The sequence below is a fragment of the Poecilia mexicana genome, unplaced genomic scaffold, assembly GCF_051168715.1.
Source record: "Poecilia mexicana isolate PSO_F unplaced genomic scaffold, ASM5116871v1 scaffold_2, whole genome shotgun sequence".
NCBI lineage: Eukaryota > Metazoa > Chordata > Actinopteri > Cyprinodontiformes > Poeciliidae > Poecilia > Poecilia mexicana.
The window spans coordinates 11,214,652-11,460,078 of record NW_028263371.1 but is presented as its reverse complement, the minus strand read 5'-3'; the positions used below and the strand labels follow the sequence as shown (position 1 = coordinate 11,460,078).

The window sequence follows — 245,427 nt, the reverse complement described above, 5'->3', positions numbered from 1 at the left end:
ATGGAAAAGCAGCGAAGGGCCCGGCGATGGCAGCACTCCTCCAACAACCGCCTGATTCGTTCCCACCGCCGCGAGCGGGGCTCAAAGCCCGGCGGGGAAGAAGCTGCTGAATGCAGCAGCTGAAAGATCGAGAACGCACTCGACCGGCATCTGGAGTAAAGGATGCAGGCTCAGCCCAACAGTCTTCATTTGGTAACTTTCTCCCTGGTTGGGAAAGACTTGCGAATGAAGACAGGAGGAAGTGGAGTCTTGTTTTTCCTCGTCGCATAGAGTCTCTCAAAAATATTACATGTCTCTGTTAAAAATTCCCAGATTTTTCTCATGCAAAACATGAGATTATGATGAATGTTTTTTTTCAGGTGTGATGTGAGATTTGTATTGTACAATTCAGCTGAATAAAACATTTATTAAAAAATGGGTGCAGTAACCCACCTGTATAACCTTAGATTCATATTCAGTCTTCTTTGGTAAGACTCCATCAGCATCCCACATATTGACTCGGTAATGTTTATATCTAATCGATCAGACTGTGAAGACAACTCTGGTCCCCGACTTGTACATGTAATTCCAAGTATTTTCTGTCAACTCTGGTATCTGGCTTTATTAGTTTGCTTAAACTCAACGTGATGATGAAAAATAAAATACAGGAGATCCTTCCTCTGCCCACAGCCTTCAGCATCTACAACAACTCTCTGAAGAATCTTGAATAGTTTGAGTTACAACAACGTTTAACTTCCCTTTGGGATCAATAGAGGACTTCTGAATTGAACTGGAGCTATTGACAACTTTCTTCATTTTGACAACAGGCGAATATCAATCTGATGAAAAATAACCCCACATCCTGCCAACACCATACTCCACTGATATTCTTCAGTTTTTGCTTTTGCAAATCATTCCAGATGGAGCTTTGGTTCAGAAGTGTAATTTCAGTTTCATCAGACCATAACACGTTCTCTACAAAGGTTGTAGGAGATTTCAGCTTGGTCTACTTTCTTTGGAAGAAAACTATAATAATTTACATCCCTATTCCTTAATACAAATCTATGGTGAACACAGGAGATTGCTGTCACATGTAGAACACAACCAGTACTTGTTGGAAATTTATGCAGGTCACCCAGTGTGGCTGCTGGCCTCTTGGCCTCCTTAACCAGTTTTAAATTTCACCGTTTTGTCTGTTTTGGAAAAATATCTGGAGAAAAAAACCCTGGATATATATTTTTTGCAAAACCTATGCTTGCCTTTTCTGTGTGTTGGCACGTATGTATTACCGTAGAGTTTTGTACCCTTCTTCTGAGTGATACATTTGCACAACAGTCCTTTAAGCTGTCTTTAACCTTTTCTGCACACTTTAGCTTCTAAGGGATGCAAATGAGTAAATATTAAGAAATCCTACCAGGACGGCGGAGCTTTATTCCTGGTTAATCAGGATTAGTGTGTAGCTTTTGATTATTTTAGTTGCAAAAATATTGCCGAGATATCATTTTTGACATTTGAATTTAAATCATTTTGATAAATTTGAGTCACAATTCAAGTGTTTTCTCATGATTTATTTCATGTTTGCATCACAGCATTTTAACTAATGCAAAAATAAAACAAAATGGAACTGAAATTCAAACACCTTCTGCTGATGCAGAAGAAAAAATCAGATTGCAAGGCCAAGATTGACCCAGCAATGATGAGTTTCTCAGTATGTCAGAAGAAGCCACACCACCTGCAATAAGGTTTTGCGAAAGATTAACATCAATAAAACTTTATTCACAATGAAGCAGAGACACGATGATCTGTGAAGTTTGGCAGAGGCCTAGAAATCTCAGGGAGCTTGGAGGGCGTGTTGAGAGATGGAGGACAAGTGGAACAAGAGAAGAGTGTTATATCGGTGTAATTGTTGGAGACACAGTGCTGTGAAGGCCGTAGAAAGAGGGGGAACCTGTTCCCTGGCTGCTGCTGTGATGGATGAGGTCACTGGGAGGGCTTCCCCAAAATGCAGTGTCTTCATGGGGTCAGACGGAGGTCGACTGGAGGTCAAAGTGCAACTGAAGGGGAGACTAATGTCTGAAAGTGTCCAAAAAACCTAAAATGATCTGTAGCTGTTGTATTTGATGTACCAGGCAAATGTTGGACAAATGGCTACAGCCCAACACAAAATGTCATTTCTTTACCGTTTACTTCTTACTATAATTAATACTTGTTTTATTGTTTTCTGCTAAGTTTGAACCATGTCTGAGTGGTTGTCTTTATTCACCAAAAGTAGTATAACCTCAATATTAGACTTTAATTGAGTCCCTTTTCATTTCTATTCAGAGAAAACTGAACAGGAAATTGGGTCCAGTTTGGATATTTTTTTTTATTTGATTCTGAATTTCAAAGTGTTATTTATTCTTGTTCAAACTTTACAAGAACTCAGTTAAAAGACCAGTTCAAGCCGATAAAAAATGAACTGGTTCATGCTTGTTGTTCACCCTTGTTCCTTATATCATTCATGGGTGTTTGGATTTTTGTTTCCATTTGTGCTTGTGTTTAGACCGCCTTCTTGCTGTTTATTTATATTTGTTTAGGTTTTGCCGTATTCTATTCATTTCTTTTGTATTCATTATTGTTCAAAAGGTCTTGCCATACAATTCATTCCTTTGTGTTCGTTTCTCTATTTATTCTTCTGTTCTGCTATCCTTGTGCCACAGGATTTAGTTTCCTTAGGTCAGTTTTATTCCCTTTCCTCTAGTTTATTCTTTCTCTGATTCTTAGTTCAGTTCATAAATCAGTTAATAAATCACCTGATATCCTCACGTGCAGCCAATGTCCTACTCCGCTCATCCTTTAGCATTTAAGCTAACTGGTTTTCGACGGTTTCTTCCGTTATTTTGTCCGTTGCTCTCCCCAGTCCATGTCGTTTGAAGTTCTGTACATAAAATGACCGTGTTTGTAAGTTTTGTTTTTACTTTTTAAGTGTTATGAAACAATTTCTCCGCATTTTGGTCCTTGTACACTCCCAAACATAGTTGAACTAGTTCCAAAACAAACAACGAAATTTTATGAGCACAGTCTGCTACATGCTAATAAATTAGAAATGTGGGGCAGATTAAATTATCTTCTAAAAAATGCTGTTTTGAACAGAAATCATGGTTTGATATTGTTCTAGAGTTAAGAGCCTGAAAAATGACGTACAACTTTGGTTAAAAATGATGAAGGACAAACTAATGTTTTTAAATACAGCAAATTTAAGTTTTATCATATTTTTTTAATAAGTGACTTCATGGCATTTCCACAACAGAATGACACAGGGAGGTGTAAAATACTTTTTAGGTCTCTTTTTCTTGTCAAACTGCACTTTAAGGTTTACATCACTTTCTTCAAATGACAGCCCACTAAGAAAGCGTATCCATCCTCTCTTTGTAAAGTTTTTATGTTTTTCTTTATTTTAAAATCTAAACGTAAATATATAGAAACATACTTTGAACCACTTGAAGCACTATTATACCATTATGTGCTCCTATTTTGCTTTTGAACTTGGATGCACATTCACCACCCGTTTCCTCAGTTTATTTATTTAAAATGAGCTTCATTGTTGCTTTTCTTCTTCTACCGTTTATCTAATAGTAGCCTTTGTAGTCTGTGTCTGAAGATGGATAGTAATAGACACAAAATAGTTTGTTTTCCAATGCAGAATGTGTTTCCTTTTCAGATCTTTCAGCCTACTTCAAGTTGTCAGGCAGGTTCTATTTAAAAATATTGATTGCACATTAATACGGATATGGATATGGCTAGTGAAGCTGAACCAAAACCACGTGGTGAGGTGATTATTACACTTTCTCTGGCCAACATGTTGTATGGTGATCCCAAACGCACAGTAGCCTGGACTGAGCCCACTCTCTCCAGTGCTGGTACTTTGTATTCCTTGGTGGGAGGGCTGGGAGTTGGAGTAGCTGTGTGTGAAGGTGACGATTTTCAACTGTGTTGGAGTCACTTGGTAAACGCACACCATAATTACTGCTTATTAGAGGCTATAGGGGCCCATTAGTGGCACAAGCCCGGCCCCTCTCTGCCGGTCTTCTCATTATAGAAGCCAGCACAGTCCAGTCTGCCTCATTACCACCTGCCTGTTAAACTCCCTCACACACACACACACACGCACGCACACACACACACACACACACACACACACACACACACACACACACACTGCAGGTGCTACCAGATTGAAGTCAGGTGGTAACTTAACGCTCAGCAAATCGTGGAAAGAGTGTGTGTTATTAGCTTTTACTACAATATCATTAGATTGCTATTTATCTCACATTATTTATGTATTGTAAACATTTCAGTGACATTGACAGGAACTAGTTCAAGTTGATAAACGGGGATAATAATTTAACACTAAAATAAGTACATTTTAGATCGGGGCTTTACTGATTAAAGTGGCCTATGGAAGAAAAAACACCACATCTAGTTGGAATTTTATTTTAGAATATTTTTACATGATCAGTGCAGTTATTTCTTCATTCGTTTGATAGTGTATATTGTTCTTAGCTTGCTTAAGTGTGTGGAGAATTAATTCCTTATGGACTTATGATGTGCGCAGTTTTGTCCTTACTTCTGCCTGCAACTCCTGGTTTATCCATGTTGATGTGACTCAAATTAACAGCTTTTAAAAAGCGCTTTTAAATGTTTTGACTGTTTCTCAATTTGTTCCATTAGCATATAGTTTGACGGTGGACAAGTTTCCATTTCAGCGCATTTAATTGAAAAGTTATGATGCAAAAATGCATGCATCTTTATGGTGTAGGTATTCGTATATGGAGAGATCACTTTTCTTCTTCTTTTTTCTTTTTTTTTTTTAACAGTTCAGCTCTGGAAAATATGGAGGGGCAAGTTTGCCATCATCAAGAAGGTAATACATTTTTTAAATAAAATTATTGCCATGCCAACAAGTTGAACAAAACATATAGAGAAAGATTATTTGTGGGCAAAGAAAGATCATAGCATGTCTCATCAGTTAGACTTGTTTACAGCTGGTGAATTTGCATTGGATGTTCATCTGTGGTAAAATAAGTAATTCTCAACCATGCCAGCCATGCCATGTTGTTCACTGTGCCACAAACAAAAGCTTCGTCTCAGACGGCAGGGTCAGCGCTGGGTGCAGCTGCCGCTGCTGCCTCCATCAGTTTGATCAACTTCACAGCCAGACCCCCCTACCATGTCAACACTGATTTTAATACAGACTGTTTTTCTTCCCCAGAAGACCGTCACCCACTCCCCTGTGCCCTCTGTATCGCTTACAGTTTCTTAGTTTGGTCTCTTTGACTGTAGCACAGTAGCAGAGGCTGGCAGCTGCCCATACTCGGTGTTTGATTTTTTTTTTTTCCTTTATTTGTCTCTCCTTTCAGCCATCTTTAGAACTGCTGCTGTTGATTGCACAAACATCACAGGAGAACCAGTAGTTCTACTCACTTTCTGTTTTTCTTGTGAATACAGGTGAATTTTATTCATACGAGGCTTCCAAGAGAGCAGATGGCTTCAATTAAAATAAAAAAAGTGAAGAGAAAAAAGGGTTGCATTGTGAAAAACAAAGTTGGAGGCATGTTGTTAAATGCGGCTGGGGATGGAACAGAAAGGTGTTACTGGTCCAAAATGATGTGAAGTTGTAAAAAACTTAACATTTTCTAGTCTGAAGTTTTTTTTATTATATTTTTTTATTTATTTAATGTCATTTTGAACATGTTGGCATACATAAAAAGATCACTACGTGTGTGAGAATACCAATATTTCACTTCACACTGAACACACCATGCCTGAGGTAAAACATGGTGGTGGAAGCAGCATTCCATGGGGATGGAAAAATAGAAATATCTTTTATTAACTCATAATAGGGACATTTCTGTTCAACTGCAGCAAAACAACAGAAAATAGACTCACAAAAGAACAAGAAATATTGCACAGCAAGGGCAAAATTTCAACATAAATGCCATTAGAGAAATGTGCAACTGAATTTAATTTAAAAAATTTACAAAATGTGCATGTTTCTTTGAGTATTAAAATAGACCCTTTACAATTGGTGACAATAAAAAACCGTGCGATATTAACATTGTACAGGTACCAGCATGAATGTAAACACTGAGTTTGTTGCTAGCATAAAAGTAAACCTCTTAGAAAACACTGGAGTGCTACTTTGTGTTTATATATCACAAAATCATAAAGCATGTGGTTGAAATGTGACAATGATCAAGTGATATGAGTCCATTTACAATGAACTATAGAAGGTTCTGTGTCAGCTGGTATCAGTTTTAGTGTTAAAGTCACTGATATATTGTGATCCAAAGTAAATGAACGCTGGGATAAATATATATTATACCATGCATGTCTTAAAAAATTCAGAGAAACATCCAAATGACTCTGACTTTGATTCTTACCCAGAGTGAAGATCATCCATCTCGAAGCACTCACTACTCTCTTGTTTAATTAGAGAAGAAAGGCATATGATCTCATCACCTGCCTTAACAACAGGTTTCTCCCATAAGAATCTCTCCGTCTCTCGCTCAAAGGGTGTGCTGTTTTAAGGTGGATGCATGGCATTCAACATACCGCCGTATGCGTGTTTGTGTGCTTCCACTCCAGAGTGCTCCAAACTGTGAGGACAGCCCCTCCAGAAAACACAGGCCAGGCTCTCCAAACTCAAAGGACGAGCTCCATTCACCGCCTGGCAACGCCACTGAGAAATGGAGAAGAGATGGGCAAAGCGGAATGGGTGGGCAGTAAATTATCCGCTTTTGGAAAGGGAAGACAAGATATTTATTTATAGCATTCAATCGGGGCACTCGGGAAGGGCTGAAATGGGCTTGGGAGGGGCTGGGGGTTACATCTTTTGCTAGGGGCATCTTAGGTGGTCAGCTCTGACCTGCACTAACCTCTTGTATCCTGTCTTATTCTCCCACCCTTCCACTTGTCTTGTACCCAACGCTCCCGAGACCTCCTTGGCAATTAGAGAACCAGTCACACCCACTCCCTGCCCCCAAAAGGTAGTAAATTTTCCCCCCTTTGGCCATCCCTATGACACACACACTCACACATCCCCAGAATTGAGGCTTCAAGACGCCATTCAGCCCAATGCCTGCTTGCTTTATTCCCCACTCTACATTTTATCACCACCCCTTGTTTTGTTTTGCTGTCTCAATCCATCAATCTTCCCATTAGCCCTCCATATTACGGAAACCATTGGGGAACGCCTCCTTTGCACCAGCCCTCCATGCCCGTCTTCCTCTGTCTGCACCTCCTTCAGCCTCTACTTGCTCTCTGTTCCTCCACCCCAGAGTCTGGCGTCCCTCTTATTCCTACCTGTTGCTGCCTCATGATCATGCAGCGTCTCTTGCGACCCTCACCTTCCAACTCAAAGTTGACGCCAGACAAAGAAACAGTAAAAGATGGAGAAGATGGACGTAGAAAGTAGAAGATCAGGGATGGTGAGGGTGGGGAGTGGAGGGGGCAGCAGCACTTTGGGTGGTATGTTTTCTGCAAGGGTGGGACACAATGCCCCCAGTGTTCAGGCGGGCCCGTAGGAGCTTGTTTTACAACAGGGGAGGGGCGGCCATCAATGGCCAGATGATGTGAAACACCCTGAGCCGATTCACGGTGACAAACAGCACCCCCCCAGCCCTCACCAAGCAGACCCCCACCTCCTACTGGTCCTTTCTGCCTTCTCCCGTCACCTCCCTCCTTCTCTCCACACATTCTGTTCTGTTGGACCAAAACCAGGACGGCCGTGGAGGGCATGCAACAACACCACAACCGAGTAGAGGGGAAGTGAGGGGGCACACACACTTACCCGTTCTCAAAACTTCTCACGTACATAATGCACACCGTCGTCTTCACGTGGGAAGAACTTCCTCTCCTTCCCCTGCATCGAGCGTCTTCTGACTTATTTTCGGCTTTCCATTCATTAAAATGCAAAATGGCTTGATCAAAGGATATTTGGTAAAGAAACAAGAGCTGGAATGTTGTTGCCAACTGGATGCAAAGTCTTGGCTTGGTTTTAGAACTCTTTTCTCCTGGAGACTTGTTCCCCGTTTGGGATGCCGAAGTTCGTTCAGCTCTGTTAGCAGCAAGTTTTAAAACCATGTTCCATTCAGGAGTGGCCCTAGTGACTCCTGCTTTTCTCTCTCTTCTGTTTGTCTCATGGCGATTAAACTGGCCTGTCTTCTCATTTTAACTGCAGTTTGGGTAGTACATTATTTGGAAAAATTATTAATTTCTTTAATTTATTAAGATCTACCTATAAGATGAAGTTCGTCAGGTATAGACACAATTAGGTTTACTGTTCTCAAATTACTGTAACACAATTTATCACAAACAATGACTTTAGGGGTGGATGACGTTACCTTGTTCGGTTCACAGCAGCGATTTCATTAGCAGTTTTGTGCTTGTAGCATGCGTTTGTTGCTGTGAGTTGCTGTAGTTGATCAGGAAAACCCGGTGTAGAGTTTTAGTGTTTATTCTCTTATCGTGGCGTCATATTTTGTTGTAAGTATGGAGGAGGACACGTCCTATTCACACAAAGTTATTTCAACGCCAGTATTTCCTTTTTCAGTGTATCCGAGTATTGCATAAAGGATGATAATTGGCAGTGCGCTGTCTCCAACCTTTATTTCCTGTCTTAACAATCTGCAGTTTGTAAATATTAACCTGATCTAAAGGTGCTGATAATTTAAAGGGGCACAAGTTATGGTAAGCATTAACTACTTTTAGAATTTAGAGGTCAGATTTCTTTTTTTTTTTTAAGATAATAGTATAATTTGTCCAATCATCATTTCAATATAATACATCAATACTGGGGGGAATCCAAATAGGAATTATTGAAAACAATGTTATTCTTCAAAGACTTTAGGTTTCCCAGTAGAAAACTTTGTAATCAGTTTTCACAATTCAAAACTGAATAATCTCTAAACATCTCTAAACACAGCGACTCAATCCGCAGTTTCTTTCCGACCTATAAACCATGAAACTCACAGATGTCCGGTCTTCTTCCTGGACGGAAACCTGGTTTTGTTTCTCAGAGTGCGTGTGTGTGTGTCCGTGCTGTAGGTGTGACAGCTGGTTAGCAGCGAGGTGGTAGTAAAGCAGTCCGCCCCCTTGTTAAGGATGACGAGGCTGTGCGTGTGATGGGATCAGGAGGCCCGTAGCGAGAGTAAAGGAATGTAACCCAGCCTCCTGTGTTTTCCTCCATTTGAAGCTAATTGCAGCAGAACAGGGATGGCCTGCTCTGCCTGCGTATGTCATTGTTATTCCTCAGCCTCTTGTTTTCTGGCTTCTGACAATTGCCATCTGAATGAAAGCCTGTTAAATCTGGCAGATCCCTGTCATTAGAAGCCTTTACAGCTATTGTGATGCAGGAGCGAAGATACTGTTGGGCTGGCGGAGGCTTTGTGCTCTTTAGGTTCAAACCAAACTGCTAAATAGTCTTGAAAATAATGTCTAAGTTTCAGAAATTTTTAATATTTCTCTCAGAAAATGTAATTTAAAAATACTTAAAATCATAAGGGAGAGAAATGTATTTGTTTACAGGCGTTTCCACTTTCCCCAAATTAGAGATGCTCGGTAGCTCTTAATGATGAGCCTTTTTGTTATGTAATTATTGGGATGTACACAAATCTGATATCAAATGGAGAACAGATATGAACCTGTTGAGAAAATAAGACACAGGACAACTTTGCTCAAGACATATTTGGAGAGAAAATGCTTTGCACACTAATTAAAATGGGAGAAACGGCAGAGAAGAAGAGAATGTAGTACATCTTGAGACATTTCTGAGCAGCTTAAAAATGCCAGTTCAAAGTCCCACCTTATTTCTATATTTCTATTTTTAAATTCACTTTGAAGAGAGAAACATTCTGATAAAAGGTTCTTTTGTATTTTGTCAAAAATATTTGCCATATACTGCATGAAACCAGCAGTAAATCTCTATTTGTTGTTGAACCTGTTTTCAAAGTGAGTTGCTTGAAGCTTTGCCTGTTTATCTGTTATTTAGCTTACTGTTATTTTGCTTATTGAGAGCTGTTATTTCGGCACTAGTTTGGTCTGTGAGAAACTGAAGAATAACTTCAAGTTTGTCAACAGATAAAGGAAGTGAAGATAAGGCTAGACATAATCCAGCTCCGCTATCAGCCAAGTCGGACTTGTATCATCTCTGAAATTGGAGTTTTTGTTCGTAATTATAATAAAACTGATTAACATTTGTTCAATGGTCCCCAAAATCCAACACTTCAAACATTATTCTCCCCCAATAACATTGTGTCGTGCTGTAACTAAGAAACTTTTTTTTGTCTACAACAGTTTGAATCCCCACCACATCCACAACCAACCTGCCAGCTGGTCTGCTTTGGGCAAAGTGAGGTTGGGTCTAGCCTCCGTCTCTCCCTGAAACAAGCATCTGGAGGCCCGGGGGAGTGAATATATTCATCCCCGTGTTAAATCTCTGAGCGTAAAGCTGTTGTACCCCGTGCCCTCCCGGGTGACCCCAAAGGATCAGAGACCAGGTTGTCGAAACATTTGTAACATTTGGCCAAAGCAAATCTCAGGCTGCCTGTTGAATTGAAGCTCAGACCAAAAAGAAAAAAAAAAAAAAGAGAGAAAAAAAATCCCCCTGGAGCCCTCAAAACACTCCCCACGGTGGACCAGCGCTCCCCCACCGCCCCCTTCTTTTTGCTTATCCTTCATGCGCTCACATTCACAAACCGAGCATGGAGGCTCAACCCCTCACAACCTCCAGCAAATCCCCTTTATCTTTTCCCAGCCAGATGGGGCCGCTGGAATAATAGCTGAAGCCCAATGAGTTCCATTCAATTTGTCATGCCGTCTAAAGGAGCTTGTAAGCTTCCCATTTGCAGTTATGTTATAGTAACCATGGGAGGCACTGCAGTGTTAGGACTTAATTACCTCCTAATAGCTGTTGTAGAGATAAAGCCCCTGGCCAGCAGAACCCAATCCGTCCAGCCCCTGAGACAAGCACATCTGATGACTCTGGAGGCGGCCGAGATCCACACGTTCTCTCACGTTAGACGTCCTGCACCTGAATGTGTTGGTGACCTCCTGCCCTCACATGGCCTTGTAGACGGAACGCTTATCACTTGCATGCTGGAGAGTTTCGCAGTGAGATGCAAGTTTTTAAAATGTGGCTAAACATGTTCATACTTTTAGGAAAGGTTTGCCAACCTTTTGCCAACCTTTTAGGAAAGTACTGCCAGTTGGTCTGAAGACCCTTTCTGCGGTCAGATATGTCAAGATGTTTATTTTTTTTTTCCTATCTTGTCCCGTATGCCGGAGTGTAGAAAAGTGTGTTGCGTGGGTCTAAGCATGAAGAAACGAAGAACATTTTGTGGAGCGTAAAGTCGTGGCATATCTTTAAAATATTCACGTTGAATCTCTTCACTAATGTTGTGAAGTTTTAGAGAATGCTTGAATCAATGGTGGGAAATTCACATTGTTTGGCTGGGTCATGACATACCAATTATTTTCATATTATTTGTTTTTGAGATTGACTCCTCATCTCTGAATAAAGTTCAAATCCTGTATGAGTTTCCCCAGATGTTGCATTAATGGGCATGTCAAGTACCACTAGCTTAAGAAGTCTCCTGCATATTGCGGTAAATGTTTCCATATTGTTGTACGATCATATTTAAGGTTATTGTTAAGTTATTGCTGGATTAGGCCAGTAATATCCTATAATGACAATTTGCTAAATCTTGCGTTTTTACTTAAAGTACCGTAACTAAAATTCTGTTGCAGCGTTCGGTTTCCCACCACAAATACCAACACTCTCTATACGGTCACCACTTCGAAAACTTTGGAACCACCTCTATATACAGTTTGTTTATGCTTGGAGCATATTTATGTCACTTAATGCTGAGGCTCTGTGTTGATTGTTTTAATGTTTCTGTTCAGTTAGCACACTGGTTTGTATTTTATAGTGTGCTGTCGGTCGTGTAAATTGTTCCCATTTGACCGTCGTGTCTTTGTCCCACTGGGTCTCTGGATGCTGTCACTTGTATTGCTGGTAAATCTCTGCAAAGCGCTCTCAGAAACGACAGCTTTAGGAATGACACTTGTGTTAAACGGATATATTGCAGTTTTATTGCCTCAATTAGGCTAATGCACCTTTCCCGAAACGTGCACCTGCTCATCAACAGGTGCCATTCGTCACGCAGAAGCAAACAATGTTTCAATACAATAAATAAATCTGGATTAAAACGCTCATATGAACTAAAATCTAATAAAGAAATTCGTTTTTTTTTCTTTTGATTTTTTGCAAACAAAAACATCTTGTCAGCCATATAATTTTTTTCACACTAGCCTATAAGTAGGTAACTCATTTTTCTTATTTTTTTTTCTTTAATGCACTTTTGAGGACTTAAAGTCAAAATTTCTGAAATGTTTTGATTTACCACCTTTTACAGAAAAAAAAATACACAGACATTCTAAAGATGGAAATTCTAGCAATATCTTTGAATTACGTTTAATTTAGCTAAAAAAATTTGAATATTAAGTTGCTCTCATGGATCCCACGATTACTATTCAGACTTTTCGCTCCTCTTCCTCTGGTGGCTCTTTACGTTACATGTACAGTTGGAGTGCTGCATGTGAATTTCGGAGGAAGACAAAGTGCCCCAACAAAAACAACAGCAACAGTAGTGTTCGTGGAAGGCGGCGTCTCACGTTCTTCACTGCAGCACTTTGACAAAAGCAAGAATTTTGCTTCATTTCGTTCCAAGATCTTGCACAGAAAAGGACCAGGGGGGGACTGCCAGGACGTTATTCATGTCTTTCAGTTCATTTGGCTCAACTGGTCAGCTTTCCAGACAGAAAAAGAAACCTTCCCTCATGTTTTTACACCCTCCTCTTCTTCTTCTTCTTTTTTTTTTTTTGTTGCTTTTTTTGTTCCCTTTCTTTTTTTTATTCTGGAAGAAGATTAGCAGGATTAAGTATGGCTCACATATGCTCCTCCTCACTTCTGGTATTCACCACTTCTTTGGGCTCGTTGCCACCCAGACTGATGGACAGGGAGGGATGACTGAGGTGGCAGCAGTAAGAAAAGAGTCAAAGGTGAAGGAAAATAGGAAATAAAAAAAAATGTCAAGTTCAAACTGTTTTCTTTACCTTAGCTTTAAGGTTAGCTTGGATTGAAACTTCCAAACCTGAAGCAAAAGTCCAGAGAGGGTTCTGCTCTGCTTCAACATGTTAATTATTCTTCCTGAAGTAATATTTGTACTTAAACATGTTATACGCTTTGTTTAAGCTGCAACAGGTCAGACCAAGGTATAAGTGAGCCAAGCTGCTGCTGCTGCTTAGCACCTAAAGGCCAGCAGGGGGCTCCCAAGAACTTCTTGCACAGAAAACAAATACAGTTTCACATTTGCGCTTATGTTTGTAAAGAGTGAGACTATTTTTAGTATGCTTGAAAGCTTTATGAACAGAACTTTTTTTTTGTTGTTTTTTGCTTTTTATTCTTCCAAATTTGACCTTTGAATGTATTAAGGATTTAAAAAAAATGTGACTAAACAGAGTAAAATATGCACAGGTTAATATAAATATTCCTTGTGCATCATTTGTCACGTGTGACTAAGTCCCTTTTCATGCACGATTCAAATTAATCAATCAATAAATTTGCCCTCTCCTCTCCTCCTGACTGTGGGGAGCGTAAAGTGTGTGCCAATTGCTGCTTTCTGGTTAAGACTGCATGATGTAATGAGTGAGTCAGAAAACGAACCTTGGCTTCACCATGTTTTATTTGATAAAATATGTGGGGTGAACAGTTTGAAGTCCAACCAAAAGCCAGTCTGTGATAAACTGAATTTATGAGCATCAATAATTTTTTTTAAGTGATTTCACACAAATGTAATCTATTTTCCACTATCTGAAAATGCTAAATAAAACATAACCTCTTTTCTATCATTTAGAGTAGCGATGATTTATTTACACTTATTTGAAAATGATTACTGTACATCACACAAGTAATTTGGCGACTGCTTATATCGCCTCCTACAGGCCAGTGATAGCTACTGAAACATTTTGAGTTTTATTTGTGTGGAAGAATTCATTTCTACCAAAGATTTTTTTTTTTTTCCAGAAAGGTTCTTATTTCATCTGGACAAGCCCTGAACATATTGATGCCGATGTGTAGCTGTCCTGAAACTGCCTCTTGAAGTTTACATTGGCCACTGTAATGTGATTGTTACAAAAGCTGAGCAAACTAAGGGTGAAAAGTGGCTAAAAAATGACGAAATGTCCCTTTATGGCCTGACAGGGATGGTGGGGGGAAAGGGAAAGAGATGCAGCTCCTCTGTCCACCTGGAAATGCTGACACCTGGAGGGCTAGTTAGGTCACCTTTTACAGCAGCGGTCAGATTAATGGATCGGGTAGCCATAGTAATAAATAAATTAAATACATGTTTGGCGAGTTATCTTCTCAATATAAAATTATAAATTAATATCAACGCATTTTACACTATAAAAACGCTCCTTTTAGGCATAACGTTGCCTAAAAGGAGGGCTAAAAATCCGGTCGTCCTCACTATCTGTTCAGAATTTTCTGTAAATATTATATTATAAAATATTGTAAAAAAAAAAAAAAAAATTCGGATGTTTTTGTCTCAATGAATATATACATTTCAAGTCTGAATTGAAAGGAAAGGGTGTACTATTAAAGCCGACGACCGACTTCAATGCAGACCCCCACATTTTCTATTTATATGTATAGGAGAAGGGTTCTGAAAACATAAACTTGTCGAGGCAATTAGCGCTGATTGCGTCCGACTGCACACAATACCTGTCGCATTTTCGGGACAATGCTGCTGTCAGTTCCAGTTAGCGTGTCTGAGAGCAGAGCACCGGGCCGGGCCCTTATGTCAGTCAGAGCCAAGCTGGGCTCCCTCCCTCCCGCACCAGCAGCAGCAGCAGCAGCGGAGGGCCACACTCTGCTGTTTCCCCCCAAAACACAGCGCCACTAATTGAAATCTTGCGGATCATAACGGTTAAAGACAGTTTTTGCACACTTCATTAATTAACGTTTAAAGATGCTCCTCAACAGCAGATGCCGCGGCCCGACAGCGGGCAAACAAAAACGGAAAACAGCATATCAGGTCCAGGCCTGCAAGCTGGAAACAAGCTATGATGCTTATTAGGCGTTGATTGGTTGATTATCTGTTGTAAGGGTCGATTAGAAAAAAAAAAATACATTAATAAAATCTTGTAACAGAAACAGAAAAAAAAGCTGTTTTAATCAGGAATCAAATTTATGAAAGGCTAGTTTACATTTGAGTTCAAATTAAAAAGAAATACAAATATTAATTATTCAAGCAATTTAAATTTGCATAATTTTACCACAAATAATTGCTCTGAAAAAATATTTTAAATTTTCTTATTTTAGTTCTTTTTATGAGGCTCTGAATTAATAATGTCAAATAAAACAAAATATAGCTATGAAATGCTAATGGCTCTTATTCTGTAAGTTTGTAATAACATTAATAATAAAAATAATAACTATTTTAACAGTAGTGGGCCATGTGTTGCCAGGAGTGTGTCAGATTTCACTTAATACTGAGGCTCTGTGTTGGTAATTACATCAGGCTAACGCACCCCGTAGTCTTCCCCACCCTCCCGCCTGCCCGCCTCTGATTGGTCGCGGGGAGGCCGCCGGGACAGAAACGGCGTTGTCCCGGTGACCCGGCCTCTGCTCGCCCCAGCCCCGCTATAAAAGCCCGCGGCCGCTCGCATGCGCGCCTGATGGGCTGTCAGATGCGATTTGGAGTAACAGGTGGATCTGACTGCGGATTCTCACCGTCATTGCGCTTGGATAAACCTGGTAGGTGTTTTATTTCATTGTATGCGTAAACATGCTGAGTGTTATTGTTATTGTTATGTAGAGGAAGCAGTATTGATTTATTTCATGCGTACGCCCGGTGGAGTGGCATGTAAAGACATAAACAGAGGCCTACACAACATGGATTGTTGATTTAAATATTTCAGGATTTCTTTTTTTAATTTAAGGCTATTTATATTATTCATTTTATATATATATTTATATAGAAATAGAATGTGTAACAAACACTCTCCGTTTTGGAGTCCAGTTACTGAAAAGTTTCTCTCTTCTCAGAGCATCGCGCAGGACCTGGACCATGGACTCAGACACAAGCCGAGTGTCAAGCAGACCGTCCTCCCCGGAGGTGGACGACATCTTCATGTCCACCCTGAAAAAGTCCGTGCACGGCTTCTCGGGCGCCGTGTCCTCCACGCAGAGCGACTCCCCGTCGGAGATCCCCGGTCTGCGCGGCCTCTCCGCCGCCGATGAGGAGGCGCTGGCGCTGCGCATGGCGTCCAAGAAGGACCGCAAGCTGCTGTCGGAGAACGAGCTCCAGGCCATCCGCTTGAAGATCAACAGCCGTGAGAGGAAACGGATGCACGACCTGAACGTGGCCATGGACGGGCTGCGGGAGGTTATGCCCTACGCGCACGGACCGTCGGTGCGCAAGCTCTCCAAAATCGCCACCCTGCTCTTGGCGAGAAACTACATCCTGATGCTGAGCAACTCCCTGGAAGAGATGAAGCGGCTGGTTAGTGAGATCTACGGCAGCAGCGGGCACCACGGCGGCTTCCACCCGTCGACTTGTGGGACTATGACTCATGCGGGGCCCGTGCCGGGACACCCGGCGGCTTCCCACGCTTCGCACCCGGCGGTGCACCACCCGCTCCTCCCCCCGCCCGCCGTCTCCACCGCCTCCCTCTCCGCTCCCGGGATTTCCGCCGTCACGTCGGTCAGACCCCATCACGGACTCCTGAAAGCGCCCACCGCAGGCGCGGGGCCCCTGGGCAGCAGCTTCCAGCACTGGGGCGTCGGCACCGGGATGCCCTGTCCGTGCAGCATGTGCCAAGTCCCGCCTCCGCATGTGTCCAGCATGAGCTCCGTGACCATGCCGAGGCTGGCAAGCGACTCCAAGTGACTCTGAACTCAGCTGAACTTTTTTCCAAATGGGGTTGTACAGACTTTGCTCCCCCATCTACACACATTTTATTTATCTCTGTTGCTGAATCCTCTGCATTACTGAGACCTCGAACCAATGCATTGATTTTTTTCCTCCTCGGGTTTTGCAGATTTTGCAACTAACTTAGTGTTTTATTGTAATTAATCTCATATGTGACGGATAGTTATGCACAGAGCTCCTACAGCATAAAAAAACCTCTAGGGCCCAGTTTTCTTTTTTTTTTCTTCTTCTTTTTTTTTTTAGATATTCTTCCGTCCAGAAAAAAAAAATCCTAAGTTAAAAGCAACAAGTCGCAGTTTGAGTGTAAATATGTAGATGGATTATTGTCTTTAAATAGCTGCAGATGTTATATATATTAGAGTCTTGTTACTGTGCGGGAAGATTCCCTTGTCTGTTCCTTACATGTTGCACCTGCTTCATTCATTTTATCCGTCTTTGTTCAACGCTTTTCTCTCCACTGCCCGACTTAATCAGTGACCACTTGTTTATTTTTTTAAATGTAAAACAAAAAAGAATAAATGGAAATATTTATTTACTTATTTGGGTGGAAATTTCAAATGACTCTCTTGTTCCATTGGGGTTTTGAAATGTTAAAAAAAAGAGAAAAGACAATTAATAAATAAATAAATGAAAAATCGTTAAAGTCTTGGTGATTTTTGTCCTTTCCCCCCCATTTATTACTGTTATATTTTAGTGCTTTCTTTTGCTTTTGCATTGTATTTCCTATATTATTTCTATGTCAATAATAAAATCTGGAAAAAAAATTTTTATACATCAATATGGGACATTTTTACATGTCAAAACATGTGGAGTCAAAAAACTAATCTTATCAAGTCAATAGGTAATTTAGAGTCAAATTGACTCTTATCTTAAAAGATAAATAAAAATGAAAAAAAAACGGACTTAGGAAAACTAACAAAAACATTTGTAGTTAACTTTATTATTATTTATTTTAAAAAAACACCTGCATTTAAAAAGTGAAGAACTGTTTTAAAGTTTGAATTAGAATATGACAAAAAAATTATACTCCTGTATTAAGTTAATATATGGTGATATATTGTTTTCTTTATTACTATGCAATTGTCATTGGTAAATAAACTCTTTGGCCCCATATTAGCCAAAGGTGGGCATTTTTTTTAAGATCCTGATCAAGTAAACTTGTTCAGAACTTGTGACGTAGACATTTCAATACTAAGAACAAAATAACTTTCCTGTTACAAAAGCCTCACACCAATAAGCAAAACCATCAAAAGGAAACCAGTTTCTTTTTTTTAATTTGTTTTCTAAGAATGTGAAAGCAGCACCCAGAGTCGTCCTCCTAACAAATTACAAAGGCACCGAATGCTTCTGTTGGCACTGACAGGCCAGTAATAAACAAAAGCCGTTTAGACTTTAGGAAAATCAAGCAGCTGCAGAGCAGATTGTGCATGCTGTAGCAATATTTTCCAAAAGCTTTTGAAGCTGGAACGATACGAACTCGATCCCTGAATATTCATGCACGGATTTGTTTATTCGTCTCATTATTGGAATTGAATTATTCAAAGTCCTTCATGGTTTTTGTAGGACGTTTGAGAGAGGGAGAGAGGGAGAGAGGTCGTTTCGGTGAGATGCAACAAGCACAGGCGAGGAGTAAAGTCTGCGAAAACAAAAGGAGCAAGTTGAGAAACGACATCTATTTTTCATATGTCTGATTTCAGCAACTCTGCTTTTTAAAAATGAGAGCCAATGACAGCCGTCTCAAACTAAACAGAAGGTGTGAATTAGACCTAATCTACAGCCTGTTTACTCGTCTAGCTCATCTAACTTTTGAGTTTCATATCATTAAAAAAAGAAACGTTCTCCAGATGACATTTATGATGGCTGCTTTGTGGAACAGTCTGTGAGCCAGCAGGCATTACAACCAGAAGGGAGTCAGACGATTATTTTAGTATTTACCATGTTTCTCCTGCAGCATTAGCCAAGATTTTAATGTTTTAACTCTTCTTGTGCTTTAACTGAAACATTTTTGTGTTTTCTTACAAAATGTAAAGTAAAAATATATTTGATGGTCAAGGTGGCTAATAAATCAGATAGAAAAATTTGATTTAGACAAACTCTTACTCTGTTTATTTTATTTTATTTTTTATCTTTAACAGGATTAAGGAAATGTCCAAAACAAATCTGATGTCAGCTGCTGGGTGAGTTACACAAGTGTCATTATTTAAACCTTAAGTCAAAATCCAGAGTTTTATTTTACAAAAGATCAAATAGTACACAACTCACTGTGCAACTAAGCAGCCAATTTAGTATTTCTTAACCTGGAACATTACACAAGATGTTTCATATATGTCATATGGAAAAAAAAAAACAGGTAAGAAATTGTAAGTGCTGTTGAAAAAGATCTAATACAGCACCATCTATGAAAGCAATGTGTTACATGATAGACTGATGGGTAACAAGAGGACGATGTAGCAACATGAACCACCTAGAAATCAGATTGTACTTTACAGACATCAGTCTGACTTATGCTTTTGAAGATAATATTCATTGAGACGTTAGTCTGAGCTAAATTAATCTCTCATTCTGCACACGATGTTGTCAAGACAGTCAAAAGATGCCAAGTATGACCTTAAATTTCCTGAGGACAGGCAAAACATTATACAGTACTTATGGAAATTAATGACCTTATTTAGCCAGGTTTTGGAAAAATTGAAACCTGCACAAAGCAATTTATGTGTATTTTGGGGAAACTCCCTGAAAAAAGAGAACAAAAAACCTTTGTTAAAGGCACCAATAGAGACAACTTTTGGGGTTTTCAAGTTGCAACCTCAAACATGAACGCATTTTACTGGGATGTCAAATAATTGTACAAACAGGAAGTAGTGCATAAATGGGAAATGGAAGGAAATGATTCTGAAAAGTGTGGCATACATCTGCAGAACCATCTTTTGCTATAGTTACGTCTGAAAGTGTTTTGCAGTTTGTCTTCTACAGCTTCTGAAATTTCTGCCTGTTATTCTCTACAAAATAGATCAAACGGAGTCAGATTTTTGGGTCTTGCCAATGATTCCCAAACCAATTTAGGTCTCGACTTTGACTGGAAAGTTCTAATAATTGACTATGGAATTCCATTCCATTTTAGCACGTGAGCCAAAAAGTTCAGTTTTGTTCTCAAAACTGAACTTTTGGCAGCGCGCCCTCATCCACATGTTTGTTATGTCCTGAACATGGTTTTTGGGAAATGGAAAAGATGATTCCTTATGGCTTTTGTCTATCCACTTTTCGGATAGACGAAGGACAGAAATAATTTTTATGCACATTTACCTGATCCTCCAGAATTTCGGTGAACCTCTTGGCTGTTTCTCTGTCTTTCTGTCTTTTGGCAGGTTTGTGGCTGTGAAATCAGCTTTCCAATTTTCAGATGATGGATGGTGCTTCTCTGAAATATACATATCGTTCAGGCTAATGCTACTTGAAAACCTTTCCTTAACTTTCTCCCCGACTTTCCTGCTGTTTTCCTTGGTCACCATGATGCCGTTTGTTTTCTGATTAACTCTGATAAACCTCTGAGGACTTCACAGAACAGCTCTATGTGTTGTACTTAGCTGCATTTCCATTTACCATAAAACTGACAATAGACAAAAATGACAGCAGCAAATTCGCTTAAAAGAAACACACCTAATAAAACGCTCTGGTAGCTTTTTCGGCTATATCAAAACTGCAATGGAACCGAGTTGCTGATCATGTGATCAGCAACTGAATGTTACTACTGGTGGAAAAGACAAAGAAGACAATGGCAGGAAGTGGTAGGAGGACGATGGTTTTTAAGGACTCATTCTGTGAACTTAATTTAAAATTGCGTTGGAAGCAAGTCAATGACAATCTCAGTACAATATCGAGCAAGTTTTAGAAATGCAGCTCATGTTGGTCTATTGCAAAAAAAATAAAATAAAATAAATCACCACTTTAAGCATTCTGTTGAAGTTGAAAGTAAATCTGACTGAGCTGCATCTCGTCTCAGCTCCGCCTGCACACTGTGGCTGATGGCAGCCGGGTTTCCCCATCCCTGAGCCCGGATTTGAATAAACAGCTCCTGAGGCACTGCTGGTGGCAGGCCGAATCGCTCGCCACCGCAGAGAGTCGGAGGCAGAATCTGTGATGCTTTAAATATTCATATCTTTGGACAGACGGGGAGCCATCGGCCTTGCCACTGTTGTAACTGGATTTAAACACCGCACAGATGTACACTCTTTCAGCTCCGCGCATCATGTTGTGTTAGCTGAAGGGATTAGAACGGGTGGTGGAATGCATCAAAGATGGGCGGAACAACAGAAAGAGAAACTGAGTCCATGATGGAGAAAAGGAGGAATGAGAAAGAGGAGATAAACAAACAGATAAGCTGCCAGAGACAAAGGCGGGATTTAACTCTTACATGGGAATAGACAGCGCTCTGAGGTGAATAAGAGACCCCGGAGGTCGCACTTTCCCATGGGACTGATGTTTACTCCAACTGCTCCTTCGTTTTAGTCTGGATGAGCGTCTACACACTGAGGAACTGCAGCAGAGAATCAGTCTGTAAAGTAACAAGTGAGGGCAAGTGAAGATGTAGATGTCTTCTTGAGTTTGCAAAATGGACAACTTTCTAGTATCAGTTGTTCAGTAAGAACGTTTTTACGGACAAAATTGATGAGACATGTTATACATGAGGTCCGCTTTTGGTGCTCCTTTAAAAAGCTTCCAACATCATAATCTCACACCAAAGAAAACGGAAAAATTAAACTCCCAACGGTAGTTAAGGAATAACTTAACCCCAAATCAACTTCTGTTTTTGGACATAAACTGTATAAATTGATCTCTAGGGGTGCTGTCTTCACGTTTCTTCATATAATTCTGCAATATTTGCTCTAAAACGATGGAAGTGCTGCCCTTCTGGGGTTGAATGGTGGCTACTGAAGTTGTATTTTCTTATTGGTTATATTTCTTGGCTCCGCCTACTTTTCTGGAATCTTCCAAAATACTGCCAGTGGATGAGGTTATGCCTTCACAAGGGATTAGTTAACACTTTAATTTATTTAATAAGGCAAAGTGTCCATTCACCAGTCTGTCACATCTTTCAATAACCCAATCATATCAGTCGTCTACAAGGTTGGATCATACAGAGAGAGTTTGATCTTTGACCTTTACTCTTTATACACTTTCTCTAGATCACTTAAATCACAGACCCTCCATCGTGGATCACTATTTCATTGATCGAGCTTATTGAACATTACTTACATGGAGTTTGTTGATTGATTATTAGTCAGATTTAATTATGTTCTTTTAAAGTATGGTGAAAATCTCTTATGCTTTCCTCATAAACTTTTCTCCTTTGCTCTCGTCAGTTTGGGAACAGTTTGGATTAAATAAGTCAAATCTTTTTTGACGCACCAGTTCAGCTTCCATCATTCGAAAACAAAAAAGAGTTTTCTTCATTACTCCAAGCCCACCAAGTCATGACCTCCTTCCTAAACTGAGAGGCCAGGCAAGGAGAGGATTAATGAGGAAACCCAAAGGTCCCTTGGTGAACTCTGGAGGAGCTGCAGAGATTCAATACAAAGGTTTTAGAATAATGAGCTCAAAGCCCAACTGAGGATAAAAAAATGATTTTCAGAAATACTCAGCATCCAGTCTGACTGAACTTGAGCTATTTTGCAGATAGTTAGCAACACTTTTGCTGTCTAGTTGTGGAAAGCTGAGACAAAACATGTAAAGTTTCAGCACACTTTTGCAAGTCAAACATTTTTTGATACAGGAAGGAACTCGATCGTGTTCACAAATACGTGAGAGGACATATGCAACTCAAAGCTAAATACCTAATAAGCTCTGAGTGGTACTCATGTGTGTATGTTTGTGGGTGTGCCTGATTGTCTATAAGGAGCAGCGGATGAACTGTTCGATTAGGTGGATCAATGTGTTTAGCAAAGGCCCACAGGGACAAAGACAGAAGGCAGAAAGAGAAAGGGAGAGAGAAGGAAAATGAAAGAAACAAAGCGGAAACAAAGAGAGCAGAAGATCCATTGAGGGCGTTTTTTGTGGCCGAGGAATCGTCCCCCGGTGGCTTTGAAAGGAGGGATAATCCTGTCAAGTAAGCGGACCTTTGGATATTCATGACCGGCCGAGCGGCTCGGCGGACTGAAGGAGGACGCAGTCAGGACGGATTAGACATCAAAGTGGATGCAAGGAGCACAGGACTAGGACTAGAATCGGCCACTGCAGAAAACACGGGGGTCTCAGAGGGGCGCGACGGGCCCGGCAGGGACCGGTTGTCTGGGGTGTGGATGGGACTTTCAATGACTCAGAGATGAGGGCCTCCTAAATGCTATTCAGATGAGTGACATGGCTTGGTACGTGCACCTGTCCCCGACACATGTGTGCCCGTCAAATTTCCTGAAAACGATCTCTCCTAATGGTCAATCTCCGGACCGCCGAGCAGCTGATATGGAGAGTTGTCAGTGGCATTGCCTGATTGGCTCTCCACTTTTTATGAACGCTCCGATAGAGCATCAAGCATCCACGGGGGAAACCTGCTCTACAGGTCAAAGGCTTGCAAATGACCAGAGAGACGTTCCTGTTTTCAGCTGGAGTTAAAACCTTTTTCACTGACAAAGAATCACCTGCGTCATTTGCACTTGTCTTCACACTTTCCTAGAGAAGTTCCTTATTTTATTCTTTAAAAAGTTGGTGTTTCTGGTTTAACACCAGCATAAGGTTGAAAATCGGACGTGAATTTGAACAAGAATGGCGTGATTACCTCGACAGGAGTCGGGCCGCCATGAGATGCTTTAATAACTACAACCTCAATTTGTCAAGTCAGTGAGGCCTGCTATCGTGTTGCTCTGGAGCATATGCCAGCTCTCCGAGTTGTTGCTTCCCCAGGGTCCCCTGTTACACAAATCAAATTAACACTGCACTCAGAGTGGTGGATTCACACACATCAGAAAATGAAATCAGCCTAAATATTGCACACATTTTTACCCGGACACCCACTGTTTTATTGTTAGTGTCGCTGCTGGAGGCCGCTTCTGAACTTGATCAACATCAGTGATCAAGGTATTAGGATCTGGTTTGCGTGGAGGCCAAAACCGTCTGGTTCTCTAGGCGGTAAGGGGGAGTGAGAGAGATTTCAATGTTTTGAGAGTCCATGAAGAGAAGGAGCCCAGTAGGAGGTGACTGAGCCGAGGAGGCAGAGGTTGTAAGGCAAAGAGGGAGCCGTCTTATTGGAGGTGGACGGAGGGCAGTTGTGCATGCTGACAGATGCGTCCGTCAATGCTTGAAAGAATCATCTTCCACCGCCTCCATCTGCCAGCTTGGTTTGTCCATAGGGTTGTAGTTTTTTAATGTGTTCAAATGTTTTCCAACAAAGGAAACTTTTAAATTCTGACATAATTGTTGGGTTTCAAAGGTTCAACGCAAAATGACACGTCGTCTCTGGAAATGGTTGGAAGAAGCTGTAAAGTTGAAAAACATTAATGTGAAACTTTGCTATTAGAAATATTGCAGAAATTAACAATTTGGGTATATTTAGAAACAAACAAAACAAAACAACATTTTAAATTGTTTTTGGAGATGATAAACTTTCACAAGCTCAAAAAAGTTTAGAATGAATTTCACGTTAATTAAACTTCTATCGATTCAGTCTTTGTCTCCATCAATGACAGGACACTAGATAGAAACAATCAAACAGTAGGAACCTTTTCCGATAGATTTGTGCCTCTCCGGTCAGCTGGGACATGTGACCTCTCCTCCGTGACCTTTCCTGCCATTACCTGATGGTTTCCAAGCTAGTAGAGCACAAAATGTCCCTGAAGAGCGACACTGAGGAGTCACCAGAATCACCAACATTAAAGCTACATGATCTGTTTCTCATTATTCTGCTGGCACGCTTTCTTTCATTTTAACAGATGTTGTGTTCTAGACTTTAAACATCGAATTAATGTTAAAAAATTAGCAATTGAGTGAAAAAGACTGAGTTAAAGAACTGCTCTGAGATTGTTGATTGTGCGGTTCGTTTTCAACGTGACTGTCTGCCTGCACTTTCTAACCAAAGAGGCATCAATCAAAGTTTTGTGATTGATTTCTTATCTCTGGTTACTAATAACAACTTTGTTTTTTGCTTAGGAACTACAAACATAACAATGTAAAATTAGCATTAAAATACTTCTCTTTTTTATCTCTTCTGTCATTTTTTATTTCCAGTGTGAGAGACCAGACATCGTAAAAAAGAGGTAAGGTAATCAAAAACAAAAGGATTATTGAGCTGACATTTCAAACTGCCTTTAGCATTTGTTATTGGCATGTGCTATGGCTAGCATTGCTATTACAACCTCTGTGTATGTTCCTCAGGTAATGCTAACTCAGGTTCCCAAGTCTGCCACATTATGTAACAGATAGAGGCTGAAAGCTCAAAGATAAAACAGGGCTTTTACAGGCGCTGCCTTCCTGTTACCTGTTGATAGCCTTGCTCTCTAGAGCTATCTTACAGCCAGAACGAACTGCAGAAATGTCAAAATGGAACGCAAACGCAAAGTTTCCTTTTTAAATAGATTCCTGCATCTCTGTGCTTCCTCTGACTTTATTCAAAGACTTTACAGATGCAGACAGTAGTTAACTTTAAGTGTTCTTCACTCAGTAACAATGGCGAAGAGTTTTTCTTATCACAACCTCGCAGAACTTATGTTTGCTGCATAAGTAAAATCAGAATTTTGAGAACCAGTCTGAACCGATGGTCAAGGTAGTTTTTTAAGACCGACTTGGTGACTGTTGAGTTAAAACATGTTGGGATTTTACTTTAAGACATGATATATATAAATGTTGAAGACGGTGATATAAAGTTGAATACACAGTCAACATCTCCCCTATTTTGACTTTCCCATTTCAGAAAGACTTGAATGTGTCCTCATCAATCATCATGCAATCAGCTTTTTCTTTGACAGTGACTTTTGGTCTAACTGCACCGCCCTACATACAGATTGTAATAACCTCTGTAAACCAAGCCTTGGCCTTGTAGCACCTATAAACCCCAAAGAGAAACATCTCGACCCAGCCCCCCACCCTACAACATTCAGACTTTAACTGTTGCACCCCCCCCCCTTCCCTTTCACCGCCTTCAATCACTGCATCTCAAGAAGAAGAAGAAGAAGTAGCTCTGTGTTTGACTTTGGACAAGGACTCCTGTTGAACTTTAGTTTCTGTGAATCCATCATTGTCACGGTTAAATGGGATCGGGGGCTTCAGGGATGCACGGTGGGGGGACGGGTTAACTAACACCCTCCTATTAGCAGACACCCAGCAAATCCCTGGTGGCGTTGTTTAGGAGATGAACATCTGCCGTAACAATGGACAGTCACTAACTCACGGTTGTGTTTGGGATGATTTTAAGTGACCACAGCAAAGGGTTGAGGAACTTTAGCTTTGACTCTTGTAATGACTGAAGCGCGCATAAATCTCTTAAATTATTCCGATTCGCAGCCTGTGAAGCTACTGTAGGCACAGATCTGTCCAATGAAACGCAGAGAATGTGTAAAAGTGTCAGCGGAGCTGTTAGCGAGATGAAATATGAATGTGGTAAATGTCCATCTGTTTTTAAACAAGCGTGACCAGCTAAGCGTGTGCGGCCATTGAAAGTGAAGCATTTAGGCTCTCTTTCACAAAGGGCCCGAGGGCTAAAACCTTGCACCCCTCCTACAGTCATTATCCCTCCGCCACACTGTGATCAGCACCAAATGCCGACTATCCCAGGCCGGCACTCACAAAGCATGCTGGGAGGGACAAAAGCAGACCTTCAGCCGATTGGTTCCACCTTATTAACAGCTTGTAATCTTCTCATGTCTTTGGCCGGGGCCTTGGCGAGCAGGGGCCGGCGCGAATAGACGAGTGCGTCTTCTGTCTCCGCTTTGATGCGGAGCAGCTTTTTTCTGTTCTGAAAAGTCCAGCTCTGTTATATTTCCATTGTTGCCGCTGCACCTGTTTGACACATTGAGCAAATCAGTCACTGGCAACTGTTAATTTCTCATTACGCTCTCTTTGCACATTGCAGACAGGAGACGGTTTGGGATGTGAAAGCCTGCAGCAGGTGCAGCCCCTCGTTTAACGCCTTGGCTCGCTCTGTCAAAAAACGATTTGAACTTTTCTAGTGGACAATTCGCTTTGCAAAACTATCCATAGCCCTTAACTTTTTCACATTTTCTCGTGTTTGACTTTCAGTTCGTTAAATATATTTCTTAATTTTGATGTCAAAGAGCCTTACAAAGAGGCGCATAAGATGGAAAAGGTCATATAGTTAAAAAAAATTGCCTTTCAATTCAGGATCTGAGAAGTGTTTATCCCCACGGAGTGATTTCTTTACAGTTACCACATTTTGGACATAAAGTTTATCTTTTCTTTGCAAAAGAGCCAATGAGATTCTAAGACTTTGAATATCGTAGCACCAAAATATGCTTTGATGTAAACCACTGTAGCTGTTGCTGCTTGTTTTTGGTCATCATTGCAGGAAACTCAACATCTGACCCAATCTCAAGTCTTTTGAATTTTCTATAAAGTTTTTTTTCCTTAAATATAAACATAGATTTAGATCCATTTGTCTTCTCTAATCTAAGCATGCCCACATGATGTTAACAACGATTTTTCCACCATTTTTTGCAGCTAGGTTGCGATGATGTAGAAACTGTTTTTCACCACACAGTTTGTTTTTTTTTACACGTGGGCCAGTCAGTGCATCTTCAGATGTATTCCCTACATGGCGTATCGCAACTTTACGCAGGATGCCTTATTTATTTTTTTATTTTTTCCAAAATATGACTTTGGAGATTAGAGACAGTTGAATGTGTTTTACTAATTTCATGATATCTGATGGTTGCTCTAAGTCTTTAGGGGTGTCACAAGCTAAAAGGGACTGAAAACAAAGCCATGCTACATTTGTAAGATAATTATTGCGGGGGAAAGAAGGTAAAACTACATGTAAGTTTCTTCCAAAATTTAACCACATTTAAATTTGTGGTTAAAAAGTGAAAAAGTTTGAGAAAAATGTAAACTTTTTGCAACTTAATTGACCATTAAGTTAATGTTTGATCCCCCAGAACAGCCAAACAACAACGAGAGCGAGCGCGGTATCACTTGCGGTGTGTTTTTCCCCCTCAGTGTGGGCGATAGATTGACCCAGGAGTTTGGCTGAGGTGTCTTCCTGTTTGCCAGCCACAGGAAACAGCTCCACACAGATGAGGCATTTAGCTCCCAGGTGCAGACCCCTCACTGGACGGCCTTGCCCAGATGGACGACACTTCTTCCACCATAAAGACACTAGTCTTCCTCCTGCCCTGAAGCCACCGGTGCTCCAGCCCGGGCCCAGCCTCATCAAAAGAAGCTGCGAGCTGGAGGCGGATATGCCCCCAAATCAAGCTCACTTTTCTTTCCCTTGTGAGTGGCGGAGAAAACGTGGGGGAGGTGCTCCATTCTGGGGGGACACCAGCTTCTTTCTTTCTTTCATTCCCCCCACCCCCCTATTCTGACTTCTGTATGTGTGGCTCCTTGCAGGTGTCCCTCCCCACAACCACCGCCCTCCTTGACATGGAAACAATCCTAAAATACAGTCAAGAAAGACAAAATTACCCCAAGGTTTTCTTTCACGGCTCGGTTTATCACACCCCTTTGTGGCGACGGGCACTAGAAGTCGAATTGAGCTCGCAGGCAATGCACGCAAACACCCCGAGCACGCTCGCGCATTCACACATTCAGCCCTGGGCGCCCGCACTCTGTTCTCCCGCAGGTGCGAGGGCCATCCGCCTGGCCCTTTTCATGGAGCCCTCTCTTTCCTGTCCGTCTGCAGCCGTCCATTCAGCTTCAATCACAGCACCAGCCGGACGCCACCGGCCAACTGGCGGGGAAGGGAAGCGCCTCCACGCACTGCCCGGGATGACAGGGGAGGAACGGCTGGGAAGGAAAAAAAGGGTCTTCCTCCTTCTGCTTTCATCGCGAACAACTTGCTTTCTGTTTGTGACGGTGCGGTCCCTCGCCTCGTTCCCCCAGCCTTCCTTTTCTGCCCCCTCAGATGGGCTCAGACTGGGGGGGAGCACAGGGCAAGGAGAGGACGGCCAGGCTCGCTGAGCGGCGGGGTGATCCTGAGGTCTTTTTTTGTGGCTAATGAATGGCACGTTTGAGGTTTTCAGCCTTGCCTCTGTGCCCCAGGCCAGCTTCACCTGTGCTTGGAGTCAATTGGGCTGTTGTCTGGGGATGCCTGGATCCGTGCCCAAACTCTCCGCCGGCCAATTTGGTTATAGCGAGGCCCGCTCAGAGCTGAGCAACAATAACCCCAACCTCTAAACCGTCAATTAACTTCCCCAGCCCCCCTGGCACAATGACGGATCCATTCACTGTTTGCCAAAACTGTTCTCTGACACAATTAATACCCACCCTAATAGTGCTTATACCTGCTCTCCGTCACTTAAAGTGCTGATGGCTTTAATGGCTTTCAGCTTGTTAAATGGTTTTAGTGGTAAATTCCATTAAGCCCATAATGTTGTTTGTCTTTTATTCATTAGTGCCTCCAGCTTTTAATTAGGCGCTGAATCCCATTTCCTTGCGTTTCCCTCATTCCTAGGTTTTGAGCAATGGCTTGGAGGTACGAGTGGTGAGGATTCAAATATTACTCCATGAAGCCGTGTGATAGGGTCGGCTGATTTTATATGAACAGTGGAAATGTGATGTTCACTGTGTCAGTAGGTATTGATATCCGAACTGATAATGCTGTGAGTTTAAGAGAACATTGAAAAGACACAAACTCTTTTTTTGTTGTTGGTATTTTTGGTTTAGCTTCTCGTACAAATATCCTAGTAGACTTAAAATAAGACAACAAAACAACTTACAAGTAACTTTTCAGCAAGACATGGGAGCTTGTATTACTTTAATAATTTAATAATATTGATGAAAAATGATTAATTCCACTGTCAGATTATTTCACTTACAAGACATTTTTCCCATGATATGAATGAAATAAACTCAGTGGTACAAGTACCTTTTTAAAAGTAATTATTGACTTAAAACAAGTTAGCTGTTTTTTTTTTTGTTTTATTTCAAGTGTAATAAGATTTTCGCACTAGAAAGTAGACAAAAATACAAAAAAAAGATTTTGTGTTATTGCAGTGATGAGATTTTAATATTGTTTTCAAGAAAACTTCAAGAATTATATTGATGCAACAACACACATTTTGCCACAAATTCAACAAACTAACATCTTTCTTGATTTATTTCATATTTTCAGGCCTTGAGACAACTTACTGGTTTACCCAGTTGCTACAGGATGTGCTAGGATTGTAGCTCAACTTACTCCTAGATCTCCAGCCATTGGTTGCTATAGCGATGCTTTCTTCCGCTTTCAGCATCTGAACAAACTGCAGTGCTTACATATTGTTGTGTTTTGTCTGTCACCCAAATGCTGCCAAGTAGATGGTTTAAAGGGCATCTTCTGTTACCTCCTCATCAGGCAAAGTCATGTCGACTGCTCCACGCAAATTTCTGTCTACAGACACTCCGCATCATATCTGAACTGAGGTACGAGAAAAGTGAGAAAGAGGGGGATCTTCATCTGTGAAAATCTTGAATAATTTTCTGTCCATTTTACAATTTTTGCCCTGCTTTGTGTTGGCGTTTCACTTAAAATCCCATTAAAATACACTGAATCTGACTGCAGTGTGACTAAATGCAAAATGTTTAAGAATTATGGATAATTTTACTAGGCACTTTTGTAGAGATCACAACTTTGCTTTTATAAGCCAGGATACAATAAATTCAGTCATTTAAAGGAAGAAGAATCACATTATTACACTTCTTTCACTGCTTTGCACGTTGCTGCTCAAACAGCTGAATAAATCCAGTTGCACTGGATAAAATAAAATATCCCGAATCGTTTCTTCCCGACTTTTCACCAACGCACTTTGCGTTATTATATTTCTCCTTCAGCGTTTGAAACTTCTGACTCTAGTGGATTTTCTCTGCAAACATATGCTGGATGAGGAAGTGTTAGGGAGGGGTTGAGCTGAGGTGGGGCTATGTAAGAGCAGCATTTAGCTCACTGCTCCGGCTCTTTGAGCTGAGATTCCTGCCTCTCACAGCTGTGGAGACGAGATGTCGGAGCCGCTGCTTTAACAAGCCGCCTTTTGACGCGGCTAACGTGGCATCAACCTCAAGATTCAAACTCTGCTTGTGCTGGATGTCAGCTGGCAGTCGTCTTCAAGCTCAGACACGAGGAGAAGAGAATGAAGAGTTGATTCTCCAGGTTGGGGACTTTTATTTTTTCCAAAGCATCAGTATTTTTTTACATCTTTTTTTTCCTTCTACAGCCAGAGTAGAGCGTGACTTCGCTGACCTCTGAGCTGACGATGAACGTGCTGTCGAACACAGCTGCCAGGGCCCAGGAGCAGTCGCTGCCTCTCTGTGGCCCCGGGTCGGTGCACGACCTGCCCCACTGCCCCCCGGGGTTCGGTCTGAACTCCCGCCTGACTGCGGCGCCGCTCCTCAGCTTGCAGGGCGGCGCGAGAGCCGCCAAGCCCCAGAAGGAGCTGAGTCCTGAGGAGCAGCAGGAGCTGAGGCGGAAGATCAACAGCAGGGAGAGGAAGAGGATGCAGGATCTGAATGTCGCCATGGACGCCCTGAGGGAAGTCATGGTGCCTTACGCTTCCTCTTCCTCCTCCTCCTCTCCCTCTCAGTCCCACGCGCCCGGGGCCCCGCCGGGCCGCAGGCTCTCCAAAATCTCCACCCTGGTTCTGGCCAGGAACTACATCCTCCTCCTGGGCTCGTCTCTGCAGGAGATGCGGAGGCTGCTGGGGGAGGTGAGCATCGGCATGGGGGTGAACGCTGGGCCTGTCCCCCGGCTGCTGTTTGCTGGTGGGTGGCCCCTCATTGCGGGGCCCGGCCAGCTCCTCCTCACCCACGAGTCCCTCATCTCCTCGACCACCTCTTCTTCGTCGTCGGCTTCTTCTTCTTCCGCCCCTTCACTGTCCTCCTCAGCTGCTAAATGCGCCCCGCTTCCTCCAGGCCACATGGAGGCCTCGCTGGCCCCGGTGCAGTGGAGCTCTGTGGGGGCCGCAGGTGGGGCCCCCTGCCCCTGTGGAGTCTGCAGACTGCCCAGATTCAACCACTCCAAACCTGCTCCCAGATTCGCAAAGTGAAGACTCGAAGCCTGCAGGGGGATTTCTCTATGATTGTTGCACATTATGCAAGCTTTTTTATAGGAATTAGTATTTTTCTAACAGTTTAACGTCTTCATGAAATGTTACTACACTACTCACAGTTTTGTTCTGATTTTATCCGAGCACATTATGCTGTTCTGCTTCGTATTATCTGTATGTTTTATCACATATTCTTGGTTTTAACATGGCATTATTTTTCTTCTCCTTCACCACAGACAAGCAAGAACCTCATTCGATGAGTTTTTTCTTGTTTATTGAATGTAACGCACATTTCCAATTATCGACCGAACTGTATCCAACTATTGTAAACTATTGAAATTGTAACAGAAGTCGAAAAGCTTAGTCTGACCTTAAATTGAATCAAATGCTGTTGTTGGCTTCAAATTTTAGCTGCAGCTGCAGAGGAATAGGTTTTTTACGTCTTTCTGACGAACCTGAACATGTTCCAATCTGTTGTGCATTTTGGTTTCTATCTTTATATTGTTTAAAGCGACATACTCAGAATAAAGATTCACAAAGTCAAATGTTTTGCTTCTGACTTTTTGCTCAAATTACTTCCAGGAGATTTGAAATAGAAATGTGTTCCAAGAAAATGCTGCCTGTCTTAAATATAGAAAATATATTCATGTCCTTGTGATGCGTTTACTGTCTCTGCCATGTTCTAGGTGAACGTAAAAGCGCAGCTTCATGAAACATTACAGAAAACAACAAACAGACACATTGATATACTGGTTGTGGAACTTTGTGCAATGAAGCTGAACATTATCGTTAAATATTTAGAGTTCCCCCATTTATGTCTTCCTTAAATAAAACACAGAGCTACCAGTCTCTTTCCTCCAAGCATAACATAAAATTTAAATTATGCAGTACAGCCTAAATGAACCAAACCAAATGATGTTGGACGACCATGCAGGGATCTGAACTCAGAACCTTTTTGCTCAGGCCAACCTCTCTTCAGTGGAGTCCTGGAAGACTTTAGTTTAACTCAGGATAAGAAGATAGTCGAAATAAAAATGAATAAAAGGCAAAAAACATCTCACAATGTCTGAAAGGGAGTAGTAACTACTTCACAGGTGTCTCTAAATAAATTAGAGTTTAATTGATTGAGTTCATTTACTTTTACTGATTCAACTCAAAAAGCAAAGCTCTTTTGTCGCAATAGATTCGAGGTGCTCCTGAAAGTTACGTACGAAACTTAAAACGTTTTCTCCTGACATGTAGCGTCCCTGTAATGACCCACAAAATGATATAAATCATCAGAAAGATGGTTTAGTGGAAGAAAAAAAAAACTGCGTTAGAAAATAAAGTCCCCAGCGATGGGGACAGCTGCTGCCTTGAGTGGATTGTTAAGAAGCAAAACCCGTTTAAGAGTTTGTGGGAGATTCACAAGACGTGGAACCGGACCTGGAGTTGGACCACCGCACACAAAGTTTACATCCAGTGGTTCAAAACCCTCTTCTCAGAGGAAAGTAAATGTTGAATGATTCAGAAATCAAGGTACCAGACTAAGGAGGAGTGGAGATGCGCAGGCCCATCCACCAATCGATCAATTTTTATTTGACTACCACCTTACAGCAACAAAATCATAAAAACACAAAGTCATAAAAACACAGTCAATAATTTAAACATTACAATTTTTCAAGTGCACATCAGATCGTTGGTGAATTTCTCATTGATTATGTTTCAATAGCAACTCTACGCAGGTGGGTTTTTAGTCTATATTAGTAGCTTAGTTTTTAATCCAGTCCAGTGTGAAATCTTTACACTCAGTGGCCATATTTGAGCCGTGGCAGCCAGAAGTCCAAGATCTGCTTACAAGTTTGACCGAAAAGTTGATTCGATGTTCCAGTAGGACTTGGCAGCCGAAGCTTTAACCAGCATGTTGTTACCTCATCACGCCGCTGACGCAGGAATCACTGCCAAAGCAGCACCAACCAAACGTTGAGTGCAGAGGACGGTTCTCAACAGACTGACTTTTCTGAATTAAAAAGAACCTTTTTTGATTATTCTTAAACACAGGCCAATTCGATGTGTTAAAATGTTATTGAGAAGTTAATTTATTTCATTCACTCAATTCACAAAGTCAACCTTTATTTCTGTTAGCTCAGATCATTTTCTGCTTCCAGATAATAAAAAATATGACATTTAAGATTGAAATACCATATTATAGCAATGAAAAAAAACATTTTTAATAGTGAAATGAAATGTGGGTTTAATTAAAAGTAAAGTGTACTTTACATTTGACAAAAGAGCCTCATTGGAACACCTTATAACTTCCTGAATATAACTGGATTCATATTTTACGAGGATCTGAGTTTAAAATGAACAGAAATAAACACTTGAACCATTTCACTCTGTGTGTAATTAAGCTGTACGGTTTGGGATTTTCACTTTTTGAGTTGAATTACTGAAGCAAATGAAGTTCTTAATCGGGTTAAAGTATGCCAGTGTTTAATCTGAAGTCAGGTTATTGTTCAAATCTAAATAACAGTCTGTGAAGGATGATCAGCCTCGTCTGGAGAGCTAAAATAACCCAGCTTCTCTTTGGGTTTGGGTTAAAGAAACATCACTGCCTTACAAATTTACTGTCAAATTTTTTCGTCACAGTTTGCATCTTTGTTCTTTCACCAGCGTTTTTACTTAGACACTTCACTTTTTGCAAAGAATCAGGAGTGAAAACCTGCTGCGGTTTTCGGAGTAAAACTCTAAACATTTCACTTTAGCCCTTCCTGACGCGCTGCAGATGCTGACAAGATGCCGACAAGATGCCGAGTTAGAAACCTCCTCCTCCACCGCCTCCTCTTCGTGTCAAACGAAACCGGTGAAACAGTCCTCATCTTTGCCCCCCTTTCATTGCTCCAACAAGCAAAAGATCAAAACCGGCCCGTGTAATTACCGCAGCGCTGAAAGAAGGCCTTTTGATTATTAGCCCCCTCTCGCTCCTCCAGCCGCAGATTCTTGATGTCTCTCTGTGTGGAGGAGCCGGGACGGGTGATTCTGAGCTACTCGTCGCACTCTCGCTACAATATGTTCAAACGCCCAGAAAATGTGTTGCGCTGAATGGAGGGGTTCACTCCTGAAAACTTGCCACCCCTCTGGAAGAAAGTGGGCAGCCTCCTCCTCCCGTAGGAGGAGGGGAGGGGGGGACATTCGTACGGGAAGAGGCGCCGTGGGGGACGACATTTTCACCGACAACCCGGCCCTCGGCGTGAATAACAGGAATGAGAATAATCATAACCATAATGCTGATATATCTAAAAAAAAAATGGTCCAAATAATTGCCACCCTGGAATAAGAGGATTACGGAGGGGGGAGATATGTGAATGGTGGCGAGTGAAAAGGGACGGGAATCTGTCAGCGTCAGCCAGGACAAAGGAGGAGCTGGATGCTATTAAGTGAGATTAAGCTAAATAAGGCTTGATTTTTTTTTCTTTAAGGAAAAATGGGGAAGGAGAAGTGGGTGAGAGTGAAAGAAGAAGAGAAGAGGAGGAGTGGTGCTTCTGATTTACAGATCAAAGTGAGATGGCCCAAAACTTCACGTCTTTCATTTACATATAGCTGCTTTATTTCACCCCAGGGATTAGCTACCTTGCCATTTTCTCCGGGTGGCTCTCCACTCGCTTACCTTTGCCCACCATCCATTTCCTCCTGCTCTCAGGATGGTTCGGCCCTTCTTCTCTTTCTCTCTCCCTCTCTTTTCTTCCTTTCAAGCCGGTCTCCTTAATTTCTCCCCCCTCTCATTCTCTACTCGTTCGCTGAGCTTCTCCAAGAGGCTCTCACTTTCTTGTGTTTGGAGGTCTCATTGTCGGAGCAACGCAGGGGTCTGGTCAGTCTTTGTGTGAGCACTTTAACTCATCTCCATTTCATCACTGTTGTTCAATGGGGCGAGGAGAGCGTGTGGGACAATGCACACACACACACACACACACACACACACAGCACATATCCTAAAAAGTTGGGTGATTTTCAGCAGACCTCTGTTTTTCAAATGAAAAATATTTAGGAAAAACTGATTAATTTCTTTAAGATTGCTGCACAAAACATGTTGCAGCAGCAAAAATATCAAGTTCTAGTTCTGTAAATAAGTACTACACTGACAAAGCTTGATAACCTGCAGTGCCTTGCAAAGGTTTTTCTTTTTACGTCATGTCTCATTACATTCACAGTCTTCACTCTGCTTTATTGGGTTTTAGGCGAAAAGCCAACGCAAAGTAGTGAATATCTGTGAACAGGAAATGACATAATGTCTGATTCCCAAACCGTTTGCAAATCGTCACCTTCCAAAATAATCGTCTAAGACATTTGCTGCCAGAAAAGATTTGGGGAAAAAACAACAAACAAACAAACAATAAAACAAATAAACAAACATTATACATATATATCACCACCTCTTTCTTTCCAAAAGAAATAGGCAAAAAATCGATGACTTATTAAAGGCTATATATTAGGAAGGTGATTAAATGAAAACCTAGGAACATGTATTTACACCTCTTTTAATCTAATACCCCTAAATAAAATCCAATGCAGCCACTTTCCTCCACAGCCCAGGTAGCAGAATGTGTTATTAGTACACTCTACTGGATTTTAAGAAGAATATTGGTCAGGAGAAAGCAATCATTGAAACTCAGCAACAGGAAGTCCCAGCAAGCATGTGGAAGAAGGCACTCAGGCTGGATGAGACCAAAATGAAACTTTTAGGTCAGCTTGCAAACTGCTACATGTGAAGGAGGAAGACTGCATGTCGTCCTGAACACACCAGCCCCATAGTGAGACATGGTGGAGGCAGTATGATTCTGTGGGGATTGTTTTTTCTGCAGAGAGACAGGGAAGCTGATCAGAGTGGATAGCATGGGCGGAGCCACATGTTTGGCAGTTGTGAAAGAAAATGTGTTTCACCAACAACACAATACATCAGAGTCTAATAGAATCAAGAGAAAATATGTAAACGTTGTCCAGAAACATTGAACATCCTCTGGGGATGAACTCTTCTCTGTGGTCAGGTGAATGAAGCTATGTGTTAGAGAAGATGCTGTAGTGACTGGAGGTCATTGGTGATAAATAGGACATATGGGGCCCTATGCAACCTTGGCCCGACTCTTAAGTTATGTTTATCATGTATTAAATGCAGCTGCTGCACATCTTGCATAGCAGCAACATCCTGAAGGGAGCAGCATTGTGTGTTTTTCTAATACATGGTGCCATTATACAGCATAATCAAGTAATTATGTTATCTTCAGTTGTTATAAAAATGTAAAATGTCAATGTAAAATATCAAATATGAGTTAAAAGAAATTCTACTTCCTGATTTAACACCTTGAAACTGGGCCTATGTCTCTTTAAAAACTCCTACTCTTTCTGATTCTCCGCCTTCAGGAAGTCATCGCTCTGCTATTAACTCCTTGAGAACCTTTTTACCAGAAGTCGTAAAACTGATCTGTGCAGTTCCGTCAGGTGTTTGCTAATTGCTGCCGGATAGTTTGAAGGAGCTCAGTGGGTGAGTTGCAGGGCAGGACTGCTTAGAAACTCAGAAAATGCAGCTCTGAGGAGGAGGAGCTGCGCCTTGAAGGCGGAGCTAGGGCCAACCAGGTGTTTTGCACAGCGGAGTGGTTCTGACAGGAGATTAAGAGATTTATCAAAAATGCATGAAAGAATCAAGGCAACACCCCGGGCATGTGTTTGATGAAGGGATAACATGATAACATGATGTAATGCTCAAAAAGCTAATCTTTTTGAGCTTTAAAGATAAAGATAAAAGTAGTGACTTTTATCTTTTATCTGTTCATCTGCTTTAACTAGCTCACAGAAAAACATAAAATAATTACTTTCTTGCTTTTACCATAGCAAAAAACCCCCCCAAAAAACACCATCTTTGAACTCTTCTTGTGGATTCACGATGAACCTGTTTTCTATTCTCCCAATCACTCTAAGAAGGTTTCTGTCACATGCAACTTATCAAAAGATGAGTGTCGTCAGGAACAGAGATTCAGTCAGAAGAGACGCTCTCAGAGATGTTTACTCACTTGGACGTCACCAGAGGTGTTCAGCTGCTTTATCTCCAGCCCTAAATCCAGACAGTACTCATTGTTTCCCTCTGTTCCAGCCTCTCATCTGGAAGTGTTGTTTGCCTCAGCCCATTGTCGTTCTGTTTCGTAGCTCTTCTACAAGTCAACGTGGGGAGTCCTTGGCTAAAGGAAGTCTTCAGCCATAAATTTCATCTCTACAATGAGTGGAGCGCAGGGGCTGGTCAAGACCCCCATTTACTTTCTAACCCAGCTTTTATTCGTTCCCTGCCTGAACAACATCGGGCCCTCCTGCGCTGCTGTCCCACCCTGGCGTTCCCAAATCCCCTCTGTCACCCCCGTCTTTCTCAGACCGGGGCGATACAACGGGGTTACCGATGAGTCCGCCGGCCCGCTCATTAAGCTTCGTGTTCTCTCCCATCCATCCCAGCACTCCGTCCCATTCACACCACAGCCCTCATTACAACTTTACAGGCCGCCATCAACCAATACCTCATTACGCTCATCGGCCATCTGAAAGACGGCTTGAGGTGTGTGTGTGTGTGTGTGTGTGTGTGTGTGTATGTGTGTGTGTGTGTGTGGGGGTGTGCGTGTGTGTGTGTGTGTGTGTGTGTATGTGTGTGTGCGTGTGTGTGTGTGCGTGTGTGTGGGTGTGTGTGTGTGTGTGTGGTCTTTACAAAACCTGAAATGATTGAGCAAGATTTGCTTGTTTTCTGATAATATTTGGCTTTTTGTTGGTTAAGTAGCAGCTGGTGCTTAATTAACCTTAAAGGTATGGACTGCAAGCTTAACCATCACATCCACAACCGTTTCTAGTCAAAGACTTAATGTCGAGTCCGCTCCTCATCAGTCAAGATAAAATCATGTCAAAAGTTAGAATTGACGTCAAACCGAGTAACGATATGTCCCAAACAATAAAAAGATAAAAACTTGAATATTGTTGGCATTTACATACAAGATCTCATTCTCTGAACTTAAAATAAAATGTATTATTAGATTTCAAAGACAATGTAAAACGTATGACACAAATAACTTTGTAAAACGCCGCTGGATGTCTCTCTGTTTGTATAACACATCAATTTTAACAGTAGCACTTATGAAATATAACTTTAGAATATTTCTTAAAACCTACAGAAAAATGCCCCTGTCATATTCAATAAATTAAAATTTGTATTTTGTCAATTAAAAGTATCTTTTGAAAATAAAATACATACTTATTGTTAAGCCTACATTTATGTATTAAAATGTGTTTTTAGTGGTCTGATGTAATGTTTTACTTTGAAATGTTGACCTGCAGCAGATGTGAAAGTGCTTGTTGCTCAACCAGAAGAGAAAACTGGTTTCTATGGGAGTTTTGGAGGATGAAACATTTTCATCCTTTTTCAAAAAAAGAATGAAAAAAAAGTGCAGGTCATACTTTAGTTTGCCACAGAGAAGAACAAGACTTGTGGAACAATGATGTTTCAACAGAAAACTCAAACATTGAACCATTTGGACTCCACAACACAGAAAATCCAAGTCCAAGAAAATAATTTCATGCCAACTCTGAAGCACAGAGGTGGAAGTGTCATGGTTTGGGAACGCTTTGTGACAGCAGGGACTAACCTTGTATGCTGTAAGAGGATAGTTGATGAAAATGCAATAATGTCTGTGCAAGAAAATGCTGAAACTGGACTGGACCCTGCATCATGACAGCTGTTACAGTCACTGGCCACTAGGGGGCGCTCTTCAATGAGACAGCTTTACCGTGTGTTTCTGATATACCTGGCTGCCACACGTGAGATGTGTTGCAGCTTGTCAACTACTCCATGAAGAGACTTAAAGCTTATTTGTGTTCGGTTTTTTTATTTGCTCTTGTTTGATGTTTTATTTTATTTTATTTTATTTTATTTTTTGCCTTAATTAAAAAATGAACTTTTCTTTCTGCTGACATCAATTGCTTACTAGTGTGTGGAGGGTTATAACAACAACAAAACAAATCACCTCAAAACAACTTTCCTCAGAGATTGGTATATGGAGGACTGATCCTGCCAAAATTGTCAATAAAAATATTAATTGTGTTGATAAAGTAGTGGGAAATATTGCAAAGAAAAAGAAAATAAAAACTTTCCCAACTTATTATTTCAATCTTGATGTTGACCAATTGGAGAGAAGCTGACTCTCCACCTTTCACTAAGTGACAAAGAGGAAACATTAACGGAGAAATTAAATCAACGTATGATTTTGACGATAAAAATGACACAATATTGACAAAAAAAATAAATAACATTTGGAAAATTGTTATTTAAATCTTTAATAACATTTGTTATAAAGTTGGAAAATCAAATAACAGTGACAGTGTCAATACTGTTGAAAATGATAAACTAATATCACTTTATGCCTCACTGTATAGTCAAATAAGTTTTTATTTCTTATTTTTTGAATGTAATATTTCCCACAGGATCACATTATCAAACTATTTATTTCTAGTTTTATTGCCAATTTTGGCAAGATCAGTCCTCCATATAATTATCCATGGCTGAAAACAGAACTGAAATTTTAATGGCAGTCCACTTTTTTCACACAATTATGTCTAAAGAACCAGATTTTGTGGATCAGTTGGTACGTCTAAGAAGAAAATATCCAGTTATGTGCCAGAGATTTATCTGAAAACCAAAACAATAAACTTTCTTTTGTCTGTTAAATGAACTAAATGCTATTTTAAAAACTCCACAACCAAACAATTGTTTCAAACCTTCACCTATGAGTACATTACATTTAGTTTCACACCTATTTGACTACAAGTGAATCATCTTTTTTACCTAAAAAATAATTTTGAAATAAGAACTTAAACAGGTCTTTGTGAAAAGTAAAGACGTTTGTTGTGTGAGGCTTTCTGAAAGCGATTAATATATGCAAGAATAAAGCTCTGGTGCGTCGACGGTGCGCCTGTGTGTGAGCGTCATTGTGGTAATGAACCCCTGGCCCTTCGTTTGCCCTCTGAACCCTCGGTGGCCTTGGAGGCAGGAATTCCAGTTAACACATCACAGATCGGCTCTCTTTTCTTCCCGTTTTGTGTTCCTGACGCTTGTCGCCAAACGTCGGCTGGGCGTCGCCGGGGCCTGACAGCCACCGGCCCGCTCCCCTCCTCTGTTTTCCTCTCCTTTTTCTCCCCTTCCTTTCTCCCATTCTTCTGTTTGGGCTTCTTCTTTTTGCCTCCTTTTCTGCTTAATTGAGTTGTTTGGCAGGCGGGCTTGTCAGACAGCACCGTCTATGTGGGGAGTCTGAGGGCAACAGAGGCGCCCGCCATTGTGCTCCCAAAGACGGGTTAGTTTTTCACCGTTACTCCTGCATGAGTGAGCATGGCCCAGATCAGGACTGGGCGGGGCTGGGATTAAATGTATGACATATCAACAAGCAACTTCTTTGTTTTTGTTTCTTTTTCTCTCTCTCTTCTAATAGCAAATTAATCAGAGAAAAATAGGTGCAAGGTGGAAGTACTTTTCTTTCCGACTCAGTGTGCTTTTTGTTTCTACAAATCTTGTGGCTCGGTACAAGTGTGATTGCACCAAATGGGTGAAATGAAGAAAAATGCTAAAGAAAAAAAATCCAATTTTTTTGAAATTCAAAACAGGAATTTTTAGTTTCCTAATTAAGCTTCCTGCCTTTGAGGAATGTGAGTGTCTCCTTGGTTTTAAGTGCTCTGCAAACCCATAAATATCTTCTCCATATGAGAGGGGAGAGTTTTGTGAAGAAGGCAAACACTGACTGTGAGGGGAGTCATCAATCATGACGGCGCTGTGCAGAGAACGATTCTTTACGCTGCTTCCTCTAAGTAAACGTCTCAGGAGAACCGTCCTTAAGCCAGCGAACAATTAAAGCCGGAGTTTTAATTGTGCTACTAGCTTATCTAGAGAAACCACTCATTACCTTAGATCAACATTATCAGAACAAGAATCCAGAGACAAGTTTATAAATCACAGACTACTGTACTTATTCTTAAACATGGAGTTATACTTTTTTGTCTTCTTTTTGCTTCTTTTTCTTGCTTTGGTTTGCTGTTTTGTTGTATTTCCTTGTAATTCATGTAAAGCACTTTGAACTGCCTTGTTGCTGAAAATGTGCTAAATAAAATCGCCTCACCTCAAGAGAAGGTGAGATATATCATGATCATGAGACGATCCTTAAGAACAAGACAAGATTTCAGCTCTGGAGAAACTAAAAATGGCTCCTTTTCTGTTTTCACAAGTCACAACTGGTGTTTAATAGACTCTAAATGCACTGCAAAATGTTCTTATCCGTATTTTATTGCCCCTTTTATTGAGTTTTATGCTTCTCTAACTCTAGGACAATCCTAATGCTAAAAGATCCGTCTTGGTTTGGACTTTTAGGTTGATTGGTCTCTCTATGTCATCCTTAGGTGTGAGTCTGTGTGTGTGTGTGTGTGTGTGTGTGTGTGTGTGTGTGTGTGTGTGTGTGTGTGTGTGTGTGTGTGTGTGTGTGTGTGTGTGTGTGTGTGTGTGTGTGTGTATGCATGGTTGTTTATCCTGTGTTGCCCAACGATGGGAGCCTGTGCAAGGCACAGCGAGTGACCACTGAAGATGACCACAAGTCGCCTCCCTTCAACAAAAGTTTTTTTAAATGTTTTTTGTCCTAAGAAGCCAAAAGTTTTTTTTTAGCCTTTAGCACCAGTGGCTCTATTTACTTTGATTCAACATTGGATGAAAGTCAGGGTTGATTCGTCTATACAGATAGTCTACCACTACTTCTATTAAAAAAAACAAAAAAAAACTTTGAACACATTTTTTGAAATATGTGAAAGTTGGAGTCAGTAGATCAGACATCAAACAGAACCAAGAAAAGCCTAATGCATCTAATCAGATAATCAGAAAACTGAATGATTACTGATCACGTTGCTTCCAGGAGAGTATTTTTGTTTTTATTTTTAATGCAGGCAAACACTTCACCCCACAGTTCACTGCAGCTGTGACACACATGGTTTGACTGTAAAGACTAAACGTTAGAGCAGAACTTCATTTCCACTATTACTGTTTGTGTCAAATTCCTCCATAAACTTCAAACTCAAAAGCATAAAACCAGCAGCGTAAACAAGTTAATCAGCAAAATCAATAAACCACAAACCGTTTTGGGTTCTGCTGTTATTCCTCATGACATTCTTGTTTGTGTGCATTTTTCTCTTTTTTTGTATTTTGGGGCCTTTAGAGAAACACTTTGATGAGTCCTCGAACCTGTCCATCTGCTTGTACGCACACACACACACACACACACGCACACACACACACACACACACACACACACACACACACACACACACACACACACATGCACACATGCACACACACGCACACATGCACAAAAGCCAAAGCACGCAGTCAAGGGCAAAGGGGAAAATTGATGTGTGTGTGTGTTTGAGAATTGTTTTTCAAATTGTGTACCGTGAGTCAGTTTACATGATACAAGGTCTGGACCAGAGCCACAAGATTTCAACTTACTCCCAAAGGCTGCTTCACCTTTCCTTACTTTCATATCCCACAGATGCACCCACAAACACACACTTACACACACACACATACACCCCTTAAGGTTGCTCTGACAGCTACATCCTCCCCTCCCTCTCTGAAACACACACACACACAAACCCAGCTATCACACAGCCGTTCCCTTTCTGCTGACCAGCATAAACCCTTAATGCCTCAACCCAAGGACAGCATGCGTGTGTGCGTGTGTGTAGGGGGGTGTCTGCTGGGGTTTCTGGGGGCCACGGCTCTATCCTCCTCTGCTCCAGCCTGCTGGAATGCCAAAACCAGCCGGCAGGGTCAACGAAGGAGTCAAAACACTTCAGAGGAACGAGGAGAGGGCAGGCGGCGCTGTGCATTTTTATCACACCGTTACATGTTTCCGAGCCGCCGAACAATGAAGCCAAACCGGCTTTGGTTTGAAAGTGCCAACACAAGTTAAAAGGTGGATCGTATTTGTTGCTTTAGAGGACGGCGACGAGGGAAAAAAATACGACTCAGTGGCACCGAACTCGGAGGTATACACCGGCCGTGTTTTCACAGAAACAGCGTCTGGTTTGGTTTGAAGATGTTAACAACTGTTCTTGTTTATCTCTGAGAAACTTTCAAAAGTTTCAGGTTAAAGGGCAAAGAAAAGAAAAAAATCACAAAAAAAGTGCTCAGATGTGTAAAGCCAGAAAAATGACAAAGAGGCTTTAGCAAATATGCACCTCGGTTTTACAACATACTCCAATATGAGTAGAACAAAAGCCGTAAGGCTCCACTCCTGAAAGTAAATATGTTGGGCTTCACTTTAGCACTCAGCGTCACACTGACAGGACAGGACATACATAAAAGATCTAATAAAAACATGTTTTATTGTGGCGAATACCATCAACTCATTTGTTTTCTTTATTCATTTCATATTTTTTTAGAATCAAATCCTTTTGTTTTTCTGCATCGGATCGCTCCCTTACTTTGATTTTACTTCTGTGTGTTATTAAGCCAAGCAATCTGCAGTGCTTTCAAAGGTTTTTCTTGAAAAAGTGCGAAAACGTATTTAATTAGCTTCACAATGCAACACATTGCACCTGCAATAGCCGTTTTCGCTGACATCTAGCATGTGCCAAAGGTCATGCAGCGATCCAATCCAGAGTGACCGAGCTTTTGCACAGCAACAGTAACAATATTTCGCACATGGCTTCATTATGCAAGAGTATTGCATGTCTGATCACACAACTAGGATGGCAAAGTGTCAAACATTTCGTCTTTGTAGTCATATCAAGGCAGTAATAGCTTTTACTGAATGCTGTAGATCGGGGGTGTCAAACTCATTTTCATTTTGGGCCAATATAAAAAATCTGAATGTTCTCAAAGGGCCGGTTGTGCCAGAATATATTGATAAAAATTAAACTACTAAAATATCAATAAATAGCTGTTCCTCCAGGATTTTGTGATTGTTTAAGTGTTTTGTTTCGTTTTGTTTTTGGCTGTCAAACTAGCAGATTTTGTGGTGCCACTTTAGAAACGCTTGTTAGGAATTTTTAAGATATTTGCTGTTAAATGTGACTTTTTATTACTCACCATATCAATTACGGATTGTGACTTGACATCAAGCAAGGCTGAGGCAGCAGTCACTTGAACTCAATGATTTTGACCAATTTTGAGAAAATTTGCTGTAAAAATCAGGGGGGAAAATGGAGATTTTGTGATTTTGTTTGCATTTTGTGGATTTGTAAAGAACTGGAAGAATTTATTGATATAAATTTAGAGTCTAGATGGGCCACATAAAAAGCTACGGCTGGCCAGATTTGGCCCCCGGGCCTTGAGTTTGACACATGTGCTGCAGATCAATGTAGGAGGCTAGAAGAATAAGTAGGCAGCATAATTTAATTTAATGTTTAATTTACTCGTTGGATTCAATCTGCTGAATTATGATTTTTTTTTTTTTTGCAAGAAAAAAAAAGTAAAATAGTCTGCAAAAAAACAAACAAAAAAACATAAAGAAGAATTATAGGCTGTGAAGACTCAGTGAGTGTGGGTGTGCATGGATGTGTGTTGAGCAGAGCCTCCACCATCCTGAGTCCTCTGTTGGGAAGGGCACAGTCCATTCCTCCTGTGTGCAGGTGTCATGGCTGGACCTCTTCATTTGCATATATTTGCATGGTGTCAAACGGAGCGGCTGCTGACAGCTTCCAGAGCCGACTGTCTTCCTGGACCCCGGCCCAATCCTGTCGGCATAGTTACACGGCGAGGCGAAACGCGGTACGGCCGGCTCTCAGCCAGGCAGATCAGCCTCAAAGAGAGCTCTGGTGGAGGGGTTGCTGCTCGGTCGACAGCCGTCAACACCGCTGACCTTCAAACGTCAGGGAGGTTGAGACGAGCGTACACGGAGCATCCAGCAATTTAGAGACACGGACCGTCAGCATCTACTGCAAGACGGCAGATTTCCATGGCTCAACTTCAACCACATCGTCGGTGTCTGAGATCCGAGCTCGGATCGGTGCGGAAAACAAACCGAGGAAACCTCGAGAGCCACAAAGGAAGTCGTATTCTTAAAATGTAAAATGGTTTGAGAGACAAAAATGCACTGTCTCTCAAAACACAAACTCTTACCGAGTGTGTTTGGTCTAGTTTAGTGGAAATATCTTAGTGCACTTGAAATAACGTGAAGATAAGTTACAGATTACTTTTTAGCAAGATATTGGAGCTCGTTTTAAGTCGATAATTCCTTAAAATTGCAGAAAAAGTTCTTGTTCCATTGGGAGATTATTTCACTTGTAACAACATTTGTCTTATCCATCCATTTCCTTATACCCTTGTCTCTCATTGGGGTACCGCTGCCTGTCCAGCTAACATTCTGGCCAAGAGGCGGGGTCACCCTGGACAGGTCGCCAGTCTGTCACAGGGCAACACAGGACAAACAACCATCCACACACACCTAGGGAGAATTTAGAGAGACCAATTAACCTGACTCATGTTTTTGGTCTGTGGGAGGAAACCAGAGTACCTGGAGAAAACCCACCATGCACAGGGAGAACATGCAAACTCCATGCAGAAAGACCCCAGGCTGGGAATTGAACCCAGAACCTTCTTGATGCAAGGCAACATCTCTACCAACTGTGCCACTGTGCAGCCTGACAGTGCACAGTGTCTTTTTGTTAAGTGAAATAATCTGCCAATGGAACAAGTGCATTTTCATCAATATGGAGTTATTATTGACAGAACAGGCTCATGTGTCTTGCTGAAAAGTTAGTTTTATAAATATAAAACAAAATATAAAACTCAGTTCATTAAGGAAACGGGGCAAAGACTGTCTAAACCAACGAGTAATCGATAATTGTTGGTCTTATTAAATTATGAATCAAATGTGATCATCCGCAGACCTGTAATTTAAAAGGTGACCGTCAACATTGAGAAGGCAATGAAATCTGAGTTATTAAACCTCAGTCTAGCGAGATTTCAAGACCATACGTGAAACAAAATCACTGATGCTTCGGAACACCAGCGAGCAAAAACCAAGAGCCACAATTCCCCAAAATGGTGAAAGCGTGGAACAGCCATGAACCTCCGCGGGAGTTCCCGTCCCACCATACTCCAAGTGAACATCAACAGCTCATCCCAGAAGTCATGAAAGAACCGAGAACAACACGTTGAGCGCCGTAGGCCTGACTTGGTCATGATTCAGCAACAGGAAACAGATTCGGGCAAAGCTGGCGTCCAGGAAGAGAGTTCCCAAATACTATGGTGGTCAAGCAAGAACATGAAGAGCTGCTACATTTAGCCAAAAAAACATCTTGACGATCCCCAAAATTTGCCGTGCGCTGTGAATAAAAGAGTCTTGATTCAAACTAAGACAGTATTTTAGGGGAGGAACATTACAACAAGGCTGGTGCCTGTCTCCAGCAGTCACTGGGCGTGAGGCCAGCGCATCATCATCACAGGGAACAGATATATAGATAAACAAATTTACTTTACTCTGTTTTTCTTCCATGTCCTTCCAATCTTTTCCCTTCACCCTTTCAAATTAACACAACAAACCAAAAGGTGATTCATCTGTCCAGCCTGCGTCTGACACAAACTGCCCTTTACCCCCCTCCACTCACGTCCTTCTGTCCCCAAACACACTTTTGGCAGTACTTGCCTGGACCTTTCAGAAAGACTTGTTTGGTCCCAGATTTCTGGACAGTAGGTGCCAAGAGACACCGAAGCCAAGGAGTCAAAACCGGGCCCTCTCTCTTTAGTTCCTCCCGCCCTCTCATCTCTGCCTCCTCGGCAGGTGTTTGTCATCCCCCGCTGAGCCAAACAGACGTGTGTTTACCAGTTTACTGTAGCTGGCCGGGGAGGCTTGTCGGCTCGCGGGCCAGCGCTTTGTCTCTCACACTGTGAAACACAACAGCAGTTAGACTTCTCCCTGACAGCATGCTAATCGTCTGATTTAACTCTCCTATGTTTAATCATGAGGGGAAACGCAGGGAGAGAGAGATTATGATAATTGCTTCAAAGTTCTTTTGTGTTGGATCCCATCTGTACACTTTTAGAGTAAGGTGTCACTTTCAGCATGTGTGTTTCGTCTGTTTATTGAAGACAAAATATTTGTAGTTCTGTGAAAGAACCCGGTTATTGAGATGCTCGATGATGAAATACGAAGAGGTAACTGGCCATGAGGAGGTGACCTATTTCCTTTGTGTTTAGTGTCAGGGATTTCGAAGTTCACCATACCCGGTCGGTGCAGGTAAGACATGAGGAATGATGGTGTTTCCAGAGGATGCTTGGTCCGTTTGGGAGTCGGACCCACTTTCAACTACCAGAACACATTTGGGGGATTTCACAGACACCTACAGTGCGACGAGCCGCGGTGGCAATCCGGGCTCTCTGTGACGGAGACAATGCCGGGGTTATTCGACCGCAGACGCAGAAGTGTCGCGGCCATCTGTCTGCAGGCTCGCACAGAACAAACATTGTGCTACACACAAAGACCCGCACACACACACACACACACACACACACACACACACACACACACACACACACACACACACACGCACACACACCCCCCCACACACACACACACACACACACACACACACATGCACATATTCACACCAGCACACGCAAACATACACCGCTGCCACCCCACAATAAACCAAAATCAACCCACATAGTCTGTGGAAATGTCCATATCAACATCTATATATATGAAAATGCAATTATTTGCATAAGCCAGAGCACATTTGTACTGCTCAACTTTAAATAAAGACTTTTGTTGTAGTTTTTTTTTTTTAGAAACTTCATATGTGTTTCAACTACAAGACCAGGTTCAGTCGGGTATTTCTGCTTGATGTCCAGCACTGATTACAGACAGTGAAACGAGACTTTCAGATTGGATATTCCTATTTTAAATCTTGTTTTTTTCTTCTCATCGCTGAGTCTTCTAGACTACAGTGAAGCTGAAAAGCATTTGTGGCCAATCTTTCTGGCACATTTTCCCATACCTGTAGCTGGAGTTGTCTACAGTAAGTTGAACTGTAAACACTTTATGATTGTGATTATTTACCACGTGAATTAGTGCAGAAACACAATTACTCACACACATAGCATTTTGGGTAAAAAAAAAAAAAAGTAATGTGTCGCATAGCATCAGCTGGAATCTGACTACAGCTACTAGTGAACGTAAAGCAATTAATTGAACAAACATAATCAACTTCTGAGAGCTTTTACTGTGTTTCTGTTCATGTGCAAAACAGAAGAATGAGATCGGGTCACAGCTTTACTGAGATATAAAAAGTTTCACATTTTATATTGCTTCTAAGTTTGCTCTTTGGCCATCTGCTAATCCCACATTTCCCACAGGATCTAGGACTGAGATGACTCGCCTCAAAATGCTTCACCAGATTTTGAGTCCAGTGAAGCATTTCTGTTTTCATCCATCCACTTGTTTTGAATCATAATCCTTTTGGAAAACCCAAATAATTATGTGATTTTGATTCCATAAAAGTTTTACATAAAATTTCCATCCATTTTCTAACACCCTTGTCCCTCATTGGAGTCAGGAGGGCTGCTGGTGCCTCTCCAGTGAACTTTCCAGGTGAGAGGAGGGGTCACCCTGCACGGGTTGCAGGGCAACAAAGAGGCAGACAGGACACACAACCATGCACACACACATCTAGAGAGACTTTTTTGGACTGTGGGAGGAAGCTGGAGTACCTGGAGAGAACCCACCCATTCACAGGAAGAACATGCAAACTCCATGCAGAAAGACCCTGGGACAGGAATTGAACTCAGGAGCTTCTTGCTGCAAGGCAACAGTGCTATCTACTGCGCCGCAGTGCAGCCCTAAAGCAAAATAAAAGAAGGAAAAGTGTAAAAATGACATGATAGCATTAGTGAAATGGTTAGTTTTCACTAATACTGATACAACTCACCATACGTTCCCCGACTGAAGCGTCACAGACACACAGAGACCTTTATATGTGAAGATACCATCCAGTGAGGAGAGACAAAAGGTGAATGTGTTTCTGTTCATGTGCAAAACAGAAGAATGAGATCGGGTCAACATACAGTCTCAGTCATAGATGAATATTGAAAAGGCTGCAGCTTAAGAGAGATGCTTCTGTTCTGTGTGTGTGTGTGTGTGTGTGTGTGTGTGTGTGTGTGTGTGTGTGTGTGTGTGTGTGTGTGTGTGTGAGGGGGTGTGTGTGTATGTGTGTGTGTGTGCGCGCGTGCGTGCGTGCGTGCATGTGTGTGTGTGCGTGCATGTGTGTGTTTGAGAGATATAAAATACAGAAACAGAAATAATAATGAAATAGAGACTTTGTGGGACTTTGCTTCTCTAGGTCCCAGATTACATCCTATTTGTATCTGTCATTATCTGCTGATGATTTGAGTTTAATTTGACTATGGAATGCAGTTTTATTGTCTTTTTCTCAATTTATCAGTTTTATTTATGCATTAAATTTGAATGTTCTGAATAAACATTTGTTAAAGGCCAAATTTTAAAAAAATGGCATGAAGACTACAGAAAACACAAGCAAAAAAATCTGTTTTCACATAAGATGGGGATTGTCGTTGGTTCTAATTACTTAGATTTGTTGACTTCCATAGACGTGAAAAGTGTTTCAGATTCATGGTTCATCCTAGTGAAGAGAGACAGAAAAAGTCTCTTCATATGTGGAAAAAACTTGGGAATTTTCTAAGCTTGTGAAGCTGAAAATGTTCAACTCTTGGAGCTCAGAAACTTCCAAGTTTTTTCTAGAAAATTTCTGAGAATAATCTCAAAACTTTACTCCTTTCTGTTCTCTCTGCAGTCGCCTCAATACGCCATCGTAGCACATCAGCTCAGCAGCAATGATGATCTTTTATTCCCTTCATAAACATGCAATCTGTTATTGCCCAAATGTTTGTCTTTGCAGCAGAGACAGTCTTCTTGTTCACACTGTAAACACAAGCCGATTTTGTGCATGCACGCGCGTGTGTCTGTGTGTGTCCTCAAAGTCCTCATTCAGTGTATCATATTAATGTAAAGACAATACAACCAGACAGACCAAACACACACCTGCAACCACACAAACAGAGCAGCCTCTCATGTCCGACCCTGAATGGTGTCACTTCTTTCTTTCTATGTCTTTATTTTCTTTCTTTATTTCTGCCTTTTCTTTTCTTTTCTTTTCTTCCTTTCACCAATTCTTAAGACTGGCAGCAACAGGCCGACCACTATGGCCGGCGTACCATCGGCCTGACGCGCACAGAGACGCCCCTGTGTTCAGTGCAGGAGACAGTTGGCGGTAACAGTGTAATTCACAGTGAGTGCTGTCACAGTGAGGGAAGCAGAGACACATTCACTGTCCAACAGATGGCTCGTACACGTCGCACTCTCTGAAAACCTTCTATTCTCACACTCAGATGCTTCAAGGAGCAGCAACTGTTTCAATGCTTGTTTGTTTTGCCCGGCGATGACAGAAAACACATTTAACCAGCTGGAAAAATGCAGCAATAAATCTTCAGTGAAAACAGAGACAGTTGGACATTGACTTGTCCCCATAAATACAATAAGTCAATTTTGAATGTTTTTAGTATTAGAATTTCTGTCTGAAAAGGAAGAATGTATATTTTTTGGTCAAAACCTGCAATCTTATTTTTTTTATTTTTTTTATTTTTTTGAAAATTTAGAACATTTATGTATAAGGATACTTAATGTCAATTTTAACAACACTTAAAAGTTCAAGAAACATAACCAAGTAATTAAATAATAAGAAAGTACAATTTAAAAGCCTTTTTTAAATGTTACCGCATATGCTGTTTCTGATGGAAATTCAAAACATTACCCAGGTGTGACCATCCAAATTAGTCTGAAAGAAGTCTCTAAAACTCCCAAAATATATTGTTGTGAGACCTACAACAGACTGATACTGCTGACATGTTCAATCAGGCAGAGACTGCACAAGTTTAACTTTCCCAACTCACTGTGTGGACCGAACCAGGTTACTGTTCACCTCCTCGCCTGTGGTGGCGCTCTACCAAGAACCACTGACGGAAATGACACGAAAACCTCTGAAGAAGACACCGGCAGCAACTTCCTTCCTTCACAAAATGTAAACAAAACAATGAAGTGGCATCAGGTTTTAGCGGTTGTAGGGTTTCTATGTTGTCTTTGGTGAAAGACCGCGAGCCGTTTCTCCCTTCAGCGTAAGACTCACACGTTACTGTTTTGGTTGTATTTACCCAGAATGCCCTGCGCTGTAGCCCGTAGCAACCTCCGGTCCACTTAGCGTCCACATGTATGTTCAGGCTTTAGACCTTACAACATGTTACTGACCCAAAACAAACCAGTCAAACCTCCAAAGACTGGCTGATATCTGACAAGGGGAAAGTCCTGGGGCGGGTCAGAGTTCAGATCTTGATCTCATTGAGATGCTTAAAGGTGACCTGAAATGAGCTACATTCAAGAAATCCCTCACACGTCTCACAGCTGGAGTGGGGCACATTTTTTACAGACCGATGTCAGATAATCGCAGATGGAAACAAAAGTGTAAGATGTAAAATCTGTATCTTTTTAATGACTAAAATGAGGTTAATCTTCGCACTTAAGTTTAATTAAATCACTCTTATTCAGGAACAAATGAAGACATAGGATTGGAATGTTTCTAGGACATTTTTTTTATCTACCTAAATGTAGATTTAAAAAAAACTAGTTATTCCTTTACTTTAAAGACAACAGAAAGTAGGTGGTCAACAACAACTTTTACTCTTGGAGAAAGAGTAAAAGGAATCATATGCTCTCACATCACAGCCCTATGCTGCTCCTTCTGCTCTATAAAGGCAAATCAAGCTGACTAAAGTTCACGGTAGCTGTGAAGAGCGCTGCTGGTGCTCTGCGTGAAATCTTGGAAAGTGAAGCTGGTCAAGGAGAAAAACAGCAGAGTCAATCTGTGGTTGATGTGGCTAATATGCTCTCCGGAAACGCTTAAAAACTCCTATGAATAACAATGAGCGTGGACATACCCAACACATACCAGTCCATTGGTTAATGCAAAAATAATAATAATAATAATAATAATAAAGATAAAAGCATAAAAAATGATTCAGTGCCCAACTTATCGTAGCTGCTAAGTGATTGGGGCTCTGCCGTTAATCTGGTTGCAATATAAAAAAAATAATCCCACAAACAAGCTGAAAGCAACACTCTGTGCTTTCAGAAAATAAAATTAAAAGTGTTGTGGTCAAGCACTTTGCACTTAGAGGTCGCCCCCTGCCCCATAGAAAACGGCTCCAAGCTTTGAAGATGCACACACGCTTCCAAATTGTGCAGACTGCTTTGATTCCCCCCAGCCCCCTTCCTCAAAATATCATCCTACAGAAATATTACAAAACATTAAATTAATAGTATATTGAAGCCAAGTGTAAGTTATGCATGTTATAATACCTAAACTAGGTGAGCCAGGTGGGTTTTCTACTGTGCTGTAAGTATATAGCATCAACTAATGGATCATGGATGAAGTTTCCACAAAATAAAGACAAGCTATTGTTTAGGATTCCTATATTTTATATTGTATTAACACCAAAGCAAATTAATGAAGTCAAGCGATTCTAAGAGCCAGTGATGTTCACCAGATCATCGCAGGATTTCACGCATCGTCCTCTTCTATGAGGATGCATTAATATAGCGACCCGTCTCTGGATATCGTTTCCCCAATTAGGCAGAACTGCGGTCATTTCTATAGAGACCTCCAGCAACATCTGAAACAACAGCCAGTGTATTCAGCAATTAGCTACAGTGGGGTCCAATGGGAGTGGGAGTGTCCTGGCAGAGAGCACAAACATCAGGGCCGAACCTGGAGACGGAGCGGGGTAGAGACAGCTAATTTCCCTCAGGAGGACTCAGACGAACACACGGGGCACAAAGCGCATGAATACAAAACTCCACACCGGCTGACATATGCACGCAGACATGCATTCGGCCTCACACACAGTCCAACTCTATCTATGTTTGATAGAAAAATCCCAGAGGGGTTCAGGGTTGGGCCGAGTCGCTGCAAACCGAATGTTGACCGGCGTGTTGTGCTTTCGCTCCGTCGTGTGTCTCTCGTCTAATGAGGCGGTGCCAGTTTCACCGGTTAATTTACCAGAAGACAGTCGCACACCGACTTACACTGACATTTATAGGCAATTAGGGCCTGAGAAAAGTGTTGGTCTGCGTGCATCTGTGCGTGCCTGTGTGTGTACGTGTTAAGTGCAGCAGTTGGGTCAACATTTTCATCAGTTCAGAACTGACAGAACAACCCCGCAGCTAATTCTGTTTGCATACAGATAATGGGGAGACATTATTTTAATTGCAGCATGACTTGTAGACATTCACTTCCAAACGTGTTACAAGCCTTGTAGCTAGCATGGGGAAGCTATACATGTGTGTACTACTGGTGGCTGGTGTATAAAATGTGAGGATGTAGAATAAAAATTTGTGGTTATTTTTTTGTTCCTTACATTTTGTAAGCCAAAACAGAAAGAGGAAAAAAAGAGAGGCAGAGACAGGAAGCCAAAATGGGGAGATGCAAAGTGTGTCAACGTTTCTTGGTTGTAACATGTTGACAAAATATTCAGGGAGGAAGAAAGTGCTATAATTACGCATTGCATGAGGAGCCTTCAAATGAAAAATAAGGTGAAATAAATAAGAACTGGTCATATTAACTGAAAAATTTTTTTTAATTAGCTTACATTAAATGAGAAAGATGCAAAAAGATTTCTTTGTTTTTATGTTTGAATTAAAGGAGCTATGGCTCTGTAGCCTCATGGTGATCTTTTTTGAATACTTTGTTCAGTTGTTTGAGTCTTCAAATCCCACACAAGTCTTGATCAAATGTAATAAATTATAGGTGTAATGTATCCAGCCATTCATTCACACATATTTAAATTTAAGCTCAAGAAGAAGAGTCTCCTCTGTACTTCCTTGTAAAAAGCTTCATTATTGTCCCTCTTGTCCAGAATGTTGCACCAACATTGGTGAGCACCTGGATCCTCCTCCTGGATGCAGATATGGTCCATATCAGTCCTCTTAAGATTGAGTGTTTGGATCAAAACCACCTCAAAGCATACACGAAACAACACAACTTCAACATACTCAGCGACACAGAAGATGATTTCCAACCCTGTATATGCTGTATTCTAATTGGCTGGTCAACAACTGCCTGCACATTTGAAAAGTGTTATAAAAATAGAGCATCGATAAAGTAGTATGGAAGCCCATTTCTGCCACTATGATTAAAAAAATTATATTTTTGTTATCCTAAAATATGTTATCTCATTATCATTTCATAAGAGAGTATCTCATTAAAATCATATACCATAATAATGATATGCATCATATGAATGAGATAGTATCTCATTATGCTCATTATGAAATAATACGTCATGATAATGAGATATTATCTCATTATCATGACGTATTATCTCATTATTATCTCATAATAATATCTCATTATCAGCAGATATTATCTCAAAGTGGCGTAAATGGGCTTCCATACATCTGTGTGTAATGTCACATGATTGTTAATATCCAATTTAAAACTGTAATATATATATATATATATATATATATATATATATATATATATATATATATATATATATATATATATCAGTGATTCTTGAGAATAGGGACAAAATGGGTTTTAATTTTCCCATATTTTTTTTTAATTATTTCTCAACCTTATGTATGCAAATATGACAAATAATGTTTAGAAAATATGAAGATGCTAAGGTACAGGCTCCCAGTTGCGAATTTTTTTTAAAAAATTACATTTTTAATCGACCTGACCCAAAACTTTGTCATCAACATCTGACAAAAATAAATATAAAATGATTTTTAAAATACCCCATTAGTGATATTTTTACTCAATTTACAGACAAATGCTTCTCAAGAAATAAAATAAATATTATTTAAAACAAAAAACAAGAAAAAGTCCATCTGATGGAGTTGACAGTGCATGACGGAGTTGACACAGAACTGAAGGTGGTGACAAACTAGTGAATAAAATGAAAAACTTGGTACATGTGAAGTAATGCAATTCATGTAAAATACATTAAAATGAATTAGTTGCACAATTAAGTGAGATTTGACAACAATTTCACTGAAAGAGTCAGAAAAACTCTGACGGAGTTGACATCTGACGGAGTTGACGAAATGCCAAACTACCTCAATTTATATGATGTTATTCTGAAGGAGGCCATATTGTAGCTCATCAGGTCCATTAAATCTTTACAGTTTACCAAAATTAAGCTTTTATTTCGCAAAATTTCATCAAAGTTTTGTAAATTGTCAGTTATGGAGTTGACACATCATGGTTGTGACAAACAACTTAGGAATAAAACAGAAGAAAAAACTAAAGAATAACTTAAGCTAACCGGAGCTAACTAGCCCTCCTAGCAAAGGAAGAGAAAAGACAACGTCATGGGGTCCTCAGAAGTTCTGGTGCCCCCCAATAATGCCTGATTTTTTTACATTCTTTTCATTTCTGACGGTGTTGACAAAAACTAAGGACAAATTTTAACGGAGTTGGAAAATATCTAAAAATTATTTTTAATTCAATTTATCGATACTTTTATAATTATTTATATGACTACTTATACTTAATTGTCATAATATATAATTTCAGTATTTCTTTAATTGTTTTAAACTATAAGAATGTGTTGAGTTCTGCTCCTGGACAAGGGCTTTTACAGGCATCATCCACCGACTACAATGTTTAAAATAAAAAAAATATTCAGCAAAAAAAAGAAAAATATACATTGTTGTGCTCACATGACCCAGGTTAGTTTAGTTAGATATTTGAAAAAAATATATTTTGTGTATATTTTATTCAAATTTCATGCTTTATCCATAGGACCTGTTTTGTCCCTATTCTCAAGAATCACTGATATATATATATATATATATATATATATATATATATATATATATATATTATTATTTTTTTTTTTATCAAATTAAACTACCCAATTTCTACATCAACATTTCAGAGTTCGTGTTATTTTTGATCAAACTCATTCTTTTAAACTCAAAGGCCTTTGCTTTGCGCTGTGGAAAGGACACTCTCTCAGACCTGACATGAACCCTTTGGACGCGGCCGATCAGATGAGGTGCGGCGGCGGCGCCTGCCTGGACGGCCCTTTGTGATGTAATGCTGCTTGCATCACACTACATCTCCCCCAGCTGATGACAGCCAGTTCTGTTTCCCCTGCCAGCACATCCCAGCTGCTATGAGGCAATGTAGTCTGCCAGGCACAATACGGCGTGTCACTCCCCGACAATGGACGGGTTGTTCCCCCTGGATGGCATCATTGTCACAACTTTTTATTTTTCCCCCTCTCCTTTTAGGAGGAGGGGCCAGAAGGGAGTTGTTTTTGCTTTTATGGGTTTTTGTTGTTGTTGTTTAGGCTAGCTGACCGTTAACCCTTGCTTCGTTGCCCGGGACACGATGGATGAAGTGAATGATGATCCACAGCTAAAATGAAGATCCTATGGTAGGAAAGGACAGGATTTTATACAAATCATGAAATCCTTACCTCTGTGCAACAGTTTTAAAGCTTAAAATCAATCATAAACAGTTTGACATCATTATAGCTTATTTATATTCATTATTTTGATTCTTACACTTGTTTATGCTTGAAGAGGTAATTAATTGTTAAAGCTGATAAGTTTTGCCCCCGTTAGTCACATAAGACACTCAGAAGCATAAAAGAAATAGATAAATAAAATCATTTAGTCATCCAATCAGAGGTGATTATTGTTTTTCTGCCTTCTTTGATTGTTTTTGCACTGTTGCTTTCTTCAGGTTTCATTCTTCTTAGATGTTTTTTTTATGTCTTCAAAGACTTAAACTTTGAAGATTTTTATCAGGCCAAATCAATTTTTTTAAGCTCAAACTTATTCCCAGACCTGGCAGATTTATATTTAAAGTAATCTTCTGATATTACCAACATGTTTCATCTGACTAGATTGCATAACACTGATGTTTTGCAGAGACCCAGTTGCAGTTCTGACTTGAATCTGAAGTATAATTTGTGAAGGGATCGACAAGGAGGCTTTGATAAACCTCGTCACCAGAGATGTTCATCCAAATACCAGTGGAAAAATTGTAAAAACCATTTGATTGCTCTGACACCAATTAATCTTTGATTATTTACTTTGATTATTTATGTGGATACAGGTAATTTTCAACATGCAATATTTCAATACAATGTGTATAAAGACAAGTTTAATTTTCAAAATGTATTCTGTCTTTTCTTTTCAATGTTGCCTGTCTCATTTCTGATCAGAAACACATTTCTTGGGTTGAATTAAAATGTTTTTGATGTCAGTTTGCCGATAATTTGGGCATTCATTGCACATAACTTTGAATAGTTGTTGCAAATAAAGCCAGCATGCTAATGTTAGCACAGACTGGAGCTCAAGAAAAGATTGATCTGCTTTTCTGTAATATCGTCTTCCATCTGTGTTTAAAAAAAAAGATAAATAAATAAACGTAGAAGTATTTTAACTTAGTCCTTCCTAGAAGAACTGAAAAATGTTAATTACATTTTGAAAGAAAGAGATGAATGTAGTAAAATTAAGGCTGAAACATGACAAGACGCGGTAGAAGTGAAGCGCTGTGAACAGTTTCCGGATGGACTGCGTGTATCGACCGGCTCTGGAAACTGTTTTAATGGAGGCTAACCGGTCGTCACTGCTGGTGAAGTTTGTTTACCGCGACGACGTTTTCTCCTGCACACGTCAGAACTTCTGAGGTTTGATGAACGTCTCTGATAATGAGGCGCTGGAAAAGCATCGCGACCGAGACTTTGTCCCTGTTCAGGTTTTTTACAACCTCACATGAACGTTGAGACCAAAGTAACTCCAGCTTCACCCACATGCTCCCTTGATGTGGAGTTAGACTCATAATCCCTTCTTCTTCTGCTCCTCCCTCACCCCTCAATCTCACCGGCTCCCTTGAGTTTCGCCCAGCCTCATTAGCAGATATTTTCCCCATGTTTGTTAATTGTGTCCTGCTTTTTAGCACCACCTGCACACCCCCACCCCCACAGCTCCACTCTTGTGGTTTCCCCCTGCCGGCGGCGCCCTCCTGCCTCCCCTGCTCATCTGTGCTTTCTAACAGCCACTAATTGTCATCATAAGGATGCGTCCGCTGTCACAACTGGAGAACAGACTGTAGACCGACAGTGTGCAGCCTGGCTCCTCTGGCCCCTGGAGGCCTCTGCGCTGGTGCCTGGGGGCCCCTGAGGACCTTAGCAGGCAGGAAGGCTCCTTTTTGCAAGTGTAGCTAATAAAGACGGGGTGAGGATTTTACCTGGCGGAGACAGAAAGAGAGAGAGAGAGGCAACAAGGTCGAACAGGGGATTAAATGTAAAACCGATGGCTGTCTAATGAGCTGTGATGGTTTCCAGCAGATAAATTTTACACTTATGTAATTTTTTAATGATTTCTTTTATTTCGCTCTAGTAAAATTACAGCAGTTTCTTGATTTTCAAAGATAACACTGAAGAAAGAAATAGCACTTTATCAAATAATTATCGCAGAACAAGAAACAAAAAAAAAACACAACAAAACTTTATAATTCACAAACTCACTTCTTAATTAACAGAAAGTCCTAAATTATAATTAAATAAAGATGAACAATGCCCAAAATTTCTCCAGTGTTAGTTATTTACGTACTGATATCAAAGATTATGTTACTACTGCCCTTCCCTTTCTTTGCAGCAGTAAACAATCACTCAACAATATTGGTAAAAACTGTAAAAAAAAAAAAAAAAAAAGAAAAAGAAAAATATCAGTACTAATACCACTTAAAAAAAAGATCTTACTAAGCTGACAAAGCAATCACATCCAATCAGATTTTAAATTGATCTGAATTGTTCCCCAGAGGATTTTTTTTAAAATCTCTATGTCCTCTGTCTGCATTTCTTTCCATCTGGAAAGAAGCTCAAATTCACCGCGATGTGGACGATCTTGGAGAACGTCTTCCACCTCTTGTTTGACTCTTTTTATACATGTTTCTGTGAGATCCAGAAGTCCAATCTTTACTTTTTTTTTCTGAAGAATTCAGAGAATATCAAATTCTCGTCAATAACAACACTAAGGTACTTATAACACTGAGCAGGCTGGTTCCCCTTTAACAAGAATTAAAGGTGCTGGACTGAACTACTTTCTAAAATCTATCAAAGAAACAAATCTTTGGATTTTGATAACATTTATGCCCCATTTCATTGATGATTCCTCCTCTCTCTGGCTTGAAGTGTCATCTTCTGTTGTAATGTCCTGTTCTCCTGTGGCGGTCGGTATATACCTAGACTGAGTTCATATGGGCCCGATGTTGATTCTAAGTGATTGTGAGAGTGAACCTTAATGCACAAAACCTCACAGGAGGATTTATCTTGAGGTCTGTTGCATGAGCCGTTTCATGGCGGTGACGTTTTGGGGGGAACCGTTTGTGAGTCTGAACAGCTGGTTTACTAACGAAGAGTCATTTCCACACTTCTCAGTCTTACAAAGAAAAGACGAAACACAACTTTTGGAATGTGTGGAGTGAAAATGAAGATCCGTGGATTACTGCTACTGGCAGAAGAGCTCAGAGAAACTCGGAAGATCTCAGAAGCTAATGTAAAAGTGGATGAGAACACTGATATCAAGCATATCCTTCTAAAAACTGTATGAGTGTTGATTTATTGCTGCATTCTAAAGCTGAAAATGTCCAGAAGGTGTAAAATGTTTGACAGCTGAATTTCATTTTAAGTTTACAGGAACATTTAGTAAAAGAGAGCGTCCTACTCCCATGTTTAAACCCTGGCGAAAGGGTGAAAAGATGTGACAGTTATATTTAGGTTTCTGCTGTCTTCACTGGTTTTTATTTTCATGAATGAAACTCATAGGCAGGATATAAAGTTTAAACTTATCCAATCAGACGGTAGTGCTTAGACACATTTCAGGCAACAGAGACGACATACTTATTGTTTTTTTTAATGATTGTTATATTAACATTTTTAATATCACGACTGACTTGTTTCAGATTGAGATTTAATTTTATGAAAGGAAACACGTACCAAATTGAAAAAAATCTGCATTTTGTAAACGAAACGAATAATGCTTTAACAAGTTACATAAATGATCTATTTTTATATATACATAAAGGAGTCTATATTTTTCTTTTTCTGCACAACACACCTGATTTTGACGCTTACGAAAACATAATTTTCCCTTCGATGGCGCTGCTGTGTCTGTGTTCAGGCCTCTTATCCGCGCACATGTTAGTGCTCGTGTGCATGTTGGCGTGCAAGAGGGAATTTGTGCTTCGTGGCATGTGTGTCCCCAGCATGGGGCCGCGGCGGCCCCCGTACTGGCCAGCTGGAGGCTCAATCTGTTGAGGGGGTCCGCCGCTCAGCGGTGGGAGGCCGGCCGGACCCACAACGATGCCCCCGACCATTTGCCCCGGGCCTCCCCTCTGACCGGGACGTGCCGCTTGGCCGCCTCAGCAAGGGACTGACAGCTCTGCGTAGCCTCACCCACCGGACGCCGTGGAGGGTGTGGAAGGTTAGACGCGCAGGACGGGCGAGGAGAGGAGGGAAAAGTGATGGGAGAGGATGTGGAGGTGGTGGGAGGGTGAGGAACGGAGGCAGAGTCTGTAGCTGCTCTCCTTCCGTCTTTCGATAAACTTTGGCTTCCCTGAAGTCGTCCCCACAGCATGATGCTGCCACCACCACGTCTCATTGTCAGGGTGACGTTAAAGTGTTGGTTAAATTTGAAGAAGCGATAAGAATCAAATGTGTATTTTTAACTAACACTGGAACGTTTCCACACATTTCTGTCCTCTTTCTACTAAGCGACTGCAATTTTGCTGTATCTAGTGATATTGTGCTGTGTGCTGTTCAAATGTCTGTTTTAAAACTTTTATGGTTGTTTGAAAGAGTTTAAATAACAGGGAGGACAAGGTGGAGCATTTTTTATTATTATTATTTATTCATATTTGCCATTTCTGAAATCATTCTAAGCTTCACGTTCCTCGACTTTCTCTTCTAGACTTTAAAATCCTTCTGGTGCTTTTAAATCACTGACCGGCTTTGCACCAAAACACATTAAAGATATGTTGTTGTCATAGCAACCTTCCAGACCTCTCAGGTCTTCTGGTTCTGGTTCTGCTCTGCATCCCCCAGAACCAGAACCAAACATGGAGAAGCAGCACTCAGCTTCTATGAACCACAAATCTGGAATAAATGTCCAGAAAACTGTAAAACAGCCGAAACACCGACACCCTGTAAATCTAGGTTTACATACTAATGTTTTTTGTAACACTGGTGAAACTCACACTTTTTTCATATTAATTTACAGTCTGTAAAAATTATAAAGTAGTTGCAAACATACAGAATAAGTCAAGCTTGTACCTTCAATTTGCACTCAGCAGCACGATTTTAGAATTAAGTTTTAAAGGTTTTACTCATCTGAGCTGGATAAATTAAATATTTTCACCCTGAAAAAATGAACCACTGACTAAGATGCTTTCAAAAAGACTCATGGTCCAAAACAGAGGTACAAGCTTGTGAAATTTTATGATTTTTAGAGTCTTTAGTGATTTCATAAATATTAATATGACAAAGAAACTGGAATATCTAGTTGACTATTTAGTTGTTTGTCAGATACAGGACTGCGTACAAAACAAAATGATCACAAGCGTGTGTGTGTGTGTGTGTGTGTGTGTGTGTGTGTCTGTGTACGTGTGTGTGTGTACTTGTGAGTTCATGCCTTTCCTGTGTGTGTTTACCAGGTCGGCCGCTGCTCAATCTGACAATTTGATGCAGGGCATCGGGGTTACATCCGGGGGAGGGTTTTTTAGCGGTCACCAGTCTACCGAGGGGACACTAGCTGGCACCATCTGGTCCTGAGATCCAACGTTTAAATGGCACAGTCTTGGCCAAAGTCCATACCTGCCTGTTCTGCACACGCACACACACACACACACACACACACCTACACACACACACACACACGCACGCACACACACACACACACACACACACACACACACACACACACACACACACACACACACTCCGAGGGGGTCAGGCTACCCAAACGGCAGGCTGAGAGCAGATGTCCGTCAACCTCCCTGTCCAGTTAATTAAGCATCGCAACCAACAAGCAGACACCTCACAGACGAACACATACACACAGATGCCGCAACGTGCAGAAGCATACTGTACAAGCCCACCATCAAGGAGCCCAACGGCTGCTCGTCCTGCCGCTCACTGGCGGCTAAAGCTACCAGCATGTGGGCTTTAATCAAACTGTAGTTCGTCTGCCTGGAAACTCCGGTTCGTTTGGCGAGGTGTGAATGCGCCATGGACCGAAACACCGAACTCTGGTCCTCCCCCTTAAAGCCCAGGTGTCTGTTCGGGTGAAGTGAATTCTGGAGCGGTTCGAATGCGCATGTGAAACAGAGACAGCTCCAAAACCAGGAAGAGAAGTACAGAGCATGGCATTCTGGGTAAATATAACCAAAACAAATGCACGAATACAGCGCTAGCGAGAGAAATGCCTTTTGCCGAAGATAAATCCTTCAACAGCTAAAGTCTGACGACACTCCATGTTTGTTTACATTTTGTTTAGAAAAAAAGTCTCAGTGTCTTCTTCTGCGGTTTTCATGTCGTTTCCTTCAGTGGTTCTTGGTGCGGCGCCACCACAGGCGAGGGGGCTGAACGGGTTTTTTGAAGGGTTTGGATCCTTTGACGCAGTGGAGTGTGAAAGCGAACCGCACCAGTTGAAAATGTAACAAACGCGAAATAATTTTCTTTTTGTGTTATTAAAGAAGCCTTAAAGCTGAAATTGAAATAAAAAGCTGCTGCAACCAAGTGTTAGTTTAAGTGCATGTATGCAGACATGCAGACATTTTATTATATGTTTATTTTTTAAATATTGTTTTCCCTACAAATATATCTATTTATCAGTCACATTAAGGATGGTTTAAAACTTTCAGATGATTCATCGTGGCCTCATTTGTTTTCCTCACAAAACGTGGAGTTTTAGCAGGAGTTTGCACATTTAAGAGCCACTACAATTACACTTTTAAAAATGTTTGGAATTTAATTTATCTGAGTCACTTTTTACCGTTTATCTCTCCTCAGAAACTCTCCTAATGGAGTGAATCTCAATGTGAAAATGTGCTGCAAAAACACCGTAGGGTGTTTTAATGATGAAATTGGGCAAAATCGTGTACGATGGACAAGACTAACATCCAGGTAGATCTTTCTTCTATTCACAAAAACACAAATCGACTGAACCTCTAACATATCTCGTTCTCTGTCAGTCGGTGAGTGTCGGTCCAATTGGATGAGTTACGCAGCCCTGCAGTGTGGATGTCTCACATCACATCAAGCCTGATGAAGGCTTGCTCTGTTTCTGCTGCCGTTGTCACGGCGGCGGGCGGGCGGGCGGGCCGCTGAAATGAGGGATTGTGTGATCCGATGAACCCTGCTGTCATCAGAGACTTCAGTCACCAAGCTGACATCATCCCATTGCCTCATTTTAGAGCAGAGTGACGAACCCCCCAGGTCACACATCTCTAGCTTTGCTTGAAGTTAGAAGGATTTAAAGAACTACTGAACATCTTAAAAATTATACTTTTAATGGCACTAGGAAGGGTCTTAAGCCACTTTTCTAAAAATCCTTATATCTGAAGTTTGATCCACCTTTTAGAATCAGTTTCTAACCTTTTTTTGAATCCTTATCTGTGAAAGCTCAGATTCACTGATTTCAAGAAGTGATGTTGGACACAAGTGTTTGGATTCGAGTAGCTAAGGGGACAAAACAGGCTTTAAGGGATTAGTCTTAAAGCAATGAGAGATTCTCGGACATTGTTCCCTTCTTTGTGTCCCTTTTTTCTTTCAAAGGCAGAGGATCTTTGAAAAAGTGAGTGTGGAAAATGTTTGAAATTAAAACGGAACCCAGCAGGAATGTAATAATAATCAAGTTCTGGCAAAACAAGGAGATGTAAAAGTTTCTCTAGTATCAATTGGTTCATGAAGTGGAGCTCTTACGCCCTCTACTGGTGGGAGTCTTACCATTGCATTTAACTGGATTGCAAGGGATTAGGCGTTTCGAGCCGCTGGCAATCATTGATTTAATATGGGAATCATCAGTTTTACGAGGTGATTATTTTAAAAAGTTTTATTACCAAAATAATGAAAGAAGTCCTCTTGGCACCAAATGAAAACTGATGGAAATAACTTTAAAAATGTATGTGAACTAATTACTCTTAAAATTTCTAGAAGTTTACTTTTGCAAAAGTAATTAACCAAACTGATGTAGATTAGTAGTTATTTTCAGTGTTTTCAGAAGCATGAAAATAACTACAGTCAAGATCAAAATGATCCATATTCATGTCAAATTGAGCAGTCTTTTTCATTCTGCCACTGTGTTTCTTCTGACTCCAAGTAACATTGACGCTTTAGTTTGGGTAAATTATTTTCTGTGTTGTTGGTCTAAAAAATTGTTCTCAGTGTAATTCGAGCAACAAAAACAGGAACCGTTCTTCTAAAATCTCTGCTGTCTTTAGCCGGGCTTAATGACGGGGCGCCCAAGTCTGTTGAGTAGTCATGTTTGTTCTTATGATATTAAAAACTAAAAAAATAAATAAATAAAAAATAAACGTGACTAAAAGTAATTTGCGTTGTTCAAATACAAGAGCTCATCCTAGCAGTCTTAAACGAGGATTTATCTGGATTAGCTCCAATTGCTGGAAAGTCCAATTTGTACCATTTTTGAACTCCAGTCAGAGGCCACAGAAAATTATTCCAAGGGCCACAGACGGCCCTTGGGCCACACGTTGGACACCCCTTATCTACGGGCTTAATAAAAACAGTAAAACTGAAGAATACCAGTGAAATTTTGGACTGACTTACAAATAATACTCCTAAAGATTTTTTTTTTTTTTTTTTTTGGTTTGGTCAGATTTGTTTCTCAAAGACGTTGTTGACATTTTTCTGGGAAGTTTAACTGAAAATTACAGACAAAACAAACGGGGTGCAAGTAAACATATTAAATATAAATATGAGAACCTGTTAAAGGAGAGACTATGACCTCTATGAATGTCTGACTGTACAAACCGAGTCAGAATGTGGCCACAGAAAGCATGAAAAGCAGAGGCCCTTATTAAGAAACGTCAAGGTTTATTTTTGAGGTAAAACGCAGAAGGGAAGCAAGTTGCTGCAAAGACCGTGTCGTCTCTCGCCGCCGGATGTTGTAAGTGCCTGCATATTGTTTTTTTTTGTTTGTTTTGTTTTTTTCATGTTCCACTGCATGTGACGCCCCGCGGCTCCCGCTCAGTCCTTTCCCAGAAAGCGGCTCAGTGGTCGCAGCCGAACAGCTCCAGTGACACTCGGTGCTGCTCGGGCAGAGCCCTGGCGACGGCGAACTGCATGACGCTCTCGAAGTGGTAGTAGTGGCTTCCCCGGATCACCTTGACTCCGTCGGGACCGCACATGGCGGCGTCCACCTTCCTCAGGACGGAGATGGGGCGCTTGTTGGTGGGGACGCGGGGGGTGACGCTCAGGTCCACGTCGTAGATGTCCGTACCTGCAGAGGGGCGGGGGCAGCAGCGGGATGGGAAACACAGGACATGACGTCAGACGTTAATTAATATGTGACACTCCAGTGAGATTTGGTCACGTTTGGGGATCTATTTAGGTATTCTTCAGTGCCTGATAAATACGGAAGTAGAACATAGTATTTCCTGTTGCCTGTCATTTCTTTCTTTACCTCTTCCTAGTTTACATCCTTCTTTTCTTCCTTTTTCGTGTTTTCCATTCCTTCTTTCCTTACTGCTCTTCTTGCGTCCTAAAGCTCATTTCTTTCATTCATTACTTTAACCTTTTATCCTTCCTTTCCTTTCCTTTCCTTTCCTCTTGCCTTCATTTTTTCCATCCTTTTCTTTTCTTCCTGCTTCTGGTTGTTCAGCTGCCATATTTAAAGCACTTTAAGATGTATTTATATAATAACATATTGCATATATAATTATATGACCACAGTAAGTCTTAACTTAGTGAATGAACTGTAATATTTTATAATTTGACGTAAAGTCTGAAAAAATGTATCTGTAAAATGATGGAATTTTTACATTAAAATGTGTAGGAGTCATCTTTTAATTTAATGTTTATATGATGATTCCTAAATAAGCAAACATTGCTTGAAGCAAAAAGTCAAATTGATTTTATATATATATATATATATATATATATATATATATATATATATATATATATATATATATATATATATATATATATCAAGCCCCCAGGCCTCTGGTAGAGGACCCGAGCTCAGAGGATGAAAGAGACCACCCGCGGAGGGTGAGAAGGGAATTTATATATAAAAAAAAAAATTCCCCTCTCACCCTCCGTGGGTGGTCTCTTTCATCCTCTGAGCTCGGGTCCTCTACCAGAGGCCTGGGAGCTTGAGGGTTCTGCGCAGTATCTTGGCTGTGCCTAGAACTGCACATTTCTGGACTGAGATGTCTGATGTTGTTCCTGGGATCTGTTTGAGCCACTGCTCCAGTTGGGGGGTGACTGCCCCGAGGGCCCCGATGACCACAGGCACCACTGTGGTCTTCACCTTCCAGGCCTTCTCCAGTTCCTCTCTGAGGCCCTGGTATTTCTCCAGTTTCTCATGCTCCTTTTTCCTGATGTTGTGGTCACTTGGTATTGCTACATCCACCACAACGGCTTTCCTCTGTTCTTTATCCACCACCACAATGTCCGGTTGGTTCGCCATTACCATCTTGTCTGTTTGGATCTGGAAGTCCCACAGGATCTTAGCTCGGTCATTCTCCACCACCTTTGGGGGTGTTCCCCACTTTGACCTCGGGGCTTCCAGTCCATATTCGGCACAGATGTTCCTGTACACTATGCCCGCCACTTGGTTATGTCGTTCCATGTACGCTTTCCCTGCCAGCATCTTGCACCCTGCTGTTATGTGCTGGACTGTCTCAGAGGCCTCCTTGCACAACCTACACCTTGGGTCTTGTCTGGTGTGGTAGATCTGAGCCTCTATTGCTCTGGTGTTTAGTGCCTGTTCCTGGGCGGCCAGGATGAGGGCCTCTGTGCTGTCCTTGAGTCCAGCTTTCTATATATATATATATATATATATATATATATATATATATATATATATATATAAAACTTGAATAATTTCACATTCATGATTGTAATTATTGTTCCCACTGAAATGCCTTCAGATGTAGCTTTATTAGCATTAGCTGAAGGGCTTTTCTTTTTCACTCCAGTGTCACGTATGAACATTTCAAAGCGTGTCAAAATCAGCCACACCCCAGGAAGGGGATTCAAATTCACCTCTGTGTTTCGAAACCCCTCTTTACACATCAGAATTAAACATTTAAAGCCGACGTTTCTCACGGTCCGGCTTCGATTGTGGTCTCACCTTTGATGATGTGAACAATGTGATGGTCTTGGCAGACGAAGGCGGCGTTGATGGGGCCCTCGATGCCCAGCTCCTCTTTCACAGGCTTGGGGTAACCTTCCAGGTGGGTGTGAGGCTCGCCGACTTTGTAAACGAACAAATGTTTGTCCTGAACAGGAGGAAGAGAGGAAGTGAGTTCTCCATGTTCTCCAGACGACCGTGTTTGAACACGGCGGTGTCGCGTTACCTTGATCATGTAGAGATGGTCCTGGTAGGAGAAAACGGCGTCGACCTCGCTGTGCAGCTCCTTGAAGGCGCTCTCGATGGTGTCTGAGGTCAGTGTGTCGTTGTTGTATTTACGGATAAAATGATGGCCTGCGGAGAAGAAAAAAAAAAGGAATCGCTTGGAGAAGTTGGAAATGGTAACGCTGATAAACAAGGCGGTTCTCTAAAAACTGATATATATACACATATATTTACTGCCTTCCAGTTCAATCTTGACATTTACCAATGCAACTTATCCTTCTATGCAGCCGTGGAGGTTAATTTCTTCCTGTGGCACCAGCAACAGTCACTCATGACAATCTCTGGCTGTTTTCTTAAGCAGTACTATGAAATTTAACACACGTAGGTCAAATTTATAATTCTGCTTATCTGCGACAGACTGGCGACCTATTCAGGGTGACCCCGCCTCTCGCCCGGAACGTTTAGCTGGAGATAGGCACCAGCAACCCTCCCGACCCCACTAATGGACAAGGGTGTAAAGAAAATGGATGGATGGATGGATAATCTTGATCCTTCATTTCCAACATAAAAATGTAAAGATTTGTTTTTATTACTTCACTTAAGTTGGAGAAATTTGTACATTTCTTGTGCCTAAACCTTTGGACCTTATCAAGAGCCGAATGACTTCTGCCTTGGATAAAGGCTTGAATTGTGACAAAAGACCGAGCGTAGTCATCCGTCATCAATGTGATGGGAAAGAAAAAGAAATGCAAAAACTCAAGCCGCAGATGACAGGATGAATATTTGGCCGCCATATCTCACCTCTGAATGCGTAAATGTTCCCGGCATCGTCAGAAGTGATGGCGTCCAGGTGAACGCGGCTGCAGCGCTCTCTCTCCAGGTGGTCGCCGTCGTCCCCTGAACAAGTGAAATATCACTTTTTACAGCTGGACTTAAAGCCGACACGTTTCACTTCTACATCAAACCACAGATGCACTGATTAAGGCTTTCCAGGCCAGAACTAGTCTGTGTTATTTTGAAGTCTAGATTGGAGATGCCAAGTTTGACTTATTCTGTTTTTCTCATTTCTTATTAAAGGACTTTTTTGTTTTTAGACATGAAGGGGAAAAAATGCTACATGATAGATGTGTTAATATGAGCCCATATGTTTGGTTCATATATCTGTCTACAGACCAGAAATTGTTAAAGTTTTGAGATTACATGTAACTAATGAATCTGGAGTTGTTGTTTTTTTAACTTTCACTGTTTGACTGCTCATCCAGAACCTGTCACAGGAAAATTAAATGGTTCTGATCTACATTTTAATTTTATTGGTCCATCTGCCTCAGGCAGGTTCTTACTGGCGGAAAGAGATATGCTGATCCTGTAAGTCATTTTTTTAATTTTTCATGTTTTATGTCTCATTTAACTCTTTATTGGCTGATGCTGTGGATTTTCCACAAACCAAATTAATGTTATTAATGCAGCTAGTATATTGTCTGTGTTCCAAACATATTTCTAATGCAAACATGTAGAGAGCATCAGAATGAAACCACATTGCCGTCATCCAACAATCGGAGGTTTACCAAATCACATCTACTCTCAGAATGTTTGATCTACGTCTACCAGTTTCGTCTTCAAGTCACCTGCTCACACTTAGCTTTGCATTTCCCTGCTGCCGTCTGTTCTCCACTTACTGAACTTGGAGCACCTCATGAAGTAGTCGCGGGCCTCTTTGGGGTACCTTCCGTGCACCTCGCCGGTCTTCGGGTCGAACTTGGAGAACTGGTGTCCGTGGAAGCAGTAGTAGTGCTCCGTGAAGCGGAAGGCCGACGTGCAGTTCGGCATGGACGCAAACTCTTTCTTCTCCACAGCCTTGGTTTTCACGTTGTAGTGGAAGATCTCGTCGCCTGCAGAGAAAAAGAAAAAACAAACACGCACAAAATTTGCAAAAATTGGAGATATGAAATGAGTCAAAATGACACTTCTTCTTCTCAATCAGAGATGTTGTCCGATTAGAACTAGACGACCGAATCTGTGCACTAACTAACCCTTGAAGAAGATCACAGAGTCTTCGCCACACTCTGACTTGGGGCACTCCACGGCCGCATCCAGGTGGTCCGGGATTCCAGGGAAGACCTCGGAGATGTCCTTGGGGAAGCCGGCCTCCAGCTTGTGCTGGAAATATCTGAACACCTTGTTGTCCTGCGTGAGACAGATCGTCACATTCAGCTGCACAGATCGTCACATTCAGCTGCACAGATCGTCACATTCAGCTGCACAGATCGTCACATTCAGCTGCACAGATCGTCACATTCAGCTGCACAGATCGTCACATTCAGCTGCACAGATCGTCACATTCTCTTCCAGGAACTTCACACTGTGTCTCTGTGAGCCTCTGCAATTCATTTTCAGAATTTGTCTGCTCAGGTCGTACAAAATTGATCTTCTACGACAGAGTATTTGGGCCGTACTAAGGAAAAATAGTTACAAAAATCAAGTCATAATATTGCAACAATGAAGTCAAATTATGGCAATAAAGTCAAAACGATGAGAATAAAGTCGAATAAGACTAAATTTGAAATAATATCAGAATAAAGTCATGATGATATGATAATATTAGAATAAAGTCATAGCATTATGAGAAAAAAAGTCGTAGTAATATAAAAATAAAGTTCCACAAGAAGAAGAAGTCATAATAATATGAGAGTTAAGTAGAAATAAGGTGAGAACAAAGTCGGAATATATATATTTTCTGCACTACTTCTCCATTATTTTCATATGACTTTATCCTCAAATTATTACTTTTTCTGAATTCAAATCCAGACCTTCATACTTTGTCGTACTTTTCTGATTTTGTTTCTGGTGCAAATTCAACAAAACTGCAAGCTCTTTTGCTGGAGCGTACCAGGAAGAAGAACATGTGGTTGTGGTGTGTGGGATCGTCCTCGTAGTGCATGCGGAAGGCAGCGTCTACGTGGCCCAGATGGTGGTGGTCGTCCAACTCAGCGAAAGACTTGTTTGACAGCTCGGCCTTCCCATGGAAGCCCTTGAACAAGTGGTCACCTGTCAGCAAAGACAAACACAGAGTCTTTACACTGATAAACACACTTGTTGCCCCCATATCTTTGAAACTCCTTGTGTGTTTTGTTCCAGGAAAAAGGAGTTGGAGTCCCCAAATGTTCACTATAACGGGATCCACCTTTGAAAAAGTACGGAATCCCCTCCTCGTTTTCTGCGACTGCGTCCATTTCAAGGCCCTTGCAGCGGTCGAGGACGGCTGCAGGACACAAGAACACAATGGTAAAATGACAGGAGGAGGATTTTACTCTGAAGATATGCAGATTACCTTATCTCTCAAAAAGTATTCTTTTTGTAAACTCACCTGCATGGTGCTGGTGTCCGTGTTGGTCTGGGCGTCCATGTTGGTCTGGGCGTCCATGTTGGTCTGGGCGTCCATGATGGTCTGGGCCTCCATGATGGTCTGGGCCTCCATGTTGGCCTTGGTGTTTACCCCTGTGAAAAAGTGAAAAAGAAACTTGGCTTTTCAGAATTTCTCATCGTTTCGATCATAATTGTTTGACTATACATTCAGGATTTTATTTAAACTTGACAAAGGTGGACCTGGAAATAATAAATATAGTGATAGGCTGATTTAATTATTGTAACAGATGCAACAGATAGCAGGTCAAGTTTACCATTCATCTAAATATCTAAATATTTGATTTATTTGATTTTCTAAATTGACTTTAGGAGACATAATCAGCAGAGCACAGCTCAATTTTTTGTCAAACATGGATTACATAATGAGCTTGCAGTTGCATGAAAAGTACAAATATGTTAAAATTCCTAAACTTCCTGATTGTTTAATTAAGTTAAAATCGAGGCTACTTACTGGGCCCATGCCAGAGCAAGAGCCAGGCACATCAACAGAATATGGGGCAGCAGCTTCATGACGACTTGTCCTCTGGTCCAGTAGGCTGAAGACCTGGGCAAAAGGTACTGGCTGTAGCTGCAGCATCTGCTTATATTGCATCCCAGTTCACGTGGGTGTCATGACGACAGGCGCCAAAGGGAGGGGCGGTGAGGGACAACGTGCAGAAGCCGTGGGTTTGTTGGGTTTGTGAACGACGCCCACAGCGTTTTGTGTTCCCCGGTGTTGTGACCCTGAGACCTCGATCCCACCTCTGCAGAGATTCAGAGAGTTTGCACCACAAAACTCCAGTCAATAGATGATTATTTTATGTGAAACCTTTTCTTAGTCGACTCTATTTTCAGATGCATTTATTACGTGTGTTTTAGAGATGTACGGAAGCCCCTGAAAGGCAACAATTTTCACAAAGTCTGACCAATTTCTTTAGTCTCTATTTAGTCATGTGAATGTTTTTTTTTAATCTAAATTTAAATACGGTCAAGATTTTATTTTTTTTAACTCGTGGAACATTTTTGTTTTCAATGGGAGAAAAAATTGCAATGTGCAAATTTTGATCAAATGTGTTTTTCTAATACTATTTCTGACTATAGAAAAAAACATTTCTTTAATTTCTACTGCAACAGAGTGGAAAAGAAAAGTGTTTAGGTCTTGTACTTTGTTTTAGTTTAAATCCTGAAGGGCAAAAAAAAAATATGTGTCTTGTGATTTTTCTTTGTCTTTTTTTAAGTCATTTTTCTCATCTAACACACGGGGAAAGAAAAATATATTTTTGGAAGTATTTTGTCTTGCTTAAGTAAACAGCAAGGGAAAAAAAGGATTTCTGTCGTCATTTTACTTAAAAAAAAACAAACTAAAATGTGTTTTTCTTTTCTTGCATGCTGGATGAGAAGAAAAACACAGAAAATAACTCAAGAGAAATATTTATTTCATTTGCCTTTCAGTACCTAAACAAGTAAAAAGACCTGGAAAAAGATTTTTTTTTCTTTTTGTTTTGTGTTGAATGCAAAGTAAGAAAGACAGATTTTTTTTGTAAGATGAAACAAAAACAAGACATAAAACAACATTTTTTTTTCTTCTAGAACTTTCCAGAGGTCTGGCCAAAGTTCTGGCCAGAACAGGTCCGACTCTGGTCCAGGAGGTAACTAACCCAGCTGTCCTCATAAGATAAATAAAAATCGCTGATAGTTGCACTTTACTGACCTCTCAACAAAGTGTGGTGCAATGACGCTACGGTGAACATTAACTTCCAATTATGTATTGACTTCTTCATATGTTATCAATGGATTAAATTTACTCTGTTGATTGGTCCTCCACATAAAAAAATGAAAATGTTTATCTTTAGTAACTTTATATTTATTGTTATACTAAAATATTTGAGAAATCTTCTCTGTAAAATGAACCAATAGATTATAGGTAGCTTCAATTTATGGAGGTATTCCAAAGCAGTTCCTTGATGGGGGGCGGCGGTGGAAACGTAGGAGTTCGCCCTGCAATCGGTGAATCACTGGTTTGATTTCCGGTCCACCTACCCATTTGTGTCCTTTGGCAAGACACTTCACCCGCCTTGCCAGCCGGCGTTGGGCTGATGGCGCTACATTGCAGCCTCGCTTCTTTCAAACTGACCCAGGACAACTGAATGAAAGGCAACATTTCCTCAAGGAGCCTCTCGAGAGTTCATAGATATCCTTAAGCCGTCTGGTGCCTGACTCCAAAACATGTTTGCAATGCATTTTAGTAGGATTGTCTTTCTTTCATTACTAATTCTTCCTGAAGAACTTCGATACAAACTCCAGAGTGTCGTGACACTGTTGTTTAATGATGCTGTATTGTTGACAGTGAGTTGAATGATGAAATTGTGATTTGTGGAGATGGTTTAGGCAGACACAATCATGGCAAGAAGAAGAAGACGATTAGGGTGGAGGATGCACCAAAGGTAGAGAAAACGATAAGAGACACTCCGGGTGATGCAGAAAATGAAAACAATGGAGTTTCACACTCTGGAGATGGATAATGCTGTTGCTGCTGATGAAGTGGGTGATGGTCACGCTGATGATGATGATGATGATGATGATGATGATGATGATGATGATGATGATGATGATGATGATGATGATGAGTCAGGTTGGACAGACCTGTTTCCAGTCCTGGAGACACTGGAGATGAAGGATCTAGAGACGATGCCAGGGACCATGAATCTGGCCTCAGAGTCAGTTGAGAAGAGGACAACAAGTAGTGAACTCTCATATGATAGAAGTTGAGACAACTAGACACGCTGGACACCGGACAGGTCATCGATCCACCAACGGGTCGAGTGGTGATAAGACAGTTTGTTATGTTGACATGTCCTTAGCTTTCTGGAAGAAGGTGGAATACCTGGGAGAATCCACACAAGCATGAGCAGCAGAACATAGAAATTACTTTCGATCGCTTTCCAACGATCTGTTACCCACAATCTACATTTTTCAGACATCATCATCAAACCCTTCTCAGTGTTTTTCTGGATCCCCCATAGCAGTTGCTTCAGCCTCAACTTCTGGTCACATTTATGCTCAGTAAAAACTTGGCTTTCTTGCATCTTCTTCAGTCTTTAATATTTTCTCCCTAGCATTAAACAAAAAGGGTTTGCTGCTTGTTTTGTGTGACCTCGTTCAAGTAGACAAAAGCTTTGCAAACAAAGTGAGTTAATGTTGAGCAACAGGGCCCCATAGAAATTAGCACACAGTCATGTTTGGGGCCTCAACCTTGACTGAGGAAAAACAAAACTGAGTCACGTCGTCCACGTACTTTTGACAGCATGTCAAAGGTTTTCTCTTTGCTCTACTCATGGATTCAGACCATCTTTAAATTTTGTTTGAGATTTTTTGGGGGGAAAGCATTTTATATTTTTTATTTCTTCACATTTTATTTCTTCACTTCACATAGTAATCTAAAACACAAATAGCATTATCATAAAATGATCAGGTCATGTGTCTTCATACATGAATGAATTTGAGAGATTCTCCATTCTTTATCCATCGGGTGTAATATGGATAAAAGGGTTGAGGTTTGACTTTTAAACAGGCTGTCTCACTGTTACTCATTAAAAATGTGTCGCAGCCGGTTGAGGTCAGGATTCTGTGGATACCAGGGAACTTATTCATTTATGGTTTTATGGGCCTTGATGAAACACCAGGAGTCCATCCTCAAACTGTTTCCACAAAGTACAGGAGATCTACAAGAAACTGTCCAAAATGTCAAAAGCAACTCATGAAAAATATCCTCACATCATAGTCCTCTCTGCACCAAACTTTACTCTTGACACAACTCCTGAAGCCAAGTTCTGTACTTTTGGCAACTACCAAACAAAGACTGGTCCATTGATTGCCAGACATCAATACGATGCTCTAGACCAGGGGTGTCAAACTCCAGTCCTCCGCTGTCCTGCAGTTTTTAGATGTGCCACAGGTCCAAAACACTGGAATGAAATGGCTTAATCACCTCCTCCTTGTGTAGATAAGTTCTCCAGAGCCCTGCTAATGACCTAATTATTGTATTCAGGTGTGGTGCAGCAGAGGCTCATCTAAAGTTGCAGGGCAGCGGGCCTCCAGGACTGGAGTTTGACACCTTTGCTCTCGACTCTAGAGTCCATCCAGTGCTTTGCGTTCCAGAACTTCTTCTGGATTCTTCCAGCAACGCCACCAACCTCCAGAGCATTTTAATGGTCATCTTCCTGAACTCAGTTTTTTATTTGTTTGCATCTTGCCCTTCTTTGGGTTGTTTTTTCATTTGTTTTGACCCTTTCCTCCAAAGTCCCACCAGCAACCTTTGTGTTAGGGTTAATATTTTGTTTATGGACTAAGTAGGCATCTGAAATCCACCCTCAAGAAAAGCTCTGTTGCAATTTGTAGCAATTGTGTCTTGTATTTTGCTTTATTTTAGGGTTTATCAGTCTTTGTTCTTCATATTCGGCTCATTTCTTGGTTTTATGATTCTGCGTACTCCTGTCTTTGACATGTAGTTGTAGCCATTAGCTGCATTTGCTCGATCCAAGTTTCTCATTTACTGTTTGTTTTTAGTTTGTTAGTTCTTGGTTCACAATCTGTGGTGTTTGTGTTTTTGTGTGCTTTCAGGTTTGTATCTGCTGTAGTTGTTTGTGTCTCAACTCCCAAGCTGTCTCCTGTCTACAAGTTGACTCAGCTGCCTAGCATTGCAGTAAACCTGCTTCCCAGCAGAAATACTTCTTGGTTTTTCATCCCATTATCCAGACCAGTCTGTTTCCTTATGTTTGTCTTGAGTATTATCTTAAATTATTCCCTGGACCTTTGGACACAAAAGCCAGCATTCTTCTGCGGCCATCTCAGTCTCAAAGCATAAATCCTACACCAATCCTGTGCAGTGAGATAAACTGATCTGAGCCAGTTTATTGCTCTAAATAATAGAACTTGATTGTTGTTGATTTTTGCAGCCCTAATAGTGTCATAGTGCATACATGTTTGTCTTCCTCTGACACACAAGTTACACAACCACACTTTGGTTTAAAGACAAAATCCTCTGGCAACGCTCATTGTTTTCAATCATATCAGTGACAAAATTGTGTTTGTTAGTGTCAGCATCTTTCTGCTGGTGAAAAACAAAGTTCCCAATAACATTACATAACAGGGACATGGTTCAAATGAGTTCATATTGTCAGAGAATTGGGTTTTGGATGAAGGGTTCAACATACTGGGCCAAAGTCCAAACAGGGAGGAGGATGAGTCAGGTGAAGAGTGAACCCACCTACAATGAGTCAGAATGATCAAACGTAGATATTTATGGAAGATTGTTCAGACAAAGAACAACATCTGACCTGCCAGGCGGAAACCTACTGGAGTTACTCTTTGCTAAGTGTTAAAAACCTACTTTTTGTAAATACAGATGATATAAAACCCTGTGGAAAAACGTTGGATATATGTGTAATTTTAAGTTAGAGACACAAATGAACTGAAAACGGGAATGCTGACACAAATAAAACCATTTAAACTTGAAACTGAAATTAAAGTACATAAATGAACAAACCTCTAGACATCAGTTTACTCCTCAAATTTATTTCAGTCCAAAAAAATCCTTTATTAGATCTTTACATTTACACTCAAATCATCTCATACTCTCAAATGCAATTCTATAGCATTATTTCAAAAAATGTTAATTTAATTTCAGGTGCTTATCGCTGTAAAATGATTGGTCATTTAACTCTGATTTCATTAGATTTGCCTTTAGAGATGCAAGTCTTATGTCTTAGGGAAATGCAAACCCTCATACAGTATGAAATCAATAATAATATTTCAGTTTTCTTTTGGAAATTGTGTTTTTATTTGTATTTAAGGAGATGAATATGTTGCTTCAATAAGTTAACAGATGTCTGTGTATTACCACTAGCATCCACCAGAGGGAACTGTTGCTCTCAGATTGACGACAAACAAGTTTGTTTTCACATTTAAAGAAGAGCAAATGTCTATTTAGAGGGGTTAAAATGTACAGAATTAGCAAAAAAAATGTTTTTACAGTGATTTTCCTCCAGGTTTAAGTGATGGGGAGGTGGTACTCAATATTGTACAAGAAACTTGTGAAATTACAATAATAAAACTTCCTAAAACCCAAATCTGAAGGTGTATATGCAGCAGCATAAATCAGTAAAATGCTTTTTTCTTTGTTTTTCACTGAACTTCAAGCAGATGAGCTGACTTTGATGCTTGACTTACATTTTCAATTTCCTCTGTGATGTGAATTATCAATGAGTTGAAATAATTCAGAGCATTAGCTTAGATCTGCTCATTACAGATGCATGGACTAACTTCTAAGAAGCTGTGGTCGTTTCTCCAACATTTCGCATGAACATTGTTAGAAATAAGCCTTGTTAATCTCAGGTCTTTTGTAAAACTCGGAATATTACCTCCAGAAAAATGTAAGATTTCTGAGTTGCACAAGAAAATATACAAAATATATTCAGGAAAAATAGGTGGATTGATGTCAAACGTTGCTATAATACCAATTCCTGAAATGATCACAGTTATCTTAAATGGTTTTAAAAGATGAGAGATGCACCAATAAGGCTTTTCCTACCCATTTCCAGTCTTATGTCTAATCCGATTTTTTAAATTAAGCATTAGTACTCATGAAATTACTGGTACTTGATAGAGGTAGCAGTTTTGAAATCCACACAGAGTGAAGAAACTACAGAATGATCACCATCAAATAACATGATCCTATGGTAAGTTGCATAAAAAGTGGTTTGATAATGTTTTTTAGACCAATAAAAAGATGGCAGCTGTTTTTCTTGGCTATCAGATCCAATAAAGGAAAAAACAGGTCAACTGCAACCTGGTGACTCATTGGTGCATCTCCTGCCAAAAAAAACCTTTCACTGGTGAACTTTAGATACTTTGGAAATGGGCTCATAATCTTTCCCAGAATGATGAATGAAAACAACTGCTTCTCTAAACTCAACTGCTGGTGACACACCTGCACCCTTCCTGAGAACAACCATGCACACACACACCTAGGGGCAATTTGGAGAGGCCAATTACCCTGATAGTCATGTTTTTGGACTGTGGGAGGAAACCGGAGTATCCGGAGAGAACCCACGCATGCACAGGGAGAACATGCAAGCTCCATGCAGAAAGACCGGAGCTGGGAATGAACCCAGAGCCTTCTTGCTGCAAGGCGACAGCTCTACCAACTGCGCCACTGTGCAGCCCCATTAATTTTTTTTTGTTTCCTAATATCATTTGACAATTCACCTACAATAACGATTAAAAAAAAAATTATAAGTCTGCTTCATAGCAAAGTCTCTTTCTTTCTTTTTCTTCGCTGTTTCCGTACAGTGTTCGCAGACTTTTGCAGTTCAGTTGAACTCAGTCCAACACACAGACTGTCCTTTGTTTCCTACCAAACACCATCAGGAGTGAGAAAGGAAAGGAAGCAGCTAGAGCTCCTAGGAGACCGTCAGCACCAGACGGGAAAAAAACAACAACGTCCATAACAGAGAAGGATTCACCTCTCTGTCGCCTTCACATAAGGTGATGACATAAAAAGCCGGTGGAAGAGGACACATCCGGTGAAGTGCTCTGGGGTGTGTATGTAGTGAGAGCCGAGGAGGGAGACGGAGATGGAGAGAGAGAGAGCGTGTCTGTCAGGTAAGACCGGGTTGGTTTCTAACAAAAAATAATAATAAAAACTCAAATGTGTCATTTTCTGCTGAGAATAAATATGAACGCAATGGGGGAGTCATGTCAGAAACAGATATTTAGTCGTATCTTTCGTGTTTTTGTTTACAATGGCGTCGACCAGAGGCGCGCGAGCCGACAGTTTTACACATTTCCACGGCGGTTGTAGTTTCATCACTCGTGTGCGTGTCGGTGCGTGAGAGAGAAATAAGTCTGACTGCTGCAGAGGAAGCAGACAGGCGGACAGCCTGCAGCGGCTACCTGTGGATTCCCACACCGGCTGCTGTTCGGGTTTGAAGGACAAATGCCAGAAATGCTGCAGGCGAGTAGGTTTAAAAAATAAATAACACTGGGGTAAATAAAACAGAAGAGGAACAAAAACAAGCTAGGTGAATGTAGACGTTCATACACAGACTGTAAATTATAATTTAACTATCCATAAACATGTAGTGGGAATTTTATGATAGTTACAGTAGTAGTTTGCAGCAAAATACGGAATTTCCATAATTTATTGTGGCTTTGCTGTGACGCAAGGCCGGAGTTGTTGCTGGTATGTTTTATTTTTTTTTAAAGAAAACAAGAGCTTATTGCTTCAATTTAATAACCCAGCAAAACTGTGAAGCATCGTGTACTAAAGATGCCATTTAACACTTTGTTTGTTTAAAGCAAATGTTTACCATCGAGCTTCAGCTGGGTGTAACTTTAAAACTGGCTGACTTCCTGTCTCACCGTTCACTGATCCTGGTTTGATGTCGGAGCCAGAGGCGGCCTGAGTCACTCTGGGGGCCCAAGATGAAACACTGGATCCCCCACTTCTCTGTTTTTTGTTATGGGGTTCCATTTGTATCAAAAAAACGTAGAAGTCATATGTGTAGATGTGTCGTTGCTATGTGTCGTTGGTCTATGTCGTTGGTCTATGTTGCATGTATATGTAGATGTTGCATATGTGTATGTTGCATATGCGTTCGCTGCATATGTGTTCGCTGCACGTCTACATTGCATATGTCTATGTTGCATATGCGTTCGCTGCATATGTGGTTGATGTCGTTGGTCCATGTCGTTGGTCCTTGTCGTTGGTCCGTGTGGCTATTGCCTGTTTTCTGAGCCATTAAAAAGTCCTGAAGTAGGTCATGTATGATCAAATTTTTTTATTAAATATTCCAAAAATATTGGTCTTTCATTATCAGTGGTTTCAATAAAATGGTTTTCAAAATGTTAAGATTTCTACCTCGTATTTTCTTTAGGCATTAGTCAGGGCAGCTAAGGAGGTCAAGGGGTCCTTGCCCAGTGTAGGGGGCCCTAAATTTCTTTTTAAATCTGTGATATATCTTCATTTTAAGAAGATTTTTCACTGTTGGCATGTATTTGAACTTATCTCTTTTATTTACTTCAGCGCAGCTCACAGTTTTAAACAAATTCTGTAGGTTTCGGCGTACTTTTTGGGCCTTCTACTGCCTCTAGTGGCGTGGGTTGGTAACACAACACCACCCCACGTGGGGTGGTAACACAATATAATTACATTACTAGATCGATATGCCACAAAGTATTTATTATTAATTCTGGCATTAGGATAATAATCATAATGATAATGTCCCTGTGCAAATTAAAATTCCTTGGAATCTTCTTTAAAACCCCAGATATATTTTCAGCAAGTACTGTTATCTTTACAGCCAAAATGAATACAAACTAGAAAACTCATGTGCTCTTTACATAAATTGAGCAAAACATATTCCTCCTCAAGCCAACAATTCACTTATTCTATTGAAAACTGTGACTATAACATGTTTTAACATACTTTTTTCAGAAGTTAAAACTTTCATTAGGAAAGAAGTATCTTCTTTCCTATGTTGTTGGTCATAACTTCTTTCATTAATGAAAGAAGTTTTAACACGCTTCTTTCATCAAGAAAGAAGTTTTAACATGCTTCTTTCCTAATGAAAGAAGTTTTAACTTCTGAAAGAAGTATGTTAAAACTATGTTATAGTTTATCAGACTGTAAAATGTTTTTCTTGTCTGTACTTTTTTGTTAACTTAAAACAGCATTTTGGCACTTTTTTTCTTGAACAAAGGTCTTTATGACAGTATGTTACAATTATGTTTGTTAATCAGATTGTGTTCCCAAAATAAAACATGTTCTTCATAAAAGTTGTTATTGTGGTCTATAATGAGGACAAAATATACTCAACATCACAGTTTTCAATAGAATAAGTGAATTGTTGACTGGAGGAGGAATATTTTTTGCTCAATTTATGAAAAGAGCACATGAGTTTTATAGTTTTCATTTTGGCTGTACGGATAATGGTACTCGCTGAACATATATATCTGGGGTTTTAAAGAAGATTCCAAGGAATTTCAATTTGCACAGACTTATTATTATTATTATTATTATTATTATTATTATTATTATTATTATTATCCTAATGCCAGAATTAATAATAAACAATAAAGACTTTGTGGCATTTTGACTTAGTAATATAATTACATTAGTTGTGTTACCACCACCACGCCACTAGAGGCAGTAGAAGGACCAAAAAGATGTGACTAATTTGCAGATTTAGAAGTATGCCGGAAACTACAGAATTTGCTTAAAACTGTGAGCTGCGCTGAAGAAAATAAGACAGAGAAGTTAAAAAACATACAGAGGGTGAAAATCATTCTTAAAATGAAATGAAGATATATCGCAGATTAAAAAAATAAAATAAAATCCGGCCGCGGATCTATGGGAAATAGCGCTCCCTTCAGGGGGCCAGGATCCCTCGACCTTCTTAGCTGCCCTGACTAATGCCTAAAGAAAATACGAGGTAGAAATCTAAGCATTTTGGAAAATTTTTTTATTGAAACCACTGATATTGAAAGACCAACATTTTTGTAATATCTAATGAAAAAATTGATCATACATGACCTACTTCAAGACTTTTTAATAGCGAAGAGAACAGGCAATAGCCACACGGACCAACGACATGGACCAACAGCATGGACCAACGACATCAACCACATATGCAGCGAACGCATATGCAACGTAGACATATGCAACATAGACATGTGCAGCGAACACATATGCAGCGAACGCATATGCAACATAGACATATGCAACATCTACATATGCAGCGAACGCATATGCAACATAGACATATGCAACATCTACATATGCAGCAAACACATATGCAGCGAACGCATATGCAACGTAGACATATGAAACATAGACATGTGCAGCGAACGCATATGCAACATAGACATATGCAACATCTACATATACATGCAACATAGACCAACGACATAGACCAACGACACATAGCAACGACACATCTACACATAGCAACGACACATCTACACATATGACTTCTACTTATTTTTGATACAAATGGAACCCCATATTTTGTTACTATTTTCTGCATATCAGTTGTGTCGAGCCAGTTCTTGGCTCACTTGGTGTGACTGGCTCTTCAAGCCAGGTATTTGTTTTTAGCTTTTTTTGAAGTGAGGTTGTGTAAAGTTTACGATAGTTCCATAAACTGTATTAGACAGATGTCATAATGGTGGCATGCAAATATTATTTATTACATTTCTGCGCCTTCACAAGAAGTTAAGTTTGTTGCCACAACTGAGCAAAGTCCATGTTATAACTCTACATTGATGAAGCCGACCGACTTTGTAAGTTAATGTTGTAACCTGGAAATTGTTTGGCTAACAAAACGGCAACCAAATCAAAAAAGTATTTCTGTAAAAGTAAAATACTTTTTCTTGTCATTATTGTAGTATTATCCCTCCGTATTTATTTTTTATCTTAGCTATTTCACACTGCGATATCTGTTAAATTCTGGTAGAGATTGTCACTGAGATTGCTGGTATGTTTTTTTTTTTTTAAAAAGAAAACAAAAGAGCTTATTGCTTCAATTTAATAACCCAGATTATGGTCACAGATTATCGCTTTAAAAAAAAAAAAAACTATCGTTTGGAGGTGGAAGCGGGGTGTGTAGTAAGAGATAATGACAAAAATTTTTGATTTGCGACGTGAAAGAAGACAAATGCATTCCGTGTAACGACATTGTAACTCAGATAATTGTTTTATCAAAAGTGCTTAAACTCCTGGCCGTGTTTGACTTTCACACAGGTTGCTTTTAAATACACTTCCTGTTTGACAGGTTGATGTAACACAACCAAACCACATTCCTTCTTCTAATTGTTGTTTTAAACATCAATTATTGCATTTTTATCTATGATCAAAGTGACCTGGTTGCAGGTGAGAGTTGATTTTTAAGATAAGATTTCTCCTCTTAAAGTCTGCATTTTAAGAACTGTGTTCAAGCAACCTGAAGTCCCTTCACAGCTAAAGCTAAGCAAAACTGCAGTATCTGTACCTGGGAGAAAACCATTTCTGATTATGTGTTCACCAACATTCCAGTTAATGAATAAGGTCTGAATGCTCATTAGCTGTAACAGGAAACAGCATTTCTTCATTATTATGTGGCTCACGTTAGCATTGTGATCCACTAAACTCTGTCGTTTTGTTCCTTAAAGGTACAGATATGTTGTGTGTGGACCAGTTTGTTGCTCAATCAGAGGGTCAGCTAGAAAACGGCTAAACGTCATTACGTAAAAACATGCTGCCTTTGATTAATTTACATCTTGCAGCTAAGACGTTTTCCTGCAGAGCATTTAAGTGCTATGCTAATGTGTTGATTTTAATGAATCAAAACTTTTCCCGTAAGATTAAATTAGCTGCAACGGTACACAAACCTAACGACGTTCAGAGCTAGCCATTGAATTCTAGCTTGTTCCAATTGGAACAAGCTAGAATTCGGTACAAACTAAATGGTCAAAGAGTCGTATCAAAACAGAGAGACATCATGTTAGCATTAGCCTAGCACTTCAGCAAATCGGACTGCATCGAAACATCATCTGTAGCAGCAAATGTGAGTTTATTAAAAACTAAAGCTGCAAGGCTGTCCAGCAGGCATTATTGAGTCAAAATAAAAAATAAATAAATAAATAAATAAAAACAGCTGATACCTGGAACTTTGTCAAAATGCTAATGTAAATGACGCAATACTGACCAAGTGTAGTTTATTTCACTGCATTTTTAAGCTAAACAACATTCAAGCTTATAGCCGACGCTTGATTTTTATGTATAGTATGGAACTAGGAGTTGGCGCTGGTAAACTCCTAATTAAGCTCCTAATTAAGTCTCATCAGTATCTGGTACAGAGGAAAAAAACACGACTGTCTCATCCCTGGTCAGATTTCCTCTCCGCTGTTTGCAAAGTAGAAACCAAGTAAAATTCCCAGCTGTTTGTCTTTAAGCTTTTCCGACAAAAACTCTCAAGAAGTTAGACTTTATGGTTCGTGTGGGCGTTTGGTGTTGTTAAGTAATGCTTAATTATACGTCACATTGTCTGTGCTGGTTGCCTAGCGATGCAATTAATTTACACAGAAGTAAAAGTCATGTGATTGAGAGACGAGGTTTCTCCAATACGAAGGTTCAGTTTCCAGGCAGACGGCCAGAGTTCCTGCTTCTTTACCGTCTGCACGTCTCAGCAGCTGTCTGGCAATATCAAAGTAAAGGTAGTTTCATGTTACGAACCGTCGTTGGGCTTAAAAATAACATCTACTGGCTCTAAATAGAGATTTTATATAGAAATAGATTTTATTTCTCTTTTTTTTTAATGTGCAACCATACAAACAGGTTACATAAGCGATATTAACAGAGGCTTCGCTGTCAGTCACTTCATTTGGTACGCAAACGTTCAAGTCCCAATTGAATGCGAGGCAGAAAATTTGACTATATTTAACTTCCGCATTGACAGCACGTCAGTGAAAACTTTGGCTTGTTTTCATAGCGGCCGCTTGCCAGGTTTACAATGCTTTACCACCAGCAATGACAAGAATGTAGACGTCCTCACAGCCCAGTGCCAGTTTTCCTCAGTACTGTCATCGGCTTCCCTGCTAGCAGAACACATTTCTCTGTTCCTGGGGAAAATTGTCAGGAGGATTCTGACAGCAGACGTGTTCAACAAACGTGTATCAGCTTCCTCTAACACGATATGCTTGGTTTTAGAAACTGCTGTTATTAACTTTGCACTTTTCAATCAAATTGACGCTCGCCTGTCATTCTGTGCCTCATATGCACAGCAGTGAGGGTTTTTTTATTTATTTTTTTTGCTCTGTCAAGTGAGAAATCTTGCCTGTAATCTGCCAGATTTATCTCAGTTCTGCTGGTGTTTGATTAGTCGCTGACGTGAAATGAGGTGCAGTGTGCTAATGCTGTTACAGGAACTTTAAACATTCTTTAACCGGATTCCTTAAAGTCTAGTCATTCTGGCTGGATTTTACTGTGCAGTATAATTACAGTAGTATGTAATTTTCAAATTGCAGCATATGTTTCCTTGCAGGTTAAAATATTTTTGCTACAGTCATAGATGCAAGTTGCCAGATAAGTCTGGTGGATGGGGCGCTAGGGCAGTCATTCATCCAGCGGCCTGTTGTGTTTTAGAGTTAAAAAATGTTTAAAGTTGACAGCAAATTTGAAAATATCACTTGATAATTATGTATTATTTAAAGATTAGAAGATTAATACCTGAGCACCAACTATAACGTCTTAAAAAATGCAAACATTTTAAAATGGCTTATAAAAAAGGCAGTGTTCAGCCTGGTGGGGGCTCAAATAAAGCCTGGTGGGCCGCCAGGCTTAGGATACACTGGGGGAAACCCTAAACTGTTTAATTTTTCAATATAATCATCTAAAATTTGTAGTTTTAATAGATTTGTAAACTAAGGACTGTATCTCCCAAACTTATTGTTAGTGCACTGTCTCTATACATATTGCTATACGATCGACAGTTTTATTGTAAATGTTAATTTTAACATTTTCTTCACTGTTTGTTTTATAAGAGCAGGGGATTAAAAAAAATCAGTAAATTTGAAACTGTGATTGAATGCTGTTACTTTGTGCAGTTTAGTGACATAAATCACCCTACGTTTAGTAAGTGGAGTCCTGAAAAATCCTGTTTTAACTGAGAAAGTTTTTCAAGGACTGTCTTTGTGTTTGCGGTGCTATGAATGCTACGCCATGCAGTCACCCGAAAAAGAAACCATGAATAGTTTTGTTTTTAAAATCATGATTTTTATCGTTATCACAATAGTTCCACAAAATATCACGATAAAATTACTGCATTTCACTGTGGGTGTGGTGTGCTCAAGGTGATGCACGTGATTTTCCTCTGCACTCGGCATTTTGCATGTTGGCTAAAAAAACCCCAAAAAAACATCTCAGGTAAAATCAGCATCTGACCCTAAGAATAATCTCAGCTTTAAAAATATAATTATTATGTTGTACTGTGGCTGTGTGTGCTTATTTCTACACCAAATAAATATGTCTCTGCAAACATATTTGCTATCGCAGATAAATTACTCAGATTCACACGAAGCAAACTCAGCATAAAGACTCAAATTTAGAAAGTTACAACCAGACTAATTTTGATTTCTAGAAAAGCACGACACCTAGTGCAGTGTGTTATTGTCCTGTGGCTGAACCTTGACCCCAGGTGACTCCTCCCTCCTGTCAGCTGAAGGAGAAAACTCGCTCCCACACGAGACCTCCCTCCTTGCTCGCCGATCTCCTGCGCGTGTCTGAACATGCCGAGACACACCACGAGAGGGTGGAGACAGAAAAAAAAAGAAAACAAGAAAAACCGGAGAGCATGAGAGACAGAGAGGCAGAGGGAGAGAGAAGGTAGGAGAGTAAGGAGAAAGGGAGAGAGAGAGAGAAAGCAAAAGCAGACAGTAAGGTTCGATGTCCTGAGACGGGCGATAACTGGAAGGGGAGAGAAAGAAATCTGTAAACGGAAGACGACAAGGGCCGGGTGAGATGAAGTGCAACGAAATATGTGAGAAATGTTGTTTCATTGACTCATCCTGGCTTTCTGCTTCTGATTTCTGCCTGAGCAGCTCCTCGATCTGCTAGAGACGCATGGCGAAGACTGGCAACCGCAGCGCTTCAGATCCTGCAGGAGAAACATCAGAATGAATGAAGAGGACGACAAGTTACAACTGAAGCTCACTTAAAAGTATTGCTTTTTTTTGTTTGTTTTATCCTTGCGACTAATCAAGGAACTCACCTGGAACATTACCAGACCACATCAACGGGAACCTTTCCTAAGAGTCAGAGTGAGACCGTTTGAAGCGGCATGGGGTGTGAAGTTGAGAGCACCAACTCGTCTCCTGGACGTCAGAACCCCCGGAGCAAATGAGCGGCTCAGCGTACGGATACGGCGCCAGCTTGCTCCAGGGCCGGCGCTTCTACTGCCGGGAATGGGCCCTGGACAAGCTGAGGCGCTGCCTGGACGCCCGCCCCGCGTCCGGCCAGGCGGCGGGGCTCCTGGTGACGGGGGGCCCCGGTGCCGGCAAGACCGCCCTGTGCACTGAGGTGGTGTGGCCCACCTCGGACTCGGGCCTGGCTGCGGGCCTGGCACGGCGCTGCCTGGCGTCCCACTTCTGCCACAGGGAGGACCAGAGGAGCACGGTGCTGTGGAGGTTCGTCCTGGGCCTGGTGGAGCAGCTGAGGGCCTCCCCGCTCCTCCCTGCTGGCTATGAGGAGACCCTCAGGGGTCCGGCCGCGTCTTCTGCCCTGGAGCCCCTCAACTGTCAAAAAGACCCCGAGGACACCTTCAAGAGGTGGGTATTGCTTAGCCGTTAATGAATTAATGATAATTCTTCCATGTCACTTGAAGGATTCACATCAAGCGGCACTTTGCGAACCCGAGCCTGCGTGAGATTTCCCATTTGTATCGCCTGTCAAATGAAAGAGCCAGGCAAGTCGCTGGAAGGTGCTGCAGCCATCCTGAAACGGGAGCTGCGGCGTGCAGCGGCATGCGCGTGGCTCATTTCCAGTCCGACGCAGCATAAATTATGAGTTATCGCCTTTATTTTGACGGAGCTGAGCAGGAGAGCTAACATGAGAAACGGCTTATCAGATTCAAGCATAATGTGAAAAGCAACCTGGGGGAAAAACCAAAAACCTGTTCTGCAACTTTTGGTTTTTGCAGGTTCAAACGGTCCAATGTTTTTACTAAAAACTTCTTAACACCCCCCCTTTCTTCTCCTTTAAGCTTGTTGACAGTCTTTTTGCGGCTTTGGCGATTTGATCTGGAGCCTATTACTCAGTTCACTACCGCTGTAACCTTAACCCTGTTACGACCGGCTTTATATTTAGGTCACCTGGATTTCATTTGATTTTATGGATGCAGTGAGTAAGAGCTTGTTCCTCTTTTTCCAGGGCAACTTCAGTTCTTGGCATTTGGCAGATATTCAGAACTAGTTAGAGTTTTTAACTTTGCAAAAACTATTAAAACAAAAATCCCCATTTGTACCAAATGGCACGCCTCTTCAAATAAGGACTGAAGACATAAAAGCTCAGTATGGCTCTTAATACGCAGTAATGTGATGATTTGTAATCTGTTTACTTAATTCTGCTATCTCAGGTGTTTTATCCCGTTTTATTCCTTGTGTTTTGTGTGTTTTATCTCATAAAACACTTTAGTCAACCTAGTGGTTTTTATTTATCCTAGTGTATGAAGGGCTATCAAAAAAAGTTTATTAATTATTATTATTATTATTATTATTAAAGTCCGTTTTCTCTTATAGGAGGCTAAAAGTGAGAGTTAAGAGTTTTTCAAGTATAGTTCTTGTCTTGCTAGCAGCAGCAAAGCCTCTTAGCATCCTCTTACTACATATCCTGATTAGATTATCCCGGAGGCTAAAGCTAACGGCTAGTCCAAGAGAGGCTAAGAAAACCAAAGTGGACATCTTCAAACATCTGCAGAGGATGAACAGGATGAACTGCCTTCATGTTAGTATTCATGGGTGTTTATTTACAGAGGACCTGATTGTTACTTGCAAGGAAAACACAGATTGGAGGCCGTGCGTCCCTCAGGATCTTCCTGAATGAAACAAATGCAAAAGAGGAACATATGAAAGGTGTCAAATCATAACTGTCTGATGGAGAAATAAAAGACTTGTCGCTTAAACTTCCATAATTGCAAACATGTGGAGGAAGGTCGTGATTTAACTTTCTGGGCTGCATGCAGAGGGCATAAAAAGTAACTCCCTTTACCCTCCATTGCTAGTGTAAAACATGGTGGTGGCAGCATGATGGGGTGAGGGGATATTACATTTAAACAAACCCTGCATCTTCCTCTTAAAGCACTCATCAAGCAAAAACCTGCAAACAGAACATTGCTTGATGCCGTGTTTGCTGCACGACATGAAAGTAAAATTTTAAAGTGAGAATCAACACACACCCTGTTCTGATTGGTTCATAGGTTCACCCTACAGCTCCAGGGTTTACTTTAGTAAATCACCTCCAGCAAAGGGCTCCGTTTCCTCCTTTTTTGTGTGCAACAAACACAACAGCAGCTTCCGCTCGCACTGTAGCTAAAAAGCATCCTTTGTGTTTAGAAAACGAGCTGAATCTCTCAGTGTTGTAGCTGCCAGTGGCCTCTCTGCATGTAAATGTGAAATCTTTTGACCGCGGGCGAAGCAGGACAGTCGCAGGGGGGAAAAAACAGGAGCACCATGGCCATTCTTTCCTCGACTTATATTTATTTCATTCACGCCCCATAATGCGGCCCATTCAAGGAGCGCCACAATGGCCCCTCCAGTGTGAATGAATACTACAGTGTTATTTACGACACAACATCCTTCCAGAGAGAGGAGACAGAAGTGGGGGGAAAGCAGGAAAAAAGCAGAACAAAGAGGTGAAAAATGCCTCCCCTGCCCCAGTGACCGTCTCGGCACCAGTCAGCGAGGTCACCCTCCTCTCCGGGACTTTTCAGCGCTCTGCCCGGTGTGTTTGTTCTGCACCAAGTCCGAGGCCTTTCAAGCTCCTGCTGGTGTTTGCTCTCCTCTGGTGTGAAGTGCCGAACTGGATTCCACATTCCCTACGAACTGGCTCGCAGCCAGGCGCTGCTTTCCGTTTGGAGCCCACAGAGAGAGAAAAAAACCTGCACTTTTTTGAGGACAGCCATCAATAAATGGATGAAATGTGTGTGTGTGTGTGTGTGTGTGTGTGTGTGTGTGTGTGTGTGTGTGTGTGTGTGTGTGTGTGTGTGTGTGTGTGAGAGCAAGGTAGCAAAATGCAATGTACATGCAACATGCGTCTTAAAGCAGCGGGGCGGCTCTCTGAGCCCAGCGGGTCGTAAACGCGGCTTGTTGCGGTGCCGCTCCCGCCGCGATAAACTGCGCAAACCTCAAGTTCAATGAGTTCGTCTCGGTGTTGAAACGAAATCAGCTCCACCAGACGCAGCAGGATGTCGGCTGTTACTGTCGACCGTTTCAAACCCCCACTTAAAGGCATCAACATATTATTTAAGCCCCATAGACTAACAGGTAGTTCAGTCATTAAACACCAAAGGATGCTTTTAATGTTTCCTGCCCTTCTGCTTCCTCTGAGCTTTGGAAAAAAAAGAATTAGGGCTTTCAAAAAGTAATTGAAAAAATGTTCTAATCTCTGGATATAGGTTTGGGCTTTGACTATGCCGTTCTAAGACCCCAAAATGCTTTCATTCTCAATCTGTTGCGTCCAGCACTGTCATGTGTTATGTGTTTTTCTATTTACCTAAACATTGTTCATAATTCATAATTACTTCAAAAATTACATATTTCACCTTTTTTTCACCTGCAGAGTATCTCTACTGTATTTCAGTTTATTTTGCATCTCTGTCACTTTTAGATTTGTAAATTCACGAAGAAGCAATGTGATGAATGCTAAAACCTCATATGTAATTCAATCTCTGACCCACTTTGCTTTTCCATTTGAAATTACAGCAACGCTGATCTCGTAAGAAAAAAAAAAAAAAACCTCCTTAATTCATGTACTTCAGTTAACAGTTCATGCCTTCCGGGAGAAAAAAACCTGAACTTTCTGAGCCTAGTGCTCAGAAAGTTCATGAAAATGGTTCCAGGTGAGCTCAGAAATGTTTAAAATCCATCCAAGAAGTAGGTGGCGTTCAGCAGCAATTTACGAATAACAGTCATTTTCTCGTGTTGGTGGTCTCGCCCGCGGTTCCAGCCCAGTCACCCGTTTTGATCTCATCCAAATTATAGCTTAAAAAGAAACAATGGCGAGAGCTCAGGAATGCGGTTTATTAGGGGTCCGAACGCGCATGAAGTGATTTACATCCTGCCTTCGCAAGTGTATTTGTCACCAACTCTGCCCTCTAATTACTGCAGGTGTCACAGTGACACGCGCCCCTTCAACAAGGCCCATTAAATCGCAGCTTCAAAGGTCACCTGCAGATGTACGTCCAGCACCATCTAACCTGAATGAGGTGGAAAAACATTAGCAGCCATAAAAGGTTAATTGTACTTCCTACTTGAGTGTGTGTGTGTGTGTGTGAGCTCAGTCGGGGAGTGCTGCTTTATTCAGATGACTAAAGAGCACGGCGGCTTGATAAGCTCGTCGGAACTTAGATGTGGGTTGACGGGTTTAAAAATCTACTTTTAATTGCAGGATATGGCCAATGATAAAACGTCAGGGCTGTTAAATATACGCAGATGAGTCAAACGTCAAGACTGCCTGTTGAAATGCCTCCGTCGTCAATCAAAGAAATTAGTCCCGCGAGCGCTGATAAGCAACGTTCGATGAGCTGCTTGAAGCCAAACTGTAGCCCTATTTTAGGATGACTATAGAAATTTTATCTGATCAGTAGTAAATGATGTACCACTAATGTGTTTGAAACACATGCCTACCGTGTTACAAAGGATGGTTTTCTTATAACTTTTTGAGTCCATTAGTGTAAAAAAAAAGTCAATTCTGATTTACGTAGAAAAAGGAGAAATTAAATGTTGCCGTTGCATACATCACCTAAAAATCTTCACATAGTAGATGGTGCTGTTGGCAGGAGGGATATCCGGTAGCAGTCAGTATTGCAACAAATCTAAAGAGGCCTCTGACTGAAGACTGTCGACATCCTCACAGCTCAGTTTCTGGGCAGCAGAGATAATAATCCTCAGTAACATGTTCTGGACGATACCGCCAGCTGTTAGCAAACGCCGCTAATCCACCTCATTTGCTTTTGCTGCACCTCTTTGAATCTCTGCCTGGCCGTTTCTACGGTTAGAGTTGGAGCTGATCCTCGACCATTACGGTCAGCAGGAGAGACGGTTTGAACTTTGTTCCTGCTCTGCATCCACGAAGCCTTCTCTTCAACTCCTCTTGTTGCCCCGGTAACGCTTCGTAACGACTGTCGAAAAGTAAAAAGCAAAGAGCAGAAAGTCCTTCTAGCTGCACGGCTGGGAAGCCAGAGGGAATAATTGTCAAAACATTCAACGCCTCAACTAAAAAGAAACATCAACAAACGTAGGTGGCTACTTCCACTTTTCATATAATGTTTGTGGCTGCATCAGACATTTTGCTGCAGATCTAAAAATAAAGAAACACCTCACATACAGGATTTGGGAATCAAAAATAAACTTGAATTTTTTCAGGCTAACATACATGGCTGTCGCCAGGCAAATAAAAAAAAATGAGGCTGTCATCTTAGCTGCAGGGAACTTGGTTGTCAAGGGTATTTTTATTTTTTACAACTTAAATTAGACAAAGATAACCATAAATTTATTACAGATTTCTTAAAGAGACATCGGAATCTGGTCAAAACTGTGGAATAATCAGTTTTGAGATCCGGACACAAAATTGCGACTGGTGCATCTTTAACCAAGCAACGTTACTGAAAGTTTTTCTTGGAGAAGCAAGTTTACATCAGATGCCAAAGCCATCAGAAACCTGTTGATCTGTTAAGTGAAAGTCAACAGTGACGCATTCATTTGATGTTGAAATGAACACATCTCAGGGTTAGGCTTGAGGTCATCCTGAGAAACTGAGAAACAAACAAAAAAAAAAACAATCTGTCAACTGTTAGTTACTTATTCTCTCTTGGGTTGATGACCTCTTACAATAAATACATAAGATCACCTTGATAACCAGTGGACCTTCATGGGCCTTCATAAACACAGACATTAACAATAATCACAGCGCACAGACACAAGCACACACCCTGTATTTGTGGTAAAATAAACGCCTGAGCTTAGCCTCTTTGTGACCTGTCTAAACTGAGCTCGTGTCCTCGCTTCATTACCGATTGTCTCCTCCCAGACTTTGTTCATTTTTCTAACCAGCTACTCACTGGCTTTGAAGCCGTGTTTGCAACAATCAAAAAGAAACACAAGAGATTAATGTATCTGCTTTATTGAAACATAAATGTGGCTTCTTTTTTTTCAAATATAAATCTGTGGGTGAAGGTCTTGAAATAGACATCATCGGCTATTACGTGTCAGGTCGCTAATCCAGTAACTACTGTTTGTCTCTTTCTCCAGAGGAGGAGGAAACACATATCTGGCAGCTCTCTGCTTTGTTGAGACAGCTTGAATATAACATGCCTAATGTATACACATACATGGCAACTATTATTATTTTATCCTAAAAAATTACATCTGTTTAGCCTCGGGATCCATCTGATCCATCTGAATGAGCAGTTTTCTCCTCCACACTCCATGTGCACCGAATTCACATAGCAATTTTGCGTGGTGATATTTATAGCCGTGCCCGACAAAATCTCCTTTGTTTCTAAAGTGCAAAAAAATGAAGAAAAAAAAACTCTCTGTCATTTTGAAGTGAGGGAAATGTGCAAATGAACCAAAGCTCCACAACACGGAAAATTATTCCGTTTTATGGATTGAGAAATCTGTGCAGAGGAGGAACCGTTAATGACTGAAGCTGTTCTGCGGGCGCCTGTTTTTAACGTGCCCATGTATTGATCTGCATGTGTGTGAGCGTGCCCAGAGCAGAGGGAGGAAAAAAACCCGAAGTTCCACAAACCTGAGTCACCTCTGGCTCCAGGCAGGGTGTGGGTGTTGACTGCGCTCCTTAAAGGCCAATGCTCGGTTGGTTTTTGCCAGGTTTCAGATTGTTTTACAATCTGTACGGTGTCCCTGCTGCTTATTATTGCACAGCATAAAGGAGGTTCCTTTATACAAATTGTTGTCTTAGATAAGTGTTCAACATTGTCGGCCTTTGTTGTGCAGCTGTTGTTTTAATGGAAATAACTGCTAACAAGTTATCGAGTTTAGTTTTTCGTTTTCTGTCCGTGGTTTTAAAAGCCTCAGCTGTTCTTAGATGCTGTGAAATGTATAAAATAGAAAGCAAAGAAACGTCGGTAAACACTTGCCACCCTTAAATGAAAATCGCCTCAAGTCATGGCAAGGTAGCTGTTCTTATATCGATTTGCGCTGCTTCATATTTTGCTTCTATTTAGAGTTCAAATCTCCAGCGTGTGTGTGTGAGAAAAAATCGTCCTCACATTTCTTCTGTTCCTTTCACTCTCTCTGCCGCCCACAGTTCCTGCTGTTTTTACATAGCTGTTTTAAGTCATTCATCTTTTTCTTTCTTTCTTTTTTTTGTGTTTCTTGTTCCCATACATTATGTCTTTAGGGCAGTTTTGGAACCGCTGCTGGACCTTCCTCCACCTGCCCAGACCCTGATGATAGTGATAGATGCTCTGGATGCTCAGTGTGCGCCAGGCCAAAGAGTTGGGAAGAGCGGCTCGATTGCACAACTCTTGGCCAACAATCAGCATCTCCTTCCCAGCTGGTTGCTGTTGGTCTGCTCCATCCGCCGCCAAAACAAAGATGTGTGCAAGATGTTCTCGAGTATGTGAATTTCTGTGTTCGTCTCTATCACTGGACCCTATGTTGGAAAATTGCGAGGCCTGATTAACCCTGCCACCACGTGTAAAGACGTGAGAAAGTTTTTACCCCCACAGGTTTAGGCAGTTTTGCTTTTTATCAAATTTAACAGTTTCTGATCATCTTTAAACAAATTTTTAGATGGCCTTTAGGAACATGAGTAAATACAACCAATCTGGCCTATTTGTGAAAAATAATTGCCTTTTAAATTTGTTGTGTTACATGTCAACAACTACAATCAAGCAAAAATTTATGATTATCTGCGTATATGTATGTATATTTATCATCATTATGAAATTAACCCTTTCATGCATAGTGGTCACTACAATGGACAGCTATCTAAAAGCCATTTTCTTGTGTTTCTTGTGAATTTTTTATGTTTAAATGCACACAGACCACTGAAGTGGACACTAGTAAATTATACAATGCACTATAAACTACTGGCCATCCGCTGTAAGTGCAGAAAAATATTTGTTAAATCCAATATGGGAGACAAACAAAAAAGCAACTCAGGAATACCCAGACCCTACTACTACTGTAGACGACTCTTGCAGGTAAAAAAAAAAATATTGTGGCATCAAGTAACTTCTAAGACTAATACTAGAGATGTATTTTCAAAATAACTTTGTATTTGGAGAAAAATGCAACTGATCACCTAGAAAAACATTTTTGATCTGTTTTTGTTTGTTTTGTTTTTTTCCAAATTTGTTTTCCCACCTTTTTTAATGCCTTCAAAAAATCAACAAAGGAAAAAAATCCTGACATAAAGGATTATAATTAATGCATGAAAGGGTTAAGCTCAATAAAGCAATAAGCAAAGTTATAAAGAAAAAATTTCTTTGTTTAGGCTTCCGGAGACTCTGCCTGGACGATCTACGGAAGCCGCCAACGGTCCGTGACGTTCAGCAGTACATCCTCTGTCGTCTGGATGAGGAGGCAGCGCTGCGGCGTCAGCTCACCCCCGACACTGCAGACATGCTCAATCTCCTGCACATAAAGAGTGGGGGCTGCTTCCTCTTTCTCGAGCGAGTGTTGGATGGCGTGGCAGCTGGGCTCGTGGGTCTTCGAGAGATTCGAGACATCCCTGGGACTCTCAATGGACTCTACCTTTGGCTCTGCCAGAGACTCTTCCCTCGGGCCCTCTTTGTCTATGTCAGACCTCTCCTCAATGTGCTCTTGGCTGCTCCAAGTCCACTCACAACTCAGCAACTATTTACAGCAGCCTGGACTCAGGACACCACACTCAACGTCCAGGACTTCCAGAACAAGCTTCATACACTGTCTCCCCTCTTGATCGATGGCCCTGAGGGGACCAAGCTACTTTTTCATGCCAGCTTTACAGAGTGGCTGACTGATGTTAAGTACTGCACGCAGAAGTACCTCTGTAACCAGACTGAAGGCCATAGCATGCTTGCCATGTCTCTGACTCTACAAGGACCCCATCTAGACCCCGAGGGTGCATGTCAGTTAGCCACACACTTAGTTTGCTCGGGTCACCATAAAGAAAACCCCTCATTATTGGCACTCTGGATGCTGTGGACAGGCCTGCCTCCTCTCACTGCCAGCTGCAATGAAACCCTCTCCACATCCTTTGCTCAACTTCCTCCACTGGTCAGTCAGGAAGTCCCTCAGCTGTTAATGAAAAGCGGACTTCTTTCGCCAGCCCGTATTTCCGACAAGGAGGCCAGTGTCTGCACGCGCTTCCCAGTTGAGCAAGGAGATCCATTAGACACAATGGAGATGGAGGTGTCAGTAAAGAAACTGCTAGATAGTGGGCACTCTGTAAACCATCTTGAATCTTCTGGACAGACCTTACTTGCTAAAGCGGCTATTGAGGGTTCTGCAAACATAGCTAAATTTCTTCTAGCACATGAGTCTGATCCACTCATAAGTGATCATCACGGTCAAACTCCTTTGACTTTGGCTTCCAGACAGGGTCATGTCAAATTTCTGTCTATCTTACTAGAATGGATGAAAAGCCAGAGCACGGAGACTGCAGTGGCAATGATGGAGCACATTGACAATGAAGGCTGGACGGCACTGCGCTCTGCGGCTTGGGGAGGACACTGTGAGGCTGTCCGCTTACTTCTGGATGCAGGGGCAGATGTAAATGGATGCGACAGTGAGGGACGTACTGCCCTCAGAGCAGCTGCATGGGGTGGTCACGAGGAAATTGTCCTCACCCTGCTGGACTATGGTGCACAAATTAATAAAGCTGACAGCAATGGCCGTACACCCCTTATTGCAGCTGCCTACATGGGCCATCCCGAAACCATTGAAATATTGCTGAACCACAATGCAGAAGTCAACCTAGCTGATGGAGATGGACGTACTGCCCTGTCAGTTGCTGCTCTTTGCGTCCCAACGGCTGCAGCGATCAAAGGTTATGGAGAGGTAGCAAGTCTATTACTTGAACATGGGGCAGATCCAGGCCACAGAGACAACGATGGAATGACGCCACTGCTTCTTGCGGCCTATGAAGGCCACGAAGATGTGGTTGAGCTTTTGTTGGAAGCAGGTGCAGATGTAGATGAATCGGCTGGCCCTGACGGAAGCATTTCTGCCGCAGCTGCTGTCACACCGCTGTTGGCAGCTGCAGCGATGGGTCACATGAACACAGTGTCCAAGCTGCTCTTCTGGGGTGCAGACGTGGATGCCATCGACTGTGAAGGCAGGACGGCGCTGTGCCTGGCAGCAGCAAGGGGCAGCTTGGAAGTAGTCCGTGCCTTACTGGACCGAGGGTTGGATGAGAATCATAAGGATGACCTTGGCTGGACCCCACTGCATGCTGCTGCCTGTGAAGGCCATCGTGCCGTATGTGCTGCTTTGACGGATCAAGGGAGCATGGCACGAATAGGAGAGATGGACATAGAAGGACGCACCCCTCTTATACTGGCAGCCCAAGAAGGCCACCTGAGTGCTGTCAAGCTACTACTTGACAAACGTTCTCTGATTGATCACAGGGCGTATGACGGACACTCTGCATTGAGTGCTGCATTTCTGGAGGGCCATACTGAGGTTGCAGAACTGCTTATGAAGAGAGGGGCTGATACCGATGTGCGTGATGCAGAAGGTCGGCCTCTGCTCTACCTCCTGGTGCTCGAAGGTCGCCTTGATATGGCCACTCTTGTCATAGAAAAAGGAGGCGTGCCACTTGAATCCAGAGACTCCGAGGGCCGCACAGCTCTTCATGTGGCTTCCTGGCAGGGCAGTGTGGAGATTGTAGACTTACTTTTAAAACACGGGGCAAACCCCAATGCACAAGACGCTGAAGGGAGACCACCAATGCATTCTGTGGCCTGGACAGGAAATGGAAAAGTAGGACATCGTCTCATGGAAGCAAACAGTGTACATATAGACCTTGCTTGCCATCAAGGGGCAACGGCTCTGAGCATCGCAGCTCAAGAAGGACATGTTAACATTGTGAAAATGCTTCTGGAAAAAGGTGCAAATCCCAATCACATAGATAAATATGGTCGTAGTCCAGCCAAAGTGGCTGGAAAACATGGGCATGTTACAATCGTACGGCTCTTGGAGAGCTATGGAGCTAAGCCATACCTGGGCCTGTTGCCTAATTCTAGTACTGTATCTCCTTCAAAACCAAACAAGATCCTCTCGTCGGGAATGTTGGAGGGTAACGGAGTCGAAGTGACGGCCACTACCTCCTCCTCGTCAGTGTCCTCTCCCGGTTCCACTGGAGAACGATTCCACTCCATGCAAAGCTCCCAGACCTCGTCTACATGCCACTCACTTGCTACAGTGCAGACAGTGCCAGCCGACAGCATCAGTTTTATCCAGCAGATCCAACAGCATTCACTGCCGCGCAGCCGGAGCCGACACTCCACCCTCCCTCCGCTGGGGGGCTCGGGTATGGGAAGTCTCCATGGAAGTAGCCAGAGGCTTACAAAATGCCTCCCCCCGCCTACTGTTTGCACCGTTACGGCTATGGTACACAACTGTGAACCCCCTCAGAAAGGTTTGTCTTCTGGGCTTGAGTACCATGACAAGAAGAACAAACAAAGCTCAAACTTGATTAAAGCAGAAAGAGCTGCAGGTGGTAGATGGAACTCAGTCATGGCTTCTCTTGGTATAATGCCAAGCAAAAACAGCCCTCTCAGTGCAAAAAACAGAGAGATTCCTTCGTTGGACTACCCATACAGACTACAGAGCCCATCACAAGTGGAAGCTTGGGATGCCCTGCCCCAGAACATTTTAGCACCTGTTTGTTACAGTTTCTCCCCAACCCCACCTAGCAGTGCCTTGACAGATGATGTTATGGTCACGACAGACCCACACCTTAATCTCAAACAGGCCATCAAGCTACAGTTTGAGGGCCCCACCAGTGCAGCCTTATATAAAAGAGAGACACCCCTGTGAGCAGGGAGTGAAGAAGGTTACTCAGTCTTTGGTCTTTCTTCATAAACCTTTAGGATTTCTTTTATTCAAGCACGTGATCAACAGTTAGAATGATAGATGAACATATGTTTCTTCTTTATGGTTCAAAGAAGACATCTGAACTCATTGCATTCAGATACAGGTGTATGAGATCTTTTGTCACTTTTTTCACAAAACCTTGAGAAAAATCTAGGTTTTTGATTAAAAAAACAAAACATTTTTTCATATTCTTTGCCGTTTTTTGTTGTGGAGTAAGTTCTTTCCCCTCCACCCTGAACTGTCATAACTCAACATTTTCTCAATGGAGCAAATTTTTCAATTTTAGTGTAGTTTAATTTATTTTCTCCTTCAGAACTGAGAACTCTTCCCATCATTTTTCAAATGAAAAATTAACCTTTGTTTTTTCAAAAGCAGAAAGGCTTTGGTTTTGATTTTCATTTGAATCGGCTAATATTTTTTAAAGAACTAAGACTACATCCTTTGCTACTTCTACACATATTACAAAAATAAAACAAAACAAAACAGTGAATTCGTACCTGCTGAAGTCTCCTGCTGTGTGGGCTGCTGATTCAGAAATCCACAGACGACGACCTGACCTGCCTGCAGTTTGTCTGTGAGCAAAGTTAAATCTGAATCAGTAAAATTTGGTGTGAATGTGGGAGGATCGTTGGGAGACTCGCAAAGGATCTTTTGTTTGTTTTGATATTTTTTAACTCTGTTAATATTAATTACACTCAATTAAAATTGCAACCAATGCTTCGAAATCTCACGTGTGCCTGGTGTGGTTATTTCTGGCTCGCTTTGTGTGAGCTATAACTGTTCTGCGCTCAAACAAAATGTCAAAGGCATCTTCTGAAGTAAGAGCATCCCGCAGAGATGAAAGTCTGGTAGGGGGCAGATGGCGACCACCCGGGACGGTTTTGATACCAGAGAGGAGGGCTTTACACACCATCACTGGTGGTTTTCACTCATTATTTGAGGAATAGCTGTGACGGTTTGACCGAATTACATTTCTGAACTTCTTCGCTAGCTCTTTGTCGCTTTAGGTTTTGCCTTAATGTATAAAAGTTTGGCTTCATGTATGAATTACCTCAACTGAGTTATCGCAGGTTTGCCGTCAACAACTTTCATTTACAGTCATTATGAGCTCTGACTGCTAATGAAAACTCTAAATTTATTTTCTCTGAAAATGAGAATAATTGATCAGCCCCATGAAACTTACATTTTTTTTAAATATAGAAATATTATGATTGACAAATTCATGCAAAAGTTTGCTGTTTATGTCATCAGCTCCCTCCCCAGTGAAGGTAAGCCACTAAGGTCGTTCCTGGCTGGTCATAAAGTCATATATCCAAGCATATCAATAAAAATTAGTTTAACAGAAATTAGTGGTATAAAATAAGCACAAGAGAAATCTGAGTATAGACCCTTTTCACAGTGACGTCAGACAATGGCCGCCATAACTCGGAGAGGTGTATCTTTACTTTCGGTGTGATTTTGCCTTGGGAAACCTGACTGAAAAATTCACGGATACTCATTATCTTAAGGATATAGTAAAAGGTAAGGTTAATAACAGCAGCGCAAATAATTTCATTTCAGCCACACAGTACAGCATACACATATTTAAATTTACATATTTAAACTTTGAAGGTCATGCTTTTTTTTCTTGCTTTTTTTAAGAAATATATATACAGGTGCTGGTCATAAAATTAGAATATTGTGATAAAGTTCATTATTTTCCATAATGTCATGATAAAAATTAAATTGTCATATATTTTAGATTCATTGCACACCAACTGAAATATTTCAGGTCTTTTATTGTTTTAATTTTGATGATTTTGGCAAACAGCTCTTGAAAACCCAAAATCCCTGTCTCAAAAAATTAGAATATTATGAAAAGGTTCTCTGAACGAGCAATAAAAATAATCATCCGAATCAACAAAGTAACTCTAAACACCTGAAAAAGATTCCTGAGGCCTTTAAAAACTCCCAGCCTGGTTCATTACTCAAAACCGCAATCATGGGTCAGACTGCTGACCTGACTGCTGTCCAGAAGGCCATCACTGACATCCTCAAGCAAGAGGGTGAGAAACAGAAAGAAATTTCTGAACGAATCGGCTGTTTGCAGAGTGTTATATCAAGGCACCGCAGTGGAAAGTCAGTAGGAAGGAAAAAGTGTGGCAGAAAACGTTACACAACGAGAAGAGGTGACCGGACCCTGAGGAAGATTGTGGAGAAGGGCCGATTCCAGACCAAATTAAATTTTCATCTCCATAAAACTTTTCAGCAGATGGAAGCATGAAGTGCTCCAAAATCTTCTGATAGCTGCTGCATTGATCCTGCCCTTGATAAAACCCAGTGGACCAACACCAGCAGCTGACATGGCACCCAGACCATCACTGACTGTGGGTACTTGACACTGGACTTCTGGCATTTTGGCATTTCCTTCTCCCCAGTCTTCCTCCAGAGTCTGGCACTTTGATTTCCGAATGACATGCAAAGTTTGCTTTCATCCGAAAAAAGTACTTTGGACCACTGAACAACAGTGGTCCAAAGTGCTGCTTCTCTGTAGCCCAGGTCAGGCGCTTCTGCCGCTGTTTCTGGTTCAAAAGTGGCTTGACCTTTGACCTGGGGAATGCGGCACCTGTAGCCCATTTCCTGCACACGCCTCTGCACAGTGGCTCTGGATGTTTCTACTCCAGACTCAGTCCACTGCTTCCCCCAAGGTCTGGAATCGGCCCTTCTCCACAATCTTCCTCAGGGTCCGGTCACCTCTTCTCGTTGTGCAGCGTTTTCTGCCACACTTTTTCCTTCCTACTGACTTTCCACTGAGGTGCCTTGATATAACACTCTGCAAACAGCCGATTCGTTCAGAAATTTCTTTCCGTTTCTCACCCTCTTGCTTGAGGATGTCAGTGATGGCCTTCTGGACAGCAGTCAGGTCAGCAGTCTGACCCATGACTGCGGTTTTGAGTAATGAACCAGGCTGGGAGTTTTTAAAGGCCTCAGGAATCTTTTTCAGGTGTTTAGAGTTACTTTGTTGATTCGGATGATTATTTTTATTGCTCGTTCAGAGAACCTTTTCATAATATTCTAATTTTTTGAGACAGGGATTTTGGGTTTTCATGAGCTGTTTGCCAAAATCATCAAAATTAAAACAATAAAAGACCTGAAATATTTCAGTTGGTGTGCAATGAATCTAAAATATATGACAATTTAATTTTTATCATGACATTATGGAAAATAATGAACTTTATCACAATATTCTAATTTTATGACCAGCACCTGTATATGTAGAAGTTTGAACAAGTCATGTCCAGGATGTGTGGGGTGTTGAATCAGGAACCGGTCTAGATTAAGAACATGACGCTCTGCGTCTGGGACGCCTGTTCTCGAACGAATTGCAAAGAAACACCAAATTCCCAGAGTTTGAGGGGGATTCACAAGTTAATGGCCGCAACTGGAATCAGAGTTTTAAAAAGCAGACTCACACAAACATATCCAGGAAATGGGCTGCGCCGTTTGGGAGTCTTTGCGTTAAAACCAGAGACGACGTCACTCAGGAACCTGGTCAGTGGAGGGTGTCGCTCAAAAAACTCTTTTCAGAAGAAGCTAAAATTAGCATTTTATCTGAAAGGCAAGGCTCTAAATGACTCCACTGAGTAGAAAGTTCCAGAGATACCGAAAGCTGATTCACTGACTGACCGCATTGTGCTTAACTGGTCATCAGACTGGCTTGACCTAAATGCCTTGGAGGATGTGTGACCTGTTGACAAGAGGAAGATGAAACACACCAGACCCGACAACTTAGACAAGCTGACGACTCGCTTTAAACCCATCTGGGCTTCCGTAGCATCTCCTCATAGCCGCAGGATCATCATCTTCATGCTGCTGCGCAACGATACAGTATTCACGCAAAAGAAGCACCAACAAAGTATAAAGTACATAAACGGCACAGTTTCAGCAGGTTGACATTTATGCTACACATCCGTTTTTATTGGTCTTAAGAAATGATATTATCAGAGAAATTGGAAGCATTAACTGTAGGCCATCATCGTCGTCAAGAATAATCTTTTTAATATTTTGTGTCCCTGTAATTACAGGGTTGGAAGTTGTAGGTACATTGTGGTACAGTTGTAAGTACATTGTGAATTAAAACATTTTGAAGTCGCCACATTGATCCTCTTCCAGATGGTCTTTCTGTCATTGTCATCTATAAGATAATCGACCAACGTGTGATTTGGTCTCATGACTCATGGTGAGCAGTTGTCATGGCTGAAATGGTTTGTTTGACAGAGGATATTTGAGTAATATTCATTTTTCCTCAGTCCACCTTTTTGTCTTCTCAGAATCTGTTTGCTGTTCTCTTAAAAGGTGCACAGCCGAGTCTTGACCTCAGAAAAGGTCTTCTGACTTTGTACCGCGCGCTTGTGAAGTGGTTCGGTGTCCCCTGTTTAAAGGGTCGAGTGTTGCTTGCAGAGATTAACTCAGACACACACCTTGCTACTCAGCTTGTGTGTTTGTGTGCTTTAGTTAAGCCAGTTTCTGGCGGTGTCACCTTTGAAGTACACCAGGATATTTGGAGAACAGACCTCAAAGTACCTCACACATTCCTGCCTCACGTGGAATGACAATATTTTTGCACCTGTTCATCTTTTCTTGTGTTTTTTTTTTTTCAAAATTATTTTTGCTTTGTTGGTCACCAGCAAACACAAAGTGTAAGGTTCTCAAAAGTCAAGAAAATAATTGTAGTTCTCTTATCAAGCACTTCAGGTTGGATTTTGTTCTGTTGTATCGAGGAGGAAAGTCAAGAGTTCATATAATACAGTAAAAACAATTTGGATTAAAGCTGTTGTGCCTCTGTTTCCCGGTTCACCACATATGTCTCTTTATCAGAGAACATGATTCAAAGATCTAACTCATTTTGCCGACAAAAATATTTCATTGATGTTTTTGTTTGCAAAGTTTCTTTTTCTGGACAAAAACTAGATGAAAACTGAATGAAAACTCACGCAGAATGATTAGAACTGTGACAAAGATGTAGCTATAGGATTTTCATACAGAATGACACTTGGTTCACAATTTATAAATATAAAAAAATATATTTTGTGCTGCGTCTCTGTCAGCCTTGCATATCGTCACCTTAATAAAATAATGGCTTAAGTTTTTTTTTTGTTTTTTTTGTTTTTTTTTGTTTTTTTTTTTTCCAAAAGATGTTTTAGTCAAAAAAAAAAATTCTGATCATTTTAGCCAAAAAACTACTTTTTTTTATTTGGGTGCAGGTTCTCAATTGGATTTAGCACGTGACTTTGACTGGGCCGTTTCAACACAGGACGTCTTTTTGATCTAAACTGTTCTATTGTCTGTTTGTTTTGGTTTGTTTTCCTGCAGGAAGGTGAACCTCCGGCCAGGTCTATAACTTTTTCTTTCTTTTTTTTTTGTTTTTAGCACCGTTGCCCTGTATAGCTCCAGCTATCTTCCCATTGACTCTGACCAGTTGTCCCTACTGAAGAAAAGCCTTCCCTCAGCATAAATTTCACAGTAGGATTACTGTATTTAAGGTGAACTGCTGTGTTAGTTGGTTTTTTTGTTTGTTTGTTGTTTGTTTGTTTTTGCCAGACAGCATTTTGCATGTGGGCCTGAAAGTTTATTTTGAGTCCTGCCAGACCAGAGCACCTTCTTCCACATATTTGCTGTTTCCTCTTTCCTCTTTTTGTTGGTATTTCGCATTAAATCCTAGTCAAATATAAAGAAGTTTGCATTCAGTCCCAGAGGTACGAATACAAGTCAGTGCATGATTGGATTGCAGTTTAGATGCTAAACTCAGGTAAAGTTGTCGCATCTTTTTCCTGGGTATCATGATTTTCCACTTTGATCCCTGTGTGTCTGCAGCTGTGGTGAGTCATGGGCCAACACCGCTGCGCTGTAAATAAAATATAACAAGCCGACTGCAGAATTAAGTAATAAAAATGAGCGAGCAGAGCGAGGAACAGGAAAGCTCGATGACAGGACGGACAACAGGGGCTGGAATTAGGAAGGCTGGTGAACTGGGAACAATGGAAAAACCGGATAGATCATCAGCTAGGAAGCAGCTGAGGGGAAGTAGATGGAGCTGCAGAGAAGGAGGAGGGGCGGCAGGAAGGCTCATTCTTTTCAGAGACAAGAGATGCGGCTCAAACAGAACAGACAGGACATTTCAATCTGCACATAATAGCCCTGACTTCACTTCTGGAGATAAAAAATGTGATATATGCCTCTTTAGTAACATCTAGTGGCAAAGGCAGTAAGACACAAATCTACACCTTGACCTGCATTTCTGCTTCAAGCCGAATGTGGCTGGATGCATTTTCCCTTCCTGCTTATACTGCCCCACCCCCCCACCCCCATCAACAATTTCCGGCCCCCCACCAGAGAAGGGAAAAGTTATGTGGCCCTCACAGGAAAAAGTTTGGGGACCACTGCATTAGTGTATGAGCTAAAATTAGCCGAAATGCTAATGCTGTCCTAAACGATGTCAGAGGCACGTGGGGTATAACTAGCATGTTGTCTTACTTTGACTTGCTCCATTCAGTATGCTAAACATAGTTAAGAAATAAAAAGCTAACATGCTCATTTAAGGGAAAAGGCTAATGCGCTGCCTTGCTATGGCAGGCCAAAAGAAATTAAAATGATACCATTACTCTCCTACCTATCCTGGCACAGCTAACTTTTTCTGCTAAAAGGCAATTTTGCACAAATATAATGAACAGTTAGAATTGAACAAAAAATTGTGACAATTTGTATTGATTTTGTCTGGGTAGATCAATATTTATCAGTGAAAATGATGCAACTCCAATAAAATACAAATTAGCAAAATGTCTACTAATTCTTAAAATGTATTTACTTGATAACATTAGCTAAACTGCAACAGATTTTTAGATTGTTTTACAGAAATTAGATAATTTAATCAACTAAATGGGTTCAAGATGACACACTTTAACATAATCATCTTCTTTATTATTATTATTACGTATAGAATCTCTGCACATATCAGCATCGTTGAAGAACAAGATTACCAAAACAATCTTCCTTCACAAAAACTACATTTCCAGCTCTTCAGCCTGTTATAGAGACAAAACACTCACTTCTATCGGCCGTGTAGATTAGCATTAACGTGAATGTAAATGTACGCATTTGTGGTCCAAAATGGTGAAGAAGCATCTTGAGGAAAAGCCCACTCATGTGCAGCGTGAACATGTGAACTCAACACAATTAAAGCGCCGACCTTCTGCCCGGTTGGCGACAGCCGTCACCAGCTCAGCATCGTCTGAGGCAGCAGATCAGCAGCTTGACAAATCATCTGATCATTTCTCTCCCGAGTGCACCTTGTTTCAGAAAAGGTTTGGACAGGTACGCGCTGTCCACCATGTTGCGTCATTTCCATTCCCCCCTCCAACACCTTTGCAAGTGTTTGGGAAGACAAGGATCAGTTTTACTTTTTTAAACAAACTGCTTTGTTTTGTTGAGGAAGCAGGAGCTGCAGCTTTGCCCTGCTACATGGAGAAACTGTCGTAGTGTATCAGAATATTTGTATATTTATATTTATAGACGTCAATGACTTTGTTTCTCCATCTGTTGTTGAATTTCTTTAGATCGGGACACAACGTGCTGCTTTTTTTTTTTAATCATTTAGCCCACTTCGTGTTGTCAGATAGGCTCTCTTTGTAAAAAAAAAAACAAAAAAAAAAAAAACAGATTCGGCTACAAATAATATCGCTCCTGTTCAAAATATTTCTGCAGCACAGACTGTTAAGAGCAGCTCAGCAGTGACAAGCATTCACAGGCTGTGACAAGAGACTACTTAACAACCGATGAACAGCTGGCGGGGAGTGAGGAGTTGTTTGATGTGTGGAGAGGTGGCTGTGTGCTACGAGGCTCTCAGATGTGGAGAAAATTTACTTAAAATGCAAATAAAGTCCTTATGTTACGCATCACTTGGCAACAGATCCAAGCGAGTGGGAGTTCGATCGAAGGGGCTCCTGCCTCAGTTCTTGAGAAAGTTTTATTCGTTTATCTTTGTGTAAAAATCCACTTGTGGCCGACTTGGGTTTGATTCCTGTTTAGAGTCAACGAACTGTTCAGTAACGGCCACAAAAATGTTCAGATGAAAAAAAAACAAACAGCTTTTAAACATTGATGTTCTGAAGAAATATTCATATTTAAAACTGAATTATATTTTAACCTTTTTGACATCGCTGTAACTTCAGTTGCATGTTTTTATGTTTACAGTTGCTGGTCTTGATGATAATATGCGATCAATTTGGAATAAACTACACTCTTTAGTGACTATTTAGTAAACTGATCAGAAAAGAAGCACAGCAAGGAGAATGTTTTCATTGTAATTTTTATTAGTTGTGGGACGAACAGCATTGAAGCTGTGGCTGTTTCCACGAAGCATAGAGGGTGACTGGTTGGCCTTAAAACAAGTGAATATTTTATTATAATCTGCAGGCTAAACTGAAGCGAGGAGAGCAAAGGAGAAGATGCCAGCTTTTTATTTAAGTGCAGTGATGCTGTGATCAACGATTATCTTAAGGTTCAGATGAAAGAGAAGCAGAATGCAGAGTTTAATATGTAGAGCAACCAATGCCCTGTCACAGCAGTAAATGATCCATTTTTAGATTTAGTGCTTACAGGAAGCAAAAAATGCAACAGTGTCAATCTAAAAAGTCAACAAACCTTGAAAATGAGAAATGTTCTGCACACAAACAGGCAGCATCATAACACATTTGCTGTGGAAACAGAAACACACCAAACATGATCATTATTGGTAGAAAGACAGAAAAGGAAATACACAAATAAAACCAAAAACATATCAGTGCATTAAAATAAAAAGGTCATATCTGTAACGTCACAATATGTTTGAGTCCAGTTGACAGACTTTCAAACTGCACACACGTCTATGTTGGGTTGTAGTGTTGTAAAATGGTTTGCGATTTTTAACACGCTGAGTTAAATCATGATAATAATGACTGACTCCAAACAGACATTTTGCTCTTTTATTTGTTTTTGCTGCCATCAAATACTCAACAGCAGTTAAACATTTCCTTTGAGCTTAGAAATCAACCAAAATGCACACAATACACTAAATGTAAAATATAAACCCAGTAAGGCAATATGTTAATTGGTTGATTTTTTTATTTTTTATTTTTTTGCATTGTAGCGATACAAAAACTGCTATACTGTTGTAAAGCCCAACTTAAATGTTCTCATATTTGTAAGGATGAGTAGTGCACAAAGACTTTATAAAATTTACTCTGATCTGTACCTTCAGTCTTTGTTTAGCACTTAAGATTGTATTTAAAAATAGTGTCTCAGCTGTAACGCGGGATAATTATTACACACAATGTTAGTGAAAATATTAGACTGAAATGAAAGCAAATGTGACAAGATGTCAAATCCTAAATACAAAAAATACTAGTTTTTCTACAAACACCTTTTCACTCAAACATTTGAAAACCAAAATAAAAAGTTGAACAAAGTCTTGATATTGTCAATATCTGACCAATTTAAGTGTTGATTCATTAAGTTTGATTTCCTACTTCACCAGGTTTCAGTTCTTTAAAGTTATTGTAACATAATAAAATACTACAAACAATGTAACCCCTCTGTAATGTAAAAGCTACACAGCAAACAACAAAATAAAAACAAACTACCACTAACAGTAGATTACCTTAACACTTGCTAGGCAGTGTTTTGAATCTTTACAGGTTTATATTGCTTCTTTTTTAAAGGATACCCTTGGATTTACAAAGGCAAACAAATGTCTTTTGAGTTTTGGAAACTCAAAATTATATTGTATTATCGTCAAACTGATACGATGCATCATCCTTACAGATATATCTCACTATTAGCATGTCAGCGGTAAGATGAACTAGACTGTTTTTATCATTTTAATACACGTTCTAGACACCAGTGTTCAACTCACCAGTTTGTTAAATCCTTTCCTTAAATGTCAATAAGGTCAATCTAGCCATGTCACCCTTTATAACTGTAAATCTTAATGCAATGGTGCATGCTGTCGGACACGGCTAGTTGCCCATCTGGTAATAAGGTCAGGCCACGCGGGCTGCTCAATCCCTGGCGTACGATGGGCCAGCCAACGCCTTGAGCAGGGTACAGCACAATTCTGTGCTGCTCTCCCCAGTCTGCGACTAAGATATTGCCGTCTTTATCGATGCATATACCCCAGGGACATGTGAGGACTGGTCCCATGCCAGCACATACACCAAGAACTCTCACTGTGTTCCAGCTTGGCTCCAGGACTTTGATGCAAGGCACTCGTCCCGTTTCATTGCCCCTTTCGGACACTGCTACCATGCCCGAGCTCAGGCAGGTTGCCACCAAGTAAGGCCTGTGGAATCCGGTCACCACTGTGCGTTCGAGCCTGGAACCCGTTTTAGGGTCAAGCTTCAGGGCGATGAGGGTGCCTTTTCTGATATCAGCTACCAAGAATTCATCTAGTCTGGTTACAGCCACCCCTCGGGGAGCTTCTAGCTCATCCTTTGCAGAGCCCAACGTAGATCCTCCAAAGGTTTGAAGCAGGCGACCGTGTCGGCTGAACACAAGCAAAGCTCTTTCTGCAGCACAGCTTAAGGCGATTAGACCCTTGGCATTGACGGCAATGTCAAAGTAGTTACGGCATCTTCTGGAGGAGCCACTGATGTTTGGGGAACTTACTTGCTGAAGGACATTCCCCTGAGGGTCAGTCACCTGTTTGAAAATGTACATTCAGTTAAATCTTAAAAAGCAGACAGTATATTGATGCTTAAGAGGATAGAAAGAAGACAAACCTGGACACGTGCATTTCCGCAGTCAACTATAAAGAGCTGCCCCTGTGGTGTGGCATGGATACCACTTGGCAGGGTAAGATCAGCCCGGCCTGAACCTTGCCTCCCAAACTGCCCCATGAGATGAACACCACTTGCGGTGAACTCCATAAGCAACGGATCGACCTCTTCCTCCAACTCTACCAGGGCTGGTTCTCCTCTTTCCTCTCTGCCTCTCTTGTGTTCTTGAGAGGAACCATCTATGACTGACATCGACAAAGACCTGGCCACAGGGACTTGTCTTAACCCAGTTGTGGATTTCTTAGACTGTGGCAAGATGCTATGACCAACATGATTAGGGTATGAGAGGATCTGACCTCTGTCAAATCCTCTACTTAGAGGTGGTGAAGCCGAGGTGGAGCTCAACACGGAGCTGAAGTTGCCACTTCTATCTTTGCATAATTCTTGCTTATTTGCGCCGCTACTAATCAACGGCCTTGTCTTGTGTGTTAAATCCACTGCCGACTTGGACAGGTGAAAACTGTGATTCAAAGAGCCTTTGTTCAAACTGAAGTCGTGTGACGGGCTAACGATAAAGGTATAGGTGGAGTCAAGGCTGTCTGCTGGAGATGGCGCACGTCCAGAGTCACCTAACGTCCCCAGAGAGTGTTCATCAGAAGACTGGCTAAGACGAGAGTGTGATCTCACTTTGGAGGTAATGTCTACGCAGCTTTGACTCACCAAATGATCTCTTGGAGCCATCCTAGGAGATGTTGATGTACTACTAGCATAATGCGAAGGTCTGTTATTCGAATCAAGGCTTCTTTTTCCTTTGTCTACCCCATTGCTGTCTAGACTCAAGCAACGACTCATCTTGGCAGATTCCTGTCTTCGCTCAGGGGAAGGAGATGCTTTTCTACTAGTGGCCACAGAAAGCATCTTTCTCTGATTAGAGGGTGAGTAATATTTTCCAGCATTGCTCATCGTGCATACCATGTCCTTTGCTTTGATATCCTTATTTTTAGCAGAAGGCACAGCCAAATATACATTCTCCCCTTGTTGCTCAAAGCAACTTTTATCCATCTCATCAACTTGGGATGCTTCCCAGTCAAACTGTTCACATTTCGGCAGCCAGTGGTTTATCTTTGCAGAAGAAAGCTTCTGCTCTTCCTCTGACTCTACGTCACCACGGTTTAAGAGGTTGATCCTTTGGACCGTCCTGCCTGTCGGTGATGTCCAACCCTGTCCTTGCGTGTTTTTTGTCCTTTTAGAACTTTGTTGGTTTAGGTCTTCACAATGCATCTCCTGTGAATGCAAGGCACACAGCTTTCCATTTGGCCCACAGCCTCCAACTTTCAGACACAGACATTGCTCTTCCACTCGAATGTCTCCGAAAGTTACCGCATTAGGCTGGGAGCTTGGTTTGAAGTTTACTTTTGTAAGAGAAACAGAGATTTCCCAGGGCTGCAGGAACTCTGAAATCTCCTCTAGTAAGAGGTTTTTGTTTGGTCCCTTCTCAGATAGAACAGAGTGATCCATTGTCTGGAGTCGTTGTTGAAACTGAACCAACTTCTCAAGCCTTTGCTCCATCAGAGACTGACTCACCCTGGCGGCCGCCATGTTTTCCCTCTCAACCTGTTCCAAACGCTGCTGAGCATCCCGATGGTCCTGCTCCACCCTCTCCAGCAGACGCTTCTCTTCTCTACGTGCTCCGAGGATCGCCCGTTCTACGCCCCGCTTAACCGTCTCAATCTCAGTTGCATGACGAAGCTGTATCTGACGTAACTCCTCCCTGGCCTGGGCGAGGTCGCTCTGAGCCTGGATCGCCCAGCAGGGAAGTGAATGATGTGGAGAAGAAGACGAAGGACCATCTGACTCAGAATCTGGACTGTTGGGGTCTGGACCGTTGGCTTGGATGGAAGAGGTTGAACTGCTATCGAGAGGGGTTCCCACAAACATCTTGGAAGGATGGTAGACTTTGTTCTCGATATCTGGAAAAAGAAAGTGAAGAATTATTATAAATACAGAAGATATTACAGAAAAATGGTTATGAAACAAGAAAGGGACACTTTTTTACCCAAGTACTTCATTGTACTTGGGCCCGATTCATTGGGCGAATCATCAATCTCACATTATTCATTTACATATATAACAATTTGATGACAATGATGCCAGTATTTTAGTCCAGTAGTTCCCAAATGCACAAAAAGCAAAATTGCATAACTTAATCAGACATAACATTGAAACATACGGGGACACTCCTCAGTCTGCAGCAACACAGTCTCACACACAACAAACTGTGACGCACACGGTGGTTTTCGACATTGTACTGTCAGAACCAATACAGCTTTAAGCTCATCTGTTGTATTCAAGCCTCACTTCCCAAGTGCATCAATAAGCCAGATACAGACCAATCCGTGGTAAAAACACTCAAGAAAACGTTTTTTTGTTTGCAAGTATTTCTTTTTTTGCGTGCGTGTTCTTTGTTAAAAAATCTAGCGTTGACTCTGTCGTGTCGTTTTAAACATTTGATGTTTCAATAATTTTAAAACCTGACAAAAGCCTGCTACGGGGACAGACTGTTAATCTTTTATTTTTGCAGTGACTGTGGAAAAGATCAAGCGACGGGCAAGAAAAGGTTTGAATCCAACACTGAGAATTCGACTTGTGTTTAAAGCCATGATAGAAAAGGAATCCGGAGAGGGCAAGAGTAGGAGGAACTGAGTGTCAACAGCACTTCTCGGCTCCCCGGTGCTGAGAGTAGATTTTACTTTGATATTTTATTCATGAAGTGAATAAAGTGATGCAGAGAAACAGTAGTCAAAGTTAGTCCTTCTCTATAATAAATATGAAGGAGCATTTTTTTTTTACCTAGGACCAGATAGGAAAGGTATCAAATGGTTTAATGTTTAAGCTGCTGTTGTATTTTATCCTGTTTTGCCATGAATATTGGCGTGTAAAAAAAACGTTGGTCTAAATGTGAAGATATGATGTGCATTTTGTGGAACATCATGTCCTGTCATTAAATGATTCGCCCTCATTTTTACAGTGCACACCCTTAAAATGTGAATTTATAGTGTTTAGGATGGGAAACGACACTTTTCCTGTTTGATCACTGCGGTGACATTCGCATTATCCAACAGATATCTACAGCAGCCTGCTTTAGATGGAGACGCTACAGTATAAAATGCCTAGAAGCCGAGACTATGCATTACTTACTTAAAGCTTTGAAATACAATTCAGATAAGCAACAACGTGGTAATGTACGAGGAATGACTACAAGTAGGCTGTTTCAGCGTGAACCGTAACAATAGACCCAAATTTAACACAACTTTCCAGAAGTATATTAACGGTAAAGAATACTAAAAACAATTATGTAAAATTCCAAAAAGTGTCAACACAGAAATAAAAATAAATGATATTTTACAGAGCATCTAGCTTTTTTATTTTCATAGTTTGCTTCTGATTGGCCTTGTAGAAGTGAAAAGTTTTCTTTAAGGGGTTGAGCAAAGCATCGTTTTTGTTTTTAATGTTGGTGTGAGAAAGACGAGGTGAATTCACAAAATGTAACTTATTATTCAGCTGAAATGGCCTCCTATGTCCCTGGGCTTTCACATTAACAATTGAACATTTTTGAAAGATGCTCATTTAAATTGAGCTTTTAATAGTCAAGTTTAGGTTTTCTTGACAAATGTATCCCACTCCATGCCTTGTACCACTGTGTATTAAATATCTGCAATGAGAGGATGGATTTTGTTAGCTTCCTGCATCACTGGCACAGGCAACTTGTAGATTATTTATGTTGACAGGAGCAACCGAGGCACTGGGTCAGTACTGGTCCTTTGTCATCAGGTTCCTGATCATATTGCAAAACTACATTATGCATCAGAGGGATCCAGTTTCACATCATATGACCCACATTTGAAAGAGCAGAAGAAATACTGCTAAAAAAAATTAAAATAAAAAAGCAAAATGTAATGAGATTATTTGTGTTCAAAAATAAATTTTCTGCAACTTAATGTAATACTTTTACCTTAAATAAAGACATTAAAAACTGAACAATAAAAAAGTAGCTTTCTTTTACGTTCATATAAATAAGAGGGAAAAGAACAACACAAAACCCCGAATCCATCACTTTGCCTTACCCGTCGTCACGGTGCTGCGGTGATCCTCCGCTCTTCTTCACCACATCGCTCACCCACTTCACTTTTACCACCAACCTCTCCCCCCTTACCCCTCGCTGCAGTTTTTACTTCTTGTTGGCTGTTGCTAGGATACTGCCAAGCTGACTCCAGTTTCCTCTGTGTGCAAACTCCGAAACATGTGCATTCACTCTTGACATTTGTCTTGCCATCAGAGCTGTGTACTTTGCAATTTACTCCGTCTAAAGTGTTTTAGCTGCGCATTTAGAGTGATTAATGCCAACCTAATGCAAGCAGCCGTCTGGGTGTCGCTGGCGTGAAATAGTGGATCAGTTTCCCTCTTTCCCCCCCACCCCTAGATATAGGCGTAAAGATTAACATTAGCAAATGACATTAGCACCAACGTTGAGGTGTCTAAGAAGTAGAGTCTTGGTAAACGTTTCATGAGTCTGGGATCGTTCCTCCTGCATGGACTGAATATGCAGGCGTGACTCTGGTCATAATGATTCCCATTGTATGGTGGTGCAAGTGTTCATAGTCAAGCTAGCAGCTAAAACCAGCAAAATAGTTCTGTGCAGAAGTTTTAACTTCTTCTCATTCCTTTCAGAAAGACAAACATTTTAAAGTGGCTTTCTGAGCGTCTTGGGTTTTATTATCCCAGCCTGACCAAGACGAAACATGATACGGCTTGTGACCGAGAAAAGGAAACAAAAAGATGGAAAAGTGGAGGACAAAAAGAGGCATCAGCATGTGACCAGGTTCTAAATATCTTATGTTTAGGAAATGGAAACAAAAATGTATATCAATTTTGAATCGATTTCAGGTAAAAAAAAAATAAAATAAATTAAAAAAAAAGGAACAAACTATTGTTTGGCATTTGCAGCAGGTATCCATTCATAGCGTTTAAAGATCCAATTAAAATAGGTCATTTTTCACAGTATTATATGAAAACAACAGTTAGCTCTTCTTTTGGTCGTTTTATTCTGAAACTCTATCCACTTTGAGAACTTTCCTACATGCTTCGACTGCTGATGATTTAAAGCGATTTTTGATAACATGTACAAACTCTACTGAGGAAATGCAGGTACATTACTCCAGTGAATAAAACTCCAGAGCGGGAAACTGGTTCCTACTTATTTTAGGCTTAATCTGCCAGCATATGATAATTTTTCATAAGAATTAAGTGAGATTAAAAAAAAAAACATATCTGTACTAGAACAAATGGAAACATTGTTCCATTACTACAAAATCCTGGGAAAAAGTACAAAGAAATTTGCTGTAATTTCTGTGAGATTTGAGCAGCGTTGTGTTTATTTATCACCTTAATTAATCAAACATTTAACTTAACTACCAAGACATTAAATCTGACACAGTAGTTCAGCACATGGACATGAAACGGAAACAGATTGGGATAAAATGAGGCGTGGATTAGTGGTTGGGAAAGTGACCCAGAGTCACAATTTTTGTGCTTTTTGAGTTTTATTGGTCAGAATGACTCAAACTACAACCACTTTAAAAGACTGCAAGAAATTCATAGTAAGAAACAACATTTCTGGATATGAATTTCTTCCGATATGCCTTTAACAACCTCTTTCTAAAGGCGGTTGCTGTAAATCGGACACAGAACTTGTACAATGGGTCATATGTGGTTCTGTTTTTGAAAGCAGGTCAGTTCCTCAAGAGGTCCATTTTTATTTTTTTGTTAAATCTGACTCTGCATAACGTGGCAAAGGCTCTCAGCTTAACATTACATATTTAAAGTCCTAAATAGCTCCCACATATTCATGAGTTCCTGTAAAAGCAGAAGATGGACGGTCTGAACCCATTTCCAGAACCTCCAGGTCCAGTCTGCTGTGATTGGTCAGATCCGACCGACTCTCATTCGTGGCAAAAATAATAAACCTGTGATGATTAATGTAAGATATACATGTTTGCATTAAAGAATAATTTATTTCAAAAGGCAACAAAAAAAATGACACCAAGACAAATGTGATATTGCTAAGCAATGAATTTATAAATTAATAAAAACTTCCCTTTGTAGTGTTCTTCTGACAGCTTTCCCACTGTGTTTTTTTTTTCCTTCTAGCGATTTCAAAATATAAAAAAATATTTACGACAACATTCATCATTACATCATTTGGAAACCGTTTCCATTCTGCCGGTTATTCCACACATCTCACTTGGACCGACCGATCTGATTGATCTCTTCTTCTTTTTTTTTTTTAAACAGTATTTACAAGTTAAAATTGTTCCACATCTTCATTCAGCTCCAGAGCAGGGATACCAGAGTGTGTGTTGCATAGATTGCACAGGAGATGAAAAGTTGGAGAAAGAAAATAAAAAAGATACAGAAAAAGCTTAAACATCCAATTATGGGAAAAAACAAAACACTTTATCATAACACACCATAAAACAAATGTGCTTCAGTTACATTTTTCATCCATGAGAAAAGAGCAGTCTAAAGGAAAGTGGAGCTAGAAAACAAACCTTTGTGTTTGCAGAGATGCAAAACGTTCTGAATTTTGACAAAAGTCCAAAAGTAAATGAAATTTCGATGAATGTCAGATCAACTGTAGTGTATAAAATATGCATAATGTGCTGATTGCCAGCTGTAGGTTCACCAATCATCACTATTTTTGTCAGTCAAAAGAGAAAAAGGACAATAAAATGAACATAAAGTTTTTTGTTTTCTTAATATTTGATGTCTAAATTTGACGGGGAAAAAAGTCAACATAAATTAAAGAATCTGCAGACAATGATTGAAAAGTTCAGCCTGATTGGTGACAGATCCGCCCCCAGCTGCCAGTGACAATCTCCTTTATTGGTCTTTTCTATTTTTACACACTTTCACAATCACCATTGTGGTCGCTGGGAGTGCTTCGAATGAGAGGCAACTACTGTGAAGCTGAATAATAAACTTCAAGGACAAAGAAGCTTTGATTGAATTCGGCATATCTTGTTTCTTCACATTTGTTGTTGTTTTGCTTTATTTTGTGGTTTATTATTCGACACACGCTGTGCTGAATAAAAGGTGTGTTTACAGATCGGGAAGACATTAAAGTCCCTGGAAGGACAAATTCGCTCATCGCCTCCTTCTATATTCATAATGTGTTTAAATGAAAAAGTTATGAAAAAAAAAGTGGGAAACGACTCAGGGAGTGTATACAAAGTTCATGAAGGTAACTCGAATTATAACAAAAGAAACAAAAAATCACACATGCCTTGTTTATGTCAAACCTCAAAACCAAAGTTGGCACTTTCTAAAAAAAAGAAACGAGGTTAAAGTCTGGATGGATGATTACTGAGGGTTTCAGGCGACTGTCTTTGGTGTCCATGAACGCATCAAAGAGAAACAACGTCAGTGACTGGAATCGCTCGAGAAACCACGGCGAATCCACCGAGACTCTTTACAATCGTGTCTAAAATCGGATCCAGATGCTAAAAAAAAACCAACAAAAACACAATCTTGAGCTTAAAAGGAGGAACCTGACGAGGCCACCGAGGAGTGAGGCGATGGATGGCAGTGGGTCAACTTTACATGTAAAGAGAAACATTCAGCGGAGAACCTGCTCGTCTCCACACACTCCTGCAGGTAAAGGGGGGTGACGTCTGTGACAAAAGCTCATCAGAGCTGCACAAAACCCCATTAAACTTACATCAAACCTGGCCTAAACCGGCATGCAGAAACGCTTTTCAATAAAAAACTATGGGCTGGTATGAAATGGATCTAGAAAGTCAGTAGAAAAGTGGCGTACTGAAGTACCAAATTTACAAACGTGATAAAAGATATGGCTTTAACAAGCTGAAAAAGCCTTTTTTTATTTCCTTTCTTAAAGGTAGAAGAGATGAAAATGTCAAAAAAAAACAAAAAACTTTAGATTTCAGAGGAAAAGACTTTACAGGACGTCAGGCAGTTTCTCTCTGCTGCTCGGAGTTTGGAGGAAGAGAAAAAGCTGGTATGTGCAAAGAAACGCGTTCCACAGTAAAGAGATGAGAAGAAGTGATCGCATCAATCTGCTCTCTAGGGGTTCATTTAAAATAGAGATGCAACGAGAATTTTCAGCTTGACGGTCCCCACAAAGTCACCAGCCAATTAGAAAAGGGGTTTTTTAACAGAAAGCTAGACATTTTCAGTACATAGTAAAGCTGGGAAGTAGAAAGTTGTAAGAAGCTACTAGCTAGCTAATTAGGGCTGCAGGAGAGAGAGAGAGAGAGAGAGAGCAAGACTTAAAGCAAAAAACTTCAAGGCTAAAACAAGCTGTTATCCATTTGAGCCTTCAGTCGCAATCGATGGACATCAAATGTAGAGTTTTAGAAATCTCAGAGCTTCGAAGAATCTACATATATATGCAAATAAACACTGCAGACTGCAGCTTTAGCACTGCTAGCATGCTAACAGTGATAATCGCTAATAAAATGACAAAAGACATTTTAAAGCGTGTTTACAGCATCTGCTCTGTCACACAGTGTGACGTCACCTCTCCACCTTATGCAACCAATTATATTAGAAGGATGGAGAAAATATTTCAAATCACTTTTATCTTTTTTTTCTAGTCAAATTTGATGACAAACTCCACAAAATCCAGAGATCAGTCTCAAAATTCAGATCGCTGCATCTCTATTATAAAACACTTCCTAATGAAAGTGCAGAAAATAAACCGTCAAGTAAATGAAGGGAAAACTTGGCAAAAGCTTCTAACACTGAACTGCAACTTAATTTAACCTTCAATGCTATAAGAAAAAAAATAATAAAAATAAACACTGAACACAACTGGCTTCCTCACACAGGCGTTTAGATCTGGTACCTACAAACAAACTGAAGAAACGGTGGCCATGACACTAATTAAATCAACGTTAGTGTTTTGAAAAAACAAAACAAAAAAACATATATATATATATAGCAGCAAGTTAATTAATAAGATAAAAACGTTCAGTTTGGCCTTTTATCAAGACACAAAGCGAAAAAGTAAAAACTGAATAGATGGCTTCTTGAAACCTTAATTTGTAGCTCACTTATTAAAAACAGAACGGAGAAGAGTGAATGCCTCAAGGGATTTTTTTAAACTAATTGCAAGTCAATTTAAAACTCTTAAAATGACAAAAACATTAAAAAAAAAAAAAAAGCGACTTCACGCAACGCCGTCTTTTCCGTCCCCGGCTGCTTTATGGCGACGGACTGATGAGTCAGAAAAGGCCTGAAGAACAACTGGCGTCACCTTTGGAAAGGAGTCATTCATCAAAGTAAACTCACACAATGGCACATGCCTGCACCCACATGCTGCTGATATGTCAAGTAAATGGTGCAAATTAAAAAAAAAAAAAAATCATACATAAAAATGGTATTTAATTACCCAAGACTTTCCAGGACGTTCTGTAATTCCTTTACAGAAAAGAAAAGAAAAAATAAAAAAAAATAAAGAAACGCTCCCCTTCTTTTTCTCTCTCCAGTTTTTAGCCGTCGTTTCAAATTGATAAACTCTGATAACGTTACCAAGTCTGACCAGATCCTACGCAGAAGATTAAACGCTTTGATGAAAGCTAAGACAGGCTTGATGTACAAATATTGACTTTTTTTTAATATATATATATATATATATATATATATATATATATATATATATACTTTCAATATTTTCCCGTTAAGAAATATTTGGTGTTTTGTTTCCATCTTGCTGAGAGCACGCTTCCTAACGAAAACATAAGGAGTATGAGCTAGCACCAGGATGTGCGCCTACTTCCTTTCACGATGCCACGGCGTGGTGGGTTTATTTACAAGCTCCCAAATCTCAAGTGTCTAGCGAGACTTCCTGTGTACAGAATGTAAATATAACACATGATATGCACAAGCTCCTCTGTTAAAACTGCAATTCCAGTCCTGTAGGTATCTTATGCTAATTTTGGTAGAAAAATGCCACCGTTTTCCTCCTGTTTTTTTCCGTCTGCACCATTGCAGATTACTATTTAGTGACAGAAAGTCTCAGTGCGCGAGTCTGGTGAAGGGAGAAATACATTTTACAGCTTCAAATTAATAAAAAAAAAAAAAAACAAATAACAGGAAATCCAAGAGCCAAGTTTCAAAGGAGTTCGTGTTTACCGGTCTACTCCTCGGCCTTCTGGCTCCGAGGGAAAGGTAAAGTGACGGCGTGCTCTTGAGCCATGGCTGCCAGCTCTTTGAGGAACTCGCAGAAAATGACGGCACAGTAGACGGCGTTTTTCACCCGCAACGCCTCGGCTTGCTTCTCCAGCCCGGACGACCCGCCGCCGCCCCGGAACAAGGCGCTGTGCAGCGACTGGCCGCCGTCCCGGACGTGAGCGAGCGCCAGCTGAGCGGCGTGCCGAGCCCGGGTCGGGCTGTTGGTGTGTCGGAGGATCAGGTCTCCGAGCGACGGCTTTCGGCTTTTTACTGGAAAGTGGAAATGTCACGAGAAAATGTCATTACAAAGTTTCTAAATGTTTTTCCTTATAAAAGTTTCATTTATTTTCTGCAGATTGAACAGCATTCTGATCACTTGAGAACAAAATATTGACCTTGAGTTGCTTAAATAGCAGATATTTTTTTTTTTTTTTAGCAAGTTCCACAAATCGCAAAACAACACAGAACTGAAATTGACGTTCATTTAAAGTCATTTCACTTAAATATTCGCATTTGTACTAACATAGTACAGCTCCGTTTTTAAAACCTGCAATTCTTGCATTGCCAGACTTTGGTTCCTTTATTTCGTTTGTTAAAAACAAAAATAAAATAAAATGTTCCTAAGTAAATGAGAACACAAAGACCTTTAATCTAAAGTGTGATGATGCATTTACCCCTGAAAGAGCTCCGTCCCAACACGTCTCCAGTCCGCTTTCTGTACTCACCTAGTGAATCGGAGCGCCGCAGTGGGGGAACGGCAGCAGCCATGTCGGTCCAGTCCACTTTCCCTCGAGCCACCAGGTACTGCTGGGCCTTCCTCAGCATGGCAGGGAAGTCTTCGTGAGAAGCTGCAAATGCCTCAATGCGGTTCTTCACAGAACCTAAAACCTGAGGACAGAAGCAGAACAGAGAGCTTGAGCTGAAGTGGATCCTTGAACCTTATGTGATGAACAAACAGATCTTCCTTTAGTCTGCACAGAGCCGGGGTTCGGCTGAAGCTGGCAGGAGTTGGCGTACCTGGATCAGCGACTTGACGCTGGGCTGGAAGACCATGTTGGTGTTGAGCAGGAAGGAGCGTAGGAGGGGCTGAGGATAACAGGCCAACTGGGCTACGATGCCAGTGAGCAGGATGTTGACGTACAGCGAGTTTTGGAGCATGTTCTCCAACTTGGCAAACAGAACCACCATGAATGGGCCTGCAGAGGAGAACAAGGGAAAAAAAACAGAAACAAAAGGTTTTGAGGTGTTATAATGTGCGTTAAATTGTTCTTCCAGTTATGGTTTCTGGTTATAAAAACAAACTAAAGCTTTTTAATTCAGGAAGCAAAGAGGATTCTGTGCAATCTGCTGGCTTCTGTAGCTGGGCAAACCTTAAGAACCTGGCAGACGTGGATTTTCTGAATGTGTATTCTGTTTCAATGTAACGCTGTGGAGATGCTTTTTATTTTTCTGATGGAAGATGGGTGGTGCTAAACACGGAGGAAAATAAGATTTGCAGATGTAAAAAAAACATACTCAAGAGGCATCGATACTTTTCCTGGAACTTTAAGGAATTTTATGCAACACCAGCTGTTTCGATAAACTTCTTTTATTTATTTGCACTTTGAAGTATCGCATTAGAAAAGGTTGACGGAGAGGGAAAAAAAAGTGTTTATGCTTGTCTGAGGTGATTTTGGCTTTTTTTTTTTTTTTTTTTTTTTTAGAAAAACAGTGTGCTTATGGGTAGATGGAAACTCATTTGGCAAATCATTTCTCACAGAGGGAACCTTACCCATCCACTGGTGAGTCTCTGTGACTTACAAGAGGCACAAAACTCAGAAAAAATTGTAAAAACTCCAAACCTCGAGCTGCTTGGAAATGGTTTGTCTCTTCTACATCTTGTTTATTACAGCCATGTGTAGCGTCAACATCTGTCAACATGTGTTTTTTTTTCCTAATAAGCTATTTTTATTTTTTTTAATTTTACGACATTTTTAGAGATCTCAAAAAATTTGCATTATATTTGGATGGAAACATATTAGCCACTGATGACTTTTGAATGGATAATTATTGGCTTATATTCCAAAGAAAGAACAAACACTGATTGACAAACTAAGAAAAACATGCTTTAGATGTAGCTTGCTAACAAGTATAACAGAAACCAAGGAGAATAGCTCTTATTTAACAATGCACCATCAGGCTGATGAACAACATCACTTAAATTGACGGTTAAATAAACGTGTTGTGACAATGATACTTATTCAGTTCTCATCATTGTTGAAATGAGGAAAAGCTTTTATCTGAAGGCGAGTCATGCTGGTGTCTGCAGCTCATAGATTTGCTACAGAGGCTTGCAAAACTATTCAGCGCCTTTACTTTTTCTCTTTTTGTCACAGTAATACCTCAGGTTTTACTGTCTTATTGGTATTTCATTCTGTAGACCAACACAAAAAAGTTCACACATAAAATCGTGGCATTTGTTTGCATCTGGTAATTCAGATCTGGGAAGAAAAGCAAAAGACAAACTCTCAGTTTAACAGCATGTTCTGCCCTCTACCCACGGTTATGAAATACTGATCATTTTTGCATAACTTTGAGTTTGTTAGTCTCATAAAATCTTAGTTATTGTTGTCATACTGGGACAAAGGAGAACAAATATTTTGCAAGGAACTGTAAATGCCTCCTAAATGCTACTTTGGTTTGCTTCTATCTTTTTCTACTGTAAGATCATTGATAAAGAACATAATTAAACAAACCATATTCAGAAAGTGGACACAGATGAAGGAAGATAAACTACACCAAGTGGGAAGCGATGTTAGTAGAAGGGAAAAACCTTATTTGGTGATGAAGACAGACAGCTAAAGTGTTTTCTAGCCTAAAATCTGCTCAGACTGAAGTTATAAAAATACAACTAAAGTGCTTTACTTGCCACAGAATAACTTACCAGTGTATGGCTGCGAGGCAGGCTGGGTAAGCGGTCTGGCGGGACTGCAGACTCCCACCTCGGACGCCTCCCCTTTGACGTCCCCAGTCAGTTTCGCGTTCAAGGCGGTGGAAAGCTGTTCGTCCTCCTGCTGCTCGGCGGACAGCGATTCTGCGGCGGCGTCAGGCTGCAGGGAGGCGGCTTGGCTTCGCTCCTTCACCCGGTCCTCCAGCTCCCGCAGCTCCTGGGTGAAGGCCTCGATGCTGATGCCCTGACCGTTGGCGTCTCCGGGGAGCTGCTGGGGGTCGTCCGGCGCCTGCTCCAGCAGTTCTTCGATGAGCCGCTCCACGGATTGTTGCGACTGTTGGTTGGCTTCTGGAAGATCTGAGGATATGCTGTGCGGGCCTGAGTTGGTCAGCGGTTTGGTGTCGGGGGCAGGAAACTGTAGAGGTTTCACGTCGCTGCTGTTCCTGTTGCTGAAAAGCGACTGGGGGACGGCGGCGTGGCTGTGGGAGGGGTAAGAGATGGGAGATCCGTTCTGGTTGGCGTTCTCGTCCAAGAACTGCTGCTCCCCCAAGTCTCTTTTGACTTTTTTCACTTCTAGGCCTCTATCCCGGCTGTCTGAACAGCCGTCCGCCTGCGCGATTGTCCCGTTGTACATCGGCTGGTAGCTCACAGTGATGGTGGACGTGGAAATGTGCTGACTTGGGGAGGAGGTGGAGTGTGAAGCCGACAGAGCGGAGGCAGCAGACGGAGAGGGGACGAGCGGCGGCACCGGTTTGGGGAGCAGTTCCTCCGTTTGAAGCGTGCGCTTCTTGGAGCGGGGCGTGAGACTGATGCAGTTGTTTTTGCCTATCGTGACGTCCCACTCACCGCTGTCCCGGTCCGAACTGCTCCACTCCGACCGCGCCGCCGCCACAACGGCGGCCCTCTGCTGGCCTGGAGGAGTGCCGCCGCTTCCTCCGTGCTGGAAGGAGAAATGCTCCGGGAACATGGCCAAGGAGGCGTTGGAGGTGGGGGGAGGCGGAGGGGCCGCGCTCGGCGAAGGGTTTTCTCCATCGTAAGGCGCGGACCAATCACGGCAGGACCAGGCGCAATGCTCGATTCCCCTACGCGCGTCCTTGAGGTACTCCAGGTACCCCGCGTCCCACTCCAGACACTCTGTGTGGGTCTGCTGCTGGTGCATGGGACTGTCCGGGGACAGAGCGTGGGAGCCGGACGGACCCGGGTGCAGCGGGTCCACAGCGGGGGGGTTAGATGAGCCCCCTCCTCCTGATCCGCCGCCGCTGCTCTGCTGCCGCATGAAGAACGAAAGGCGGGACGGGGTGCTGGGTCTGGGTGGAGCTGGAGCTTCAGTGCTTGGATTGTTCATGACTGTGGATGACACAGGAAACCCCAAAAACATTCAAATAAATTTAGAAATATTATCCGTAAAAGAAAAAAAAACCCAACGTGAAAAGATCTGATGGCAGTTTGGGTGTAAAGGCTAATTTTTTTTCTATTTTGTTCCTGATGTTTCATGACATAAATTGGTCACTAACAGCGAATCTGCAGGTCAAATTTAAGACCCTTTACATTATGAATGACATTTAAGACCTGCATCATTGCCAAAAGTTTTTGTACGTAGATTCGCATAAGTTGGAAACAGAATGAGTAAGTGGCAAAGATGAACGTCATCAAGGCAACTGGCGAAATATTTACACTGTACCAACGATAAACACAAAAGAGCTACCAAGATTAGCAGCTAGTTAACGGTAGCCTCATCCTCCTGGAGTCACAGAATACAACAAAGATGTCCGTTTGCCTGACAAGAAAAAAAAAACTCTACACGATATATAAAATATGAGTTTAAATAGACCTGTCACAACAAAATACAAGACCTGTGATTAACGTATTTAAGCCTTACATATTTTTTATGAATTCAAGACAATGCATTTGTCTTGAATTCATTCAGGAATCTTAACCTTTAAACCAACCCTTACAGACTAATTCACTCTGTCAAGGTTACAAACACTTTATTAAACTGCAACTTAATCAGTCCAGGTGAAACAGACCCAAATCGTTTTCCTCTTTCCTTCCCCCCCCCCCCACACGTTTGTCGCTCACCTTTGCCCCAGAACGGATTGTCGTCGTCGCGATCGGTGGAGCTTGATGCGTTCAGCCGACAGCACTCCGGGATCAGCGATAGGAACTTGTTCGCCGACTTTCCGTACATGTCCGTCTCCCTGATGGCACGACGCTGACTCAGCATTACGTGGGTGCAGGGCAGAAGATACCTGGGAGAAAAACAGACACATGGAGTTTTAATACGTTTCTTTTATTTATTTATTATGATTAGTTCTTAGTCGACACACTGAAAATACACAATGCCTTCCAAATTACATGAATACCCCCTGAATGTTTTTATTATATTTTGACATATTTTTGTAACGAGAGCTCCTAATTGTGAAGCAAAATAAAAAGGAATAATGGTTTTCTGGAGGTTTTACACATAAAAATCTGAAAATGTGACATGCATTTGTAGTCTCTCAAACTCTGACACAAATAAAAATCCACTGCAACCAGTTCCTTTCCCTAAGTCAACTACCTGTCAGAGATTGTTAAATGAACAGCACGATAAAACCAGAGGAACAAAGCACACAGGTCAGGAATAAAGTTGTGGAAAAGTTCCAGACAAGTTATTGTAAACGTCTCTGCTACTTTGTGTTGAAAAACATTAAAGTTTGTGATCGTAACATGAAAAGAAACCCAAGAAAACTGTAAGGGGTGTGGATGCTTTTCCAAAGTACTGTATGTACCTTCAGCACCTCCATTTCTTGTTCTTATAAAAATATGCATATGTATATTTATAACTACACTTTCCAAGGCCCTATCAACCATTTTATTCATGATAACACAGGCTGGTTACAGACAAGAGGAAGATGCTCTGTAAGCACTATGAGGAAACATTTCTGCGCTGAACTGGATAATTTCACACTGCTCATATGACTGTCGCTGCATATGATTTGTTAAATCTTTATTCCGTTTTAAGCTGCAGACACAGCACTGAAGTTAGCATGTGACTCGCACCTGCTGATTTGGTGGAAAACTAAAGGGCTAGTTCCCTATATTTTTTCACTGCATTTTATCATCTAAAGTTCAACATTTATGTTGCTGACACCAGGTTTTAGTAAAACACATTTCTAATGCGTGCAGCTTTTACTCTTTCATTAGATAACACACAAAAAAAAGTTCTCTGCTAGAAAAGCACAATACCTAGAGAAGTTGAACCTGGACTGAATTTCTGATAAATAATTTAAAACACCATCTTTGATTTCTGAATCATAAAAAAATTATATAAAAGAGAGAATTCACCCACAGTGTCAACGCTCGGGAAAACTCTGGGAAATACCTGAGAACAAGCTGCAGCATGATGTCCTCACAATGCAGGGACAGGAGAGTCCTGAACAGACTCAATGAGACCATGCAGAGCTGCAACCATAAAGAACCTGATGAGCAGTCATACACAGCAGATCTATTCTTTTTTATCTTACAGCAGAGAAGTTTTAAAAAATTATAACTGAAAACCTTAAAATAAAGTTAATAATGTATCCGACATTGGCCTCTGTAGACGCCAGACCTGCTTTAGCTTCTAAGTAGATAACTCTGACGCTCTGCAGGATGATGAAATCACATCCCACTAATATTTTCCCAAACAGCCCATTGATCTAAATGTTTCTTTTCTAGCCCAGAATCTGAGTCGGTGCGAGCTTTTCAACCGAGATACATTTCTGAATACAAACAACATCCAACACAAAAGTAGGTTGTTGCAGCAGACACAGAGAGATTTAGTTTTCTTTCTTTTTGTTGTTCTCATAGGCCAGAAGCTTCGCTTTTCTGCTGTCAGATTTTGCCCTCAGCCCACTCAGCGCCCACACAACCGTGTTCGTTTTAAAGCCTCCAGGCTCTTTCATAAACAGATGCACATGTATACAGACCCTCGAATTGCTGCTTATGCGGGTGAGCAGCGTGTCCAGGATGGTGTCATTGTCATGGCGATGCAGCAGGATGAAGCGCAGGAAGGTTTTGAGGAGGGATGTTTCCGTTACGCTGCGCAAGAAAAGATCCAGGTAGGCGGTGCTGGCGATCATCTCGTCCACCGACGACTGCGGACACACACACACGCAAAAAAAAGAAAAAGAAAAAAAAAACACACACTTTAAAAGAGGAACAATGTGACGAATCTTCCCGCCGAGGTGAATTTAGCAAAGGACAGTTTCTTCGGTGTAAAGTAATTACTGCTTCATCCTCTTGACTCATCGACACCAATCGAAGAAAGTTAAATTCCAAACCTCCACGTTTTCTGCCAGTTCACCTCAAAACATCAGCGAGTCGCTAAACAAAGTTCTAAATGTTCTAAACTCCAGCAGACAGACTTTATAAAACATTACACAAAACCAGAGTTCAGTTTCCAACCTTGTGCAGGGCGGGGCCCATGACGGGGACGAGGAAGCCGTTGTGGAGGTAGTCCAGGAGCTGAGAGCGGACCAGGGGGTGCGCCACCTGCACCACGGCGTTGCAGAACTCCAAGGAGTTCATGAAAAGCACGAGAGACGACACGCCCATCCAGTCCTCCCGCCGCAGCGAATGCCAGTCGTCTCCGCGGACCTCGATCTTCCTGGGCAGGGAGGAGTAGAGGGCGCTGAGCCCCGTCGCCAACACCTGCAGCAACGCAGAGAGACTCGATTATGAGTCGGTTTGAACTGAAGAAGCTTGAAAACTGCTGGTTACTAAAACATTCATAAATAATACAAACAATTACTCAAAAAAATGAGGAAATAATGCTTAATGTTACATAAAATTACTATATCACTTGTAGGGATATGCATGTGCATTTTGAAGTACTGAACGAAGCTCCTGGTCGCTGCGTTTTCAGAGTTAATAAGAGTCACAGTCTCTCATTAAACTCAATTTGTAATTACTGTCCTTTTATGTCTGCCAACAAAGAGGCTGCGATTTTGCTCAGGCAATTTTTAAAAGTGATCAGCTACTTTGATCTGTACAGTTTGCCTTTTTGTCCACCCTTCACACCGAAGCTGACGCACAAAAGGGAAAAAAAAAAGAAAAAACGGTATTAGCTGCTGCAGCTCCGGGTCAAATCGTCTGCGGATAAAATGGACGAGCGTTGAACAGTGCGTTGCTCATAGTTAATTTGTAATTTAATTGGATTTTACTATAATTACTTCTTCCCATGGGGTCAGGCTGGTTCAGGTAACTTTCTGTTAACGGCATTTTTTTTTTTTTGTTGAAGTGTAAAAACAAAAGTAAAAACAGAAGAAGTTTGTAAGATGAAAAAAAAAAAAAAAACCTCTCTCAGCACTTAGTTTGAACCACAGCACTAATGCAGGACATTTTATTTCAGTGAACTGTAAAGATAATGAATTTTAATCTCATATATTCAATTTTAATGATTTATTGGACTGATACTTTTTGAAATTAAATCAAAAATATGGGGGAAAACAATCCTCTACTTATACAAAATAATTAAAGCTATTTGTATTAATATATCCTAAGTGAGATCATAGTGTGTGTGTGTGTTTATTTTTTGAACACACACCAAGCATCCTGTCAGGCACAGCATAGATGCATATTCGTGTCTTAAAGTAGGCCTTGAATGAGTAAAAGTGATAAAATGTGCAACATAAATTCAACATTGCATCATAAATGTTGAGTGACGACTTGTAAAACATAAATGTTGAACCTCTGTATGAACTCTTTACGCTTCTGGATCATTTAATATTTTAAAACCAATTACATTGTAAAAATGATGTCAGAGAAGAACAAACAATAAGTATCTATAAACAGTAGTTCACTTTGAGAAATTATGAAAAAATGATGTCAAGAAGAGGAGAAGAGGCCAGTTATGGGTGCAGAGGAAAGGTGCAGCAATGACTCAATAACAGTCACCTCCTGTGAAAATGTCATGCATCGCTGAAAGTAACGGGTTAGCAAGCAGAGACAGGAACAAACTGCGCGAGTCAGGCGTTGGGTCCTCCACTGAACCTTTCCAAGTAGGTCATCTTGAAACTGCTGGAAGGACGGTGAGCAGAAATAGCTGAGCCAGCTCACTGCCAGCAAAGTGCACAGAAAAAGTCAAAAGATGGAAGAAGTGACCACTCCTCTGAAGCTCACATAAGAGAGCCACACTGTTTTGATTTTGTTATCTCACAATTTAGAATAAATGTCCCGAAATGTAAACATGCAAATTCTCGCTGAAAAATGAATAAATAAATAAATAAAACTCATTAAGACTTTAGCAACTCTTTATTCTCATCTGGTGGCAGCTAAAGGGAACTGCAAGAAGGAGTGCAGATTTTTTGTTAGCTGATTTTAAAAAAGTTAATATTTTGATAATAAAATCAGCAGAATCTGCCTTTTTTTTAGCCGTAAACTCCAAAATAGTGACATCTCCTAAAGCGATTTCTTATCCCAAAACACTAGAAAAACTGAAGAATTCACTGAAAAAGATTGACAAAAATCAAACAAAAATACAACAAACCCACATGCAAATCATAAGAATCCCTTTTATGAGATATTCCTCTTAACATGCGAGCGTTTCATTGAGTGTAGAGACTATTTTGTGAGATGGTCACAGGAAACTACATGATAGGATGTAGATAAGGGTGGCTGATCTGTCAGAGTGCATAGTCATCTTCTTCTGCAGCCATTATCACGCACCATCACTAATGCATTAGAGTTCCAGAGCCCACATCCTCCTTTCTGAAGAGTCACAAAGCAAGCCAGGGTCCCACTTTTTCAGCTGTACTCAGCTGCTATATTAATAAAGAGGAGGTCAGCTTCTCTTCACTATACATCACTTTGACGCAAGAAGTCAAAATGGCACCCTTAGATCTATGCTTATCAGGATGACGCTATATAGTAGAACCAGTCAGTCTCTATGTTTTAGTTTGAAATCATCCATAAAAACATTAAATTCCTCCATATACAAGTTTTGACACTTAACTTTAATCTTTCTAAATGTTTTGTTTTTTTTCTGGAAAAAAAAAAAAAAAGAAAAAAAAAGAAAGAAACCTGGCACTAAAAAAAACAAAAAACAAACGAGCGTTACCGGGCAGAAATAGGAGTTTTCGGAGATGTATCGCGCCACTGCCTCGTGACTGGCCGAGGCCGCCATCACCAGCAGCAGCGCGTCTCGGGCCTGCTGGCCGATGGCGCCGTCCCGGTGGATGAACGGCACGAGGAGGGAGAAGATCAGCAGGTTGGTGGAGCCCTGTTGGGCCGGCGCAGCCTGGAACAGCATCTCCAGGACCACCGGCTGCCGGGCCATGGACACGCAGACCTGTTGTGGATTCAAAAAAAAAAAAAAAAAGGTTTCAATGAAGTGCAAAACAAGAATAAAATATTATAGATGACCAATTATGCTTCCTTGGGGAGGTTAACAAACATGATTATTAATTTTTTTTGCACAAAATCATTCTTAGGTAGTGAGATTTCAGTCCGTCTGTCTCCTTTCAGAAGACGTTTTAAGGCTCTTGTCACTTTAAATCCATATAAGCCATGCCATCCGACTCAACGTTTACACTCACAGGTGAAAATAGCTGCAAACAGATGTGAAATTATACCACTGAACATCTTTGAAAAGCATAAGTAGAACCTCCTGCAGCAAGTGGTTTCTGGACGGTAATCCGCTTGTCAAAACACTTGTCTTTTCCAGCAGCCATTGTACGGCGCATCCAGTGGTAAAACCAGCTGACTACACATGCTGGAGCTCTGCTTGGGTTGCTAGGTGATGAGTTGGGCTTTGCTGGGGTTGCCAAGTGAGGGACAGAGCCTGCTGATTTGTAACATTACACTCGGGAGGGTTTTTGAAAAGGCACATTTTCCAGACACCAAAAACAACTTACTGCCAAAAAACAGTTGTGTGTGTGTTTTTTAAGCACTTGGTCTATTTTTAGAAGCTGTAGAAACAAAAAATGGAGGTAAAATACTTTAATGTGAACAAAAAAAAACTCAGAAGCAAAGTTATAAAGTATCCCAAAGATTTATTTCTTTGCGTGTACCTGATTAAGCAGCAGTACCAGGCTGTTCTCCAAGGCCGGGGGACAGCCAAGTTCTGGGTCGGCGCATGCTCCCAGCAGCCTCAGCAGGGGGTGGAGAACGGCTGTGTGCTGCAGCAGAGGCTGCTGGGACTGGCCGATGAGCATCTCGAACAGTTTGAGCAGGGCCCCCTGGCTGTCCGGGTCCAGGCCGCGCCGAAGGTGCCATTGAACCAGGCGCTCCAGGATGTTCTCCGTGACGACCAGCTCCAGGATGGGGCCCATGGGCGCCACGCAAGAGCCGCCCTCCGTGCTCTCGGCGGGACGCTCTTCCGCCAGCAGACACAACATCTGGTCGGTGTTGTTCCGCACCGCCGTCAGGTCGTCGCTGGAGGACGACGTTTCTCGCTGATCCAAAACCCAAGAGACCTGAAGAAAAAAAATAAATAATGATATCAGTATAAAGCTTCTTGTATCCTTAAAAGCCTATTTTAATGCAAGGCTTACAGCTCTTGGATTACTCCAAGTTTAAAAGTCAGATAAATATGCAACTACAAAACATGGAACATGAAAAAAATTGCAAAATGTGGAAATATTTCCAACAGTTTGTATGTTTAGATTCAGTCCAGCACACCTAAACTGAGTGGAAAACTCTTTATTGTGAGCAAAAATCGAGGTAAAGAACAAGATTATTATTAAACTGAGATGTTGACTGCCGAACAGTGAGGCCTTTCAGTTCCTGCAGATAGAAGGAAACGGGACGGACACGCCAACAAAACCCAAGGACAGCTGCAGTCAAGGCCAACCGAGCCACTGAATATAAGGTGAATCGCTGCCTTCAACACATTTCCTCTTATTCGAATGCAACTAACATCTCATTAGAGCTTAATGTGGGTTATTAAGCCATATTTTATACGAATCTCTGCTCCACCACAAATGACTGGATTAGCTCCTTAGGATGGCATCAGGTGCAGCAAAAATCTGTTAATCTCCTATTAAAACATACAGGACAGGGGGGTTAATAACCTGGGTTTGGAGAACACAGTCAGCATTTTAAAATAAAAGTCTTTTGACCAGGATATTGATACTAATGCTGCCTTTCAGTGAGCTAAAAAGAAACAGGCCACTAACCGGTATCAAGCTATACGAAGATTTTAAAACGTTTTGGTTAACATCCTTCCATTTTTAGGCTATGTTTACTCGAGAGTGCCATCAGGAACCTGCTGGTATTTTTGGATGTAATTACTAATACATACTATAAGTATTTGACACAATTATTCTAAGATGGGAAATAAAGCAGCATTTGAAGTGTTAAATGTAACAAGAGCTTTCGTAACATTTATCACAAACAAGTGTGATGTGCAGTCACCATGAGTCGTCACAATGACCGGGGCTCGGTTAGCCAACATGACGAGTCGGAACAACCGCGTCAGTGGTGAAGCTGCACATGTGCAGAAACTGAGATGAGCTAACACACAGCCGGCAAACAAACACGCAAAACAGGGCAGATGTTCGCCCACACAACCAACGTCTACTTATGGTCTTCTCGTTATGACCACTGCTCACGCCGTCATGTCGGCGGGAGGAGAGATTATGTTTGGAAATTTGCAACATCAGTACCACAGCTACTTCTTCTGAAAACGATTTTTCATTGAACAAAAAAAAAAAAAAAAAAAAGCATCCTACTGAGAGTCTGGTTGAAAGAGCAAACATCCAACAACAAAACAGCCTAATGCTGCCTCCGAGCCATTTAACCCATCAGGAGGAGACGGCGCTCTGGAAGCCATAACGCTTTTTTATCCAGGGACTGGACATGAGCCAAACTGGCTCCTTACGTTAGCACTGACACGGTCCACCTAAAAGTGTTGAAACCTACACTTCCTGATCCATTAAAGCACCGACAGACTGTAAAAGTTATATCAGTCTTAGATATACAAATAGACCAGCAGTGTCAGTAGCTAGCGGTATGAGCAGACATGCAGTTTGATGCATTAAACAGATAATATAAGTTTGTTAGAGTTGTTGCAATAGTAGAGTGGCAACATCTAACGCTGAACAACAGGGAATTGTAAACAAGAACTAAATTCAATGTCTGTGTTTCTCTGGGATGAACTGGTAACCTGTCCAGGTTTGAACCTGCCTCTTGCCCACTGGCCACCAGTAAAACCAACTAGCCCAGTGCTGCCTTTCCAGGGATGGATGGATAACAAGTAAATCTTGCAGATAACAATATTACACATTTGACAATCAGTAGATTATTTTGGAAGCAGTTGGAAACTGTGCTGCTTTTATGATTTAGATAGCAGTGAGACTGTGTTAAATATGTTCTGTTTTACAATTTTTGTGTAAATATTATATAAAACCCCCATACCGATCAGAGTTTGTACTCAAGGTTATCATACAGAGACAGTATCACACTGGCCTTTGCATAAGTGCAAACTAATGGTGGAACTTGATACATTTTTAAATCTAGTTAATTGCAGCATCTGCAATAAATTAATCAAATTGAATCAGTTAAAGTCCTGCTCATTTAAATAAGCACTTATTGAATTTTATTTGAGCAAGCAAATGCTTGAAAATGTACAATATGCTTTTGTAGACATTTTATTTGGACTTTATTATTTTATCTATTTTCCAAAATATTTCATACCTACTTAATTACAAATCTTTAGGACTACATCCACTTTCAGATGTGACCCAGATCATTTGTAATAAAAAAAGTTTTTTTTCCCCAATTAGGATAGAAGATTTAGTGCATAAATTAGCTGAGTAACAACCACAGCTGCAACAAAAAGCCAGTCTTTTCCTTTAGCAAATTATATTCCCCAAATTAGGTTCAATCTGGGTTCATTTTTTACTTGTATCACAAAAATGTCTTCCAGCAAAGTACATAAACAGAACTGTGAGCGGAGCACGCGGCGTCTTCGGCGCACCTGTCTCCAGTGGTTCTCAAACACCATCAGGCATGTCTCCGGGTCGGCAGTGCACGGGCTGGAGGGGGCGACGGAGGCGACGGCGCTGCGGCCGGACCGTGGGTTCAACCTGCTAAGCCAGCTCATTCCGAACCCGGCGGGAGGCAGGTGAAAGGTCTCACAGACTCAAACGCCAGGGAGGGATGGGAGGGGGGGAAGGAAAACAAAACAAAACAAAACAAAAAAAAAAGCAAAATGGGAACTTCTGAGTCCAGACACAAAAGCGCCCAGGACAGAGAGCAAGAGCTCAGGAGGGGAACTAAAGGAGAAGGTATGGACAAAGAAAAAGGAAAAGAGAAAGGGAAGAGGGACGGAGAGGGGAGGGGAGGCGATCCCAATCAGAGAAAAAGGACGACGCTTGAACGAGCTGTCGCTGCCGATCAGCCGACTCCAAAGGGAAGGGTGTTTCTGATTTAGAAACTTTGCTTTCTTGTCCTCCCTGTGGACGCTGTCATCCAGTCTGAAGCCAACACCACTCCATAGCCAGTCAGGACGGGTACACCTCTCTGTGAAGACAAACAGATAAACGACTCCTTACTTTAAATCTACAGCTTTTCTGTACCACAAACTGATGAACAAAAGTACCACCATAACTAGGGTAATGTAGCAATTAGTACCTAACTAGAACTTAAACTCCTTATTACACACATTGTTGCATTGCATATCTGCAAAAACTGGAACAAAGGATGTCAATAGAATAAGATTTAGTCCTTTACAAATTAATTTTTCTGCAGAAACCTAAGAAAATAAATGTCCTAATTTCTATATTGACAGATTTATCTTGCAAGCAGCAAGACAAAAACAATCCAAGTATGTAGAAAATCACTTGTGCCAAAGATCTCTAGTCCCCCTCCCTCCCAACAAATATAAGTAAGCGTCTGCACTATGCCGTTACCAGGGAAACTGTTTCAGTCTTCTAGTAGAGAAAACTACAAGTAGTCCTGCTCCTGTTTACTGTGGAAACTGAGAGGCTATTGGCAAGAGAAGCAAACAAATAAATAAGTGTTCAGGCTTTAAGTGTCAAACTCATTCAGATTGTTGCATTGTCTCTTCACAAGCTTATAACAAAAAATTAGATATATATTCCACATATTTAACAACTTTACATTTAAAAATCAAACATGTTAAGTGTAAAAGGCGAATCTATAACATTGGATACCAAATTGCTGTTGTATTTTCAAAGCTTAGTTGTTGTTTGAAGAGTTCACTTTAAAATTGAGCTCCAAGTTTAATTATCAAACAAAAGGAAGTAGAACTAAAAAAAGAAAAGTGATTTCCAGATATAAGAAAGCAAATTCAGTTCACACAAATTCAACCACAATCTTCCTATCAGTGACACGTTGGCTGGAAACTTACTCAACAACAGAAAATGTAGGCTTTAGCACTTGCAAAACCCCCCAAGGAATAGTCAAAATGACAAAGTCCTTCCCATAAATTTTGCAGTTTTCTGCAAAAAGATGACACTTTTTCATGCACTTTTTTACAAGAAGCAACTGCTGTGACTTGGCATAGATTTGTTATCACCGCTATAAACCGGTGAAGCATTTGCGACTATATATAAAAAGTGTTCATTTAAAAATGAGCAGAAAAAACATAACGGGCTATATTTCTCGTGACGATATCTTTTCTCTCCGTAACTCATCAGTCGTGCACATGAATACCGGCAGCTCAGACGCCACTGTGAACAAGAGAAAATGAAGCAAATTTCATTCAAGAAAAGATGAACACAGGTGTTAAAAAAAAGAGAACAACACATTTTTAAAAAGTAAAATAAAAAAAGGAAGATAGAAGTGAAAGAAAAATTATGTTTTTAAAATGTATTTATTTTTACAAAAATTGACCATTGACCAATCTGACTGCTCAGGCTCAGTCAGAGTATCTGTAAAAAGTTCTTTTATTTTTTAAAGTGCAAGATAAATATTGAACTGGTTTTAGTTCTGGACTTTGACTGGTCCATTCCAATATATGAATATGCATCAATCTAAATTATTCTAGTGAAGCTCTGGCTACATGTTTAGGATTACTGTTGCCCCAACTGGAATGAGAAACTCAACTTCAGTCCTTGTACTTGTTGTTGTTTAGCTTAGGGGTTGAACAACAACATATTTTTAAAGGTCGACTACAACATGATAAAGGTCGAGTCGACGTCAACTAGTCGCAGTGACATCAAGGCGACATAAGCTCAAAACGCTTCACAACTTACTCGGCTATATTCACGGCAAATATTGATTAAATAAAACCTGCTTTTACTAAGTCTATTATGCATAATTAAAAGAACAAGAAACAGATTATTATCCTGGACTTCTTTGTGAGCAGTGAAGAAAAGTCCAAAAAGTTGCACAAAGTCGGGTCTGACTTTTTTTTTCTTCCCCCAAACACCGACCGATACTGATGATCGATGGATAGCTGCACATTTAGGAGTCAAATTATTATAAATATAAAATATGATATATTAAAAAAATCTCGACATCATGACACACTGTCGCACATTACTCCAGTGGATTTTTTATTTTTTTTTAAGAATGCTTTTGGCATTGTTTGCCTTTATTTGACAGCAATCCGGGGAGTAGAGAGGAGCAGGGGAGAGATGACATGGGCCGAGCGAACCGCGGACGGGAGTCAGACTCCAGACTACCGCGGTCTACAGTCTCTACATATACACACCCAGTAGCCTTTGCTAGAATTTTCTCTTTGGTAAATTATTTACATTTTTATACAATTTGAGCTGTTTGACGAACTCACCTAGTTCATCTTTCAGTTTCTCGGAAAAATCTGTTTCGTCACGTCATTGCGAATAGTGGCCCCGTAAAAAGTCATTGCAGAGGAAAGAATCGACTAGTTGGTGCAACCCCTAATTTATCTCCATCAGCACCGACTAGCTTCAAAGTCCATGTAAAGAAAAGCAACTGGATGATGTGTTTTCTCAATATGCTTCCATTATGTCCAGAATGACACTTGGTTGCACTTAACTTAATGTTGGAATATCACAGTAAGAGGGGCAGAACAAAAACAAGTGTAACATTTTTCATTAGTTCAAAATTGTGACTTCACAGTTATGCTTGATGCTGTGTTGGGCTGTCACTAACATACACTGAAGTTTGTGGCTGTAACACGACATTTACAAAAGTTGAGGTCTGAATAAGCTAAAAAAAAAACAACAAAAAAAACATCCTTAATCCATCAAATTGTACATTTAGTAACCCGTTTGACTTGTGCTTGAACAAAAGGATCCATTAAAGCAAACCACCCTAATGAGTCAGTAAGCTAATGTGCTCGGTGTTAAAATAAGAAATGTCATCATTACAAAGATTTGTAAAGTGCTCCTCATTTCCACATGACATGGATTGACTCATGATTTCCACTTGGGATTGGATACAAAAAAAAAAAAAAACAGAAAAAAAAACCTCCATACAGAGTTTTCTTTTTCTCTCACAGCAGCTACACACAAGTGGTTCTGAAAGGAAGCCAGGTCACCGTTTACCCTTTTGTTTTTCCGTTTAATGATTAACCACTCCTTATTTTAATAAGGCCAGCATATGAGTTCATGCAGAAATCTAAGGATATGAATGGAGGGGGAAAACAAACAAAAAAAGAAAACCTCAGGAATACTGTTTGACTAAGGTTTGTCCTCAATATTTATGTAAATTCAGTCAGAAAACCTGAAGTACTTTCAACAAAAATACCCTCAGCTCCACATGCAGATCTCAGCGCTGCAGCACACACACGGAAATTCAAAGTGTCTTTAACTTTCAGGTCACACACACAGCATCATAGCAGCGCTCATAAAATGAGTTCAAAGTGCAACTGCAGATACCACAGAAGGCAGGCACCGTTCCTAAAGACCTGAGTCAAATATCGGTGATCAAGCTCACCATTCTTTGGGCTTGAGTATTCCCACCTCTTGTCACAGATCAAACTCTTAAGATAGGCTAAAAGTAGGGCAAGAAGTTCTGTTTGTTTTTCCAGAGTTGCTGTGATTTCAAGCAGTGGACAAACTGAGACAGACTCCGGTTTAACCAGAATCCTTCAGGGTGTTTTCGCACCTGGTTGTCTGGTAGACTTGGTTCAATTGAGAAACAAGATTGCAACATTTGTTGTATGTTCAGCTGGTGTGGTTCGCTTTCACACTGCACTGTATCAGACAAGCCAAACTAATTGAAAAACCTGTTCACGCCCTCGCCTGTGGTGGCGCTGCACCAAGAACTGCTGAATGAAACAACAAGGAAAACCTCAGAAGAAGATGCTGAGCGCAACTTCCTTCTTCACCAAACTTAAACAAAAACTTGAGTGGCATCAGATTTCAGCTGTTTTTGTGGTCTTTGGTGAAAGACCACGAGCCACTTCTCCAGCTAGCGCCAGATTCAGATTCGCGTTTGCTTTGGTAATACTGACCCAGAATGCCTTGCGCTGTAGTCCACTCGCTTCTTGCTTTTTGACCAATCCGAGACCGTCACAGTCTTCTCCTGTTGTACTAGGGATACACGATATAATCGGCGCCAACATCGGCATCGTCCGATATGATTTAATATAACGGAATTGATCCAATAAATAAAACTGTGCCGATATTAACAATATTTATTTTGATGCCATTTGTAGGTTAGTTAGAAGAAGGTTAGTCATGTGTTTTGTTGCAGTACAGGATTGTGAGGAGAAGTGCTGATGAAGCCAGTGGTGTGTTGCTTTCTACCAAGGTGTCGAAAGGGTAGTGAAATGTAATGTGTATAATATCGGTAAATATCGGTTATTGGCCTTAACAGGTATATTAGTATCGGATATTGACACTGGGTCAAATTTCCATAAGCGCATCCCTATTTTGTACCACCGACCTCTACCAGTCTTCAGATGATCTCAGAGTCTGTTATGTCTAAAAAGATAACATATTCCAATTGATTTAACCATTTATGAGTAACACTTCATTTGTTAAAAAGTTGATTTAAATTGCAGTTTAGCACATAGGGCAGCTGACGGCACCAACACACTTCCTGCAACATGATCCATTTTCAAAAACAAAGTTTGACAGCCACCTTCAAAAGCTGCTTTTAACATTTCCTTTAAAATAACAACCAGAGTGTGAGCTTTGTTTATGTCGATATAAAATACATCATCGCAGTATCTGTGTGCAAAAGTGAAGTCTGGATACCAACCGCTGTAAAGAAAGACGGTAGACAGGAAAATGTTGGGTAAATGCAATCAATACCATCAGCATATCTAATCGGAGACAAGAGGAAGACGCACATCATCGGTCTGCTATAGACATTCAGCATCAACGTTGTGAGAAATACTTTCTACGCATTTTCAGTTTCTCAAACGGTGACATGTGCAAACATTGTTATCTAAATATCAGATAAGAATAAAAAAGTGGCCAAATAAACCACCAGAGGTAAACTTATACATGCATGTACAGATAAAATCTTCTCAATAGTGTTTGCAATTTTACGAAACACTTATCTGTCAAGAAAAAGGTTAACAGGTTATGCAAGCGATTGTGAATTATATGTCAGCTAGGACTCTATCACACTTTATGAGCAAGCCAGGCTGTGTTTGATGGAGACTAAAAGCATACAACTAGTAATACAAGGCAGACTTTAGGCCAGAGACCGAGAAGTCTCAGAAAATTAATTCCTTTCTACCTACTCCTTTACTTTTTTTCTTTTTTTTTTATACAGCGGTTGCATATTTTTTTTATGTGAAACATAAAAACCCAAGTATAGTCCGCTTTACTTTTATTCACCGCGGGTTTTATCAGGTGAGATGACAGACTGTTGAACGTTTACTGTTCAGCCCCAGAGTTTAGAGATAACCAGAGGAATGTGTCCGAGTTAATTAAGCTAAGGAGGCAGGAGTTCAAAGGTTGAATGTTTCCTAATGCTTTTACATCATATGTTCGTGTCAGTCCCTGCCTTTGACAGAAACTTAACGCTGCCTTTCTGATTACTTTTATTTTTGCTTTTTTTGTTGTTGTTTTTTTAAGAGTTGCCATTCTGCATTTCGGTTTAACCAGCCCGCAGAGGCGTTTCACCGGGCGACGTCGGAAAATAACAATCAATGCAATTCAATTTCGAAACGATGAAGCGACCTAGTTTACACTGTAAAATATTAACTTATTCTTTCTCAAAAGCCCTGCATTAAATATACCTGACCAAGAAAGTCAACACACACGCATAAATTAAGAAAGCAGCACCAAGAATGCGCACCTTGTTTATGTGCCGGGGTCTCAGCAGCTGTTGAAGAGGAGCAGATTTCCTCGGATAGCTAGCTGCCAGCTAGCTGCCTGCTAACGCCTAGCTGTTGATGAATTCCACAATGTCAGAGCAATGAACGGCTGACGGACACGAACACAGCGCAGAGGCAACCGGCGGACTGCTCCACACTGACCCGGCGACGCTAACAAATTAACCACTCCTTCTTCGGGGCAGCTGTGCATCCTGTTAGCGACAGATAAACATCCCATTTGATGATTTCTCAAACACTCTTCCCTCTCCCGCAGCCATCTTACTTAAACTCCTCCCACACGGCTTCACTGAGTCACAGCGACGCTGCTCACAGCTGCATGGTATGGAGGGTTTGGAGGGGCAAAAACCCGAACCGGTTCCGATAAATGTACACCGTGTACTAATATTTGTGACATTATGGAGGTGCCACTCTAGGAAAAGAAAAACGGTCATTTGGTAGTGTAGACATATTTTTGTTCCAACAGTAGACATAATATATTTCTATGTTGTATTTCATTGTTATAACAAATTAGCATTGAGTTGTAACTATGGCTATTGCATAACAACAAAACCTGTTAACTAGCTTGGGCTTGTTGCTGAAGGTTTTGGACTTAAAGAAGCTTATCCATCCATCCATCCATTTTCTGTACACCCTTGTCCCTTAGTGGGGTCGGGAGGGGTGCTGGTGCCTATCTCCTGCTAACGTTTCGGGGGGAGAGGCGGGGTACACCCTGGACAGGTCGCCAGGGCAACACAGAGACAGACAATACACACAACCATGCACACACGCTCACACCTAGGGAGAATTTGGAGAGGCCAATTAATCTGACAATCATGTTTTTGGACTGTGGAAGGAAACCGGAGTACCCAGAGAGAACCCACCATGCACAGGAAGAACATGCAAACTCCATGCAGAAAGACCCCAGGCTGGGAATCGAAACCTTCTTGCTGCAAGGCAACAGCTCTACCAGCTGCGCCACTATGCAGCCCTCTAAAGAAGTTTAAATTATTTTAACCATCCCAGTCTTAAAGTCAACTGATTCTATTCGTGAGCACTATGCTTGATTATCCTGCAGAATGCATGGATTCCATCAAAAATTGGAAATATTTTATAGCCCAATTTCAAGATTTAACTGTGAACATTTGCTTTCTCTCTATTTAAGATAAAAAATATATATTCCACAATACAAATTGTGACTTTTTAACTGAATGAAAAGATTTTTTACAATTTTTTTTTTTCATTTATTCTCACCAACTAAAAAGGCGAACACTGAATGTAGACTATTTTGTGACTATATATATATATATATATATATATATATATATATATATATATATATATATATATATATATATATATATATATATAGTGGGTAAGACACCAGTCTACCACCTGGGAGACCGGGGTTCGAATCCAGGTTGGGGCAAGTTACAACAGTGCAATTGAGCTATGCAGTGTGGGTCCCTAGGCAAGACCCTTGGAGCTATATAGCCTACCTCATACAATGAGAGACACTGATAAGCATGACATGCCGGCTCAGACGTCGCCCGGCCAAACAAGGTCTGCGTCAGGTGCTGGGGAACCAGAGCACCTTGATGAAAAATGGGCTACTGGAACAAGACGGAAATGGGCGAGAGACGAAAACATGGATCTGTTGGAATGCTACTACTCAAGTAACCCTAGTCAGAGGGGTTACATGCAAAGACTGAGGGTGGAATGGTTACTTCGACACCCACAGTCTACAATGACTGCCAAACAACTAGTAGCTCAGTGCTCCAACATCCGCAAACGGCAACTGCTATCACAACTTGAGATTGACGAGGTACAACACAAATGCTACGGCATAAGGGAGGAGCCCAAAGGTAAGGTCAGGGGGGAGTTAACTACTCCCCACCCCGAGACTGGGTATGCAGCCCCAGTAATGAACGAACTATCAAAGCTGAACGAGACAGCAACTGACCTGAGAGAGAGAATCGTGGCCCAAATGAACACCAGGCAACCCCGACGCCAATTACAACGGCTGAGTGAAGTACCATCAGAAAGTCTCATTGAAGATGTGAATGCAGCATTGAGAACAATCCCTACCAACACCATAACAGAAACCAATGAGCTGATATACAACTCAGCATCAGTGATCCTTGAAATGCTCGGCTATAAGAGCAACCATGAGACCCAATATCCATCATGGAAAAGACGGTTAGAGGCTAAGATCAAGATAACAAGGAGGGAAGTGAGCCAGCTGTCAGAGCTCCTAAGGGGTGCAATGAAAAGATCAGTACCCAAGAAGTACAGCCAGATGCCCATACCTGAAGCAATCGAAACTGCCAAACAAAGGCTCCAAGCCTTGGCCAGCCGCCTAAAGAGATACACAAGAGAGAATGAAGCCAGGAGGATCAACCGGCTCTTCTCCACCCAACCAGCTAAAGTGTACTCTCAATGGCAGGGTACTAACAACAGAGCAGACCCACCAAGGCTGGAGACTGAACAATACTGGAAAGGCATATGGGAAAGGGAGGCGTCCCACAACAGCAAGGCACAGTGGCTAACCTCTCTACGAGAGGACCACAGCAACCTCCCTGAACAAGCCCCGGTAACCATCACTGTGGCAGATGTCCAAGAAAGAGTCTCGGGTATGAAAAACTGGACGGCACCAGGGCCTGACATGATCCATGCCTACTGGCTAAAGAAACTCACTGCCCTCCATGAGCGACTGGCAGCTCAACTGAACCAGCTGCTACAGAATGGGACTCACCCTGAATGGTTAACTGAAGGGCGCACAATCCTGATCCAGAAAGATCCCTCAAAGGGTTCAGTCCCATCCAACTATCGGCCAATAACCTGTCTCTCTACAACATGGAAGCTCATGTCAGGCATCATAGCGGCTAAGATAAGCGGACACATGGATAAATACATGAGCACGGCACAGAAGGGCATCGGCATAAATAGTAGAGGAGCCAAACACCAACTCCTTGTAGACCACACAGTCGCCCGAGACTGCAAAACCCGACACACCAACCTGTGCACCGCTTGGATTGATTACAAGAAAGCCTATGACTCAATGCCACACACCTGGATCATTGAATGCTTAGAGATGTACAACATCAATAGGACTCTAAGAGCCTTCATTGCAAACTCGATGGGGCTGTGGAAAACCACCCTTGAAGCCAACTGCAAACCGCTTGCACAAGTGTCCATCAAATGTGGCATATACCAAGGAGATGCTCTGTCCCCACTGCTGTTCTGCATAGGCCTGAACCCCCTCAGCCAAATCATCAACAAGACTGGCTACGGATACCGACTTAAGAATGGGGCCACAATCAGTCACCTCCTCTACATGGATGACATCAAGCTGTACGCCAAGAGCGAGCGAGACATCGACTCACTGATCCACACCACCAGGATCTACAGCACTGACATTGGGATGTCATTCGGACTAGAGAAGTGTGGCCGGATGGTTACAAAGAGAGGGAAGGTCGTCCGCACAGAAGGGGTCTCACTCCCAGAGGGAACGATAGCAGACATAGAGCACAGCTACAAGTACCTGGGAATACCACAAGCAAATGGCAACCTCGATGAGGTCACAAGGAAAGGAGCCACAGCCAAATACCTCCAACGAATAAGGCAAGTCCTGAGAAGCCAGCTCAATGGCAAGAACAAGATCCGTGCAATAAACAGCTATGCCTTACCAGTAATCAGATACCCTGCCGGAATAATTAGCTGGCCAATGGAAGAGATAAAGGCCACGGATGTTAAGACTCGGAAGCTACTAACCATGCATGGAGGGTTCCACCCCAAATCCAGCACCCTGAGACTGTACACGAGCCGTAAGGAAGGAGGCAGAGGACTAGTGAGTGTGAGAGCCACTGTCCAGGATGAAACATCTAAGATCCATAAATACATCAAGGACAAAGCCTCAACGGACGATGTGCTCAGCGAATGTCTCAGGCAATGGGGAACAGAGGACGAGGTGCTGGAGGAACCATCATGGGAAGACAAGCCCCTACATGGGATGTACCACCGACAAATAACTGAAGTGGCTGATATCAGGAAATCCTACCAATGGCTGGAGAAAGCTGGACTCAAGGACAGCACGGAGGCCCTCATCCTGGCCGCCCAGGAACAGGCCCTAAACACCAGAGCAATAGAAGCTCAGATCTACCACACCAGACAAGACCCAAGGTGTAGGTTGTGCAAGGAGGCCTCTGAGACAGTCCAGCACATAACAGCAGGGTGCAAGATGCTGGCAGGGAAAGCGTACATGGAACGACATAACCAAGTGGCGGGCATAGTGTACAGGAACATCTGTGCAGAATATGGACTGGAAGCCCCGAGGTCAAAGTGGGGAACACCCCCAAAGGTGGTGGAGAATGACCGAGCTAAGATCCTGTGGGACTTCCAGATCCAGACAGACAAGATGGTAATGTCGAACCAACCGGACATTGTGGTGGTGGATAAAGAACAGAGGAAAGCCGTTGTGGTGGATGTAGCAATACCAAGTGACCACAACATCAGGAAAAAGGAGCATGAGAAACTGGAGAAATACCAGGGCCTCAGAGAGGAACTGGAGAAGGCCTGGAAGGTGAAGACCACAGTGGAGCCTGTGGTCATCGGGGCCCTCGGGGCAGTCACCCCCAAACTGGAGCAGTGGCTCAAACAGATCCCAGGAACAACATCAGACATCTCAGTCCAGAAATGTGCAGTTCTAGGCACAGCCAAGATACTGCGCAGAACCCTCAAGCTTCCAGGCCTCTGGTAGAGGACCCGAGCTCAGAGGATGAAAGAGACCACCCACGGAGGGTGAGAGGGGAATTTTTTTATATATATCTATTAAAAACTTTGCTTTTGGGTCACAATATTTCACAGACACAACTTGAAAAGATGACCAATTCTAATTGATAAACTTGAATTATCCCAGTACTTTGGCTATTAACAGGTCCAAACATGATATTGGTGTAACTTGAAAGTTTTCTTTATATCTCCTTCAGATGAAATCAGTAGTTCTGATATTGGACTCTTTTTGACGTTTAAAATGCAGTAGAACCTGTAAATATGAGCACATCTGATTATAAGTTGTTATTTTCTTTTCATGCAAACAGCTCTAAGTGTCATTAATGGAACTCTGATGCTATACTAGCTAGTGCATGAGCAACCCCAGAAGGGACCGTATCTTTATTCTGCCACTATAACATTTACTTATTTACATTCAGTCCATCACCAATGAGGATGTCGGTGATAGAAATCAACACTGTTTTTCTAAAGCCATCAAAATGGTTTGTGCAATCCAGGGAAGAAAATTACAGAGCTCCACCCAAACAAAGCTGATGTCTTACCTGCATAATCTGTGAAGAAACAATGTTATGGCAACATGTTGAAGCACAGGCAGAACTCAGTGTCTATGCAAAGGCAGAAATAATAAGGCAGAAGACAGGATACAAGGGTTGCTACTTCCAAACACAGCAATTTAAGGTGTGTCTGGTGTTGCTGCAGTTCAGCTTTTAACGAAAACTTGATCTAAATTCAGTTTGGTCAGGATAAAGTTAATTAATCATGTTCATTGTTAACCATGAACTCAGTTCAGAGGTCCAACATTAGTTTGTTTTGGTTCATTAATCATTTTTTTTTGTCCAAGTAAAAGTTTGTTTATGCTAATTCACAAATTAGCATCCCTTTCATTCTCTCCTTTGATCTTTTGTTGCATGAATTGTATTTTATAATGGCTACAGTCCCAAAACACTGCTCTTATTTGTATATTTTAATTGTTTTGTAAATCTGAAATTTTGAAGAAAAAAACAAAAAAGCAAGTCAATGATAATATCATATTCACAATATAAAATGCACATTGTTATTATCCATAAAGTTTTCACACCTAAACATAAAAAAGTTTGTCTTTTACTGTGGTGGCAGCTTTTGCTTCCATATTTGTTTAGAGGCAAACAAATATGGTTCTTTTTGTTTGTTTGGTTTTTGAGCAAAAGAAGCAAATGAGCAACATTTTAGGCACTGGTTTGCCAAACATATGTTCTCTCTGAAAACCTTTTTTTAGCACATCCTCTATAAGCATATTTTTCATACCTGTAATTTTTCATAAGCAGAAACCTTCCAATTCTGTCTGAAGCAGCTGGTATTTCCATCCATCCCAGACTTTCAGTGCACAGAGAGCTCTGCCACGCTACTTGGTAATTTTATTCTGTTTCTAGATGTTAGCAGCTATATTTGCATACAATTAACTTTGCAAAGATTACCGGTAGTCATGCAAAGCTAAAAAGAAGATAGTTTTGCATGACTGCATGGTATTTTACCTTCCTTAAACATCTAAAATAAAAAGCTGCGAGGCCACATGAAGGCAATTTTGATTACTATATTTTCTTCATTTAAGATCAGCTAGGATTAGAGGCATAGTTTATCTTTACTAAATTTCAGAATAATCAGGGAGAGAGGTTTTCCGATTTACTTTTTGTTTCCTTCAGACATTCATATGCATTTCCCTATAGTACTTTGTAGAATTGCCTTTAAAATGTGTCACTTGGGTCAAACATTTTAATCGTCTTGTCTCAAAGCAGTGATAATTTGCTGGAATGTTGACCCACAACACCTGACAGACAGGTTTTTACTCAGATGCCACTTTTCAACTCTAATGATTTTTTTTTTTTAATTAGACTAAAGTCAGGGCTTTGTGATGATTACTACAAAACACTGAGTTTGTTATAATTGTGGCCAACTCCTCTAGCTCCTGTTTCTTAGACACATAGAAAATGTTTCTTGAAGAGGAAATGATCTGCGTTATGCACCTTTAACCTGCTCGCAGTAGTTCCTGATCAGAATATTTTGGGACATGTAGGTTTACCTCTATGCCACACTCGGTGTCTATGGTGGCTGAGAAAGAAGAGACAAAGACCTTCTTGGTGTTCTATGGGGAGGAAAGAATTCCCTGAGTACCAGTGACATCTGTTGTTGTTTCCTGCCATAGAGACGGGCATCGCCAGGCACTCCGCAGGTAGTTTGTCATCCAGGTCAGCATTCAACATTTCTGCCCGATGCAAAACGCCCACCTGTGAGCACCTTAGAAAGTGAAAGTTGTAAGAAGCCAGTTTCGATAATGGATGATTTAGGTAACGTTAGTGTCAGGACGAACCGATGGCGTGGGCTGCTCAGGAGGCATCATGGACAAAAAATGAATGAGGAAGGCAAAGATGGAGGCGAGGAAGGAGAGAAAAAGAAGCCCTTTTGGGACATGAAATTTAACTTCAAGTGAGTAATTGGTAATATGACTTCACATAAAAAATATTTGGATCTCAATTAAAGTTTGTCAACATTTTAGTGTATTTTCAGGTTTCATCTCTTTTGAATGAGTAAAAATTACTGAAATGTCTCCACAATATCTTCTGTTCTAAAAGGCATTTTGATGATAAATCATGTTCTATAAATGTAATTTTCTCGGGTACAGCATAAGCTTCTGCAATCAGTCAATTAGAAATAAACTGTGTTAATACTTTTGAATAGCTATGGAAGATTAGTTATATCAACAACATTGTAGAGGGATCACTATTTAAATTAGGAAGATATTTTTTTTTATATATTTGGATTTACAAATCTCTCAGAAATCAGTGGTTTATATATATATTTTTTTATTTTTTTTGTCCAATTTTCTTGAATGTTTGTATATTTTCATCACGTTACAACTACAGACATCATTCTATTTTACTGGAACTGGAAGCCAAACAAAGAAGTACTTGTGTGAAGTAAGTAAGCCATGTGTTGGCAGGTTCACAGCTTTCCTGTTTTGGATTATGGATTGAAATGATCACAGATAATCTCTCACCCAAGTGGATTAGATGACTTTTTAAAGCCAACGGTTACATTAAATTTTAATTAGGAGTATTAGATTAAAAGGGGTCGAATATAAAATGCAAGCCACACTTTTTAAAACGCTGCCTCTAAAACAGTTGAGCACTTGTAATCTCTTCCTCCAACAACATCACTTTGTGTTGGTCCGTCTCGTACCATTCTGAAGGAATATGCTCCACTTTGCAGTTGTAATGTGGAAAATATCAGAAGGTAGGATTACTTTTGCAACTGTACACTTCGAGTCATCGACGTAGAGTCGTGTAAGTCTTTCTGCCTGTTTCTTTCTTCCGCATCACATTCCTCTCAGCTGGAGAGAGTGGGCCATTGATCCTGCAGAACAGTTCTATTACGTCTGGTTGCAAGTGATGACAGTGCCGATTGTTTACAACTGGGTAATCATCATTTTAAGGTAAATGATGGCAGGGTCATGCATTCACAACACTATAACGGAACTGACGTCCTATTAGACAAAGTACTATTGTTTCTGTTTCATCAGGACCTGCTTCACAGCGATTGGTCTGAACTACCTTCCTGTGTGGCTCACGCTGGACTATGTGTCAGACCTCATGTACACTGCTGATATGACTGTCACTCTGCATACTGGTAAATACAATTTTTCTGATTTCAACTCTTGGTCTCTGAAGCCAAACATAAAAACGGACTTTGAATGCAACAAGGCACTCCAAACAATCAAACACAATGTGATTTAGTTTTGCTTTTGTTGCCATAGACAACATGTTAATATCTCTTTACCATTATCAAAAGAGAAATGTTATCTTTTTATAAACATGCAGGCTACTCTTGGTCAATTATTTTTCAGAGCTCCCTTTTGAGCGTCAAATAATGGGAAGCGACTTTAATCCAAATACCTGATTCTTGATTGGATTCAGTGACAAGCACTTATTATAAACCCAAATATTACCCATTCATTTTTAGAAAACACCTTTAAAATGAAATAAGTGATTGTTAAAATTGATTGCTGCTGAATTTACTGTCTTTGGATTGTTAGTATTAGATAGCAAAGTTCAGTTTTGGTGGTTTGGGCTTGTAAGAAAAGCACACTCAGATATTTGCAGCAGTGACGTCACATGTATCCACGTGCTCAAGGTGGACATCTTTCAAAAACTGGGCAAATATGACAAGTTCATGCTTCCTTTTCCACTCATCTGCAGGCTTCCTGGATCAAGGAATCCTCATCAAAGACCTGACTCGCCTCAGGAAGCGCTACCTGCGCTCCAGATATTTCATGTGGGACTTAGTTTCCCTGCTGCCCACTGACTTCCTCTACTTTGCCTTTGGCTTTGAGACCCCCTTGGTGAGGATCAACCGGCTTCTCCGTATCCCGCGGCTCAACGAGGCCCTGGATCGGATGGAGACGAGAACCTCCTACCCGAACACTTTCCGCATCACAAAGCTCATGATCTACATCTTTGTGCTGATCCACTGGAATGCCTGTCTTTACTTCGCTCTGTCAAATTACATCGGCTTCGGAAGCGATAACTGGGTCTATCCCAACATCACCGACCCGACGTTTGCCTCCATGCGGCGCCAGTACTTTTACTGCTTCTGGTTCTCAGCCCAGATTTTCACCACCGTGGGAGACACCCCTCTGCCAAGCAGGGAGGAGGAGTACTTATTCATGATTGCAGACCTGCTCATTGCCGTGCTGGTGTTCGCGTCGATTGTCGGGAATGTCGGGAATGTCATCACGAGCTTGAGGGACAGAGACAATGTCTTTTTCCCCAACCACGAGTTGGTGAGTTTCAGAGTTCCTCTGTTTTTGTTTTGTTTTGTCAAGTAAAGTTCTGTCAATCTGTAAAGTACTACTATTTTCTAAGATTTTTTTGTTTTTGTTTTAGCAAACTAGCCATGTAAAAACCAGCCGTTTGTCTAAACAGAGGGTTTAGATCTTTGACTATTAAGAAATGATTGCTTCCTGTAGACGTAGACTCTGTTGAAGTTTTAAATTTTACCCAGTCACCAATGTTTGGCAGTGATCTTTGTAATTTGCCAGTTTGACGCTATGAAAGCTTACCGGAAATCACCTGCACTGGAAACAACCATCCTCCACTGCAAAGAGAGACGTGCCGATGGCTGCTAACAAGATGGCTGCAAATATTAATTTAATATTTGGAACCGCGGCCAACACGGACTGAACAACTTTGTTCCCTTCCTTCCCTGCTATTGCTAAAACTGCAGGTAGACTGTCCTTAAAAAAGCGCAGAAAATCAACATCATCATTCACAACTTCTCCTTCTGGTTGCTAATTGGTCTGGTTCAAATTCTGCCAAAGAAATCCAATTCAATGGAAGAAAGCCCAGATGGACCACTGAAAAATGAGAATTGAGCAGAAACCCAGAAGGCAATGGTCCGACTTTGTCAAACCGCAGTGAGAATCATTACCCAAAATTGGAGAAAACATGGAAAAGTGGTAAACATTTCCAGGAGTACTTGGGTTATGCAGCAGGACAATGATCCAAAGTAGAACAGTAAGTCCACCTAGCAATGGCTTCAACAAAACAAACTAAAGGCTTTGAAGTAGCATAATCAAAGTCTGGACTTCAATCCAGTTGACATGCTATGCCATGACCTTAATAAGGCTGTGAAGGCTTGGAACTCATTCGATGTGGCTGAATTAAAAATATCTACAGGAAAGAGTGGACCAGCGTTTTCTTAAATAAATATAATAGGAATAATAATTTAAAAACTACAATTTCCCTTTTACTCTATTCAGACTGTCTGATATTAAAATGTGTTTAGTAAGTCAAAAAAGAATGTTCAATCAGAAGAAATCTAAAATGGGTCTGATACTTTTCACAGAGCTGTCCTAATTCTCTCTGAAAACATTTTTTGCCTAGATGTGTGGAAGGTAAACTTGCATTTTATCTTCCACAGGTGAAAGCGTACCTGCGGAGCCACCACATTAGCAAGGAGCTTCGACAGCGCATCGACAACTGGTACCAGCATCTTCACATCAACAAGAAGATCATGCGTGAGAACGAGATCCTGCAGCAGCTGCCGTTGCACATGAGGACAGAGATCGCCGTCAGCGTCCACCTCCCGACTCTTTCTAAAGTTACCATCTTCCAGAGCTGTGAGAAAAGTCTGCTGGAGGAGCTGGTTCTTAAACTCACACCTCAGGTCAGAGGGGCAGTAACACGCCAGAAGTCCACAAGTGTTGAGAAAGCAACAGCAACAATAATTGAGTCTTTGCAGCATTTGTGCAACACCAATAACCATAAACTTGTTTCCCTTGCACACTGCCGCATTAAATACTTGGTGTCCTGTGCCTTTTTGTGTTGCAGGTGTTCAGCCCAGGAGAGTATGTCTGCAGGAAGGGAGACGTGGGCCACGAAATGTACATCATCAAGGAGGGGAAGCTCGCAGTTGTAGCAGATGACGGCGTTACAGAGTTTGCGGTGCTGACTGCGGGGAATTTCTTTGGAGAAATTAGCATCCTTAACATCAAAGGTAGGATAAAGGCTCTGCATGTTTACATAAATTGCTTTTTATATGCATAACCTATAATATGGATTTGAACAGAAATCATATTTCTGTGTTTTATAGTGCAACAAAACAAAATAACAAAATAAAAAGAAGCTAAATCAAACATGGACTCATTAAAATAGGTGTTTTGAAACCAAAAAATAAAGAGGAAGTACATATAGTACATATACAGCATGATTAGATACATGTTACTTTAGAAATACATAGCTGCATAAGTAAAAATATACTGCTATTTTAATTGGCTAGTCGGCAGGTAGTTTTACCCAAGTCGACCAGTAGGTGGTGCCAATACAACGCCTGCAAAGTTTTCTTGAATTAAGCAAACAACAATAATTTTGGTATTTCTAACTAAGTTAAGACAAGTAAAGTTTGGTCTGATTTAACTTCAGAGAGTGAGGTAATAAATGTATTTGTGTATTTTTATTCGGTGTAAAATGTCTGGTTTCAACTGTAGAAACAATGCTGGAGGATATTGAATTAATAATGTTAACATTTAAGGTCTTGTTTGCTTCAGGATTAGATTAAATCTATTAAATCCTTAAGAAAATACAACTCTTCCCCCAAGGTAACAAGTCGGGTAACCGTCGCACTGCCAACATCAAGAGCATCGGCCACTCCGACCTGTTCAGCCTTTCCAAAGAGGACCTGACCAACGTGCTGTCTGAGTTTCCTGCAGCCAAGCGTCACCTGGAGGAGAAAGGCCGGCAGATCCTTATCAAGATGGGCATGTTGGAGCAAAGGGCCGAGGTGGAGGAGGTGGAGGCTGAGAAGATCGAGACAAAGATAGAGAGGCTGGAGAGGAACCTGGAACTCCTGCGGACCAAACTGGCCCGGCTCATGGTGGAGCTGGAGTCCAGCAACCGGAAGATGAGGACCAGAGTGGAGCAGCTGGAGCTGCAGGTCGCTGTGCTGGAAATTCACCTGCCACCAGACGAGGAAGAAGGAGAGGGAGTGTCGGGAAGAGAGGACGGGGTCGGAGGAGAAGCCGAGTGGGAGCGGGAGGAAGCAGAGGGAGAGGAGGAGGAGGGTGCAGAGGAAAATGGGGGAAAGCAGGGAGATAATGGCGATAATGATGTGACCAAAGAAGGAGACGGCGAGAGCACTAAAAGCACAAAGGATGAGACTGAAAGAGTGGTGGAGGGGAATAAATTTGATCTGAAGGACTCAGACTGTCTGAAAGGCAAAGAAAGTGACGGAGAGAAAATCATAGAGAAAGGAGACGAAAGACCTGGGCAAGGTGATGGAGCTGAGATTGAGCCGAGGAATCAAAAACATGACCCATCTGAAGAGGGAGAATCGGTGGAGAAAACGAGGAATACCAAAGACTCAGATGAAAAAGACATGCAGGGTTCAAATTAAAAGAAATATATAAGCAAAGTTAAACATTTTCAGTGTAAGTTAAACATGTTTAGAATAGCACAGGATCAATGAGAGGATTTTGTGTGGAGTGTATCAAGGAGACGCTTCTGTTTTGAAGTCGCTAAAAGTTCTGCTGTAATACATCCATCTTCCCCTAGATGGCAGCATTGCATTTTCCACGCAAGATGATTTTGGCACCCAACCAGAAGTGTAGTTCATATCTTAACCTTTCTCACCATTGTGTGATGTGTGGTTTTTCATGCCTGTAATATAAACAATTATTTGACAAGTTGTGGCACAACATTGTTATTTTTTTATAGTGTATTATGCATATCTTTGTTTATTCTTTGTGATTATAATAAATTGACATTTATTTATTGTTATTTTTATTGCAAATCAAATTTACTTCACTGTTTACCTCACTGTTTAAAATATATCAGTGAAGAAAATTTACTGTATTTTTTTTCTCCCATCATGTGTAATGTAATGATGTATTTTTCAAATCTAAAATCGTGTGTGTTACTTTAGTCAATGTACTCTTGGTTTGTATTTCTTTTTTTTTTTTTTTTTGCTAAATTAAGTTGAGATAATTAATTAAAATTTACTAAACCATTGTCTCGAGTTTACTTTATTCATGTTTGCAAATTGGGCTGTACAGAGGCACAGTTGGTAGCACTTTTATGCAGCAAGAAGGTCCTGGATTACGTTTGCATGTCTCCCCCTTTTATTTATTTATTTTTTTTAAAGAAAAATAAAAGTAAAATAAAATTCTAACCACCTTATTGTGGAGCCGTGATGTTATGTTCAAGCTGTATCTAAAACCCCATATCTAAGAATTAATTTACATTTTATATAATAAAACAAAATGGAATCAAACCAAAATAAGTCACCTATTTATCTTCTGAACTGTATTTATTTAGTTTTATACTTGGTTTGTAATTTAATTGTAATAAAAAAAAACTATATTTCCTCTTGTGTTCAATTTAAGTTCTAAGTTACTTTTCATTAAACCTTTTAGACTTTAAAGGACATTTTATATGCAAAACAACAACTGTCTTAAGAAGTCTTTTTATGCGTATGTGTTTTAATCAAAATCATTTCTTCATGTTTGCTTGTTGTCAACGTTTCCTTCACCAAAACAAAAATGACAGACTGGCCCTTTAATGACGCAGGGCTTACGCACTTCCCGGAGGTGCAGTGGGGACGCAGGCCCCACCGATTCAACAGAGCTGCACAGAGAGGCACTTCCTAATAATAAAGCCCTGTTTGGAGGTTATTTTCATGGAGTACCACCGTTAAAACATATGGAGAGTCAAGAGGAAAAGCCAGTCATCTATACCATGGAAAACAAGCCGATTGTAACATGTAAGTGATTGATAAAACGAGACGGTCAGCTTCACTTTTCCTTCTCTTGACAGCTAGCCTGCTAGCTATATTCATTAGCTCTTTTTAGCTGAGCTGGCTGTCACCCTCAGCTTGGAGACGCTGCTTGTCTTTGTGGCGACTTCGCTTCTACCTGCCCTATTGTAAGACGAGCATAATAAGCAGTCGGCTGCTGTCCACAAATTGACCTCATAAAACATGGGACTTCTTTCAACTAGCTAAGTAGCTTCGCTGTTTTAACAGGCCGAGCCAAGGATAGAAACGTCACGTCTATTTGCTGCAGTTTTGGGAAGGAGACCGTCCTGTTCACCGCTTTCCTGCGACTGCTTTCTCTGTTAGCAGCTGGGACACTGTCGCCCCACATGATGTTTGAGGCCAGGTTACCATTCATAAATCCCTGAGTGTCTACTGGAAGCTTGTTAGAGGGGTTATTTTAGGAGGGAATGCCAGCTGCATCTCTCACCGCGATCTGCTCCATTTTTAGCGCCTCTCGCTGGACCAGGAGTTCACAGAAATACTGGAAATCAGAGGAAGAAATGTAAAAGTCAACATGACGATAGGCTATAGGGATATGGTGGCAGATTTGGAAATGTGAAGTACATGGTGCCTGTGGGTAATAAGCAAGTAAACATTCGGTTCTTTCCCTTTTCACTCAGTTTTGGTGACTGTGTTGATAAATGAACTCTTTTAGAGAATTCAGCAAAAAAAACGCTGTCGATTTACTGGCAAATTGAACGACACAGGCACCAATAATCCAACCAGAGATCAGAATCTGCCCAGTTTCCTAGCTAAGAACTCATGCTAGTCTTTCATAATGTAAACACAACCAACACCATTTACTTTGTTATGCTTTTTTGTGGTTTGAATCACTTGTAGGTTCTTCTAATTTCCTCATCTTGAGCTAGTTTGAACACTGCTATGCCTGTTAATAAATCTACATTATTATTAGCATTGTTATTACTATTATTATTACAGATGGACCAAATTAGGGCTGTACAACAATATCAGTGTGTGCAAAAAACAATTTGGAGTTCAATAATTGCTGGCTGATATATTCTGAGTGTTATGAACTTGCATTTCTCATGCTAATGTCATATTTAACCAGCCAGAGTCTCAAAGCAGGCTCTCAAGGGATACTAAAGACCAAAATGCTTAATATTTCAGAGTGATGGACAGATGAGAAAGAGAGGAAATAAGAAAATAGGTTTTTATATCAATATTCTAGGGCACAGGTGTGAAACTCCAGTCCTGAAGGGCCACTGCCCTAAAACTTTTAGATGTGCCTCTGCTGCACCACACCTGAGTAGAATAATTAGGTCATTAGCAGGCCTCTACAAGAAGGAGGTAATTAAGCCTCATTAGAGTACCCCAGGACACACGTTTTATGTGAGGACTTAAACAAAATCCTACTGGTTTTATAGGTCGCAATAAAAATATGCCATTATTCATTAAAACAAACTAAATCTACTTAAGTAACCAGAGCCACAATAGTCTAATCATTTTTTTGATTACGTCAAATATTTAGGTTTTTTCTTCTAAAAAAGAGGCAAATAACACAATTTCTTCTTATTGTAACTATTATAAACTTTGTCCACGCAAAGAACAACAAAATACACCAAAGAAATAATATGCTATGCATTTTAGGCAATAAAATGTTTAGTTTCTTATTTTAAAAAAATGAATTGAATTATTTGCTGATTTTTATATGTATATTTTTAATATTGTATAAAATAAGCATAAGTGGGGAAATGAAAAATCAGCAGAATTTGCCTTTTGTTTGTTTTATCAGGTTAAACGTCAGAGAAATTGTTTTCTGAAATAATTGCTCGCTGCAGTCCTGCGTCATTTTGTGCTTCTGTTTTGTAAATCAGGCTCTTCCTAAATTAGCATGTAGAGAATTTAGCCGTACGATGGCCAGGTTAGGGTCACAGTTGTCACACGCCGATCCAGCCGGTTCGTGTGTGCTATGTTCAGGGTTAGAGGTCCACTTGGACTTGGATCTCATACGTGTGTTTGCCGTGTGGGGTTTGTATTTGAACATTGACTGTTGAAGCCTCTGTTTTTGGTTTGGGCCTACAGAAGCAGGGCCTTTCTAACATAAAGGAAGAACGGCAAATCATTGTCGTTGGTCACCGGCGTTTACAGTCGGGTAGTTTTCGGATTTAGAGTATCGGATTTCACAGACTCACACTGAACTGACCAAATAGTCTGTTCTCTGCCAAGTATACATTTCTGACTGTCAGCTTGTGTTGTCATTCATAGTTTGTTGCTGTGTGGATAATGATCCTTACAGGCTTTAGTATTTTATTTCTTAAAAATAAAATACAAATATTTACTGAAGCTTTGTGAAATCATAAGTTTGAAAATGCTCCTAGACGCTCTTTGGGATTTCTATTTTTTTTTCCATAATGAGAAAACTATTCCTGGGTAATATGAGTGCATGTGTATCCCAATGCAGCTTAGCAGCCTCGAGTGTTTTCATTGACTTTTATTGTAATACTTCCTCATCAGAACACAATGTTTCTTTAGTATTAAATTGTCCACATAAATACTGTGATTTTTTTCCCCCCACTTAACTGTTTGTCCTCACAGAGAAACATCCTTTGACCCAAAGTCCAGTAAGGTTTGAACTCTGTTAAAAAAAAGCTATTATAATGTTCTGAAAACACCTGACCAGAAATGCTCGTAGCTCCACCACTTGTTTCTAAACTTGTATCTGACTCTACCGCTATAATTGTTGAAGTGGCACTCTAAAGTTAGCATGCTTTCAAGTCGAGACATATTTCATTGCCGTTGCTGTTTGTTGCACAAAACTGTCCAGAAAACGTGATTCTCCAGCTTCATAAACTTGTTGATTAGCTTGAAAAGTCTTAAAGTAAAATAAAAAAAACCTTTAATTTTCGCTTAGCCAAGATAGCTGGGAATGTTTGAGCTTTGTTGTAAAAGAAAACCCACATTTTTCTTTTACAAGAAAATTAATGTTTTTTTCTTATTTGTTTATTTATTTTTAAAGATTTGGCTGTTTTAATATGGCAACTACAGGGCGCTTTGCTGATGCAAATCTAGGGCATCCCTGTTATTACTACTGAGCTCCGTCTGTAAAATACATTTTTCATGTGACAGCGGAGCCCAAGGTCAACTCTGGGAGTGTGAACCGTCCACATTGAAACTGTTGCAGGACTTCGGTATCTTTGTTTGTTCTAAGCAATATAACAATTAACACTGTTTTGTAGATGTGAACTAACTGGAGCAAATGTAGCTGTTCTGTTTGAAATGTATGGGGCTGTTTAAAGTCTGTAAGTCTGCATCAGGCGCTTTTTACAACCTGAGTGCTTTTTATATCCACATTGTTCCAGACCCGTTTGTTTCGATGACCGTTTTAATGAGAATGGAGCACGTTTAAACGGACGCCCTGCCTGGAAGGTGTGTGAAACCTTTGTGTTTTTAAGGCTGGATTGTTTTCATTACCACACACTGTTCAAACCTCAGCTTTTTGCAGCAGCTACTTCATGAGTGGGCGGATTTATCTTACATAGCTCCTTGTAAGTAAGTATGTTCTCGTAGACTTTTAAAGGGATTTTAAGGCCAACACAAAGTAGTGCATAATTCTGAAATCAAAGCAAATTAATTACATTTCTGGTTGTTATTGTGATAACACTGTCTGCCTGGACTGCAGTAACAATAAGCTAATTATTAAGGTATTGTACATTCAAGGTCTTGTTGTCTGTAAAAAAGCTGGTGATGCTTCTTGTTGTTTATTGCAGCATAAAAAGATTAAAAAGCTGAAGGTGGTCAAGTCCTAAGCTCCTTTCACAAAACACTTCAAGGAGGGATTAAGTTGCCTTTTGCAGTCTGGTAATAGGTTGGGAATAGAGTTAAGCCCACCTCGGTTATATCGCCGCCATGTTGGTGTCTGTAATCACAGGTCGCTGCTGGCTAACCTCTGCAGCTAACCAGCTTTGTAAGTTGAGGGAGTGATGGAGGGATTTTGTTCACCGTTACTGTTTTTAGAAAAAAAAATGCAGAGATTTTGTGCATAGCACTGACGGCGATGTTGTTCTGTATTGCTGGTTATATTTTTTGCAGGGCTGCAAGTTGCAGATGATGATTTCTTTGGTAATTTGGATGAAACATTGGCACGCTCTACAAGTTTTTCACAGGGAAATAGCTACGCAATTAAATTGAAAGAATGGGACATTTTTAAAAAATATTATTGCAAAAGCCTGTTCTTTTAAATGTTGTATAAATTCAAAATAATATGCTCATTATTACCACCTTTGACGAAGCTGATTGTCATCCGCGTTTGTCGACTTCTTCTTGCCTCTTAAAGTTTTAATGGCTGTTTGCAAACAACAAATCGGTGCATTGCTGCCATCTGCTTGTATGTTTTCCCATTATTCAGTTGTCCCTGCCAGTTTGCGTGAGACTTTTATACGTTCAGGTGTCTTTTTACTTGCATTCTTTAATCATATGTAATCAGAGTTGTTTTAAATCTGTAAAGGCTGTCAGTGTCTCCAAGTGCAGTTTTTGCTTTAGACTGCAGAGTGATCGTCTGGTGTGAAACGAGACCCCATACTTTGGAAAGTAACTGTTCACTGCACATTCTTGAAAGGCTTGTTTAGCTTGTTTGGATTTTCTTCTCACTCTCTGTGTTGGCTTTGTCTTTAGGAAAATTCTCGTTTGCAGTTCTCCTGTGTTACTGACGGAAATGATTCTTTAAGTTTAAAAAGTGGAAGAAAAAAAAAAAACGTATTTCTTCAAACACTTTTTTTTTGTTCTTGTCTCTCTCCTGTCCAGGTGCTGGAGACCAGAGCTTGTTCACGTCTCTCTACACCTCACTGGCTCAGCAGCTTCCCAGAGAGCCGATGGAGTGGAGGAGGTGAGTTTTGGTTAAATCCATGAGCAAAACATCAGGAGAAAATATAAAGAGCGACTTTCTTTGTCTTTTGTCAAAGGTAAGAGAGTAAGAAAGCCAAACAGCTGGTGAAGAGAAAGGAAGTGTTTGTTTTTGTTTTTTTGAAGTTTTGCTCATGTGGAAAAACCTGATGCAAGTCGGGTCAGAGATCCTTTCCACTTCCTTGTTACTTTCTGACAGAGGTTTATTATTGATGCTGTGTTAGGGTCAGTTATGTTGGAGGACTTTTCCTGTCACAGAGCTACACATTACGGATTTACGTCACAAAAATGTTCCCTACTGCAAACTCAGTGGTCTTAAAGGAGGAAAGAGTAGACAAAAGAAGGTTGTTTGGGAATCCAGGTCGCTTTCCTTACAACTCCATAAAACAGACACTGATCTCTGCAGATATATGCTGTTTGGATCTTCTGTTTCATTTTCTGGAGTCACTTGGCATATTTATAACCTGTGAGCAACATTTAAGCTTCAGAACAGTACACATTACACGCTCAGTTGATTTTTATCTGGCAGTAGAGTCTCAGTAGCTGTAGAAGTTCAATTAGGTGCAGGTTAAGCGTAGCAGGGTGTTGGAAGAGTTGCTCACCGAGGAAATCTTTCCTGGATTGGAAGTGATAATCGCTCATTCTGCTTTCAGTGATGCTGTGAGCATAGAAACAGTCGTATTTTTTTTTTTAGCATGTTTTTGTTTTGGAATTTGTTAATAAAAGTATTCAAAACATTTTGAGTTTAGGTACAGTAGTTACAGTTTCTGCTGCAGAATTACATAATGTATGTTATTTTTTTGTTTTTTAATGTTTTGACTTGAGAACGAAGCCCATTGTCACAGTAGAATAACCACTAGGAATAAACAACAATCGGATGGTATTGATACTTTCAATAGGAGAAACTCAAACCTAATGCAAGTTTGACTTATGCAGAAATTCAGTTTTCAGTGTTGAAAGTACCAAGAAGTAGTTCAACATATTATATGTAGCTGCTTCGTTCTCTGTCTGCCGACCAACACTGATGTTGCACCCAATATTAAGATTTTATCTAGTGTTTTTATAGGTCGCGGTTAACAAAGTAGACAGCTCTCTGCTAACTGGTGTCACAAATTACAGTTTGCAGCATTCAGACTTAAAAGATATAGGAAGCTGTTTGGGTAATGCTATACTGGGAACGCTTGGAGGAAGTTGTCTTTCATTTTATTTGCTACGGGGAAAAAAAGGCCTATTGTTTTTGTTGTAGGTATTGTTGTTGTAAGGATTGCACTGCAGATCTGGTAGTCTATTGGGCCTCGGACCAAGAAATGTTTCCTGATTGCAAATGGCCAATTCTGCAACATCACACTGGAATAAAAGTGGTGCAACCTGTTTTTAGTTTTCAGCCTTGTCAGGGTTCAGATTTCAAAGCTGTATTAATAAAAATGCATTGTTCAAATGAGGCATAGATTTCTTTGAGATTTCATGGTGTCCTCTCACCATGAGTTTTATAAACCCGACTTGTTGCATTGAACGTGGTCTGCATAAATGTGACGCTGAAGTTATTTATGTTGGCGTGGTCGAAACTAGCGTTACCCCACTTCTGGTTAAAGTGGTAAGAACGAAATAATTTGCTACCGGTAACAACAGCACTTTTTTCTTCTTTTTATCAGTACGTCATTCACAATGACATTAGTTTGAAAGAGCAAGAAGGAGTGAAGGAATGCTAGCAATCACACCATTTATGAATAGAGATTCACTCATACTGAGGCCCAATCTAATATTTTAGATACTAATGTTAAAATAAATGCCATGTATGTAGTTAAAAGGGCTTTAAAATGTCATCTTTAATAAACATGACCTTCTCATGCTGCTTTTGGATGGGTCAGTCTGTAAAACGATATTGCTAATGCTAGCTTATTTGCTTTCTGTTTTCATATGAATCATATGTTTAAAGATACAGCACATGACATGTTTCAGTGTGGTTCCAAGTAATAATGTGGGCATAGACTCCTTCAAAACCTGACTTTGGTTTGAGCGTTGTAAAATTGAAGGACTAGTGTTTCAGCTGCTCTTTACTGAGATCGCTCTGTAAAACCGAAGCCTCACACAGGGAGGAAGCTGCAGCAGCCATTAGAGTCTCCGTTTTCCATTTACTGTAACGGGCGAAAAACAGTGAGAACTCATGTTAGTCAAGCAAAATGATGTAAAGTTCACAAGAAAATGGGCTGTGGATCTGAATCGGATTGGGAAATCCTCAGTTCATACTCATAGTTTCATAGTTTAGATGCAAAAAAGGTACTGCACGTAATAAATTTTCTCCAGTTGATTGTTTTTATTTAATTGAGAAGCTAACAAATAACGAAATCTTTAGACATTTATAGAGTAATATTTTAAAGACAAGCCTGAAAGAGTGAAGATTCCTATGGTATATCATCATCACATGTTGTCATTTAATGAACGTCTTGTTGCTTTTTTCATGGCCACTGAAGTGAAATGAGGTCATGAAACTCTGCTTTGTCTGCTGTGCAGGACTTACGGCCGCGCACCAAAAATGATCCACCTTGAAGCTAATTTTGTCCAGTTTAAGGAGGAGCTGCTCCCCAAGGAGGGCAACAAGGCTCTTCTCACGTTCCCCTTCCTCCACATCTACTGGACCGACTGCTGTGTGAGTAGACACACACACGCACACACACACACACACACGCACACACACAGTGCTCTGTTTATTTCAAGGAACAGTTGCTGTAATTGCTTTCATATTCTTAGACTTGGAACTTTGTAATTGAATAATAAAAACAAAAACTTATTCTCTGTTTTTTTATTTATTTATTTTTTATTGGTTGATAAAATTAGTATTTGACACCAGCAGAGAGCATGGCACACCCAGAGGAGGACTTGTGGTTAGTCATGTTCTAAACTTTTTAGTTTGCAGTCTTACAATAAAAAGCCTATTTTTAGCAGTTCTCAGCTGCTGGGTCTTCATAAAGTCCTTAGCACTTTATCAATGGAATGGGAGGAATGACGTTGTTTACGCTCCAGCTTCGAACAACTGTCTGTATAAAATGTGTCATAGACCGGTCTGTATACAAAACATGCAGAGACATAATTTAGAGTCCATCTTTCAGGAAAACTTCCTCGTTCATGATTTCAGCAGTTGTGACTCAAACAATATAGAAAAAGTCACGTTTTCAAAATCTGCTGCTAGTCGATCCACTTGCGTTCAAAGGGGCCACAGAGTGGAGGACAACACAGGGGGAGGCAGGGACCTGCTGCTGCTGACTGAGCGTTCGCTTTAGTTAAGGAAGTGCTGTCAGGAGCTTGTGACTCATGACGTTTCACAACAGCTACGCCTGCAGTGTCGGACTAATAAACCTAAGCTGGATACACCCGCACCTCAGCTGCGATTTGCTTTAAAGCTTATAAGAATTCGATATTCACCTCCCAAAATTAGTCAACAAAGAGGCCAAAGAGTGTCTCAGCAGCTCATTTTGGTTTGATAAAACACTGGCAGACTTGTAGTTTTGCTAAGATTGTGAGATCCAACATACAATTTCTTATATATTTTTCCTTTCAAATTGATTTGTTTTACTGAACCTTTAAAGGTATTTATACTCCCTCATAATTCTGTGATGCTGCAATTGATTTTTTTGTTATTGTACTGCCCAGTGGCATCATAGCTATCCAGAGTTGATGGGAAGATGAATGGAGATCATAAATACTGGTAGAAAACAGGGTCGAGGGTGCTTGAAACAGGAGCTGCTTCTTCCAACAAGCAGAGCTACAGTGGAGTAGTTTAGCTTACGCATATTCATTCATTCGAAGGCTGAATTGAAAATCTGTACAAAGACACTACCTGTGTTTCCATTGACCAAATAATTGCGCAAATTGAAATTATGAAAATCAGTTTTCTTAAACCTCCCCTTGCACTGACCCTTCATGTGCTTTTACAGGTTGTTTTTTTTTTGTTGTTGTTGTTTTGGGAACTATTGTCTGAGTGTCGCACTAAGACTGTGGGAGGGTTAATGGAAACACGTCGCTTGTTAAAAAAAAAATAATAATCACGTTTTTAAGTAAAAAGTTCTTGCACTAGGAGCAGACGCTTTTTCAGGTGTATCAAAATAATTGTATTTCGTAAAACCACAATGGAAACACAAGTCGTGATCAACAACCGGATGTTACCACTGCCAGAAAAAGAGGAGAATGATGGAGTCGAATGTTGTTGTTTTTTTATGATTTATCACGTAAACAAACTTAACATGTGATTTATTTGCATTTCTTATTTAATGGGAACACCGCTAATGTAAAACTGTGTTTTTCTTTCACGTTAGCAGAACACAAACAAAGGTTTTATAATGGAAATGCAGCTCTGACACACTTTTCATCCAGTCTAATAGAACCTCTGCTAAATTTCCAAAGAACGGGCAAAAATTTCAAATCTCGATGTGCAAAGCAGGTAGAGAAAAACACGTCAGGAAGTCTTGCAGATACAACCACAGAGCACACTTTGGGGAGATTTATTAATAAAAAGTATTGAAGCTCATGAATGAATTTCCTTCCACTGCATAAATATGCAAAGTTTTGTGTTGGTCTGTCACTTATAATTCCAGTAAAATACACAAAATGTGACCAAATGTGGTTGCAACGCGACAAACATGTGAAAAAGTTTAATATGTTTGAATACTTTTGAAAGACGCCACAAAGATCTTTTTTGTGCCCTTGCATTCAGGCTGACCAGTCAGGATTTTTGCAGTTCCAACCCGCTCAGGGTGTTTTACTTTTTCATGACATTTTACATCTCTTAAATCACCTTCATGTCACAACTTAATGTCACAGCTGTAAATGTCTACATCTCTTTTTATAATGCCATCCGTTAGAGAAGATAGAAAGCTGAAAATTTGACTCTTTTTGCACCGTTCTAGTTTTCAGTGCTTTGGAGCGTCTGCTGCTGCCGTTTGTTTTTCTCCAGGACGGAGCACATTTTCACCTCACTCCATGCCAGGGCTCATAGGAACAGGTGTGTTTGTGTCCCTAACAGCGCAGGCTTCAAAACTACACCAATTAACTTGATAAGAAACCTCTTTATCGGTGTGACACGAGCACCTACGTCTGCTAAAACCAAACACTAATTCAGCTTCCAATCCGTCTGGGGAGCAGCACAAAACACGAGGCCCAGTCGCTGGAAAGTCAGGCTGGTTTAATCACATCTCGTTAATTAAAATCATCTGCAGGTTGCCATGCCTACAGCCTTAAAGAGGCAAACACATTTTTTATGCATTGTGTTGCAAAATGAACTTTGTGCTTCGCAACATCTTACTGTGATCATCACTAACTGGTCGCAGACGTTTAGCAACACAATGCAGACTGCAGCTTGCTTGTTTCAGTTTCAAAGCGCCATCTCCGAGGCTCCAGTTTCTCCTCCTCCTCCCCGTCGACGGTTACATAACAAGTGACTCATATATTCCTTTCCAACCCCTCCAACTCTTCCAAGCAAATTAGAGCAAACGCCGCCCCGAGGCATCGGCCGAGTCGCGGTACTAGATGCAGGAAGTCCCGGTCACAACATTTACATCAGTCGTTTACAGAGAAGTAGGTTTAGTTCAGAGAAGCCGTCTGAACTAGCTGAGCAGCATTGTTTGCTGCTTCCGCTGTCCAATTAGGGTAACTTTTCTAATGCACACTCCCTAATGGAAGTGCACATTTGTTTTTCCTGATGGTTCATGCTAACATGTAATTACTATGACGTTGCTATAGAAGACACACAACACTACTCAAAACATATTTTTCACAATCCTTTAAACGTATTACTCCAACTCATCTGCTCTTTTTGTTAAAACTACATGCAGACATTAAGCTTTTCTTTTGTCCCCAATATAAATTTGATCAATTAATTCATATAAAAGGAGTCACTATCCAGTATTGAGTTTTAGAAATGAGCAAACCTTTCAGAGACATTTCTGCTTAAAATATTCACTTTTTATCGATCTCATGCAATAGTCTACATTTCAGAGAGACATAATTTAATTTGGACCTTATTATTACCCATATATCAGTTGTTGTGTCTAACAAGCAACAGAAACGAGCGTCTTCTTGACATGTAGCGTAAAATCAAATACATATACTGGAAAATACATAACATCCCCACTTTAGATAAATCCTCATTGCACATCTAATCAATCCAACATCACCCTCAAGAACAAAATATGAACTATTCGGTGCCAGTTATCACTGCAAATCGATCCGTGTTTTTCCTGTCACTTTTTGTTGGTCGTAACGATACGGCCGATTAGCGCATGTGAACATCAACTGACCGCCCGACTAACAAAATCTGTGCCTGTTGTGCAGGACACGGAAACGTACAAGAGCTCCGTGAAGGAGGACATGATGCGCTGGCAGAACACGCTGCGGAGTCACAGCTCGGCGGACTGGGTCATCATTGTCGTGGAAACCAACGACACCAAGAAGAAGAACAAGCCCAACATCCTGCCTCGCTCGTCCATCGTGGACAAGATCCGCAGCGACTTCTGCAACAAGCAGAACGACAGGTCGGAAAGCTTCTCCATTTCAAACGGGTCGGCTCAGATGAAAAGAGTCCGAAAACGAGGAACGGTAGCGCATCGACTTCCCTCGCAGCGCTTCCTTGTTTTGTTGTGCTCACATTTTGAGCTTCTGCCTCCGTTTCTATCCTGTCAACACAGAACTACGTTTTGTGTTTTTTTTGTTTGTTTTGTTTTGTCCTTTAAATTGTTGGCACAAAGACGGAGCAGAAGCGCTCACTTGTTTCTCCTTCTTGACAATTCTTCAGTCGTAGAAGTAGGATAAGTCCAGCTGGCCTGCATACGTATCAAATTCTCTCTGTTCAAACAGGTGCGTGGTTCTGTCGGACCCTCTGAAGGACTCGTCCCGGTCCCTGGAGTCCTGGAACTCCCTCCTGTTGAAGCTGCGCACTCTCCTCCTCATGTCCTTCACCAAAAACCTCGGGCGGTTTGAAGACGACATGCGTACGCTCCGAGAGAAACGCACTCAGCCCGGCTGGAGCTTCTGTGAATATTTCATGGTTCAGGTATCCCATTGGATTGAGCTACTTCCATCTCTTAAGATGGAGTTTGTTTCTTCTTCTTCTGTCATACATGTTCAGTAACGTCTCTTTCATGCCTGTGATTGTCTAGGAGGAGCTGGCCTTTGTTTTTGAGATGCTGCAGCAGTTTGAAGACGCCTTGGTCCAGTATGATGAACTAGACGCTCTTTTCACTCAGTACGTCCTGAACTTCGGCGCAGGAGGTCAGTTGTCTCCACCAGTCCGTGTTTTTTGTTTCCTCGCTTTTACAATCAGAAGTGGGGCGTCGTTTTATTTTCTGCCGGCTTGTGTTTGTCCGCAGACACGGCCAACTGGCTGGGGTCGTTCTGCGCCCCGGTGCGCAACTGGAGCGGCCTGCTGCTGCGGCGGCCCATCGACATGGAGAAGAGGGACAGCATCCAGCGCGGAGAGGCCAGCCTGCTGGACCTGAGGAGCTACCTGTTCTCTCGCCAATGCACTTTACTGATCTTCCTGCAGAGGCCCTGGGAGGTCACGCAGAGAGCCTTAGAGCTGCTCCACAACTGTGTGCAGGAGCTGCGCCTGCTGGAGGTAAACTGAGCCCGGTTTCTTCTTCGGGGCTTTACACGCTGTTTTGCCGCGCAGCCACTCCTAAAAACGCTTTTGTTCTGGACCTCGTGAAGGTGTCTGTGATAGACGGGGCGCTGGACTGCTGGGTGTTCCTCAGCTGCTTGGAGGTTCTGCACCGGATCGAGGGCTGCTGTGATCAGGCACAGCTAGCTGCCAACTGCTCCCACACTGTCGGACTCTGGGCCTACGCTACAGACAAGGTGAAGCGTAATGTTACTTACTTACATATTTGTATAAATGATTTAGTCTGTCGTTCTTTGTAAGAGTGGGGAATTTCTCAGACTGAGTTTGGTAAAGATGCGTAACAGTTGGAGTGAAAGAGGAAAAAGATGCAGTAGGTACAGATTGAAAGATGGGGAGAGACAGATTAAAAGAAAACATTTATGTAATTTAAGAAAGATGTAAAATGATACAGGACATTTTAAAGTTTTTTTTTCCTTGGAAACAAAATTTACCTCTGATGTTTTCTTGCTGTTAGGCTAGCAACATCAAAATAAAGAATTCCTGTTTCCTTCTTTCAAAAGTTTAGCACTCCTTTATTTACTTACTACACATTGCATCTGTTATTCTGTTTTACTTTATTAATTTTGAACATTTTACGATTTAGAATTAAGAACAAAGATTTAAAATATGTATTTACAAAATAGTTTCCCAATATTATCAGAAATCCTCCAGCTTACAGTGAAAAAAAACCCTCCGAACTATATTTAGTGCTACATATGATGACAATATGAAGGCTGGGATTTAATCAGAAATTCACTATTAACATGATAGGTTTTCATATAATTTCATTCACTTTCTTAAAGCATCAATGTTATGTAAATATTACATTTTCAAATTTTTCCAAATATAAATCAGCCTTCAGCAGGTTTTTGTATGATAAATTAAACACAATATGATTAAAAGACAGATATTGAAAAGTAATTATCAAATTTTATGTAACAATTTTGGTCCAAGGACAAACGGTATAGATTTGAAATTCTAACCTGCAGAGATCTGGTGTCAGATCTGCACTGCATGTGGGTTTGATGAACGTGGGGCTGGACTCTGAACGTCGGGCTGCTGGACTCTGAACGTCGGGCTGCTGGACTCTGAACGTCGGGCTGGACTCTGAACGTTGGGCTGCTGGACTCTGAACGTCGGGCTGGACTCTGAACGTGGGGCTGGACTCTGAACGTTGGGCTGCTGGACTCTGAACGTGGGGCTGGACTCTGAACGTTGGGCTGCTGGACTCTGAACGTTGGGCTGGACTCTGAACGTCGGGCTGGACTCTGAACGTCGGGCTGGACTCTGAACGTTGGGCTGGACTCTGAACGTCGGGCTGGACTCTGAACGTTGGGCTGGACTCTGAACGTCGGGCTGGTCTCTGAACGTGGGGCTGGACTCTGAACGTCGGGCTGGACTCTGAACGTCGGGCTGGACTCTGAACGTCGGGCTGCTGGACTCTGAACATTGGGCTGGACTCTGAACATTGGGCTGGACTCTGAACGTGGGGCTGGTCTCTGAACGTTGGGCTGGTCTCTGAACGTCGGGCTGGACTCTGAACGTCGGGCTGCTGGACTCTGAACGTCGGGCTGCTGGACTCTGAACGTCGGGCTGGACTCTGAACGTTGGGCTGGACTCTGAATGTTGGGCTGGACTCTGAACGTCGGGCTGCTGGACTCTGAACGTCGGGCTGCTGGACTCTGAACGTCGGGCTGGACTCTGAACGTGGGGCTGGTCTCTGAACGTGGGGCTGGACTCTGAACGTTGGGCTGGACTCTGAACGTCGGGCTGGACTCTGAACGTCGGGCTGGTCTCTGAACGTCGGGCTGGACTCTGAACGTTGGGCTGGACTCTGAACGTTGGGCTGGACTCTGAACGTCGGGCTGGACTCTGAACGTTGCGTTGGGCTGGACTCTGAACGTGGGGCTGGACTCTGAACGTGGGGCTGGACTCTGAACGTGGGGCTGGACTCTGAACGTGGGGCTGGACTCTGAACGTCGGGCTGGACTCTGAACGTCGGGCTGGACTCTGAACGTCGGGCTGGACTCTGAACGTGGGGCTGGACTCTGAACGTCGGGCTGGACTCTGAACGTGGGGCTGGACTCTGAACGTGGGGCTGGACTCTGAACGTGGGGCTGGACTCTGAACGTGGGGCTGGACTCTGAACGTTAGGTTCAACTCTGAATCGGGGTGAAACACTTGACACCTGACCTTGAAAAAGGATTTGTGAACATCTTCGATCTCTACAAACAACATGCAACTATTGAGCATATTTATTCTGTATAGTCAGTAAAGCCCCATCTGTTCCTCTTTTCTCAATTTCTTTACAGAAGCAGAGCGAAATTCTTATTAACTAAAGAAGCATTTTTGTTGCCATCTGATTAAAATGTAAGGGGAAAAAAAACAAAACAATAAAAGTATCCCATTTTTTCTGTTGTAGCTGAAGAGTTTGGGTGAACTCTGCGGCTTGGTGTCAAAAAACGGGCCGACGTCCGAGGACCTGAACAGGACCGTGGATCTGCTGGCAGGACTCGGGGATGAGAGGCCAGAAACTGGTGAGCTTGGACCTGTAGATGTAGCTCTGAGATTTAAAAAAAAAAATATTTGATTTCCCTGTTAAGCTTATTTGTTGCTTCTAATTGGGACAGGTTTTTTTTTTTTTTACATCACTTTGCAGCAGCAACCCAATGAGCCTCCTTTAGATTCAGTCTAGCTGATTCGGGACAAGAGTTTGACTTCTTCTATTTATCTCTCCAGCTCATTGTTATTTTAACTTGGATATAAAATTTAAAAAAAAGAAACAATCTGTAGGAAAGCTTAATACCTGGTTAAAGAAATTAAATTAAACCTGCTTGACTTTGGTTTAAATTGGGAAAATAAGAAAAATAATGTTTCTCTCAAATGTCTTTATCCAGTCAACAGCTTGCAGAGTCCTTACAAAAAGCTGAAAGAAGCCTTGTCATCCGTGGAGGCTTTCGAAAGGCACTATCTTGTAAGTCCGTCTCACTCTAACCTCTTGGTGTATTTCATTAGAAAATATTGCTCCGGTTGTCCCATCGATCTATTTTCTGATGTAACGTCCTTGAAACATTGGATCTAATTTTTTTCTCTCTCCTCTTTCCACCTCCTTGTTGGCTCTCTGTTGCATCAGGAACTTTCTCATGCTGCTATGGAAATGTACCAGGCCATCGGCCGGCTGCGGTCCGCCAGGCTGGTGGGGAAGAGCCTGGCTGAGTTCTACATGTAAGCAAGTTTGGGAGTAATGTAATGTACTCCAACTATGTAGATTGGTGCGCGTTTAAACCTGAATACCAGAAACATTTATTTAAAGAAATTACTTTTTTTTTTTACCTAAATTTGTAGATTTGGTATTAATTATTCATTTAGTTGACGTAGTTAGCATTTTAGAGTATGGAAAAGTTTTTTTCAGACTGTTAATGATGTATTCTTTTCTACAATAAAAAAAAAGTTTTGTTTACCCATCTGCATGGGTCTTTGACAGGAGGAAGGGAGACCCTGAGCGGGCGGAAACTTTCCTGCAGGAAGCTCTGAAGTCGTACGTATCGGAGGGGTGGAGCCTTCCTGTGACGCACACCAGGAAGCAGATCGCCGAGTGTCAGAAACTGCTGGGCAGAACTGAAGAGTATCCTTGGCTAGCGACTAACGTCGGCTAAAACACACCACTTACATCTGCGTTTTTGGTATTTATATTAATGGCATTAACAAATACCGTTCACTATTGACCCGTGGAGGGAGGGAAAGCTTCCTTCACTGTGTTTTATGATTTTATGTCTATTTGCAAGAGTAAATAATTATGCACATATAATTAACGGAAAAACAATTAGAAAAATTTTGGCGGGGTCATTAGACGTGGAAAGATGCCCTTCAAAAGCAGGCTGTTTTTTTTTAAGTATTATTATTATTATTATTATTATGTGGTTTCCTTGACAACAACTGCAGCTACTTGCAAACCAGTGCCTTGTTGGCCGGTGACGTGAATCTCTCCACGGAGGAGAGGAAGCACTTTTGTCAGGAAATTCTCACTTTTGCTGGCAGGTCCGGAAACCAATGTGAGTAATCAGTCATGATTTCGTAAGATATGAAAAATATTAAAGTGCATTGGTGCGTTTTTAATCAGTTTGTTGCAGGTCTAGTGCCTTTTATTTAAACATCTGTTTCTGCTTTGTTTTAACTTGGAATCTAATGAAATGAGTTTGTTAAACTCTCAGTTGAGTTTTCATTAATGTGTCATCCAGCAAACATGTCAGCATGTATAAGCAGAAAGGCAAAGATGAGCAGCGAGAAAACAAATTAGTGAGATTTATAGTAGAGTTACTGCTAGAGCTGCAACCACAAATCAGCTTTGGCCAACTGCAAGAGATAAACCCCTGGTTTCTGCAAATGGACAGATTAAGGAACTGATGAAATGCAAAGAAAGAACTTCCCCTGCATGTATATCTTGAACAGGACTGATTTCAGTGGAGCGCAGTTATTAAAAAGTACAAAACTTTTTCCTTCTCCTCACTTGTATTTTCTTTCCCCATCTTCCGCAGCTCACAAAGTGACTCTCAGCATGAATGTCTTCGCTCAGCTAACGCGGCTACAGTTTCACCCGGCGGCCGCTTCGGTGCACTCCGGAGCCGTGCTGCAGGTGGAGCTCACTCTGAGGTGCCTGATGCCCGTCTCAGTGCGCATTCAGCAGCTGGCAGCTAGCATTCACTTTGACATCGATCACGGAGGGACTCTCAAGAGGTCAAAGGGGACGCTGAGGAACGCAAACCAAGGGACAATAGAGTTCAAACAGGGCAACTCATCAGCAGGCCCGCCCTCTTCCGCGGCTGCCGGTCCCGCGCTAGAAATGGACGAGATTCAGGACAGGAGTCCCTCGGACAATTCTCTCAACTCCGTAGGAGTGGTGTGCAAAAACACCCACCTGATCATTCGCCGCCGCGAGAACGGCTCGCCGCCGGAGACGTCCAACTGTGTCAGCCCGCCTGCTGTCGCCATGAAGGAAGGAGGACAGATGCTGAAGGTGCAGAATGTCACGCTAGAGCCCGGAAACAACAGCATCACCTTCACAGCACCCGTAAGAAGGTTTTTGGTCTTACTTTTTAACATTTACTTCTTTAAATTATGTTTAAAGTAAATTCATATGACAGAGTATTTAGGCCAAGCAACAAAAATAAATAAATCACTTAAGAGTATACAGTCATTTTATGTAAATTCACACGACAGAATATTGGGGCCAAGCTAAGAAAGACTTTTAAAAATTTTTTTACAAGAATAAAATCATAAAATTATGAAAACAAAGTAATATTCTGTGAAAAAAGTTGTACAAGAATTAAGTCATAATGTTACTAGAATAAAGTCGTACGACAGTAACGATACGGAATGCTGTAGTAATACTACAACAAAGAAGTCATTGTAATACAAGAATATATTTGAGAATAAAGTTGTAACATTATTAGAAAAAGTCATAATATTATGCCAAAAAAAAAAAGTTGCAATAATAGTGAGGACTGTAGAGCACCCTAGTATTGGTTTCACATCAGCATCAAATTATTATCAGTTGCAGGATTGTTGGAAATAATTGTGGAAACTTGAAGAAAGAATCACAGACGGCCCAAGCTGGTCAGGATTTTAAAAACTATCAAAATGTACAATATCAATAAAACAATGTTTTTCCCAAGTCATTTTATGACTTATAACATTATATTTTCATAAGAAAGAAAATGTTGATCAAAATGGGAGATGTTCATCATTTTCTCTGTCCCCCACATTTTGCCCATTTATTCTCTGCTTTCCTTTGATTTTGCTCCACAGAGTGGACAGCCAGGTACTTACATGTTACGGCAGCTGTGCGCCACGGTGGGTGAAGTGCAGTTTGTGCTGTCTCATATCTACCCATCGGTCCGATATGAAGTATATTCTCAGGAGCCCCAGCTCACCGTGGAGCCACTTTCAGGTCTGAATTTATGTTGTATGGGTAAAATCCAACCCCGGCTACATAAAAACAAACTACATGTTATCAAATAAATAGTTTATTTTCCTGAAACTTAAAACCAACTGGGTTGTAAAAAAGGTTAAAACATCATCCAAGTCAGTTTTTCTCAAACTGTGACCACCATCGGTAAGGGAACGCCCTCTAGTGGTCCGCGAGGTACTGCATGTAAACGACCGTTTATTTGCCGTGACGTCAGCTCAAAGTGAGACGCTACAGCTAGCTTAACAAAGGATTGTGTTAAAAGTAATAAGAAAACTGGGGTAAAACCGGGTTACTCAAAAGAAAAGCTGCAGATATTGGTGGAAAGAAAACACCAGGAATATTATATGATCATAGGAAGCTAAGTGATAGCTGCTGAGTGTTGATGTGTCGTTCACTAGCGATTGGATTCCTTTGAACGGCTCTTTGCGGTGAACGGTAGGACTCGACTCAGAACTGTTCCTTGTTTTTTATGACTTTACTTGGTAATGAATGATACTCTGCTTACACGTCTACAGCTATTGTTATTCTTATTTAATTAAATGACTAAATTCAATTAATTAAATAGAATTAATAAATGCAATTGATAGAAATGGGTGGATTATTATATTTAATGGTGTCGAAAATTATTTTTTGTTTCTGCTAAAGCAACGCAAGTCTTAGAAACGCTGTCCTAAGTGAACAGACTGCTTTAAAAATTCACATTCTGCAGAATGAAATGAACTCTAACTCACTGAAATGAGGCGTTTTAGTTCCACTGAGGCCAAAAGCATTCTGTCGTGTCGTTCTCTTGCTCACTGTGCTTCTGGTTTGTGTCTTCAGAGCCTCTGTTGGCTGGGATGCCTCAGTTGGTGAAATTCACCCTGCTGACGGGTCACTACACTGTAAAGAAAGGAGACGCTCTGCAGCTCAGCAACACAGAAACCATGCCCATCCTGCCCTCCTCCAGCTGCACGGCCCGCATCAGCAGCCCAGAGGCGGGTCAGTAACAACAGCCGCTCATCACTGATGCAGTCTAACATGTTCTTGGATTTAATTCGATCTTTTTCAGCATCATACGAGATGCGTATGGGCGCTTGAAATCCTGGAAAATGCTTGAATTTCTGTTAGGTGGTTTGAAGCTTTGGAAAGTGCTTGATCTTGATATTCGGATCAGTGTAGTTGAAATAAAGGTTGTCATATTTTACATGTTAAGCTTATTGAAATAAGAGGATTTTTTTTTATTGTTTCATTCTTGGGACCACTCAGGTGCACAGCATGTGTGTGAAAGACATTTCAAAACATAACATTTTGCTTTATTTTAGTTTACTTTGTGCTTGCTATGTAGAATACTACAGCAAGACATTATTATTCACAGTGATAAATGATATCATATACTGTTAATCATGACTTGAGACGGACTGTTTTTTTGTATTTATCTCCAAAGTGTGGTGTTGGAAACATTTGAGAACTCGCCTCAAAAGTGCTTGAATTTTACTTTGGGAAAACTGCATCAACCCCAGATAGATTAGATTTTTTTCTCTCTTTTCAATGTTTTTCAAATCAGGTTTTGCATTTACTGGGATAAAATTAGAGGCTGAAGCTGTATTTAAATTTTTTTTTTAAATTTTGTCAAAAGCTCTTCACATTGTCATTCCTCCTTTTGTTTGTTTTTTATTTTTAAACCAGAGTTGGTGGGTGAAAGCGTCCTGTCCATCCAGTCGTCTGAAAAGGTGACGAGCATCAGCCTACCTCCAACCCCGCCCTACCACGTTCTGGAGTTCCAGCTCGAGGTTTTGTGCATCATCCCGTCTGGGTCTGAGCGGCCGGCCAACGAGAGACTGACCAACGGGGAGGTGCGCCATCGACCTCGCAGCTACAGTCATCCCGACACACCCATGACCGCCATTGACCAAAGGGTGAGGAACACAACACTTTGTGTTTTTGTGTTTTTCTAGCGCTCTGCAGCAGGAGTGGGATTTTCCTTTAAGGACATAAAGTTGCTGCTATGGCCTCCTAGTTGTTCCAGATTGAGAAACTGAATGCAGTTTTTGTTGTTGTTGTTTTTAACGGTGGAGTTTCTGTCCACAGATGTCTATCGACTGTCCGTGGTCGATCTACTCCACCCTGCTCGCCCTTACCTTCTACATCCCCTTTAAGACCAAACACTCACTGCTTTCCGCTGGCAACAGGTGAGGCAGCATGATCGTAGAATAATCTGTCATCCAGATAAAAATGTTTATGGAATTATATATATTATTTTATATATATTATATATTTGATTATTCTATCTATTATTTGACTATTAATCGGGTAAAGATTCTGCAGATTTCTCACTTAATCCTTTTTATGCATTATTAGAACATTATAACATACAAATAAACAATTCAATTATTTATTTAAAATAAGAAAATACACAATGCATTGCCTAAAATACAAGAACATCATTCCTTTAGAGTCCTCTTGGCAAAGGATGCATCTGCTGCTAAATAAATACTTGTTAAAAGCTCAGCTCTTGACTTATCAATACAGTGTAGGGCTGATCTGGTGATTAATTTTTTGGATTAAATGATTAATAATTGGATGCAAAAGATGCTTTGTTGGACTTCTTTTTCTGAAGCAGACTAAACTAAAACTGACACTAGGAGTTCTGGATAAAACAGATATACAGAAAAATAAGATTTTTTTTAAATTTCAAATACAAAATGTAAATATTTTTGCACAGTTTTAACATTTCTGCTCTTATTATGTTTTTCTTTTAGCAAATGGTTTTTCAACAATCGATTAATCGCAATTAATGTGATTAATCACAATTAATCCGATTAATCGTTTCAGCCCTAGATAATAATTTGGTAAAATCAGCATTGAATTCTGCATTTTCTCTGGCCTTACCTTTACCTCTGTCCCCTGTGACTCCACAGAAAGTACATCCAGGTGTGTGTGCAGAACGTGTCAGACATGAACTTCACCCTGGCAGACATGAAACTGACAGAGAAGCAACACTCATCGTTGGAACTACAATCCTTTAACACTAAAACAAATCAGGTGAGAAAGAAGATTTTTCTTAGTTGTAAACGGAGAGAAGAACAGTTCAACTTAAAGGCTGCAACACGAGCCAAGTTATCCTGTTAAGCCGAAAGCTCCATTCGGACTTTTGAAGTGATCACAAAGTCCTGTTTGTGAAAGTATTTCCAGAAGTGTCCGAGGATCAGGACCTGGACATGATTGACGGTGTACATCTGTTAATGGTGCTTTCTTCCGCCTCCTAGCTTCTGTGCAGCAAGCACAGCGTGTTCTGCTTGTGGGAGGTGAGGTGGAAGGACGACCTGCCCTCGTGTCTACAGTGCGTTTTCTCTGCCAACTTCAGTCCGCTTAACCAAGACAGCTCTGCCTTCAAACCGTTCCACTACCAGTTCCAGCTGGAGAGAGTCACTGTGAGTCACTGAAACGTTTCTTCTTCTTCTTCTTCTTCCTCCTGTGGCCTGAACGCTCGAGTAGTCCTGTCACTATTGTAAATAAAGACTGCAGAAAGAGAAAATGACGAGCCAGCCTCTTGTTTCCTGCTGTCAGACATTGTACAGCGTGAGAGCGGAGATCCTGCCCCCCGCGGGAGAGCAGCACTGCCGCTCCGGTCTGGTCTGCGAGCTGGAGGTGTGTATAACACGACTGACTGAGCCCTCGGAGGGAGAGGTAGCTGAGGACAGCAAGACTGACACGGATGGACTCAAAACCACCAAGCTTATGTATGAAGGTGAGTCGGCAGCAGCACGAATGCGATCATGGTGAATTAGCTTGGATTTCACTTTTCTTTAACACTAAGCTGACGGGTGGATCTAAATTCAGGGCATGACACGCCTTCAAGGTTTTTATTCACACAGGACATTGCAAACCCAATATCATTTTCACTTTGTGTTGGTCTGTCACATGAAATCCCCAATAAATATGCTGAAGTGAGAAGTGATTAGGGATTAAACTATTAGATTAATCAGATTAACCGCGGTTAATCGATTATTGGAATAATGGTCAGTTAATTTAACAATAGATTAATTGTCACCTTTGGTATACAGACTAATAATTAAGGCCGTCAGAGCAGTAAGTAAACCAAAACTGTACAAAAAATATATAGATTTTGCATTTAAGATAAAAAAAAAAAACTTTTTAAAAATATGTTTTACTCAGAACCCTTTATGTGGCATCATTTCAGCTTCACATGGGTCAAATCCTGCTAAAAAATCATTTAAAAATGAAGCACTTTTTGCTGTCCAACTTTCAATCAGTAAATGCAAAAATTAATAAAATAATTTACAAATGATCAGTCGTACACAATAACAGGAATGCTGCTATTGCATTTTAGGCATTAAAATATTTATTTTTCTTTATTTGAAAAGGAATTTAATTATTTGTTTATTTGTACCTTGTTATGTATTTCTAATACCTAATATTGTATCAAAACAATTTGAGGTTGAAGACGTTGAAAATGATCCATAGATTTTAAATTTTTCTATCTGATCATTTGAATAATCGATTGCTAAAATAATCATTAGTTGCAGCCCTACAGGGGACGACGACGCGTAAAAAACGACTCACTAAAAATGTCTGCAAGCAACTAGATTCTGAGAATTGATCATTTTATGGTACAGATGATCTGATTAAATAAATCTCAAATTATACATCCATAAATAATAATATTGAAGTAGAGGGGAACATTTAAGATGCTGTAAACGTCGCTGAAATGAGCAGGGACTGAATGAAGGCTGACTGCCGTGTGTTTGTGTCCGCAGTGGCCGACAGCAGCAGCAACTGGGCCGTGTGTGGGAAGAGTTCAGGGATGGTGCTGATGCCTCTCAGGGTCAACGCCACCCACAAGGTGCAGATCGAGGTCATGCCCCTGTTCGCAGGTCACCTGCCCTTCCCCAAAATCAAAGTCCTCAAGTACCTCCCTCACAACGCTGCAGCGGCCATCCAGCCGGACCCCGGTGAGACCCCACAGGAAGTAAAGCCTCTGTAACGCCGGACCGATCTGATCTATTTTATCGATTAATCAAATTTTTAGGGTTTTCAAGATTTAATTTTTAGAAAATCTGGATTTTTTCTTTTCTTTTCCCCTAGCCAATGCACTCCTTGCATTTGTGTAGTTCAGATATCGGCACATTTAAGACCTGTCATCTTGTCTTAAAGCTTCTGTTTTAAATTAGCTTTAAATTAGTAAAGCCTCTATGAATTCAGGTCATTTCTACGATAAAGTATTATGGCCAAGATTTTTTTTTTATTACAAGAATAAAAATCATAATATTACCAGAGTAAAGTTGTAATATTAGACTTTACAGAAGCTAAAGTAGTAATTTTACTACTTTATTTGGTTTATTTTTCTGCAAAATAAAAAATTAAGCAGAGGATTGGTGAGAATCTTGTGTAGTTATATTTTTCCTTTACAGTTAAGGAAATACTACTTCTTCTATCATTTAAAATCCAAACTCAGATCTGTTATCGTCCAGCTCTAGTTGTAATAGTTTGGGGTTTTTTTCTGACTGATTCAACAGGAAGGGTGATGCTCATCCTCCGACTCGTGCTGACCCGTTTTTAATGTCCCCCTCTCCTGTCCCGCAGACAGCTGCGTGGAGAACGACAGCCTGTCCCTGCTGGACAAGGCGCTGGACGACCAGGGGGACACGGCGAGCATCCGCAGCCGCGGCAGCGTCCACTCGGTGGGCAGCAGCGACCAGCAGCAGCGGGGCGTGGCCATGCCGCGCCTGGAGCCCTTCAGCCCGGGACAGGTGTTCAACAACAGCCACTCGCAGCAGGTCCTGGTGCTGCCCACCGCCGACGACCACATCATGGAGGTCAACGCCACATGACCCTGGGGGTGAAGACTCCTCCCTGTCATCTCTGGACGAACTCCTCTGAGCCTCCGGAGCTGGTCCGGGCCGGGGTCCGCGTCCAACGCCGCCGACGCGGACCCTCTCCCCCAACCCTCTTTCCGTCTACGCATGAAACGTTCACTTCACTGGAAACACGACGGACTGCACAGTGAAGAGCCAACGGCACCCGACGACGAGTTGAAATGAAATCGTGCTCCTTTGCCATACTTTGTACACATCTCATTGAATGGATTTATAGATATAAATATATAAATATATATATGAATTGGAGAATCAAATCTGCGCCTGTCGTGCTATTTTGAACTGAAGGAAAACACTCCTGATTGTCTCATGTCGCACCAAAGCTCTCGATGTTTGTACGCCATGATCTGCTACTGAAGTACCGTCACGCCGAGTGGGCGTGGCCTGCTAGAAGTGACGTCCTGGACCTCTTTTTGGCTTTATGTGTGTTTGAGATATTTGCCTCCATCGCTACAATTAAGTTAAAATATTTCTTTTCTCATCCTCACCAACTCTTCTGCTCCATCACGTACCTTAAAGCGAGAGAATAATATTAGGATTGCGCCCCTGAGCGATCATTATGAGTAATAGCAGTAAAGAGATGGTGCCTCATACTGAATATTAAGAAAAAAAAACATGTTGTGGAAGTTATGCAGTTAAATTTAGGTCCATTTTGAGTAAATACTGCTGCATCTCTAGCTGATGTTCCATTAAAATAAGTCATTCTCATTTAACTAGTTAAAATAAATGAGGGGGGGAGGAAAAGCTCAATTTTGACTTAACAATAAAACAAATATTTCAAGTTCAATTTGTAGTGTTCAAAAGTTAGCCTTTTAATACCCCTGAGAATTCGGGGACATTCTTTTTTCTACTAAATTAAGCTAAAAATCAACTCAAGTCACATTTAAACCCTGTGAGAAAATAAGAAGCTTAGACTGATGAGGCGGTGTGTGTTTTCTCCTGCTTTGCTGTGGCTCTGTATGAGTGTGTGTGTGATCAGACTTCTACAGCGGGATCAGCCAGCGGGCGGTACAGACGGTCTACATGTGCATATTTATTTGCTGTGTGTGCACACACACATGCGTCTCTGAACCTGTCCTATGCACACATGCTGCTGATCCGCCATGATTGAATGAGAGAAATAAGAAATGATACCATTTGTTTTCTATTTTTTTTTTTTAAAGAATGAATGTCAGCGACCTCCGCCCCGCCCCTCTGCTGTATTCTGACCTCTGTACATACTGATCTGTACATAATGATTGAAATTAAAGAGAATCTTTGATGCCAACTGTACTAAAAACAACAAAAAAAACAATCGGTTTTGGTTGGTTGGATGTATCGGAGTTGAAACATTTTTAGAAAATTACATTTACATATTTAGGAAAATGTGAAAGTTAAATTTAAATTTCGTTGTAGATCAGCCAAACAGTTACTCATTGAATCAAGTTTAAATCATTAGAAGCATAAAAAAAAGCAGAACAGTGTTTTACTGTGATCAAAAATCACTATACAAAAGAGTAGATGCAGAGGTAAGGTATTTTATTTTATTAATTGAAATTAAAAAGCAAAACTGAACGATTATAAGGATTTAACCCTGATTTCTAGTGTTTTTCTGTTAATTTATGGCTAAAATATGTCAAATTAGAATATTATATAGACTAAACTGAAACATTACGACTCGGAATTATGCAGTCCAGATGTGAGTCGTCCATCGGACCTCAATCAACCTCTACATGAAGGGTAAGTCACAAAAGGTCATTGCCGGATGTACAGAGTGATGTACTGCAGGAAAGTTGAGTGGATGGAAAAGCAGAGGTAGATATGGTATATAGAAACAACCTGACAAAACTTCCCACTTTGGTGTGGAAGAAGAACCGGACTGTTTCTCAATGGTCCAACGTCCTCTTTTCAATAAAAGCAAACTTTGCTTCTCATCTGGAAACTTAAGATCCCAAAGCAGAGGTTACAGAATCCCACGTTGCTTTAAATCCAATGTGAAATTTTCCCTTCAGGTGACGAGTTCAGGAGTTGCCGGGTCATCTGGGTCCAAAGTCAGAGCAGCTGTCTACCAGAAAACCTCAGAGCACTTCATGGTTCCCTGTGATGAAGAGCTTCATATAGATGCCGATTTCATTGTCCAGCAGCAGTTGGCACCAACCCACTTCCAAAAGAACCGCTAGCTGCTTTGACGACCGTAGAGTCACTGTTCTGGACTGGTCAGCAAACCGCTCTGACCCAAACGACCCAGTGGAGAATCTGGGGAAGATTAGAGACACCCAGACCTCTCCTGAAACAACACGAGCCTTCTGAACAGCTACATGCTATGGGCTAATTCATGCTAATGAAGCCCAAAACTATATACTAATTAATCCTTTTGCTTTCAATAAAATTTTTAAACATTTGAGAGCACAAATCCTGTGGCTTCAGGGGTCAACTGATCCCGTTTAGCTGGGTTAGGGTTATTTATAGCAAATTTAGACAAAATAGCTTGAAAAATGGAACATTCGGCTGGAAAAAAACTGAAGTGCTGATGCATCAGTGTTGCTTTGGGGAAAGTTTCAAAGACACGAAACCGCAATCAGTGATTCTGGAAAAAGGAAAGAAGAAATGTTAAATTTTTTCTGCATTGAATGATTTCAATAATAATCAATAATCCATAATTAATAATCCAGTTTCGAACATAGCGTCTGTTTCAAAAAGAGAACACAAAATGAGCACGATGAATATCCATTAAACAAAGCAAACAATTCCTACAAGGACTGGGAACATTTTTTGGATTAAACATGTAAGCAAAAAAAAAAAAAACCTACAAATTTTGCACTGCTGCTAACTAAAGTAGCACATGTCAATAATATAAACTGTCAGAAAATAAAAAAAAAACATTTTATTTATTTTCTTTGGGGATGTTTAGTGTAGTACCTCCACTGCCCACCAGGTGGTGCAATAAACTCACCACGGGAGCAGAATGAAGTTTGGTGTCAGGCCGGTCCAAAGTCTGAGCAAAACTTCTTGCTGGTCCCATTTATGTCTACATCCAACCCAAACAGGCCAGCTGAAGGTAGAAGGAGTCCTAAACCAGGATTTCATTTTGAGGCCAACTACAGCCTGGAACTTCACAGTAACCTGGAGAGTCTTATGCTAACTGATGTCCAGCTTATCTGCTGAATATGCTTTAAGTGTTTATTTTTAACACACAGTGCATAAAAACAAAGTTTTGATTAGCTCATGGGAGAAAAAGACGGGATCAAATTAAATTTAATCAAATGGAAGAAAACCAGAATTTAATCTGAATCAGTGCTGTCTTTCATTATAAAAGAAAAACCTAGCTGTTTTTATTTTTGACATATTTTACTTATTGCATTTAATTCTTTCCTGTTGTGTAAATAAACGTGGAATACTTTCTGAATAAATAGCTTCTGAAAGGAATTTTGCAGACAGTACTAGAACCTTCATGTTATTTCTGGGGGCCTCAGCTCAGTCCACCCCCCACCTTATCTGTGGCCCTTCCGCCCGCTCCTCATTAACATAATGACCCAGCTGCACAGCGGGAGGCTCCCAGCGCTACAGGTGAAGAACCACAGAGCTCCACTTCAGTCCCCTGGACCAAACATGGCTGCTCTGCTGGTGTTAGCTGTGTGGCTTCTCGGTCTGCTGGCCTTCTCGGACGCGGAGGACAGAAACACCCGAGAGCGGCTTTTCCTCAGCTCCCTCGGTCTTTCTGAGCGGCCGCAGCCCGCAGGGAGCCACCGCCGCCCCGTCCCCTCCGAGCTGTGGAGGATGTTCCGGAGGTCAGAGAGCATTCAGGCCCGCGATAGCGACCCCTGCACGGTGTCCGAGTACGGAGTCCGCGGCAACATCATCCGCCACGTTCAGGACCAAGGTGAGACTTTGGTGTTATTGAGTTTAAAACTAAATGTTCACCTTGGTTGGCGCGAGACGTGTTTTAAAATAAAGTTAAAAGCTTTATTCAATTTAGTTAGCCTAGCTGTAAGACCCAACGCTTTCACTGTTTAACCATTTTAAAAACATTCATGTATTTCTTTCTTTTTTTTGGTAAAAGATTAACACCAAGTAGTGCTTACTCGTGAAGTGGAAGTGTTAGCCTATTATTCTGCAAAGATTTAACTGGGTTTCATATCGGTCAATATAATTTTTTAGTTTTATTACTTTGTTTTCAATAATTGAAATGCTACCAAACTGGTGACGTGACCTTTCCTGTCCCCCCCCCCCCACCTACTTTCCTCTTGAGCTCATTTTCTCCTTTAACTAATGTGGCAAAACCTGAAACTGCTGCTGCGCACGTCAGTCAGCACATTGCTGCTTTTGATATTTTTCCTTAAAAAATTGTGAAAACATTGAGTAATTCTCCTATCCTTCGCAACAATGTACTGCGACTCATTACATAAAACTTTAATTAATAAATTAAGACTTGAGACTGTAATATAAATAAACCAAAGAGCCCATTTTTAAAATATTTTTGCAAAGGACTTTAAGTGACATTCTTCAGCTTAGCATATAGAAGAAATGTTTTTTTTTTTTTTTTTGTAAATCAAGTTACTGCTTTCTCAACTTTAAAATGTGCTGCTATGCTAAAATGATAGCAAACCCCTTACTTGTCTGGTAAGTTTGGTGCGTCTTTGTTCATAGGAGATCAGCCTCGGAGGGAAGAGTAACGACCAGGATTTGCATACGGACCCCATAAGACTAGATGCAGTGTTATTTATTCATCACAGCGTTGTTCAGCAACGAGGCCGGGTAAACCAAAAACGCATCCGATTAATTTAGGAAGCGGCTCAGGTAAAGGCTTTTCTTCTGGGGTCTGTAAATCACCCTGGGCCGCTGCTTCAGCAAAACCCAGCGATGCTGCTGCTAAAAATCACAGAGTCCAGGCGCTCTGTGTGTTCCACCGAGAAATAAAGGGCTGTGAAATTTCATCTCCACCGTTATTTATGTCGTTGTGCGCTTGGTGTCTTTTCAAGCACCCACACCCCTCCGTCACCCCTCCCCCCCAACAAGACCTTGTTAAAGCACAGCTCTCCCTGCTGGTGTCTTGCAGGCAGGCTGGTGTCGGGTTGGAGCAGCAGCTGTCAGGCCTGTCTGGTGAAGCAGCTTTTCTTCAACGTGTCTGTCCTGCAGCCTGTGGAGCTGCTGTCTCTGGCTCAGCTGGAGATCAGGCTCCACTGGAAGCCTCTGAGGCCCGCCGGGTTCCTGCGGGGTCCCCGAGCCGTCAGCATGTCGCTCTCCAAAGTGATCCGAGCCACGCTGCGGGGAGCCGATCCCCAGGCCAATCGCAGGCTCCTGCTGTCGCAGTCGATTCGGCCGCAGCTGGAGCCCACCGCCATCGCCATGGACCTGACGCCGCTGGCGGACATCTGGCGCAAACCGGGCCACAACTACGGCCTGGTCGTGGAGCTGAGTCCGCCTCTCAGTGTGGATCCGGATGAGCTCACGCCTTTTCTGCCGGGCAACGCCCTCCCATTGGAGGAAGCCTGGACCCTCCCTCTGATTGAGGCCTCTCTGGTGGTCGTGTCCCTGAACCCGCACCAGTGTCACTCCCGGCAAAGGAGGAGCGCCGTTCACCTCCCCGTGACGCCCAGTAACATCTGCAAGGCCCGTCGCCTCTACATCGACTTCAAGGACGTGGGCTGGCAGGACTGGATCATCGCCCCGCCGGGCTACATGGCCAACTACTGCCACGGCGAGTGTCCGTTCCCACTGAGCGAGAGCCTGAACGGCACCAACCACGCCATCCTGCAGACGCTGGTCCACTCCCTGGACCCGCAGGGCACGCCTCAACCCGGCTGCGCCCCCATCCGGCTCTCCCCGATCTCCATGCTCTACTACGACAACAACGATAACGTGGTGCTCCGACACTACCAGGACATGGTGGTGGATGAGTGTGGCTGTCGATGAGACCGGTTACCAATAGCAACCGGTCCGCTTTTAAGTTCTGTTTCTTAGTTTTTTTGTTGTTTTTTTTTTTTGACTAATGAATGAGATTCCCTTATTGTCACCACTGTTAGCTTAGCTGTGAATAGAGCTTTCCAGGGCTTTTGTTTTAGTATAGTAGTTGGCAATTGTAAATAGAGTAATATTTGTATTTGTCCATAAAAATGACATTTTTAATAAAAGCTAATGTTATTACAAATTGGTCAAGTATCTGTTGGGTTTTTTTTTATCTTTGATTTGTAATTAATTAGAACATTAGAATCAATTTTACTAGAACAAATAATAAAAAATAATTATATGTGGTTTGTGACTGAAGATATAAACTGGTAAAATTTTGACCGTCCAGCAAGTGGAACTGATTAAGATGAACACTTATTATTTTTTGTTTGTTTTTTATAAGATCGTAAATTGAAAATGTTTACTGCAACACAGGCTTTTTTTTTTTCCTTTTGTTAGTTTTGTTTTGAATATCATTGAAGTCATGCTCAGGAAACTAAAGACGGCAAGGATTTCAGGAGAAAGTTTTTGGCTTTTGTCGCTGAGATTACACTAAACTACCAAAAAAAAGTAGACAAGATGAGCTTAATGTATGACAATATGACATAAAACCATTTACATCTTCTTTGTAATCTTTTTGGGGAACTTTTCATGTCCCAGCAACTGGGCTTTAATCACATTTTTACATTTATATTTATTGATGTTCTCATGAAACCAACAGTGAAGAAAATAGGAAAAATAACTCTACCACGGCCCAATATTTGGTTTTTTTCAAACATTAAATGGAAATCATCCTTGGCACTATAAATCTAAATTCTTCTAAGACATTTTTCGCGATAGACAGACTGGTACTTTCTACATTAGAGTTCTAGAATAACTCGGAAGATACAGATAAAAAAATACTCTAAAATGCACATCATCAAGCTCTAAGAAAATGTGCAGCTGCATATTTGGAAAAGCCAAATGCTTTCTCGAGAGATTTTAAAAGCATATATAATTATATGTGACAATGATTGAGCTATTTGGCCACAATGACAAAAGACACAAATTGGCTTTTAAATTTAAAACTACAGTACCGACTGTCGGCACGGTGTTGGAAGCATCATGCAGAGGCTCAGCTTTGGTGGTAGTCATACAGCCGCAATGAAGTGGTGAAAATTCAAATTCCCCACTGACAACCCAACTACGGTGAGACTAGGAGCCGATTAGCTCAGGAAGACTAGTTTGAACAGAATACGCTGTAGAAAACTGTCAACATTTTGTTCTAGATCTGAATAAGTTTGATCAATTCTAAAGAAAACAAAACAAAAACAAAAGTGGACACATTTTGAACCCTAATTGCAATCTACTACTTGAAGCTAAAATAAAAAACCCGGCAGAACACCGAGGAACCACAACCAGCAGCTCTTTTCATCTCTTAAACGAAGAGTTAAACTCCCCTTATCTCACCTTCCTACATGATAACACCCCAACCCCCGTCCGTCGCCGAGCAAGACGAACCACTGGGGGTTGCCATGGCGACCGCCAGCCTCTCCAGCAGCCGGGGGGGGAGGCTCGGCGTGTCGTCGCTTCGCAGAGAGAGACTCCGTGGTGTGAAACAGAGTAGGTGAGGAGAGCGAAGCTCCCACAGTGTTGCTGCAAGGCTCGGCTGCAGAAAAAAAGTATTTGCTCCTTTTCTGTCGGAAGGAAATTATTCAGATCGTTCCATAAATTTAAGCTGAGAAAATACTAAAAGTAAATTTCAGATTAAGGTTAAAAAAAAAAAAGCTATCTAATCTGATTTTAAGGGAAATAAGTCATCCTCCAAGACTTCATGTAAGGCAGCAACGACCGCCAGCCATCGATTCAGAAAACTAACAATGAGTTGTTTACATGCCTGTGAGGGAAAGTGGGCCCACTTCTACTCTGCAGACATGTTTTCATTCTGTGAAACTGAAGAGTTTTCACAAGATTTCAATGAGATGTAAGCCAGGTCTTTGACTAGGCCACTCCAAATACCTTCATCAGAGTGTAGGGTTAGTTGGTGAGGTTCAGATTATTGTCTCGCCCCTAGAGGTCTTAATGTCGCAAGATGATGGGGGGACGTTCTCCTTCAGGATTATCTGATAGGACAATTCATGGTTCCATCAGTGACTTTCAATCATCCAGGTCCAGAAGAACCAGAGCATCCCCAGACCATCTCACTGCCTACATCATAGTCTTGTCAGGTCATTAATTAACTTGTCTTAGGGGATAATTAGGATGATTTTTCGGGTGTTGGATTATATAATCCACAAAAGTAAGATGTCTATTTTCGTTTTTTTTTTTTTTTTTTTTTGGATTCTGCACAAATGACTTAATTTACATATTTTTAATCTTAATGTAAATTAAAAGTTGGTTTCATTTACCTATTAGGGCAGAGGTGTCAAACTCATTTTCATTTTGATGCCATATCAAAAATCTGAATGTTCTTAAAGGGCCGGTTGTCCCAGAATGTATTGATAAACCAATTAAACTGCTGAAATATCAATAAATAGTTTTTCCTCCAGGATTTTGTGATTTAGTGGCTTTTTTTTAATCAAAATGACAGATTTTGTGGTGCCAATTTAGAAATATTTGTAAGGAATTTTTGTGATGTCGCCGTATCAATTATGGAATATAACTGGACATTAAGTAAGGCTGAAAAAGGCAGCAGCAACAACAATTAACCTGGTGGAACCGTGAGTTTGCCAAGCTCGTCGCCGGAACTGCTTCTCAGTCCTATAGTGGCTGGAAATGGCATAATGGAGAAACATTACATAATACAGCCTCATAATTTTTATGCGACTGTAAACATCTTGAATATTCTCGTCACTGGGCGTCCTAGAAACATTACGTGTTATGTGTCCAAACTGTAATCCGCCTTTGAACTGAACCTCACTGTTTTCTCATTTCAGAACAGTTGTTCCAACACTCAGACACTCCCTGCAGTTCCAACAGGAAAACAGGATTGTCACCGCTCTACTTCTAGTAAAATGTACACAGATCAACAATGTTTGTAGCTGTCGAGAAGGGATTCAAGATTACGACACTAAATTGCAAACTATTACTAAAAACACTCCAGACTGTTTCCATTGGGAAAGAACAGTTTCCAATTCATAGATTTCAGCTCAGGAAGCATTGTTTTCCCCATCTGTGCTTGTGTGGATGTCTATATCTTGTGTGGTAGAGTGAGAACACAAACACATCTGGTCTTATTTTTAGAACCCGCCAAACAGCCAGGCTCGTGTCAAACCTTCGTCGAAGAGAAGTCATTATGAATGTATTTTATAGCGGTTTCATAAAAAGAATGCAAGTGGAGGTAAGGTCAGGGAGACACTGACATTTAGAGTTATGGGACCTCAGGTAAGTACCCCGTATTGGACTTTTATCGGTGTGATAAAATCGCAGCCCTTTGACATTTACTATTTTAAAGACAGCGGTCATTTGTAGGCTGTTGTGCTATTAATGTGTTTGGACATTTTTATGGAAAAGACCTTACATCTGCTCTTGACGATAAGCTGTTCAGATTCAGAAGGATGGATCAGAGCCAGCGGAAGCCTTCGGATTTGAAATTACAAGATCGTTTTTTTGTTTGTTTTTTCTTTTTCAGCCAACTAGCGTGTAACGTGCTTTTGGCCGAATATGAAAACTTGCATGTTGAGTTATATTAATATCTCAGTTCTGCAGACACAAATTGACTCTTTCGGAGTCAGAATTTGGGACTTTGTGATCGTTACAAACCGTTTTACACGTGTTCAAATGCAGCGCGGTGAAGGAAAATGCGGTGCAGTCTGACTGGTGACGAGATAAATTTGACCGTAAATAAAGAAAAAGAGGCTTGAGACTGAGTTTATGGTCTCTGCATTTTATTACTGTGTGTTTTTAAACTACCAGAAACCCAAAACGAAAAATAAAAGTGACACTTTTATGTATTTTAACTCTGAACAGCCAGTTTGTTAAGCGGTGCCACAAAATGCATTTGTGGGTTTTGTGGTAGGATTGAGTACGACGTGGCACAGTCGTTAAATTTGTAGCCGATGCCACGGCAGCACGACTGATTCATGGGATTGACAGACCAATGTGCAGGGAGTTCATCGAAATGTTTGAAAAAACAGCCATTTTGGTGCTTTGGGCTGTCAAGAAGAGAAAATGGATCGCGTTAAATTCGTCTTGGAGTCTAGATCTCTGATTGGCTCACCTGGCTGAAGAAGTCCAGCAGAGGCAGAGTGCTTCCCTGAGAAATCCTGCCGAGGACAGTGAGGGGAGCTGAGAAGGTTATATAGACGGAAACACCGTCTCGCTTTATTCATTTTATTAGATGCAACAAGGAACCGATTCTAGTGACTCTCTGAATTACACAGAAGCTTTCAGCAGGACGGAAATGAGCAACAATCATGTCCTCGACGACTCAACTTTCTTTTTTTTCTCTTCTAGTCTAGATTTTCAAATTGAATTTTAATTGTTCTGTATTTAATCTGACAAAGTCATTTGCTTTCAATCATGCCGTAGCAATATTATACCGCAGATTAACTTTGCCGAACAGACACAGAAGATGGATGAACGCGAGCAGAGGAGTGTGTGTGTGTGTGTGTGTGTGTGTGTGTGTGTGTGTGGAGGGAGTGGGTGTGGGTTCAGGAAAAAGGAAGGAGCCTCAAGCACTTCGACAGCTCTTTCTCTGTCAAAGACAAAGTCATTTCCACTTCGCCCTCTGGGAGCAGCACTACACACTCTATCTCTAATAGTCAGACTCACAGCAGTGTTTTGCTTCCCGTCTCCAAAAGTGAAGCTCTGCCTCTTTCCCCCTCGCTCCCAAACGAAGCCTCGGTAGGTGATGGATGAGCAACAGAACTAATTCATCTCTGTTTTGTTTTTACATCGCTGGCTTTCTCGCAGAGCCATAAAAGCAGAGCAGTGGAAGTTTAGCAGAACTTTAAACAGCTAAATAGCCATTAAATAGATTTGTATTAAACGCCCCCTTTGAGCCTTAAAATATGGATGAGGTGATACTGGCGTTCTGAATAAATGGTATAAACAGCTTGGTTGCACTCAGTCAAACTTCAGCTTGTCTTGAAACGAGCTAAAACGGGCATGTTTCATAGTAAATAAGCTCATATTGTTGTCATTGAAATTCAATGCATAGCCATGCTACTTATTAGAAATACCTGTAGCATGTTCTAATGAGATGAATATATAAGATGAAATAATCTTTTTTTTATGGTAAAATACCACAGATTAAACACTATTAATTACATTAGTATGTTTTGTAATTACAGGAAGCTGTAGATCATTCCCATGATTGATCCACACTGTAAACCTTTATTATTCTATCTCCATCTTTAAATGTATTCATACAGATTATGAATAACTGAAGATTTTGTTTTGATTTTTTTAAAATTTTGTTTACCTTCTATCCTACTGGTCTAGTTAAGCCCTACAAAAATATGTGCATAAAATCATTAGTCCACTGGCCGAACATTTCTTGTGCCACACCCACTTCACACGCACTTGCCAACTCGGATCTGTGACTGAACCTTCTTGGCTGCAGCCATTTTTTGCAATGCGCAGTCAACATAGCCAACGATTAATTTTGTTGTTTGTATTTAGAGGAAATGTACTCACTAAACTGAACACTCTTCAAAATAATACAAATGTGAAGGTGAAATTATTTGTCGTTGCTTCAATTTAGACAACTGATAAAGATTTTTGTTAAAGGTCCTGTGAGGATCGCATGCTAAAACCCTAACAACTTTTAAGTGACAAGAAGTTGATAAAATGCTGGTTTAAAAGAACTTTTTGACATGGCTGATGTTTTTTCAGCAAGGAAAGTTTGCTGCTGAGTATTGTGTACCAGTGATGCTTCTAATTTATGTTGGCACATATTAACACACTACATTAAAGGCAACATTAAAATAATTGCTAAATGTTAAGGCTCAGTAATGGTTTCTCAAACCTTTTATCACAAGCAGCACTTTGAACGTTATGAGTTTTTCCACGTTACCATTTTGTGTTGCCAAAAGCTCTTGCTACTTACCTGCTACCTTAGAACGAGCTAAAGCAGTAGCACACCAGGGCCTGGAAAAAAAAAATTAAGACTTTTATTCATGGGCGCTAGATGAGTTGCTAAAAACCTTGGTGTTCCATTTTTACTTCAAAGTTGATTTTTCCAGATGTCCAGTTGAAAATAAATTGCACAACAGCCAGTCTAAGAACTGATTCTTTCTGAGCCCCACAAAGAACATGAAGGAAAAAAATGGATCCTGACTTTAGTGAGATTTAAAAAAAAGTTTGATGTGCAACTATGGGTCAGTCCTGAGACACAGCAATGGTGAGTACACATACCTATGGGGGTATTTTACAGATTTTTACTTCTAGCATACGCAGACACTTTCACTAATCCTACTGACCTGCCAGTTTTGGTTGAATTCATCAACAACCAACTGCAGATCTCCGGACAGCTTAACAGGTGTTATGTCAGTCTGCATTTGCGATGCGTTTCTCCCCCTACAGCTCGTTTTCATCTCGTAACCGACACGTTCAGTGGGGAACACGTTCGGTGGAGAAACGCAGACCGAGGCGACACTGGCGTGGCGAATCACAGAAACGGCCATATTTCAAACATTTTGCAGTAACTCTGGATCCATTTACTGTTTATTTTCTCCACGTCCCTCTTAGTATTCAGTAAATTCCAGGTAGACGAGCCGGAGATTTCAAACTGAACCCCGTCACCCCCTCTCCGCCTTAAATCCAATATGGCTGCTTTGCGTATAAAACGTTTTGACAGTAAAAACTGCTTATCTGCACTTCTAATAGTCTCTCATTTGCATTTACGTCCCAGAATCTGTCAGCATTTCTTTTAGAAGCTAAAGTACTTGCGCCACAGTTTGGGAGCAATGGTGTTACAGTTTTTCAGCTAATTTGCAGCTTGTTTGCATGTTTTGGTGATAAAGTTAACAAAATTAAAAATCTAACTCAGTTTGTAAGCTTAATCACAAACATCTCTGAAAGTAATTTTGACGCCAAATTATATTTCTCATTTCCTGAAATGCCTGGAACTATCCAGTTTTGCTCAACAAAATTACAACCAAGTACTAAACAACCAAAAAAAAAAATGCTGGTGCTCTAGAGCTTGGCTTTTATTTATTTATTTTTCCCCTAGTCATCCTGCAGTTTGATTCTCCCACATGATCACAGTCAACGAGAAATGAATAATCAATTCCAGTGAAGATGAAGCCTGTGAAGCCAGTATTACTCAGCCACACTCACAGCATGTTGCCACTTCCTGTGTGCGTTTCTGTCTCCAGACACTTTATCAGTTTGACGCTGCGGGATCCAGCCGGGGTGACCGACTGCATGACGGCAACAAGAAAACTTCAACAAAAAGTAGCTTCGAAGTTAGATAAACGGTGCAAAAAATTGCACAAAATGGGCCCAAGTTTATATGAACTCAACGAGAAATTAACTAAACCAAACAGAATGTGTGAATCTACTTAACTTTGAATTACCTTGTATATATTCCCATAACTAAAGTAACAAATGTTTTTAAAAATTACATGAAACACAACAACAAAAACAATACAGATTTAGTTTAAGTGGATAGAAGAAACCCCATTCAATTTTATTTTAGTCAAAAATCTGTTGTGTTGTTTATGTGTGTGTTTTTATAATATATAAAACTTCTGAGAAACAGAAATTGGGGCTCATGTCAATCCAGCAACAGGAATCCACTGTTCAAAAATGGTATTCAGTTTATTTTTTTTCTCACATGCAAGAAATACTTGTGTATCTTCAGGAAACAGCGCTAACCCTTATCTGAACCTTTCTAACACTTAAGGAGGTATTTTAGTGTCGGCCAGCAGGGGGCGCTGTGGTTCCAGATGAAAGTGTTCACACGCAGTGTCTGTGCTAGTGTGTGTGAATTCTCACAGCGTGGGGTAGCTGGTTAGTGGTTAGGTGCTGAGCAGACCACTGCAGAGCCCACGAGCCATGAATCTCAGAGAGAAGTGGATGTGGGAGTTTCTGTGGGTTGGCTTATTAACATTTCATTTCTTTATTTCCCTCTAATTTTACCAGAAAAAACAACAACAACAATACAACTTTCAAATCACCATTAAACATCAATTCGTCATTTTCACCAGGTTTGGGCTCTTAGAATAATTCCAGTCCATATGATGTCATAACAGATAAAGGATTAATACATTTTAAAAGTAATGTCTGCCTGTTTGTGTGTCGTATTTCTTCACGGAATCACAGTGCTGGGAAAAACAAAAAAAAACAAAAAACGATTGAACTGAGGTCTTCAGATTGTTGATTATCTGTAGAAGGGTTTTTAAACACAAGGGGCGGAATGGCTCTCTAATGGAAAACGAGACAAAACCAGTTCAGGAAACGCATTGAGACGATCACACAGAGAGAGAGAGAGAGGGAGAGAGAGAGAGAGAGAGAGAGAGGAATGACATAAAGACAGGAGATAAGTACCAGCAGAGTCAATGTGTTACTGCAAAAAGAGCTTAATACTTACAGCCCATTAAATATGCAGCAGGAGAGTCTTACAGGAAGACATGTTATTGATGTATGATTGCTTCTTAAATAGACTGCGCAGGGCACACGTGAAATTAAAATAGATGCAGGATAAATTAAGTGTCTTGTTTTTTTCCCCCCCTACAAGATAAAAAACAAAACAAAACAATGTAATAGAAAACGTGCAAGATTGTTTTTATATTTATTTTAGAAACCATGTTTAGTGTCCATACACTGGCCCCTCCACAGTCCGTTTCCTGCCCTTATTTAGCCTGTAATGACATGTTGAGCTCTCATAAAAGGTTTTTGTTGTTTTAATGTATTTTCTTTGATTTCCTGTGACATGCCTTTTATATGAATAATGTGGTACAAATCAACTTGTCTTGCCTTGCAATGCAGCAACTCTGGAAAGCCATTATCAGCTGGACTGGCTTTCCTGCCAAATGGTCATCCATCTTCTGACCACACCGTGTTGTAGCTTTGTAGATGCCTTTAGGAGGTCTAATCTTTGCTGTTTGTTTGGTTTGACTTCCCCATATCAAAGCAGATATTCTTCCTTCACAGCTTACGTCAGTTAGTTTTCGCTAATGTTTTCTCCGATGTTTCAGGTTTAGTCCCCACTGCTGGGAATGGAACTTAAAAATACATCTTCAAGTTGTCACAACAGCACTTTTAGTTTTATTTTATCAATATTAAATATTTTATTTTAAATAAGCAGCTGTTAAACTCTACCTGATGTGCATTATTGCGTTTTTCTATTGCCTTTCTAGAAGGCTCTATGACACAAACTACAATATTGGATGGCATCTCTGCAGCTGGCTGTTTGGTCTGACATACTGTGCATCCATACATTTGGGCTTTGTCAGAAATAAAGTTTTGGAGAAGTTTAAAACAGGATTATTGGATGACTTAACAATATTCCAAACAATATTCCAAAGAGACATCTTGAAATTTGATGCATATGACAAAAATCATATATCAAGTGTAGAGATATGAAAACAAGTTAGAAGTAAATGAAAACACTAAGTATACAAATATTTTCTTCTTCTGTTCTTAATTTCTCGTTGTAATGAGAGCTTTAGTGTTATTTCAGTTATTCGGTGCGACTCCACATTCAACCGCTAGGGGGCGTCTGTCGCACTGGCGGCATAGAGAAGGTTTAGCACACAGACGAAGAAGAAACCTTCCTATTAGGATGCTGATGGAAGCGCAGCGTGTGTCTCATCTTTTCTGTATCACAGGTCAGTAAAATGCATTTTGATTCATATATATTGTTTACCTTCTAGAGTTGAAGAGGTTATTGAATCGAGAGTCACATTATATAGTTTCTGATTAGTATTGTGTGGAAGACGGGACTTATTTCAGGAGACTAATTAATGCTAATGCTAGCGGACTTTGTACGTGTTTTGAGCTGAATTCACTTTGAATTTAATGTATTTTACACATTTCTAAACAATTCTCACACAAAGGACATTGTTTTTGGTCTCTTTATTTGTAAAATAGACATTTCTATATGGGTTATTTAAAAATAAACCCCAGAGAATCCATATTGTTATGACATTTGAGCAATTAATGGCTGTTTATGTGTGAAGCTTAGTAAAGATGCACAGCATTAAAGGAGCATAACACCTTTTTTCAGTTTTGTAGTGAGTTTTTTGTATATTGTTGCTCTGCTAAAAGCAATTAAAAGCTAAAATGTTTAAGTACATGTTATTTGTGCAGAATTAAAATGTTTTAATTAACATTTTTTTAAAAGAATTTTCTTGTACCATCACCAAAATACTAATTAGCATTTACAGTACAGTAATGTAGAAATGGTGAAGTTTACAAAAAAAGCTTGTTTTGTGTGCTTTTTCTTTAGCTTTTCAGGATCAAACCAGTTAAAGTTTTATTGATGGCAAAGATGACAGTGAGATCACTTTTTCACTCTAACTTGCAGTCGTTGACCTCCGTGATTACTTCAGTCTGACACCAACAGCTGACTGGCTAACGTCTGGGGGGTCACATGCAATCGCTTTTCTTGGCTCTGATATTTCTAATCCTTTTACTGAGTGTGTGTGTGTGTGTGTGTGTGTGTGTGTCACACTGACACACATTAAGCCCACGCACTCCATCACCTAATCAATGATAATGGAATCACCGTGTATCCTGCCTGGCAACAACGGCCCCTGCATCGTTTACATGTTAGCTTACAGTTTCGGTCACCCACAAACACATTTGCATGTGAGGACACGGACAAGCCTGTCGCTCTGCTGCAACAATCCCCCAAGGGTCGGAGGATAATTAATGTAATTTCAAGCTTAATAAGTGGCAGGTCTTAGTACATCAACAGTGCAACTAAGCATTTTTTGTCCCCTTCAGCCCCCCCCCCCCTTTACAGTACATTTTAAGCATATATGAGTGACGGTAGCTTTAAGTGATTGGATATATATGTCAGCTGGATTCCATTTCTTGCTTAATGAACATACTTGTGTTCTCTGAAAGGCTTTGCTAGAAGTGAAATGATTTCAACAAACAAAGCATGTAGGATTGCCATGTCATACATGACTGACAAAATTCATAAACGATGTAGCTGCAAGTCATATTGTGTTTTTAATAAAGCGACACCACCCCAACAGAAAATCACACAGTGAGCTCTCTATCTTATAATTTAATTAATGACATTAAGTGACACCATATTTGATTAGGTTTTTTTTTTTACCTTAGTCTAAAATCAGTCTCACAGCCATGATACGTTGATGTGATTTCTTGGTTTTCTATTCTTAATAAATTTAACAAAACATTTTTTTCACATTATTGTAAAGGGCTATTTGTGTGTAGAATTTGAGGAAAGAGATGAATTTAATAGAGGTAATAACAAGGTTGCTATATTACAACCTTGTAATTAGGTTGTAAATGTGGAAAAACCACAGCTTTCTGGATGCACAGTGGCAAAATTAAAACAGGACTTGTTTTGACTGTCCAACTTTGCCACACCTACCAGATTTTTGTTGTGCAAAACCCATAGTTCTCCTATTAACGGAATCTACCTGAGCTTAAGATATGTGCAGCTCCTCCAGAGTTACTATAACCCTCTTGCCTGGTTCTATAATTATTCATTACCTTGCTAGTTCAATGGATTTCTCCACAATCTTGGTCAACATTGTGTGCCTGTTAGGCCTGTCATGATGAATTTTACTGGACGTTAAATTGTCCCAACAGCTATCGCGACAAACGATAATACCGTTGCTTTGAGATAATTTTCAAGCAATACAATGGTAAAGGCATAATAATGCAAACACACATTCTCAAAGATTAAAAAACATAAAATTTTAGTGAGCATTTAACATGGGGAGTGGAAGACACTTTAAATATCCAAAATGAACAAGAAAAAAAACAAATAAAATGAATTATGAAGACAAAATTGTCCTTCAACAAAAAAGGAATAATTAAGACCAAAACACCAGATTGAAGACTTTTATCATCCAGGTTTTGGTAGAAAGAGAAAAACGATAAATCATCCAAATGAAAATGATTGAACTCGTTTTAATCTATCATGCGATTTAAATGATTTATTGTTTATTGTGACAGGCCTCGTGCCTGTGCCAAACTGTCTTGTAGCCACTACTGAGACATGAAGGGGGAATGTGTGTTTGTTTACATCTTAGGGTTATAGAAAATCCACTTTTCTCTCATTGTACTCAAGATTTCACCAGTTCCAACACTTTTCATGACGTCACCGGTGTTCTCATTTACGCCACCTTCACAGTTCTCTACAGTGTGTGGTACAAGTTTCCTCCAGCAGCTTTGGGGGGAGGGGGGAGTCTTTGCTGAGAACTTTCACTGAAGTCAAACCCTTTAATTTGCCTGTGAACGCAGCTCCTGGATGCCAGCGTGCGCCGTGGCCGGCGGTCTCCTGTAATGAGGTGACAGCTGGGTTCCACCAACACACACCTCTACACCTCAAATGGACACACACTGCAGACAGCGGTAACACCATTACCACTGACCCTTCAGCTCAAATTTGCCCAGGTGTCTCTGTGTGTCTGTATGTGTGTGTGTGTGTGTGTGTGTGTGTGTGTGTGTGTGGTCATGTGACAGTCGGAGTGTTTAATTAGAAATCATCCGGCTGATCTCCTTCTTCACACTGATGCACTTCAGCGCATTCACATTAACTTGAAAACAAGTGGTGCTTTAATGAGCATCAAGCAACAATATTAGATATTCACACTCTTGTTGAAGTCACAGCGCTTCAGCGAGACGAGATTGGTGCTTATAAAGAGGCTTTTTCAGTGAGATGACTCCGTTCTAACCTTCCTTTGTTTAATTGCCAAAGGACGATCTCATAAATTAGCTCTGCAAATTCATAAAGTAAACATTTCATATTTATGTGGGTATGGACGAAAACGTGTGTCAGTGTATACCAAGGCTTTGGCAAGGTGGTCTTAAAATTTCTGCTTTTTTTTCTCTCTGTGTTTATCTTTCTTTCTTCACAAATTTATCTCAACACTGATTTTCTATGGACAGTAACTCTAAATTGTTGGAGTAAAATGTGTCTCTTCACTTTTTTTTTCAAATTGAAACAGCTAAAATATTTAAAAAGTACAGCTTTGGAATCCAAAATACGTAGGCAAAATGCTAGTTGATATGCTATTGGCTGGCATTTTAAAATCAGTCAATCCAAGAGCACTATTCATTGTCCTTGGTGCCGATTGATTGTACTCCCAAATGATGAGATAACAAAGACTGTAGATGTTAGCTTGGGGTGCTAGGTGGCTACGTTGGTAGAGCGCACCATTTTCAGATGCTCTTGTCTTCAATGTGGCTGTTCTGGTTCAACTCCAGGTTTTGGGTCATTTGCTGCATGTCTTCCTCATCTATCTTCACCCTATTTGCTGTTCAATCGAGGTCGATGGTGCCAAAGAAGCTTAAAAACAAAACTGAAGTAGATGTTAGCTCCAGTGTCAAGATGGCTTCCACTGTGGATGCTAGGGTATATTTAGCATTTGGACTACTGAAATAGGCATTTACAAGCATTTTCAGATGAGGTCTCAAGTATTCACGGTTTTCAAACTTTAATAAGGAAAAAAAACCTGATGACTTTAAAAAAGTTAACACATTTACACAGATTTAGTGACAGCTATTGGTGAGGTTGTAAACTGCTTTTATCCTTCTGTTTAGTTTTCCAGTCTATAAGTCTACAAACATATTTTGGGCTTCAAATTTTTGTCGACAATAAAGGCTCTTTCATTAAAGATGAGAAATTAAACCAAATTATTTAGGAAAAGCTCTTCTTACAAATCTACAACTACAATAATATGTATGTTTTTTTTTTTAATACTGTTTTTTTTTTTGTTTTTAGAGATTAGTTTATTTTGGTCTAATTCCTGAGAAAGGATGGATAGCATCCCCCTTACCCTGCAGACGAGATTAAAATCAATGGTCAGCACATGAAAAATTAAAATCACAACCCTCTCTGGAGAAATAAATCCTGCCTCAATGAGGCTTTAATCTGTCTAAGTCTGAGGGGAAGGAGGTGTGCCTCTGCCAGGAAACAAGCTGAGCTCCGGACCAAACAAGACGGCATGGTATGTCGAACTGATGGTTGTTCATTTCAGCATTTTAACCTGTTTTCTGACTAACACTCTGCTTGGTTTTGTTTAATTTTCCATGCTGAGCTTCCGAGTCCAACTGGATTTACAACTCCTTGATTAAATTGGCATTTTATTGGCAGCTTTATGCGGCAAGTACACATACCATAGTTGCGCAACTAAAACAGATTCTTGATTTAACGTGACTACAAATATGCACAAGTCGATTATCGTAGAGGTGAGTGTTTTTATCTGCAGAATATTTTTGACTCGTTCAGAGATAACGATTCTGATTGGTCAGAACAAAATCAAAAACCTGCTGAGATGAACTGCCAAAGCTTTTTACCGAGCTTCTGTGCCATATTCATTCACATTTTAAAACAAGGACCTGTACACAAACCAAAGACATAAATACACTGAAAATAGTCCTTTTTAAACATTTTTTTTACAGTTTTCACCACACAGAGTTGCAGTTTTCCTCTAAGCTTATTTCCTCTGTCAGCAGAAAATGTTTCCCTTTGTTAATTTCTCAAGGAAACAAGCAATTAGGAAAAGAAACACGACTGTCATGGAGTTGATTGTTCTCTTGTTAATTTCCTTTCTCTTTAGTCAATAAGCTGTTGTGCTTCTGTGAGCACAGTGGATTTTTTATTTATTTTTTTTACCTCTTGTAAATAGCTTTTTTGTGTCCCTGTTGCGCTAGAACAACTCTTCTCGTCTGTAGTTTAGCTCCGTTTTCATTTTACGGAGCCGGCCTATAGGCAAGTAAAGACACAGGAACAGACCTGTTTAATGAACTGCGGTGGTTTTATGGGCCATTCTTTTACTTCAGCTGTTGCAGCTGCAGAACTCATGTCCACAAAAAAGCTTTTGTGGGAATGCAGAACCTTTTGGATAGATTTAGAAGTTTTGGGAAAGTCCTAAATATTTCTTACTGGTTCAGTTTATTTTTTTCTTGCATTATGTTCCTGGCATCTCCTTGTTTAAACTCCTTGATACTGTACATTTTCTTTTAACTTTAAATGGTGGAAATAAAAAAATAGTATTGGATGTATGAACATCTTGGATTTAATTTCTCCTCTCATAGTGGGGATACGAGCGCAACTCCACTGGACTGCATCACAAACAGACTTTAAGCATGAAAAACAGAATGGGCTGCTTTAACAGCCCTCTAAGATATTTTATCTTTTATTTTTAAAATGAGCGAATATCAACTTCCCCTGACGTTGAGGTCACTTTAATTCTGTTTCTGCACGTAACTGTTGTGAGTTGAATGATGTCTTCTGAACGCATTTTGTTCCCCCAACCAGAGTTTGCTGTAATACCAGATTACCTGAATTAACCTTTTACAATTCTAGCCTCTGTGTTGTAAATACCAATGTGGGGAGAGCGTGTTGGAGAACAGCATAGAGACTCAGTTCTTTCTTCTCTGTTCAGCATGTCTTTCTACAGTATTTAAAAATGTGTGGGCTAATTAATGTTTCAATATTCCAGAGTTTAGTTCTTTACAGTTACACCTTTCCATAAGATTTGATGTAACTTTATCTGAGGAGGAATCACTGTGACGAAAACAGCCAACATACAATACAAGCTGAAATTCTCAGAAGTTAAATTCTGTTCAGTCAGAAACGCATATTAAGTCCCTGTTTAGGATCTTAAGATGCTAAATGGATGCATAAACGTATAATCAAACGTGGAAAATTTGAATTAATGTCAGTGATTCTACACTGAAAAAAGTGATTTTGGAGAGTGGTAAATATGATCTAAAAAAATCATATAAAATGTAATAGATTTTTTCAGTTAGCTAAGGAATTATAAAATAATGGGTAAATTATACATATGCTACCCATTCGTTAACAGTAAAAACCTGTTGCATAGGAAAATAGAGTAAAATATACCCCCGAATCTTGAGTCCGGTGCACGCGTCCTGATCCACACTCCGTACCAGTAGGTGGCGGTAATGCACACCATTAAGTTGTGCATTACTTAATGGTGTGCAGAAGAAGTCCGTTTTTGAATGAGCGGGACAGGGAACTCTGGATCCTCTCTGCCATCGAACCGTGAGCTGAAGGTAAGCTATTTGTGAATAATAGCGCGAAGGCAAATTGTAATATTTGAAATGAGATATTTCACTTCACTTATATTCAATATGCATCTGTGTAACATGCCATTACTTGAAATCAAAGTTTGAATCTGTCCCTGGCGCCACCATGACCGTTAACTGTCTGGACAACTAAGTTGCAATGAAATGTGTTCGCGGTGTGCTTTTTACAACATTAGCTAGCATGCATGACTGTGTCTGACCGCTGGTTTTAAGGTTAGAAACTAGTCAACTCCAGCTTTTTCTAATATATTGAATGGGCGGATGTTTAGGATAGATTGTAAAGGGGATAGTTCAGCTTTTGCCGAGTGTGGTTAAGGTATAATGGTCATTAAGTATCTGCAGGTCTCTGCTCCCACTTCACGCTGCACCGAAATACACTGCTGTCAATGAGGAACAATTCATTAGTGTATTTTCGCCTCAGTCTTAAAATACTACTATACTAATATGTCGCCAACATATGAAATGACTGACGTGTTTTATGTTGTTTACCTGTTAGCTCTGTTAGCTCCCTTAACATGGCAGCTGGAGTCGGTCTCCGCCGCGGTCTGTTTAAAAACAAAATGATCCGCTCTCCAGATTTCCTGCATGCCCATGCCTATGAGATCTGGTCTCATTTAAAATGTTATTTTTGTCCTTTTATTACCTAGATCAAGGAAGAGTTCAGACGTATCACTACATTTTCGTGGAGGAGACATTCATGCTAAAGCTGCGGTCTAAAGGAGGGGCTGCTGGTTCCAAGATGCGCTGGACACTATAAATGACGTATGTTATTTTACTTTTTTTTCCACAAATATGTCATTATTGATATACGTGAATTAAAAGTGAAATAATTTGTAAAGAATTGCTTTGTTGTGAACAAAGTTGAGCTCCTTACCAACTTAAACTACCCTTTTTTTTTTTAGCAATTCTGTCTTACTGTATGTAATTCTCTCCCCACTCTCCACTAACAGTCTTTTCAGTAAATTGTATCTCCCTACAGACACAGAGCATTGAGAAAAAAAAGGGATGCAGTTGTCTGCTGCCTCATTAACTACCTTGGTGAAAGACTAGAAGATATTTTCCATGACTGCCAGGTATGTCATTGATAACAGATGATTGTTTAACTCAAGGGATCCTCTCTCCCCTTTTCCTTTTATCTTCTAATCACTCCCCTTTGGTCTCCTTTAGATAAGTTGAAATGTATTGAAACAGCATCTTCAATTAAATTAATAATGTGCATCTTCTTTGTTTCTTTCTTTTTAACATGTAGGAATGTGAGGACTACACAGACAAAACAATGAAGGTGATCGTGATGCACAACATCATGGCTGAGGAGGATCCATCAGATGTGTCTAGTGATTGAGGGAAACCAAGTGATGGAAGGATGTGGAAGCTGAACAAAGGCATGTGTGCTGCTGATGGGACTGATATATGCCCTCAATCTTGACTATCCAAAGCAGCTCAAGAACACATTTGAAGCTTTTCAAAAACTTTTTTTGGAATTTGATGGGGTAAAACTACTGAAGAAGGTCCACAGCCTCAAAAACAAGCTCATGCAATAGACATACATTTCCCCTCTCGTTCCAAGAGGATCTTTTGTCTGGACAGATATTTTTAATGGAGTATAGTTTTATATTTTTGTCCTCTTCCCTTCTCTGCTCCACACACAGACACAGAAATATATGTACAGATGGATACATAAGTATGTGGCAGCCTCTCTCAGCCCACTCCATTGTTCTCTGATTTCTCCACATTAACAGAACTGGTAAAGCAATAGAAACTGGCCAGTCTGGTCAATACCACTGAGTGAATCCTGAAGAATTTTGAACTCTCCCTCTTTCCCTCCCCATTTGTTTTCTTTTATTCTCATCCTATCTCTGAGAGTGAGAGCAAGCACAGAAACTAAAGAATGTTGATTTTCTGACTTGTCTTTATCCAGAAATTTGATACTGTACACACACAAACAATCTCATAGAGTTTGTGTGTGGATTTTGTGGCTTTTAAAATAGAATAAGGGGTCTCTGAAAGTGTTGTTCGCACTGACAAATTATCAAGAAAGAAGATTTGAAGCCATTAGCATAGTGAGTTATAAAACGGGTTTATTCATTGAAATGTTGTGTAAAGCTGTTGTACTGCACTTTATTAATTTTTTGGATAATTTAGTGTATTATTGCTGCTTATAAACAAGGCAGTTCAGTTATTTGTGTATAAATACACCTGCAGATTGCTGATTTGCTCAGTCACTGTTGTATGTGGCTGAAGAAACACAAGTAAGAGTTTAGATACAATAAAATCTTCATGTGACTGGACATCCATTGCACCTCTGCTCTGATCACCTCACTTCTTTCATTTTCTCTTCTCTCCTCACTTCTCCTTTTCTCTGATCTACTCCTTTCTTATTGAGCAGTCTGGATGTCCTAAAACAGGAATATGTTTTATTGTCCAACATTTGAAGTTGTTAGGTTATAACGCAGGTTCATTATTTGTAATGTTCTGTGACACTGTTGTGCTGCAATTTATTCTGTGTTTCTGTTTTTGATGACTTTATGGATTAAAAACATTGAAAAGGTGTATGATCTGAATGTCTTTTTTGGGGGTAAATCTTACCTTCTCAGAATAAGTAATGGTTATTAACTGATTTTAATTAACCTTTATTTGTAAACATCAGGTATTACCTACTAGCAAACAAGACATAGTTTTACCTAATTTAACTGAGTAAGTAGCTGTTGAATATATACATAAATATGAGGTAAATTTTACCCAATTTCTTTAAGTATTTCATATATTTTTTGTTCAGTTATTTTATACTCAATATATGGTACTAAATTTACCACAAAAGAGTGGATGCAAATTGTTACCTCAGATTTATTAGGTAAATTCTATAGCTTACTTTTTCAGTGTAGTTACTGTTACAAATGTTAGATACATTTACCATAAATCATTACAAATTTGATTTAAAAAGAAAGGTGCCTCAGTTTTACTACTTTTTACTTTTGGCTGTACTCTTCTTACATGGCGCAACGGCGCATCAATTTTCATCATCAAGCATAATGAGTTCATACATTTTTATCTTAAAAGAAAAAGAACAGCTTGTACGGCAGGTAGCTCTAGTGGTAGGCATTGGCACGGAGTTACATCAGTTTAGTGTCCCTGAGTATCCAGTCACCTGCCAAAGCCACTTTACTTGTTTCCAGCTCCTAAGCAACCTTCACTATATATTTACACCTGGTTGTATAAGGTTATATAAATGATTTAAATAGGGTTAAGCCCCTGTCTGCCGGGTTGTTGCTGAGAGTCCACCACTGAGCGCTCTTTGCTCAAAATGAAAGAAGTAAGAGTGTAAAATGGCTTCTCTGCTTTGAAAAGCAAAGTAAAAGGCAAATTAAGGATTATTTATGTTGAAACTCTATTCAGAATGTTAGAGTTGGGATCTGGTGCGACTAAAACTGGGCAAATTAAACATTTGAAAATCAAAGCAAATATGTTTTTAGGTTGCGTTCACACTGCAGCCTGAAGTGACCCAATTCCGACTTTTTTGTCAGATTGGATTTTTTTGCCCTGGCCGTTCACACTTCCAAATAAATGCGACCTGTTTGCGTTCTGCAGTGTGAACGGGCAAGCGACCTCAAAGTGTCCCGCATGCGCAGTAGAGGGTGCAATAGCATCAGCGTTTTCAGTGTTCTGCCAACCGCCATAAAAAGAAGTGCTCAGTGTTTGCAGTAGTAAACACTGAGCTACAAGTTACACATTTTAACTTGTTGTCCGACCAGAGCAGCATATTAACTTAATCCTCATTATAGTCCGTCATGGTTGTTGTTTTTCTTCCTGCTTGCATGTATCAGGACGCAGAATAGTGACGTTTGTCGAGTATCAGTGACGTTCAGGTCGGATGAATGTGACCTGGACGTTAGGTCACATTTGAATCGAACACATATCAGATACCCAAGTGGCCTGGGCCGCATTCGAAAAGAATCCGACCTGTGTTGTTCAGACTGTCATGAAGAGATCAGATACAGGTCGCATTACGTCAAGAAAATCAGAATTAGTTTCTAAGGCTTTTTTTTTTTTTTAGAAATTATCTTCTAAAATATAATGTAATCCGATGTCCATTCAAATCCCTACATTCGATTCTTTGAATGACATTTAGCGATACCATGCATACAAAGTTTAATTTATTAATTATAAAAAAAGAATGAAATAACTTTTTTCTTTCTGTTGCTCACTTTTATTGCTCAATCACCTCGATTCCACAAATTACTAATTAACTTCCACTCTTAAGGATTGTCTCCTGTTGCTTTGTTTTTGTTTGTTTGCTGTGCCTACCTGCATAAATTCAGAAGACCAAGCGCATCACTTTTGTGCTTGTTTCCTTAATTGCTTTTCTTGAATTGCTCGAGTTTTCCCATGGCGACATGAAAGTTCAGGCACTCTAGCCTAAAATTAATTGTCCCGGGCCATCTGCTACACCTGGCAGGTCTGAGAAAACAATCAAACTCATTGTTAAACCTTCGAGCAGACTGTCACAGAGGGCCAAACAAGAACAGAGCTTATAATTAATCAGTTTTTCTCACCTTGACTCGCAGTCATACGCTTCTGCTCTTTTGTTGGAGCTTATGAACTGAAAGTGCCTCTTTTGGCATCATTAAGTCTGCTCACTCTATGCCCCGAAGATCCGTCAGCACTAGAAAGAGAAGGTGGACTATGTAGGTAAAAAACAAGATAACTAAATCAGATCAAAACATTTTTTGTTACATATAATTTAGCAGTTATCCTGTAAAATTCATGTAAAAAGCTAATAGTAAATGTTAGTTGTAGAGCTTCAGATTCAATTTCAGTATTCAGTCTTCTTGAGTTCACACCTTTCGTTAATACTTGAATCTGATGAACCTGAAATGAAATTCACCTCTCCTCCTTAGATTTCAATTACTTTTTCACATGTGGCTCCTTTAGCTAAGAGTTTTTTTGCAGATAGCTTTTGAAGCAACACAAGGACCAAATTGTACAAAGGCATCAACACATTTAAATACCATTGCACAATGAAGAGCTTCCAAAAACACAAGATACAAACTGGCCAGAGGCCGTCAACAGCATTGCTCATGTAGCTGTAATTCCCAACAAGTATTGGTTGTATTCAGTCTATTTTCTCCATCTGCCTACGCTAATACTCCAAGACAAAAACCTTTATTTCTAACTGAAACCTCCACGGATGTTGTGAGAAAATGTGTTGCAGCCTGATGAAACCAAACTTCACTGCTGGGGGCATACTTCCTTTTTTTTTTTTTTTTTTTTGCCACAAAAGCACCAGCAGAGTTTAGATTTGTGGCCCGAGTCTGAGTCGAACCCGACATGAAATTCGGACCTGAATCGGGCTAGGATTATTTGCTTGACGGTTGGGACGGGCTCAAGCTTCTGTACTCTGTTTAATCAGCCTGCAATACATGCAGCACAAAGAAAACCAAATGAAAATATGTGAAATAGAGTTGTGTTAAAATACTTAACACAACCTTACCTTAGATCAGCGCTTAGGACCATCTACTTTATAGAGTCAAACATGGAGAATCAACACTTTTATTACATTAGATCAATATTTAGCTTGGGGTTAAATATTGGGTTCAGGCCTATAGTTAAAGTTAATAAGTCTTGTTGGATTGGGTTCGGACACAATGCTTATGGTCTGGGTTGGATTTTTTTTTAGGCCCGATCCAAGCTCTACAGCAGGGGTGGCCAAGTCCAGTCCTCGAGAGCCACCATCCTGCAACTTTCAGATGCATCCCTGCTTTAACACACCTGAATCAAATGAATGGCTCGTTATCAGGCCTTTGTAGAGCTGATCCCGGTCTGTTGGAGTAAGGATACTTCTAAAACTTGCAGGATGGTGGCTCTCGAGGACTGGACTTGGCCACCCCTGCTCTACAGCATCAAAATAGAGATTTGTTTACCTTATAAAGCCTTTTTTTTTTTCTTCCAGAATGGATGAAATTGTGAATGCTTAAATCAGCTTTGATCCAAAATACAGCCAGAAAAGCTGATGCTGAAGATTATCTTACTATTTTTCACCCTCACAATGAGGCCAAACAAACATCCAAATCAATACAAGAATGACTTACCGAGAGGGAAAGTTTTTGAATGGCCTCGCCTGAGTCCAGAAATAAACCTGACAGAAAGTCTCAAGAGATGTCCTCACAATATGATAGATTTGGAGAACCTTTGCAAGACAGTGAGCAAATCTTGTCAAGTCAAGATGATGTGCTGAGAGACTCCTACCAAAGAAAAGCGAGAGCTTAAACTGAATGAAAATGAGCTTTAAAGTATTAGTTTAAGCAGATGTTTGCTTTCTGTTTAATTGCACAGGATAAATTGTACAATATATGTGGAAAAATGTTTTGAAATGATTCACAATGGTCATGTCTATAGATCACCAAAACCTGACATTTTAGCATCTTCTTTATAAACAGTGAAAACCACGTAGACGTTCTATAAAATCCTTGGTGTCTGTGTTACTCCAGCTCGCTTGAAGCTGTAAAGGCGTCAGAATAAACATGTGGAAAGGACATATTTTAAGGTTAATACTGTCAGCCTCTTCAGGCGACTCACCAACAAGTGAAGTGAGTGATAATTGTTTCTCTATAACTGTTTTGTTTGCGGGGGATGTGAATCAGGACTCCTGACTCATGGAGGAACTTGTGTTACATCTTAATGTGCTCGCTGCGATGAAACCGAATCTCTCTTCCTGCCTCCTCCTCCATTTTTCTGCTGTAAATCTACCATGATGCAGTTATCACCATGGAAATCGCTCGGAGATGGACCCTCTCTGGACAATGTCAAGAGCCTGAGTGGCTCTTTCTGCAGATTTGATTCTGGGCTTGGAAAGCTGCAGAGAGCCAGAGGAGATGGGCGACTCCTGAACGCCTACTATGAAATCTGAAAGGTCAGAGTCAAGGTCATGAGTTTTGTCTTGTTAACTGAGAGATTTCAGATGGTAAGATTAATAACAGAAAGTGGTTCGTGCAACATCTGACCGTGGCAGTAAGATATGATCGCAATCTGTAAAATAACGATCCTGACCAAAACAGACAGTTCAGACAAAAAGTTTTGACTGATTCTTGCATTTAAATGCATCACCACTGGTTCGTAGTGCTGTTTAAGAGTCTTGGTGCAGCAGAATCAATATGTTAATTGCCTTAATTAACTTCACATTTGCAAGTGTTGATGCAAGTCCTTAGTGGTGAGGCTTACAGACAGGCAGACCCGACGATTCCTCCTCCATTATAATGCAAAATTATATGGATCATCGCAAAGGTATGCGCATCCTTAAACCTTTCCACCGTTGTCAAGTTACCTCCACAAACTTTAGTGTATTTTATCGGAATTGTATGCAAGTCCAATATACCCCACATTGACATCTGAATCAGTATCTGATTGTTTACAAGTAAAACTCTTAAACGTGTGCATGATTTAAAATCCAGAACTAGCAATTTTCTTAAGAAGACGCTTTTTAAGTAAATAGGATCCACCTTTGTGGAATTTAAACTCATTATGAATGCAACTGTTCTGTGAAGGGCTCTCGAAGGAACACACCAGACGGGTCAGGGATAAAGTTGTGGAGAGGTCCGAAGCAGGGCCGTGTTACAAACCAGTATCTCATTGAGCACATTTTGATCTACGATCTGAAAATGGGAAGAATATGGCACAACTGTAAACCTACCGAGACATGGATGTTCACTTAAATTGACGGATCAGAAAAAGAGAATAATCAGAAAGCAGCCCATGGTAACTTTAGTCAAACCGCAGAAATAAATGGCTCAGTTGGGAGAATCTGTTGACCGGAGTTGACATTAGTTGTGGATTTCAGAGATTTCACCAGAAGGACAAATCAGAAGAAGAAAGCCAAGTCCTGTTGGCAATTTCCCATATGTCAAGTGGACGACACAGCAAATATGTGGAAGAAGGTGCTTTGGTCACATAGGACCAACATATCCTGTTTGACCAACGAACAAATTGCAATGCTAACAAACGCTTCACATCATCCTGAACTTTGATTTGACGATGGATGTAGCTAAATAGACGACAATTATGCAAAAAAATCTGTTGGAGGCTACAAAAGACTTGAGGCTGAGGGTGAAGGTTTTTGTTTTCCAGGACATTGACGGCCTTAAACATACAACCAGAGCTACAATGGAGTGGTTCAAATCAAACTATGTTCATGTGGTCTAGTCCAAGTCCAGACCTGATGACATTTAAGGATCTGGGGAAAGACTTGAAAACAGATTTACACGGTTGTTCTCCATGCAATCTGACTGAGCTCGAGCAACGTTGTAAAGAAGAATGAACAAAAATTGCAGTCTTAAATTTGCCCCATACATTTCCAGATGTATCGTTTTCCCTCCTCATTGTAATTATTTATTTTGTGATGATCCAGCATGGGCTCATCAAAATACATTGAAGATCCTGATCCTAAGGTGAAGAAATTTGGAAAACTTCTTTTGCGAGACTTTGCGTATGCTGGAAGCACAGAAAATGTTCCAGTATCCCCTTTAACGCTTAGGATCTTAAGAATAACTCTCTAAACAAATTAACATAAAGTTAGCTTTAAAACCTTTTTGGACGACCTCTTTTAAAAAAAAAGAAACGTGTTCATGCTATTAGCATATGTTAACGTCAGCCCCGTGAACAGGGTCGCTGTTTTCTTCTACTAAAGCAGGGAAGGCAAACCTAAGTGTTCGTGTAGATCAAAGATGAACATGTTGAAGAGGCTTTTTACTCCTCATCATTTGCAACAGAACAATAGCGACAATGCTAATGTAAAATTAAATAGTTCGATGGGAATTCACCTTCCTCCTTTGCGCTTTATTTGACTTTATGTCCCTGTTAAGACTGAGGAAATACCTGCGTCTGATTGGCGCACGTCTGGCACCTCTTTAGTTCCTCTTTACAGGGACGATCTACCCGCCTCTCTAAATCTCCGCAGAAAGCTTTTTTAAGTGGCGGTAGCCATAGCAACAGTGCGCCGCTGTCACTTCGGCCATCCTCCACATACTCCTTATTTTAAGTTCTGAGCGGAATATTTGCCCTGATTTTTATTGGTTCTGCTCCTTTTTATAGTCTCCTGTAATAAAGTATTATTGAATTAAATTAAAGTCTATTAATGGCTCCCTATGAGATAATAGAGTTGGGAGCGAGGGCCGAAACATCTGCGAGCATGTAGCTCGGTAGCTCAGAGAGGAACAGAGATAGAGACAGAGATTGAAAGAGAGAGTGGAGAATGAGAAGGAAATAAGGTCCACTGCTTCCCAGAATAGAAAGAGAAAATCCATTTATTCTGAGAGGCCTGCAGGGCTGGAGGTAGCAGGAGTCCACTGTTGAAGACACACACACACACACACACACACACACACACACACACACACAGACACATACACCTCTCATCCCTCTGGAGAAAATTAATTCTTTCCCTACTTTTCCCCCCTCTCTCTTTTTTTTTCGCACCCTTTTTCCCTCCGTCAGCAACAGCCCCCGTGATTTTAACCTGGGCACACACATCCCATCGGACACGCACAGACTTACACAGAGTCACTCACCTGGTCACCCGCCTAAGGTGTTGTGATGCTTCCCTCTCCCGCTCTGCCCGGCCGACAGAGGATACGAAGCCATTTATAATCCTGCAGAGAGGTGGAGACCAGGGAAAAGGGAACAGAAGACGTGCGGCGGGGACAAGGGGGAAGCAAAGGTGCAGAGGAAGGATGAAAGGGGTGTTGATAAGCGAGGAAACAAGAAGGGGGGGAGGGGTGGGAGCGAGGAAAAAAAAAGAAGAAAGGTCGAGGAACAAAAAGTTTGAAAGACAGAATGAAGAGTGAGAAAAATGAACCCAGAATGGTTGAAAACTGACAAGGAAAAGATATGTGGGAGGACGAAGAAACAGAGCGAGAGGAAGAGGCTTCAGAGAACAATAACAATCAGATAAAAATGGAGGACAGTGGAGCACATACAAGATAAGGTGAATCAATTGAAACTGTACAAAGAAAAGCAGGTGATTGAGTAAAACAAGTCTCAAGTGGGATGAGAAGAAACGTATGAAATGGAGTTTGCTGATGAATTTGAATCTGGGGATGGCCTTTCACCTGGTTTTATCTGTAACGGTTTTATTTGGTGGTTGAAAATTTGTAGGCGTTTGTTGTGGTAAGATTCTAGTCTGAGGAAATAATACTTTTAAATGAATATCTTGTCTGTTGGATGCATATGCTGACGTCAAGAAAAATCCAAAATAACATTTTGAGAAGTTGGCAGAAGAGAAAAGAGACATTTCCATCTAAACTGAGGTCAGAGTTGACCTGTACTCCAATGTTCCAATCATCCTAAACGACTGATGGAAATGTTGTTGAAAAGACTGACTTAGTTCATGAAAAAAAAGACGTTAATAAACAACAAAAAATTACTTTGAAATATTAAAATTGATTTGTTGGATATGAAAGGAGTAAGATTATTGAGTCTACATAGATTTTATCAAAACGTAGAACAGACTAATCTCTGTAATTACAAAACATGCTAAGGTCTCATCCTTGTGGAACCCCACAATCCATTAATTAATTGGAAATATACATTTTATCACAGTTGATTACAGGTTGAATTAAGTGACTTCCTTTAATCTGCATTGTTGAGAAGGTCGTTAACCAACTTCACAATTGCTCTCTGGTAAAAACTACCAGCCTTGACATTTTTAGATTCAAGCCTTAAGAAAGGCTTCAGGTCTTCCTCTCTGCATCGTTCTTCCCCCTCTTCTCACTTTTATTGCCTTTCTTCTCCCGAGCTTTCTCCAATCCAAATGTCACTTTGTCCCCACCGACCTGTTTCTTTCTCTAATCCACTGACCTTCAAACCCCCCGTCTGCACGTTCAGAAGGCCCTCTGAATATCACCTCCAACCACTTAGATTATACTTAACCTCCAACATGAACTCTGAAAAGTCACATTTATGTCAACATCAGTGTTTCAAACAGAGAAATCAAAGCAAACACCTATGGGCCCTCTTCAGTGATACTGTAGAAAATGTTACAGCTCACCTCGTCCACTCAAAGGCCAGTTTCAGTCGACTACATCCCCTTTGGCTGCAGCTGAAAGCTGTTCATTTGTCTGTTTAAGTCGCTCTCCGTTTTTCCTTCCAGTTAAAAAAAAACAGCCTTTGTCTTGGTATATAATCTGAACCTCAAAGCTGCAGTATGTAACTTTGATTAAAAAATATTTTTTTATTCTGTGGACCTACTGCCATCTGCAGAAATATACCGCTCTGTCAGAAACAACCAATCACAGTTAGGAGGAGGGTCTTGTTGCTGTCAATCATCCTACCTGTATGTGCTGCTCACAACCTCCCCTTTGCTCTCTGCTAGGCTACGGTGGATAAACAGTATTCCTCTAATAAGTTGTTTCTCCATAATTAGCACATTGAGCAGCGCGTACACGAGCATGACTGAAAGCACTAAGACACTCCTCCTGGTCAGAACAGTGTTTTTCTGCAGATGGCAATATGACCACAGGTGGAAGAGTTAGTTTTTCTCATACATAACAGTTTTAATTGAATTGAAAGGATTTAAAATGTAAGGAGGAGGACTGACATTCTTACTGGAGACGTCAACTTTTTTGCAAGCATATCACTATAAAACATTAATTTCAGAAAATAGCTAAACCTGAGTTTGAACTTTTAAGCAAATATCTATTCAAGGTAATTAGCCAATTATCTCTGTCAGGTCCATAACACAAAACCTTTCTAATGATTTCATAAAATATATATATATTTTTTTTTTTGGTAATTTTTATACCACTTAAGCATGAGATAGTTTGCATTTGTTCATTTCTGAACTGGACATTAAGAGTACGAACAAATTGCAACACATATAAAAAAAAAAAACTGTCACAAAGAAATGCATTCTTGCTCTTGTTCCTAGCAGGTTTGTACCGATCCAGTTCCAAGTCAACCTGGGACCCATGAGGGACCCGTTTGAGGGAACGGTATCGGCCCAGTTGACTGCACTCAAACACAGATACCTACCGTTCCCTTATGTCTACTGTTTTACGTCACCTGCACCTACAAAAGCTGCCGCTGGCGACTGATGAAACATTATCCACTCCTCCCAGCGACAGTCTAATTTCACTTTGAGTGCATTTGTTTACCGCCTGCTGAAGCTGAAGCAGACAGGACCAAACATCCCGTCTCTTTGTTTCTCCTGTGATGAAAACAATGTCACCTCCTGGGCCATCAACCTTTTCTTAAGTGGTTTCTTGTTTATTGTAATTTGTAGTCCTGTCACTCCATATTGGATATGCTTTCTCGGGTGAAAGAGCACGTTAAGACACAACGGATATTAGCTGGTGTATTAAGGTGCTGCAAAAGTATTAGCGTCTCTTTAATGTGTTCACATTTTGCGAGTTTTAACACACGTTTCAACACACACACAAAATAGTGAATATGTGAAGTTGTAGAAAAATGGCTATGTTCGTCTTTTCTCCTAAAAATTGTGGCATGTGTTTGTATTCATCCCCTTTCACTCTGATGCACCGAAATTAAATCTGGCGCCAGTAGCTGTCATTGAGAAAAGTGTATCCAGCTTTGTGTGATTTAATAGGTTTGTTAAATTATCTTGAACACTGTCATGCTGTGGGCATGCTTGACTTCAAGAGGAACAGGCTAAACACTTTGTGTTTGTCCATCCAGTAAAATAAATGTAAAATTATGACAGTAACGTGACAAAACACAAAAAGTTTTAAGAGGTATAAAGGCATTTCCAAACCTCAGGATTCTGTACTTTCTTGTTCACACTGAGCTGTTTCAGGGTATAACGATGTCTTTGTCCCATATTAATGCTAAATGACTCATGAGAATCTAAGTCGAGGCAGTTTTTTTTTCCTCTAAGGAAGAGTGAGTTTAATAAATTAGGATTATGATAACCTGTTAAAGCCTTTACCTCTCCTTTTTTTTATTTTACTGCCGAACCAGAGTGCTGATGTTACCATTTCCAGTGCGGCTAATAGTGATATATCCCTTAAATAGTTATCATCTTAAACTTGCATGCACGATTAGACACTGGATGTGAATTCCTCCAGGGAGAGAGAGAAAAAAAAATGTTTCATGACTTCAATGGTATGAGGTAATATGAGATGGTGCATGTTAAATTATTAACCATAAAATACAGAACAGACTTAGTTTGGATTAGCAGGAGAGAGACAGTCTATTGTAGGACCACTATATCCCAGACCTACTGACACATTGGAGACAGGGAGGAATTGGGTCAGGGCTTAAATGTATAAGGTAATAGATGGATACAGCAGAGATTTATGTGTGACTCCCTCTCTCCAGAGAGAAATGGAGAGGAAGAGACCGACTGAGAGAGAGGAGGAGAGAGATGGGCGCTTGGTGCTGGGTCTAAATCAGACTGTCAGTTGGTGCTAAATTTTTCCTAAGGCGACAGAGGGAAGAAGAGGATAGAGGGTAAAGAAAGCAGAGCAAAGGAGAGAGAACTGGGACATGAAGAGAGAGTGGATGGATTGTGAAGGTGGCGCAGAGACTGGAGGAAAGATCCGAACGGGGAGTTTCGCAGGGCAGACCCAGCCCAGATCAGGAGGCATTTAGGAAATGCAGCTTGGCTTGTGCCGGGAAAGAAGTTATTTCAGGGCACCTGGTCTGAAGAAGAAGAAAAAAAGACGAGTCCACCTAGATTATCAGCCCGGATGCTGAAAACTCCTGCATAAATCAGACCCTTTTTTTTTTTTTTTAAAGAAGTCAGTTGTGTTCTGTGGAGGGACTGTGGCTCAGTGGGTAGAGGAGTCATCTTGCAGATGGAGAGTTGTTGGTTTGAATGAATAAATTAATGAATGGACTTTATTAATCCCAGAGAGAAATTCACAATTCCAGCTTCCTCTTGAAGCTTGATATATACTAAGTATATATTCATATATACTTCCTCTTTAAAGTATATATGAGATTTCTTCACTTTAAGTTACTGAAACCAACTAGAATCGATCTAATCTTTTAATTCTGACCAAAACATTTTGACTAAAAAGTGAACAAAGCAGAGAAGTGTTTCTGGAGAACATTTTAAACATAAATGTCTTCTGGGCAAGACATTTATTCTGAAAGGGCCTGCTGGTGCGTACATCAGTGTAGGCTCTTGTGTGTGGCGCTAGGTGATGTGGGGCTGGTGTCTAGTGTCAAGTTAGACAAACACAAGAGAAATGGAAAACATTCATCCATCGTCTTTACCCTCTTATCCTTCCAGGGTCACTGAACGAAAGGCGGGGTTCACCTGGTGCAGGGGAAAAGAAACAGCTGACACAAAATGTTGATAATTTATGTCCGAGATTTGTTACCAGTGAAGCATGTAGTCTCAGGTTCATCTATTCATCCCACCAGCCAGCCAGTCAGCACAGGGAGGAAAGACAAACCACGGAGAAAGATCCTGTCTTGGTTTAGGACCCACAGAGAATCCAATTACGTCCAAATTCTGTTCTGATCATTCCAGTAAAATCCAGTCGTACGTCTCGATTCAGATCCAATTAGTTGGAGTGGAACTTAATTCTAATCATAATACAGTTCGATCAATATCAGTTGGTTATACAATGTAACAAGTTATCTATCTATAAAGTCTAAAGAATTGTATTGGGCCATTCATTTTACAGCAGCCCAATCAAGCACACGGCGACAGTGGACAACTGATTGCATCAATGGTATTATTATTATTATTATTAAGTGAATTTAATGTATCAACAGCTACTTCTCGAAAAATCAACATTACTGTAGCTGCAATAACACATTGAATTAGTTTATTAGGTAAATTACAGAAAAACCAACAAAAACATTTCTAACTTTGTTAAATCCAGCAGCGACAAGAAGCATCTGCAAATAAAAACACCAACCAACCCAGGTTTGCTGGAGATTTAGCGCCGTGTCCAGTGACCTTCGGCACTGATTGTCTTTTTATCGCACAGTGGGATTCTTTGAGGTGTTTTCTCCGTCTTCATAGTGTATTCTGAGTGGAACCTGGTAAAATCAATGCAAGTCAAGGTCTTCCATGTAAAACCACATGGGTATCGATCAGTTTGACGCAGGCCTGTGTGCGTAATCCAGTGCATTGCATCACATGTACAATATCCAGAGAGACATAAGCCAATTATTAATAGAGCCGGTACATCCTTAACATGAGCAAAGTGGACCTTGGCTGACATTGACAACCATCTTTCAGCTGTTGGTCATCAAACATGTGCCAGACTGTTGGGTTGTTAGGCTGGGATGTTGGTTTTTAGCATGTTCTTGTGATAAATAAAAAAAAAAAATCAAAATAAACAAAACATTTAGTCATTGAACGTTGATGACAGATTTGAGGGTTACTCTTCAAAAAGAGCTTTTTATTTAAACATGCTAATTAAGGGCATATATTGTAAAATTACTCTGACCCTGAAGACTTGGAGGAGGTTGTATTTAATTTATGTGACAGTAAGGGAGGTCATAAGGTCACGAGGAAGTGTTTGAAATAAACAACACTGGGAAGTTGCACCTTAATGATTCAACTCCCACTGTGAATTTGGCTTATGGCCAATTAATAATAAAAGCTGTTATTTGCGACAAACAAATCAAGTAGGAATAATTTAAACAGCTCTGCACAACTGGTGTGATAAGTGGGTTTTCCAACTTCAACACAAAATGCCTCATTTTATGACCACCACAGTCTCAGTTTGATTTAACTCCTTCATTGAAAGCAACTTAAGTAATTAGTAGAGCTCACTTTTTGGTGCTACGGCCTGCCGTAAACTTGATTCATCTCCTTGGGAACCTTAGCCCACTCTTCATGGGGAAGGCCGCCAGTTCATTAACATTATTGGGTTTCTAGGGTCCAAATACATTTTTCAATTTCTCAAAAGAGTGTGAGGCCGTTGACTCTGATGGCGACTGAAAACAAACCTTAATGGGGAGATGAGTTAATGATCACACTCTGTGTTGCGAAGCCAAATGATACCCAGGCTTCAGCTTCCTTCTCGCCATTTTCATTAAATCCATGCTGTCCTCCACATGCTGCAGATTTATGGTGCCAGAGGAAGCTTAAAAACCCCAGAGCATCACTAAGCCATCACCGTGCTTTATTAAAACATATGCTCTGTTCAACATATGCAACTGATCCATACTGATCTTTAATTGATGGATCAATGTCAGTGTGCTCCTATGAAAGGCCCCACGTTGCTTCAGGATGCGCATATAAATGTTATAATGTGTGACTAAGTGAATGAACATCCAGTTGTCTGTTTTGCTAAAAAAGTGTTTAATAAGTTCAGAAACCTTCCATTTCTTTTAGTTTGAGTATGGGGCTTACTGTAGAAACTGCTGCTTTCATATCCTTTCCTCTCATCAGGTGTGCCTGGAAACGTTTCTGTTAATGAGATTTAATCATTTCAAGACTGCAACGGTCATTGAAAGAAAGATGTACATTTGATTTTTGGATAAACTCTGTATGATCTTTGTTTTATTTAACTAATAAATAATCCTTGATCTGATCTGAACAATTTTTAATTTTGACAATAGAGCATTTTTAAAATCTTACGCAGAACCACTAAAAAAAAAGCTCCATTATATACAGCACCACAACCCCTAGGTCAAAGGTCATTATTCATCATTGTGAAAGACTAATTCATACCAGTGTTTGCACGGTTAAACTGCTGATTTTCTTTATCTTGTTTCTAAAAACACACTCTGCTAACACAGGGGTTGCCTCCGTAATACTGAGTCTCTCATTTGGTGTCAGTGACGACTGAAGGCTGTGCTAATGATGAACTGTGCGCCTTCAGCTCCAGTCAATAATTCAAAACAGCTACGCGTCACATCACACACTCCAATTAGAGGCACTTCTTGTATTATATTCATATGAATTATGTTTGTGGGTTGTTTACATTGTGAGAATGTAAACCACATATTTGGGAAGAAAAGCCAAGACTCCCCCGAGACACACGAGTATCTTCTGATGTAAGGATTCAGGGTTGAAGCAGGGTGACCGTGCACCGATCATAAATTTCCTGGAAGCTGTAATGTGTTCAGGCATGACTGAGCATTATTTTCTGTGGGTGAGTGTAAGTGCATGCGACTGCTAATGAAAGTATTGAAATTACCATTACCGTGTAATGACTCGCCACTTAGAGTTTTTCACAGGCCCACTGCTTTCATCTTTAGTAATATAGATACTTCCGTGTTTACTTATGAATGAGTCTATAATCTCCATACACGCCATGAGGAAATTGCTCTGAAAGGATCGACGTAAAGTCCACCAGCGTTTTTACCGACAACTTCAGCAGCCGGTTTGTGTGTTTTGTTACGTCAGCCGCTCAACACATCATGAGTGTTGCTTGATTTTTAAAAATGTGTTGCTGTTTTTCGGTTCAGGCAGACAAACTACAGATTAAAGCACAGAGTGTAAGATGACTGAGTACCAGTGCTCAAAACTCACAGTGCTGTTGGTTTCGGTTATTTCTGTTAATAATCTTGACCCACTTGTGTTGAACAGCTTTATCCACAGAACGGCACAGGGAGGTGGATAATGTAGGGCAGGCCGGAGTTCACCTGTTGGAATACATGTCTGACATTTTGGTAAACGTGGGGTTTGATATTTAGATCGTCAACTTTATTAGATGTCATAAATAGCTATAAAGTATAAATGTATGAGGTACAATCAGAATTGGCAGAGTTTCTACTTGACTGACTAAGCACAAACACGGTGGTCACAAACTCAAAACTTATGTCACTGTAAAAAAAAAAAAAAAAAAAAAAGGAAATTTCTAATCTACTGTAAAATACCGGCAGCTGTGGTGACCTGACTTTTACCGCATAAAAATTAAAATCAGTAAACACAATATAGCTGAGTAATAACACATTAATGATGATAGCACTCTTCAGTGTGGAAGATGTTACTGAGGTAGATCTCAAAGTTAGCTGTGTTCAGGGTCAGAGGGGTGTTGAAAGATGAACAAAGGAGAACAAAAAGGTATAAAAAAGTTTTTTAGGAAGAAACATTTTCTACAGTGGCACATAGATCTGCTGACTGAGACTTCAGCAGAAAACGCCTTTATCAAAAGCCTTTATCCTTCTGAGCTGTCAGTCTGTCATGGAAAATGCTGATTTTGGAAATGTGTGCATTGGGGAAACTTGAGAGTTGAGGTATAAGGCTGAACTTCTTGTAGGAAAGATGCAATGAGTCTACTGTGTACAGTTATTCTAGCCATGCAGATTATGCTAACAGCTGAGTTAATTGTAGCCTTCAAAGAGAAATCTGAATCGTCTAAAATTAGTGGTGTATGTTTGTATGTTAATGTTCAAATTTATAATCTCTAATCAATTTTTAACATTTGATTGGCAGCAAAACATAATAAATGTTTTTGTACAACTGGATTTAAATTCAAGTAAGAAGGTTTTTTTCTGTCTGCCTTCTGAACATTTGTTATGCTGTAAAATTTTACCTGTAGATAAAATGTGACATTAGAATAAATATTTTTATAATATAATATTTATCATTACACAACTGAAGAGCACAAAGCAGACACTATGCTAAACCTGAGTACTGTTGGTGTCAACGTAGGCAAACAGGTGATTTCTGTTCCTTACTTGCTGTAACAAACTGCTGCTGTGAGGAAGCTCAGCTGTGCAGGATGGACACGAAGTGAATTTCAACACGGGTCAGTAGACACGTAATAGACGACGGATGGATACAACCAGGGCCGGATTTGTTCTAGGAAACGGAAATCCAAACTACGCTTGGCCCCTCTTGTGAGCACACACACACACGCACACACACTGGATAAATTTACAAAAGCTCTGTCACATTAAAAATGACAAAAACCTTTTTTTTTTTTTTTTATCCGTCGGAGCTTTGTTTTCTCTAAGGTTCCAACCAATCAAGACTGTGTCAAACGAACCAAACCCCTTGAAAAACCTGTTCGGCCCCTCGTCACTGAAGGAAACAACGCGACAACCTCAGAAGAAGACGTGAGCACAACTTCCCCCGTCACAAAATGTAAACGGAGTAGCATCAGATTTTAGCGGTTGTAGGATTTCTCCTTTGTCTTTGATTAAAAAAACCCACAAGCCATTTCTTCTGCTACCCTAAGACTTTCTTAGCTGTTTTAGTTGTATTTACCCAGAATGCCCTGCACTATAATCTGCTTCCTCCTTTTGGAGCGGTTTCTAGATTGCTTGGTGTGGACCAAAGTTCACTTTTTTGCTTTCACATCTCCCCAACCGGACTTTCCAGGCAAACGAACCAGCGTTTGATAAAAGTGGACTAAACAGGGCCAGTGCGAATGCACACCATGTTTTTGTAGTTAACTGTGTAACCTTTTTAGAGCGACATCTTTTGTAGTCTTAGGCATTAAGGAATAAGAGGTTGCTAATTACATTTCCATGGTTCCATGGCAGCAGCTGACCAGCAGCCGCCTAACCAAGCCATTATCTTCTCATCCACTTGGTACTCAAAGTGGTGCTTAGCTTGTAATCAAATGCATGACAGGAGACTGGAACAGCTTTTCTTTTTAAATTTGAAAAGTTAACGCGAATCATAAGAATTACACTATATTTGTTTAAACTGCTCCAACTGTCAGAGAAGCATAAAAAATGTTCAGGGCTGATCTGATCCCAGACACGCTCAAAGGAAATCTCTACATCTGCGCGTTTGATGTGATAAAGTTGCGGCGCTGGATGGGTCTCGGCGCGCTCGGTGTTTACTTTGGTACCATTATCTTTTATTTGTAGGCCGATTGTGTCGCTTGGCGGGGAATAAATGGGCCATAAATCAGAAATGTGTTTGTGCATAGGTATGAGGGAATTCACACGCATGCACAAACACAATAAACGTGCAGGTGGCGCTTACAAACACAGGCAAACTCTTAGTTTACTGCGAGGATCTGGCAGAATACAAAAAAAAAAAAAAAGGTGGCAAAGAATGAGTCTGATGCGTTCATTAACAGCTCAGAGCATGAACACAAATCCACCATGTGAATATGCACATTAGAAAATCATCCACGGCGAGATTCACTCGTCAACACATTTGAATATGCAAATGTTTCTTGGCACAAAAAGCTTTGACAGGCTGTTATTGCACGATTCCAGTGGGTGCAGATACAACAGGCTCAAAGGATATTACAGGAAGAGCAAGAACGGAGTGGGGGGAGACGGGGGGAGCCGTCCCAGACAGTTGCTGGGTAGATGTGTGCTTGCTGCCGGCGTTCATCCATCTGTGGGCACATGTATGTGTGCATCCACAGAGGAATTTAGCACTTCTAGAGGTGCTCTCTGTTTACCGCCTATCGGAGTCGGGGATATGCCGGCGACAGAGGGCAGGAAAACATGTAAAATCTCCAAAAACAGGTGAATCTTTTGGTTTTGGACATTAGATTGTTGAATCAAAGCCTGGGACTTGCTGAATCCCACGAAGGCTGGTCTAATACAAGCAAAAACGCTTCAGAAAATTAGCTCAAATTTCCACTGTACACCAACTCATTTCAAACATCACCTCCCAGTTTAAACGTTTCCCTCTTTTGTTCTGCATCAGGTGTGATTTTGCACCGAGGCGGAATCAGGTTGTAAAACGGATCCAGCACTGGAGCCAGAATGAGACGTAAGCTGCTGTGAAAAATCAGGTTTTCTTTCACTTTTAGAACAAAGGAACGCCACCGAAAAGCCATCCACACCAACCCCAGTGCATCCTGGATCAAGGCAGAAGTTGCACAGCATTGAGCTTAATGTCAATTTAAACCTTCAATTCCCACAAAAAAAGAAACAAACAAGAGGAAAAACAGGTTCATGTTCACATTTATTCCATACAAAACCAACTTGTTGTGCATAATGTGTGTGCTGCTTTGTATTCAAGGCAAAACTCGGAGGCATAATTTGACCAGTTGTCCGTTTCCTGAAGGACTTTGGTGTTTTAAGCTCCAGTTAGGAAGCTCACGGTGTGTGCAGAACCTCCTGATCCGTTTCTAAACCATAAGCTGGTTCTCATCATCTGTGTTTGTTTAACGATTGGCGCGGATTTAAACGGCGAGGTAGATAATCCACCCTGATCTGCTGGTCTGTGATTGCCGCTTGCTCGGTCTGCTCCACACATTTGAATGTTTCTGCGAGGGATGGAGAGACCGCACCTGTGCAAACCCAACGGTGAGGAGGCAAAAGGTTCAGTTTATATGTAAAGTTTGCGCAACCACAGTCTGCAACGGACAAAATCCAGCTGATTTCCTAACATAAAAAAACCCAATAGTAAAACGTTTTCACCGGTTACACAAAACTATCGCGGTCGCAATGTCGATTGGATCTGCGAACATGCCAGCTGGATTTAATGTCTGGTGAAGTTACTAACAGCTTGTTGAAACAAAAGTGGGACATAAACCCCCCAAAATCTCTATGAGACAGAAAACCAGCTCGCAAACAAGGCAGTGATGAAAATGGCCATGCTTCCAAGTAAATACAGATCCTTAAAAATCATGCATTTTGTTAGAGCAGCACGGCTTTATTTTTTAAATTTAGCTATTGCAGATATAGATAGGTAGGTAGATTTCTTAGTCTAGATTTTGTGCTCGTCAGTGGCAGCATGACCCCCCTGAGCTGCTGTGAAGAAATCAGAAAGCACTGAAGGTCAAATGATAATTTTGGGGAAGAGGCGAGCGTGAGTACAAACAAGAGAATGAATAACTCTCCCATTTGCGAGTCATTTTGTAAAGGTCGGGGAAATTTAAAAAATCAGCAGGGAATGAGAAACTGCAAGTGGCAGTTGTTGAAGGCAAAATATTTAACTTCTGCTGCCCAACTGTTGGCTTTAGATTAATTTTAAACTACGTCTTTTTCCACTGTCTGCGTCTTTTTATTTATTTCTTTTTTTTCTTTTTTTTAAAACTTAATAGCTGAACTGTAAAGTTCAGCTATTAAGTGAAAATGTGAATATTGCTCTTCAAAACAAAAGCACCTTCTCATTAAGTGATTCAGAAAGGCGACACTAACTGGTTTAAAGTCTTCCTGTCAATTTTCTTTAAAAAATATACATTTATTTGTAAAAAAAACAAAAACCTTGAAACCTACAAAAGACTAAATAAAGATCCATTTGAGATGCTGTTTGACTTGCCAACATTTTAGTTTGAGTCAAATATTTTTATAAAATAAAAACGTCAAATGTTCACGTGTTTTTGATTTGAAGGCATAACCAGTAGCAATACTTTTTTTTTTTTTTAGACGACATGAAATGTCAGCCGTCGGAGAAACTTGACTTGTAAACAGTGAATATTTATCTGGCACCTATAAGAACAGAGAAAACTGATGGAAACCTGACTGTGTAAAATGTTCTCGTACAATAAAACTGGCCGTGAGATAAAATCGTTTAATTACAATCAGTGGGTGTTTTATAAATGCTGTTTACAATGAGGAACCCCCAAAGATGAAACGCTGATGAGACCCAGAAATGAAAGCTGGTAGAAAGAGATTGCTGACTTTGTGGCTGCGTAAGTGATAAAATCCTCCCCGTCAGCATTATGAGGGAATATTCCCTTCTTGCATATCATATCTTTGATGAATTAATGCGTTGCCTCGATACATTCCTAGAGCAAGTTAAAGAGAATGTCGGCTACGTTTCTGGAGCTGCACTGGGAGGCTGTGCTCAGAGAGCCACGTGGGCGGAGAGTCTTTATTAATTTCTGTTAAATGTTGCTTTTATTGTTGTTAAACTTCTTAGACTTCCCGTTGTAGGAGACGGCAAGAGCAGCTACTTTTCTGTGAGCGACTGCTGAAATGAAGTTCACTGGTGCAGCAGGAAGAAACCCAAGTGGGTTTCAGCCGATCCTGGAAGGAAACAACTTTTATGGATTATTTACAACGTGTTCTGCAGTTTCTTCATTAGCCACAAAACCTGGACCAGTCGGGCACATTTTGGAAACACAAATGTGACAAAAAAAAAACAAAACTTTATCATTCTGTAAATAAAAAAATAAAAAGTTAATGCATGCTTATATCAGTGAGGACAAACTTTAATATCCAAGCCTCGGTGGACTAATAAATGTTCAGAATGAAGTCCAGGAGAAATGAATCCCAGAAGACGGTTTCCATGTAGGCCAGCAAAATGTGCGCGGCATCCAAATACTATATAAAGCGACAGGTAGCAGCTCAGACCCTGTGAAGCACATCAGGGGAGCAAGTCTCTTTATCCCATCTCTCAAGGTCACTTTTTGATTTATTAGTGCTTGCATGCGCCTCAGAGGCTTCCATATTAATGACTAGCATTATGTTAATGGCGCCATAAAAGAAAACTGCTCTACAGGTTTCATGGACTTACTTCATCAACCTCTATCATCTTGACTCGTTGAGTAAAGTATTGACGATGGGTAATCACTTTGCGGGGGAGCAGTGGTTCTGGCGGTGGAGCAGGTTTTCTTTTTACACAGACATTTAAAAGAAATGACATTTGTTCAATAAATGACAAAATGCGTGTAAGAAATCTGTGAGGTAGCTTAATTTAGTTTTGCTAAATTTTGACTCTACGGGAGAACTTTTTTATGTTTCTTTTTCTTTTTAGAAAATGAAATCACCTAATTAATCAAACTAAGTTCCTATCAAATGACAGACACAGTGTTAGACCTATGGTTAAGGAGCTCTACTTCCAGCTCCAGTGCTGTGCTGCTTCTTCTTCTTGAGTTTTATTGGCGGTGGGGAAAACTATTTGGTGAGCATTACCGCTAGCGCTGTGCTAACTTCACCGTTATACCGGAAGCTCCTCCTACGAAACAAACCACCGTTAATTGGAGTTCAATCACCGTAGCAAAATTACAAACACTTAGACTACTTAGCAGTACCTACATCTGTTAATATCACTACGACGTAATTTTAAAAAAATGGAACATCCCGTGATCAACTTGTCCACATCAGACTTTGAACGACTCCTGCTTTGGTTCTGACTTGAAAAAAACACCTGAAACTAAGATGAAAACAACACATCGTTAGTATCAATTAAAAACAAGCCATCACAATTACTAAACAAAGGAATAACATAATGTAAACTTGCCAGATGTAACAAAATAAAAATAATTGTCTAAAATTGCTTTTTAATACGGTGCACAAGTTACTCGTCATAAGGCATTTATTGGTTCCACTGGCAGATTTCTTTCACTTACAACATGGGAAAAATGTCTTGTTACAAGTCAAAAGATCTGCCAGTGGAACCAATACATTTTTAATCAGTGATAAGTAACACCTGACTTACAACAAACTCCTACAATTTGCTGAAAAGCTACTTGTAAGTTAGTTTTGCCTATTTCCAAGTGAATTAAGACATTTGCACTAGAAACCAGACAAAACATACTTGGTAACATTGTTTTTTTTTTGCAGTGTATACTTATGTATTTCACACTATTAGATCATAATATTTTATCTCCTCATCAAACACTTTTTAGCCACATATTCCACCAACCAGAAACCTTGCGATTATGAACCCTTAAAACAAAGTATCTGCAAAAATATTGCCGCTTCAACTGCATCTTCAGGGACTTCGTTTTATTTTTATTTTCTAAAAGGAAAAGCATATCTCCCCATTTGCTCATACACTCACATTAAACATGGAGGCCACTGATGACTTGCCTTCCCAGAAGAGAACATCTAAATGTCAAGTAACAATAAAGGGAGGAAGATACAATACCCTTACCCTCAACACAGCAGAACGGACAACAATGGGCTCTTGGTGTCTCTACCAGCCTGAAAGGTCAAGAACTGCTGAAAATATGTTCCCAGATGTCGGGATAGACTGATGGGTGATAAATATTTTAAGACAAAGCCCCTGTTTCTACAAAGCCATGCTACCTACACACACACACACATGCACGCGCATGCTTGAGTGGTCACTGTAAATGTCATTACAGCTGACAGGAGGGCAGCCAATTTATTGAAGGATGCTCATAGCGAAGTGTGTGACGGCTATAAAGAGGCGTCGCCCTCAAACAGAGGAACCTCTGAACGTCGAGGCGGACGCCACCGAAGGTTTCCAGGGCCGTGAAAGGTCGATAATGTTCGAGTGAGACAGGAGGTCAGCGAGGAATGACCGTTTATTTTATATTTGGGAATGCAACTTTTTTTAATCATGGAAATGGAAGGAGCTGATGCCAGATGTATACAGCGTCCATCGGTGAAACGCTTTGAGTGATTCATTTGTGTTTGCGATCTGACAGGTTTTTAGCTAATTTTTGGGCTGGGATTTATAGCTACAGAATCCTGAGGACGAATGTGGATGAAGGGTTACGAAGAAACGCAAAAAGACGGCGTTACAGCTTCACTGGCGACGAGACTCAAAGTTTGTTTTAAAATAATAAAAATTTACATTCTGGATGTACTGTCGAAACCTACTAAAGGGGTCGTAAATAAATAATTTAGCAGTGGGATAATAAAACATCAGAAATTGCAAAGTTCCTTTTTTATAGTCGGATTTTATGAAGCTGATATGAAGTCAACTTTCTGCCATTTCGAATTGTACAAGGTCAAAACTGTTGACGCTGATCATTCTACCGGCTAATATTTACAGGACACAAATTACGTCTGGATTAATTCCTGTATCTCTTTGGTGTAAATATAACATGACGCAGAGTCTATTAGTTTAATCACCATTTAGAAATGGAAAGACGAGAGAACGTTAAAACCAGCTCCCATCAACAGTGAGAAAAATTTACTGAAAAGTTTCAAACAACTGGATCTGTGACGAGTTAAACCCGAGTTAAATGTAAAGAGGATGGTAAAAAGAAATGTCTAAATGTCTTAAGCAGAAATTATTTTTACTTTGAAACTGCAAAAAAACATAACTCTACTTAAGACTATTAGAGTATGTGCCAAAAATAATGAATACTTTTTTTTAGGTCAGAAATGGACAAGGTCTCCCAATTTTACCCATTTCACCAACAGTTTTCACTCTTCAGCCGTTTTTTTTTTTTTTTTCTCGGTCTTTAATTTTTGACTGACCTAATTGGTCTTTTTTTTCCCCAGCAAAACATTAAAAAAATTGTTTTGCTGGAAATCTGACTCATTCCTAGAATGAAATGCGTTTAGCGTAATAACACGGCTGAAATCGGCTGCACAGATCTTAAAATGGTTCAAGTTGAAAAGACAGAGAAAGAGACGATTATATTTTAACTGTCAGGAAACAGATATATACATATATATATATTAGCATTTTAAACAGAGATGCTTTAATTTTAAAAACAACGTAAGAGTCTAAAAAAACACGTCTGGCAAAAAAACACGGTGGCAAACGCTCCGAAAGAGGAGGGGAAAACGCCTCTGCTTGCGCCTCCCTAATTCGATGTGAACAATGCGTACAACTTCTGGGTCCAGCCTGCGGCCAAATTAAAAAGTTCCACATCATTAACAGCTGAAGGTTGCTACACTGTTAATGAGAGGCCCAATTAGGCTTTATTAAAACAAAGAGAGGCTGGGAGAGGTGGAGACGTAAACCCTGCAGTATGAAATCCACTGACCTTTTTGCCAAGTTTGTGCTGTGGGAGAGACAGGCCGGAAATAAGATGGGAAAAAATAAAACGTTTGAACCAAATATAATTAAATTCAAATTTTTTTTCTTAGGGGAAATTTATAGGGAAAAGTCTGTTGCAGACGCATTTTGAGAATTTGATTTAAAAATGTTAGCAAAAGGTTATTAAACCTTTGCTGTCTGTAACATTCTTTAGGATAAAACTCCCGTCTTGTGACAAATGATAAACGATACTGAACACGAAGGCACATGCAGATGATAAATTAAGTTACACAGACGTACTCCGGCATGCTCTGCTCCACTTGATGTGATGAGTCCACAGGACTAAACCTGCATATAATTCCCTCTCCTTGATAAGCTTCATGTTCTCCCCGGTGTCCCTAACCTGGGCGAACAGACGCATCACCGTAACAGGATTTATATCCTCCCAGCTTAACACACTTGGAAATCCACATCGATGAAACATTATCGTTGTTGTACTGCAATAGTTTGCATTTGGATGCATCGGCCATTGGCTTCGGTTCAGTTTAGTTTGGGTGTCGTCACGGCAACCTTTATTCCTCTCTGAATATGAAATCTGATCCTCCCTGTGTACTTGCGTCGCCTTTAATTCCTGCTGCTTGGTAACCGGCGTTACCAAGCAGGTTACTCAGGTTATTTGTTATTTGGTTGGGTTACCTGCTGCCTCGTATCTCTGTTGAACGCTGATATTAGACTCTGCTGCTGTGTGTTGCATGAAATGAGCATTTTCTTAATCACTGTTGCTGTGGGTTATATATATGATTCAACTCAAAATGGTCTTTTATTATTTCCATTTGTCATCAGTTGCTACGTGTCTTCGTTCTTTCCGACCCTTTTTCTCAGCCTGCTTGAAGCACCTGCTCATAAAATCTAAAGTCCTCTAAAGCACAGATGGTCTCACCTTAATCTGGTTCCAAGGTTTGAAAGATTACACCCAGCCTGGAGATATTCAGGTGTAAGACAACCATGAATATTTCCGTCAAGGTACAGAACATAATGCGGAATAGATTTAGAGTTGTAATCAAGACCACCAAAACGGAGACAGTCAAAACCAAGACCCTGCAAAAAGACCAGGATTTTCCCAAAAGACTCAGAACCAAGATACAGTCTTTAGAGAATCTGGCAACTGAGTCTTTTGTCTCAGTCACAGAAGACTGAGACAAGACCAAGTCGGACTTGTCTCAGTCTTTTGGGAGGGAGACCAAGACCAAACCAATTAATGACCATTTTCAAGACCATTGCTGTAATCAGTTTAATGGGTGCCATACAAAGACATTTGGTAATTCTGCAAATGTTTGTGAAGGAATGTGTGGATCTCCATCATCTGTCAGGAAACCTTACGTCAGATAAGTATTACCTGCAGACCATTTAGAAAGTTTTATCAGCAAAGTCGCACCCGACTGTGCCCATGTTCCCAATTCAGTACAAATATCTTTTGGTGGCTTTAGACAGAAAACTTGAATATAAATTAATCTGTTTTGCAGAGTATCACCACCTGGCCCAAATGACAGTTGTATTTGTTAAAGCAAAACATACTGGATGATCATTAATATATATATATATATATACATATATATATATATTGGGTTTTACACAAAATGACAATGATGTCCATTTTGTAGCAAAGTAAAATTAGTCTTTATTTTTCCCCCTACACATTGGTTGCCATATGAAAATGAAGGTGAAAAAAAAATAGAAGACTGGGTTTCTGTAAGTCTTTAAAAAATGTCTCTTTTGGTATCACAAAATGAGATATTTGCAGAACTTGAGAGTACAAAAAATACAGGATTTAGCTTTCTTTTTGTGCCGTTGGCTCCAGCTAACACAAATGCCTGAAGGACAGAAGAGAACGGAAATACAAATTAATTTAGCTCAGCAATTGGTGTGTGTGTGTTTTAAACTCACTTTGTAAGAAGCATCCTACTGTTTAAATTTGTGGAAAATAATAATAATAATAAAAAAAAACTGGAAAAAACATTTTTTTTACCTGTTTTACAAGAAATTTTCAGAAGTATGCATTAAGTGATTTAATTAAAGACCAAAGATTGAATTTCTTTATTCATTAAAAGGTATTTAAAAAAATAGAATAACATTTTTCTCTGTGTTTGACATAATCTACCATAACATTCTTCCTCACTTCAACAGTCGGCAGCACAAAGAACTGAAAGCTTGAGATTTGAACAGAGCAAACGTCCTTCAAAAGGCTGCTAGGGTTCTTGTCATGAGCCCCCGCCTGTGATTTTTGCCATTTTAATTGGGAATAAATGTAGAAAAGTGCCAATTTGCAACTAGAGAATGCCTCTTTTTGCCAACTTTAAAATTTAATTGCTCAAGTAATTAAGAATATGTTCTAGAAAAACAACAGCCGGCTGCAGCATCTCCAATTATTATTATTATTTATTTATTTATTTTAGAATGACTGTGTGTGCTTTGTAATCTGCAATTATTTGAAATAAGAATAAATTCAAGACAGTCCTTGTATCAGTCTGCTCATCTTGGCCAACTAAAGCTCTGTTCCAAGGCCTTTTCAGTAGTCTATCAGAGAAGGGGAGGGAAACAGAACAGAACAGGAAACAAAGCGCTGTTATCTAACACCCCTGGGCTGATGTCAAAGAGAGCTGCTGGCAATTACAGCAGAAGACAGAAGAGCACTCTAAAAGTGTTTTAAAGGCACATTTCTTTCTTTTATTCTCAGATTTATCTCCTCCACAGGGCTTCTTTTTCCTCTCTTTTAATCCACTCTTTCTCTAACAACCCTAAACTCTTGGTTTATCTTGATCTCCTCCCTCCATCTTTATCTCTGTTTCCGCTCTGAAAGCCTATCTGAAGCACAGCTGCGTCTCAAGAGAACACAGACCTCTCCATCTCCATCAGCCTCTTGCCTCCTGCAGTCTTCTTATTGCCGTCCTCCTTCTGGCAGCTCCCAATCAGCGCGGAAAGCAGTAAAAAGCCCCCTTATCCCAAGGAACACGATCACAACAGTGTCACCGAAAATTTGTCAAAACCCCGATGCCTAAGTGCCGCGATGAGACAAGTCGGCACCGGGGCGAGGAGAGAACGGAGGGAGCCACTGGAGGAAGACATTCCCTGTTGTAGAGGCAGAATTTTTTTTTTTTTTTTGTCAGAAAAAAGTACTAAGAGAAAACTTTAGGCAAATCCAGAGTTTTATTTATTAACTGCAATGTATACGATAAATGTATCTGTGTATTTAGTTGTACATACAGAGACTGCTAATACTGGAACAGTGCAGCAAAGTTATCAAAACCCAGGGCAAATAAAAGCTCCGGGATTTTGCAAAGCAGAAAAATGCATTTATTTTCAGTCCAGTATATAAAACATCATCGGTGCTGGACGACGTCTTCCAGCCCATGCTCTGGATTGGGCTGCTCAAGTGCAGCACCACAGATCCTTCCTCCCAGCAGCTCAAAGACTTTAAAACCATCACTGCTTCCAACAGACAAACTCAATAACATTTTACAACTCTGCTGTTGTTTTCACTTTTCTCATTTCAAGTAACATTCCTGGTGTTTTTTGCACATCCTTGATGTTTGAACGTGTTTCTTTCCCCCAGTTTTTAGAAATAGTTTTTTTTTTTATGCACATTGTACAGTTTTGTTTCTTTAAGTTATCCCACTCGGCTGCACATTTCTTTGAATCTGAGTATAGAAAATTTTTTTATAACTGTACAATATAAATTTTCTTGTGTTGTAAGATTGGCCTTAGTGCACAGTCTGCTATCCTTATGTTCCCACTTAACTTTCTGGACAACAAAGGATATTTCTGTTCTATTTCTATTCACTAATATTAGTCTTTTATATCCATCAGACTCTATATTTGTGGCATCAATGTCATTTTTGACACATTTCTCATTTTCAAAGACGTAGGAAATAAATATAGCTATCTTGAGCTACAAAATTGAAAATGTAGAGTTGTTAAGGTCGTGACATTTGCCCTTTAGGTAATTTGATGTCACCTGGCAGGTGCATGGCAACCTTTACATCAAAAACAACAACTTTGGTTTGTAAAAACTAGAACGGATTAGTTTGGCTTAGTTATCATTTGTTATCTTAAACGGGGATAATAAATGATTAATGAAGTGGGTTTTTTGTTTTTCAGGGCAGTGCTATTGGTTCAAAATCTATTTTTAGAGTACATTTTACTCTTTGAAAGTGAAAGGCCAAATTTGGGTGTGAACAGATGAATAGATGTTTAAAGATTCAGCTAAATTCATACGCCATTTTTTTAATTATTTTTTTTAAAAGAGCTGATTCAACACGTTTTCCTCAACCACGCGTCTTATTAGTGTTTTGACATTATGAAACATTTTTCAGGATCTTTTCCCTCGGCTCATAATCATTTATGAGAACTTGAACGTTTATAACATCGATTCTACTTACAGCACCAAAAATGCCTCGTGTGCAAAACTGTAAGTTTGCTGTTCATTTTAGTTGAAAAAAACTCCCCCCTCAAAAAAAAAAAAAAACTACTAACATTTGGTTATTTTCCCCTGCTGCTTGTATCTTGTTCATGTCAGAGCAAAATGATAGAAATGGCACATAAAGGTGGTGGTGTGTGGAGAAATAAACCAACCTGCCCGAAGGCCAAAGGAGGAAGGGGGGAAAAAAAGTGTCCAGGGAAAAGCTTTCATCAAGTCTTTCTCATAAAAGACGATTTACAGCCATCTGGGGCACTTTGACCAAGGCTGAGGTGCATTTGTGTGAACGAGGGTGTTTTTATATAGTTGTATTCATCAGGGTGTGATCATAACTCACCCTCACCGGGGGGAGGGAAAGTGAGAACCTGGTAGAAAGACATCAGCACATTCTGGTGCCTGAATGGATTGTAACATGGTAACCAACGTGTCCAGTAAAACTAAAATTGATTTGTTGGCTTGTCAACAATCAGACACACACACAGCCTAGAGTTAAAGGAGGTCCAAAAAAGACCCACAATACGTTGAAGAAAGAAGAAAAATACCTTTAGAGTACAAATTACTTCAGAAATATGTGTTTACATTAATAACTGTCCAGCTTTAACTAATCAAATCTTGACAGAATACACAATTACAGTGAACTCCATCTATTCCCGGTTTAGTATTGGCAGATTTTTTTTGATTTATTTATTGTTTTTGGCAGAAAATTCACCTGTTCTTAGATTTCCTCGTAGAACATATCTAAAAATATTTAAAAGAAATTGAAGCTGGAGAAGCTAAAAGTCTTCGGCACAATCCTACTGGACGCTCTATAGACTGGTGGCTGCAAAGCAGCCAATACAGACGTGCCATTTATTCTCCTGGGCTCTGATTGGCCAACAGCGGATTAATGCATGTTGAGGTATATTTGATGTCTCAATAATTAAAACAGGCAATTATAAGGATTTTTATTTTTTTGCGGGCAGTTGTGGTTTCTAATCACCTCGAACACCAGGGATCCACTGTAGTTAAGTGTTTATTTGTTTCATTTTTTTTTCTGCACACAATCAACACTTGTCACAATAAAAGCCTTAGCATCTCCTCTGTTAACCCATGGAGCACTTCAGACTATTCATCCTGACTGGAGCGCCACACTTCTACGGATGAGGTTGAAACAAAAATATGATCATCCTGTGAGCCACTTGGGAAAATGAGATGATTAATTTACTATTTAAGTAATTGCTCGTTGCTCATTTTAAGTCATTTTTGATTTTTAATCCCCCCCGCCCCCATTATTGTTGAGACATGTATGTCATCGATCTAATTAGGGTGTGGCACTTCTGAGTCTCCACATGTAAGAAACGTAGCCAAGACAACTTTAATTATAAAGCACGTTAAAAACAGAAGACGCAAAGCAAAGTCCTTAGCAAAAAGAATGACTGGGGAAAAAAACCGACAAACAATATCATTTAAAATAAATAAAATATAAGTGAAAGTAATAACAGGAAAATAGGAAAAACAAACAAGAGTTTTAAAATTAACTCTAAAATGAAAAAGCAGCCAGTGCAATTGGGACAAAATGGGACTAACATTCCCTTTCCTCTGTATGTTGGCAGCATTTTGCATCGACTGTCGGCACGATAGGGATGATTTACTAACGTCAAGATACGAAGAATTACCTTTATTTTGTTGTAACCCAGGCTTGGATTACTGTTTTGAAGTTATCTTTCGACAAAAAGTGTTTAAATTTGGCCAGTTGCCTCCAGTAAAAAACAAAACAAAAAAGAAGCTCAGTTCACGTCTTAATAACTTGTTTCCAACTGTTCCCAACACTAAAACAATATTACTTGTTGAAAAGTGTATTTTATTATTTATTGGACATCTTAAAGGGATAGTTTATAACTTCAAAAGTGAGGTCCTGTGAAAATATTAATACTGAAGATCCCTTACCTGCTGCTGGGATCGACTTGCGGACGGTTTGTAAAGTTAATTGATGCTATGAAGATATCCGTGGAAAGATAATACGTTCGGACAGACCAGTCATAAACCTCATGTTATACATGGTATAAGTAAAACAAAAAACACTATTTTCTGTAAAAATCAATTCCAAATTAATCCAAACTGCCTGGAAACTAAATATCATAAAATCACAATCTGATGAGAGTTTCAACAGTGAAAATTAAAACCTGCAGACTAAACCAGCCATGACTACGTCCTACACAGACACTGAGAAGACAAACATTAATTGTGGTCTGTGAAACGTTTCTCTGCAAAGGGTCTGATGCTGATCTCTCTCTGAAACCTGGGTGGAGCGATTCAAACTGGAGGCATACCCAATCTGTTCCATTAACACCTTGGAATAAGGCTGCCACCTTTAGATTGCATCACCTGAGGCGCACGTTAACGTCAGGGACGAACGAGGGAACCAAGCTTCTCTCTGATATATATATATATAAATCATATGTTTGCATATTCTATGCAATCAGTGCTTTGTAGGTAATTGGCTCTTCTACATCTGCCTCACACCTGCAGTGCTGTAAAATGCTATTTGCAGCCTTTTGCGAACAATAAAGAAAAACCGTCACAAATCTATTTTTTTAAAACGTTGTGACTCCAGCAAATCAAGATGAGACGTGTTACCACAATGATAAATAACGTGGAGCAGCGATGAACTTTCCTACGTGAGTCCAGCCTAATGAAAGCGTGTTGAAGACTCATCTAGAGGTCACAAAAAGAAGCTGGCACACGTTAAGCACCACTTCCCTACGGAGGCGGTGCCGTTCTGGCATATCTGCTCCACCTTCACCAAGACTCTAAACACATGGGTCAAACTCGAGGCCCGTGGGCCAAATCCTGCCCGCTGTAGCTTTTTATGTGGCCCTTTAGATTCACTGCACACTAAGTGTGCTTAAACATTATGTTATCAATCAAATCAGTGCAGTTTGCATCTGTTTACTGCCAAATTATATAAATAATATTGTATAAATGATGTAAGTCGGTCCCTCCATGGAAATTAACAAATCCCTGCCCATTTTCTTTGCACTAATATTTTGGAGTTTATTGCAGATTTTTCTTAAAAATTGTCAGAAACTTTCTTACTTGTACTAAACAACTGCCTCAGCTTTAATTGATGTCAGATTATAGTCTATGATCTGTACAGCCAGTAATAAAATGTCAAATTTACCGATATAAATAAGTGCAAATCCTGCCAATATTTCCAAATTAGTACCACAAACACTTTGGCTTTTATTGCAAAAAAAAAAAAAAAAAAATCACAAAAAGAATCACAAAATCCTGGAGGGACTGAAAAGATGTTCAGTAATGTTTAATTTGAAGAATTCTCTGATATTTTAACAGTTTGTGATCAGATTTTATCAATACATTCTGGCACAACCGGCCCTTTAAGAGCATTCATGATCCTGATTTGGCCCAAAACAAAAATGAGTTTGACATCCTTGGTCTAAAACAATATGTTCTGCTAGATCCAGAAATTTTTATTTATTTATTTTGATATATATTTTTTGTGGGAAGGGATATGGTTTATCAACAGCCTTTGTCTTAAGTATTGTTGACTTGTTTCTTGTCTGTTTTATGTGTTATTCTGAACAAAATTATACATAAAGTAATCTAAAAAGATAAAACAAAACACTGCTTCCCTCAGCTTAACTCAGTCATCATGATTCCAAAAATGGGCAAAGACAGTAAAAACCACTGGATTAGAAACAAGCCAAACTTCTCCCCACAAAGGTAATTTCAACCTTTTCCTCCAAAAAAATCCTTTAATATCTCCGAGACTCACGGAAAAATATTCTGTGGGCTGACGAGACGAAGCTGGAACTTTTTGGAAGGTACGTCTCTTCAGAGAAAACGCTGCTGTCCTGCTGCATGACTCGTCTTAACTGATGGACCCGGCGAGTTCTCCTCTGACCCAGAACACCCCGAAGGCCAGCGTTGGCTCTCGCACTTTGTGACCCGTCTCACTTGGTTTTATGAAACAGGGCAATTATCCAAAGCACGCCAGCACGTTCAAAGGGCAATAAAACACTTTTTTAATGGCCTAGTCAAAGTCCAGATAACTAACCAGAGAGGCTGAATTAAAACCCCGATGCAGAGAAAAGTGGACCAGAGCTCCCCGCGGCGACGTAAAAGTCTGATTGCTAGTTACCGCGAGCGCCGGAAGGCAGTCATTGCCGACCAGGGCGGCACAACCAGCGATTAGATGAACGGAGCAATTACTTTTTCACATAGGGCCGGTTTGATTTGGAGAGCTGTGCTCCCGTAATAAATCACGTTATTATTTGAACATTTCAGTTTGTATTTAACCAGGCTATCTTTCTCTGTTACTGCAATCTGATCGTCTGAAGACGTTTAAGAGAAACGGTGTTGGGGTCGGCGGTTGCCTCTCGTACGCCGGCCTTACACCGAGATGTGAATTTAACCTGATAGGAATTTAAAACGCCAGAGCAAAAAAAAAAAAAAAAAAAAAACCTGTTTGGCATCTTTTCCTTCTCGCATTTTGTGAAAACGAGTTGATCAGCTCTCCACGAGAAAGCGACGTGGCTAGCGACAGATGCGATAGCATCTGAGATAGTCTTTCTTGATATGCAAAAAACATCGTCCCAATTAGCGCGGAGCCATCACGTATCAGCTCACATTGTGCAAAAATGAGAACGGAGGCTGAAATCAGACAGACATTTTGATTAAACGTGATTAGATGTAATTTTACAACAGCAACACGATTCGCGGTGGAACAAAGATAAGCGAGCGTGACATTAACTCGGAGCAGATAAATAGTCCGGGATGTGCGGCGAGTTCAACAGAAGACGAATTTAAAAAAAGAAAAAAAAAACAACAACCCGACTTACTCTGCTTCCTTCATTATTTCTCGGCGAACATGTTAATCAGAACATTTGCATTTGCGTGTCACCTGACTTAACGAGCAGGAATTAGCAGAGAAAATCAGAAGACATGAGGAGTAAGAGCAGAGACGTGAACTCCCCCGTGACGCTGATAAATAATGCAGCAGAGTTACTTTTTAAACAGAGCACATAGCTGCACGGAGACATGCACAGAGGGAGAGAGCAAAACAGAATGATCACAAGTCCTAAACCAGACAATATCCCAAAATCACAAATATCCATCTATTGTGTTCAGAGTCCATGCCGAGAGGAGTCGGGGAAACGATTCTCATTTCAAGCTCTTGGGTTTTTATGAGAAAATGCTCGACATGTTTTGTGTGTACATATCTATATGTTCCTATTAGAGTTTTGTTTTACTCCTTTTCTTTCAACAAAAGTCTACTTTTATGTACTTGAAATTAAATGATGACTAGTGTTAATGGTTGCCATGGTAGTGGTATAGTATTGTCATAGTTAATTGTTAATATATTTATCTTAAGGCCGTGCTCAGCGTGAACTTTAGGCTTTACAACTGAACCAGGAAACGCAACAGGAAGCTATATGCTTGACCTGTTATTGGTTGTATTGCAGCTAATGCTAAGTTCAGTGCAATACCAGGATAGAGGTAAGATTTAAGTAAGAAGAAGAAAATGAGAGGAAATGTCTCACAGTAGGTGTAGCTTTGATACTTGGCGAACCAGCACCCTTTCTAAGAATTTAAAAGCTCTGTCACAACTAATGTGTCTGTAATTTAGGCCAATGGTGAGAGACTGCTTTTGACAAAAACAATCTAGTTCAAAATATTACATTTCTGACAGCATTCAGACCCCACTTATGCTTTGTACAGCTTTTAAACAGATGGGTTTTGACTGAAAGCCCACAGACTGGGATTTCAGTCAAAGTTTTTTAAAGCTCTATGAGAATGAAACAACCCTGAGCGTGGGCTAACGCACTGCGAGGTTCAGGTTTCTCCCAAAACAATTGCCATTTCCGTTTTCTTTTACTTTGTTTGCCACTTTAGTAATTAGAAGAACGTATTTCTGGACCCAAGCAAAAGTTTGTTGTGTTTAAATGAAAAACGTTTAACCCTAAAGGTAAACTCATTGCCTCGCATAAGTAAATCTGATTTACTTTAAAACCGTGATGAAATGACTCTTTCATGCCGAAAGTTACTTTCCAGCTCTGCTGACATATAAAAAGCCTTGGAGAAAAAAACAAACATGTGTCATTACATACAGTGTCTCTAGAAGATATTCACCCTCTTGGGTGTTTTCCCTGTTCCAGTGCTTTTACAAATCAATCAGAATCAACAAAATGTGCCTTTTTTTGTCTTTGTTCAGTACCTTCATGTGAGCACGTAGAGAATAATTAGGCCAGGTTGAAACTATTGACAACACTAAACTATTGATGGCCTTCCAAGACACTTTCCAGAGATTAAGTCAGATATTGAACTGAGCAGCCAGTCGGCCTCCTGGACAAACAAAGCTATGCCTGCTTCCTTTTTGTTCCTTGCTTTAATCTAATACTGGCAGGTGGAAATAGGGAAAAAAATTAGAAATTAGATGGCGGTTCTCAGTGGGCAAAATGCACTGGAGAGTGAAATCTCGGACCATGTCTAAGGTTACAGTTGTAAAATGATTGCTGTGTTGCCTTTGGGAGGCACAAGCTTATCTTTAGAAACTCTGATTAATTCTCACACAGCATGTTTTGTCCTGGTTCTTACCGCTCTCCTAACTTAAATACTATATGGGTTACAACTGATGTAAAGGGTTGGTGCAAAGATGGACGGAGCTAAATGGAGAGTAACTCTTTACACATTGTAAAAGAGACTGTGGAACGGTTCGTCTTCTGTAAAGTGCCGACTCGTTTGGAGAACATGCAGTCCTCATCTTGTTTTTTAAATCCCAACGTCGATGTAACTCACGATTCTCACATTTCACTTAGTTTCCCATCATCGGGTTTTATGAGCTGAAGCTTCTCCGTCACACCAGCATCAGCCCAAACGACCAGATATTTAATCTACATGCAGAGTGCTAATGCATGTCATTTAAAATATAATAGCATTTTTTTTAGATCCACTTACGATCTAAAAAAATTTAATGAACACGCTAACTAGTGATGGGTGTGTAAATGTTTGGTTTGCAAAGACACCATCTCAAGTGGAGCTGAAATGTGTGTGTGTGTCTCTATCTGTGTGTGTACGAGACGTTTTTGGGAAGTTTTTACTCGCACAGAGCAAGTTGTCTCTTTGAATTTAGCAGCTGACATTAAGAAACTGTTTATTCTGCATTGTTCGACGTGTGTGTACTTTGTTGTTGTTTTTTTATTTATTTACTCTAGCTTAGCTTACTGAGAAAAACGCTCACCAGGAGACAGACAAACACACACACACACACCCAGTGGGAGATGCTTCAAAGCATAGCGTCGCTGTCAGCGATTGCTTTTTGTTTCATGTGTCCTCTCTCTTTATTTTTTTCTCTACCCCTCCTCTCCCTCCAATTCCTTATTAATGGCCCAGATGTGGCAGGGAGCTCATTACTCCAAAGACAACACAAAGCAGTTGTTTCCATATTCAAACATTTTGGGAGGAGGTGCTTTCATGTAATATGTAAGCACAGCAGCGTGCAGCTTCCTAAACTAACAACGCAGCTTGTTCTGGAGCTTAAGCTCGGCGTTTGATTAGGTGTGGAGGAGGAAGAAGAGGTTAGTTCATCCATTATGTAACCTCTCTGCTCGTGGTGACAATTAGAACTTTGTGTCGGAGGAGGAGAGGTGGCGAGGGAAGACGTGAGGAAGAGACAAATATATTCAGAAGCGGAATAAGTAAAGATGCGATTTGGAAAATACAGGTAAACAGAGCAAAAAATGGAATATGCTGGACGCATAGGGCGTCGAATCTGAAAAGAAAAAATGCGAAGGATGATTGAGAGAGAATTTTGGCGAGACAAGAAATCGAGAAAGGGGCGAAGGGTGGGGGTGAGAAAGATGAGGAAGGTCAACGGGGACGACGGCAACGGTAAAGGAGAAAAAGGGAGAGAAGGATTTAAAAGTGTGGGATGGAGTGAGGATGGAGGAGGAGGAGAGAGGAGGTGGGTGTCAGGAGTCAGAGTCGCTTTCATCACAGAGAGTTGTCGCGTTGATCGGAGGTGTGAACCCAGCAAATCTGACAAATATCTCTCACAGACGCAGCCGAAACGCGAGGTGACTGAGAGTGGGGTGGATGTGCGTCTGTGTGTGTGTGTGTGTGTGTGTGTGTGTGTGTGTGTGCACGTTGCACCCAAGGGGACAGTCAACCTTTCCAGCAAACTATTTTTGACATCTTCTTGTTTTGGGTTGCGTCTCCACTTCATTGTTTTGGAGTTATGCACCCCTTCAGAAACATGTTGCCTAAACTACATTTAAACTCACATTTCCCTTCTGCCTCGTTTCCTTTAGACCAATTATTATGCTAAGTTACATAAGCATACAAACATACTGCATAACACTTGCAGCTGTGATTGCTGGGAAAGGTTGCTTTATGAAGCACTGACTCAAGAAAGTCGCTTCCGATAAAATCCAGTAGTGACGTGTCAAAGTGAGGGGAAGCTCAAACACAGCACTGCAATCACAGAAGGCGATCTGGGGGTTTCCTGCAGACACCGGCAGCTGCACTTCTTGCACTTGGTATTTGTTTTTGTTCAATTATGAATCAAATTCCAGATATAAAAGTATGGAGACAAAATATCTGTCCATATTAAAGCAGCTTTAATTTCCACACCAGCCGTTGAAGTGATTCAGATTCTCTAATTTCCCAAACACATGCACACAAAAAGCCTCCAAACTCCACACAACCACGACATAAGTCCTTCTTGCTGTGAGGTGACGGCGCCAAACAACTCGCCACCTTGTTGTTCTCGAACACCAACCCAGCTAACGCACCCGTTTTTTTAAAAACATTTTTATTATGTTTTCCTACGGCTGCTCGGCTGAGTGCCCCCTCTTTCGGATAAATGAGTCTGTTTTCAGCAGATACGAGTAAAGCAGATCTGCCTGTTTGTTCAGTCTGCAGCTCGAGAGCTTCAAATCAAATCTCCTGTAATTAGCTGGGTCCTGCGCTGAAGTTCAGGGTGTTCTCAGCGGGCCCCCGCGTGCGAGTGCAATCAGAGAACAACTCTAATCGCGCGGTCCGGCGCAGACCGCGCTCCCTCTGGTTTAGCGCATCAAATAGAGAAATTTTCTTGATTAGATTAACTCTGGGCAGAAACGTTCCTGGTATTGCTGCGTTCACGTCACAACAAGGGAAGATGTAACATCAGATAATTGTGTGTTTGTGGCGCTGCTGCTGCTGCTGCTGCTGGTTGTTGATGCTGTGATCGCTGACGTGTCGTCCTTTTGGACCGATTAGAGTTCATGCCTGCATTTATGCTGTTGACTATTTGTTTTAAAGAGACGAGGCAGAAACTAAGCATTTCAGCCAGGATTCGGTAGAAGGTTCCTACCAGATAGTTGGCTCTTGTTGTAACCGTAGCACTTAGTAAAAATTGCATACAAAGTATTTAAGCTTTTTCATGTTTTGTGGCAATATACAGCCATAAACTCCAATGTTTTTAATGGGATGTTTTGTAATAAAGCAAATTGTACCTGGTATGTAATAATCACTGCCTTTAGCCTAAGAGCTTGTGCTTTATCAGATATTTATATTGATCTTGCATCTTTCCAACAGTTAAAAGTGAAATGTAATCTTCTAAATTCACATTTCTTCAGATTTTTACTGCGACATTTCATAAAAGTCTCTTTCCCACACGATCCGTCAGATTAACCTTGACTAGCAGAGGAAGTTTATTTCATACAACAGCTTTTCTTCAGAACTGTTCTGTATTTAGCGGCAGGCATCTTCCCAACTTAGATCGCTGTCCCTTTTTATGATTAACTTTTTTTTTAAAACACAAAGTTAGGCCTGTCACAATAACAACTTTTGCTGGACGATAAATTGTTCTAGAAGTTATTGTGATAAACGATAATATTGTTGTTTTGAGACCATTTTAAGTAACATAATGGTAATGGCAAAATAATAATGCAGGAGCACATTTTAAATGATCAGTAAACTAAGTTTTAATGAACATTTAACACTGGAACTGGGAGACATTTTATATATCTAAAATAAATAAAACAACAAGTAGAATGGATTTTGAAGGCTTTGTAAACAAAATTATCCTTCAAAAAAAAAAAAGAAAAAAAAAAGGGCTATTTGACACCAAAGCATCAAACCGAAGACTTTTAGCATCCAGTTTTTGGTAGAAAGAGAGACAGAAAAATACATTTGTTGAGTGCAAAACTAATGACAATTTTCAAACTGTGAATCTCTGCAGCTCCTCCAGAGTTACCGCGGCCCTTTGGTTGGTTGCTACTCTGGTCAATTCTCTCCTTGTCCAGTCAATCAATTCAGTGTGAAGAGTGTATATTGGTAATATTGGTAGGTTTAGAGTTGCGTCAAGCTTATTCCACTCTCAGATGACAGATTGAACAGGGTTTTGTCTCAGTTTTTATGCTTTTCATGCCAGTTCTGTGTTTTGCTTGGGTAAAATCACAAAGAAGCTGACATTTTGCATCTTATTCTGAGGTGTCTGGAAAGCTATAAGGCTCACTCTATAAAGGAAATGCATTTCTTATCTTAAGGTTAAGATCGAGAAAACAGACTAAAGAAAAAAAAACAAACAGTTCATCTGTCTCCTCTTCTTTTCTGAATCTTCCATGCTGGATTTTTCACCATCTACTCCGAGGCGCTTCTTTAAATGCGAGCGTTAATCCGACACGCACTGCGACTAAGACCGAGGATGCACATGTGGCTCGGCTCAGGCAGTTTGTTTGTTTGCATTTGGATGAGGTTTTTTTGTGTTGCTAACCGGTTCCACCGTCTGCCAGGTTTCCCCGACGCTGTCTGGGCTTGTTTACAGCTGCGGCCCACAACAGCGATTCCTCCGTCACCGCTTCCACCCACCGACACGGAGCGCAGTCAGACGACGACTCAAAGCAGCACTTGCACGCCGGAGCTTCATCAAAAGCACTTATTTCTTTTCTGTTCAACTTCATAGTCACAGTGTGTCTACGCCGAAAGAGTGCTTCTGACATGAGCTGCAGTGTCGAGAAACAGCTGCAGCAGCTGCTGCAGCCTCCATTCTGAGAGACTTTGCAAAGGTGGCTCACTACACGGTTCTGGGTGTTGTTGAAATGCTCCTTGCGTTTCATATTTCTGTTGTTTGTGCTTTTGTTAAGGTGAAGCATAAAGCTACAGAAAAAAAATAAAATCCCAAATATTTGGTTGGTGAACATCCAGAGCAATTCGGTTCCTTCATACTTTGTACTTTACAAGGGAAACGGATCCGATTTCTGTCCAGAAAATTCTAAACAAATCAATAATTCAGATTTCCAATACAAGACTGGATGTGATTCTACTCAGTATATAACCCCAATTGATGTTATAGACAGAGAAAAGTGAGATGATTGCATTGGGTCATGAACTTTGCAGCAATCTCTCCTCTTGACCAAGCATGTGGCGAAAGTGAAAAGGTAAGGAAGACACCTGCAGCAGAACTTAACTCAAAACATGGAGACGTATAAAACAGAGAAGCACATAAAATCTGTGTTAAAGGAAAAAGAGAATGGCAGCAGAACCTGAGTCAAAACCGACCGCGAGGAGCTACAATCCAAAATACTTGAGGCGACCTCTAAAAACGCCTTTTTTAATAGTTCAGACATCAGATATACCTTAACATGCATTAATATGCACAGCGAAAATCATCTCAGCGCTACCAGAGAAGCTAACACCCCCGGTTTTCCTTATCTTTGCTCTTAGCCAATCAGAGCCAAGGAAAATAAATGGTGCTCCCGGATTGGCTGCTTTCCAAGTGGCAGCCAATAAAGTCGTGTTGAACCTAGGTGTTCCAGCTTTCAAAGCTACATATTATTTAGAATATCTTAGATATTCTCTACGAAAAAAGTCAAGAGATTAGTGAATCCACAAATACTGGAGGAGAGATTTATTTTGTCTGTTTTGTTTTGTTCTATTAAACTCAACTCTGATCTGTCGCTGCGGCAGTGAAAGCCCTGTGGACGTAAAAGACAAATCAAAGTAAAATAAAAGAGAATTTGATGATAAATATCTTCAGAAACAGAATATGATGTTTTATCTCCATAGAGCTGAAAACCTGCAGCACAAAGTGACATGATTAGCTGAAGGTTGATGCGTCTCTCAGGTCTTCGCTGGATTTTCTTCCTATATTTGAGAAAAAGAAAAACATGACATTCAGATCGGGTTTTACGCTGGAGATGCCAATTAAAAGTAAAAGCGACACTTTGAAAAGTTTTCAGAAATCCTGGAAAGCTGCTCATCAAAATTGCACTCAGAGCAAACTGAATTATCCTGCTGTTGAAAAGGAACACGTCAAGAAATTGAAACAAAATACGACACAGACACTCCAACCTTTTTCTATCCGTGAGCTTTAGTTAACTTATTAACCCTCCGGAGATTTAATACAGATGGGCTTTTCCCCACTGTGAGCTCCAGCACTGCTCAGGAAGCATCCACAGTTCATGGGCTGGACTTTATGCCAGATTCATATTTTCGGTAATATTTTACATTTTCACTTTTCTCTTTGCTAAAACTGAAATGAG

At 40.6% G+C, this 245,427-nt stretch overlaps 9 protein-coding genes and 1 long non-coding RNA gene across 11 annotated transcripts; 7 read left to right on the top strand and 3 right to left on the bottom strand.

Moving 5' to 3' along the window:
- The first annotated feature begins 16,151 nt into the window (after positions 1-16,151).
- olig2 (oligodendrocyte lineage transcription factor 2) lies at positions 16,152-18,120 on the top strand. The gene has a single exon (XM_015013057.2). The coding sequence runs from the start codon at positions 16,152-16,154 to the stop codon at positions 16,971-16,973; it is 822 nt and encodes a 273-aa protein (XP_014868543.1). The 3' UTR covers positions 16,974-18,120.
- Positions 18,121-31,052: 12,932 nt separating this feature from the next.
- Positions 31,053-32,209, top strand: olig1 (oligodendrocyte transcription factor 1). Its single transcript, XM_015013059.2, has one exon. It carries the CDS (start codon positions 31,403-31,405, stop codon positions 32,189-32,191), a length of 789 nt encoding a protein of 262 aa, XP_014868545.2. The 5' UTR covers positions 31,053-31,402; the 3' UTR covers positions 32,192-32,209.
- Positions 32,210-66,411: 34,202 nt separating this feature from the next.
- On the bottom strand, positions 66,412-72,909 carry hpxa (hemopexin a). The gene is made up of 10 exons (XM_015013051.2): positions 72,797-72,909; positions 72,287-72,417; positions 72,104-72,181; positions 71,810-71,967; positions 70,953-71,106; positions 70,599-70,811; positions 69,724-69,819; positions 68,924-69,051; positions 68,698-68,845; positions 66,412-66,837 (listed from the first exon to the last, which is right to left on the bottom strand). The coding sequence occupies exons 1-10, from the start codon at positions 72,853-72,855 to the stop codon at positions 66,608-66,610; spliced, it is 1,395 nt and encodes a 464-aa protein (XP_014868537.2). The 5' UTR covers positions 72,856-72,909; the 3' UTR covers positions 66,412-66,607.
- Positions 72,910-79,730: 6,821 nt separating this feature from the next.
- Positions 79,731-100,910, top strand: ankrd50l (ankyrin repeat domain 50-like). Of its 2 annotated transcripts, none has more exons than XM_015013048.2 (4): positions 79,731-79,986; positions 87,961-88,686; positions 95,498-95,715; positions 96,599-100,910. In XM_015013048.2, exons 2-4 carry the CDS (start codon positions 88,259-88,261, stop codon positions 100,126-100,128), a joined length of 4,176 nt encoding a protein of 1,391 aa, XP_014868534.2. In that variant the 5' UTR covers positions 79,731-79,986; positions 87,961-88,258; the 3' UTR covers positions 100,129-100,910. The 2 variants fall into 2 exon arrangements, with proteins under 2 accessions (XP_014868534.2, XP_014868533.2); XM_015013047.2 differs by lacking the exon at positions 79,731-79,986 and adding an exon at positions 87,029-87,875.
- A 7,638-nt stretch (positions 100,911-108,548) lies between these two features.
- Positions 108,549-113,160, bottom strand: LOC106933662 (uncharacterized). Its single transcript, XM_015013053.2, has 2 exons — positions 110,979-113,160; positions 108,549-110,898 (listed from the first exon to the last, which is right to left on the bottom strand). Exons 1-2 carry the CDS (start codon positions 112,911-112,913, stop codon positions 110,164-110,166), a joined length of 2,670 nt encoding a protein of 889 aa, XP_014868539.2. The 5' UTR covers positions 112,914-113,160; the 3' UTR covers positions 108,549-110,163.
- A 3,866-nt stretch (positions 113,161-117,026) lies between these two features.
- fhip1b (FHF complex subunit HOOK interacting protein 1B) lies at positions 117,027-141,678 on the bottom strand. Its single transcript, XM_015013055.2, has 12 exons — positions 141,334-141,678; positions 135,101-135,645; positions 132,192-132,596; positions 131,240-131,470; positions 128,587-128,832; positions 128,109-128,276; positions 127,523-127,602; positions 126,238-126,407; positions 124,153-125,505; positions 122,247-122,425; positions 121,955-122,117; positions 117,027-121,499 (listed from the first exon to the last, which is right to left on the bottom strand). Exons 2-12 carry the CDS (start codon positions 135,224-135,226, stop codon positions 121,195-121,197), a joined length of 3,426 nt encoding a protein of 1,141 aa, XP_014868541.2. The 5' UTR covers positions 135,227-135,645; positions 141,334-141,678; the 3' UTR covers positions 117,027-121,194.
- A 6,027-nt stretch (positions 141,679-147,705) lies between these two features.
- On the top strand, positions 147,706-155,151 carry cnga4 (cyclic nucleotide gated channel subunit alpha 4). The gene is made up of 7 exons (XM_015001044.2): positions 147,706-148,600; positions 149,505-149,606; positions 149,694-149,800; positions 150,370-150,953; positions 152,093-152,338; positions 152,503-152,668; positions 153,270-155,151. The coding sequence occupies exons 1-7, from the start codon at positions 148,449-148,451 to the stop codon at positions 154,061-154,063; spliced, it is 2,151 nt and encodes a 716-aa protein (XP_014856530.2). The 5' UTR covers positions 147,706-148,448; the 3' UTR covers positions 154,064-155,151.
- Positions 155,152-155,260: 109 nt separating this feature from the next.
- On the top strand, positions 155,261-181,128 carry trappc10 (trafficking protein particle complex subunit 10). The gene is made up of 23 exons (XM_015001042.2): positions 155,261-155,428; positions 160,244-160,325; positions 162,854-162,989; positions 166,667-166,866; positions 167,189-167,384; positions 167,491-167,602; positions 167,701-167,948; positions 168,041-168,187; positions 170,413-170,527; positions 170,888-170,964; positions 171,124-171,215; positions 171,475-171,615; positions 171,933-172,042; positions 172,526-173,058; positions 173,796-173,937; positions 174,778-174,936; positions 175,624-175,853; positions 176,026-176,126; positions 176,856-176,979; positions 177,204-177,368; positions 177,505-177,685; positions 178,716-178,910; positions 179,542-181,128. The coding sequence occupies exons 1-23, from the start codon at positions 155,368-155,370 to the stop codon at positions 179,787-179,789; spliced, it is 3,795 nt and encodes a 1,264-aa protein (XP_014856528.2). The 5' UTR covers positions 155,261-155,367; the 3' UTR covers positions 179,790-181,128.
- A 2,175-nt stretch (positions 181,129-183,303) lies between these two features.
- gdf3 (growth differentiation factor 3) lies at positions 183,304-185,961 on the top strand. The gene is made up of 2 exons (XM_015001043.2): positions 183,304-183,693; positions 184,870-185,961. The coding sequence occupies exons 1-2, from the start codon at positions 183,342-183,344 to the stop codon at positions 185,724-185,726; spliced, it is 1,209 nt and encodes a 402-aa protein (XP_014856529.2). The 5' UTR covers positions 183,304-183,341; the 3' UTR covers positions 185,727-185,961.
- Positions 185,962-201,586: 15,625 nt separating this feature from the next.
- On the top strand, positions 201,587-203,338 carry LOC148160401 (uncharacterized). The gene is made up of 4 exons (XR_015764806.1): positions 201,587-201,917; positions 202,598-202,712; positions 202,930-203,023; positions 203,200-203,338. It is a non-coding gene; the product is annotated as an uncharacterized LOC148160401 (long non-coding RNA).
- Positions 203,339-245,427: the final 42,089 nt, after the last annotated feature.

What these genes read in the sequence shown, in the direction of transcription:
- ankrd50l (XM_015013048.2), top strand. Translation starts at nt 88,259, where the DNA reads ATGAGCGGCTCAGCGTACGGATACGGCGCCAGCTTGCTCCAGGGCCGG. An exon ending in CCCGAGGACACCTTCAAGAG is followed by an intron (nt 88,687 to 95,497) that starts GTGGGTATTGCT and finishes TTATGTCTTTAG; the next exon opens with GGCAGTTTTGGAACCGCTGC. An exon ending in TGTGTGCAAGATGTTCTCGA is followed by an intron (nt 95,716 to 96,598) that starts GTATGTGAATTT and finishes TTCTTTGTTTAG; the next exon opens with GCTTCCGGAGACTCTGCCTG.
- cnga4 (XM_015001044.2), top strand. Translation starts at nt 148,449, where the DNA reads ATGGATGATTTAGGTAACGTTAGTGTCAGGACGAACCGATGGCGTGGG. An exon ending in GACTGTCACTCTGCATACTG is followed by an intron (nt 149,801 to 150,369) that starts GTAAATACAATT and finishes ACTCATCTGCAG; the next exon opens with GCTTCCTGGATCAAGGAATC. An exon ending in TTTTCCCCAACCACGAGTTG is followed by an intron (nt 150,954 to 152,092) that starts GTGAGTTTCAGA and finishes TATCTTCCACAG; the next exon opens with GTGAAAGCGTACCTGCGGAG.
- LOC106933662 (XM_015013053.2), bottom strand. Translation starts at nt 112,913, where the DNA reads ATGTTTGTGGGAACCCCTCTCGATAGCAGTTCAACCTCTTCCATCCAA. An exon ending in GCGGAAATGCACGTGTCCAG is followed by an intron (nt 110,899 to 110,978) that starts GTTTGTCTTCTT and finishes ATTTTCAAACAG; the next exon opens with GTGACTGACCCTCAGGGGAA.
- hpxa (XM_015013051.2), bottom strand. Translation starts at nt 72,855, where the DNA reads ATGAAGCTGCTGCCCCATATTCTGTTGATGTGCCTGGCTCTTGCTCTG. An exon ending in GATTCCGTACTTTTTCAAAG is followed by an intron (nt 71,968 to 72,103) that starts GTGGATCCCGTT and finishes CTTTGCTGACAG; the next exon opens with GTGACCACTTGTTCAAGGGC. An exon ending in ACCACATGTTCTTCTTCCTG is followed by an intron (nt 71,107 to 71,809) that starts GTACGCTCCAGC and finishes TGTCTCACGCAG; the next exon opens with GACAACAAGGTGTTCAGATA.
- fhip1b (XM_015013055.2), bottom strand. Translation starts at nt 135,226, where the DNA reads ATGAGCTGGCTTAGCAGGTTGAACCCACGGTCCGGCCGCAGCGCCGTC. An exon ending in ATGCTGCAGCTTGTTCTCAG is followed by an intron (nt 126,408 to 127,522) that starts GTATTTCCCAGA and finishes TTTTTCTCCCAG; the next exon opens with GTATCTTCTGCCCTGCACCC. An exon ending in CAATCCGTTCTGGGGCAAAG is followed by an intron (nt 125,506 to 126,237) that starts GTGAGCGACAAA and finishes TGTCATCCACAG; the next exon opens with TCATGAACAATCCAAGCACT.
- olig2 (XM_015013057.2), top strand. Translation starts at nt 16,152, where the DNA reads ATGGACTCAGACACAAGCCGAGTGTCAAGCAGACCGTCCTCCCCGGAG.
- trappc10 (XM_015001042.2), top strand. Translation starts at nt 155,368, where the DNA reads ATGGAGAGTCAAGAGGAAAAGCCAGTCATCTATACCATGGAAAACAAG. An exon ending in AAACAAGCCGATTGTAACAT is followed by an intron (nt 155,429 to 160,243) that starts GTAAGTGATTGA and finishes TCTCCTGTCCAG; the next exon opens with GTGCTGGAGACCAGAGCTTG. An exon ending in GGATGAGAGGCCAGAAACTG is followed by an intron (nt 170,528 to 170,887) that starts GTGAGCTTGGAC and finishes GTCTTTATCCAG; the next exon opens with TCAACAGCTTGCAGAGTCCT.
- olig1 (XM_015013059.2), top strand. Translation starts at nt 31,403, where the DNA reads ATGAACGTGCTGTCGAACACAGCTGCCAGGGCCCAGGAGCAGTCGCTG.
- gdf3 (XM_015001043.2), top strand. Translation starts at nt 183,342, where the DNA reads ATGACCCAGCTGCACAGCGGGAGGCTCCCAGCGCTACAGGTGAAGAAC. An exon ending in CCGCCACGTTCAGGACCAAG is followed by an intron (nt 183,694 to 184,869) that starts GTGAGACTTTGG and finishes GGTGTCTTGCAG; the next exon opens with GCAGGCTGGTGTCGGGTTGG.